Source organism: Channa argus, chromosome 3 (assembly GCF_033026475.1).
Source record: "Channa argus isolate prfri chromosome 3, Channa argus male v1.0, whole genome shotgun sequence".
Classification (NCBI taxonomy): Eukaryota; Metazoa; Chordata; class Actinopteri; order Anabantiformes; family Channidae; genus Channa; species Channa argus.
Genome location: NC_090199.1, coordinates 20,980,975 through 21,263,705, shown reverse-complemented (window position 1 = coordinate 21,263,705; position 282,731 = coordinate 20,980,975). Strand labels below are relative to the sequence as shown.

The 282,731-nt window shown below is 39.8% G+C and overlaps 17 protein-coding genes across 32 annotated transcripts; 8 read left to right on the top strand and 9 right to left on the bottom strand.

Moving 5' to 3' along the window:
* The first annotated feature begins 3,793 nt into the window (after positions 1-3,793).
* Positions 3,794-10,019, top strand: LOC137123685 (phospholipid phosphatase 3-like). 2 transcript variants are annotated; one of them, XM_067497790.1, is made up of 6 exons: positions 3,794-4,411; positions 6,182-6,339; positions 6,469-6,755; positions 6,846-6,903; positions 8,119-8,295; positions 8,397-10,019. In XM_067497790.1, exons 1-6 carry the CDS (start codon positions 4,201-4,203, stop codon positions 8,493-8,495), a joined length of 990 nt encoding a protein of 329 aa, XP_067353891.1. In that variant the 5' UTR covers positions 3,794-4,200; the 3' UTR covers positions 8,496-10,019. The 2 variants fall into 2 exon arrangements, with proteins under 2 accessions (XP_067353891.1, XP_067353892.1); XM_067497791.1 differs by having other exon boundaries at positions 3,799-4,411; positions 6,559-6,755.
* Positions 10,020-10,631: 612 nt separating this feature from the next.
* LOC137123683 (adhesion G protein-coupled receptor L1-like) lies at positions 10,632-38,370 on the bottom strand. Of its 5 annotated transcripts, none has more exons than XM_067497785.1 (26): positions 37,538-38,370; positions 26,617-26,773; positions 24,957-25,170; positions 24,350-24,459; positions 23,502-23,516; positions 22,000-22,207; positions 21,174-21,438; positions 20,747-21,086; positions 20,376-20,669; positions 19,458-19,561; positions 19,157-19,342; positions 19,007-19,045; positions 18,742-18,922; positions 18,532-18,654; positions 18,120-18,337; positions 17,858-18,031; positions 17,004-17,216; positions 16,663-16,883; positions 16,468-16,534; positions 16,282-16,370; positions 15,158-15,326; positions 14,922-15,071; positions 14,730-14,826; positions 14,528-14,638; positions 13,933-13,956; positions 10,632-13,578 (listed from the first exon to the last, which is right to left on the bottom strand). In XM_067497785.1, the coding sequence occupies exons 2-26, from the start codon at positions 26,720-26,722 to the stop codon at positions 11,600-11,602; spliced, it is 5,697 nt and encodes a 1,898-aa protein (XP_067353886.1). In that variant the 5' UTR covers positions 26,723-26,773; positions 37,538-38,370; the 3' UTR covers positions 10,632-11,599. The 5 variants fall into 5 exon arrangements, with proteins under 5 accessions (XP_067353886.1, XP_067353888.1, XP_067353889.1 ...); XM_067497787.1 differs by having other exon boundaries at positions 26,653-26,773; positions 37,538-38,369; XM_067497788.1 differs by having other exon boundaries at positions 13,933-13,953; positions 26,653-26,773; positions 37,538-38,369.
* Positions 38,371-39,337: 967 nt separating this feature from the next.
* On the bottom strand, positions 39,338-41,086 carry LOC137124203 (nucleoredoxin-like protein 1). Its single transcript, XM_067498954.1, has 3 exons — positions 40,818-41,086; positions 40,368-40,457; positions 39,338-40,252 (listed from the first exon to the last, which is right to left on the bottom strand). Exons 1-3 carry the CDS (start codon positions 41,051-41,053, stop codon positions 39,913-39,915), a joined length of 666 nt encoding a protein of 221 aa, XP_067355055.1. The 5' UTR covers positions 41,054-41,086; the 3' UTR covers positions 39,338-39,912.
* A 2,384-nt stretch (positions 41,087-43,470) lies between these two features.
* LOC137124280 (nucleoredoxin-like protein 1) lies at positions 43,471-44,545 on the bottom strand. The gene is made up of 3 exons (XM_067499111.1): positions 44,170-44,545; positions 43,985-44,074; positions 43,471-43,846 (listed from the first exon to the last, which is right to left on the bottom strand). The coding sequence occupies exons 1-3, from the start codon at positions 44,403-44,405 to the stop codon at positions 43,471-43,473; spliced, it is 702 nt and encodes a 233-aa protein (XP_067355212.1). The 5' UTR covers positions 44,406-44,545.
* Positions 44,546-47,368: 2,823 nt separating this feature from the next.
* colgalt1b (collagen beta(1-O)galactosyltransferase 1b) lies at positions 47,369-58,789 on the bottom strand. The gene is made up of 12 exons (XM_067499153.1): positions 58,428-58,789; positions 54,942-55,052; positions 54,737-54,854; positions 53,765-53,899; positions 51,905-52,109; positions 51,700-51,819; positions 51,346-51,422; positions 51,149-51,255; positions 50,641-50,773; positions 50,014-50,141; positions 48,846-49,052; positions 47,369-48,722 (listed from the first exon to the last, which is right to left on the bottom strand). The coding sequence occupies exons 1-12, from the start codon at positions 58,643-58,645 to the stop codon at positions 48,452-48,454; spliced, it is 1,830 nt and encodes a 609-aa protein (XP_067355254.1). The 5' UTR covers positions 58,646-58,789; the 3' UTR covers positions 47,369-48,451.
* Positions 58,790-64,740: 5,951 nt separating this feature from the next.
* Positions 64,741-69,624, bottom strand: LOC137123680 (long-chain fatty acid transport protein 1-like). The gene is made up of 14 exons (XM_067497782.1): positions 69,450-69,624; positions 69,183-69,360; positions 68,927-69,065; positions 68,574-68,829; positions 68,269-68,436; positions 67,734-67,803; positions 67,269-67,360; positions 66,855-66,964; positions 66,551-66,760; positions 66,331-66,454; positions 66,093-66,230; positions 65,350-65,514; positions 65,121-65,267; positions 64,741-65,037 (listed from the first exon to the last, which is right to left on the bottom strand). The coding sequence occupies exons 2-14, from the start codon at positions 69,350-69,352 to the stop codon at positions 64,880-64,882; spliced, it is 1,947 nt and encodes a 648-aa protein (XP_067353883.1). The 5' UTR covers positions 69,353-69,360; positions 69,450-69,624; the 3' UTR covers positions 64,741-64,879.
* A 537-nt stretch (positions 69,625-70,161) lies between these two features.
* On the bottom strand, positions 70,162-82,982 carry LOC137123222 (adhesion G protein-coupled receptor E5-like). Its single transcript, XM_067496609.1, has 17 exons — positions 82,695-82,982; positions 79,863-79,937; positions 79,424-79,573; positions 79,144-79,318; positions 78,751-78,839; positions 78,297-78,337; positions 77,921-78,031; positions 77,687-77,840; positions 77,397-77,516; positions 77,106-77,305; positions 76,851-77,015; positions 74,989-75,183; positions 74,284-74,501; positions 73,927-74,085; positions 72,933-73,101; positions 72,656-72,760; positions 70,162-72,328 (listed from the first exon to the last, which is right to left on the bottom strand). The coding sequence occupies exons 1-17, from the start codon at positions 82,723-82,725 to the stop codon at positions 72,287-72,289; spliced, it is 2,199 nt and encodes a 732-aa protein (XP_067352710.1). The 5' UTR covers positions 82,726-82,982; the 3' UTR covers positions 70,162-72,286.
* A 7,946-nt stretch (positions 82,983-90,928) lies between these two features.
* LOC137123681 (basement membrane-specific heparan sulfate proteoglycan core protein-like) lies at positions 90,929-95,073 on the bottom strand. The gene is made up of 8 exons (XM_067497783.1): positions 94,944-95,073; positions 94,193-94,339; positions 93,974-94,108; positions 92,846-93,018; positions 92,578-92,764; positions 92,306-92,485; positions 91,769-92,035; positions 90,929-91,689 (listed from the first exon to the last, which is right to left on the bottom strand). Exons 1-8 carry the CDS (start codon positions 94,990-94,992, stop codon positions 91,685-91,687), a joined length of 1,143 nt encoding a protein of 380 aa, XP_067353884.1. The 5' UTR covers positions 94,993-95,073; the 3' UTR covers positions 90,929-91,684.
* A 6,677-nt stretch (positions 95,074-101,750) lies between these two features.
* Positions 101,751-108,776, top strand: mvb12a (multivesicular body subunit 12A). 3 transcript variants are annotated; one of them, XM_067499073.1, is made up of 10 exons: positions 101,752-101,905; positions 104,198-104,287; positions 104,800-104,883; positions 105,171-105,270; positions 105,376-105,505; positions 106,197-106,337; positions 107,006-107,118; positions 107,195-107,253; positions 107,385-107,450; positions 107,574-108,776. In XM_067499073.1, exons 1-10 carry the CDS (start codon positions 101,768-101,770, stop codon positions 107,625-107,627), a joined length of 975 nt encoding a protein of 324 aa, XP_067355174.1. In that variant the 5' UTR covers positions 101,752-101,767; the 3' UTR covers positions 107,628-108,776. The 3 variants fall into 3 exon arrangements, with proteins under 3 accessions (XP_067355176.1, XP_067355174.1, XP_067355175.1); XM_067499074.1 differs by lacking the exon at positions 101,752-101,905 and adding an exon at positions 103,711-103,823; XM_067499075.1 differs by lacking the exon at positions 106,197-106,337 and having other exon boundaries at positions 101,751-101,905.
* A 952-nt stretch (positions 108,777-109,728) lies between these two features.
* On the top strand, positions 109,729-115,414 carry LOC137124206 (transcription factor AP-4-like). The gene is made up of 7 exons (XM_067498958.1): positions 109,729-110,094; positions 111,868-112,033; positions 112,196-112,294; positions 112,776-112,946; positions 114,036-114,182; positions 114,299-114,469; positions 114,606-115,414. The coding sequence occupies exons 1-7, from the start codon at positions 110,006-110,008 to the stop codon at positions 114,759-114,761; spliced, it is 999 nt and encodes a 332-aa protein (XP_067355059.1). The 5' UTR covers positions 109,729-110,005; the 3' UTR covers positions 114,762-115,414.
* A 3,024-nt stretch (positions 115,415-118,438) lies between these two features.
* On the top strand, positions 118,439-133,993 carry LOC137123679 (sarcalumenin-like). Of its 2 annotated transcripts, XM_067497779.1 has the most exons (8): positions 118,439-118,511; positions 126,043-127,185; positions 128,141-128,242; positions 129,018-129,113; positions 130,213-130,329; positions 131,140-131,373; positions 131,890-132,239; positions 132,585-133,993. In XM_067497779.1, the coding sequence occupies exons 1-8, from the start codon at positions 118,454-118,456 to the stop codon at positions 133,080-133,082; spliced, it is 2,598 nt and encodes an 865-aa protein (XP_067353880.1). In that variant the 5' UTR covers positions 118,439-118,453; the 3' UTR covers positions 133,083-133,993. The 2 variants fall into 2 exon arrangements, with proteins under 2 accessions (XP_067353880.1, XP_067353882.1); XM_067497781.1 differs by lacking the exon at positions 130,213-130,329.
* A 3,136-nt stretch (positions 133,994-137,129) lies between these two features.
* Positions 137,130-174,684, top strand: adcy9 (adenylate cyclase 9). 3 transcript variants are annotated; one of them, XM_067497776.1, is made up of 11 exons: positions 137,131-141,204; positions 158,714-158,925; positions 159,240-159,347; positions 159,554-159,828; positions 160,138-160,240; positions 161,305-161,522; positions 162,573-162,729; positions 164,984-165,126; positions 165,792-165,821; positions 169,374-169,650; positions 169,913-174,684. In XM_067497776.1, exons 1-11 carry the CDS (start codon positions 139,314-139,316, stop codon positions 170,957-170,959), a joined length of 4,461 nt encoding a protein of 1,486 aa, XP_067353877.1. In that variant the 5' UTR covers positions 137,131-139,313; the 3' UTR covers positions 170,960-174,684. The 3 variants fall into 3 exon arrangements, with proteins under 3 accessions (XP_067353879.1, XP_067353877.1, XP_067353878.1); XM_067497777.1 differs by having other exon boundaries at positions 137,132-141,204; positions 158,714-158,913; XM_067497778.1 differs by lacking the exon at positions 165,792-165,821 and having other exon boundaries at positions 137,130-141,204.
* Positions 174,685-175,554: 870 nt separating this feature from the next.
* crebbpa (CREB binding protein a) lies at positions 175,555-227,118 on the top strand. Of its 6 annotated transcripts, none has more exons than XM_067497767.1 (31): positions 175,555-176,479; positions 188,113-188,846; positions 196,589-196,768; positions 197,303-197,558; positions 199,299-199,412; positions 202,294-202,560; positions 204,493-204,592; positions 204,712-204,849; positions 205,011-205,128; positions 205,248-205,416; positions 206,451-206,513; positions 206,957-207,078; positions 212,364-212,576; positions 214,113-214,421; positions 214,775-214,948; positions 215,394-215,562; positions 216,468-216,586; positions 216,782-217,021; positions 217,200-217,288; positions 218,673-218,753; positions 219,148-219,204; positions 219,810-219,887; positions 219,986-220,053; positions 220,512-220,662; positions 221,446-221,592; positions 221,704-221,817; positions 221,926-222,091; positions 222,399-222,566; positions 222,857-223,018; positions 223,153-223,434; positions 223,598-227,118. In XM_067497767.1, the coding sequence occupies exons 1-31, from the start codon at positions 176,392-176,394 to the stop codon at positions 225,824-225,826; spliced, it is 7,365 nt and encodes a 2,454-aa protein (XP_067353868.1). In that variant the 5' UTR covers positions 175,555-176,391; the 3' UTR covers positions 225,827-227,118. The 6 variants fall into 6 exon arrangements, with proteins under 6 accessions (XP_067353868.1, XP_067353867.1, XP_067353866.1 ...); XM_067497766.1 differs by having other exon boundaries at positions 197,300-197,558; positions 214,116-214,421; XM_067497765.1 differs by having other exon boundaries at positions 197,300-197,558.
* Positions 227,119-228,160: 1,042 nt separating this feature from the next.
* On the top strand, positions 228,161-242,216 carry slx4 (SLX4 structure-specific endonuclease subunit homolog (S. cerevisiae)). Its single transcript, XM_067497772.1, has 14 exons — positions 228,161-228,372; positions 228,661-229,129; positions 230,399-230,606; positions 230,762-230,980; positions 231,505-231,722; positions 232,055-232,350; positions 234,788-235,040; positions 235,690-235,907; positions 236,030-236,176; positions 237,210-237,379; positions 237,557-239,862; positions 240,544-240,643; positions 240,869-241,195; positions 241,589-242,216. The coding sequence occupies exons 2-14, from the start codon at positions 228,724-228,726 to the stop codon at positions 241,962-241,964; spliced, it is 5,244 nt and encodes a 1,747-aa protein (XP_067353873.1). The 5' UTR covers positions 228,161-228,372; positions 228,661-228,723; the 3' UTR covers positions 241,965-242,216.
* A 164-nt stretch (positions 242,217-242,380) lies between these two features.
* On the bottom strand, positions 242,381-247,672 carry mcrip2 (MAPK regulated corepressor interacting protein 2). The gene is made up of 5 exons (XM_067497775.1): positions 247,055-247,672; positions 246,816-246,885; positions 245,829-245,962; positions 243,784-243,891; positions 242,381-242,877 (listed from the first exon to the last, which is right to left on the bottom strand). Exons 1-5 carry the CDS (start codon positions 247,107-247,109, stop codon positions 242,807-242,809), a joined length of 438 nt encoding a protein of 145 aa, XP_067353876.1. The 5' UTR covers positions 247,110-247,672; the 3' UTR covers positions 242,381-242,806.
* A 1,523-nt stretch (positions 247,673-249,195) lies between these two features.
* Positions 249,196-256,455, bottom strand: gde1 (glycerophosphodiester phosphodiesterase 1). The gene is made up of 6 exons (XM_067497773.1): positions 256,186-256,455; positions 255,447-255,622; positions 253,879-253,984; positions 252,833-252,925; positions 251,457-251,668; positions 249,196-251,138 (listed from the first exon to the last, which is right to left on the bottom strand). Exons 1-6 carry the CDS (start codon positions 256,453-256,455, stop codon positions 250,991-250,993), a joined length of 1,005 nt encoding a protein of 334 aa, XP_067353874.1. The 3' UTR covers positions 249,196-250,990.
* A 278-nt stretch (positions 256,456-256,733) lies between these two features.
* On the top strand, positions 256,734-258,670 carry tmem186 (transmembrane protein 186). Its single transcript, XM_067497774.1, has 2 exons — positions 256,734-256,875; positions 257,399-258,670. Exons 1-2 carry the CDS (start codon positions 256,873-256,875, stop codon positions 258,062-258,064), a joined length of 669 nt encoding a protein of 222 aa, XP_067353875.1. The 5' UTR covers positions 256,734-256,872; the 3' UTR covers positions 258,065-258,670.
* The last annotated feature ends 24,061 nt before the right edge of the window (positions 258,671-282,731 follow it).

Below are 282,731 nucleotides of genomic sequence, written 5' to 3'. Positions count from 1 at the left end.
GATGCAGCCCCTGTAGTTTTGGTGACAGATGACAGCATGTCGTGAATTGAGTACCAGTGTTAGTGCAACTGGTTTGAATAGCAACGACTTTCATTTGTGCATCAGTAGAATCCATAAAGTTTTGACCTCAAGGAGAGCTGGGATTAATGGTAATCACCCAAATGCCCCTTGCTGGTCAACAAAAAAATGGTTCAGCTGCACAGGCTGCTAAGAAGAAAATGTTAATGGAATGTTTGTGGTTGTTACTGAAAGGGAAGTAATGATTTATAAATACAGACATCAGGAAATGACGATCAATGACAAAGGTTCAAAGATATGTTTAGTCTTAACAGTGAAATGTGTGGCTGAAACAGATGAGCACACATAGCTGAAAATGACATTGTCAAAACACACTAAAGATTATTATCTTTCCTTTAAAAACCAATACATGCTGAATTTAAGTTTAAACGTAATGACACGTTTCTCAGCAGCTGTTGGACTCATCTTCATTCTGTGAACATTATATAACAAATATAATTTATTATATTTGTTACTATATATATATATATATATATATATAATTTAACATATGGACAAAAATTCAAAACCGCTGTCAAATATTAAATTGTAAAAAATAACAAATCTCATTAAGTGTTGTGTCATACACATACAGGTTGGATTTTCTCAAGTAGAAATGTAAAGTAATTGAGTATAGTTACCCCAGTACTTTTCATGGAGCTTCTTGTACTTATGTAGGATTAAATGGATGCTTTTATCTTTTTATTCCATTAGATTCCATTAGATTAATGGAAGGCAATGATGTATTTTATTTAATCTGAATACTTATTGTTTCAAATATTTGGACCAACCAGTCTCCAACCCATGTATTTTTCAGACCAGGCTGCAAGTTATTCGGATCCTGCTCCACCAGACCTCCTGACTTTCACTACACATCATCACTGCCAAAAATCCATTAATCATTTGTTAAAACATTTACTGTAGTTATTCTGGGATTAAATACAATTTCCTGCTATTGTTCTTTTGGGAGGTAAACATTTCCTTTTCCATGTTTTCTCCCTTGTGCATTTTTAGAAGAAGCTTGTTTCGTCTTCCTACAGACTCAGATTAGACAGGAACCTCTCCAGGCCTGACACATTGAGTAAACAGGTAAGTTTCACTTCTTCCACTGCATTTTATGTTCCCAGGTGATGCAATCCAATCGTATGCCATCCAAACTAAGAAAAGTGCTTGTGTAATAAAAATATCACAAGGAATGACAACTGAGAAGAGGCAGTGGGTTTGATGGGAAAAAAATGCAGGGACTGTTTCTGTGGGGGAGGTATATTGAAAGAGAAGTCAGCATGAAACAGAGAAAATGAGAAATTTCGCATTACAATCAGGACTATGACAAATAGTTTGCAGAAGGTCATATGCTCCTGCACAGCAAAAAACCCAAGTCTTTTGTTCCCTAATGAAACTGACCACATGTGTACAAACCACAAGCACTCAGGCAGACACACACAAAAACACACGAATAAATTCCTCAAAAGTTTCCATATTTATTTAATATCTCACCGAAAAAGATTAAAGTAAAACGTAAATAACACCACACACTTCTCGTCTGACTGTGAGGGCACGCTTTCACTTTGTACTGCTGAATCGTGTGTAATGGAAACTTATTGTGAGAGTATGTACATTTGTGTGTATGAATTTATTAATAATGTACTATAGTCTTTAGTCTTACAGTACAGAGCTAGTGATGAAATGTATCTTCTTGCTGGTAAAAGAAAAACTTTTCCCTGGGGGAGCAGGGGTGGCTGGGGGAGCAGGGGTGGCTGGGGGAGCAGGGGTGGCTGGGGGAGCAGGGGTGGCTGGGGGAGCAGGGGTGGCTGGGGGAGCAGGGGTGGCTGGGGGAGCAGGGGTTTTTAGAAAGGCTGTGGGAAAGGCAAGTGAAAAATCTGTCTATTTCAGCCAAAGCCCCATCATGACACAAGCTACACGATTAATGCATTGTCACAAGATCTGTGGTATAACCTTGCGTAATTGTTCAGCATTCGGGTGAATCACTGATGAAGCAATTGGTGGAGCAATCATCACTCACTTTGATTCTCAAAAACAAAAAATACGTTTTAAATGTTTCCATAAGCAGTATTAAAAATTATTAACATGTGCTGCACAAGTTGTATTAGCTAATGGCTAAAGTTAAAAGACTTTCAGTGTTTGCCCATACTGTATCCACTTTAAACATTAACATTCATCCATTCATAAGTTTAGTAAAGTATGGTTTCGCCAAATATCCCAATGGCTTGAGCGTGAAAGCTGTAGGGATAGAAACAAAAGAAGGAAGAAGGAAGGTAAAAAATGTCTTTCTGGATGAAAGTGTGCTGTAAAACATTTTAGTGAAAATCTTGTAGAAAGCAAATATTTTATATTAAGTCAAAAATATTTTTATTTCCACGTAGCTATTGGTGAGGCAATCAGCCTCACTGGTAGCATAGGTTGGCAAATGTATGTTCCTTTACATTATGTTTCCTGTTCCCCTCGCTTCGTTTTTCCCCTCCCTGCCTGCCCAGCTCACAAATGTGACTGATAAATAGCTGATAGGAAATAATAATGTGAGGAAGCATCAACTTCTTGTCACCCACAAGAGCAGTTTATTATAGTTCTACAACCAAAGACACGCACGCACTCACACACACACACACACACACAGTGACTTATGCACACATATGCAGTTTTCATTTTATATGTGGACTTTCTGTGGTGAGAAACATGTGCTGGCATTTCTCACTAAAAGAAAAAACAAAAAAACAAAACAAGACACAATCACGATGTGTTGGGCTTTCGCACAGGGAAATCACTGTCTCAGTTTTCACTTCGTATTTAGAAAAGTACATGCCAAAAACAGAAATCAGTGACCTTCAGCAAAGACAAATGAAAACCTCCCTTGTCAGTACTTCTGCTGCCCCCTGCAGCAGAGGAAGAATTTCTTCCACTACTACAACTGCAGTTTTACCGTCAAATCAAGTTTAAAGGCTGATCCACTCATATTACCGAAACCTTCCACACCCTCAGATTTTGCAACATTTCTCGGCTAAATATAGGAGCTTGGACTGATGACATGGACGTATGGTGATGAAACTAGTTTATTGTTAGTGCACACACCAATGTTATCAATAGGCCTTCCTCACATTCAGAAAAAAACATAAGAGGACTCAATACTCAAAACACAAAAACAAAAAGTACTTAACAAATATACAGAGCCAAATGTTATAAATATTTATAAATAGTTTGATTCTATTATTTGCTATTTGGATGTTTGTATGAAAACAAAAAAAAAACAAAAACAAACAAACACCACTATCAATTTCTCCTTAACCTCCAAACAGAGCCATGCTCTTTCCCTGTTTCCAGTCATGGATGGATTACTGAGCGGGCCTGCTTAGGGCTACTGGGTCTCAGGGCCAAAACCTTCATAGCTTATTAATTTCATAATAATGACCTTTTAAAGAAAGAGAAATGATTAACACTTCACAAACATTAGCCTATAATATATCTATAAATAAGTAGGAAACTATTTACTAAGACATCTCTATTTATTATACTCACATTAAAGGTGGTGTCTGGGTCAAAGAAGCTGCTTGTATTAGTGTCAACAGGTTTGAGGAAGCAATTATTGTAGGCTATCATGTAAATAAAGTATCTAGTAATAATGTTTCACAGTGTATGTTGCTGATGTCTGATCTTTAAGTTAGCCTGTTGTAATCGAGGTGAAAGGTGAATTGGGGTGATGAGAGAAAACGCCGTCACCATGACACATGTCTGATGATGCATTTGAGGTGCTTCATTCGTGGAAATTATTTAGGCTACGCTGAATAGATTTGCATCTAATAATATGATAAGCAGAGAGAGAGAGCAGGAGACGTTATTCCCAATGCCCCGTTTCGCAACAACTTTGGAAGTCTTAGCCTTTTCCCACTGTGACGCATTTCTTCGAGGTGACTGGTGCCCTTCTGCTAGTCAGGACGAGTCCTGCAGACTGTGTGATGAAAGTAAAAATGCGTAAAAAGCACGATTTACTTTGACAGCCGAGCAACACGTGCCCCGGGGAGCGCTTTAAATACTCTGGGGAAGTGAGGCTTTGCTCTCAGTCTCAGCGCAGCTCTGCGCAGGCCCCCAACTTTCTGATGCCAACAAGTTTTCGATCCCAAGCCAGTCGTCATGTTGGATAAATGTGGGGCTCAGGGCGTCGGCGTGCCCGTCTCCAGTGCGGACCTCAAGCTTAAACTGACGGATAACGAGAGCAGCCTGGCGGCAACAGCAGGGATGGGAATGGAGATCGGCACTGGGAAGAAACTCATAGAGATGACTGGACCAGCTCTATCCAAAAGAAAACTTCTGGTCGGCTTAGACCTCCTCTGCCTTTTCCTGGGTAAATATCAAAATACATACATTGATTTATTTATGAAATCCAATGCTGTAGTACTAAACTGATGCATAAAGCCTACAATATCAAGCACTGCAACGAAAGAGCAGGTTTGTCATTATTCAGAGACCCTATATTATTAGTGCTGAGGCCATATGGTGATTCTATCATTTTTCCATCTTTACTATCAATCAATTCTTCAACAACAGTAATTGATTCTTCGAAAAATAGATTCTTTTAAGCTAATAAATGCCATATATTCTGTAGGAACAGCTTGTGATCAGATGTGTGATTTTACTGTGTCTTTTCTATAGCAAGTATTGGTGTTTAGATAGTGTGATATACAGCATAATTTTCTATTAGTTGCTCTCATTTTGTGTTTCCCCCAAAAAGATAAAATAGAAAATTAATGGCATATGAAATCTTTTACATACTTGTTAGTCCTTCCTAGCAAGACCGACATGAATGAGGATTAACTTGTGTTCATGTTTGTTACCATCCTGTTTTATTTAGTCAATACAGGCTCAAGTTTGATGCTCAGACATCTAGATCAGAGCCACAAATGAACACTTGGTCTGTAAGGGGACCCAAAGAAAGAATGGAATGAAAAAAGTTTCATAAGTTCTCACTCTCTCCATTTACATCTTTTTCCACTCATGCGCGCTCTTGAGCTCTCTGTGCCAGCTGGTTGTGCATTGCCCAGGGAATTCTACAGTTTCCATGACAACCTCCAGTTCTCAGGGTAGAGTCTGGCCACAGGGAATTGTATTTGGTATAAATAAATAAATGGACTATCCACAAGCACCGCATGGGTGTCAGAGTGCTCGCCTATGACTGTAGTAATTGTAAACCCTCCCTCCTATGGTCCCTGTGTATGACTGGGGGGTGTTTATGTAATGTTGGGTAATTGGAAAAGCTGGATGGAGATGCAGTCTGAATTAGCAACAGATTGGACATGTGCAGGAGAGACGAAGCCTTGCAAGAAGTCCTTCTCTCTCTCTCCCTCAGTGCTCGCTACAGTATCTATCCCTCCAACCCTCTGGACTGTGTGTGTGCAATCATGCACGACAGAGAGAGAAAGAGAGAGAGAGACAGAGAGAGAGACAGAGAGAGAGAGAGAGAGAGAGAGAAAGACATCCAGAGACAAATAGAGACAGTGTAAGGCTGGTTCTGGCTCTGGACTGCTGCAGCATTTGCTCTTTTTTTTGAAAGATAGAGACTTGAACTGAAATCACAAACAACCCCCTTTTCTCTGTGCTTCAACAGAAATGTTCACACAATAAGCACACACACACACACACACATTCTGTTTAGCTGTGCCTGCTTTTCCAGTCTCACTGGATTGAGGGTGTATTCAATCAGGAAATAGGAGCTTTCTGCCGTTGCTTCCATACACTTCTTTGGTCCCATTGGAGCAGTGTTGTGACCCTAACATTCCTAATGGCCTTGCTAGTTAGGTTCTCCAGAGAAATCTCGAGTTCCCACACTTTCATTTTCCTGCAAACCAGTCCTTATTCATCTTTTACTGAATCCACAATGCCATCTTGAATGTCAGTTTTATTGTAGTATTGAATTTCTGGTTTTAGGTTGTAGATTCTATTCAAGATCTTCTTCATTGCCTCTTATTTGTTCCTCTTTTCTCCTCCCATATATCATCCCCAGTTTCTCATCTCAGAGAAGAATATGTATACTCCCTCTGGGGTTTGTTGCCATATCAGATCATATCTTTCTTGGTCATTTTTCCTTTCATCGTTCTCTTGTCCTCCACCCCTGCAGCTTCGATTCCGTTCTTTGCATGTGAGTTGAAGACAGTGCGTCCTTACAGAAGGGGCTTCATGTGCGGGGACCCCAGCATTACCTATCCCTATCTGCACAGAGAGGCCATACCAGACGAATTACTCATCACTGGAGGCATCATCATCACGGGGGTCACTGTGAGTACTCATCATCCTCATCATCAGTGACAAAGTAGTCATTCTGTTAGTCATTGTACACCATGTGCCAGCTCATAAGGTGGATGAGAAGAATGGAATATGGCAGCTACTGTGTGCTTTCACCTCCAGATCGCCCTTGGGGAGTGTTACAGGGTGCGTTTTAGAGGTGTGATCTCCAAGGCCTTTGTCAGGAACCTGTATGTGTCCTGTTTGTACAAGGAGCTCGGCTGCTTCCTGTTTGGCTGCTGCATTGGGCAGTCATTGACCAATATGGCCAAGCTGAGTGTGGGGCGGCTGCGACCACACTTCCTGTCTGTGTGCGGTGTCACCTATGCATCGCTCAACTGCACGCCAGGAACTTACATTGCAACAGTGAGCTGCCGCCAACCTGACCAACATTTAGAAGAGGAGGCCAGGTGTGTGTGTGTGTCTGTGTTCATGCAAATATTTTATAATGTTGTATGTTATATATTTGTTCTGTTATTCTAATTACTTTTTTTTTTTAGGAAGTCCTTCTTCTCTGGCCATGCTTCCTTTGCGATGTACACAATGCTCTATTTAGCAGTGAGTGTCTCTATCTATCTGTCTGCCTATTGCTCTCTCTTTCAAATGTTTTCTCTTTCACACATACACACACATTCAAAAGCACCAGCATACCCAATTTACTGTCTCCAAATTCCAATTACTGTGCCATCTCTCTATAAAATGCAAAGAGAGAATGAATGAATTGGGGATCCATCATCAGTCTAGTTAGCTGCAAAAAGGGCATGAAAGAGGAGAAAGAAAATGACTGAAAGAAGAAATGGGACGAACAGAGACAGCTTTGTTCTGCTGTGGGAGGAGTATGACCTTGCCTCACTGCTTCACCACTCTTCTCTATTGTGCGAGAGTGTGTGTGTCTGCATATGTGAATGTGTGCTTGGCTTGCTTGTTTGTGATTACTTTCCCTAATTGTTTATCCTCCTCGTGTTTCAGTTAGTGAGGGAGGAATAAGACTTATTGATTTACCAGTAAGCAACAGCAAGATAGTTTGCCTTCATCTGCACCTTCACCCGAGACATAAGAAGCTGCATCATTCCACTGACTGCTGTATATCAGACTTATCCGATCTAATGAACCTGAATGAAAATGGATACAGATACAGATGGATAATAAAAATCCCAGTTAAAACCAACATGAAGTAATTTAGTAAGGTACCCAACACAAGCCTCTAGAACAGCTTCAAGGCTATAAAGTCTACTGTGCTGTAAGAAAACCATTTTGGTAAAGGCCTTGTTGATTATGTTATAATCATCAAAATATTAAGCAACACTTCTAGTCCTGTATGGATACATCTGCATTTGCTACTGTATGTTTCTGCACTCATTTATTCAGATTCCTCTTTAATTTGTCACCCATCTGCTTCTATTCACATTTGAATACATTTAGCCAACCACCACTTTTGAAATAAAAGCCAGTATTTAAGTCCTTGATTGGAATTAATCACTGAGTCAGGACAGTGTTTGTGTCAAAATTCATTGTTCATAGTACCAGAGTACATGACATGACTCTACTGACGGCACTAGTGGAACTGTGATACATTTACTGCAAAATGCAAACCGAAATAAAACAGGAGGAGATCAGACGGGAAGGATAGAGTTGCTAATATAAAACAGATTGGCCATGTGCAGAAGGGTAAAGTACACTTATTACAGTATTACTGGGAATGTTTAGAGTAAAAGCTGTGAAGGTGACCATATTGCACTGTGCACTAAAGTACAACATGTTTGTTTTTCTCAGTTTTACCTTCAGGCGCGATTGACATGGCGTGGAGCCAGGCTGCTGAGGCCTACGCTTCAGTTCTTTCTGGTATTGCTGGCGTTCTACACAGGTCTGACCCGCATCTCAGACTACAGGCACCACCCGACGGATGTCCTAACGGGCTACATACAAGGAGCTCTCACTGCTTACTGGGTGGTAAGTGTGTCATTTGAGCTTGTTTTCATCATCAGTGAAATCATGTCATCATCTGCAAGTCATATGTGCTAAGGTGGGCATGTTTCTGTCTGCGTGTTAAGGCCTTCCATATCTCGGCAATGTTTAAAAGCTCCAGTTCAGATCTCTCTCCTACTGAGACCTTGGAAAGCCCCCTGTCACCCCATCATTCTGTCTGTTAAAACTCACTTCCACAAAATCGCCTGCTGCCAGGAGCCAGGTTTGGGTAGGCAAGAGATCTGAAGAATGTGAGGCCTTTTCCTGTGAAGTCAGACCACGTACCTCAGTATTCCCGACAGATGGTAAGGATTAGAGAAAGAGCGGAGATTGTGAGATCTTGTATTTGGCTTGAAGACAAAAACATGAGGAGGAAGAGTGAAGGTGCTATAACTATTTTGGCTGCTTGGCTCAAATGTTGTTCAAGCAGCTTTTGCACTGGAGCTTTGGTAACTGTCCTGAACTTCACGTGAGATACTTACCTGTGAAATGGAACGGAACACACATCTCACACTGTCAACATATATGTCACCTGTAAATAAATTCTTTTTTGTACAACTCAAATTATACTGTAAAAGCACTTTTTGATTTTCATGTTAGCATTATTAATGATCACTTTGAAACAATTTGGAACATAGTATGTGATATATTTTTGACAAATTTGTCATATACTGTATCTTGTAGCTGTTTTTTTTTTTACATAAAACCTGTGAATGTAATGATGTTGAAGGAAAGCACAAATGGATAGGAAGCATCATCAAATTTTATTTTATGTATTGTACCAGTAGCTGTAGTAGGATGTGCCTGTTTACTGATGAGAGAAGGAAAAGTCTATTCACACTGAATGGTATAAATTCTGAAAACTAGTCTAGCCTTTTTTATGATACTTTGTATGTCGCTAGACCACTTACCAGTTCATGTTCACACTGATGATTAAAGAAAAATGTCTTTTTTATTTAAAATACTAACACTGCGTACACGTTTTAGAACAAAAATTTAATGTTTTTGTGTCTTTCAAGGTCACTAGGGGGCAGCACCACAACACTAACATCCATCCATTATCTTAACCACCCACTCTATTTTAGTACCCTGGTCCAGGTGTCATTGGGCAAGAGGCAAGCTTTACCCCAGACAAGTCACCAGCCCATTAAAGAGCCACACAAAGAGACAGAAAACACACTTGAAAACACATATTTCTTTAGACTCAGTTATTATCTTATAAAGGAGATTTGGCAGACACATTGGTTACCAATTCCTTATTTACACATCCAGTAGACAGAGAGCAACAAATATATAAATATTATATTTGAAGTTGTTGCTGCCCCTCTGAGAGTACGTTGTCATTCTTCTTTCAGCTCTGTTTGGGTCCTGGCTCTTTTGCTGCTAAATGCCCAGCTATGTTCTCCAGCATGTTTACATGATCTGCTTGCCTTTTGGGGGTGGGTATGTTGTATACAGTGGATTTATAAGAGCTTTTTGCTAAAAATGGAAAAAAGGTTTATCAACGACCCCAAACATTAAAGCTGCAGGCAGTAAAATCAAAACTTAAGCTGAAAAACACAAATACATTGTTCTGAGGGGAACAACAGAGCCAAATAACAAATCTCTGTAGGCTTGTTACAAATGAAACCTTTGACATTACTTGTTTGACCTATTTTTAGTTTGTTTTTTCTTTTTGTATTTTGCTTTAGGAATATCTTACGAAGGCACACAGTCTAGTTATTTATTAAAATATATTTTTAAAAATTCAAAGTACAATTTTTGTGATGTACAAAAGTTCACACAACTACATTTCATCTCCAAACGATTTATTACATGTAACTTAAATAAATGTTTGGACTGAATTAGGATGCTTCTCCTATTCTCAGAAATTAATTTTGTTAATATCACCTCAGTTCGAAATCTTTATAGCCCCATTCCTCTAAAATGAATAATCCTTTCCTTCCACCTTTTCAATTCATCTATAACTTCTTTTTTAATAAACAAAAAATTGTTCTGCAGGTTATAATTTTTATCTCTACAGCAGATAGCTGTAACTAGCTGTCAGATACAGAAACATAGTGGTGTAACAACTATTATATTTGCCTCTGAAATGTTAGATTTGACGCATCACAAAAGTCAAAAAGTGTAGAAATGCTCAAATGAATTGACAGACATATGGAAGATAATAGTAATACCCCACCACTGTATTTTTGTCTTTCTGGCTGCAGTTAGATTATGTTTTTTTACACAGAATAATCTTCACTAGATTATCCATCCTTTTCTACTGTAGACATTTATAACTTTCTGACACTCCATCTCTTCATACAGTCATACAAACAGAAAGGCGGAAACATTTATTTCACATGTTTACTTGAAGTCAATAGCAATACAAGACAATCAGAACACTTGAGGTCTATATGTACAAGGGCTTCAGGGGGTCGCAGAAAAGTTCTGAGGTTTTAAATGATCTCTGGCTCTGGAGTCAAGAGTTCTGTTGCTATCACAAACTCCATGGCAACGAGTCCCATTACCAACTTTTAGTGACAGGTGGAGTGGAGTGGGGGTGGAGGTTTTGGTCTTCATGTGAAATGAGATTGGTCAAGAGTTCAAAATCAGTAGGAGGGTTTGTGTGTAAGAGTCCCCCCAGATGATATTGATAAAATGCTTCACTGTGATACATTAATTATACAGGATGATGTATATACACACGCACACTCTGTCTACCTCTCTCTCTCACGCGAGGCGCACACACATACACACCCTTACACGCATGCTCATCAAGCTACGCACGTATGCTCACGCACAATTCAGTACTTTCCTCCTACAGTATGTAGCCTTGTAAAGCCACTATAAAGTCATGCACATGTTCTTTGAAAGGATTTTTTGGCAACACACGAGTGCTTCTTTGACACACTTCGCTTGCTACAGGGAGGGGCAACACCCAGCCAATGAACCAATAGAAACTTAGACAATGGGCCAATAAGGATAAGCACCGATGAGACGGGAAGACACAGCAGGGCTTTAGGAAAGAGAGGAGAGGGAGTGGAAGAAGAGGAGGAAGAGTTATAAATGGATCACAGTCATAGAAAAGTAATAAAACATGGAGAGGGGGGAGTCTCGTGGTGATCGGGAGATAGAAGCAGGAGGAGCAATCACTGTCATCATCTTGACATTCCTTTTCCATCACCATCATCCTCTTCAGCTTCTCAAACATCATCATTTCCACAAGTGTGTTCTTGTTTATCTGTTGTTATCACCATCTTCCACCTCCTCCCTGGATTCTATGCCCCGATCACCACCGCCCTAGTCACAGGCTTGTCACACGCTGCATCTGTCCATCATCTCCTTCAGAGGTGGGCTCTGCTGTGTACACTGCCTCTCCATTGGATGCTAGCGGCGGCGGCTGGTAGAAGGTCTGCAGGTGGTTGGGCCGGGGGCCCAGTGGGGGTCGCCCAAGGCTGTAGGGCAGTTCCAGGCCGGGCCGCTGGGGCTGGCCAGTGGGGCTGACCTCTTCTGGTCCTTCAGGGCTGCTGTCCGGGTACGAGAGAGAAGGAGGGGAGGTGCGGGTGTAGAAGCGTGGAGGGGAGTTGCCCCTGCTGTACACCTGTGGGGAGTGGCGGGAGTAGAGATTGTTGGGAGGTGAGTTGGTGTCTCGTGGAGCAAAGATGTTTGTAGGGGGAGAGCTTCTGGGGAAGATGCTGAGTGGCGGGGAGCGCCTGTCTCCGGGGTAAAGTGGGGAGAGATTTGAATCTCGGGCGTAGATTGGTGAGGAGTCAGGGTCGAGATCAAGATCAGGAGTCAAAGGCAGCGCAAAGCTATCAGAATCCTCTTGTTCAGCATGATATCGAAGAGACCCTCTCTCTTTGACTCTTTTCCTCCCATCCATACCTCCATCTTTGCTCTCAAACAGGAAAGATTCCTCCCTGTCTATATCCATCCCTCCTCTCCACACATCCAGTGCTCTATCCTTCTGTTTCTCATTCTCTCGTTCAATTGCTCCCCTCCATCCTTCTCTATCTTTTAAAAACAAGGATTCTTCCTTCCCTCTCTCCATTCCACCTCTCCACCCCTCCATGCCGAAATCCTTCTTCTGAGTTATAAAAGTCTCCTCCTGCTCTGACTCTGTTCCTCCTCGCCACACCTCCATCCTTCCATCTCTCTTTTCCAGCAGATGAGGTTCCTCCCTCCCTCTTTCCACGCCGCCTCTCCATTTATCCATCTCTCCATCTCTGTTTTGGGAGGTAAAAGACTCATCCCTCCCTCTCTCAGCTCCTCCCCTCCAATCATCCATCATTCCATCCCTTTTTAGTAGAAATGTCTCATCCTTCTCTCTGTCCTGGCCACCTCTCCATGCCTCTACACCTGTCTCCCTCTGTTTCATCAGCAGTGGCTCCTCCAGAGCCTTGTACAGGGACTCAGACTCCTGTGGGGGAGGGGGAGGAGGAGGTGGTAGGGGCCTGTCCCGGTAACGATCCCGGTCTCTCTCCCTCTCTCTCTCTTTTTCTGTCCCCTGACTTGACTCCACTGTGCTGCGGTGACGGGACAGAGTACCAGGTGTGCGGCTGAGGGTGGAGTAGGGCCGAGCCTGAACGTCAGGAAGGCGTACTTGCTGCCTGTCCTGGAGCCCACGACGACCCAGAGTGCCTTGTAGCTGCGACCTGTCCCCATCTTTAGGCAGATCACGTGACTCTGGCTCTCCAGCAACACGTGGGTGTGACCAGCCATCTTGTAAGCGAGGTGTGGTGGCGTGATCTTGCACACATGTTTCATTGTCTTGTGTGTGGTGTCTTGTGTGTGCCCAGCCTTCTTGTGCATTGTGGCGTGCATTTGGCTGCACTGTGGCAGCCCAGCCCTCTTGGGGCGGCTGTGCATGTCGAGTTAAAGTTGCAGTGTGAGTGAGAGCTGCCCTGTCGAGGTGGTGTGGCCTCGCCAGACTTCCGTAACGCTCAGGAGGAACAGGCATGGGGACCGAGGGCCTCAGGTTGCTCTGCACCAGCTCTGAGATAATAATTTTTTCCAGCGCCGCTGCGTCCGACAGGTTACGACGCATTCCAGCACCGCTAGTCAGATCCGAGGTGCTATGTGGTGTCAGAAGGCCTGGGGAGATGTCGTCTCCTCCTATTCCAACTGCTCCCTCCCTTAGAAGGTCAGAACTGCCCACAACTCCAGCTCGGGACCCGGGCGTGGTCCCCAGACCATGCAGTGTGAAGGTGTTAGGGGTGTAGCCTCCGTTGAGACACACACTGTCCAACCCACAGGACTCTTGGCTCTGGGATACACCACCCTCTGTTTGGTGAAAATAGGAGGATGCCAGTTACAGAAAGACAGGAATACCATTAAAGATTTACATGAACAGATGGGTCAATATGAATGAATGAACTTATGAATGAATGACGAGAGTTTATTGTTCCAGTGCCTAGTGAAGGTGTGTGCTGTTCAAAGAGGATTTGGATATTTATGTTCTCTGACATAATGTTTGGTATATTGCCACATGGAGGAGATGTATATTATGTGTTCATGGTCTATGAGAATTTGCTGTGTGCAAATTTTGAACAAAGAAATCTATGAACTGAATCATAGTGTTTGAGGAGGAAGTGGCGCTCAATGATTCAAGTGAGCACAACAAGGAAGAGCTCATACTGTGCTTGTTTCTGAAGGTTCCTACTGGTCCACGGTAAGACAGAGAGACAGAGAAGCAAAGTGTCAAAAACATTTAAAAGGACAAAAAATTTAACTCAAAAACTAAAATCAGAACCACACACAAAACAAAAACATTTCAACTTTAAATTCCAACCAGTCATACTGTACAGAAAAATGACAAGCTGTACTCTGCAAACAACTTAGCCAGAGCCAGATCAGTAAATCAGCCATCTGACATTACTGGCTGATATGAGTTTATCACAGAAAAACAGCTACTGACATATATGTATCAGTAAGAGAGTGCTTATTCATTAAGAGTGTCACCATGAGTAGTCCCTAACTTAACAAAACATTTTTTAAATTTAAGTTGTTCAGCGCACATCATGTCACTAATACATGTCATTCCATATAAAATGATCATTATTGTACTGATACTTAACACAGATGGGGGGGCTTGAACATTTTTCACCAAGTTGTATGAGGTACTGAGGATACAGACAGACAGCCAGAGATTCCAGCTTACAGAAAGACGGTAACTGTACAGAAGAGACACATGTACAGAGGAAGAGACACAGCCTGCTGTAATGAGATGTACCTGTGGCTGTAAAGGGCTGATTGTATCCCTGGGCCAGGATCGTGTCATAAGGAGAGGCTCCAGCATGAGTCTGCAGCACTGGATTAGTCAGAAAATGGTTCCCCAAAGCAGCTGAGGATGGAGAGGCAGAGAAGGAGAAAATAAATGTCCTATTCTTCATTCATGGGCTAGGATTTAAAAGATAAATCAAAATGATCTTCACCTCGGTTGAGGGTGGGTGTGTTGTTAACATCTGCAGCGATGAAAGACGATTCAGTCTGCCTGCGAACAGTGTCGTTCCACATTCTCCTGATACGACTCTGGAAAAGAAATGTTCAACGCAAGGTCATAACTGATTCAGACAGAGACAAAGAACACACGGACTCAGAGAGAGGCTCAGTGTATTAAAGCGCACCTGTCTGTTAGCAGTCGCTCTCCGACTCTGACTGCTGGTATAGCGACTGTTCGACCGCAGTGCAGCTCCCTTCACCGAGTCTGGAGAGCTGGAGGAGGAAGTAGCACAGCACTGCGAGAAACGCAGGCATCGGCCATAGTCCTTCTGCCCCTGCACACGATATTCAAGCATGCAACATATCAGTTTAATGACAGACGTTGACAGACACTTGTAGCTAAATAATGACATAAACTTACCTTCCTGGCAAGGCTGCAGTGGAGTATGGTGATGAGGAGGCCCTGGGCGGTGTTGAGGGAGGAGAATAGGTAAGCCAGGAGGAGAGATGGAGCAGACAGAAACATCAGGCCTGATGACCAGGTGACGCTCTGCAGGAATAGCAGCGTCAGGGAGCCCACCGCCCATGCCCTGGAGACAACGAAGGATAAGAACACACGATATATTACATTTTCTTTCTCATTCTGAGGAGTTCAACAGAAGTTCACATAGCTAAGGGAGTTCTTTTAATTATATCTGTCTCTCCCCTGCGCTTAAAACATAGAGGATTCAACTGTGCTTTTAATTTAGAAGGCAGTTAAACCACAGATAAAGAGAGTGCTCGGTTGTGTGTGATGTGTGATCTTGCACACCCAGACCCATCCAAATCCCTCCAGACAGCAAACTCTCTTGTGTTTAAAAAATATAAAGTAAAATATGATTCTGACAGCTGTGGGTGTGCAAACAATTTTTTAAACTTGCTGAATATTAGTTATATACACCCTTGCTCTACCTTTGTCCTTTGCAGAAGCCGTGTTTTTCCCTCTCGATTTTTCATTTATATGGTATTGCTAAGGTCTGACCTTTTCTTACTCAAAATGATGCAGAGCCAATATAATTCATACTGCTGTAAACTCTCCGGTGTATTTTATTCTGGTGTTCAGAAAGTTGTAACTGCTCGAGCTGAAACATTTCAAGATGCTGTTCAATAAACTAAATGCTTTAGTGACACAGATGACAGACGGTATTTTTTACATTAGCTCCCTGTCTCAGCTAGGAAAAAGATTTAAGTATTTAATTAACTACTAATCTCTAAACAGAGTAGCTTCATGATGCATAATATACTTATGAGCATTTCATAGTTTTCTTTCATTTTGTCGGGTACACAAATGATAAAAGCTATAAAACTTTATTATACACAAACATTTTAATATATATTATATGTTATAGTAGATGTTAAAATGACAAACGGCATGAAACAGAATGTTTAAGAAAACCACGATCAGTTTGGTCTTATCAATCTGGCATGTGCAGATACAGGCAACGTTACAGAAACACAATGATCTCCAAATGTCATCACACAATGAGAATGATACACTATACTAACCTCAGGTTGTCGTGGCGACTGGAGTCTGGCTTCAGAGCAGCAGTGCTGTGCATCCTATGTAAGGTCATCACCAAGACAACTAGGTTCAACTGAGGCCAACAAGGAAAAATATTTCACAGTTTATTCATTAATAAGGACTCAACATGGTCGAAGGATGAATAACTCTGTATGCAGGCATGGACTCACCGTTATGATGACAGCAACAGGTCCAAGAAAACTCCAGATGAAGTAGTTGTCTGTGCGTAGCCAACATCTACACACAAATACAAACAGATCAGAAGAGAAAAATAAATAAAAATCTAAGTAACAAATTCCTTCACAACAGTGCACAGATGTTGTGAAAGTAACAGTCTGCAACCAAAAACACATTTGTCAACTTACGCTGTTTTTGAGCCATAGCCTCTGAAATCAATAGCGGCAGACACGGCTACCACCAGCCCGGGAACAGAGTAGCCGCACAGGTAGAAATACTTTCTCCTGGAATTACGTCCCTCAAATACCTCCCTTTGCAGCAGGTACAGTTCCACCCCTTCCAGGCACAACCAGCAAAACACTGAGAGCAGCGAGAAGTGCAGCAGGCCAGCGACAATGGAGCATACAACCTGCAAATGTGGAAGAAGCAAGAGTAAAATAAAGTGCAAACAGAATGATGGGAGGATTGTACCAAAGTTAAAAACACTTAGCTACTCTGTTTTACATTAGACTAGTATCTCTGCACTCACTGTGTACTGAGTCTTGTTGGCACCAACAAGGAAGAGCAGTTCAGTGAGGAGCAGGTTGGCCCACAGGTTGCAGTGGATGGTGCTGTGGTCTGTGTGCCAGGGCGCCCCCTGGCAGCACAGGGTGGTAAAGCAGGTGGCCAAACACACCAGCGCTACAGAGATGCCAACCCAGGAGACCACATAGACGAGCAGCTCTTCTACACCAACCCCAAACTGAGAAACAGATGATATAAAAGAGCAAAGAGATTAGGGAACATTTTAAGTAATCGTCTTACAGAAAGCAACATGTGTGACTGAAGAAAAATGGTGAAGCAAGTTTGTGAGCATAGGTTCAGAAGATTTATTTTGTAGAGAAAGTACCTGTGTCTTTGCCTCTGGTTGTTTGTCCATTCGAGTTACATAACTTCTTTTCAAATGAATAAAATCACACCTAACAAGCAGAACGTCTTACACAGAACTGCTTTCACACAATTCAATTTCATGGCAGGACAAAATATCCTGCAGCATTTATCACTCTCACTCTCCCTCACAGCTCCAACCCACAATTATCACCCCCTCTGCGCTTAATTTTTTAAACAGCATTTTGGAGCGCACGCTGGCCGTGAAGTCCAACTGTGTCACAGCAAATGAGCTTATAAGGGCGGAGTGAGGAAGGCTTTGTGAATTTAGAATAGAGCTTAATATATGAAATTAAAGTACGGCAACTGGTCAAGTGTAACACATTCCTGTCAAACTCTTGATCTTAAGACTGCCTATGTTAAAATGCAAAATGGAAAAAAAACAGTCAAACATAGATCAAGCAAAAAACACTCTAACCTTAAATCTGCTTTTTTGATTCTGTGGTTGCTACTTACAGCAGGTTGCTGGTACGTCATGAGGACAGCATAGCTGGACAGGTGGTTGCAGGCACAGGTCGTGTGTGTGTTGTTGGTGTGTAACAAGCGGCATCCCTGTGTAGACCACCTACCACTCCCAGAAACCCCTGATGCGTTCCAGAAAGAGCAGTTAGGGCCGAAGTGGTTCTCCAGCTGTGGACACCGAAACACATTTTAGTGCCATATTATGCACAATGTTAGGGATTCGCTTATTATTATACATTTTGAATTCCTTTCAGACCTGCAGGTGTCTGAGGGTAAAAACCACTGGCTCAGAGAGGTACACTCTGTTGGATCCTCGGTGCACAGAGGCAGATATCACATGAGAGTTGACTACCAGGCTCTTATGTCTGACCTCTGAGCCCTGGGCAAGCCCCAGTCCAAGCCTCAGAGTGGAGTTCTGGGTGGTCAAGAACGAGCCCAAGTTCTTATAGAGGGAAAGGACTAGCTTCACTTGGCCTGTGGAGAAAATCACACAGACACATAGTGTCGAGTGGAACACATTTAGCAGATTTTCAAAGAGCAATATGATATTGGGTTACGTTTGGACTATTGGTACACAAAGAAACCCCACTATTGATCATTCCCATAGTTTATGCTGTGTCGAACACTGAGATTTACATGTACAAAATGTTGATTGGTGTGTCACTCACCATTGTTGCTGTACTGCTGCAGAGCCACCGCTGATATCTGTAGGATGCTGTCACTGTCGTAGGAGTGAGGGAACGTCAGGTCCTGTATGTCCGCCTCTGTATTTAGTACATACACCTCCAGATCTAAGAACACATATGAAAAGCCTAGATGAGTTGGTCATTCCTGCACTATTTTGAGACAAACAGCTAAGAAACTGATTAACTACTGACCAACATTTGGTGCTCTGTCACTGAACCGGCCTTCGTAGAGGTTGTTAGCCAATAGAAACGCTCCTTTCTCTACTGCGTCTAACAGCAGTGACGCCGCACGTGACTGGTCAGTGCTGCTCATATCAGCCCAGGACACCAGAGCCTCGGGACCCAACAGGTTATCAACTGTCTGAACGACAGCCTGGAAAAGATACGGATAGTGTTTTATTCCATGTTATCTGTCTGTCTGTCCCATTGTCTGTCTGTCTGTCTGTCTGTCTCTTACCTGAACATAAGCTCTGCATGTGCGTTCCCTCTTTTGAAGCTGAAAAGAAGAAAAACATCAAACATCCACTGTTAAAATCATCATCACTGACAATTCTTTTTTTATTTTCAGGAAAGGTCAAGTACACATCTGACAAGAGCAACAGTTTACCTTGTTATAATTGCGTGCCGCAGACTCTTTATTGGCTGGTCTCAAGGCCTGAAGCTGGGAGTCCAGGATGTCCAATAGCTGTTCAATGAGCTTGACAGACATGCTGACATCACCGGCATAGATCCGGCCTCGGGTCAGGTTGACTAACTCCCCAGCAATGTTGGCAGCGTTCTCCCCGCTCTTAATCTAGAGTGAGGCGGGGGCGTTTGTAATGTCAAATATTTTGACATTTAAGAGAGAAGTGCTTGTCGACTAGCTTCGGGCCATTTGCACAGCGTGTGTGTGTGTTTGTGTGACTAACCTTCTGTGCAATTTGGCTGACCCAGGGTGAGGTGCAGTTGGAAAGGTCAGGCCCTCTGGAGCTCCATCCCACTGGAGACGACATGCACTGATAGGAAGCTATACCTGCAGAGATAGATTGGGAGGCACACTTACAGTCAGAAATCTAATGTACGACTCATGTTTACTTGGACCTTAGGTGGTGGGTAATTTCATTGCACATCATTTCACAGTAGAACTTTTTTTATGTGCAGCCTTGATTTAATATTGATTAACATTATAGATAGTTATCTCAGTAGCTTTACCTTATATAACTTTCTTATCAGGTAGTCGCCCACCTTTAAAACAGCTGCCTACTGATGCTGCAAATGAGGTTTATGTGAATGGTGAGATTTAACCATAGCAAATGTGCTATAAAAACAAAACTACGATTTAACAAAGACTAAAAAAGTCAGTGTGGAAGCAGTTGGGGCTAATTGTGTGTGTATTTACTTATTGTCTACATGGGAAAAACAAGGCTATTATGTGTTATGCAAATGCAATTTAGGTTTAAGAATAAGGTAGCACCTACACCAGTTTTCAGTTATAAGCATTGGTTTTAAATTTAGATAATTCTGCTGCTCTAAATCCATATCCTAAACATTCAACATGATTAGGATGAGGACAAATGCACCACAGGCTTATCTACATAATTTGCATAACAGCTTCTGCACAGAGGGAGCGCTGGACTGAGGAAGACAGCTGCATGGCGAGATGAAGAGCTGACAAACGCAGCTTTTGTAAACACTATAACCTCTTTCTTCTTCTCTCTCATCTGAAGTAAAGTTCAAATAGAGGACATCGGACTATATTTCAAAGTGAAACCTGAAACAGTCTCCCACATTCAAAAACTACACACACACGTGCAGTACAGTGAAATACACAGAGGCACCATACCTACCCAATGACCCTTTGGGGCAAGGCCTCTCTACTGTCTCTCCCTTTAAGGTGGGGGGCCATTGAACCCCTCGTGCCACCCGGCCCTCACATCCGCCCACCTGCCCAGGGCCCCCGGGAGCTAAGGGAACGCGCAGAGGAGGGCGTGGGGTCAGAGGCACCATGGCTGTGATTGGCCGCTGGTCAAAGGGTCCTCGATTGATGACGCCAATTGGGTGAGAGGCTGACGGCCGTACTGGGGTCAGCGCGACAGTAGCTGTGTAGGAGCGAACAGTCGTCATCAAAGAGGAGAGAGGACCTGGGGGGAGGAGACACTGTTGATTCACTGGATTCATCACATAGGTCCAAATACCAAGCTACACATGCCCAACAAACCTTTAGTGGGTGGTGGTGGTGTGAACTGTAGTGGGTATCTCAGCACATAGTAGTTGTTCCACACGTACAGCTGGTTGTCTCTGGGGTTGTAGTCTATGGAAGAGATGTACTGGTAAGGGTTGGGGAATGGTATCTGAACAGGCAGTTCTTGTCCACGGCTGGTGTCGTAAGCATAAACCACCATGTCGCTGCCAACACGGCCTTCAGCTTGTCCTTCATCGTCCTGGAAGACGGAGCGCACAGCATAGAGCACCCCACAGGCCATGAAGGCATTGCTTGCCCCACGTTTATCAAAGCCGGTGGCCCATGTTCCCTCAAAGCGCAGCGTGTAGGGATTCACCTGCAAAACAGGAGAGACAAATAAAGGTGAGGCATCCCTTCCTTCTTCCCTCTTTCCAAACATCGACCTGTTTTTCTGTCCTCCTACCTGGCTGACCACAATGCGTCCATTATTGGCTTCAGTGGAGTAGATCACCCAAAGGCCGTTCTCGTCCACTGCCAGATCTATGTCCGACTTCCCTCCCCAGCGGTAAGGCGAAGTGTCGTGATAATTGGCATTGACCACCACTGCCTCACCGCTCTTTATGCGTGTCCGCAGGTCATACTTGACCAGGTTGCGTGTCCGCTCCTTGTTGTAAAACACGGCACCATCATATACCACAAAGCCTGTACCGTCAACACGACTAGGCAACCTATGAGAGAACAGCAGACAACATGTAGTTTGTACTTTTGAGATATTGTTTTAGAATATATAATTTATTTTATGAATTAACAAAAGAAAATTAAAGGACCTGAAAACGTATTTTCTAATTTAAGCAATGGTGTCATTTAAAGTTGTTTTCTGCTAGTTTCAAAGTAAGATTTGAAACATTATCTGATGACTGTTTCTCTGTTCATGTTTTCAGGTCTATGTTTGTCAAATCACACCAAGCCCAAACAGCCATGATGATGCAAATTAGATGTTTTTTTTCCCCCAAAACATTAAACCTGTTAATCTGAAGCCCTTATACAATAGTGGCAACTGTAATCACTGGCTCTATGTTTTCCCTTTAAAATGACTTGTTTATTGTCCACTATTGTCTGGAAACACTTTTTGAGCAGCTACATCCACAGTTTCCTGTGAACTTGATTTGTTGCTAGATCAGTACATTTTTAAGTTATTTAATTTCTTTTTTAGTCTATAAGAATAAGGGTATTAGGTTATTTTATGCATTTTATAAACTGACTGAAAAAAGCTATTTTATACTACTTACTTGTAGGTGGTGGTGACTCTGTTCTGTCGGTAGTCATCCCAGGAGGCATACTCATACAGCACCTCTGTCCTATATGGTGTCCATGGCATTACATAGAGCCTGTCGCCAGCCTGCAGGGGGTCCTTACACCAGGCTCCAGACTGATGCTCCGCCTCCAGTAGTGAGGAGGCCGGCTGGATGCTGAGCAGTGAACCCGGGCATACGAAAACTGGAATGTGGAAGTTAGGAGGGGCAAACAGCAGGGTGTGAGAAAGAGGAGAAAGATGAAGGGAGCAGAAGAGCAGAGAAAGGTGAGAAAAGAGCAGAAAGATGGTGGAGGCAGGTGTGGGGGAGAAAATGGATTGATACATGAAAAATGGATTGAATTAGATGTAGTTGAGCCAAGAGATTAAGAAAAAAGAATGAAGAGAAACAGAGAGGGGGATTTAAAACACTTGATCTCGAGAGACAGAAGCAACAGAACAGACAGACAATATAAAAATCACACACTGTTAGTGTGTGTGTGGTGAGTTATACAACAGGGACACTGCAATGAAAGGTGTGTGAGTGTATTCATGTGCTTTCTGTGTGACTGCATGTGTGTGTGTGTGTGTGGGTTAGTGCAAAAAGAGTGAAAAAGAGTGTGAGGTAGAATCAGGGACGCAGAAGGCGGGGCTAAATTTTGCCTTGAAGTGAATGAGAGGGCAGGTTAGTTTAGGTCGAGCACAACAATTGGTCCACCCACATGTCAATAACTGTATGGACACATATGTATACTGAACAGTCTCACACTGGCATGCAAATAGGCATGCACACACACTCACACACACATAAGTAGTGCTTGGTAAGCACACATCCAGACGGATACACAGTCACACACATTTGGTCTTATTTTTCCTATGAAGATAAATAAGGGGCTCTTCCTATAAGGGAAGAAAAGGGAAAATAAGCATGAGGAGGATGACTGGACAGGAAAGAAAGAAAGAAAGAAAGAAAGAAAGAAAGAAAGAAAGAAAGAAAGAAAGAAAGAAAGAAAGACAGAAAGAAAGAAAGAAAGATGATGTTTGGGTGCTTGTGTGTGAAAAAGAAATAGATCAGAGAAAAGGATAAAAAGTAGATCATGGTTATGTCTGTGTGAGCAGTTTTGTTCATGTTTGTGTCCAAAGATAGAAGGAGGGAAAGAAGTAAGACAGACAGAAAGTTTGACCAGGGGCAAGAATGAAAGAACAGGGGAAGAATCTTGAGAGAGAAAGAAAGAGAGGAAAAAGACAAGAGAGACTAGGTGCAGAACCTGGATAAAACTGGATAAAAGGACGGCTTTCGATACAAGAGAAATGGATAAAATGAGGGGAAACAAAGAACTAAGTAGGAAATGAAACTAGGGGGCAACATCCAGCATGACTACGAAACAACGTCCTAGGGTAGGAGGAAGAGAGAAATGGCAGGAGAGAGATAGAGAAGGGGAGAAAAGAGGGGGGTTGGGGGTAAGGAGAGATCAAGATGCTACAATGTATTGTCTTTACCTTTTTGGTCCACTTCTACTCAAGCATAGGAAAAAAAAGAGGGAGAGAAAGAAATAGAAGTCAGAGAGTGAAAGAAGGGAAGTAAAGAGAAGAAAGAAAGAAAGAACGAAAGAAAGAATGAGCGAAAGAAAGAAAAAGAAAGAAAGAAAGAATTGCACAGATAAAGACTTTGGAACTCATTCTCGCCACAAACAATATAGTTCACAAAAAAGAAAGAAGAAGCACAAAAGAGACCCAGGATATTCCCCTCTCCTCCTCTACCGCCCCATCCTCCCCTTTTCCCTCCCCCCACCTCCCCCACCTCCCCCGGCCTCTCCTTCCCTCAATCAGGCTCCTGTGGAGAAAAGAGAGCAACTCCTGTGGCGTGAATCTGAAAAAGAAAACACACACGCATGCAAGCACTAGTACACACACACACACACACACACACACACACACACACACACACGCACATGCACACACAAACACACACACAAACACACACACACACACACACACACACTCACTCTCACACACAGAAGACATACAGTACGCAAATTACCTACAGTTTCTCTATCTGTACTTTCCCCATCCAACTTTCTTTTTGTGTTTCATACAAGTGTGCCAGCACACAAAGTCACACACACAGACACACACATGCACACGCTCCCTGAGAAAAAAAAAACCTTTTCTATCCATCAGTCTCTCAGGGGAAAAGTCGACATCAAAAGTTACAAAAACAACACATTCAACCTAAAATGTAGCTAGACGAAAAACAGGTTAAAGTTTTGTGTTTTGCACACACATGCTATAATTTTTGTATGTCTGTATGTGTGTGTTTATTTGTGTTAATACATAAGCATACTCACTGTAAGGGACACACTCATACTGGATCTCCAGATACTTGTATGTACCAGGACAGGGGTCTGGAAAGACATCGACCCCTGCAACCACCACACACTGAGTCCTGTTGTTACACCTGGACAACAGATGCATGGATGATGTATGGATGGATGGAAGGGTCAGTGAAAAGAATGTTGGAGTGATTAAAAACAGAAGGGAGGGAGAGTGATTAACAGACAGGAAAGGGGAAGCAAAGGACACTCCATTTGTCTACTCTTCCTCTATCTCTCTGTGAATATTGATCAGTTCTTCTAGGAAAACACTGCTGAGTACACAGCTAATGGTGCAGCCAGGCACTCAGACTCAGCTGGAGAGATGACTGCACTTGCACGTACACATGACTCACAATCCCTGACTTTGTCCAACCTTTCATCTGACATGAATGCACTTGTACGTTGTACAACAGAGCCCGCATTCTGAATGTATGAAACTGTAGATGCTCCATTGATTGGTTGAATTGTTTCCAAAACATTCAGCTGTAATCATATAACTCTAATGACAAACTAATCTGCATCTTTTAAGCTTTTACACAAACATTGTATTATCAAGATGTGTAACACTGCAGAAACACACCTCTGAGCCATAATCTTTAATGCGTCAGGGAGATAACACTGTGTGTTCTCCATTTGAAACGGGTCTGCGTCACAAATCTTGTCATCGGTGCGACCATAGTTGGCTGTCTCCACCATAACCACGTCACTTCCTGGACAGCGAAGCTCTATTGGGTAACCCTCACATGCCAGTTCCCGGCGTAGCAGCCCGAACGGCATGGCGGCCCGGGACATAGCTGCACATTAGGTGTAGAGGTGGGGAAGATGGGGGAGAAGAAAAAAAGAAAGGTTAAAACATTTTAAACAACAGCACTAAATTACTGAGAGTCCAGTTAACAGACTTAATTGTGATGTTCAGACGGTAAATTAAGACGATGTGTATAATGTGATTTAGAACAGTTTGTTTGCAGGGTGAAACAGCTAATCCAGCTATTTTATTCCTTCACCTCCATAGAGTTGGAACAAGAGACACATTTTAAAGAATTAAGATGGGCTGACATAAAATCTTCTGTTCAATATGGGTCCGGCTAAACACCGGATGCTACATTTCAAACAATGCAAGCAATAGCAAATCTTTATGTTAGACCTCTCACTTTGAAATGCCACACCCTTAGTAACATTGTAAAATCGATCTATTATGAATGTATTGTATGTATGAATGTATTTTTTTCTCATCCTCAAGAATGGTTCTTCAGAGCTACTGATGATAATACAAAACTCAGGTATGAGCACCATGCAACAGCACGGTAACCAACATTCTATATCATAACAAATCTAATGTATCACCTCCCTCTGGTAGCTTTATGCAAATCTTGCTCACACCTATATTTATTGTAAGCATCACACAGTTTGCACATACACACAAAAATGTATTTTGGCGTTGTGTGCTCCTCATGTGTTGTTTAATTTAATCACATACACATGCGGGAAAGCTTACACTGGAAGGATTCCCAGATGCAAACAGAATGTAATTGTTGACATAAATCACATGGCACCTCCTCTGTGACACCTAGGTTTGATATGATGAGTGGGTGTATTACAATGTCTTGTGTCTTAAGTGAGTCAGGAGGATGGGGCTTACACTATACGACTGTCAGGTACTCGGTAAACACAATATGACAGGTGTAAGATTTCATTTTCTACCTCTTGATGGCTGGATCTCGCAATAACAAGTCTCTGTGTGCACTCAACGGATTGCCATGTTATTAATCCATGTATAGGGTTATTGGAGAAAATCGCATTACCATTATCTTAATCCGGCTGTTCTCATCTGCTTGAGAATCATTTACACATAAAAAGGTGTTTGCTCTAATAGAATTAAACCCACGTTTGATCCCAACCCGTCAGTGTGATCAGTATGCTGCTGGTGTACCGTAACTGTCTGTGGTGCTGAATGACTGATGGTTAATTAACATGGAGCTGCAGGCGGCTTCTCAAACACACCTTTTGGCAGGCGGCACACCTCAGATTTTTCGCTAATCGTTTGTTTATCTAGGTCACAGAATTTCCTAAACTTTGCTTTCTTCAGAGGCAGTAGGCTGAGCTCCAACTCACATCACATCGTCGCTCACTTGTACATCAATGCCTTATGTTTGAGTCACGCAAATCTATGCATGCACTGGCTTTACCTATCGCTTTTGTGATTCATCCTGCTGATTGCTGTGTCAGGATCAACATCTCACCATGATATCTCAGTACGTCAGCACTGTGACTCTTACCTTGGCTGGAGGGGGCGACGTGAGCCAAAATGAACACACACCCCCCCAGGAACCACAGTGACACAGCCATGCTAGGCAGGAAGAGTTAGCACGTCACACCAACCAGCCAAGTTTGGAGAGCCTGCGGAGGAAGCAGAGGAAGTGTGAGATTGAGAATGAAGATCTGCACCCTCTCCTCTGTGTGTGTGTGTGTGTGTGTGTGTGTGTGTGTGTGTGTGTGTGTGTGTGTGTGTGTGTGTGTGCGTGCACGCGTGTGTGTGTTGGATGGACAACCACACACTGACAGTGAAATAGAGCATGCGGGAAACAACAGCAAGGTGGGAGGAGGATAGAATAATAGAGAGACAGACAGAGAGAGCAGAGAGGAAAATAAAGATAACAATTGAGCAAACGGTGCTTCGAAAAGTCCCTCAATCTGCTGTTACCATGGTGATAACACAGTGCAGTCTGAGCGAGAGACAGAATGTGAGGAGGTATGTGTGTGTGTGTCTGTGTGTGTGTGCGTGTGTGTGTCTGTGTGTGTGAGAGAGAGTACGTGTTTTAGCTTCGTAATTAGCCAAAAGCAACAGTGGCCACTGACCCATAAAAGAGTCTTAATCTTTCTAACCTTGCATACACACATACAGAAACAGAAAGACACACACATCCAGAGCTACTCAGATACTCAGACAGGCAGAGCACTGGTGTCTGCTTAGGCCACTTTTCAGTAATCTTAAATAAATGATATAGTGGAAACGATCTCTTCCCCAGCAGGGCTAACGAGGTAAACAGCTAACTGAAGGCATCAGTGATCAGAGGGCGATGCTCCGTTCTGGAGTTTTACAAGGGAACATATGGGATCCAGGCAGATGAGCTACAAGAGAGAACATTAATTTGACTCCTTAAGATAGACTGGACTCTTGGCCCCAAAAAGAAAGGAGAACAGAGGCTAAAAAGCAACATGCATAGCTTTACATTTTGTGTGTGTGCTTAATATTCTAATCTGATGCTGCACAGTACCTAGCATGATGGTCTCAAGAGTGTATGTGTACATGTACATACATATGTGAGCTAGCGTGTTTATTTGTGCCTTGCTTTCTCTCTCCATCTTCTTGTTAGGTAATGATGGCAGACAGATTTAGGTCACTTCTCAACAAATGTCCGACATGCATTCAAAGACTTGTGCTTGTTTGTGGCCCAACACACACTCACACACGTACAGAGAAGAAAGGGAAGCAAGACCTTATCCTTCTTTAGATCCACTGAACCATCTTGCTTGTAAAGGCCCCAGGTCCATTATGATACACACACATACACCAACATACACACAAAGAATAAAATAATCAACAGAGTAAGAACCTCTCTGTTTTTTTAATCGCAGACACACACAAACACGGTATGTCTCATCTCATCCAAAACCCTTATGGCAGCATGTTCGTTTGCTTGCAACCCCCACTGCTCTCTCTTTCTCTCTCTCACACACACAAACACACACAAACACATAAACCCCTAAGTGTTGATGCACAGTAACTAGAGCAAGGACATTGATGGGCCTTGACAAAGCCACACACCCAGTACCCCTGTTCACAGCACCATGCTCCCTGCCTGCAACCAAAATCCAGCCCCAGGCCACCGGCCGGCCTACTTGGAGGAGTAGCAGTCTCTAAGTGAGGGTAATAGGCCCAGAGTAAAATACATTACACACACACAGACATTAATGTATACGCATACACACCACCAAGCACACATACAGTGTGAAAAAGCAGATTTACAGTATGTTTATCATCATGAATTATGTGCTGTCTTGAAGGATCATTTCGGTGATTTTCTAAATGAATCGCATTGTTCATCTGTACTGTACAAACATGTCACCCTGTCGAGTGGTGTGTATGCCTGATGTGTTTATACTTGTTTGTTCAACAAACAAACTAATTAAGGCTGCAGACTGATAAACATGAGTAAAAGCATAAAAAATAATTTAGAAAATGATTAAAATTATCCTTTAATTGTGATCAACAACTGATTGATTTCTTCTTCAATAATAGCAAAAGTTATCAAATAGCATTAGTATTCGTAAATGTCTTGTACATCATGTTATGTGTTACAATATCAGGCCCAAAACATTCATATTTGGTGTCTTTGACTTCACAGAGATCTCTGCTAAAATCTAAAACACATTTACACAGTTGATTAAACAGTTACACAGTGATTAAACAGTTTAAAACACTGGACAACAAACTGAAAAGGTAAACTACAAAGGCAACTATCAAAGCTATATGGTGCACACATAAACCTTACACAATACACAATACATAAAACAAAAACCAAAAAACAGAGGAAACCCTGGTTGGCCCTTATGTGTTTTCCAATATAAACATTCACAAACTTAATTTTGGAAACAATTACTAAATTACTTTGCACAAAACACAAAACAAATCATTAAATAACCTACAAACATCATGACTATTCTTCTATGGTGTTCCCTTTTCCTTCTTCTGGTGCCAGAGGTTACCAGCAGTTAACACACCGTAGTCTTTACCACTGTCTCACTGTGATTCCTGGAGAAGAAAGACCTTAGTTATGGGTCTATCGAAGTTGTTGGTCCTCGTCTTGATACCAACCTGACGGACTAGACCTCTCTCATCCTTTATTGTGTGGATGACCCTGTCAACCACCCAAGAGCTCAGGTAGGTACTCTTTAGCCTAACGTTTCCAAAAGATATCATATAGCCATATACTTGACTTCTCCATCTACGGCAGGCTTAAAGATCATCTTTCTGGAAAACTCCTAGAGGTATCCAAGGCTGGGTTTTTAAGAGGAGAAGTTGATTTGTTGTCAAAGCATCCAAGTCATTTGGATCATCAGAAGGTGTAGTTATTGGCCGACTATTTATAATGGCTTTCACGTCAAAGAGTAATGTCTGCAGACCCTCTTCATCCAAACACTGATCTTTCAATGTAGCTCCAAGTACCTTTCTAACGGATGGAATGAAACGCTCCCATACCCCTCCATAATGAGAAGCAGATGGAGGATTAAACATCTACCTGATGCCATGCTAAGTCAGCGTACTTTCTATTTTGGATGTGTTCCATTCCACTAGAGACCTTTTGAGCTCTCGCTCAGCACCAACAAAGTTTGTTCCATTATCTGAGTGTATTTCTAAAACATGACCTCTTCTTGCAATAAAGCGTCAAACTGCATTAATGAATGAATCTGTGTCCAAGATGCTGCAACCTCTATATGGACAGCTCGAGCAGCCATACATGTAAATATGACACCAAACCTTTTTGCAGTTGTTCTTTCCAGTTTAATATTAAAGGGACCAAATCAATCCACAACTGTTTTAGTAAATGGTGCTTCATCAGGTAAGACTCTACTATGTGGGAGGTCTGCCATTTGTTGCCTTCGACAGGTTCCACACCTGGATAGAATCTTTCTGATTGCTGAGATTGCATTTGGTATCCAGTATCTTTGACGCAACATGGACAAAACATGTTTGTGACCACCATGGCCTTTCCTTTCATGTATGTCCTGCTAGTATAAGCTGAGATACTCAATACACCCAGAATAGCAGGGTGCTTGGATTCCTGAGAATTCCATCTTGAAGCTCCGGATTAAGTCTATATATGTGGCTACTCCGTTTCAGTGGTTCTTTCCTTAGCAGAGCTGGTATTTCATCTGGAAAACCTTTCAGCTGGCAGTTTCTACCTGTTCTTTCTGCAGCTTATCCACAGTTAAGTTCTTCTTTCTTGTTTTGTAGTTTTTCTTTGAAGCTGAATATCCTGGACGATATTTCCTAACAGCTCCCTTTTCCTTCTAGACAATGTTAGAAGCGTATCTTTCAACCTCAGAAGCCACGCTACAGCCCGCTTTAAGCGCGTTCACGATGAGTAGTACTCTATCAACCCTTGCATTATAACCTTTCTTTGACTGCGAGAACATTCACTGTGAGATTTCTTTTCACCTCAGGATCGGCTACATCAATCTCTTCCAAGTCTGGATTCCTTAACCAATTCTAGACTGCCTGGGTAAGGAAGTCAGGTCTAGATACCCTTAGCTTATTTTGCAGAAAGGCTTTCACGTTCTGTCCCCTTGATGCCGGATTAAATGGTAAATGGCCATTTATATAGCGCTTTTATCCAAAGCGCTTTACAATGTTGATTCTCATTCACACACACACTCACACACCAATGGTGGTGGCCGTAGTGCCACTGTGAGTATGTTGAGGTCTGCTGAATCGCTGACACCCTATAAGCTACAAACGTGTGAAACCATGATGTCAACAATGATGTATTTTAGCACCACTGTACTGTCAGTCCTCCAGTGGCAGTTCCAACTCCTTCCTTAGCATTTTGTCTATATGAACTGCTAAGGTTTCTGCAGTAAGCTCCAAATGAGCGATAGTCATGGGCTTTAGGGGGGCAACTCTTGCCTTTCCTGGTACAAAGGCACTGTGAGCTTAGTTACTTATGTTTCGCTGGACCAAGTATGTTACTGTCCCTTAGACATCATTGCTAACCTCTGCAAAATGATCCAGTCGAGCAGACATGGTCTGAGCAACGTCTTTTGGTTTGAAACATTTCGCAAGTTCAAAGTCATTTATCCGCTCTAGACTTTGTACCCAACGGTCAACCACCACACGAAGCTTAAGGTTTTTAGGATGGTACACCCCATGGTGAGGAATATACCAAACCTTTCCATCACTCTGGCCAAAGTCCTTATCTGGAACCTTCACTATGTATTTTCTGGTGATCGTATCATTCATGAAGGCAATATAATCCCCCTAAATGAGGGATTCCTGAGAAACTTCCTCTTCAGAGTTTTAGAACGTGTTCTGCTACGCCCCGATTGTTTGGCATTTTAATGTCCAACTGAAACTGTTGATTCCACAGGTCTTCCAGCTTGGCAACGGATATATGATTTGACGCAACTTGTGGTATTTCATCTCTGGTTCTGTTGCAACCACCTTCTTTCAGTGGCCCATTGACCGTCCAACCAAGCATAGTTCTGACTGCTTGGAATTTAAAAAGGTTTGGAATCAACATGCGGGCCTCGTTGTGTCATGTGGTCTGAATGTCAGCGATGACAACTTCAATCTTAGTCAGGCACAGACAATATATGCTGGGTAAGTACCTGTTGCCGTTGATGTGGCTGTACAGTTTGATGAAGCAAGAGATGAAGCTCTTATGGGGTTTTTGGGGGCTGGATACAGTGGGAGCACAAAAGCTAAGGTGGCCCGTGTGAGAAGGTTTCTTACTAATCTAAAGGCAATCTTACTCAATCTAACGATCCAGCAAATACTTCACTCCGGAGATCATTGTATGACGAACATTGAACATTGATTGTATTTGCTTCTCAACTTATCCGATGTACATACAAGTTTAAGTTCAATAATCTCACAAGAACGTTCACAAACTGTCATACATTAAAGTTTCACAGAGTATGGCTCTATTCGCACAACAGCTTTTTTCTGTTTCGCACCACTGTAAGTATTCAGGTAATAAAATAATTGTTGGATAACATTTTAATGACTTCATCTTGGAAGAATGTAAATTGCATTTTCACAATTTTCTGACATTTTATAGACAAAATCATTAAGCTGTTAATTGAAGATTATTTGACAGATCGACAGAAAACTATCACGGAAATAATCCCTGATAGGCAAAGACATCAAACATGAACTTTCAAAACAAATCCTGTGTGGATTGGCTCCTCAAAAATAAAGCAATAAACAAAAAAGAATATTGACAGACTCACTGCTGTGGGAAGCAAATGATAGCTGAAAGCCATTAAAGTCAGCCTGTAGGAAATCATTCAAGCTGATGTGAAATCACGCCAGGTACAAAGATTCACACTGTTCGAGGTGGAGGTCATAAAATCAAGAGAAAGAGAGGAAAAAGAGATACTAACCTCTCTTTCATTTGGTCATCAGAGAGTTATTGGTGACTGAGGGTGGATAGCTATGAAGCACAAAGTGACAAAACAGCCTTGTAGTGTTACACTCCTAATGGAAGAATAAATGTGTGAGGGTGTGTGTGATGGAAAGAGAGAGACTAATCAAGAGATGAGAAAACGGCAGAGAGATTAGACTTTTGACAGCACAGCGGAAGCAAACGCTTTATTAGCTGAAATATGTTTTTAATAACAACAGTTGCAAGAACTTTCCCATCATAATATTTAAAGATCCAAAGAATTCTAAACAAGACTACAGTGCCCTCCATGACAGTGAGCCCGCTTCACGCCATTGACCTCTATATTTCCCAGAGGGCCGAGGCCTACGTGGTGCAGTCAAAGCCACTTACGGGGTTTTAGAGCCTGTATGTTTGTCCGGTCAATGTGTGACTCTGGGGAATGGATGTGTAGGCCTCTGTCAATCATTTCCTTGTTGCAGACAGGAAACAGAAGCAACGCTCGGGGCCAGTTCAGAGCTGTAGGACCTGCAGGGCATCTCAGACACTGCTGAGAGCATTAGGGTTCATAGGCGTGTACTCATAATACACAAATGTTCACATGATGTATAAAAGAAACTTGTGAAAGTGGACACGGCTGTACAACCGAAGGATCTAAGTGAAACAATATCTATTATACTAACACACACTGGCAACAAATTGTTGAAATCTTTTGAAACGAGGAAGCCCATGTCTTTCCATTTTAATCTACGTGTTTTTATGAGCATTGCATTTGTCAGAAAAATGGTTTGAGAGAAGATGTAGCTTTAGAAGTCATTGGATTTTCTTTCACCTAAAGAAAGGAGTCTCTTCTAAAAACTGCAAGAGGGTTGATTAAACATTGATAAGTTCCCTCACATATTTATCAAGAGTGTAATCTTGCCCTCAGCACATGCTTTCTGAGTTAAAAGCATGCTGTTTCTTAGTGCCCTATAAGCACTTTCTCTGTGTTTGAGGATCTTCAGGATTTTCAGTGTGTGTTAGCTCATTTATCATTTTAGCTTTTACCTGATGGTGCACAGTATGAAGGAGAATATTTGATCACTACACATTCAGGGAGTATTAAGCACCAACGAAATGACAAAGTGATCCTAAAGGATCCAATCAGAGTGTAAAACAGCAGTCATGCACCAACACGTCAGCCTAGAGACTTAATTATCAACATAAATCTGACGCCTCTGCAGACTCTGAAGCGATCCCTTCTTTGTATGACTCCAGTGTATTTGATGTGCAACTGATAAGAGCATGTTTGATTTGTGGGACGTGTCAGGTGAATGATATTTACAGGTCAGAAACTCTTAATTATAATAACTCTGATAGGATGTGCACGTAGTACAAGCTCAGGTAATGCTCAGTCCTTTTTACATTTGTTTACTAGACTTTGCTTAAGATCTGTTATCAGTGTTTGACAAGGTTTCTGCAGGGCTCATCAAATTAAATGTAAGACTTATACAATAACAATAATTCTTAATGATAATTAAAATGTGAATGTTGAAATAATGATTAATTGCAATAACACAATCTGGACCCATGTGAACAGCAGAAAAAGCATTAAGTTAATTTAAGTTTTTGCTTCAGGTCCACTGAATTTGAAAATTCCTCAAGAAAGGTTTGAACAGCTCCCTGCTACACAATCCACTACTAGAGGTATCCCATTTTTAGTTTATAGGCATATGACTCCCAACAGCCTGCAATCAGATAGAAAACAACATGAGCACTGTATTGTTGTAATAGCGACTCATGTTTCTTGCTTTTAAAATAGCACACTGTGTTACTGTGATTAATCCTCAGAGCACACTGTTCTTAGTTTTCATAATAAAACAGCAGGGAAGTCGCTGCAATAAAGGTCAAAAAGATGTTTCCCGGAAAATGTAAATTTCAATACGTGGAGAGACCGGGAACAAAATGTCGTGGGTTAATTATTCATAAAGTGATTTCTATTGTTTAATACATGACACATCTACATTTTCAATGATGTGTGGACTGTATGATGCTGTGCTATGATGGAGAGGTTGAGAATTTTGCATAAAGCAGGTGTGAATGTGGGCCTTTATTAGTCTTACAGCGTTTAAACTAATTCTGTGCTCTCAAATACAACAGGAAAAAGATGAACATTTATACAGAAAAATGTCAATGGCCCTGTTAGTCATATCCTTGTGCATTACCTGGACTCTTGAGCTTTTACTTATCACCTTGTAACATGATTTTAGTTTTTACACATGAAGCTCACGATCAAGATGTGACCATTATGCAACACATTTTGAACAAACACTGAGAAGACGCTGCTGCCTGTTGTACTGCGTGTCCTGCTCCTTTGTACTTAATATGGATTGTGTGTCAGCGTAACCTGCTACTATGAAATGAGCTGGTTCAACGTGTCACCCAGACAAACAGCCTCACACAGAACAGGGATGTGAACCTGAAGTGTGACAAAATGTCATGACTACAAAAATCTGCTTCCACTAAAATCACGGACTTTGGTTTGACAGAGCGAAGGGAACAGCATCCAGATGCTTTTGCAAGCCTATTGCACAGGCATTATACAGACAGAAATTGGTTTTGCTGTATAAAAAGATGAAAGTTACATCTGGTAGTTCTACATCCTTACGGCTGCATTTTAAGGTTTCAGGCAGGTTAAATTAATTGGATTATGTGACATTTTTTAAAAATCCATATACAACTTCTTAAATGAGGTTTTATAAAATTAGCAGTATATTCATTTAGTTAGACATGACCGTGAGTGAAGCTGATTCATTTCTCTCCCACACCTTCAGTGTGAGCAATGTTACATAATCTGCAAATCTCCACATCTTGAAAACCAAAAAGTTCATTTTCAGTGTAATGTGGTGTAGATGATTTAAGATGCTAATGTACATTAGCCTTCAGATATATTTATTTGCAACAACAAAAATGGATTCAAACAAAGAAAACCTACACAATCATGTGGAACTAATAAGATACAGTTGGGTGCAAATGGTTGTATTCCCTTATTTTGAAATGGCATTGTTAGTAATCAACATAACATTTAACGCAGATTTAGCTCATACAAATGTTTCTTGTTAAGAAATTTTAAAAACTCAATTTGTAATTAATTTATCAAGAGGGATGCATTTAATTTTCATTATTTTACTCTAACTTACATTTTATACTCATTGACCATTTTTATTAATTCTCTGGATGAAAGAATAGTACTGCCCAATCTGCACAAGATACTCCGTTCTACTCTTTGTGTAATTTCGAAAAAAGGGGATGCAAACTTTTGCACCCAACTGCACACAGCAATGTTATGGAGGTGAAATCAACGGTCAGTTAGTTATCTTTGACAGTCACTTGAACACTTGATTATCTTTTTTTGTCATTTGACACCCAAATATGAAGATTTACTAATTCTATTATTTACTAATGATTATTTTCTATTTCTATTTCTTTTTTGTATACATGTTTAATTGTTGGTCAAACAAAGCAAGCAATGTTGCATCACCTTACGCTTTAGAAAATGGTCGGAAATGTTTTATAGTTTTTTCCTTTTCAATGAGAAAATTATAAAACGTGTAATCAGATTAATAATCAATAATGGAAGTAAAAATTAAACACCCCACAGTTTCAAATAAAATTCCATCTTATGTCATGATATTGATAATACACATCCGCTATTAGTTGTGCACAGGCCTGCATAAAAGCTCCCAGCACAAGCAGGCCGACTGACTCAGAGTGTTTGACTGATGCAAAGAGACACAATAGGAACCTGTGAGAGGTGGTCCAAACAGAAAAGAGACAAATATACTGAATTTTACAAGTCAAATGACACAAAATCCATCCAAATTGCACATGTGTGTGGGTGTATGTCTGCATGCATATGTGTGTGTCTGGCTGCTTTAAGCAAATCACTTTGCTTTTTTTTCTCCTCAGTGGCTGATGTAAATGATCCCTGCAAACCTCGTTACCTTTGTTTTCCCTTTTCCTTCTAACATGCACAGTGCGGTCACACACACACACACAGAACCAAGGTGACTCACTGTATTCACAGACGTTTCTATAGGAATCAGTTCAAATCAATCATCATTTTCATGTCTCACACACAAAGTCTTAGGTTATAATATGACACACACATTACATAATACTACACACGATGCCTTCATACACACACACACAAACACACACTTTCAAGGTTAGAAATATATCAGAAATTTAGCCTGACAAAAGAGCAGGCGTCCTGTCGGCCACTGAACTGTTGCTTTCTCCTCTCATCCCTCTTTCCTTCTTTTTCCTTCGTCTCCTTTCTCCTCTGCATCCCTCTGTCTCTCTTCCTTGCAGTCACTCCTGCCTGGCCTCCTCTACTGACCCAGTCGTCCCTTCCACTCACTGAAATATTGATAATGAACTCTCACTCGGTCTGCGGTATCTTCTTCTTTCTGTCTCTTTCTTCCTCATGTTCCCATCTGTGGTGAATCAGCAAACTAAAGCAGCAAACATTCAAAGCGAACCCACATTTAAAGCCCTTTGTGTGTGTGTGCATGTTTACACCACTTTTCACTGCAGCATGCCACAGACACTGCAATAAAGGCGTGTGATAATGAACATAATTCAGCCCAACAGACAGACCCCTCTGGTGGGCCAGCGTGGGACAACTTGATTATGCTACTTTCTCCCTGGCATGAATATTTCACAGCACTCATGCCTCGCACTCTACTGACCCAGCTTTAATGGCAGCCAGCAGCATGAGGCCCAGCGCAGCAGCACATCAGCTCCCTGTCCCTCAGTGATCAAATGGCACTTGACAACAGCAGCAGCAAAGGAGCAGGACACCTCTGCTGTCTTCTCGGGCGTTGATCATGTATGTGCGCGTCTGCGTGTGAAAGGAGTGACAGTGAGAGAGAGAGAGAGAGAGAGAAAGAGAGAGAGAGGGAGGGAGAGAGAGGGGCGGGGTGCATCCATATAGCCTATATCCATATCTTACCGTCAATCCCACGGTTTCCCTCCTCCTCCGCCTCCTCGCTCACTGCGTCTCCCGCATCCCGTCTCTCCGCGCCCTCACCCACTCTACTCTCCTCTCTTTCTCCCGCTCCGCTCTGTCCAATGCATGTACAAATAAATATTCAATGGGGAAATTGTGGTGGGCGATACCTGCTGGACTATATGGCAGACATTGGCCAACAACAACTGGGCGTCCTCTTGTGATCAGTGTACTGTGTAGGGCTCTACTGGACCTCACACCCTCCCTCCGTCCTGTCAAGGCTCGATGTCTTCCCCGCTGTGCTGTGTGACTGTGCGTCACGTTGGTATCATAATTCCCACGGGTTTCATGCCCAGAGATGTTGCGGGCTATAGGCCTTATAGCTCCGATGGATGAAGGGAGGAAATTTCACGATCACACACAAAAACAATAATTAGGCGCAAATTAAAGCACAAGCCCTGTCTGCTGTGTCTGCCCTTCGTCGATGTCTACAACTCATTAAGCACATTGATCATATGGCTCCGATAAGGTTCAATTACATCCTTGCATTTTCTGGAAAAGAACGTCGATTTGATAAGAGCATATCCTTGCAGAATCGTGATGAGGCGCAGCAGCACATCAGGACGGATATAGGAATAGGTGTCCGGATCCGTCCTTTAACGAAGGCAGGAAACGCGTTGCAAAATAACGCTGAGGTAAAAAATAAAAATACAACTACGAGAGTTGGACAACCAGGAGAGACTAGGTTTTCTGCTTCTGGCCTCGCCTTGCATCCGTCCGTCTCTCTTCTTCTTCTCGTCTCTCTCTCTCTCTCTCTCTCTCTCTCCATTCGCTGGTCCGCTTGTTGCGCGTTCTGCACCCGAGAGCGCGCAACTCGTGTGTACCTTTGCGTGCGCACTTATGTGTGTTTATGTGTGCGCGTGTGTACGTGTGCAGAAACGGGAGGGGGTAGAGGGGTGGGTGGGTGGGTGGGTGGAGGACTTCGACTATATTATCAAGGTTTGTCTGAGTGAGCAACAATAAGCTGCTGTGTAGGCAAAAGGGAAGAAATGTGGAATAAACAGCGGCTCACGTCTATTTAGGCCTCTGTGTTTTTACAGGTGTGACCCACTCGGATCCAGGTTTAACAGATACAGTTCTCCTATGACGGGGAGTATGAAGAGGGCTTCATACTCTGTTGTGTTTGCCACGTAGCCTGCTGCACAGTGCATTTAAAATATTTCCATTTTAAAGCAGCTTTCAATGCAATGGATGCTTTGACATAAACCATTATGCCACTGCTTTTCATCATCAAACCTACCAATCATCAGTGACACCTGATGACACTCTGATCATCATTCCCCTCTGCAGATGCATTTTGCCCCATTTGCTCCCATCATTACTTCTACAATGCAAAGAAGCACTTAGTTGCTTTGTGTGTTTGCATTTTAGGAGTAATGGGAGCATAGAGTAAACACGCAGGTCATTCAGAAGATAGAAGATGGAAGAAAACCTTCCATCTTCACTTAGTCAGGAACTGTTGCAAGTGAAGATCCTGACTGATCACAGAAAAGCATTTTTGATGCAGTTTACAAGTACAAGGACATGTGCAAAGGCTAAACATCATCCTCAGTGCAAAAGAAGATGAGTCACAGGCAAATGAAATCACTGATTATGTAGAAAAGCTAGTTTTTCCTTCATTTCACTTGACTCCTTTTGAATAGCTTTGATTGCTTCTTGTGTAGTCTATAAAGTTCTGCTAGACTTCATAAACACTCAAAGCACAACATTCACTAACATAACTATTTTTATGGTACTGAATAATTCATTGATTTCAGATTATGCATGGCGTATTTTGATTGGATAGTACAAATTGTCATTTAAAAAAGTGCCTAACAGAGCTCTGTCACTGAAAATGGAAAATTGGTTTGAATAATCTCCTGGGTGAAATAAAAATAAAACAAGCCATAATGGTAAGACTTGGCTCAGACCTAATCTTGGCTTGACTGGAAGCTTGGCATCATTCAAAGACTCTAAAGACAGCCAGTTACAAGCGGAGGTCAGAGCTGATTAAAAGCTTTTAGTATTTCTTTAGATCATATTTTACGTTCCATTTTGAGGAGGGGGTTGTTGGCATGTCCACATGTACACTGGAGAAATGTTTGCCTTAAGACCAAATCTTTTCCTTAATGCTGACACAGTAAAGACAAACCAGAAATAATAACAGATTGACATTTCTACTCCACAAACAGAATGAGAAATATCTGTCATATCTCACAGTCAGCTGTGTAAACAAAAGTGTGTTTGATTGGCTGCATCAGTGGCAATGTTGTAACAAAGCTTTAATTACTAATCATAGCAACATTCTGGGTAACCCACAGGCTTGTCCTCTGGTTCTATCACCATGGTGACCCTCCTCCCTCCTCTTTTCCATCAGCTCCTTCATTCACCTCTGCATCTTTTCTGCACTTTTTCTTCTTCTTTTTCTCCTTCCCATCCTCCACCTTGTACTTGAGTCTCCTCACAGGGTCGCTGAAGCTACGCATGGACTTCTCCTGAAAGTCCTCACTGATCATAAAGTTCCTGTCGATGACGTCTGCCGCCTCCTGCCAGTTGCGGTAGCAGTCCGGGCCAAGGTGGCGTATCTCCTCCACGGCATTAGGGATGAGGATGGAGCAGTCAGGACGCAGCACCACCACTGTGGGCAGCTGCTCCACATTAAACATGGCCTCCAGCTCTCTGTGAACACACATACATTGGCATAGCGCAACTGGATTTATACAGCTGGGCATATTTACATTACAATCATCCACCAGCAGGTTGTGCACACAGTTAACAGGTCAGTCTCACACACCTCCTATAGGGGTCCTCAAAGGCCAGGAACAGGCATTTCTTAGGCAGCTCTTTAAGAAAGCTTTCTTGCTGCTCCTCTGACAGATCCAAACTGATGGATGAAGGAAAAGAAAAATCACTTTGCTAGGAGATGGACAGTTAATATATCTAAAAGTCATTTTGTCTGTGTACCACTGTATTCATTTAGGGTATTTGGTTCTCACAAAAATAAAAACACTTGGTTTGCAAGACTTAGACAGAGAAGGATTTCATCTGGGGACATTTAAAATACAAGGTTACACACAATATGCAGATGCATACTCCAGTCAGCTTTTCCACTGGGGTATCAAGTGTGGTTAAATGTCTCACTGATTGGTTCAGGTTTTAGGGTGAGGAAATAACCACTGCATTTGCTAACATGTATGATGCTGTATTTGTGTTTATATTGTTGTGGTATTGTGTTGTACTTCACCTAATGTATAGGAGAGCGATCTGAGCAGAGCGATCCACATAGAATTCATCTGTTAGCCGCTTAAAGAAGTCCTTGAGAGTGGGAGCAAACTGCTGGCAGCTCTCACATGCAGCGGACGCAAAGAAGAGCATCAGGATGCGGTTCTGCAGGCGCATAACAATCTCCCGTTCCGTGTCCAGCTCGTCTTGCTCCTTGTTGTTCTTCACGAGGACCCGATCAATGAACAGGTCCACCATAATAAAGGATCACTGAAATGGCAGCAGAGACTTGGGAAGCTACAGGGAGAGAGAAAAAAAGTATTTACATTTGTTTAACAGGCAAATTGCAAACATGTATTACACAGAATTCAGCAAAGGGAGCAGACGGTTGTGAGGGTTTTCACTTCCAAACACGAGGATCTGCAGACTAACAATATGACACGCTGTTTATGAAGCTATTTCAAAAAAGTCTTGACTTTTGCAACAGGTTTATCTGTATTCCGTAGGATTAGATGTCTTACAAAATACTGTTTCCACACAGTCATGCTTACACACATATCTATTAATCATATATAATCTTGCTTGCTGTTAAATCGGATAATCCTCACAGTTGCTTACCTCTAACAAATATTATATCCCCTTGAGGCAGCAAATCCAAAATGAAATCAATGAAATATATATATATATAATTTTCTTCCCTTTCACCTCTTCCTAGGTTGTACTGGAATCAGTTGCCAGCCTGTCAGGTTGTGTCGCGTTCACTCATTAACTGTTTCGTTCACCTTGATACCAGTAGCTGCTTCCTCCCTCTCCCTTTGTGTGTCTGCACTCCCCCTCCCCTCATACATCTGCTGTGGGGGGGTTGAAAGACAAGGTGATAGAGGGACAAGAGACAATCACTGTGTGTATGATAGTAGTGACTGAGTGAATGTACCTGAAAAAATAGAAACTACAGAAATTACTAAATAAGAAGCTTAATGAAGTGAGCCACGCTCACCTTAAGTTACATAGGTGCTGAGTCACGGGGAATATCTGTTTAGTGATTGGTTAATTCATTTTACAGGCAGCAGCAAAATTTGACCATGAATCACAGCAGTGACAAGCAGACACGGTTAATCTTAGGAATAAAGTGCTTTATTTCAAGAGATTAATTCAGCTTTTAATAAAATAAAAATCATTGAAGACATTCTGTAATACAGAATGGCAATAAAATATTAATGTAATATAATTATTATATTTTATTGTCATAGTATTAAAAACTAAACAGCACATCGTTTGGTAAATTATCAAGTTCAGTTTTGAAACATCGGCAGGCACTAGTGACTACATTTAGCTTAAAGCTGTAATAATTACATTTATCGGCCATTTGGTTCAGTGGCTCTTAAAAGAACACTGCACTGCAAAGTAAGAAAAGACTTGTACAAATATACAAAACAACAAAGCCGCAACAGTCATAGGAGCTAAATATAGACATATTGCAGTTATCTGATATTGGTATGACAGATGTTTTCAGGGGGCCATGTCAAATTGGTGGACATGGGTGTGACAAACTTCTCATTGTTTGATGTACCTTTCTAGTGCATATGTAGCTGTGTTTTCTGTTTGTATCCCTCATTCTCCCAATTCCATTGTTGCTTTGTTATTTGCAGTGGGTTTCTGTGTAATTGCAGCATTTATGTCCATTTGCACAACTTTGCATCAATTGCAGTGCATTGAGATGTCAATGCTGGGTGAAACAAATACACAAACACAGAAAAACTAACAGCCATAACAACTTCTGACCAAGTGTTAGGAGACAGCTGCCTGTTTACAGACCTATACGGCTGAGACAACATGTAGCTTTAAGACATTGAACTTTCTTCAGCTGCTGGAAATGTAGCAAACCAGAACAATGAGCTAAAAGAGCTGCATGGTGGTGGAGTGGTAGCGCTGCCACCTCATAGCTAGAAGGTCCCCAGTTCAAATCTACCTGCCGGCTGTGGGCTTTCTGCGTGTTCTCCCTGTACCTCCGGGTACTCCGGTTTTGTCCCACTGTCCAAAGACACGCACGTTATATTAATTGGTACACGGCAGTGTAAATGGTTGTCTCTCTGTGTTGGCCCTGAGACAGACGGAGACCTGCTCATGGTGTAGCCCACCTCTCGCCCTATGACAGATAGGATAGGCTCCATCCCCCCTTGACCCTGAACAAGATAAGTGGTTAAGATAATGGATGGATGGATGGAGTTGTGCTTGTCCACCTGTGTGACTGCTTTCTCACTACAAGCAGCCCAGTCATTTGATCCACTATTAAATATTGATTTGTGGACCTTTTAAATTAGGATCCTGGGGCTCAGTGCCAATAGAGGAAGAAATGGACAGAAGCATCTACTGTTCATGTGTCTGTTTGAATTGTCTTGCTTAATTAACGTCCTACATGTGTTGGCAAAGTGAAGACAAAACCAGAAAGGTTATGTTAAAATAGGTGAACTCAATTTTAGCTAAATTCTCTGTAAAGTTTTGTTTGAACTGTGCAGAGGTGCTACCGTATGCTGGTCTCAACACAACACAGCATTTTTTTCCTAGTGCACGTGCCATTGCAGACAGTTTAAATAGGAACGGGCTCCCTTATCAACAACCAAGAATTAAATACAAAACACAGGAGGATTAGCCACATTTGTTTTGTATATTTTTATTCATCTTGTCCTCCATGTTCCTTTATCTCCCTGCTTTTTATTCTTATCCCATGCTCCGCTGTTCTCTTTCTCTTCTTCATTTTCAGTTTTGTCTTTCCCCCATAACTTCCACCATCTATTTTTCCTCTTGTCATCCTCTGTCTTGTACTTGAGTCTTCTTACAGGATCAGTGACACTACGTAGATTTAGGTTTTCAATCTCCTCATTAAGCATGAAGCTCCTCTCAATGAGCTCTGATGATTCCTGCCAGTTACAGAAACAGTCAGAGCCGAAACGACAGATGTCCTGCACAGCGTTTGGAGAGAGGATAGAACTATCAGGACGTAGGACCACAACTGTTGGAACGTCCTTTACTTTAAACATGGTCTGAAGTTCCCTGAAAAAAGGGAAAACACACAGGAATGAAAATGCACTCAAAGAAATTTTCAAATGATCTAAACTTGACTTGAGAAGAAAGCCTGATTTGTTCTATTGCTCTCAGTGTGCTTTGAAGTCTAATGTTTCATCTACTCACTTCCTGTAAAGGTCTTCAAAGGCCAAAAACAGAACCTTTTTGTGCAGCTGTTTGAGGAATCTTCCCTGCTGCTCCTCAGATTGGTCCAAGCTGCAGAAAGCAGATGGAAATAGAAATCTCGTGAATGATAAAACAGTCACATCCATTTCTGCATCAAAGAGATAAAGAGATGGAAATATAGAGACCTAATGTGGATGAGAGCAAGCAGTTTGGGGTATTCGATGTATGCCGGGTCTTTCAGTCTCTTGAAAAAGTCATTCAGAACAGGCACAAAGTCCTGGCACTTTTCACACTCAGCAGACGCAAAGAAGAGCATCAGGATGCGGTTTTCCAGAATCCCTGTGATTTCACGCTCTGTGTTGAGTTCGTCCTGGTCCCAGTTATTCTCTACCAGAACTCGGTTTAGGAATAGGTCCACCATGATGAGAGGCCGGAATGGGAAAGTGTGAAGGCCTTATGTGGAGGAAGGAAATTCTAAATCAGATTTGTTCACGTATGTGTTCAACAGTACACGTGTCATTGTTACCATGACTACTGTAGTTAATTGTCTGGATCTTTACCCTCTGCTCACAGAAACTCTCAAACTCCCAAGAGCTAAACTTTCCAGCAAGAAATGACTTCCTATATTAACTCAAGTTACTTTAATAACACAGAGATAATGAATGTAAAATTGTTGCACACATTTACAGTGTAACAAAATAAATTAGCAATAGCCATAACACTGCATCAGCAAGAGAACAGTTTTTTTTCCTCCAAATTGTGAGAAGACATATTTTAACCTTCCCCCATTATGTATTAATCTTAGCCCCTAAAGACTTCTCAGATGTATCTCTGTATGATTTTCTCTTTGTCAATTGGACATTAATGGCTAAATAGAAAAAATAAAAGAATATAAATAAGAAAATGTGTTTTGCTAACATTTACAGCTTAAATAATAAGAAACGTGATTTGAATGCCACGTGATGGACAGGCACTGCTAAATTTGCTGCTATATTTTCACTCAAGGTATTCAGAACATCAATGTATCTATACTTATCTATAAGTATCTATAATTTATTGTTTGATTACCCCACATTGGTGCAAAATATGTTATAATTATTTTTTAAGTCAGAGATAAAAGTTTAGTTCAACTGCATATGCTCGATCCAAAATGGCAGGTGAACAAATCTACAGGTGTTTTCACTAAAAATTTAGACAGTGTGGGGCTTTTCAACAACATCCTGCTGAGTGCAGAGTGAATGCAGTGTTACTGTGTGTTTTATTGGTACAGATTAGTCAAGTCTTATGGTTTGTTTTTAATATGTGTACTCATGGTGTAATACAGCACTTTGGTAAAGTTATTGTGTTGTGCTTAACAAAAAGAAAAATATTCACATTAAAATTGCACAAATGTAACCATCTTTAAATGTAACTGATGCTGCTCAGACTTCAGTCCATTTCTTTGTATTTGTCTACTTAAGGCCTGCAACTATTGTATTAATAGTCTATAAAAACTTTTGTGGACAAAAGCCATTATAATCTAAATACAACACTGCAGCCCAGCCAGGAGCAGCTGGCTGGTATGAATCAGCCATTTATGAGATGGTGTTTTTCAAGAGTAGACTTATAGCTCAGAACAAAAAACACATAAGAAATAAATTTTAGATGTAGAAATAAAGTTCGGGCCTAACAGCTCAGAAATGTGTTTTATCTGTCTCGCCCAGCCTGTATTTCACTGTCGCAGCAGTCACCACAGGCTAAAAATTGACAGCGATAACCTCACAAATTAGATTTGGCTCTCTTGCTCTGAGCTGTCCCAGATCTATTTGAGACTACAACCCTGGACTGAAGCTTCCAAGGCTGATGTAAGAGAAATATGTTTGAAATTGAGCCGCATTGGACATTACCTGAAAAAAGAGGATTTACTATGAGTCTCAGAAAGGTCAGAGATTAAATCTTACATTTGGGAAAGTTATTCCACAATCATCCTGTTCACTTTTTGAAGCTGATCGATCGCAGCTAATATATACCAGCAACACTTTGTTGTTAGTTGCTAATTTAATAGACCATCAATTCTTGTACGTGCTGTGGCAGCTGGATATACCACAAGTAATTTACCTCACCTTGAAACTGCTCGACTCCCACAAGAAAAGAAATATATCCAGCTTCTCCTCCTTTTCAAGCCATTGTATTCTTCCTTTGATCCTTTAAATCCTGTAAAGTTTGTTATTTTAGTGGCACCTTTCACTGTCTCTTTAGCTTTCTCTCTGTAATTCCTTCACCCTGCACTCTGTGGTATACAGAGGGAGATTACAGATAGCTGGAGGTGTGGCAGTGCTGTAATTCAGGAGTAGACATTGTGCGTGCGTGTATACACAAGGACCTAAAACTGCAGATCAACATTAGCAATCTTATTACCTAAAGAGAAGGAGGACGGGAGAAAAGGACGGATGAAGAAAGAGGACAAATTGGATTCCAAAGTAAGGACAGACTTGTAGGTTAAGTCATGGCAGAAGGAGAGAGAGAAATGGAGGCATCAAGTGAGGCCTCCTAATATGTTTCGACTTTCCCTTTACCAAATAGTGCTAGTTGGAGTTTTACTTATTACTAATCTTTTACCCCCAGAGCAAATTCATGAGTCTTTGTGCATCCTGTTATCAAGGTGATTTGATGGCCAGGATGGGGAACGTCAAGGAAATGAACTGAGAAGTCAATAGTTTGATTTGAGCCAGGTTCTAGTAAACTCCAGCAGGTCCGTCTGTAGGAAAGTGGCCATTGATCTGCAGAGGCACTTACTGAAAGTACCTGGTTAATCTCAGAGAAGGGTTAGGTAAATATAGAGGTGGGGAGAAAGTGAGAGTTAATAGGATTAGTCTGAGTCACAGACATCTGCCACTGCACGTGGATGCACACGAAACACAAATGGCCTCCTGTAACATTATAACCATAAAACTACAGTGGACATACAAGCCAACATACAGTTTAACAGGCTGATATTAGCACTGACCTGAAAGCACAACTGTGTCCAAATGAATGCAACAAAAGCATCGTTTAATTTTTCCCCCCGATTTAGTGCCAAAATGTGTTTTATGCAAATATAAAACTGTAAAACAGTCAGTACGGCAGGGTTATTCTTCACAGGTCAACAGTGAATAAAGGAGCATAGGCGTAAACACTGAAGGAGGAGAAGTAATGGGGCAACACCTGCAGGCGCCAATTAAAGTAAACATCTCAACGTGACTGAAATAAAATTGCTGAGTGCCAAACAAAACACAATGCTGAGTGTATCTTGATGCTTTTGCCACTGTAGTTCGTGTCAGTGCTAGCATGTACTTTTGACTGAGCTTTGAAAGACTTTGTATTGCCTGAGCAAGGTTTAGTAAAAATGCACAAACCAGACAAGCCTTTCACTTTAACTGTTTTTATTTGTTCTTTGGTGGAAAAGACACACTTTGTACACACAGAAGAGATAAAATATTTTAAAAATGACAAAAAATATAATGTCTAGAAATTTGGTTTTCTGATCTTCAACAACAAAAAAATTGCAATGTGCAGTGACGGGAAGACTACTGAAACACTGAAACCAACCAAGTCATGAATTAAAAAAATAAAGTCAACTAATAGCCTCAAAAATGTATAATAAATAACACTCTGGTTACTTTTAAAGTCAAGACAAAGAAGAAGATGCTGACGAAGAAGAAAAATTACCAAGATGTAGAAGAAGGGTTTTTTACTTTCACAAGGTGTTGTAAGATAAATGTTAGGAGTTACGAGAAAATCAAGGGGAAGCTGAACAACTATCTTTCTTCTGCATAAAGTTATACTTATTTGTAATTTGTTTTTGTTTTTTTACTTACTGGATATTTGTACTTCTTAAATGACTATTATGAGATCACTGGTCAGCAAAAGCAACATCTTAGTGATTTTCTTTTCTTCCTTGAGAGCGTTTTAGTTAGTACAAAACATGATAATATAAACTTGTAATGTAATTTTTAACACAAAACATTCTGTAACATAAGTTTTGATGAATACATCTCTCTAAATTTTCAAATTTAGAGAGATGTTTAAAGGCACATATTTTGGTCAGTAGAGGCAGTCAGAGAATTTATGCATTGTATGTGATTAGTCTGGGGGCAAATTATTATAAAAATAACTAATAATGGAACTATTCGTGCACGAGGATGTGGCCTACAGATGCAATAAATAAAACAAAAGCTGCATGCTGACTCTTCAAGAGTTAGCTCTACATCTAACCTCCTCTCTCAAGAGAAACATCACACAGTGGAGAGAAAAATGTACAAGGACAAGCATTTATACCCTGATCTGCTCTGAGTCCATCTCCATCTCCTTTCCTCCCTCCTCTTGTTTGTATTATATTACCTCCTGCTAATCCATTTGCCCTACTATAACAGGTTTGTTCTATGTCCCTTTTCTTATCTCTGTATAGCAGAGTTCTGTCTTATGCCTCCTTGTGCCCTCTCTTCTTCATCATAGCTCGTCCCGTGCGCTCCAATTCTCCAGTTCAGACTGCAGTACGTCAGAGTTCTGGGCCTCAAAGCTCAGCTCCTCCTGCTCCTGAGTTTTCCTCGACTTGGCTCGGTCCCAGTCGGTTTTGACGGTCTCGTTGTCCCAGACCACAGAAGTTTCTGTGTCACTGATGTAGCCGGCGTCTCCCGTGTAGTGTGTTGGATACACAAGAAGAGGCTCAGCAGAAAATGCACGCAGATCCCGACGCTCAAAATGGTCCATATATTCGGAGCTGATGAGTGAGGAGCAGGAGTGTGATCAGATTAACAAGGTGTAACAGAACAAAATCAAAAAGAAGAGAAAGATGAAGAAAGAGGAACAAAACGAAGATGAAGGGAGCAGAGGCCATACTCACAATGGATGTTTGTTGTACATTACAGGGAGGAACTCATCAACAGGGAGCATCCTTTTCAGAGGATCGGCCCTGAGGAGCTTCTGAGCACCTTGTAATGACAACATGTATCCTAGCGTCCAGTAGGAGTAGTCAGCCTCCACCAGATTGTGTATGTTTGGTAAAGACTTCTCTGGATGGTCCACTTGCATGCGCTTCCGTCCAATATAACTATACGTGAACATTTGGGAGAAGATAAATATCAGAAGCACAAAGCACAAGACCAGTTATAACAGCATTTATAACACTGACATTTAGGAGCCAAATCACAGCAACAATATCAGTGCAAACCACATTACGGAATTGTATACAGCCTTGCTTTACCAGTATATAAACCTTCCTTTAGAAAGGATGCAGAAAGAGTTTCCTTCAGTCAATCAGAACAAAATAATAGGTACCACATTTTTGTTTGTAGTGTTTTTTTTTTTCTCTCCCTTTTACTGTAGATGACTATAATACAATATCCATGAACCTCACCGTTGCTATGGAGAGGGGGTCAAGAAGAAAATCAGAGTTGTACCAAATTAGAAACACTCCAACACTAGTTTCCTGATTAATTAAAATTTGATTTAATATCCACAAGTTGCTTATAGTTTGTGGCCCATGTTAATAAATTTAAAACCCAGTAAGTGAAAACCCTCCTTGGGATTTGCAATTCACTTCTCTATTGACATGTCAATGCATTCAGGGTTGTACCTTACAGTTTTTATTAAATCCCTTTTTAATGCTGATGATTCTCAGGCACTTAACGTAGTCTTCACATAAAATCAAAATTACTTTTACTTATTGAAATATTTATATTTACATTTAGTCATTTAGCAGACGCTTTTATTCAAAGCGACTTATAAGTGAGGTACAAGGCAGCAAAAATCTAAGTGAAGGAAAAAACAGCAAAGCAAAGTCCTACATATGTCCTCCCACCTTGTGGCCCTTTGGGTGACTTACTGTGAATGTGAAAATGCTTAGTGCTTGGTGGAGGCATGATAAGATGCAATATTTCCACTTTGTTTTCAGCATGTCAACAGTCTGAGGTATCATGTGTGACAGATGGATAGATCTCAGTGTAGGGGGACAATAAACCTCTCTATTTACTACATTATGTTTTCCTTCTGTTCACTGAAGCATCACTCACATGAGATCCCAGTCCAGCTTGTGTGTAGTCACCTCCTGCAGCAGTGCCTGGAGACGACGTTTAAAGAACACTTCGAAGCGGAGATCATCTTCAATGACCAGGGAGGTCTGAAGACCACGGTCTACTATCTACACACATGCAGAGATGGATTTAGAGCATTACAGTGCTGCAGAGATGCGGCTTTATAACTCTTCTGCTGGTTATTAAATCCTTTATTGGTGTCAATACCATTTCCATTCTTCAAAATTATTACAACACAGAAGTTATGGCAACATTTTTTTTTTTCCTGGGGTGCCTTTTAAGTGTTAAGAAATCAATGCAGAAAAATGTTGTTATCACAAACCTGCAGGAAGTTAATTTTGTTTTCTTCTAGACACTGAATGAAACTGACACATTAGGACTTATAGCTACCTATAATTATTTATGAACTTACAGCAGGTTACTAAAAACAATGTCTTTTATAAACGACTAACAAGTTTATTGTAACATAAATAAAATTAAAAAATACAACTGCTTCCACGAAGGCACCTTTCTTCTCAGAGACTGTGTTACCGCGTTTGGAGTAGTAAACGTTATCTACAATGTACAGGTAGACCCAGAGGCCTGTAGCCTGTCAGAACATCTCACCTCCTTCCAGATGTTGTAATGAGAGAGGAAACATCCCAGTTCACCCTTAGTGAGAGGTCGACCGTGATAAGGGTCTTTGTAGCCTGGCAGCATCGTAATCCCCATAGACTCTATATCAGATTTGTTTAGAGCTCTAACAAAGAAAGGATTACAGATTATTTGAAATGGAAACAATAAAGTATATTGATGGTGTGTTTGTTTGTTTGTATGAGCATGTGTATGAGAAATACAAATAATAATAAAAAAAAAACAGTACTGTAAAAAAGAAAAGATGTAGGTCTTGAGAATTAAAATTTTTTTTGACATGAATCCATCTAATAACAGAGTGGTCAACAGAACAACTATTCTCATCAAAAGAGAAAACTATGCGTATCAGGGAATCATTCTCCATTTTCACCTGGTTGTTTGTCTCAGCCCTGTCTCTCTACATCAATATACACCACATGGTGCAGAGGCACAAATCAGAAAGACACAGGCAGTGGGGGGAGGAAGAAGATGAGAAACGTACTTGCCATCCACAGCAGCAACAACCTTACAGCTGATCTCCTGCTCATACAGAGTTCTCAGCATTCGCTCACGACGGTCAGATCTCCGCACGAGATTTATCATAAACACCTGGTTGCACACAAAGGCAAAACCTCACATACTTGCTCAGGTTGTTGCTTATTCAAGTGTGTGTGTGTGTGTATGTATATATGTGTGTACCTCATCAAAGCCCATCTTGTTAGGCTTCTTTGGAGGAAGAGACAGGAAAAAAGATGGCTCTAATGGAGGATTTTTTACTTTGAGAAAAAAACAAAAAAAAACAAACAACAATGTTACAAAGTGAGTGAATATTTAATATGTTGGAACAAACTGTGGTTTAGTGAACTGCAGAAATCAACAAGAATCCAAAACACTTAACTATATTTTAAGTTGTTTTATTTTAACACACTAGAATGTAGAAGGATTACTGTATCTACATTATAAAATGTTTTACAGCACATTTTGTTGTCCCCCCCCCCCCCCCCAAAAGTTCTCACTCACACACCAATATTCTGGTTTTCCACACACACTCACCCATGATCTCAAGCTTAGTATGCAGGAAGCTGTCGGCCTCATCCTGCAAGGTAGCATGGGAGCGCATTGGCACTGGGAAATAACCGTACGTTTCTTTGTTGCACACATACATCTGCACATCTGAGAAATGGCAAAGAGGGGCAATACATGCTTAAGAATTCATATGGATCATGAATCATAAAACAAGCCCTTGAGATTGTCTCACCTGCCATGCGAGCTGAGTAGGCAAAGACTATGACATCATCTATGGCCCAGCTGTATTCTGGGTGTGGTGGATAAAAAGCCAGCTGACGGGAAGCCTCTTTCCGTAGGTCCACCAGGTAGGTAGAGTGAACCATGGGTACAGCAAAACAGCCACGGCGCTCCTGCTTACGGATGGGCATGTAGGCCGGTGTGCGCTTGTAGTAACCCTGCACAAAGTGCCCAGTAACACTGTATAGTCCATACATTTTCAAATTGTTTTCAAGTGACATAAAATGCTGTCAGAGAGAATTCAGTTTGGAAAGAACTTCACTTGTGAGAGCTGTCTTCTCAAGGTCTGAGTGTACTACAAGTCTGTGCCAGTTTAACAAAACTTTACGAGAACAAATATGTGAACATTCATGAAAATGTGTTTTGATTCTTAAAATTTAAAACCTGTAACAGAGTGAGACAGTGTCTGCAAGTTTTACTGTTCAAACTAAACCATGTTAATGTACAGTAACTGTAATGAGAGCAGAATGTTTGCATATTCAAAAAAAATATTTCACTTTTAAATTCTATAGGTTCTTCGACTAAAGACAGCGGTAAATGTGTGGATTGTCTACGTACTAGCAATTTAATCTGCTTATAAGCCTTTACTGAAGCTAAATATTAAGTTAGATCAGTAAAATTTTAGTTCACCTATCAGAGGAAACAAATCAGTTACTTTAATTACAACACACAATAATCAGAGACCAAATGCTACACGAATAACAATATAAAAAAAAAAAATCTTGTTTTCATTCAAATTACCTATATTTCAGTGGCTCTAAAGGGACCTATTTAAATGAGGAAATAATTAGACAATATAAACCTCCAATAATGTTGTCGAAAAGACCAGAGAACGGGCGTAAAGGGTAACTTCAGAGACAGAAAATGGAATGATGAATTCAGAAGTTCATTCTTACAGACGTCCAAAAGAATAGCAACATTTGAGATTAACTTCCACTACAAGAGCTGCTATTCTTCAAAATCTGAAATGATACCAACAAAGGAGGAGGAAAGGATACAGAATAGGGTACAGAGGAGCTTAAGTATTAAAGCAGCACGTGATTAAGTAAGGTTAATATTTAAAATATAAAGAAAGAAAATGTCTTAATGCTGATTATGTAAATGAATAAAATCATGTGAAGCTAGATACTATGTTTTAAACTTAAGAGGAGGTTTAGTTATAGTCTGATTTTAATGTAATCAAAGTGTAATTGTGTAAAAGGTGATGGCCTGAGGTCACGCATTCAGTGATAATCATCTGGTAGTTGAGTGATTAAAAAAATTTAGCTACATAGAAAGTAATGTGATTAACTAGAGTGGGCTCATTAGCATTATTCATAACAGCGATAACTGACAAGAACAGTCAGTCCTGGATGAATTCCTCTGCCCAGCCTATTCACCCCTTTAATCTGAAGGATGTGTAACAATGTTTACATTCTGGTGGCTCTATTTACATGTTAAAGTACAGTGAAATACCAGTAGAAACTTTATGTTGTGAAATGCAACAATGTACAGTGCTTACAAGCAGTTCAAAATAGTTTATGACCATGCAGAATTTTTCTGTCATGTCTTGTGGGAACTGGTTGATTGGTCACTTTCTACAGTATTTATTAAATGTCTTATTGTAGGTATGGCATATTTATACTCTAGCTATACATTATATTAGTCAAATATATAAACTGCTGGCAGTTTATAACTATCCCCGTGTTGTATCAGCTTCACCACACCCAACATTTAAATCTTTTGCAAAAGATGGCAAGATTCTGTGAAGTGTACCTACAACTGATACACAGGTGTAAGTGGTAAAAAGTTTAAAAGAAATTATCCGCAGTACCTGTGAAGTCATGCCACACCAGAAGTTGGAGTATGCTGCTCTCGACTCCAGCATTGGGGCTACAATGGTCTTATTCTCCTTCATCAGTTTCCACAGCACATCCTGATTGGTGAGCAGGTTGTCACAGTCAGCCACCTGTAGACAGAGAAGGGCACAATATTGACAACAATCACATACAAGCACACACAAAATGTCACCTGCTGCCACCAAATGACTGATTCAGCCACAGCAACATGGTGTGATCACAGAGCACTGCAAGCATACGCGGCTCCTTTCCACCCCTTCAACAACGACAGACTGCACTTGTATTTGCAGAAGGCTGTACCTAATTCTAATAAATAAATACCTCTTCATATTCCGATATGCCAAATCTAAACATTTAATCCTTGTGGATGTTTATCTCAGTCTGTCTCACCAACAGTAACAGCTGCAGTCTAATAAATGGGGACCGCTTCCAGAAAACATGCATTTTCTTCAGCCTTAATATTTGGTCCCATTCTCAGACATGATCCACAGCTAATTTAAACTTAAGGTGATCCTTGCATTGGCCCCGCTCTCTTCATATTACCACACCAGTCCCAACGTCTTCAGCGTGACTGAGCTGATGTTCTGTGCTAAAGCCTAACTAATTACCAGCCATGCAAACCATAATCTAACTATGGGTTAAAGAAGGTAAAACGCAAAGATACAGTTAACAATATCAGCACTCTCCTGTACCAAATTGCCTAAATAATGAGGAATTGCTTACTTGTAGCATTTCTTGGGAAAGTACCATAGCTGTAATTTCTTACAAATACAAAACACCTATATATAAAGAGAAAATTGGAACAGGCAGAAGCAGAGATTTCTGACAGATAGATATTTACAGAGTAAGTGCTATGAATCTGCTTACTACAGTTAGCACAACACTGATCTGACCCTGAAAGTACATAAGAAGAGGTTTATGGAGCTCTTGAGTGGATGATAACACACCAGGAGGTAGTCAGCCCAGATCTCTTGTGCGGTGTCCAGCGCTGCCTGACGGAGCTTCATTACATGTTCATATCGGAGATTATTCCAGTGCTTAGGTCCCACCTCGTCTTCAAAGACACTGAGACAGGCACAGACAGTCCCATTAAATAACACTGTGATCTCACTGACACTCATTCTCACTCTCTCACATTCACACATGCAGTACCTGGGTTCATCTTGAGGTCTCCACTCCACATAGTGATAGTAGCTCTGCACTTTGATAAGCCAGTCTCTCAGGATGGCTGTGGTGTTGTCAGTGTTGTGATCTGTCGCCACCCTGTGGGAGAATAAAAGTGAACCGTGATTACCGAGATTCCATCTCGATATGTAACACCACCAACAAAGATCCAGTGATACTTTGTCTTAGGAGCGGACATATGGATAAAAATCTTTTATCACTGTATGAGGGATTTTACAGTGATAATACATATATTAAAGACACAGTGATCTGATACAATTAAAATGGTCTGGTACTGATTTTAATCTTAAAATGTGACTTGTCCTCATAAAAACCCCCAACTTGGTCACTGTTGATATAAAATTCAGCAATCCCTGTGGACGATATTGCTGTATTTATTAATAAAGCTATCATTCTGCCACTCAAACAACTTTCTCACACCAGGAGCCAAAAGAATTCTTTTGTTATCTTAAACATAAAAGAATTATCCCAGCTTTAGTGCATGTCAGAGCTGGTTTAGTACAGTGAGGTAGTCACTGTACTCCTAAACAGTACTTTATAATACACATAGATTCCATACTAAAGTTTGTATCCTTTTTACTTATTTTACTACATTATATACATTGAATAATACATGGCTATCATTCACCCATATTGTTGAATAAGTAATTGCGGTCAACTATAAAAATAAAAGCCAAATACATGTTGGTTCCAGGTTTTAAAATCCACTGGTATGCTGCTTTTTTCTATAGAAGGAAGGAAGTTCGGATATTTTATATGCTAAATAATAAGAAAAACTTTAATCAAATGTGTCATTAACAAAAAAATAATAAATGTTTGTTGCAGCTCAATCTAAACATGTATATAAATATCAATATACAAAAGTATAGTAAGGATCAATATATTATCAGACAATTCATTTTTAATACTTGTGATTGTACCACACCATTGTTGGAAATAAGACATGTCCACATATTAACTGGAACACAGCCGGTAAGCTGTAGATAATTTATTTCTTCGGGCACTTGGAGGAACATTGATCTATCCTTCCATCCATTAACTATACAGCTTATCCTGTTAAGGGTCGCAGGGTTGGAATTGTTGGCTAAAACATTCCTACTTACACATCCAACCCTCCAGTCCTGCCTGCATTTACTCTCCTGTTAACTCTATTTATGTATCCACAGCCCCTGAAACAATATCATTCTCTTTGGCAGGTGCAGAGCAGCAGCTACTATGTTGTGGATGTATCAGTTAAACATTTGATAAAAAAAATAAGAGTTTTGAAAGTGGACTTTGTAGCAAGAAATAAAAACAATGAGTTAGAAATCAATATTGGGCAACTCTTTGGAGGTGCATTACGGTGAGCTCTTTTACTGAAACACCCATTGTTAACACGTAGATCATACTGACTAGTGCAGCTTTATAGTAATCAACAAGACACGATATCAGTGTTATAATAATTTACTACCCAGATGTACTTTTGCTTTTCATTCCATGAGGGTGTTCTCATCAATAGAACGAAGCTGCACATAACCATCAACAGGCGTGGACAGAGGAGAACAACGATACACAATAGAGGCTGAAACAAAGAGGCTTGGCATTTGTCTGCTGTCTGCATTGTCATAACAAATCTCAGTGTGTGTCAGGAAGGAGAGGGAGACAGAGAGGGTGAAACAGGGAAAGAATGTGTAAATATCAGAGACGCTGATTTACTCCCAACTCTGTCATGTAGGGACTGACAGTCTGCGTGCTGCAGGTGTTAGCTTCTCATCTGTCAGCGATGTTTTAACACAGCCGTGCCGCCCCAGCACCTACATGTGACCAACGCACCGGTCCATCATCTTCTTTCCTTCTCCCCTTTCCTCTCCGTTTTACAGAAATATCTGGCTTCTGCCAAGTTTTGAATGAGTTTCAATAGAGTACAGTGAATAAGAGAGTATATATTTGGGATTACTTGCATTCCTGTAGCAGAGCCAGCTAAACAGCATCCCTGCAGTGTTTTAATGTGGCCTCGTGTTAGAACCTGCACAGGGGGCTGCATTTTTAACACACATAATCTGATCCACGGATATGGGATATTCAATGAGACACAGAGGGATCAAAGCACATTTATGGATTCATAATATCCATCCTGTATATCCCTGCAGAGCACGCACACATGACCGGGCAGTCTGCATGCATGTCTGTGTTTCTGCTTGCCAAGAACTTCCTCTTAACCTGTCACACTGATACCTCCAGGTATCCACAGGTGGCCAGCTACAGTAACAGCACATTTTATGTATAGTTCACACTGCATTTCCAACATTTTTTGTATCAGTTCATGTTCTGAGGGGAAGAAATATGCTGTAGATACACTCAACCACACAGAAAACCCAACTCAAACAACTTGGGCATATTTGGACTCATATGCAGAGGCTGAAATTCAGGCTCAGATCAAAAAAAGCAAGGCTGGTTTGTTTGAAGACACACACAGTGGGAGCTTAAGAAAAAGTTGAATTCAACATTTGAACGAGGCCCAGCACCTTCTTTGATTAAACAATGAATTCAAAGGAGTGATCAGCATTTAATTAAGCTAAATCCAAGTGTATACAGCCACCATAAATGCAACTCTGCCTTAGGCTAAGGCCCATTCCACCTTTATTTTGTCATTGGGTTGCCAAGAATTATAACTGAACCTGTCAGGCCTAAATGCTGATGAAAAGAGTAGCTTAATCTGCAAATACAGATACTGGCAAGTAATCAAAATAAAAAGAGGAAGTAAGCAGTGCTTGAGCAGAATGATCTGGAAAGTTGGAGCTTGGGAGGAAAGCAACTAAGGGGAAAGGAGTGTAAGCCAAGCAGAGGGGTTTAGAAGAAACAAATACAATTAGATGGACTGGTTTTGTACCAAAGTTTGGTAACTCCAGGGCCAAGTTTTAAGAGTCTTTTCAGCTGGTTTACAGTATAATAGTGGTTTGTTTCCTGTAGAATCTGTAATGCAAGACGAAGATGTGAAAGGGGAAGGAGGAGGGGATGGAAATGCAGAAGGAGGGTACAGTGGGGGGGGAAATACAAGATCTGTGACTGAATGGAACTTTTCATGGGCATCACTCTGCTGGCAAAACCGTCCTTCGAGCTCCTCTGTCGGCGACCACAAAACGCCACGGCGTGTGTCGAGCCACGCTGCTTTGACTTCCACTCGTGATCAGTGGAGATAACGCGCTCGTGCTTTTTCCGAACTTAAAGTTGCATCTCAATCACAACACCATGGCCCCATCTAGCCGCGTGCAACTCACTAGCGCACGCGCACAGTTTTCCTCTAGTTCTACCAGAGCCTGACGTGTCTCCGTTGCTCCATTAACGAGCGCAAACTGACCCTAAATCACACAGAGTACCAACAAATACTCTATCAGTATATACTGATATTTTCTTTTTTTCTGTGATAGCAGAGTATTTCTGCTTGTTTTAAAAGTTTTCAGCAATGACACTCACCAGAGCGCGATGCGGTCCTTTGGGTACTTTAAACGCTCGATGGTCCCGAGGAATAGCGGCAGAGAGTGCGCCGAGTTGCGGCAAACCAGCGCAATGACGACCCGGGGAGCGAGGAGCGAAGACTCGGGGCTCCAACGCTCCTCCGGGAAATATCCCCAGCTAGGCCCCGGCAGGAGAACGCACAGCAGGGCAGGCAGCAACGAGGTGACTCGGGGCATGGCAGGGGGCAGAGAAACTGTGGTGACGCGGCGGACAGGGAAGGGCGGAAAGGATGTAACTGAGGGTCCCGCTGTTGTGCTATGCCGACAGTGATTACATGGCGGAGGGACTGGCTGGATTAAAGGGCGGGTTTAAGGGGAATTTGGTATTCTTAAACGGCTATGCCAAATCAGGTTTTCTGTGCCTTACACGGGGAATATTAGCCAGACTGGAGAGTTCTTGTCAGGTTTGGATCAGGAATAGTAGTAATAGTTTAGTCAATTTAAATAGCATTTTAATCCCATAAAGCCTATTGATACAGGCCTTCTGTAAAATGTTCCCCTCCCCTTTAAGAATAGCTCCAGCTGTAGTAGACAAATGGGCGTGTCCATGTGTTTCAATGTGCTGCAGGCTATAGATGATTCTGTAGAGAGATGGGATCAAGCTAGCTAGGCAAATTCTCTTTTATGAAAATAAAAATATATCTGTCCCACTGGTGACTGCAAAGGTGCAGTACAGACCAACAACGCTGTTTTAACATCCCCAACATGACAGTTTATACCCTGATCAACTTATAGCATGTATCCTCTTAAAGCACAGGCATCCACACATACTGTATTTAAGTGTGTTTTCAAGAAATCTTCCTACCAGATAGACGTTATAGTCTGATAGCATACCTGTGATATGCTGGCACATGTTATTCAGTATGCCCCTGCATGGAGGTGCAGATCTGACAACCAGAAACCATCAGCTCTGTCTTACACCCCCAACCATCTTCAAATACCTAAAGTATAACTCACCCCATCACACAGGCACAGAAAACATGCTTGATCAGCCTAGAGTAGAATAAGCTCCAAGATTTTTTTTTACACCGTTCTTCTGGCATCAATCCTCTCATTTGTAAAACTATTAGTGGCCTAGAGGTGGCCATGTGTCCAGATCCTAGTTAGAAACTTAGGTAAATTCCCCTCCACCACAATAAATAGACTTTATGTGTTTGTTCCTGATGTGGATCCGTACGGTTTTAACTCCAAAGATAGAGCTTCTATAATGTCAGCAATGTGAGCCGTTCATTCGCATAGAAGTCAGTAACAGTGGATAATAGATTTCAGCAATATAACATCAGTTCTAACGACATGTGACAAAGAACAAATCTGAGTAACTGAGCAGAGAAACTAAATTAATAATTGATATATGATAAGGTGTATAATGATGTGAATCATATGCTACAAAGTAAACTACTGTTGGAAATCTTGCAGCAATGTCTTATGAATATGCTGCTGTTTCCTTTAATGTGTGACCTGTCATCTCACTAATTTACATACAAAGTTAAAATGAACCAACAACATGTTAATTTGGAGATTTGATCTGGATGCATGTCTGCATGTTTGTCTGTATTAGTACCTTATTCTCTCCAAGCCAAAGCCTCTTTGCTGCCACTTACTTTATTCAAGCACTCAATGCAAACAGATGATAGGCTAATAGCTGCATTAGACTCTTGGATTGCTGGAGTTTGTCATGCTTTGCATCCCCTTAGGTCAGAGGTCACATTTATTATTTACACATCCTCAGCTGACAGGCCACATGGGTTGTGTGAATTGTCCGTGGCCTAACAGAGAAGCAGGGATGGTAAACAAGGACACACAGACAAATTACTGTGCTTTACACACTCTCTAATAGATCATCCTCTCCTCAACTAGAAGTCGAGCCAAAAACCCATCTTCTGAGCCTGATGGCACCAGTGTTAAGTGGCTAATTGAGAGATTAGATTACAGAGCTGTAAAGCTGAGAGAATAAAGCAAGCTGTGCTACAGCAAACAACCACTCCTAGGAACAGTAGAGTAAAGCCTTTAACTTTGTCAAGAATCTGATTAGGTCTGGAGAAAAAGAGGTTAACGCTTGGCAGCCAGGACTTTTGGATCTGACAAGGAGAAGAGCTGAAAAGGCGATGAACATTGAACAAAGAGCATTACAAAAACATTAGAGAAAAAATGTATGAACACTCAAACTATAAAGAGTTTGTGTTTTGTCTTGTCTCAACCAGTGTGTGAGAGGCTGTTTGGCAGATCTTCAGATATGTATTTTTCAATACATGTGGAGACAGAGATAAGAGTAGGACAATAATTTTTAAAGTCATCTTAAAGCAATCCTCACATGCCAATATGAACATTATACCTGTTTTGCCCCCCTATTCCACTCTTGTCCATACTGGCTCTAAAAAAATCTCTTTCTGGATGCTAAAGCCTGCAAGTGATGGGAGACAAAATCCATAGTCGTCCTTATTTGAAAAAGCCAGCCAACCCTTTGAACTGTGGCAATGCAACATTGCTTTGCTTTGAGAATAAAGACTGCATGTGACCGCACCAATCATCTGTTTCCCTTTAGAAAATAAAGATCAATGAGATGCGACTCATCTGTCAAAGCTCCAATCTTTTCAGCATGTTCTCAGCATCTGAGCAGCTCAATTTGTTAAAGGAAAAACTGGATCCATTGAATGTAACTCAGGCTTGGTGTACAGTACTGTACATGAAGTACTACTGTGTATTTCCGAACTGATCAACTTGCAGACATTCTCACTCTTGCTACTTTATTAAACCAGAATCAAAGCTTCCTGAAATTAGTATTAGTTTGGAACAAGCATATATCGTCCTGCATGTGTTGATTTGACATAATCAGAAACTAATCATAACTCCACACAGGTAAATCACAAAATATTTCATCAGAACCCACTTTAAACGTTCGTTGACATGGAAAATATGCCATTAGGTGTAATAACTGCCCCAACTTTGCTGGGAGAAAGGGGGGATGTTTTGAAAATTACAAGCAAAGGCTCAGGAATGAATTGGCCATGGGATATAAAAATACATCGATGTGAATTTAGTGAATACAAAACAAACTACGGAGTCAAACTGACACAGCAGAGTGATGTATGGCTACAGTACATCCAATATAGGCATGTTCACTAAACCTAAAGTTTGAGATAGAGTTAGGAGACCTACTGTTTATAATCTAAGTGTAATAATTTTTAGATCCCTTATACAACCAAAACCCATGAACTCTCTGGTCCTGTCCTTTGGTGCCCTTCCATGTTCCCACTTTTCATCGATTTCACTGCTGCACTGTGACATAAAATCAAATAAATCATGTAGTGGCTCCAACCACTAGCACAACCACCAATGTGAGGAACATGAAGAGACCCCACATACACTAAATGTTCTGTTTGGAATACCTTAAGTCTTTGAGTAAACAAGTTGCAGCTGTGAGCTACGCAATTGGTTTAAGCTACAAAGCTTAAACCAATTGCAAGCTTGGTATCACTAAATCCAAGATTGCAAAACATTTTTATTGCTTCAAGAACATGAATGATTGTGTTAAGAATGCAGTTATACAAGCACAAGAGAAAGGAGTCGTTATAAAGTCAAAGCTAAAACAAAATGTATCTTGTTTTAAGAAAACAAATAAGTAAAAGGAGATATGCTTTTTACTAACCGTAGTTATATTGGACTTAGAGGTAAAATGATATAAAGTTTAGATCATACTGAAAGGGAAAATAATAACTATTTGTCATAAGTAGAAATCTAATAATATATACAGTAGTATGTGGCTATGGCAGTTCTAGACCCTGAGCAGGCCTCAGGCAAAGAAGTCCTTCGAAACCGCCCAGTAGCTAGAAGGGGCCCCATTTAGGGGTTAGAAGCAGTGGCGGTGCACTGTATAATGCCTTTATGGAAGTTTTAAAGGGGGGTTAAAAGGGGTTTATAGTTTTCATTGCAAAATGTGTTAAAATGAGTGGCCATTGGCGCCTCCTTTGTTAATTTTTTGTCTCAGACAATTTCCTATTTTGTCTCTCCTGATACACCTCCTATGTGACACCCGGTCATAGGTTTATTACATACAGGAAATCAGCAGTTCAACCAAAGGGATTCTCATTTCACAAACTGTTTCATTTGACTATTTCTGAGGCTCAGAGGACTAACACCTTATTTCAGATTGATCCTGTGTTGGATTTGAGGGAAAGACTGAAATCTAAATTATGAAAAGCAATAAAGCATCTAAAGGATCAGATACAGAGAAGCTGGTGGGATATCAGTCTTTTCCTCACAGGACACTTCAGCAGGGCAGGTGGCTGCCAACAAGAGAGGTTGAATACTATAGGTAGAGTTGCCTTGCTGCCACAAAATCAAACCAACAATATTGCAAAGCTCTCTCCAGAGATTTAAACCCTATTTTTTAGTAAGATTACCCTCTCATAACTGATTCATACAGTTTCATTTACATGCTTCTCACAACCACAGCGAGATGATATTTAAACAAGGAGGCAGTCAGGCATTTTTTTAGTCTCCTGTAAATATTCATTTTCCTACCCTAACAGGTGCTGCCTTGTGTTAATCCAAGATTAGTTTATTCAAGCAGAATTTAGAGTGAGTTTTAAAGAAGCTTAGACTCGAAAACCAAGCTGGTAATTATTGTTTCTATCATCGTGTCAAACATGCCTGCTCAAATGTCACAAGACATAAAATTTGACCCACACATTAACAAATGCCAGGAACAATTTGAAGAGTTTGTGGTATGTGTTTCTCTTGATATTGTCTGTATGCAGAATTACTCACGAATGTGCTGCAAAGAAACATGTCAGTAAACTGCATAAGTGTCACGCTGATCTAGTGAGAGATGAAAGAAGTAGTTTAATAACTTGCCTAAGTAAAAGTGCCTTAGTGTAAAAATAGGCCTAACCTTATTTTACCTTATTTTTTAAAATTCTACAAAGAAAGTAAAAATCCTCAGTGTTCATATTATGTACTGATTTTTGATGTATTAACATTGAAGCAGCATTTTACTAACTTATAAAGACTGAGGTAATTTAAACTGCTATAAACAGTCTGCTAATTAAATCTGTATTAATGTTTCTTCTTTTACAGGTCTCGCTGTGGCTGTCATATAAGTGTTCTACAATCAGGAAAACTACTAAGTCCTTAAATGTATGTCTAAATGTACCTACTCTCCACTGCTGATTTGTGTTACATATTATGAAAGCACAAGGCACTGGATAAAGATATTGCATAAACTGTCGACCCTCATGGAGCTGCGTTTAAAAATAATTCTACTTTTGACCACTAGGTGAAGCTCAGAACCCTTTAAATGAGGAGAAGGGCAAATGATTTTACCAGTGTACAACCACACAAACACAACTAGGTAGAACTGTAGCTGCATAAGGCTAAAAATAAGATTGATTGCTCAGTGCATGTTGATGTAGGTCTTGTTTCTTTTGTTTTCCATTCATCCGCACATTAGTCATAGTAGCAGAAGAGTTGGTTTGGAGAAAGAACAACGGGAGAAAAAGAGGGGAGCAGAAGTGGGGACACACTCATGGAATCAGGTTTTAAAGTATTTGAAAGAAAAGCAAAGGTAACATGTAGGTTTAAAGGTAATATGTGACAAAACATAATTAGTCACTGTAAGAGTGAATGATGAAGTAAGTGCTCGTATGTAAAACAAATCTGCTGTACGGCTTGAAGAAGACATGATAAACAGGCCTGGGGCTTTATGATGAATCTGTGAGTTATTTTACTTACAAGAACATATGCAAGCAAGTCCCGTTCACAAGTTTTAGCTTCATGTGTTGCATTTGTTCAAATTTTGTCTTAAACTTTTTTTCAAAGGGTGTCCATATGAATGCAGGTCTTACTTGCATTAATTTTTAAAAGATCAAACAGGTTTACCTACTTTAACTGTTCTTCCTGTTAATACTGACCATAAGGAAATCCTTTCCTAAAGCCCTGACAATGGTAGCGTGGTGCCAAAATCCACAGTCCTTGACCTGTGTAGACATGTGTCTCTAATGCTAGTATGAGGTTAAGCAGGAAAGTGGACACCTTTTATTGTCTTCAAAAAACGTTACAGAATTACGCAACATTTCTGCACAGACTGTGGATTCTGGCCCCCATCACAAATCATCTATATTAATAAGAGTAATGATTATAATAAGTAAAACCGGTTTCAGTGCCCAGATGATTTGTTGTCTTAATATCAAACTACTAACACAACATTTTTTGTGTAACAGACTGTCAGTACAAGCAAAACGTCTAAAAAAGTTTGTAAAAATAGAATTTATTAAAAAAAACAGCAACACAGTCATATTTCAACATGCAATTCACAGGAATGTTTATTTATTTGGATGTGGTCTTAACAGTCTTTCTCTCTCTCTCTGATTTCAAATATGCATATTATTCTCTTTAGCAGTCGACCTCCCCCTCTCATAAACGCACTTTCCCTTGTATGATGGCATGATAGAGTTCATCAGTAACAGCTTCATAACATCTGGCACGACTGTTCAAAAAATAAATCTTTTCACTTGGGTCTTGTGGCTTGTATGCTTCTCTCTGCAGCCGCATCTTCTGAATTTTAAAGGTACCTGAGGACAGAAGTTTAAGAAGTAGGTCACACTTCATTTTTTAAATGTGTGTGTTTGCATGCACTTGAGCATTGCTGTCTCACCTGTAGTGTCAACAGTTGGCATTAGGCGAAGGAAGACAGGGTGTGCGTAGGAGGGCAGGGCTTTTTGTACAGCGGTCAGGAATGCATCAAGGTCAAACTGGCCTCCTTCATGAACTATTGCTGCCATACCAGCCTTTCCCTCCACACCTGCACACAAACAGACAGAAAGGTTGGACATTAAATCTAAAACAAATCTAATGTTACCTCCAAATCAAACTTGTTCTTTTACCTGCTACAGAAACTCCATAGACAGCTACATCAGTGTGTCCCAGCAGACCACTGAGAACTCCTTCCACCTCTGTGGTGGAAACATTCTCTCCTCGCCAACGAAATGTGTCGCCGCTGCGGTCCCTGAAATAGATGTAGCCATATTCGTCCATCACCATTACATCACCTGAGAGACAGACACAGAAAGACAGACAGAAATAATAACAATCTTCACCATCATCATCATCATCATCATCATCATCATCCCTGAATGGGATTATAAAGCTGAAAAGAAGAAGGTAAAGTCTGTTGTGAAAATGACTCACCATTAAGTTTTGACTTTGTTATGAAAGAATAGTGACTCACCATGCTGTCAGTTTTAAACAGCATAAGCATTCTTGTGCAAATATGTCAATTATTATAATAAGCATTTCTCCAGATGACTTTACTGAACTCAAATGTCTCCTGTACTTGACCTAAGGGCAGCTGTGGCTATTAATATCTACTGCTATTAAACAGTGTCATCACCTTAATCATCATTAACAGTTTTGTCTACAATTGGTGTTTCCCATTAAAACTGAACAGAAGCCAGGAAACACAGTGAATCACTCTCATTCACCTATGCTTGACATAAAGTCTCTCGTCCTGTGATCATACGATGTGTGTCTGGACAGTGGGAGTGAACGTGTATGAGCACATTTTAGTTGGAAAGCAAACCCACACAGTCAATCATCATTATTCTGGCTATAAGTTAAAGAGACATGCCTGAGAGATAAGCAGAGTCCCCAGTCCTGAAGACATTGTGAGCTATTTTCTGTTCGGTGGAGTCCAGATCGGCATAACCGTCAAATCTCCTGAGCGGGTCACTGTGGTTGATGTGTCCCACAATCATACCCGGTTCACCTTCACAGAGATGGAGAGGAGAGGAGACAAAAGAGAACATTTCTGATACACTTCTAACATATGTTTGTCTAGTTGTTGACTGGTGTGTGCGTAAGCTCACCAGGTAGGCAGGGTATACAGAGTCCCTGTGAATCCCTGAGCAGCTCTCCATTCTCCTGTACCCTGATCAGTGTGATGGGGTAAAAGCTGGACAGGATGCGGCTGCTGAAGCCACACGCCCCCACCTAAATATATAAGTACACCACACATACATGAGACAGGGTACAGCTGGGAAAAGCATTTTAAAAAGGAATTTAAGATAAATAAAAATAAAAACACACCTTTCCATCTATGTTGATCAGGCTGCAGTTGCACTCTGTGGCACCATAAAATTCACCAATTTGTCTGATTCTGAATCTCCGGACAAACTCGTCCCAAAGAGAGGAACGGAGGCCGTTACCCAAGGCAACACGCACCCGGTGTTGTGCCTCAGCTTGGCGGACCGGCTGTGCCAACAGATAACGACAGATCTCACCTATGTACTGGATTACCTGGATGTACATACACAAAGTCACACAATCAGACGACAGACAGAATTAATATAGTTCTCCGATGGGCGCACTTATTAGGAGAGCAAATACTCACAGTGCAGTTGTGTTTGACACAGTCATCCCAGAAACGACTGGCTGAGAACTTCTTCTTGATAACAACAGTCAAACCAAAGAGCAAACACTGGCCTACACCCATGATGGTACCTGTATCCACATTTTCCAAGAAATAAAAACTTTCCCTGAAGCCTAACAATGCTGATACATCTGCTGCAGTCTTTACCAATTCTCTAAGCTGAGAGGAACAAACAACATCACAATAATTTATGTTTTTAAAATCTAAATTATATTAAAAAGTACTGGCACAAAGAGAAAAAATTATTAATAAGTAGTTATAAATTAATGGAGAATCCAAGCACACATATGATAGTGATGTGTGCAGTAATGTTAGAATAAAGACCGTGATATAAGATCTTAATATTTAAACTGGGATGAATGCAATAATATGTACCTGCAGAGTGATAAAGAGGAAGGCAGTTATAAATGATGTCATCAGGACACAAGCCAAAGGAATGGAAAGTGCAGGCAACGATGCGATAATACCTGACAACACAGGTTAGAATAAATAAATCTTCATATAATCACATGGTGACATAAATCACCAACACACTGCTCAGCAGTCATAATGATCATGAACGAGTTAGAGCAATTTCACAGTTCTGATTCTTAATATCATAACAAAATTGTTCTGGACTCAGTTGTTGTTTGTGCTGCTAACCAGACACATTTTGGTGCAGTCAAACATTTGACAGTGACAAATGAGACAAGGAAAAAAAGTCCAGACATGTCTGGACAAATCAGCTTTGCTCACTCAGCTTTCAAAAAAGTTACTACTACTATGTCATTAACAGTTTTGCTTTTCCTCCGCAAACAGAATCTGCAGAATCTGTTCAGATGAGACCACAGACAAACTCACCTACTGTGCACCACTACAGCTGCCTTTGGCATCCCTGTTGTACCAGATGTGTAGATGTAGAACAGTCTGTCTGCATGAGGACAGTATAAAACAGATTTTTTTTTATACTGGCTTCATAGGAGCATTTTTACAGTGAGTTTTTTTTGGGGCGTGGTGTGCACCCAGATTCCCCCCATCATTCCTTAGCATGTTTCTGTCTCTCCTTCACCCTGTCTGTATGTCTGACAGGCTGAGCAAGCAAAGACTCGAATAGTATTAACTTAGGAATGTTATGTGATAACAGAAGGTAGAAACAATACAAACAAGCAGGAAAAAAAGTTAAAACACTAATACATAATAACTCAAACCTCAAGTGTGTGGTAAAATTTTAATGGAATATATGAAATTAAAAGAAACTATACACATCAGATTTCTTTGCCGTGAGTTGATTTATTTGACATTTGGTGTGTATGTGCTATTCAGTGGATTAAATCTTAGAAGAAAACCAGCGAACACAGTCAAACCCCCTGTGCACTAACACTCCACCACACCTTACCGTTGAATCCTTTTCTGAGGGTGTAGTTCGGCGGGTGTTTGAGCGAGGGGTCTAGCAGGGCCTCCAGGCTCTGGGCATGGAAGTTGCAGACCTTCACTTCATCCTCCTTTTCACCACAGCTAAACAAAACCATGTTGTGTTGCAGGGAGCTGCTCACCTCGGATACGGCTGGAAGATGAAATGTAGTAATGTAGTGTTAGCCTTGTTTAAGAATGCTGTTAAACTGCACTATGTTTCTGCCTGTATTATATTGGCCAGCGTGTCCTTCTACATAAATGATAATATGTCTTAAATTATGCTCCTACCTTCTCTCATCTCTGTTCCAAACACCATCGCCCGAGCACCAGACACTCTGACGCAGTGCAGTAGCGAGTGATGTCGAAGGTTGTGGTTGATGAAAGCTGCCTCTACACCGACCATAGCCAGACCCAACCACAGCGCCACCACCAATGGATGGCTTTCCATATACAAGGCCACAACATCTCCCTCAGCCCAGCCTTGAGCCAGCGCCCAGTGCGCCACAGCATTGCATTGTTCCTGCAGCTCCTTGAAACTCCAAACCTGGAATTCAATGGATGTGGAGTATGACTGATTATCTCAGTGGAGGCACTGATGCTTTTGAACCTGCATTGTTTTGTAATCCATGATGAGTCCTCACCTCTCCTGTGGCCTCATAGATTAAAGCAGGTTTATGAGGGTGCAACGTCACCATCCGGGCAAATAGGGCAGGGATTGTTCTTCTATGTCGCAAGTTTTGGTACATGGAACACCTTACTCGCAGAATAACAACCAAGCACCTTTTAATTTGAAGGGTGTAGCAGGAATAACAGCAAATGAAAACATGCAGGAGAAAAATTAAATTAAATTTGACAATGGGAGAAATACACACAAACACAACCACACAAACTACTTACGTTAGGTCTCTTTTGATGGTGCATAGAACTATGTGAAGGAACTTCCAAGAGCCACACCAGGCCAAGCAGAGCCCCAGCAACACTGACAAGCTACACAGCCACGGGAGAGAAAGCAACTGTACAGCCCCCAAAACACTGAGACACACGATGACACCACTCGTCCGATGCATAATGTAATCTGTGATGACACAAACAGTAACTTCATGCACACAAATAAATAAATACATGGTTAAAAATAGTAGTATGATAAGGTAAGAGGAGACTTACCTGTCCAAGACTTTTAGTCCTTACCAATAATGAGGAATTAACAGAATTAATGAGATCCAAATGCTCCTAGACAGGTCCAAAGAAAAGTCAGCTTATTTTTGTCAGTACTGCCACAGTGTGAGCTTTCAGATGTTTACAGAGCAGTAGTCAGAGGTAAAATGCCAGATGAGCAGAAGCACGTCCAGAGCAGGTTACAACTCATAAACTCCCATGCGTCACTGTGGCTCTTCTCCTGCTCCAAGCCAGAGTATGATTCACACAAGGAAAAATATCATGTATCAATAAAGATGAGGAAAATCAATGAAGCAACATTTAAAATTATTGTATATGTCTGTGATGAAACACATTTGTAATAATACACACCCCCACACACACATACACATACACACCCCCACACACACACATGAGAAAAAGTAGTACTGGGCACATCTTTATTACAGAAAAAAGAGCTTCATTAATTATACAACCGTATGATCTAGTGCCAATTCAAACAAACTTTATCATCTACAGGTGTTACATATACAGTACTATACAGTAGTCTAATGGTTTTGGTATGGTTTGGAGTTACATAACTGACTTATAGTATATACTTAAGTATATTACATGGATTAAATACTTTGATAGTAGTTAAAGAGACATTGAAGGGATTGTAGTTGTTGACTTAAAGGCTTAAACACAAATTCCTTGTGTGTTAATAGTGATAAACCACACATTTGAGTGAATAAGTAGAAGCTTTAATACAGTTTGTGGTGCAAAGTTTATGAAAATACAAAAAAGTAGAAAAATATGTTCAAATACTGTAAAACTATAGCTAAAGTACATACATATCTAACAATAGTGATTCACATTTACATTACATTCACAAAATGCTAATTGCATGGAGCTCTTTCACATAAAAATAGACTTTGCAATGTATAAATAAAAGGTTGAAATGGTCACAAAAATGTGCAGCCACACTTCACATAAAAACGTTTCAACAATAGTTCTTGAGAACCAGGAGAAAGGAAAAAACAATTTAAATATAAACACTGGAAAACAGCATTTACATAAGAAGGAAACTTTAAAATAAAATTCTCTCTAATTTATTTTTTCTTAAGATCACTGTGTGATTTAGAAAATCAATGAATTGATATAACATAGCAAATAGAAAAATAAAAATTTGCAGCAACTGTTCTGGTTCTTTAAGCAAGTGTTCAAGATGTGCTGGATTATCTTTTTTTTTTAAAGGAAAAGTGCAATAACATAAACAAACAGGTCTATAAAATTCCCATCAGACCTCATCCCAGTTGAAGCTCTTGTCCCTGGGTTGTGAAAACTAACAATGCTTTGAGGCACTAGCTAATAAAATAATTAGCACGCTTTGATTATAGGAAGCTGCAGGCTTATCAGAAGAGTGGGTCTGTGCTGTAAATTGTCCAGGCAAATGTTTGGACCAGATATGTTTTCTGGGTTAACATTTTCAAGAAAAAAAAAATCACAAAAACCCATGAAAGAAAACACGGCTCAAGAGTAAACCAAGAAGTTTTCTTTAGAAACAGCAACAAGTGATTTGAAAAATATCGCTGGTTTTGTTCAAATCAAGAAGCAATGCACATCAACTACATGCAGGAACCCACATGGAACACAAGGTGTCCCCCGAGGCACTTCATGGGTAATGTGTATCATCAGTTGTTTCTTTTCCATTGCGACATACTGTTAAACACATGTTCTGTGAAGGTTCAATGGAAACAAAGCATCACTCACCTATAGGACTCAGTACAAGCTGTTTGCTCCTGTGTTTATCATCAAGAGTGTCACAATTTTATTGTAGCCTACATTATGTAGATTTATATTAATTTGCACATGAAAATAAATAGTCTATACAAGTATCATTTTTAAGGGAATTCAGCTTATATCATGATAGTGATATGCTCTGGATGAACCAGTAAGGTAAAATATTTTCACTTTCACTTACAGAGGTCCTGAAGGCACACTTTTAGCAGTCGGCTACTTGTGTGGTGAAACAATGAGAATACATTTATTACTTGCCACTAAAATAAAAATTCAGTCATTGATTTTAAACCATTATATTGCAGCACAATATTATCAGTGGCTGGAATGAGAAAAACACTGAGGTAAATGCCAGAATTTGACATTGCCATGAAATTGTGCTGCTATTTGCTGCTTGTACAGTTTGGTGGAATTAGATTTATGGGTTTTGAGTAATAAAAAAATCGGTCCCCTTAATTTCAGGGTGTGAAAGGCCTGAGATTTAACTACTGATGCTAATAAAATGTCTGTTTTTTTAACTTTTTTTAGCTAAGCTATTACACAACCCCTTGGTGCAGTTCACACATAGACATAGGTTTCCTTTTCAGAAGTTTCATTTTCATTATTTTTCACAGGCCTGAAAAGGTAACACTTCCCTTTAAAAAAATGTAAAAAAAAAAATAAAAAATAAATGTTTTTTTATATATGTAATATGTAACAAATATGTAAAAAATTATATATATATATATATATATAAAATTATATATAAAATTATATATATATATATATATATATATATATATATATATATATATATATATATATATATATATATATATATATATATATATATATATATTACATTTTTTCATAAACATGTCTTGTTCCTTTTTTTAAATACGATATTAATTACTGTATCTTAAATCCCCTCTGTTTGAAAAACCCACCAGTTTAATTGTGCAACATAACTTAAAATTAGAAATTGACATCAAGGTGACTAAGTAATGAAGCAAACCCAATTTTTCAAATCAAGCTAAATTATGAGGCTAAAGATGTGATAGCTGGGGTTGAAGAAAAGACAGAGCTCTTCATATTTGGGATTCTCCTGTTTGCTGCCCACTGTGAGAACCCTGAATGAATGGAAATACAAAGTTAGGAAGAGGTACTGGGACTATAAAATTAATAACACAACTATTTAAAAGTATCTAAGTACAGAAGTATTACTTTACAAATATATAAAATAATATAAGTACTATTAGTATTATTACTATACTAGATATTTCTAAGCTAATGATTATAATATTATTATGCAGCTGTATTACATATTTTGTAGTTTAGTGAAGTAAAGTTTTAAATCTCTCCTGTTGAACTCATTCAAATCAAAACACAAGCATTGTGTAGCATAAAATGTCTGTAATTATATACAGTGATTGAACAATTGTGTTGTGAGTGCTTACTTGTGACTGACTATTGCTGGAGGGATTGGTACTTGTGAGGTCTGAGTAGGTCTTCTTCTGAGGTCTGCAGATGCAGGAGAGGAATTTGGCGTACTCGTCTCTCACCTGCAGAGGGCAGCAGAACATAGGGGGGAAAATCAGCTGCTGAAAACTTTCATTGCAGTCTCACGTCATCGGCTCATTTTACTTATTTTGCTTATCTTGCTTTCAGTAACCCCTCTCTTTCACACACACACACACACACACACACACACACACGCTTGCTTTTATGTCCTACCTGTTTAGACAGCAGACAGTGCATGACAAAGAGAAGGGCTCCCTGTAAGCTGTTGAGGATAGTGAAGATATATGCCACCACTGTGCTGCTTTCTTCAAACAGGAATGCCCCAAACACCCACATCAGACCCAGTATACACATCTGGGCTACAGCTGTCACTGTGAAAGCTCTGCAGAGTAGAAAGAAAGTATAGGGGGTCGGGGATCGAAAGAAGGGCAAGAAATAGAGAATGAATGAGAACATGACCTCAGGCACATCGATGACTCATTTACCAGTGTAGTGTCTGGAAAAACCCCTGACGATAAGAGAGGAGTCAAAATGGGTCATGGGTTCTAAGCAAAGCAGCCACAGGACTGACATTTTCTCATTAGTCTACAGCGTATTAAACACTTGTAGAAAGCAACTGTTAAATACAAAAGATTCAAAATGTTTCTGAATGTTCTTTTTTTTTTTTTTTTTTTAAAAAAAATCCTTTTGACTTAACAACTTTACAAACAACTTGTCAATAAGATAAAAAAGAAATCTACAAAATATATGTATGGGCTACAAGGTTCACCGTCACAGAAATCTTTTGATTGTGATGAAACAATTTCACATCCCCACTTGCCTTGAATCCATGGAATATCACTGATTGATGAAACAGGGTATCCAACCCAATTGTTTTTGCAATTGTGTTGTCTAGCTTCACACATTTATGCAGTGTTTTCCATGACTGGAGTAAAAAGTAATACGCATGCTGTGCAGAGTTGGGCTTGTAGGGAACAGCCTTTCAGTAGCACCCCATTAGACATTCCCCCCAATAGACATTCCCCACATTCTTTCCATCCATAAATTTCTCTGTTCCTAGATCTGTGCTGTTGAACTTTTTAACTCTGTGTTTAATTGCACACTGGGAAAATTTGGTTGATATTACTCGACATATTACAAAAGCAAGAGGGGATGCAAACAAAAGCTACACTGTAACACACAAAGACAAACACACATGCAGACTGACTTTATTTTGTGTAGTTTGGTGAGATCGGGGTTGAGGCTGGTGAACTTCTGGGCAAGCTTCCAAACGGTAATGATGAAGAAGAAGACATTGATAAAGATGATGATGCACACAGGGCCGAAGAAGCTCCAGATGAGGCCGTCTTTCAGCGACAACCAGCAGCTAAGTGGGTGGAAGGAAACACATGTTCGTGACAAGGTTTACTTGATGTCACTGAGATATAAACAGCAGAAGGTCTGTGCAATCTGTACAGATACACATCACGCGAGGCAGTATAAAGACACAACATGCACATGGATACATAAACACTGACTTTCCTTTTCAGTTTCAATAACCATCATCTTTTCATTATACACGTACTACTTATCAGTGCCGTATCCATCTGGTCTAATGATGGCAGATATAATGACAACAACAAGTGGTGTCCCGTAACCAGTGAGCAATAGGTAGAGGGGCCGAATAGTGGCATTGAACACCAGGACCACCATGCGGTACAGCTGCACGCCTTCCAAAAGCATCCAGGTGAACACTCCCAAGAAGAAGCAATGGAGCATTGCTGCAACAAACCTGCAGCCGCCCTGTAATGTGAGAAAGACTCAGATGAGAAAGGACCATTATATGGTTCAATTTAGTATAAACAGAAATAAAACATTGTAAGTCACAAGCATCAAAGTGAAGTAAAGACCATGCGTTTAAAATGTTTTGAACACAAATGGGCCCAGAAAAAAAACGACTTCAATCATTACAATTGAGGTGATATAATACTGTAGGTAAATACAAATTGTTCTCTACTACTAGTAAGTGTACCACAAAGTTCTTGCTTTCTTTTTTCCCTCAAGATAACCAAATATGTATTTCTCTCTAACATGTCAGAAAATGGGTTTAAAGTTTGATATCGCAGCAAAACTCTGAGTTTCACTTGGAGAGTTTTTTTTCCATTATTAACTGGGCTCTGCTTTGTAGCAGGCAAACTGGAAGATGGGTGGGACAGGCCAACCCACTGTATATATTTTAATCCAACTACATTCTTGTTAATGTGCTCCATGTTTGCTTTCACAAACATACCACAGGTTCAGTTTTTGAGATGCCGGCGAGGAAGATGAGATCAGCCATGAAGAGGCAGATGCAAAGGTGCAGGTGGATGGTGGTGCGGGTCCCTTGTATGGAACGACAGAACTTAAATGTCAGGATGCACGGTATGAGACACAGCAGGGAGATGATCAGTCCTATCTTGGTCACTATCTGGAGTCCATACGTGTGCTAGAAGAAGACACAACAGATCCTGGGATGAGCAACTGGGCCTCTGTAAGTTAATACACTGTTGCCTATAAAGTTGGAATAATTTTGTTTTCAGACACATTCCTCTGTTTTTGAAGGTTATTTGTGGTTGAATGTTCACTGTCATATGTTTGGAAGGGATTGATCAATTAATCGAGAATCAAGAATAAATCATATTGTCACAATAATTTAATAATTTAATAAGAAGAGGTAAAAAAAACATTTCATTCCAACTTTATGAGCAGCAGTGTTTTATTGGATCACACTTCAAGTATGAGACCAAAATGATGATATGTACATCTAGAATTAAGATTCTGCACAATTTGCAGGTCAGTAAAACTTGTAGCATTGATTTATTGAACTTTTTTATACGTAAAGTCAATTCTCTTTGAGTTTTCTCACTTCAAGCTCAACTTGCAGCCGCTGCTCGCTTGTCCTTTGAGCAGTCAGTTTGCTTTAACAGATCTATCAGCCTCCAAGTAGGACATAGTTCATTAAGCAGCACTGGTATTGTGGGAAACACGACCACAAAACTAAGTGAACATGTCAGAAGTCAAATTGTTCTTCTCAGCAAAGCATCAAATAATGACGAGATTGAAGGGGTCAGAGTTCAGCATTCTGAAAACTGGAGCAGCTTTATCTAAAGGACACTCACGCATACAATACGTGACCAGACTATCAAAAAGTCAATATATGGGATCTGAATTTGTTAAATAAAGAAATGACTGCGATGAGAAAAAGTGCTGTCAGAAGTGACATATTCTGCTCTGGTCTTTAAAACAAGACAAGTAGCTATGTCTATGTACAGTAATTCTCAGGAAGCCAAACACTTAAGGTGGGCTATTAGAGAGAGCTACACATTCCCTGAGACCACACATGATAAGGCTTCTTAGAAAGCCCCTGAGAATAGCAATTTGACTAATGACACGTTCCCTCAGTTATTGTGTCATGTTTCCCATTGCCACAATACCTAACAAGCAATGTTATGTTGCATACTCAAGGCAGAGCCATAACAGGTCAGCCTCATGCTGATTTACTGGACATGTTTCTGATGAGTGGAAATGTCCATCTGAGGGTAAAATCAGTGGAGATTTCAGTTTCAGTGCTTCAGTTTCAGTGCTTCAGTTTCAGTGCTTCAGTTTTATTTCTGAGCTAGAAGTGGTACAGAATCTGAAAGCTACACAATAAACTTTTACACTTTGCTTCAATGTCTTCACCCTGACATAGAATGTTTTTTTTTTTCAGCTGGATTGTACCTCACTTGTAAGTCACTTTATGATAAAAGCATCTGCTAAATGACAAAATGTAATTGTAATATCTTCTATCAATATCAATATCAATATTTTTAGTAGAAATATGGTCCAAAACATATTGTAATGTGGAGAGAATCTAGGAAAGGATCCTGGGACCCAGACTTGTTTAACTATCACATGTAAAATCCTGGTGTTTATCATTATTTTAAAAATACTGGTTTGTGCAACTTTAAAATAAAGTGAGTTCTTTAAAATAGATTTTATTCTAATTATTTATTTAGCTGTCCTGACTAGAAATGTATTACCTTTGTGAAGAATGACGAGTGTGTGTGTGTGTGTGTGTGTGTGTGTGTGTGTGTGTGTGTGTGTGTGTGTGTGTGTGTGTGTGTGTGTTACCTCAATGGGATACAGGGCCATGAGCACAGCAAAGCTGCTCAGATGTTTACATGTACACACAGTGTGTGTGTTGTTAGAGTGCCGCTGATAACAACCCTCTGTGGACCAGGCTCCTCTCTCATTCCAGTACACACACACGTAGTTTAGCTCAGGGGACTCTTCCCTCTTTCAATAAACAAAACAAATTTTAAAAAGAAGGAATGCAGTAACAGAAGTAGGACTACAATGAAAAGACTGGGAGACATGTGGGACTACCTGTAGATGTTTGAGTGTGATATTGACAGCGCGGCTCAGGTTTTGTGTGGAGGGGTTTGAGACTACAACTGACACGACTTTAGAATAGATCTGGAAAGAGGGATCCACACCATTTTTTTTATGTCCTTTGAGCTCCTCAAAAGATTTATTAACTGACACCTCAAGTTTCTTGTAGCTCAACAACGCAGCCAGAGCAAAGCCTGTAAAAGACAATAAGATACGTGATCGTGTTTGTTATACATTAAATGAAGGAAAAGTAAGAATAAGAGGTCAAACAGAAGCAGAGTTTACCAGAGTATATTCCAGTCCCACTAGCTGTTGTCCAGTCAGTGTCCACAATTGCATTCTCATCGGCTAAATGGATCGGCCCAATGGGTCGGGTCTTTCCCCTCTGAACAGCAATTTGTGCTTCTATTCAAGCAGATAACTCATTTAAAGTCCCAACATTGTACAGTTTAAGTTAACTTGCGAAGGGTTTTAACTTGCACTCATTAATAATCGGCATCATCCAGGGAAAAGACCAGTGAGCTATTGCTATCCAATGATATGCAGATTAATGCTGAGCAAACAGACACCATTACCTGTCTCCTTAGTCTCGATCTTGGTGTAGTTGTCTTTGAGCTGAGGACCAATGTGCATAATGGAGCTCTCCACTATACTGAGCAATGCACTGACATCCTCACTGTTTTTAAGGGGCTCAGATGAGAGGATAGTCTCAGTCGTTGTCAAAAAGTTCTGTCCGGAAAAAAGAAGAGGTAATAAGAATAGTGCAATTATTTGTATGGGTAAGACTGTTTTGGTTTTGGTTTTCTGACCTTCAGTAGTGAATCTCCATTAGTCTCTCCTTCACCAGTGGCACTTGAGTTGGACAGAGCCAAACAGCTGTTTTTCATCATGGACAAAATGTTTTCCAGGCTTTTGAACCTCTGACAGACAGAGATCAATAATAATGAGAGTATTACATTATTCCCAGACTAAAGTTCATATATAGTAAATTATGCTGGGCCACAGGTTAGCCTAGCATATTAAATGAGTTGAAGGGTTGTTTAGCTGTACATCGGGTCGACGGACTGAGCTGCATGAACAGGGAGAAGTACAAAACATATATCCTGTACTGTATGAAGACATAATGTAGTTATTTACTTCCCACTGTTACAGTATGTCCACTGTAATAATGATGCTGTATCTCACCTTTGCAGCTTCATTATCATTATAGATGTTACAGTCCAGCCCTAAATGGAACAGAGGGAATTACGACAGAATTTGATCATTTGGTACAGTATACGCACTGAAAATGAAAGGTGTTTAAAAAAGGCGTTAATAAAATCTACTTTGCAAATCAGCAGCAATGAAGAGAACTCCCCTTAATCTCGTGAGACATACAACACAGCTTATCTTGATTTAAGTGAGTCATCAGAGAAAGTAAAGTGAAAGCTGAGAAAACAGGAAACTGGAGCACACTCAGGTGTGAATGTGTCAGCAAAGATGAGGCTGCCATTGACATCTACATTTCGAAGCTTATGGAAGGGGCAGTGTGAACAAGCATAGGGAAAATAGGAGGAATAGGAGGAAATAAGACCCAGGAAGTACTTATGCAGTGTGAAATATATATAGCAATAGTGAGAAACTAATTGCTTCTACTTACTTGAACATGGTGTTTTTTTAATGCCATAATTGGTGTACCCTTCTGGGCACCTACACCAGTAACTCCCGTTAACATTAACACAAGTACAAGGACAAAGTCACACAAGTGAGTATCGACTGACATTATTCAAGGGCAATTAAAGAAGCGGCAGAAGGTTCTAGTTAAAATTTCTGCAATTCCATGTGAGTTTTGGAAATACTGTTGGAAATACTGTTTCTCTTTCAAATAATACATTGATAACATGTAACATGCATCAGTATTTCCTGGAGCCTGGGGCCAAGACAGCGTAGGGTTTTTTTCATGGTTTCTGTTATTTGCAATTCCGTTCATATCTGCAGCATTTTGTGAAATAGTCCTTCAGTACAAATTATTGACTCCATTCACTCAATCGACTAAGTCGTGATTCTGTTGTGTGTGTTGGCTTGTGATCTCAGACGCTGCTCACCTATGCAGTTTCCGTAAGCATAGATGAATCCCGAATCACAGGTGCAGGTGTAGCTCCCAATAAGGTTGATGCATTTTGGTGTGTCACCACAGATCTTGTATTTCCTTTGACACTCGTTTTCATCTTAAGGAAGAATAAGTAAAGATGATGATAAGAGTGACAGAGAAAATGAGAGAGAAATGTCACTGATAAATACACACACACTAGCACTTGTACACATGTGCTCACCAATGCACTGTCCATTTAGCCCTGTGAAGTTACGAGCGCCACCGCTGTGAATAAATCCATCCTGGCACACACAGTAGAAGCTTCCATTTGTGTTGAAGCAAAGGGAGTTTTTGCCACAATTACTTTCATGTTCTTCACACTCATTTATATCTACGGATTTCAATAGAAAACAGAGATCAGTTCAAAATAAAACCTTGTATGTAGAAAACTTGTCATTTTGATTTTGGGGAATGTGTCTTATTAGATATGTTTCCTCCAGCTCTTATGCCTGAGATAATGGCCTTGCTGTCACTTGTATTGCTCTTTGCTAATTGCTTAAAAATGTGTTGATGTCGTTTTAAATTGGAATATAAACGATCAAAAAATGTATTTTTTTCTGGTAAAAAAAGCGGAGGAAAGAGAGGTATAAATAAAATCAGAGGTCATGGTAATTTATTACCAACACAGGCTTTCCGTTTGTTTTGAAATCCATTGTTACAACCAGAGCAACACTTCCACAGCATACACATTAAGCCTGTAAGAAAATGAAAGAGGCAAGTTAGCCTTATGTCACAATTTGAAAAAAAATTAATAAGTACAAAAGAAGTGTGTGTGTGTGTGTGTGTGTGTGTGTGTGTGTGTGTGTGTGTGTGTGTGTGTGTGTGTGTGTGCGTGTGTGTGTGTGTGTGTGTGTGTGTGTGTGTGGATCACACTGTAGGACAGTAGGGAGGCTCTGAAAAGTTGATAATTGTCTTCTTCACCAAGAAGATTAGCTGTGATCTACTTACTTATCAGCCTCTACATAAAAATCTCATATGGCACATTTCAACAACATACTTAAGTATTGGCACTTCTTAAATTACAGATAGTTGGGATGTGTAGATAAATTTTTTGATACATTTTAACTGTCAACTTTATAATCTACTTTGATGTCAAACTGAGTTTGTATGCCAGTCTTCCATGGAATATTTTAATTTCCTTGTTGGGCTCCACATCCTTGGAAAAGTATGTCCGTGTGTTTGTGCTGTGCTCAGTGGGAAAATGTGTACACTCTGGTCACACAGGTGTATGTCAAACTCTAAACTAAATTGATTGAGGGTGAATGTTATATATAATTCAAAAAAATTGTTAAATAATAAATATTATTTAAATTATACATAAGCATGCTTCTCCATACCTAATTATCTATAACCCCCACACTGTCCCTCACCATCAGCAAACAGTACCTCACCTCAAACCAGTGTGACCAAGGGTATATGTGAACGGAAACAAGGCCTGAAAATATACAAAGAGCGACTTCATGCTTAGCTCGCAGCTGACTTTCATTTAATAGTAACCACAGTGGTGAATTACATTAACTGTGCTCTTTGTATGTCCCCTCAGTCACACATTTCATTCTAACTATCTTGCTTTTTTTCTGACTGTCCTCCTGCTGCATTACACTTGGGTCTGATCAAAAGTGGAGGTTACAGTATAAATGCTGCAAAAGCTTCATCGTCAAGCATTTAATACCTTTTCTCTGGCTGAGCCTTGTCTCATTGTTTCTTCTGTGTTGCATGATATAAAGTAGTGTATATGCATCAAAAGTGTGCATGGGTGTAAAATCAACTGTGGTTTTCTGTGTCACAGAGGTATTAATTATTTCGAAATCTTAAGCTGACCGATACACATCTTTCAAAAATGAGGAAACTATAGTTGTTGACCTTTAAAAACTCTACTGAATATAAGAGAGTTGCTCTTTTATTCATTATCAACACAGCAAACCAGCTACAATTTATTTTGTGCTATAATTGAGACTTGGTTTTAATTATCAACGTAGTAGTTTGTCCTTCATTCACAGAATGTGTTTCCTAGAGGCCATAGCTAATTTAAAGTTGTTAAAATACAAAATAAATCCAGTAAAACTACTAACCTGGATTAATTAGAAAACTACAAACTCCAAACACAAATCACTGACATATTATAACCCTGTAAAGTGGTTGTTGAAGTTTTACTTCAACAGCACTTCCAGTTTTACTCACACATCCTTATGGAGCCACATTATTGGGATTCAATCCCAATAATGGTCACCAGCAACTGCTAAGAGAAATATTTTTCCGTTTTGCCTACTACACATCTACACATCTACTACTACCGATCTGGTGTGGTATGCTCTCAGCCTGCCAATCCGTAAGGGTGTGACATCAACGTCACATTCTCTATATTCCCAAGCTAGTTGCTAACTTTATCTTGTTGCACACAGTGGATTTATCATAGATTTGTTGCTGAAAACAGCGGTTTGGAACAAGGCCGATGACCTAATGAGAACTAAAACCATTAGGGAGTGGAAAACAAAAACAATGATCTCAAAGAAGATGTAAAAGTTCTGTAGAAACAGGAAAATCTGCAGTGTCACATGATACGTCTTGATGGGCTTCCCACTATTATTCATAGTCATGCTTAGATCAGCTTTAACAGGAGGTGTTAGTAGCTGAATAGTTCTGCTTTTACATTTTGGGCATGTTTAGAAAGCCAATTAGCTATTTGATCATTAAATAAAATATATTAATGAGTAAACAGAATATTACTTTTACTAGATTTTACCTTTAATATAATTTTTTAAAAAGTGTACATAAAGAGATAGCAAAATCTATAGTTAACTGCACACAAAAACGTGTGCAGCATCATAGACACAGTAAACCACTATAGTACTTCTATGGCAGTAGGTTTCTGAATTCTGCCAGATGTGTATGTATGCACTACAAATAGCACCACCATACCTAGGTCTGTGGTTAACAAAAAAAGGTTAAGATTCTTCCTGTGGTGACACACTGGAGCCAGTTTGCACACTGCACACGGGCTCCAGGTTTGTTTTGCTTTGCCTGAGTTGGCACTCTGACTGATCTGGTGAGCGTAGCATCACTCTGGTGACATCTGCCCACATTTCAGGAATCACATCTGAGTAAGTGCTCAGTCACTGACATTTCTAATGTTGTGAGCTGGAATTAAAGATTCAATCACTCTACTATCAAATTCTCAAATTGTGATTGGTATAGAGCTTATCTAGAAGTGAAATGTTCAAAAGTTGATACTAAAGTGAAATATAAAGGGAGTAAACATACTTACATTCTTTCTAGTTGCTACATGCTCTAACAAGAAAAAGCTGAAACACAACTAGAAGTTTACCAACCCAATATTAAAACATTTAAAAATGTCCCTGCACTTTTTGTTTCTTTTTTCTCTGCCTTTACACACCCAGTCCAGTCACACACAAACACAAAAACACACAATGTGACCTCATTGATAGACTTACCAAGAAGAAATAGCTCCCTCCAAAATCCCATGTCAAAGGCAAACACTGTTTCCAGGCAGACAGTGATTTTATCAGAACTTTGTAAAGCTGCAAATCTGTTTGATGTTAATATTTCACAAAGATTTGTTTTAGAGAGTTTCTGTAATCCCAGGTCTACAGATTCCACAAAGTATGAAAATTACAATGAAAAATATAAATCCTTTTAGTCGAGGATATTGATATGTTTGCCAGGAAACACTGAAAAGTGAACCTTCACCAGCTTTTCTTCCTCTGATTCAGATTCAGATTCAGAGCAGCCTTACTCTCCCTTGAATCCCCACCCCTTTTGCTCTCTCTCTCTCTCTCTCTCTCTCTCTCTCTCTCTCTCGCTAGGCCTCTGTCTCCCTCTCTGTCTCCAACCCCCCACCTCTGCTTTTCTCTCTCTTTCTTTTCCTCCAATCCACTTATCTATGTGGCCTTTTCTGCCTTCAGTCACTCTTTCTTGCTCTTCTTTCACCCCATATCTTTCCAAGTGAACACATTTCTCACACTAGCTCTGTATCACATTGCTTGTACAACACCCCACTTCTCTCTGTGTCGCCTTTCACATTCACTTCTATGCTCCACTGAGCTCTATTCAAGATCTATTCACAACATTCTCAGGAGAGACAGAAGGGAGAGAGGAGGGGGGAGCAGAGAGAGAAGAGAGGACAATGACTAACACTCAGTATAAACAGCTGCTGCTGTACTTGAGTTATCCCTGTAAGTAATCCTATATCCGTTCCCCTTCTCCCCAATACTCCCATTTTATCTCCTCCTCCTTTTGCCTCTTTCCTCCCTAAATGTTTATCCCTTCACCCAATTCCATTGACAAACCTTCTGCAATTTCTCAACCCCCTAGACAGCTACGAAAATCGCAATGCGGTTCAGAAAAAACATGGTGGTAACATTTTTTTATTAAATGGACTCTATCGTGTCCTTATCTACCTGACATAAGACATAAAACTATATCTTATCACTGCATAAAGATTACATTTCAACACGACTCAACATGCACAAGCCATAACAGTAGTGAATGTGGCAAACTTGTCATTACTAAACCAAACTAACTGGTTAAAGTGGTTACTTTAGTGTGGTTCAAGCTCAATGAATCTTCACCACATAGAAAAAATAAACAACAAACAAATGAAAATAAGAATTAAGGGGAATTAACTTCTCCTGAACTGAAAATTACACAGATTTGTTAATCAGTTGTTATTTATTCAAACTGATGATTAGACCAGAAGTTTCATGTTGATCCGATCTAAAGAAATTAAGTTAGTGATGAGGGAAACTGTAAGATCTCATATTAAGCTTTAACATAACTCTGTTGATACTATTGTATATGAAGAGCAGTACAGAGCTGGTAATGTTAGCCTATTTTTTTAACATCCAGGACTATTTGAATCAGAATCTGTTTTGTAAGCTAGTATACGCTAAGTACGCCAGCATTAAAAAAATGTGTCTCCATATTAGGTCCTCAAATACAGCAAATAAGATAAAAATAGGCATTAGAATAATACAAAGAGTAAGCAAATAATGTGATTAACACATGTAAAGGTCAACATGGTTATTATTACAGAATTTGCATATCAAATCAGCAGATATGTAAAAGTTTGTAACAGGTAAGTAGATGATGTTGAATGGAGTGAACAGCGCGGGGGTCTGGTTAAGATCACATGTTGCGTTCAGCTGTGAAGCTGAAACATGCAACCCTGTGGTGCTGCTAGGCTGATGTTAGGCTGCCTTCTGTTTGTCAGGAAGCTGATGAACTACAGACAGTGAGGCTCAGGCTCATTTAGCTAAAGTCAACAAACAGGATCCTATTGGTCCTCATGTTGTCCAGATGTTGGAAGATGCACAGTCTATGTTTTACTGCATCATCCACAGAGAAGTTTGCGCTGTACGTGAACTGCATGGGCTGTAACGGGATAGACTCTGCAAAATAAAAAAACATTTTTTTTCAATTAGTGGTTGTCAGAATTCCTTTCCTGTAATGGGTTTGCCTGAAGAGTTCTTTATTGCCTACTTGATGAGCCTCCCCCTTGGGTCAGTGGAGACATCTGAATTAAAACCAGGCCTCAGTAAAGAAAGGCTGGTTTATATGTATTGTTGCATCTGATCTGAATCTTGGTGGGGATGGAGGTGTCCTCGCAGAAAGTGATGAAGGGTGACACAGTGTTCAGTGCCCTCTCTCATCAAACTCTTTTTACCCTCTGCCATCACTGTGAAGAATTTAGAGCATACTCCATGTTGCATGCCTGCAACAACTAGGCTGATGGATACTCACAGATGTCCTCTTGGCTGACCGTCAGCTTGGTGTATCACAGCACAAACAGTAGCCTAAAGTTATTCTTGGGGCTTTCACTGTTTGACACATTTAGGTTTCTGCCTGTAGGTTAGATGAATTACGGGGTGGTTTGAGAGACCAAGAACTGCACAGGGAGTGAATCTGTAATAGTTGTGTACCAGTCATCCACTATACCCTAACACAATAACCACAAAGTTTGGATAAAAATGTATTCCAGCTTCTTCCATGGAGAAAACGTGGATGTGCTAGTTGGGTAAAGGGCATTATGTAAGACACTTAACCTCACAAATTAATCCAGTTTGCTATATGCTCCTTGGCTTTTTTATGTTGGTTTTGGAACGTTATGGAGATCACTGTAAATTTAAATTACAAAAGCAGATCAGATTAACACCATGTGTCCGGACTGAATTCAGGTCCCTCATGTATTCAGAGGTCAAGGTAAATATTTAACATTTGCTAAGTTAAAACACATACTAGGAAAATAGCTCTATTTGTTATAATTGTAAGATCAGTCAGTTTTCCATGATGCATATGTCATGTCTATCCTAAGTACTGGTCTACAGGGTTTGTGTAACAGGCTACTGAGCAGAAGCCAGTGTCTGAAATGAAAGTGTGGGTTTGTGTGGTCGGGTCCAGCAGAAGAGTTTGTTAGATACTCTTCACTACACAAACAATGGTGGTTTTCCTTTATGAGCCAAATCATGGAAATTAAACTTTGCTGACACGCAGACAACCAAAGACTGTTCTGCAGATTAAATCAGATAGCCCTGACCAAACGTAACACCATCATTTAATTTATAAATTGCTGTTTTAGTTCATTGTAGAAGCCGGTTTTTCCTAAGTAAACAATATATATTGTTTACTAAAATATGTTTTGAATCATATTCACCCATGAATCAAGTTATAATTAGCCGTTGTCTCGTTACAGTGAAAAAAATATTTCTTGTGATCCGACCACATGTTCAGTGTGTCTTAAATTGGAATTTGAGCAATAAAGAATGTTCCAATCTTCGATAAACTCAGTGTCATGGCATGGTTTCACTGTTGGGTCAAATTGCTGCAAAGTTTCTGTACTTGAGTACAGAATGTTGGGGACAGAGATTTATGATAGAGAGGGGTAAGAGAGCTGCTGGTGTTGTACACAAAGGATTTTTCCATATGGAAAAATGGATAATACAGGGATCATAATCGCAGAGTCACACTTGTCGGTTACATCCTGAGACACAGTGGGGTGCAGAAAAAGAACAACACTGTAATACGTTTACGTAATAGGACCCAGAAGCACAGACACAAGGGGAAGGTTTAAGATAATTTATTGATAATAGTGGAAATAGATGATTGGTGAGCAGAAGGCTGGGAAGTCTGATTTCAGGATGCAGTTTACATAGGGATAGAGCAGGGGAAACGGAGCACTCTGGACAAGAGATACAGGTGATCATAATATAGAGGGGCAAAATGCAGATAATCAAAAAGGGGCTTACTTGTAGCCGGAGACAGCAGGGGATTTAACATACGGCGCACTTAGCGGAACAGGTGAGTAAATGGGGAGAGCAGAAACAAGCAGAGCAGGGCAGGGCAAATTCCAGATCAGAGTTCCTCAGAAGCAGTCTAGACAGGGAGTTTGAGGTCCACAGAGCAGACTGGGTCAGGTCCGAAGGAGTACGGCAGGAAACGGGAACTGGACAGAAAACACTGGGGAGACAGGAAACAGGCTGGGCCAGAGCACAACAGGGTCAGAGCACTGTCCAATTCCATAGAATCCAGTATCCAGATGACAGAGCACAGGGTCAGCTTTAGAAAACTCAGGTTCAGATCCAGCAAGCCGACAGAGCAGTTAAACAAGGCAAAGTCCACAATCCAAGAAACAGGATCAACAAGGAAATCAGAGTTCTGAACCAGGCTAGAGAGAAACACAATCCAGAACCCAGGTCAGTCAAGTAGAGTTCAGATTATCAGAAAGACTTATGAAGCCAGGGGGTCAGACAGGTAATCAGGTTCAGGGACAGATCCAAGTAGTACCTGGTAGGCAGGTGAGCTGGAGAGTTGCTTCACAGAGGACTTCGGCAGGCAAACTGATCAGACAGGCAGCAGGCTGGTTAGCAACCTGGCAGGTAGGGAACAGGCAGACAGGTTAATGGGCTGGCAGGTTAAGATACAATTCAAACAACCTATTGGAAACAGCTGGCAGGCTGACTGAAGTTATGCAGAGACAGCCTGGCAGGGAACCAAGGCAAGAGCCCGGTTTAAATATCCAGGGGAACAGGTGAAAACAATTAGGCGTGGTGATTAATGTCAAGTAGCAGAACAGACAAGGTAGGATGTGGAAACTGGGAATACAAAATAAAAGTCAGGCAGGCAGAAAATGGAACAGAACACTGTGACAAACACAAGTTTTGCAAAAGAGCTTTTCATCAGTTCTCCAGGGAGATGGTCGACTGTATTGTTGAGCTTGGTTAGCAAAGAAACTTTCCTACTGTCACCATCTACGCATCTACCACATCCTCTTTGCCACAACAGCCTTTTGTTTCAGATCAGTAACCAATGTAGAAGTTTACACACACCTGTACGTGTGTAATCTTTGCCGGTTTTAATATTTATTAAAGATAAGGAGAAAAATGAATTTATTGTACATGTTGTCAGTCACTGTGGTTGCCAACATATGTGAAAGTTTCAGGTCTTGTTTTGCTTTTATATCGTCTATTTTTACCCAGAAGCACTCAGAAGCCCGCCCCTGACACCACAGTCAATAATGGAAAGTACAGACAAGCGCAAACACATAAATGTGGTCACACACACACACACACACACACACACACACACACACACACACACACACACACACACACACACACACACACACACACACACACACAGAGTTTCTAAAAGGTTATGTGCCTTCAATCTGCCCTGATTGCAAAATGCACATGTGGGAAGAACAAATGCAATGCACAGGTGGGCACATTCCCCGATTTGAAAAAAGAAAAAAGAGTAAAACATTTAATTATCTTAAACAAATATTTAAGATAATATATGTAAATTTAGGCAGTACAAAAGTGCTTTGATAATCAGAAATTATTAATTAATTTATCAAAGGGAATCCAAATTTTTGCACACATTTTTTCAGTATTTTATAAGTTTTTGTATACACTGCTTGACCATTTTTGTTACTTCTGATGACAAGAGAACATTTGTACTGGCTGAAAGTGTATTATTGTCATGTCGGGTTTAGGATACGTTTGCATCCTCCTATATGCCTTTTAAACGTATTAACTTTAATGTATTATGTTGATGTAAATATAGGTTTTGTGTGTTAATTTTTACAGTTTCTCCATTTGAAAATAAGATGATGCAAACTTTTGCAACCAAGTGACAAGTGTGTGTGCAAGAGGTGTGATAAAAAAAAGCTATTTTGTGGTTTGTGTTTCAAATGATCACAGCAATAAGTCCGAATGTTTTTTGTAGAGAAGGTGACAAGCAACAAGTGTCTTTACATTTGGTTGGAGCTAGCTATGTTTTAAAACCAACCACTGTTTGCTACGGACAACAAGACAATGCAACTATAAGTGCCCTTATATTTAATCTGCTAAAAAAAAAAAGAGATTTTAATTTAATGAACTGGTTTAGTTAGAACAGTGTGATTGAATTTTGGAATTAGCCTCAAACCACATTCCACAAGCCACTGGTAAACCATGATGCACGTATATATTATTTGGTTCATTAATTAAACAATTAAAACATGTGACACAACAGTACATTTTTCGAGCGCGGTGGTGTCAAGAGGCACTTTCATATGTTATTTTCTTTGACTAAACACATGAAGGTTTGAAAACAAGTGTGTTCAGCCAAGGACAAAAAAAGAAAATGCACTTGCAGTGCACATGCAGGGAAGTTCAGTTGCAGAACCAAGACTTGCTCACTGTTTTGTGGTCATTGTGTAAGTTTCTTGTCATTCTTGTTCCAGCAATGCTTACAAGACTACTAAATATGCAATGTAAAAACCTACATTTCTTAATTAAAAGAAAAATTCTGGTTTAAAAACTCTGGCTTTTAACTCAAGATCTACTGCTCAGACACTGACGGGGTGCAGGAGGGTTGACCACCTGGTGCACAAAAGCATAAACAGATACTGCAAAAGTGCCCTGCAAGTTGCTTCCACCGTAATCAAGCATGAGCGGAATTAGTGCTTAGGTGGAGCATGTGGAGCATACTGAACCTGCTCAGGCTGTGTGAGACTGAGAGGCTGCTCTTTATGCTGGACACTAAAACAGAAGACACTACATACATTCCTATCTCTTTATGGCTTATTTTAGGGTGAATCAGGACAGTTTGGTAATGTGCTATCAATAAGGGCGTCTCTCAATTCATCCATCCCTAAAAAAAAACATCTGCCATTAGATTTAATGCAGCAATTCATCATCTTTCATGTTCAGCTCTGGACCAACACAATACAGAACCTCAGCTCTTAATCACCGGAACAGCCTAGCTTCCTTTGTCTTAGAGATACTGTTCTTTCTACAAACCGCTGCCCTGCTGCTGCTTATCCAACTTAATCATGGTAACCATAACAACAGACTTTACAGGCACCCCCTTCCACCTATCACTTCCTGAGGAAGCTCTCATCGCATTGGTTCCTTCCTAAATTACCCAGGCTCCCCATATTATTATTACAGAGACCTCATTCTGCTTCACAGTTTTTAAGCATTTTACTCTCCATGTGTGCTAACTGATTGTCAGACTTTGTCAGACTGACTGGCTTTTTTCTTTTCTTCCTCACCTTCCAAGCATAAGACAAGCAATGTGTGGTCCAGAGCAGATATATCACTGCTGTGTACTCCTACTATAACATAAACTAAAGTAATACTTCTGAAACTGTGTGTTACTTTGTGGATACATTCATTTTCTGAGATGTCATCTGTGAACCTCTCTGTTTATACCAGACTCCATTAGTGATAAAATGTACATGTTAATATGTACACAAAGAAAGAGGGATATCACAATAAATAAATTGATAATTAAACTGATACATTGTGGCCTTCAATTTTCATCTCAGTTGCTCTTTCTCATTTAAAATTCAACATGTATGTAGATTACCTTCCTCTAACATGCTCTGTAATCCATATATTTAGTCTTTTCTCATCTTCTCCCCCCTCATCTGTCTGGGAAATGAGGGGGTGGAGAGAGGTGACAGAGGGCAGATGGTTTCTCTCCAGCTTTAAAGATGCTTGCAAGATGGGAGAAATAGTGGAAAGAGTAAAGCCTGTTACAAGGGAGGCCACACTCACATACACAACATATGGGCTCTGTTCTAACAGTGGTTTTGAAAATGGTAGCTATGTTTCAGACCTTCTGCAGCAGCCACAAACCATAAAAAAGTTCTAACAGCTCATTAAGGCAGAGCTGCTCCAAATGTTGTGTAACCAAATCCACCATGACGCTCAGTGTGTCATGGTGGATTTGTCTGATCAAGCGGAACTTTGCCTGTTCAGGAGAGTTTACAGTCTATATTTACCCAGAAAGCTGTAATGATCAGCTATAAGTTAATCATTTAACTCAGAGATAAAATGATGTCACTTAGAAAACAAATGCTTTTATGTGCACTGCATCTGTCCCTCTAACTGTTAAGGGTGTGATGGCTCAGATTCCTCTTGTTTGGCATGAAGACTTCAAGAGTGCCTTAAAGCTACATATTGCCACCATGTGGTTGAAGACAGAAACTTTAGAATGAATTGACATGAACTTAATGTGCAAGGCTCTACCTAGTATTATGTGTCTATTAGAAGTAAAATCAGAAACTTTAAAAATGACAGTTCTATCCCAATAACACATACGTCCAAATGTTTGCTGTGTTTTAAATTTCGCATGGGGTAACCTTAAGGGTTAACCATATAGTTAAGGAAAACACCAATTTTACATTTACAGTTTCTTTTTATTTTTAAGGCTTTAGAGGTTTTTAGGAGTAGCTACTATTGCACATTTGGAAAGAGTTGTATAACACCTTTTGGACTCCAGAAGAAGCTGCATGAAGTCTCATATATTGCCCCAATGATGTCTATATGAAGCATGACACAAACAAAATCTATATTTTTGCTACAATGATTATTGATTAAACTGTTTATTTAACTATGAACTACAAAAGCTGAAATAAAAAGTAAAAGCAAAGGGGACTGAAGTAAAGTACCCTCCCTACAAAATAAAGTGCAATATAAAACACAGTCTCCAATTTGAAAACACTGTACATTGCAACATTGTAAAATATTTCCACATTTTAATTTTTATTGATTTTGAAATCTACATTTGATCAGGTTTTGTGTGTTTTGCTCTCTTTTTTCACTTTGGGAAGTGTAGCAGATGAGATAAAGGGAGGAGGACAACATGCAGAGACTTTCCAGGAGAAGAACCGACTGCGATTCAGAGAAAATCTTTCCAAAGGCAGATATGAGACTTGACCAACAATAGTAACACTATCAATTTTCAATACAAAATAAAAAATTTCACCAAGCCTTTAAGCAGTACTCATCATTTTCACCTTCATATGTCAAAAGATATTATTTTTATATCTATTAAATATTATTTTCATTTGCTTGATCCATTTGAGCATCCTCATTGGGAAGAAGAACACAGCATATGGTTGGTCAATGATACACGGTGTGAACATGTTGGCTTAAGCTGTAAAAACAGAAGAAAAAAAAGTCAGATCATTTTTCTTGATGGACTTTCACTTTACCAAATGTAAAGACCTGCTCACCTTTCACGATGACTTTGGCCAGTGCCTCACTAGAGCCAATTTGGTTGGTGGCCACACATTTGTATGTTCCAGTGTGACTCACTTTAACACTGGATATCAGCAGCTTTCCGTCCCTTGTGGTTGCTGCTCCAGTAGGCAGGTTCGCCCTGCCCACCCGACTCCACGTGAACTGGATGGGGGGAGAGCCGTGGGCCAGACATTGCAGTTGTAGGGAGTTCCCTGGCTGGAGTCTCACCTGGTCAGGTAGGCAGGTTGCATACGGAGGAGCTGCATGAAAGAGAAGACAGCTACTCACTCTGAAGAATCCCACCATCTCCACCACTAACTACAAATTTATAAACTGCAAATCAATAAGTCAAGCCTTTTATGAAAATCACACCTTCCCAAACCTTATGGTCAGATTGTCCATCGTTTTATTTTCCCTTATTGTCATGTAACTGTCATATTAATTATTGATTTCCTAGTCCTGTCTTGATTTCCTATTCTTAATGTCCTGTCTTTCATAAGTCTGGATGTACAGTATCTGTGTCCACTTACTCTCCACCTCCATCTGTGTGTACGCCTCACTGTAGCCGTGTATGTTGGTTGCATTACAGATGTATTGTCCAGAGTCTTGGCGCCCCACATCGCTCACTGTCAAAAAACCCCCAGCCACCGTGTGTTTCCAAGGCAATGGTGCTCGAAGCTTGGACCAGGTGATGACAGGAGTGGGGGAACCTGGAAGGAGGAAGATAAAGAAAAGACAAGTGAAATATGAAAACTTAGGCAAGTGACAGTTTTTCTAACATACATTCATACAAACACCTTACCTGTGGCCTGACACTCCATTGTGACTGTCTGACCCTCAATCACTGTCATTTCTGTAGGGTTAACAGAAGCCACGGGTGCTCCTGGTTCTCCCCCGACATTAATGTCAATTGAAACCTGAGTCACTCCCTCACTGTTCTCAGCCAGGCACAAATAGAGTCCTGCATCTTCTGGATGCACTTCAGCCCACTGAGGAAAGAGAGAGTTTGTTCTACTTAGTATGTTATATACTGGAAATAAATAAAAGGGTAACTTGACTTCACAAATCACCTGTAGGGTATTGACATTGTTCATGTTTGTGAGAACCAGCTGCTGGTTGGCGACTACCCGTTTCCATGTGAGCGTCGGCCGAGGCCTGCCAGTGGCGCGACACTCCACTGACACAGAATCGCCTATCCTGGCCTGCAGGGGCCCCTCTGGTATCATCTGTACTTTAGGTGGATCTGAGGAGGAGAATACACAAACATGTGAATGAAACAAGTCGTGAACACAATGCACAATTTCCTTTCCATTTAAACCGTCTTCCTACAGTCACCCCTCACCAGACTGTTGCCCATCCTCCAGGCTCATAACCGTCCCTGTTTTGTTCGTCCTGCTGTTTGCTGTTCAGCATAGACCCCTTGTTTGGTGACAGTTAACTATGCTTTTGCCTTTTGACTTCAGGATTGCCTACTCTGCTAGGAATTTGCTAACTGAAGAATGTTATTTTGTGCAACTTTGACCTCTGGACGAATCTCTTAGGCTTTGTTTGTTCTTTAATCAAGAATCTTTGAGACCAAGTACTTACCTTGTGGATTACTGAGAGGATTTTCTTTACCGTTAATGCAATGAAGAATTTACCTTGTTACCTACATGAAGAACTTTATCAAGCCAGTTTTTTTAACAGTGAGTCACAATCTCACCTAATCACACACCTGCTGAGTGGAGCTTTCTTTTTGGTCTCTGTGAAGGAAATATCTGGCTCTTTAGCTCAAAAATGCTCCACTGTGTTTATAACCTGCAGTTGCTACATGCCTGTCTGCTTTCTGTGTTTAATAGCTAGTGTACAGTGGGTTTTTAATGATATTTACATCCTTCAGCTGAAATGCAACTGTGAAAGCTGGTTTGTGTAATTGGTTTATAATACCTATGTATGTAATATATGTAGAGTAGGTAAAGAGAACCCTCAACACAAACAAATCTGCACTAAAATAATACCTCACATGTAAATACACACACAAATGCACACACACACACCAACACACACACATTGTGAGTCGGTCCAAAGTGTTAATGACTTCAGAGGCACTAATAGAGGTGTAGATTAATAGGGGCCAACATAAAATTATCTGGTACACTAATTTTATATTTAATAAAAGAGATTGCAAATGAAATTATTTTAAACTAAAATAAGCTCACGTTTGACATTCAGCACAGCTGTGGCAGCACTGTGGCCGGCAGAGTTGGTTGCCACACAGCGATACTGGCCCTGGTGTCTAGGTCGGGCGTCAGCCAAAGTCAGTACAGAGCCATCAGGACCAATCTTAGCATTTTCTAAAGGAAACAAAAATGTATTACATTTCGCAGATGATGCTATGGAATGAACAGTGCTTATAGTTGTATGGTATTACTCCTGACCTGGTACGGCTTGGTTATTTGCTCTTATCCATTCCAGCTTGATTGGCCGTGCACCACTCTGCACTTGACATCTAAAGCTGACAGTTTCCCCTTGTCTCACTGTTGCAGCCTGAGGCTTCACAGAGATGACAGGAGCCTGAGCAGCCACTGCATAGAAGGATGAGAAGTGGTAAAATCCCCCCCCCATCCAGCACACAAGAACACACACGTGTGTACTGCAACTCAGTGAACCCTCAGTCTGCTCTCAGTAAAACACAGTGTAGACAAACCACCACAAAGCAAACAACTTGAGCAAATATACAGACAAAAAAAGTTCTATTTTATGGCAAAGGAAAAACGCACTTAAAAACTTGCAAAATTTAGATTTGAAATTAAAATATTACTTACAATGTTCATAAAATATTTTCAGTCCCAAGGGTTTTGGTTTAATTTCCCCACATTGTTTTTGGTGTTTGATTCAATGAATGATCGCTTCTGTGAAAAAACAATGTCTTTCCAAAAATGAAAAAAATCACCCCTTTTTCCTAAATAACTGACCAAACATGTTGTGAAACTCTATTCTTTTTCTCAGTAGAAAACCTACTGAAAAACTAGAAAAACTGTTTTTAAACCTAACTTGTGTAACCCCCTAAAGCACACAATGAAATTACATCTCTGAAGAACAGAAAGGCTGTCAAGATGAGAGACACACCTGTAAAACTGATATATTAAACATGTTTCTCTGCTCTTCAAATCAAATCAGATTCATTACCTGAAATTAATAAAGAACACAGGATCACAGCCACTTGTGATAAGTCCATGATTCCTTTCTCCCCAGGGTACAGTCTGTCTCTGTCTCTGTCTCTGTCTTTCTTGGTTTCCTGCTCATAGATCAATTTGGACCTTTAATCCCTCACTTATCATTTAGCCCTTCCCCTATTCAAACACTGTACAGGTTTCAGTCACATAAACTGCTTCACTGTAATATTGAGTTTCTGCTGGTTTTTTATGAAGAATAATTGCTGTTCCAAACCCAATTGGCATGCCTGATTACCAACTAATTTTACATATACTATATGCAGAGAGGCTGTAGAGCATATTGTATATTAAATTTAATTCTCCTTTTTTATATAGTGCTTATTCATAAGAAGACAATTAAGAAAACAATTATCTCGAGGCACTCTACATAATAAAGTATGGACTATACAAACTTACAAAGCCGACAAAATCCCCTTGGACTGCCTGAAGTGAGTGGAGAGTGGAAAGAAGAAGAAAAGAAGAGAAATGTATGAGTTATCAGTTTTACCATTTTAATAGGTCTTGCATTAAAGCATCAAAACAATTATTCAATAAATTTATAAGTATTCATCTTCATTATAAGGCCCTCGATCAGTTATATAAGCCCAATTGCTCTGTTACAAACTTACACTTACACTTACACTTACACTTACAAATCAACAGTGGGGAATTATCCAGATGATTAACTGCTGTCTATCACCAAAGAACAAACCCCTCATCACTGAACATGCAGTGCATTCAGAAAGTTTTTAGAATCCCATCACTTCTTTCAATTTTTCACAATGACAAAGTGAAAACTGAATTTTAGAAATGCAGTTCAAAGAATTATAGTTTTGGATGTATAATCCATCAATCCATTATCTGTACCTGCTCACACTGTTTAGGTTTGCTGTTGGGTGAGAGGTGGGGTAGACCTTGGACAGTTCTCCAGTCTATCTCAGGGCAAACACAGAGAGACATACACAGACAGACAAACACTGACACTTACAATCACAACAATGGGCAATTTAGTGTCAGAGACAACAATTTACACTAACATTCACAACTACTGGCAATTTACACCAATTTATCTAAGTGCATGTCTGTGGACTGCACACAATCCAAAATGTAGCAAATCAAAAGGTAGCATGCTAAGAAAACTTACAAAAAAAAAAAAAAATTACAAAGTTAAAAAATGAAAATAGATACAAATGCAACAAGTTGAGTTGGGGTCCAGCCCTGAACAGAATGTTCAGATGAATTTCCTATTACTTTAAAGTGTGATTCAGAGTGATTAAAGGTACGAAGAAATATATATAATATATATATATATATTTATATATAGTTTAAACTTTAGTTTAAACGATATACATATAGTTTAAACTATATACATAAACTATATACATATAAATCAAAATATGGATATAAACATTGTGTATTTAATTATTCTGCAGAGTAAGTGATAATATTAAGTTTAATTTTGAAAAACTAGGTAGTCAGTCATGTGTAAGAGATTACCATTCAGATATTATAAAGTAAACAAACTGGCATATAAGTAAACAAATTAGAATATGTCAAATGAATATAATGAGCATCATCACCAATTGGTGACATTGTGGTTCAATCATCATTGGCATGCGCTTCCTTGGTGTCATCACTGGGGTTGGGTTTGCCAGGTGGGAGTAAAAATATTAATTCAAAAGACATCTACTTTAGATGCAAACATCAACTTTATTATTTAATCATCTTCACAATTATGAAGAGAGGAATGTGACAGGAGTTCAGCACGGACACCTGCAGGAAACACAGATCAGAACAGAATACTCATGTTGGAGGAAATCTGCTCCAGTAACAGGAACAGGCAGGAAAAGGCAGCTTTGTACCACATGTTTTTTAGAGAAGGCTGAAGGAAACATCCAATTCCTCTTCATATAAATCTTTGATAAACTATTCTGATACCGCCCAGTTTATTTATGTAAGTCACAAGACATTACAGCTACATTACATTACATTACAGGACACAAGTGCCTAATGTTAATCACCCATATAAGCAGATTCTGTTGCTCCCATGAATTTCTCAGTCAAAAGCGCCTGCTGTTTTAACACTCCCCCTGCAGTCGTGCTTCTAGTCTTTTCATCATCTGAGCACATGCCAACTGAAGTTGTGGGGAGCTAAAATATCTGCACTATAATGGTATGGACATAGTGTGTCTACAGAAAGTAATAGACACACACACTCACACACACAAAAACAGTGTGTATAGTATAGAGTGTAAAGTATAGAGTGATTTAGTGCATTTTGTTTTTTCGAATTGTATCTCAATAAAGTATATCCAAACCCAAGCTATATAAACATGTAAGTTGAGGATTATCTGCTTGGTACAATGGGCAAGTTTTGGTTTTTAATTTCAAACTTGATTTGGCTGAATTTCTTCCAACAGCATACGCATCAAAATTACCTATTAAGGACTCAAGTAAGACACACATAAGCATCCAAGTATCCCTGTTCACTCATACAGCTGGTTAATTAGCGCCAGCTCTTGGGATGAATGTCATGAAAAACGAAAGATTGTTAATTTGCACAGTTATGCAAATTAGGTGCCAAACACTTCGAAGAATTGTCTCACATTCATTATCTTATTACGAGGGCATAGACAGCCTCCACATCTGGCTAACCTCTGCAGTAAACACTCCACACGATCACTTTTAAATTTATCCACCCTGCTGCTAGAGTCTGAGCCAGACTCACAAACTGCCCACTAACTGACACCGTAAAAACATTCACACTCACAAGAGATAAGCTGTGGCAGAGTAAACCCAGCTTTGCGAGACCTGCTGAGGCCATGAGTAAACTTTTAGCACCATCTTGTTGTAAAGACTGTGAAGGTCTGAAGGTTATCAGCGGTCTGTCGAGCTATGGAACACAAACATCAGTGGCATTCCCCCCACCTCATCTATCAATCTTCCTCACAGTCTCTTTTTTGTTTGATTTTTTTTCACATCTTCATTTCCCATGTGTGCAGAGGTCTTTCTCTTGTCCTTGTTCTACTTTGTGTAATTTCTACAATACTCCCCTCCAAAATACAGGAATTGTAAAAATAGTGTTTTGTGGGAACCAGCACAACAAAAGGGTCAGGAAGTAGGGGGGGAAAGAGGGCACAGGCTGAGAGGACAGTAGACAAATATCTCCAGAGGAGACTGCAGGTTGTACATATCCCCTGAAAACAGCAGTGTTTTTCAATGTTGTTGTCACATCAGAAGCTATTTTTAATGTTTCTTACTTGGGACACAGATGAAGAGAATGGCACTAGAGAGGGGGGGGATTTGCAGAGTCAGATGGGGAAAGGAGGATTTTGAGGCAGTGGAAATTTGAGGAGGGCAACACAACATCATCCTTTCACATGTTGTGACACAGGATGCTAAAGACATACATTCAATCAGCAAGGAAGCTTACTGTAGACACACTAAAGTTGATTTTGAGTCAATCACACATACTTTGTCCTACTACACGAAAAATACTACCTAAAAATATGCAATTAACTTCAGGTTCAGTAAGATAAGGCTAAAAATACAGCATCCAGCTGTTTTAGAAAATCAATTTTTTTTAATAACTATACATTTATATGTGAGTTTTTCTTAACATCTTCAATAAGAAAAAATGGCCTTGGGTCACAGACACGGCAGGGAAGTCTCAAATGCGGACAGCTTTTGGTTTTGAGCTTTTCAAATTATATTAAAAATATAACATCGACTTTATTCTTTAATCATCTTCACAATGACGAAGAGAGGAATGTGAAAGGAGTTCATGTTTACACAAAGCTCAGCACGGACACCTGCAGGAAACACAATAGTGCTTCTAGCCTTTTCTGAGCATTTGGAGGAGAGCATCACAAACATGTGTTGTATGTCACAGCTTCCTCCTTCTCTCCTTTTATTCGTGACCCCCCCCCCCCCTTTAATTGCTGCTCCGTCCTTCAGGTGCCGACACAGTGGCCTACAAGACGGATTAGGAAAAATATAACTTTGAATTTTATTTGTCTTGGTTCGGTCCAGTTCAGTTCACACACTATCAGGTTCATGCCTTTAGTTGTTATTTGGTCCTGTTTTCTTTCTCTCTGCTCCTGCCACCCCCCTCCTAAAGAAACACCACGCAGGAGCTGATGACATCAAGGCTCACAGCAGGAATAAAGGTGTTTGCTTTAAGGTTTCAAACAAAAACACACATGAAATTTATCCAAACATTGAAAGACCATTTGCTTTGTCACACAGAAGACAAATAGCTGCGAGTCAGATCGCAGGTTTAGTTTGCTTTTCCATAGGACACATTGTCCTTGTCAAGATGTGACCATTTCTACATCTGGATTAATGGCCCAAATTCCAGCCAATTCGATCATGTTCTGTGCTCTTCCAAAGCTCAGTTTGTCTTTCTGAAGATGTGACCATTTTTTCAATTCCATTATGTGAGAAATCTTCATAAGGATTTCTGGCCTTCTATTCTACCAACACGATTAGGAAAATATTATGCACTGATCCGAATGAAATACTAACCCTGAGCTAGGTCATGTCGCAAAGTACACTCTGGACTGGAGAAGTCACCTATTAGCTCTACATAATACACATCAACGTAGGTAAAGTTTTTGCTCAAATATTTGCTCTACCTCCACTGTGAGCATAGCTAGTAGCTTGTATTATCAAAACAATGTTGTGTTATTTGTATCATAAGATGGTAGACACACTGACTTGCCACTTGGGTGAATGTTAGTAACAATAGTCAGAACACACAATGGGTCACTTTCCATGAGTGAATATTACAGCTGAATGGATAATAATTATGTGTTTGTGATTTGGATGCTGCACGGAGTAACATGAGTTTAATTTCACAATCATATACTCTGTTTTGATGTTTACATGGTTTGAGGGTAATATTTAAAATGTCTTTACATATTTGCTGCTCTTGTAAATTTCACACTACAGAGTCTTATTGGTAGTACAATACAAGTACAGTATTGTAAAATTATAATATGTGCCTCTGAAATGTAGCAAAGTCATAGTAGGAAGAAGCCAAAAAAAAATAAAGTAGAAAAAACTCCCAACCATGGTATTAAGTCCACATTAGACTAGATAACTTGGTTCCTTTCCACCAGTGCAATAATACCTTAGACGTTTGGTATGTTTATTTTGGAAGCAGCACAGACCATAGTCCATTTCTGTTGTGGTTGTTCTGTCTGTCTTGCTGCACTGCTCCATCAGTATGTCTGCAGGCTCTGGGTAATGCCACAGCTTGATTAGAAACCGCGAGGAAATCGTCATTTTACCATGGCAACTATGTTGTTGTTGCCTAATGAAATTGTATTACTACAAAGCCTTCTTCAGCATCACCCAGGAGCTCAAAGCTTTTTGTTAACAGAAGCCTAGTAATGACATATCAGCTTTTGTTTTAAAATGGGAGGCAATTTACACAATAATATACAATTAGTTCCCAATTGGTGACCATAGACCTCAGTCACATAACTTTATTGCTATAATTCGTTTGTGGTTTGAGGGTTGTGGCCAATGTTGGCTACAAGTGGGCCTATACACTACCTCATTTTTTATTTTTTTTTTTGTCCTTTCGGCTTATCCCGTGAGTTCAGGGTGGCCACAGCGGATCATTGACACCGGATGCCCTTCCTGACGCAACCCTCCCCAACTTCTACCGGGCCTGGACCAGCACTGCACAGCTGGGGAGGGGAATGGGCTGTTAGGGGTTCAGTATCTTGCCCAGGGACACTTTGACATATAGCCGGGGCCGGGGATCAAACCACTCACCTCGCCTTTACCAACTGAGCTACAGCCGCCCACACTACACTACCTCATATCTGCAAATTATGGCAAAGCCCTGCTTGTGTTTGTTGTTTTGTGTGTTTTACTTAATTCATTGTTCTGAAGGGGTTGTGTTTTTGAGAACATGAGCACGAACATGAACATGTGAGCTTGTGTGCAGCTTTTCCCAGGAGATAAAGTTCAACCTGTGTCATGGAAAAGATGAATGAAGTTCACAGTCCAGTAAGGTGTAGCAAACTGCACTTACTGTATTACCGCTCACACACAGGCAGCTTGTACTGTACAGTCCAAACAAGCAGAAACACAGAAGTGCGGGCAATGAGACACACACACAAAGATGCGTTCAATAGCAATTTGCTAAATGTAGTCTCACCACATTACAGCCGGCTAATTTTCATTAACTAAGCTAAATGTGTTGAACAAACACCACTTTCCTTTTTTTAGTGAGTTGGAACAGACCACCTCCTGTACCCAAGCAACTACCTCCCGTGGTTTGCTCTGCATGTTGCCATGCCAAAAGGGACCAGAACACTTCTGGATGCATAATGTCTATCTTTTGCTCAGTTTCACACAGGCACACAACTATCCAAGTTCATTCTTGACAGTTTCCCTGTCTATTATGAGTGGGTATATCTTGCACCAAAATATTATAACGCAGATAAAGGATGAGGTTGTTTCACATTATTCATGTTGATACATGATAATAAAAGCTATAATTTACCCTTGAGAAGAGTAAGAAGACCATGAATTCAGAAAACAGTGTCTTCAGTTCCCAGTCTGGATTTTTATGTCCTACTCAACGCACTACTCAGTAGCGTATAATTGAGGCTTGTGAACGAGCTAAAAACAAACAAAATGTTTGGTTATTCTTTTATTTTTGTAATACATCAGCATTTCCAAAGGCTGCTGTTAAAATGAATACTGCTGCTGCCATCTTGCGTTCAGACTTGAGCTGATATCTGACGCGTCATTCTAACGTCTCGCCTCAGTGGTTTCATGGGAGTTGTAGTCATAATGGCTTCAGGACTTCCTGCCTTGACGAGGAAGAGCAAGAAATTCTGGGTAATAACTAAAAAGTGGTTCTCTTGCCAAATCACAACGCCTCGAAGACACAGAAGTGAATACAGACACAACGTAAGTTCCCGTTTTTATGATTTAACTCGGTGACCCGTGAAATATTAAAAGAGGTTTAGCTCATTTTGATCGGGAAATCGCGAAGTTTTGTCAATGGGATAGTCGCTGCCGTTGTAACGTAAGCGCCGCTTGTCATGTAGGAAATAATGTCACATCTAAATGTTACGTTCTTAATTATTTCACTCAGATTTGTATTATGAAAACCTCCATTACTGTCCACATACATTTGTTAGGCAAGATTGATGTGCGGTGATGTTGGTGTCAAGCTTTCTAATGAGGCAGTAAAACTGTCGAAACTTAGCAAGGACTGATTTACCCGGTTGTTCCCAACCTGATACCAAAACACAGTTCACACACTATGGAGCCTGTTAGTTAGTTAGTCGGCCTACAGGGTTCAACTAAAAAAAATCCCTCAAACATCTAAACTCTAAATTTATCAGTTCTGTAAGTGGAAGGGTTTATTCATATAAAATCCATCAACCAAACTTCATTCATTCACACTTTGGTATGTCAGATATGCAATTTTATCAATTGTTAAAGGTTTGCTTTGTTAAATTCATGTTAATTTTACAGTTTTTTTTGTAATATAAGATTACATCCCTTTTATCCCAACTTGTATCTATATTAACCACAACAAGCTTCAAAAGGATTTGAAGCTTAGTAAATAACTTTTAAATATTAAAAATCTTCTTTAAAGTGAAATCCTTTACTACTGCTATACTCACGGATGCATTCTTGCACTGAATAGTGTTTTTCTGTGCTTCAATTTGAGTGATAACTTGACTGTTTACACTGAGTAGGATTTTTTCCTGTCCTTGAAAATGAAGCATTAAGATGTCATGAATTCTTTGACTGAATCGTAGCCTGTTTACCCATGTGAGTCACCACTTTTAACTATGTGGTCACAACATGTCTTCATGTTGTCACTGAGATAATGAAACCCTCTGTTACCTCAGTACTGTTGTTTCTACAAACTGTAATGGTTTTGAGTAAGACCTGTCCTTTACAAAGTTATCAGAATCCAAATCTGAATTATTGGTCAAGTATGCTAACACATACAAGGAATTTGCTTCGATCATTGGTTGCTTTCAAGGACATGTTAAAGGAGTAGCAATACAGATAATATGAAAATGGTAAATAAAATACAACTCAAAAAATACTACGGACAAAGTAAGCATGGCCTAAAGTTGGCAGGCCCAGGTGCAGTGTGTGTGTGTGGCAGTTCCAGCACATCTACTTGTTTATTTAAAGTACAGTGTATGTGTTTTTGTGTGGGGATGTAGTGGTTAAGTGTTAGTGTGTCCAGTGTATACAATAGCAGGGATAGCAACAATATACCAGTTAGTATGAGGTCAGCTGTTAATTAGTGTGACGACCTGAGGAGACAAACCGTTTTGGTGTCTGGATGTTTTGACAGACAGAGCTCTGTAGCACCTGCCAGAGGGGAGAAGCTGGAAGAGGTTGTGTCCAATGTGAGATGGGTCAGTGGTGATTTTCTTTGCCTCCTTCCTGGCTCTGGATGTGTGCATGTCCTCAAGAGTGGGCAGGGGAGCAACAATGATTCTTTCTGCAGTTCTTACGGTTCGCTGCAGTTTGTTCTTGTTCTTTTTTGGTGGCTGCTCCAACCAGGACTGTGATGGAAGAGCACAGGACAGACGCATTGCCGGCAGTGAAGAACTGGATCAGCAGCTCCTGTGGCAGCTCGAACTTCCTCAGCTGTCGTAGGAAATACATCCAATCCTGAAATCCACTGGCATCTCTACAGTCTTGAGCACGTTCAGTTCCAGGTTGTTTTGACTGCACCACAGCACCAGCCGATCAACCACGTCGATATGCAGTCTCATCATCATCTCGGATGAGGCTGATAACAGTTGTGTCGCCTCCAAACTTTAGGAGCTTGACATTCAAGTCGCTTAAGGTGCAGTTTGTGTAGAGAGAGTAGAGTAGAGGGGAGATGAATACAGTCTGGGTCTGGAAGGGGAGGTGGGGGAGAGAGTGCACATTGTGTGTCTTGAGGTGGAAGTACGGGGGTGGATACAGGTGAGGTGGTAGTGATCTCTGAGCTAATGCAGGTGGGGGATGTTGGGCTGTGTCTTTCAAACCTGCATTAAAATGTTTTCAGACTGTTTGCCAGTTTTTTGTTCTCCTCAGCAGATGGGGAAGGCTTCCTGTAATTAATGCCATTGGAAACTCCTTGGTCAACAAGAACATTTGATTTATTTATACACAACACTTACACTTGAATATTTCTTCTCCTTCTAATTTCTTCTTTTTGTTTATTTTCTTCCTTAGATGTCCCTGATGGAGCATGGGGGTGTCCGGCCAATCACAGCAGTAGCATGGACTTCCAATAGCAGCACCTGTCCAAAAGACTTCACCATGGTAGGAACACACATGTAGATTAACTAGTCATACAATAGAACATTAGTGCCAATGGTTGAATGACATAAAATTAAACCAAATAAATGGGAACAGGGCATTTCCATGATTTACTCGACAATGGCCACAGACAATTTGTGTGATTCACTTAATTTATTCTTTAATAAGTGACAAACTATAAGGACAAATCCCTGCTCTCCACTGTGGTATACTCTGGAGCCAAAAGAGTAAAGTCCTCAAAGTTACTTTGAGGGCAATATGATGTCTGTCTTTGGCCTCAGCAGGTATGAGATCAATTTCTAGTTACAGACTGTGGTCAGTACTAACTGCTTTTCAGAAGCATTCACATAATCAGGAACTACACAGAGCAATGACGGTCTTGTTCTAATGATACTGACAATACATGGGAGTGGTGCCTGAAGGCGAATAGTTGTATCAAGTATCATTTGTTTAGACCTATTTTTAGTTTATTTTTATCAGACGTGTGTGAGGTCAGATGTTGTGTATCTCTGCAGATCAGCATCACAGAAGATGGAGCAGCAGCAAATTTTACTCGCAGCTTTGGGATGAAGTCTGGATATTACCTCTGTTACAGCAAGGTAATTGAGATCCAAGTAAAATGTGGTGTTCATTTAATAAATTAGTATTATTAGTGTTTAACACTCAAAACAATAATAAATATTATATAATCCTATTTCATAAAGTTATGTAAATTATTTAAATCAACCCATCATTATGGAAAAACATTGCATCAAACGTGGCCCCTTACTTTGAATTTATTTTATTACCAAAGAAGACCATGTATATTTAGATAGAGTATTATATATATAGAGTCCTATATTTCTGCAGTCTTATGTCCGCCCTGACTGTATCTTTCTCTCTTTAGGATTTGACAGGTGGAATGGTAGTGTCAGACATTCAGCTTATTTCAGACAAGGACTCCATTCCTCATGGTTACTCCTATATGGCAGAGCACCTTGAACAGAGTGAGCACATACACACACAAAAATGCATGAATATGTGCCTTATTTTCGCAGTGCTGATTTACTTTCCATTGTGACGCACAATTTCCACTGTGTATGTCTGTCCAGAGGCCTCTGTTTCGAAGAAGAAACGTGTGTGTATACGTGTTGTCCCTGTGGGCAGTGTGGACACAGCTGTGTTGGACATTAAGCTGACAGCCAAGAGCAAAATGATGCTGCAACACTACACATATGTAGGGTTGGTACCAATCACATATAGTAGGACGAATCAGAGGTTGTAAAAATGCAAATGTTTTCTACTTTACATTTAAATTCTTTGCAGAAGTTAATAGTACATAGTACCAGTTATACAATTTAAAGTACAAATGCACAAGTACTGGACTAAGAAACTGAACTGAATAACAAAAGTATGTATTATAACTGTTTTTTAAAGTTTCTGGAAAAATCAAAAATGTTCAGCACTTGTTAAATTTTATTCATGCAGATTCAAGTAGAGAATTACTTCAAAACCTTAGTTTTGAGAATAGGATTAAAAAAAACATAATTATTTTTAATTGCTATTCAGCAACTTATTTTTTGTTAGTAACATTAAAAAACAACAATTATGGGCTACAGGCCAGTGAAAGTAAATGTTTTAAAATTGAGTAATAAAAAGTAAGATAAAATGGGAAGTTTTAAGTACTTTAAAAGCACTAACATGCAGTATTTGACTAAATGTACGTAGTTCTTTGCTATCATTGCAGAAATTTGACTTGCACTTGTATTATTTAGGGATTACTTAGAGCCCATAGCTGACAGTAAGTGGACAGTCGCCTTTATTTAGAGATGAGGTATTCAAAGACCACTTGCTTTCAACTGTGCAGTCAGTTTTTCATTGTAAAAAACATAAATTATTAATACAGTTAATAACTTAATGTATTTTTCCACAGAGACATTCACGGTTATGTGTTGTGGTGCAAAAAGGGACATTTTTCTAGCCCCACGCCTCAAGCCAAACCTCGCAGCATCAGCCTGGATGTCCGGAGCATCTCACTAGATCAGGCACCTGCTGGTCTGCCTCTCAGACCCAGGTACTGGGTTTATTCATTGTCCTATGTAAAGGTGTCACACTGTCCATTATAATGATCCACAAAATTACTACTTTATTACTTTTTTTCTTTTTTTAAATGACCCATGACTGAGTTTGGGTACCAAACTTTAATACTGCTATGGCACCGACCAAGACAGTTGAGTATTGAAAAATGCCTTATTTAATACTAAATTTCTATACCTAATGAACAAATCTCATCAGCATCAATGAGCCAATAAGCATCCAGCATCCAACATATTTATATTGTTTATATTATGTTACTTTTTACAATAATATTCTTGTTAGAGTGGATGTAGTTCAGGTGTTATTTAGGTGTTACAACTTAAATAGGTTTATTTTCTATGGTGTAAAAACTTTTGAGTGTAAAAATTATCAGGTAATTATCTTTTTATTAACTGGATTTTAAAAAATTGGTATTGATAAAAGTAACCGGAACCGTTATTAAATTCAAAGTATCTGAACCATTTAAAAAAAAAAAAAAACCTGCCATTACGCCATTATCCCGCCCTACCCATGAAAGATTGTAAACTTTTATCTTACATAATTAACCGATAAGTTAGACAAAAACCTGATGTATATCTCCAAGTTCAATTTTTATATTAAGATTTTTTTATTCTATCATTAAGAATTTTCTGTTTGTTTCCAAAGCAACCCTCCTCCTCCTCCAGCGCCACAAGGTAAACTGAGTCAGAGACGCCACAGCCTTCATTCTAAGGACAACTCAGACAAACTCGCTGACAGCAGTATACATGGAATTACAGGTGCTCCCATTCTCTTCTCGTACACAACACTGTCATTGATGTGTCACAAGTTCTCACCTTCCCTTACTCTCTGCAGCTCTAGATGGAGTTCCCTTCGGTCTGCACCCAAAGTTTGATATGGAGAAAAACAACACAGTACGTTTGACATTTTCAATGCTAAAGCTAATGACGATTTCCTAAGTGTATTGCTCGTTCTGTTACACCTCAGGTATTAGAACGTAATCATGCATTCACATTTGATTCTACATGTCAAATCTCTCTCATAGACTCATCAGCTGAGCTCACAGTTAAATAAAATCTGTATAAAATCCCTCCAAGACATTGAAAATGAGGTTAGTACCAATCTGACTCTTAACGTCTCCCATGTCACTGTCACTTAAGACTTTTATGCATATTTTTGTTATTTTCTATTGAAGCATATACTTACTGTTTGTTTTTGTTGTTGTTTTTCCCAGTATAACTACACTTTTACTGTGGAGGAATCTGCAGCCAAGAGAAACCAGCCTTGACTGTCAGCTGGAGGCCTGTCACAAGCTCTGTGATCTTGACACATTTTGACAAAGCAGATTATCAGATTTCCAATCTCTCTCATTTGGGTGTCTTCTTAAGTCATGGTACACATGAAGGATGATCATATCTACATTTAAGTGTATAATATGATGCTATAAAGAGCATCACATGTAACAGGGTTAGTTAAAATCCATCTTGTTATATCTACAGGCAATACAGGAGACTGATGATCGTAATGTACTTCAAAGCAGTCTAGGGGCTCTATTTGGACATCATGTTACTCTTTCCCCTTGAATTACTTTGAATATGTCAATTGTGTTAAGTCTGTTTTCTGAAGCTTTAGTTATTACAAAGTTTCAGTTGTTTTAAGGAAAGGTCTGTATATGTGAACTCATACCTGTAATTAGATTATACTAACAGGTCCTTTACGGTTCACTGTTTGTAGGAATGAAGGCTTTAAAGATGTTAGAAGTTTAAAGAGGTCATAAATCTGAAGTGGCTGCTGTTTGGGGATACTAGTCTGCAACATTAGACTTATTGTCTTGGCTTTTATATGCTACATTTTATTTCTCATGCATGTTATCGTCTATACTGAATTGTTGTACTTCTTTAATTGTCTTAGCCACACAGCATTTCATAAGTGGAACTGTAATATTTAATCGGTGATTTCTTTCTGGATAAATGTTGCTGCAATCAATAGTACACTATCAGGGGTCAGCGTGGGCACTGGCAGGTCCTGAGGATTTTGATACTTGGCGACTCACAGCCAGCGTTTAATTTTTCCCATGCTGACCCCTGTACACACCACAACATTAAAACTGCTGGGCCTTTTTAATGTTGTTGCTAACTAGTGCCTTGGTATAATCCATTACTTGTGTGATGAGGAGCCTGGTGTCAGGTTTGTTTTGTTCCAAAAGATAAAAATGTCCTATTGAATCCTATTGGTGAATGGAGAAAGGCTGTATATTTTGCATTAGTTAAACAAAATTGGTGAGGAAAATGAGTCTTTTTATTTTAATTTGTATGTTTCATTTTATGTTTTGTTTTTGGTGTAAGGGCCAAATGTGTATCTGTCTCTGTACAATATGTATTCGTTTTTACTTGTTACTGCATGAAAAAAATTAAAATCTTTGAAACACTAATAAAAACTATCAAAGTTTCTTGGTTTACAATAAAAAGTAGAGTGACACACCAAACTTTAAAGTGTACATTATAACATGAGGAAGGCAATAAATTGTTTCTTTCGGGGGAAAATATATTTCTCATGTTGATGGCCAAATGCAGATTCACAATTTTTCCAGGTAAAAGAAAAGTTTTCCCATTCTTGTGTGATACAGGGTTTCAACTGTTCAATGATACAGGGCGACCTTTATAATATTTTTGGCTCACAATGCTCCAAAAGACCAGAAGGTAACATAGCAGATGTTAAGGACTGCTACCATGAAGAGACCACATGGAAAGTAGCGACTGCCAAGTACCTTCAAAGAGAAAGGCAAGTCTTGAGAAGGAAGCTGAATGGGAAGTCCGGGCTAATTACACCTGCACCTCCCAGTCATCAGCTAGCCCGCTGGCATACCAACCTGGCTAAAAGAGGAGCTAGAGGCCAGTGACATCAAGATAACGAAGCTCCTTCAAGGAAGGAAAAAGAATGCACACGTTTCCGTGATTTTCAAAAGGAGTTTTGACTCGCCATTTAGCAGGATGTTTCTGTCAGCTTTTTCTCAGATGTGTTTTGAGGTTTTGGATATCAAACTACTGGGAGAAAATTTAAGACAATCTAAGTGAAATGGACGTCTATAATTCCTATAATAAATAAATTATCCAGCAAGCCCAGTGTAATTTTATCTGTTCGTGCTTGATAGTTCTGATTTGTGCCTTGCGATTTCTTTTTCTTACTGATATGACAGACATACTGTAGGTTTTTGGTGTTTTCGTTCACTGCCTGCTCACATTTTCTCTGTGAAGATTGCAACTGCTCCACTGGAGTGACTCCGGCTGGTCTGTTTGTTCTGCTTTCCGGTAAACGGGTCTGATTCCAACCAGCTGTTTCCCGCCTCACACAGATCAGCTGCACACACACACACGTAGTAGGCGGAGGTAGCAGATACACACACAGACCCGTAGTAGGCGGAGGCAAGAAACACACACATTGGAGGGAACCCCATCAGCTGTGGAAGGCAACACAGCTTTAACTTTTAGTTTTCTAACTCGGCTCGTCGGATAAACTGATTTTGAAGCCGTATTTTAGAAATGCGCCAGTGAAGAGTGGGCGAGAGCTCTGCGGTAGAAACCAATCTAACCGTGTTAAGGTTAAACAACAGGAGCAAGGGAAGGAGAAAAACAGAAAACAAGAAGTACGGGGGCTGGTCGTAAAAGCATGGAATATTTCATGATGCCGACAGAGAAGATACCGTCCTTACAGCAATTTAAGAAGACGGAGAAGGATGTTATAGGAGGTCTCTGCAGGTGTGTAGCCAGTTATTTGTGCTGATGCCACGCAGCTCGTGCGACTACTCTTCCATGTGTCTGTACTGTGTATGTGCTGCAGTCTGTCTTCACTTAGCATGCTAGCGGTTAGCTTCGCTGCAGTACAGCGGAGCGTGGTTGTATAACCTGAAAATTAGCTGTTTGTTGTACCAGCTGGTGTTGGTAATGAGAAGAAACAAGATGATTTCATACACATGTTTATTGGCCAACTTGCTTGGAATAACATACCTAAGAAATATGTTTGCAGTCGTTAAGCACAGAAATGTTTATCAACGATTGGTAATCGATATATTTACGTCCAGTAGAGCACCAACCACGTGGTAGTTAATGTGTTCTCCGCAGCTTCGCCGCTCTGCACCACATTTCTTGTTTATAATCACCTACTTCTGTTGTATTGTGTCCGCAGTTTTGCTTATATATACATTTTAATCGCGTATGTATTAAACAGTTATATAGGAAATGGTTCAGCTGTAGTGTGTGGTTGAACAATCCTCCGAGCAGTAGCCATGGCTGTCATGTGCTAATTTTAGCTTAGCTTGGCTAACCAGGTTTGGCTAGCTGTTAGCCATCTGCGCACTACTTTCCTTACACGATTGCGTATGTGTTGAATTATTTTACCCTTGCTACCCAAGTTGTTACTCAAACACGTAGTAATAGAGGACGCAAATGTGTATATGTTAAAAGTCCAGGATTGAGCGCAAGCTTGATGCTGACGGTCGAGAGCATTGTTCCCCTGGTGTTTGTGGCCCTGCTGCTGGAGCGGAGTCACATTTCACTGCTGCGGACGTGCACTCCGGCGGCCATATTGGAGGTCCGCAGCTCCTGGCAACGACCGCTGACAACAGCTGATCTCATCTCTAAACTTTAAAGCGCGTTTTAGCTGTTTGGGATTGATGTGGTGTATCTGGTGGAATATATTGCATGATTTGTGCCAGTATAGTAATTGTATAATGGCATTTTGTAATAGGCATAAAGGTGTAAATAAAGCAAAATATGAAAAAGATTATAGACTATTTAAAGCTTCAATACGTTTTCTACAAATGGCATTATTTGAGACGAGACAGTAGGTGCCAGCTTCTCTTTCTTTGGTTGTCGCCTTCACTCTGCAGAACAGGACAGGATTGAGAACACCTGTCCTAAACTGTCACAGTTGGGTTTGGGTCAGTTGTAAACAGCCCGTTTCTACCAAGCTCTCCCTGCCGATTCTGTATAATTTTTACGGAATCAGCTGTTTGTACACAACCTTCATAACCTTACTTCTTCATGTGTCCTACCCTGAGTAAATATGACTGAAGGTTTTGCCACCATAAAATGCAAATTCATGATGAAGGTGTGTGTGGAGGCAGTGAGTTCAGCCAAACTCTGACCACCGGCTATGGACTGTAGATGGATCATGACTAATGCCTCATAAAGTTTGAAGTGTCAGAGATTGCAGTTTTTTTTTTTTTTTTGATGATGGGTAACGAAATAACCAACAGTCTCCGCAATAATTTTAGTTAGCTGGGAATTTTTGCATTTTATTCCTCTTCTTTATTTTATTTTTTTTTGTTTGGGTCACCTTTTCTTGCCGCTGCTTTGCCTGTGAAGCCAGTTGTTTGTTATAATGCATTATAAGTAGTGCATCTTCACCTGTGTTATGTGCAAACAGAAAAAAAACAAGGATAAAATGTGTCAGTGATAAGCTTACTCATCAGACACTGACTTTATAGACAGAATGGTGGTGGTCTCACTGCTTTGACCTTCCTCCCTCAGCCTGGCCAACATCCCCCTCAGTCCAGAGACAGCCCAGGACCAAGAGAGACGAATCCGCCGTGAGATTGCCAACAGCAATGAACGGCGTCGTATGCAGAGCATTAATGCAGGCTTCCAGTCCCTCAAAACACTCCTGCCCCACACAGACGGAGAGAAACTCAGCAAGGTGAAGCAAACATGTAAACATTAAAAAAGATCTTGTGTGATGTTGTAGATCATGACAATGGTAAAACTTTATATGATCAGGCACAAATTAACTGCAAACTATCTGATTCGTTCGTTTTCTGTTACGGTAACTAAAATTTACTTTTGGTTTCATCCCTGCTAGGCGGCCATCTTGCAGCAAACAGCAGACTACATCTTCACCTTGGAGCAGGAAAAAACACAGCTTCTTGCACAGAACAACCAGCTCAAACGCTTCATCCAGGTAATGGCATGTATCATTGTTGTTCACCTCAATTATGTGTAACTCTTGTGGATAAAAGCAGGTTTCCTAAATGACAAGATGGCCACTTTTTGTCTGTTTTATACAGATTTCCTTTAAATTATATTATAGACATTAGTTTACATCTAATTTCAAAACATGGTTTCCTAGCTTTCAGGTTACCATAGAGTAGGGTGAGTAATATGTGACCACCATGCTGACCAGTGTTCTCTGCAGGGATTTCATTGATACATTGATGTGTACTGCAATCTCTGCAAGTATCTGTACAGCAAACTTGAATTTCATATTTAGACCACTTGAAAGTGTTTGCACAGATATTATAGTAATCTGTCTTCTGTAATCAGTCATGTCAAGAAAGTCTGTTGGTTGACCTGGTGTTTCATTCTCTTTTGTAACAAAGCTACTGTTTTTGTAGAAAGCCGGCTTTTATATTTAACCTTTTGTTGACTTAATGTTATTTTAGGAGTTCAGTGGCTCCTCACCGAAGAGGAGGCGAGCAGAGGAGAAGGATGAGGGGATCGGGTCTCCAGACACACTGGAGGAGGAGAAGGTGGAGGAGCTGAGGAGGGAGATGTTAGAGCTGCGACAGCAGCTGGACAAGGAGCGCTCAGCTCGTATGCAGCTGGAGGACCAGGTGAGACAAAAGCAGGAGCTGGGGTTGTAGGTTCTTCTCTGTATGTACTTTGTACTTGGTTATTATGTTTATTGCTGTAGTGATTTGAAGAGGTTTTTTCAGTCTAATTTTTGCTAATAGGGTTTCAGCACTAGTTTGATTTGTGACACTGTCATTGCATCTGTGCCAACTATAACTGAATACCACACAGATAAACATAATGAACTTTTCCTTATACTGTACCTATAATTTCTTAATATTGATTTAGTTTTAGAAGGATAATAGAAGCAGATTACAGGTCAAAGTTCAGTTCAGATTCAATGATGACTTGACATTCACAAAGAGTGTATAAGAGAACGTGCCTGGCGATGTTGTGTTGAAGTTACAGTAGATCTTTGATATCAGTTGTGAAATTGCAGGTAAAATTTAAACATCTCCACATAATATCAGCTACTTTTAGCAAGGTGGGAGCTGGTGATGTGACAGTCGGTGCACCAGCCAGTTTCTGATAATCTTACATCCTGAACATACCTGAACTGCAGGTTAAGACAAAGGAGGCAGAGCAGTTGGTGAAAACAAACAAACATAAACGGGTAGTTCAAAGGGAAAGTAAACATTGGGGAAGAGGCTGGGAAGAGGGACAGAGATATACCGTCTAAAGCTTCTGGTAATTCATGCAGTATTTTCTAAATAAAACTGCATGGTAGGCAATTATTTTTCTCATAATAAAAAAGGTAAACAAAGACTGTTTGGTCTGAAAATCAATTCTTTGATACCACTGTTGACACCATCTTTCGAATGTGAGCTCAATACTGAGCCACAGAAATTCTACAAATGTTTTTTTCAGACTGGATTGTAATGACGAGTAAACTTATCTACATGTGTTAAATTATTGATCCTATTCACGGTTCATGTTATTCAACAGCTTCTCACCCATATTCAGTTTACTTTCTAGAATGTCTATTGCGCACGAACATTGATTCACTTCTCTATTAACCAGTTCGTGTAATTATATTGATATTAGTTTTAGCACTTTGATAAGTGTGAGTTGCAACTAAATTGGTTCTTAAGAGGTGCTTTATGTAACAACCACACATCTCTTATGTGCAGGTGCGCTCTCTGGACACCCAGCTGCACCCAGAGCGTCTGAAAGTGATCACCCAGCAAGTGGACGAGGAGCAGGCACTGATTCAGAGTCAGACGCTGTTAATGCTGCAGCAGATCCATGCTGCAGACAGACAAACACGAAGTCCACAGGTTAGACCCCCACACACAGATGGTGTCCATCAGTGCTGCAAAGTGTATACACAGTCATCTTGAATATCGTCTTGCTAACACATTTTTATTTTATTCACATCTTGTCTGCCCACCAGGTGCTGACTCCCCCAACTCCCCCTGTCCCAACCCACCACCCTACCGTCATCGTCCCAGCTCCAACACTAACCCAGCACCCCCACCATCACGTCACAGTGGTGACCATGAGCCCGTCAGTCCACACCAGCACTGTGTCGACATCCAGACAGAACCTGGACACCATTGTACAGGTATGTGTTAGTTGTGTTAGTCTGTTTTACAAGACCCCATAATCTTAAGTAATCACTTACTGAAATGATTCGTTTTTCAATAAGAATTCTCTCTGAGTCATTGCTGCAGTGTTCACTTTCCACCCTCGCCCCTCAGGCCATCCAACACATCGAGCGCACTCAGGAGAGGAGAGCCAGCGCTGAGGAGGAGCAGAGACGAGCTGTCATTGTTAGCCTCTCCCACGCCGCCATGGACACCGCCTGCTCAGACACAGACACCGACACAGAAGGAGAGGACTGCTCAATGAACTGATTTACCCCATGAGCTTGCATACAAACAAACACTTACAAAACCTACTCACTGTAAGAGTCCCTCCAGGAGCTTGACTACTTCTAAAATACATCTTTCTTTGGCATTATCCAAACTCCTAAATCCAGTGGTTAAGCTCGGTGTCAGTCGTGTACTGTAAAATTCAGAAGATTGAAATCCTAGGATGGTCAGCGTGCGGGGGAGGCCGTGTCAAAGTCTCCTTGTGTAAAAAGCTATCTGCATCAGTCCGTCCTTTGTGTGTTCATGTGTGCTACATACAGTCGCAGTATCACAATTATTCATCATTGGCACGCTGACAGTATTATTTGTGCTACAAATTTTTGGATTCAGTGTGATGGAAAGTTGAATGTAACAACACATTACGCAAGCAGCTGTTGATTCTGGAAAGAGCTTCAGTAATTTCTTCCCCAGTCTTAATCATGTTGTTTTTCTCTATTTCTAATGTCAGTGGCCGTGAAACCCAAACTAAACTACAACTGAAGGCATTTCAGCATTTACAAGTTTGGGGAAAAAATCAAACTTAATTGGAACATTAATTTGAGGATACAAGTGAAATGGAATTCAGTCTGATTTACTTGAAGAAATATTGTTTTTTTTTTGTTTAGTTTTTATATATATATATATATATATATATATATATATATATATATATATATATATATATATATATATATATATATATATATATATATATATATATCTGAATAAGCCCTTAAAAATAAGCTGTTGAACAATTTATACTGATCGTCTTTTGTTTTAAATGTTTTTTTATTCTTTTTTTTTTTTTTTTTTTTTACTTTGTGTTAGGGTTACTGAATGTTGAAGGCGAACATTTTATTATATTGAGATTAACAATTTAAAATTGGAAGTTTGTCAGATTTTCACAGAAAACCGGAGGCCTTGAGATAAATTTTGTAACAATCTGATATCAGTTTTGAGGCGACCGAAACTGTATCTTTCATTCATCCACTGTTAGTTGTTGCATCCCCAGAGGTCATGACACACCACACAGACATAAAGAACTAGTGCACACAAAGACCAGTTCCTGTATCTGTTGACTTCCTTCGCCTTTGTCTTGGCAGACGAGTTGCATCTTAACACATCAAACTTGATGCAACATTTCTCATAGATGAAGAGCAAGCAGAAGACTTGGGACCGCTTATGTACAAACCGTAAACATTGCAGGACGAAGCTCTCACTCACCACAAATGGCTAACAGGTTACAGTGAAAGTCAATTGTACTGGCGTGAATATCATGGTCTCTTCTTCTGCACTAATTCGGGTGACTCGGCACAGAACCGGCACAATCAAGCTGAGTCATGGCACATAAAAATATAGCAGATTTAAAAATCACATGCCAAAATTGGCATAAAGGCTTCCGGTTTTCCTCCAAAGACTTCAGTCTCTCTTCTGGTCTTGTTTTGTTTATTTCAAAATCTATGCACTAGAATTTTTGGTATTTATGCAATTAAATTTTCAGCATTTGTTGGTGTCGTTTATACGTGATGTGAAGTTATCTATGCACCATTGATAGGTGTGTGTACATTACACCTACAGTGTATGTATGAAACTTGACATGCTGGTATCAAAGAATGTAGTCTTTATTTGCAAGGTGCTCTTTGTCAACCTGGTGCTCTGCTGATGAGCAGTGAGCTGAGGCCAAAACCCTTCATGTAACTTCACACTTGATTACATTGATATTTGTCATTGCAGAATTGTTCAGAGGGTGGGGGCAGACTAACTCTTTGTTTTGTCTTATGATTTTGCTCACGTGAAAACAGTACACAGTAGGGAGGCAAACTTCAACCCCAAAAGCATCATCTTGAAAACGAACATGATTTAAGAGAGTTAGCAGCTTTAGTTTGAAAGCTAGGCATGTAGCAATTTGTGTTTTCAGTGCAAAATCTGCGTGAGAGTGAGAGTTGGTCACTTCTGTTTGTCAATTCAAATAGAAAGCGCTAATCTGAACATACTGCCTCCCAAAATTCCCATCTTTAAAAAAAAAAAAAAAACGCACCGAATCTGTCCACCTCATGTTATGTTGCTTATATTTCTCTGGAATTTGACTGGAAATCACTGCTTCAAGCCCCCCTCTCTTGTCATATTCTATTTGATATGCTGACTTGACGCTGTAAACATTCCTTTCTATTTGGATTGTATGTCTTTTGATCTCTTACATGTTCTGTTGCCAATTTCATATGTTACTAATTTCTTGTGCAAAGTGGGTTTTTGTTTTGACTTTTTTAATTTTTTTTAATCTTAGAGGGTTTAATTTTTTTCATGAACACATGACTGATGAGTTTGGTGTTAAACTGTCTTTGTAAGATGTGTGGACACTTCTCTCACAGTCAGTTTTATATCTGATTAGTATTTTCAAGCCAAATGTGTATTCTTTTTTTAATTTTTAATTTTCTTTTGTAATGGGTTTGCTGATCTGCTGACAAATGTTAAGCTCCAGCCTGATTTTAGGTTGAGGTTTGTTATTGGTCAGGGAAACACTTTGTCCCCGAATGTTTCTGTACATTGTGTTGCAGCACTGCTGTCTTTTGGTGGAATCGGAGATATTTTATATAAAGCACTTGGTGAGGAACTTTTTTTTTGCCATTTATCTTTTTGTAAGCTCTTTGCTGTGACACAATTTGACATCTCTTTATTGTGTTCTGCCTTTGTGTTTCATTGGTCTTGTCCTGCTTTCCATTTTTCAGTGACAGGAATTTATTTTATACTTTGCTTTGTTTTTTTTTCATCAGTCCAGGTCCATGAGAAGCTGTTATATTTTGTTTATTAAAAAGCTTGGGTGAACAGGCCTTTGTAAAGATGAAAAAATAAAATAAAATTTGTACTTTTTTATTACAGTCCTTGTTTGTTGGTTTTCATTAATTACATGTATGACACTGTATGTCCAGCAGGTGATGACAGTGTTCGACTTCTCACTTTAGTGGCTGCAGATTGTGTTTCTGAAACGGAGGTGGCACACAGGCCTTGTTTGGGACCATGAATTTGGTTACTACACATCTGAAGCTGTGAAAAATGTGTAGACTTTACAGATATATTTATATTTAGTGTCAAGGTTGGTGAGAATTGTGATTAATGGTACTGGTAACTTGGTACTATCTACAACCCCAATTCCCAAAAAGTTGGGCCAAAGTCTAAAACGTAAATTAAAAAAATACAATGATTTACAAATTTCATCAACCCATATTTTATTCACATACAACACAGTTTCCACATCCAATATGTTGTTTGAGACATTTTACCATTTCATGGAAAATATTAGCTCATTTTATTTTCTATTGTGAATAAAATATGGGTTAATGGGATTTGTATATTAAAAAATTTGTCTTTTTTTTGGAATTGGGGTTGTATCTACCTATATAGCTGGTCTTGTATATGTTGTGTGTTTGTATATAAAATATGCATGTAATTTTTTTATTTTTTTATTTATTATTTTTTTTGTCCACTTTTGCACCCATTGGTATACAAATTTGTAATATATATGGCTTACAGTATGTCAATTAGTCTGTCTCTGCTCCACCGGGCAGCTGTTCAAACACACAATGGCAAAAATGGTTGCAGCTGCTGCCCCCCCCACCTACTCTGACATGCCCTTTGACCTTCAGCCACAGCAGTATATATAACCAGGGGAGATGAGGGGAAGGCCCCCGGCAGCCAAAATGAAGTCTCTGGTTCCTGTGTGCTGTTTGCTGTCCCTGCTGCTCCTGTCTGCTGCAGGTATGGTGAAGCGAGCTAGATGGAAATCTTCTGGTTTGTTGAGTTTTTGTGTGTTATTTGTGTGTATTTCAAAAGCTGGTATTTGTAAAATAGAAGTGCTGATCCATTGGATTTGGATAGAAAGTATGTTTAACTAAAACTTGATGTGGAGTGTTTACTTGTGAACAATAATTACTTAATTATATAACTTATAGACTCATAGGACACAATTACTTAGGGCTATTTTAAGGTATATCTTGTCTTACGTTTTTATTTCCACAATGTAAAGGTTTAACTTGCTTAGAGAACAGTCCTCTTTTCTGCTTTCAATAATACAGCCAGAGTTGTTTTAAAATATGTTAACTATGTTAACATTTTCACAGACTTCAGTAGACACCACAGTATGTGTACACTTGGCTGACTGGGCAGGAAAAGTGAACTACCATGGTGCAGTGCAGAGCTTTGTGGTTGTACGAGTAGAAATGTCAGGGCTGAGGTGTGACACCAGCTGATGGAAACCGTCCTGTCTGCTTCTTATTCTCTCTGCCTTGGAGAGTCAGACTGTGACAGCATTGACAGAGTGACTTGGACTCGCTACAAAGAAACTCACTAAAGCCAAAGCACAAGTCAGCTTACCACTGGATTCTTTTTGGATTCACCATCTTTTCACAGTAGCTGCATGCATGCAACTCTACCAGTCTGTCCTCAAGTAAGAGTCTGGCATTTTACAGTCACCTGATGTTTTACAGGCTAAATTTCTTTTTGTGTCAAATAGTGAATTCATTTTTAAATGATCAATTAAACTATGAGAATAATGATGCAAAGTGGATGCAACATGTAGATATATACATCACAACTGTTGGTCAGCTTGTTTTAGGAAGCAGGTGACATGGCCAATAACTTCTCATGTTTTGTTAAAGTTGAGGCAGAGAACATCCCTGAAATTATTCATTTTGGTCCCACAAGTTGCTGTGGTCAGGTGTCAGACATCAGAAAGGTGTTACCAGATACCGGGGTCACTAATGTCATGCAGTGATACACAACTCTTTAAGATTCTCACAAATGCACGTGCATCCACATCTTCTATGTGTAGTATACACAAATACAAAGCCTCCATTACTACAGTTAAGGTCAGCACTCCATTTTAATGTCTTAATACAGCTCTTGCAGAGCTGCTAATCTGTCGTTCCAGTCAGCAGGGTCCATGTTGAGGGGACATCCCAGCTAAAACAGGCGTGAGAGCTCACAGGGGGCAGTACAGTAGCCCATCAGTTGGGCTGTGTAAAGTAACATTACTTGATAATAAAGCAATATTGGGGCTATTAAAGGTTGAGGTAAATGGTGATGAGTTGAAATACAGAGATCAAGTGGCAACATCATTCCAAATGCATTTTAATGTTCTGGCATTTATCACAAAGTGTGGCATTTGAAAATCATTGGCAGGTGCCAGGTCTACAGCTCAGCATTACATGTTTAGATTATGAAGGTTTAGATTTGTGCTGATTAGAAAGCACACAGTGAATTTAAAAGGTGTGCTGAGATCGATGCAGAATGGAGAACAACTGTTGGCAGCATTTTAGTTTGGCAGCTTTTGTGAGTTCTACAAATAAGAACTTTGCATGTATTAAAGTATTTTAACTCGTTCATCTAGTCCATTATTCTCATGTTACACAGTGAGCAGTTTGTGTGTTCCCTCCTGCTTTAGATAGATTTATTGTTCTCAGTCTTTAACTAGATTCTAAATCATGCGCAGTCACAAACACTGTTGCGGGGAATGTGAGCAACAGTGCAGCAGTTGCAGAGCAGTGAGGAGAAGAGCGTCACATTCCCTGAAAATAGGAGCAGACTTATCCTTCTTTCTTTTCACCCTCTGACTCATTGTGGGTCTATTTCGGTCTCAAAGATGTACTATCAAGCACCCAGGCACCTGTCCCACTCGATCCCCCTGATACTGTGCTGTGCCCAGGCTTCAATGCAGCAACAGCAGGGTCCCAGAGAGAGGAGAGGGGAGCCACCAGAGGGGAACATTTCACAAGATGTATTTTTACTGTTAACACTCACATTGTGTATGTTGTCTGCACATGGCTTAGGATCAAGTTAGTAGCACATAAATGTTCAAACACTGTATTTGTCTGTGTATTTGTTGTGTTTTGTACTTTTTCTATAAGGTAGATATAGGAAAGTATTTAATGAACATTGTTTTGTTGATAATGGATTCATTAGATTTGAGTAATGTAAAAGGTCTCAAGTGACGAACTCAAAGTCCAGGAATTAAACCTACTTTTTAGATCAGTGTCATTAACCTCCTCAATTCTAATCACAATAACCAGGCCAACACCAAACAACGGACAGACACGGTTGGTGGCAAACTGGTTAATTTAGTGGAACATTTAGTAGCTTAACAAAATCCTAACTGCTTACATTCAGCAGATAGAAACCCAGCTCCTGATGAATGAAAACGTTGCTCAGTATCTGCTGGACTCGTGTGCTGGCCCCAAATATTATGTTTAGCTGTTGTCTTATGGCTAAGATACACGTCAGCCCATGGGAGTAGCCAGTTTCTCTAAACGTAGTAAGTGTAGTGGAATCATTGCTAAAACAAATAGTGGGTGAAAGGTATTTTAAAGATCTCAATTAATTAGACCACTTGTAGCCTGAAATACTACATAAAATAGATGCCTCACTTCTCCATGACAGTATGTAGGTACAACAAAATTGAGTATAAAAAAAGCAATATTCTATCCAACGCAGCATGGAATTTCATGATAAACCTTCTTTTAATAAAAAAACATTTTGTGTTTTAAAATAAAATCAAATTTTTTGTGTCTGATAAAATGTTCGATTTTCACAAAAATTTAATCAAAACATTTCTCAGTAATTGTTTTTGGTCTCTGGAAATGTTCCTCCCAATGCAGTATCACATTTTAATCATATTCAATTTACTTTGGTCACTATTTACTAACACAGCAGAAAACTATTTCTCTGTTTATCTTTTTTAACTATATCAAATCATGCAGTGTGCATACAAAAGCCAGCAGACTTAGTTCATCTTGTATGATTGCAGACACATTTGTTTTAAAACGCTAAATGTCTATGCTCTTTTCAGCAGAGATGCAAACATTTTGGAGAAAAACTTTTAAAATGAAAGAACAAAATCATAGCTATGAAACTAGTAAATTCTCTTAAGGATTGATCTTTTTATGTCACCTAACTTTAGAAAACCATTTCACAAACTCAGCTTAGGATTTTTGCTGCAGCTCCTGTTCGTGTAACAATGCAGACAATGCTGTCTTTAGGACGTCATCTAAACCTTCCTCATGGTTCAGTCAGAACGTCATCAGACCACCCTCCTCAGGTTACTCATCACTAATCTTCCTCTTTTTTTGTTTCTGATGCCTGTGGTACACTTAAGTCTTGTCGAAGACACCTTTTACAAGGCGTGGGTCACGCTGAATACCACAGCCTTAGACAGGCAGGGAGCTTGCATTGACCTCTGCCAGGAACAGTGAGGGAGTACACGATGAGTACTTCATGTGACTGTAACTTAATCATCTGAAGTTGTGCCCTTATAACAACTCACTTCCATTTGAAAGGGATCAAATGACATTCAAAAGGTCAAATTACACAGTGTGGATTCTCAGTGTGGAAGCTCAGCTTGATGTCCTGGAACCAAACACTAGGATGTGTAATTCAGCATCTTTAAAGAGGGCCCTAAAACAGTCATGCAGCATTGGCAAAGAACACAAAGTCCTCTTAGCATCCTTTAAAACAGTAAGATGAAATGTGCCTCCAAATCCAAAAGTAGAAATATTTCAAGCCTCAGAAAGGTTTTTTGCATCATCACATAAAGCAGACAGACACTTGTTTTTTTAGACTTAACTTTAGAGACAAAAAAATGAAATTGAGGTTGAAACGTTAATCACAACTTTGTCTCCAATGCGTAGAAGAGCAAGCTTTGAGCAGTAAAATCTTCCCATTAAATTCATTTTACTTGTGCAACGAGTTACAAAATGAAAACAAGTGCTTGTGTTTATAGGCAGCTGCAACAATGACACTCATCTCTGGCCTCTGGAATAGAGCTGGACAAGCTCAAATATACACAGTAGCAGTTTAGATGATACTTATGTTTTCTCCTGTGCTCACCACTGATTTATGCATCCTGAGTTTGTCCTATGACTGTGAACTAACTAGTCTTTAACATGAAACATACTAGATTCACATGTGGGCTGTTTTTGTTGCCTATTCTTTTGTATCAGCCTGCACCCACATCTCTGATCGAGTGACTCTAAATTATTGAGGGTACAACAAAAACACACACATGACGGAAAATGATGTAAAATACATTATTTGAATATGCTTTTAGCATTAAAGTGTGTGCTAACATTTCCAGCACTTGCACTTTATTTTTCCAGATCAGATAAAAAATTGCAAAAGTCACTTTATATGAGTCAGGTGACATCAACTTACAAACTATAGGCCAGTGTCATTGGTTCCCCAGTTTTCCAAATTATTAGAAAGTGTTTCTTTCCAGGTATTAAAAAAATACTGAATGACAATAAATATGGTTTTAAGCTAATTGTTCCACTGCATTCACACTTTGTATGTAGGGGATAAAATAGTTCAGTGGCAAGATGTTTTCTTGTTTTTTGTTTGTTGGATTATTAGTTATATTATTGTCTGGATGTTATGAATGATAATGCCAAAAATGTATGTGATTACAGAGGGTTATAAATTAGATTTGGCTTCGGCCTACTTCAATTGTCTCATTTAAGAGGACATTAAGCATCATCTAGCAGAACACTTACTGTCGATTGTGGAAATATCCAATGATTCATTTAATTGTCAAGACTCAAAATAAATCTTTATGAAATGAAATTATTAATATTAAAAACATTGCACGAGTGCAATTCTCTGCCGTCTTAGACAGCTGTGTGTGGTGACACCACTTGAAGAAACCACATTACAGTTGACATGGGGCTTTTCCCACATTAAGACACTATAACTTGAATTTTACACATTTTGAGGACTAGATAAAAAGACATTTTGAATGCATGTTTAGTATTACGTAAGATGAAAGACATTTTTATATGTTTTAAAGCTAATGTGAATGTAAAAGATATTTTCTTTGTATGGTTAATTATATTTTTAGGAATAATTCCACAGTCACAAGAAAACTTTTAAACAAGAAATGCATTAGGCAGCATCACCTGATGATTTCTCCTTTCATTCATTCTTTGATGCAGCTGGTTACTTTAGTCCATTCCAACGCATTCAATGCCATTCTACTGGCCCTTCACACCTCCCTTAACGCCATGGAGATGACTGATGACTGCGAATACTTGTGGCAATATAGTGTGCAACTGCTGTGCGCTGTTGACTGTAGCTCTGCACTATTGTGCCATCTTACCTCGTGATCAAGCTCAGGGATGTCTGACTGATCAGTGCCTTGTACCAGCATCATCGGCCTGATAACTGGGAATGAACAGGTGGCCTACAGGGAGGAGGTAAAAGCCCTGATATCTAGGTGTCAGGATTTGCCACATGAGCTGCACACAATCCCACAGCAGTGCAGGTGGTGCAAGGTAAAGGTTCAGAGGCCCTCATCCTTCACACCAGCTAGGTGGAGTATTTGCCACACCCTTAGGAGCCCCCCACTACAGAAGGTGGTTACAGAATTTGGTTTTAGCCCTACCTTTTCCAAGGTCCAAAAATCCAGTGCAGGCACAGGTTTTGGCAGACAAGGACTTGTACCTCTTACAGAAGGAGGCAATTATGAAAGAACACTTCAAGGAACAGTTTGCAGGGTTTTGCTCCAAATACTTTCCTGTCCCAAAAAAAAAAAACATGGCTGCCTGTGCCCCTTCTTAGACTTAAGACAAATGAACATTTTCAAAAGCACGTAGCCTTCAAAAATGCTGACAGCACTAGACAGATTTTGCAGTGCTGGGGTGTTTTTCACAAACAGTGCCTTCCCTAAAAAACAGGGAAAACACAAAGTGACTTATGGACATCAGCTCGTGGCTGGAAACATAGCTTTAAATGAGTGATATTGTTGCTCCATTGCTGCTGCATATGTGTATAATCGACTATTTGCCATGACAATGTTAAATGTCGATCATATATTAGTGCTGCATTCGTGTGTTAAAATCAGTCATTGTATGAAAAGCAGTTGAAGTAATAAGTATTCTAAAGTTATCATCACACATTTCAACCTTTTCGTTAGCACTGGAGTGTTTAGTCATCATGGGTGCTGCTCCCGAAGCCTTCTGAACATGTTCAGTTTTTGACAGCTGCCTGCACATGTGTTGACATACACTGAGCTGCCTCATTTCACACGGTGTACTACTACAGCATGTGCTCCTCAGTCTGAAGACCTTGCTGAGTGTTATAATTAAACAGAGGTCATGGCCATGTGCTCAGTGTACCCAGTGGTTGTGAAATGTATCTAATATACATGGTGTAATGTGTAATTAAATATGATTTGTTTGGAAGCCATGGTAACACACAATAATACACTGCATGCCTGTTTATCTGCAGGTGATCTGGATTGTGTGCACTGTGTTTTATGGACCTGAAGGATTTAACCACTTTTGTCAAGGAAAATAAGTGTAAATCAAAATAACAGTAACTGCAGTACTAAACTAGTATAGTTTGCTAGTATAATATACTAGAAAAACATGATGCTAAATCTATGTCAACGGCTTTTCACATAAAAAATTTAGAAAAAAAAACATTTAACAAAAATATGTTTTACATTTATAAACATATTGTTAGTAAAAAAGTAGTTTAGATATTTGAATGGTTTAAATATGTGGTGTTACTGCAAGTATTTCACATGGTGACATACAGCTTCCAGTGACTTTTCCAGTGACAGGATACATTCAGTTTGGGTTGGTGGGTTGGTTGGCAAATGTAAATTGAAACAACAGTAATAATCTATAACATCACAACATTTATGTCATTATATTTCAAGCCATTTTGTCCACTCAGCAGTCCTCTTTTGGATCCTAGACAGTTGTCCATTATACTTCTGCCTCAAATAGTCCATGCCTTAGTGTCACTATTCAAGGAGCTGAAATCTGAGTCTTAATTCTGGGAGGTGCTGAACATTTGACCTGCACTTTTCTCACCCGGTGACTGGTCAAAAGTAAAAAAACTGGTCAAGCACTTATGACATAAAGAACAAAGGTAACTGATCTGTACATGTCCATTAGCTTACACTGTGCAATCTAATTGGTCAGAAATACATTCCAGGGTGATGGCTTTGTTTGATTTCATCAGCCTTGGGGGTTAGGGGTATAATTAGCTTCCTCAGCTCAGACATTGTTGGTTAGTAATAATAATATAAAATAACAATAATAATAATAATAATAATAATAATAATAATAATAATACAGTACCACATGCCTCTGTGATTGTCCATACTTTTCTGTTAAAAGGTGAATTCTATGTATTCCATATCTTTTTTGTCTTGGTGCAAAACATTGCCAATTTATGTTTTCAAAAGACACAGGGGTAAGTCTGACTAATTAAAAATCCTTCCCCGTTTTAGATCTCTTGGCAGGGTCCTCCATCAATGATGAGGAGCCTCTTGTACGTCTGCAGCTCCAGCAGCAAGAGGGAGACCTCTTCTCCTGTGGCTGTGACTCAACAGAGGAGCACACCAGCCAGAGCTCCTCCAATGATACTCCAGCCCCGGAGAGGACAATGTGTCAGCCATGCAAACCCCCATCAGCTGTAGGTGAAGAAAAAGAGCCACATTCCTCATCAGATCACGAAGAGGAGGAGAATACATTTCCTGCTGAGGAGGTTTTTTTATCTAAAGAGGTAGAAAATGATGGAGAAGAAGAGCAGAAGGCGGCAGTAGAGGAGGAGGAGGAAGAAGAACAGGTGACGTCTGAGGAGGAGGCCAAGTCAGTAGATCATACTGTGGGGGAGGAAGAGCAAGCATTAGCTGAGGAGGTTGCATTTACTGAAGAGGTGATAGGTCAAGTCAAGGAAGTGGAAAGTGAAACTCAGGATGATCTGGAAGAAGGAGATGTACAATTATCTCACACTGAAGAGGAAGTGACTGAACCTCCGGTGGAAGTTTCAGGAAGGCAGGAAACTGCTGCTGAAGAAGTTAAAGAAACACAGGAGGATTCAAAGCAAATTGCTGAGAAGGAGTTGAGCAGGGAAACTGTCCTGGACAAGGCCATAGAGGAGGAAGATGCTGCTGCTAAGGCTGTTGCTGAAGATTGGGTTAAATCTGAACCTGAAGCAGAACCAGTGGGAATTCCTGAACCAGAACCAGAGGTGACTGCAGAACCTAACATCGACGTACATTCAGAGCCAGGACTCATTTCAGAGCCAGAAGTAAATCCTGTACCTGAAGCAGAACCAAAAGTAACTACAGAGCCAGAACTAAAGCCAAAGGTGAACGCAGAGCTTAAAATTAAAGTGGTTTCAGAACCACAGGTTATTTTGAAGCCAGAACCAAAGCCAGCGTTCATTCCTGTATCAGAGCCTGTGCCAGAACCTTTTGTGGAAAAAATCACATCAGAACTTGTCCAGGAAGCATCTGTGAAGGACGCACCAGTGGAAACCACAGTGGAGGAGGTTCCTGAGGGTCAAAAAGAGCCTGTAGATGCTTTTAAGGAAGAGGCCACAGTGGTGGAGGTGACTGCAGAGGAGCCTGTACAGTCTCAAACCAAAGGTACAAAAGGACAACAACCCTTAATTATTGTGTTTGTCTTTTATGAAAACAAATATATGGTTATTTCCTTTCATGTCTCAAACATCACACTACAACAGAGAGTCATCTATTTTTTTGTGAGAAGGATCCTATTCCAGTAAATCTGTCTCCATCCAGTCAGCGCTGCTGTAATTAAGAAAGCATGTTGTTATCTGCTGTCTGGGTGTTGACACCTGCTATAAAAGATGATGGCTGAATTTTAAAAGGAATTCCCATCTGCTCCCACTTCATTACAGTCGGATGAGTGTCATTGGAAGTGATTTGTGTAAGCTGCACTGTCCTCTCTAACTTATTTGCACATCTATAATTTGGACATCCACTTATGAATATTTACAAAAACAAGTCAAACTTTAGGTACATATATATATCAAATATAGCAAAAGTTTACAAGTAGCAAATTATTTATTAATAATGCCCTTATGCATATCTATAAAACCTTAACTTACAACTTTGGAATCAAATCTAATTTATTCCTTTTGACAAACTGGTACCAGAAATTCAGTTTGTATATGTGAAGCTGAGATGGGGCATGAAATCTTTTGTGCTCTCTTTGTCTCTTGGGCATCCCAGATTCCCAGAATATGACACTGTATGTAACTGAAGAGTAATTAGCAACAACCACTGGTACAGGAATAAACAGACAGAAATAGCAGAGCAAAGGAACAGACAGAAAGATGGACAACAGCAAGATATAACAGATCACAGTTATTTTCTAAACATGTCAGTGGACTTTTGAATCTCTAGTGATTGAGACCGTGGCTCATTCTGCAGACGATATGTTTTGCAGGCGTCTGCAGAATTTTGGCAAACCTTTGTCAGATTTAGCGTTAATTCATTCCTCATTCATGCAGTCAATGACTGTATGTCAGAACTACTGACCTTCGCATTTGAGTGACAGCATGTTCCTCCTATCCAGGAAATGAGGAGGATAAGTCAACAGGCCCAACACAGAGGGACCGCTCCCACATAGAGGACACACTGCAACTGGCTGCTGCTGAACTCTCTGCAGAGTTCTCAGGTAATGAACAAAGGCATCTCAAAATAACAGACTGAACACAAAATGCATTAAGGACTGTCTCACTTTGAAGACACGTGAAAACTAGTCTCACTCTCACTAGGACATAATGTATATATACACCCAAACACTCATTCATACTGTGGGGGGTTTATGCCAGACACACACATACACACAGTGAAATCCACATTAAATTTCTATCAAATTGAATCTTCCGTTTTCGTGTTTATGTGCTGCCCACTGTTTCAAATATCTTTCAGACTTTTGCTGTGGAAATGCAAATGCAGCAGAATGTTTACAGCTACTTTGTCAAAGGAAAAGAAAACCAGATGTGTTTGCATGTGAATGAAAGGATGTTTGAGACAAATTTGGGGCCTTTTCTGCTGAAAGTATTCTGTAAATTGTTTCCTGATGTCTAGGTCCTGGCACTGTGTGTGTCTGTGTGTACTGTATGTGTGGACATGTCTGGAGGCAGGTGATTAATCAGTAGAAATGTGTAACTCTGTCCTCACCATGAAAGCCTCTCTGTTCAGTTAAACTAAATTCATTCCATTGAGGCCAAAGTGCTGCAGCAAAGCCAATTGCTTAATCACCTCAGCTCGATTCAATAAACTGTAGGAGGGCAATTAATCATGTACTGCCAAAGCAATTGCTGTAATCAGTAATGGTAGCATGAACATTAATAATAACCTTGTCCAAAATGTCTTCTCACCATCACATCCCAGTTCCTTCATCTCTTTCTTACTCGCTCGCCATCTCTCTCTCTCTCTCTCTCTAGCTGCCATGAAGAAGCTCCTGAACATCTACCACACAGCCATAAAGCCAATGGAGCAAGCCTACAAGTACAAAGAGCTCAGGCAGTATGAAGTCACAGGTAAATCCATTTCCAGCTGGAGATTAAACAGTATTTACAGATGTGTTAGCAGCTACTTGTTTGTGTAGGTTTACAGGTCCACATAAGCAAAAGTGGGCAAAATCTCTTGTTAATGATGTATATGCCTGTTTGTGCTAGTTTGTAACTTTACCTCAGTTCACTTCATATACTGTAAAGTTAAGAATACAGAACAGTGGATACTACTGCTTTGCAATGAATCAACTGATAGTAAACTATTTTCCAATTCTTAACTATTACATAAACCTATAACTGTGCTTCTAGCCAACCAGGTACCCGCTCACCTACGGGCCTTAATCAGTTCATCCCGTTGTCACACACAGTACACACAGCACATGTTAATAAACTAGACAGAAAGAGTACATTGTAAATAAAGTCATAATTAATTAGTAATAAGCCTGACAATATTCAAACCAGACACCCAGAGGAGCACAATAAGGTCTCTGTCTGCCATAAATGAAAGAAAATGTTGTGTGGGCCAGACGTCTTACAACTTTGTTCCATAGCACTTTAGGGCAGAGAGTATGATTTCTGCAAAAAAATCAGGAAGAAGACTCTGGGACCCCTTGTGGTGCAGAATGGAAGGACTCAATAATATTTTGCATATTTGAGGGTTTGTTACAAAGTGCATGATTAAAACAAAAGGGTTTTGTTACTTGACCATGAGTTTGTTTGTTTTTTTAGGGTTTTTTTTCCAGTTTCATGGCGGCTGCCTGTTAAGGTTTGAGGCATCACATAAGTTGACATTTTGTCCTGAGGGTGGCACTAGAGGAGAGTTCATAAAGAGCAGAGCATGGAAGTACTGATTTCAATTTGCCAATTTGACTCGGCCTTTGGAAGCTTAGCCTAAAGCTAAAAAAGAAAATAGGTTAAGTAGGGAAACCAAATTGTAGTAATCATACTCTGAAGACTATGAATATGCAATGAGCAACATGCAAAATTAATTATTTTTGAAACTTCAACTGTAATGAGTTAAGAGCACTGTATTTAACAATATGGTACGAGATCCTCGATATAGCTTTTAAAAATGTAAGTCATTTTTCTTACAATCCTTTGGTGTCTCTCTTGCACAAACATTCAGATGGTGAGATCACTTCAAAGCCAATGGTTTTGTTTTTGGGGCCCTGGAGTGTCGGCAAGTCCTCTATGATCAACTACCTGCTGGGTCTTCATCGAACCCCCCAGGAACTCTACACAGGTTCACACTGATAACACCAGATTGTTTGTGACACAGTTTGTTAGTGGCTGTCTGAACACATGCACAGTTTATATCCAGTGATAACAAGAGTAAATCACCATGGTAAAAAGGACTGAAACCAAGGGGTTCATTCTTATTCATCAAGACCCACCAGATACTGACATTTCACTGAATGTCCATAAGTAACAACTGCAAAAATAATGGCACATGGAATCTGCCACTGTAAAGGCACTGAAAATGAGTAGAAAGGGTGGGGAGCATGTATATTGGTGTACACTTAAATATTGATCGGTCACATACTAACATTCAGAGCTGCACAAACACAAAAAGAGAAAAGTCTTCACTTTAGAGAAATGATCCAGTCACATGGCAATTTGTAGCCCTAGGTAACATATGTCACACATTGAGTCCTATGTGATTAGAAAAGCAGCAGACACTCGTGTTTGGTCTGACGGAGCTAACAGCTGATGAGTTTCCATTAGCGATGGTAATACATGTGATATTTAATCTACAATTAATGCAAATAGTAACATAAATAATTTATAAATGTATTGAATTTAATTAACAAACATCCAATATGCAAACATGTGAGTTTCTACGAAAATATAAAAGTGTTATGGTTGCAATCTATGCTCTTATCAACTAATCTGACATTAATTACACAATAGAAAAACATGCTTAGTTAGAGTACAATTGCCACTAATTATACCAATTAAAATTTTTATTTTTTTTTTTTTTTTTTTGGCTTAATGTTCTACCTTATGCTACCATAACAAGTAACCCATTCCCCTTTCCCCCCCCCTCCACCAGGTGCCGAGCCCACGACCTCTGAGTATACGGTCATAATGCACGGAGAGAAGTCTCGGACCATAGAGGGCATTGTTATGGCAGCAGACAGCTCACGGTCCTTTTCCCCCTTGGAGAAGTTTGGCCAAGGTTTTCTAGAGCGGCTGGTGGGCATTGAAATGCCCCACAAGCTGCTGGAGAGGGTCACTTTTGTCGATACACCTGGCATTATAGAAAACCGCAAGCAGCAAGAGAGAGGTGCCTACACAAAATACTGACAATTATCTTTGGTTCATAATCTTTACAAAGCACATTTTATACCTGGATGAAAAGAAGCTTCTGAGACGCTGGTGGACGTTCAATGGTTCCATCAGTGACGGCTTTTAACAGTCTATTTTTTACAACATTACACACACATCACTATCATTTAACAATGATTATCACAGTACACAGTATCAATACAAGGAACACGCACAGACAGAGGCAGACTGCCAGGTAGTCATCAAAACAAAAATAAGTATTAACATTTTACATTAGTATTTTATTAGCTTTATTTCTAATGCGATTTGACAGGTTCACCACTTGTACACAAAACAAAGTATGCAAACATAAACGTCACACTATGAATAGTTATTCAAATTGAAACGTTCCTGAAATAGAAATTCCAACACATATTTAACTAAAAACCTGTCCAGACATTTAGTGAAATGCTCAGATACCATTGTGTCCGCTGTGCTGTTTCCCTCATGTGTCTCCTCCCTCCTCCACCCCCAGGTTACCCCTACAGTGAGGTGTGCCAGTGGTTCATTGATCGAGCTGATCTCATCTTCCTGGTGTTCGACCCCACTAAGCTAGACGTGGGTGGGGAGCTGGAGATGCTCTTCAGGCAGATGAAGGGCCGCGAGTCCCAGATTCGCCTCATCCTTAACAAGGCCGACAGTCTCTCCACCCAGGACCTGATGAGGGTCTATGGGGCCCTGTTCTGGAGTATGGCACCTCTGATCAATGTCACAGAGCCCCCTCGGGTTTACATTAGCTCCTTCTGGCCTCAGGACTATGCTGCAGAGACCAGCCGAGAACTCTTCATGAAGGAGGAGATTTCTCTGCTAGAGGACCTCAACCAGGTCTGACCCTCTGACTTGTTTGGAGTCTAGACGCTCATAAAGTGATGTGGCAAATACTTCCTTGAATAGCAAGGCACTGTTCTTAACAACCTTTTTTAAAAGTTTAGTGCACTGTCTCTGACAATTGGATTTTTTTAATACAGAAAGTTTGACTAGTGTAACTGTGGATAAAAGTCATTAAAAAAATTACAGTGCACATGTACTCTGACGTAGCTCTGGTCTTTTACAATTGTGTCATTCTCAGCAGCTTCTCCTCCCTATGTATCCATAATTCAAACCGTCTTTGGGGTTCTCTTTGTTTTAATTATTCTCACTCCTTCTGTCGGTGCTTGTTCTCCCCTTCAGGTGATCGAGAACCAGATGGAGAACAAGATTGCTTTTATTCGTCAGCATGGCATTCGTGTACGCATCCACGCCCTGCTAGTGGACCGCTACCTCCAGACGTACTACGACAAGCTGGGCTGGTTCAGTGACCCCTCTGAGGTTTTCCAAGATATTGTCAATGAACCAGACAAATATTACATCTTCAAGTCTATTCTGGCCAAGACCAACGTCAGCAAGTTTGACCTGCCCGACAAGTTTGCCTACCAGGACTTCTTTGGTGTGAATCCTCCTTCTAGCTTCAAGCAGCTCTCCTACCAGTGCAGCTGGACTGGAGGCTGTTTGCTAGAGAAGTTAGAGAAGGCCATCTCACAAGAGCTCCCTGCTCTGCTCAGCAGTGTCAGCAAGGCCGCATACACGCCTGACCCAGCAAAGGCTGCAGTGGCACCCCCACCCCCTCTCCCTGGCACCTGCGAGGGTCCCAGTTGTGAGAAACCCAAGAATCGCTGGAGGGGGCAGTGAGATAGAAGAGAAAGATGCAAAAGGAGGAGCAGAGGAGGCAGATGGCAGCAGGAGCCAGAGGGGTTCCTGAAACAATACCCACTGCTGTGATGTTCACAACTTGAAGTGGGGAGACTGAGCAGAGACAAAACCAGAGAGAAAGAGAACAGAAAAATGTGCAACACTCTATAATAATAATACTATTTAACTAAAACTAATTTGTACTTGTTTTTATTTTAACAGTGGTCAACTTTCTGTCTGAAGCTACTGGTGTCTGCAAAAAATGTGAAGCAGCAGAAAAACAAACCAGGTTATGACATGTCAATCAAATCTGAGAATGTTTTTTGTTTTATTGTTTTCAAGTTTATGCATTTGTCATTCTAAAGAATGTGGTGGGCATTAACTATTCTCCTCCAGAGATAAGTGCTGTCTCTCTGTTGCCTTCCGTTTTGTTTGCAAAGATTCTATCAAATCCCGTGTGTTATCATAGTTTTTACAGTGAAAATACTGTATGATGTTATCATGTGAGGGAAAAAATATTTTCTTGGTGTTCTCTAAATTCTTAGGTAATAGCGATTCAACCATGCTTAGTCATAGTATTGTACTGCCCTGCTGTATACTGCCTTTTTTCTTTGTACTGTACGATACTCAAACAAATTTCGTTTCTCTGTAATCACTGACAGTGAATTGTACAATTAGTATTTTCTCAAATATTATTTAGGCTAAAACCTTTCTGTTCATATAGGTTTGTACTTGTGTATTTTTTTTTTTCAGCCCTCTGAACTGTTACTAGTATTACCTCAACGCTGCTGCATACCACACCACGTGGGCATTTTCTCAACAATGTAACATTTACTCATTCTTTTGGGTTTGTTTATAACTGTCATTCTTTTGCGTTAATTATTATAAATAAATAGCATCAAAATCTGCAAGACTGTTTTCCTTGTGAGGCTGCAAAGACATTACACATAAACATGCTTTTAGTGAACCAATATATAATTGATCCCATTTGGTGGTTAAGCAGCAGCAAAATGCACTGATAAGGGGTTTGGAAAATGTGGAACATTGCTAATCTAAAGCCATCAGCTGTCATCCTCACAACAACAACTTCAGACTGAAGATATTGTAGTTTCAAACTAAAGTATTTCAGGTTTCATTCATATATAAATACCATCGTATTATATTAGAACCGAGGTTTTTATGTGACACAGCAGGCTGAGCATTGCATATTCCTTAGGCCTTTGAACAGTAAAACATTATTTATTCGCTGCTGCAGTGACCATAACTAACCACCAGGCGGCGGCTTAGTTCAATGTTAATCAGGCTGACAATACAGCAGCGCCTATAGGAATGAGACAGAAGTTATCTTCCTTGTAAAATGTATTGGTATTTCTGATCCATGACACTTTGAACTGATCCCTCAGTAATCAGATACCCAACAATGTGACATTCACTCACTGGGGTCTACTTTAAACAGCTAGAAAGTACGTGTGGCCGACAGGATTTTGTCTTGGCTACTTCATTACATATCATACATACAAGTTTAAAACAAAAGTAGTAAAGTTTTAAAATCCAGGAAATCCTTTAGATAACAGACACAAGTCACAAAATAAACTGTGTTGTGTAAAATTAAAGCTGCATACATCAGTTTTCTATAAAGGTTATAACTCAGTTCAACTTTACAGCAACACAACAACAATTTGGCCCAGCATGAGATGGTTGTCATTGTCTGCCAGTGGTGACTAGTAGCTAACTGTTCGACTGAGTGGCCACAGGGGCACACAGGATGGTTCAAAATTTTCTGATTTTTCCAGTGATCTAGAATGAAGGTAAACAACTCGACCGACAGCCTGGTATACAGTGGGTAGAGGGAAAGAAAGTTTAATAAAAAATTAATAAAACTTCAATTGCTTTTTACTTGGACCAATGGCCATACTGAAGCTATGATGCTGGCACGGAAACTTAGCTTTTAAAAATGGAACATATTTTAGGAAATTTCTTCCCCACTTACAGTGAGAGAAATAAAGCCTTTTGCTGTCATAGTTTGGTGTCATAGTTTTTGCAGCTTGGCTACTGCTGAACTTAATAAGGTCTTCGAAATGGTACTTCTCTTACATACCCGCAGGACAGTCTGCAGATGTTCTGCAGCTGACTCTCAGCTCAAGCAAGAAGGTAATTTTCCTGCAGGGATCAATAAGGTATCACACAATGACACAAACACATGCGACATTGACACATTTGTCAATAGCTAAGTGAGGAAAGACAATCATGTGAACACGGTTTAGCTCATATTCTGCAAATAACATATGCTTGCTGACAAGCGGTGCTCCCTGGTTTTGGTAACACAGTCTTAACACAGACTTATCAGTGTAACCTTATCAACCTAACAAGCAGGCTTTTCTGGTAAGCACTCAGTGTTAAGCACCAACACGTGCACACACCAGCAGCACACATGAGAAGTGATGGCAAGACCAAAGAACCAAAGTTTAAAGTTGATAATTGCGTCTTCAAAAGAGCAAACACACACACAGAGTAGGTACTTAAGTATGTAAGCATGTACTATGATCCTGGGCTGCCTTATTTAACAACTTTCTATTCGTAGAAATACAAACTACATTTTCCATTTTTGATATCCTTGCTTTATATAGTTTATAAGTAGGTTACTATTTACATCAGCCATGCTTAATATGGCGCTGATATTTCAACAGCAGAAAGATTCAGCCAGGAGTAGAAAGGCAAACTCTGCTGCTGCAATTGACAGTTTTGAGAGGTATAATCATAGAGAAAGGTAGAGTAATTGATTACTATGAGCTTTTTAATTAACCTGAGGGAAATGTTAATTTATATGTGAACCAAAAGGCTGTTCTACAATATGGTAGATTTCAAATGCCCTTTTTCAGTGCTTTAGGCCAATATATTTATCAGTGGCACATTTAATATCAAATTACCAGATCTTGTAACTTGATACTATAAAGCTTAGGTTCCAGACAATAGGCTGTGCTTTTTACTGGAAAATGTCCACTTTAGAGTGTAGATTTAAGTATAGGGAAGGATTTTTTTTACAGCAGTCAGGAGAAAAACATCACTAATACAAATTTCCATAACCATCACGGCAGGGCACGTGTGTAGCAGGTTGGGGGCAATTGAATGAATCTATTAAAAAACACACTTGGTTTACTCTGTAGTTCTTGATGAGTGCGGTCGTCATTTACAGCCAGTGGAAAAGCAGAACCACACAGGTTCAAACATGAAGACACTGTGGGAATCATTCAAGACGTGAGACTTTAACTTGTGGCGCTCCACCACGGTGGACATCCACCCAGCAGCCACTATCAAGTTACCCAGAGACCACCAGGGAGCGAGACTGATCTGTCGGTATCCCTTCAAATTAAAGGCGCTGGTGTGTTTGTGTTTCACTGTGGTAGTTGGTGAAATACGCAGTTTAGCAGTGCGCTCCATGTGTAGCGTTGTCCGCTTTAGCTAAATATCTTTCCACACGTGGACACCCGGTCTTCGGCGATAAAACCAATGTAGCTAGTTTCGGCATAATTCGGAAAAAAGTCATGTCAGGCTAGCTAACAAGGTTTACTCTCTTTTTATGTAAATGTATATTTGTGTTACCTACAAAAGCAACTTAACGAAGAATCGCTAGCACTTGAACAGCAAATGTGATTATAGATAGCTGACTAGTGTATGCTAATATTATCAAGGTGTGATATTTAAAACACAGGGGCATAGTGTTTTTTTAAACAAATAAAAAGAAAAACAGGTGGAAACGAGCTTTTATGCTAAATTTGATGAATGAATGATACTACCCCTTTATTTGATAAATTAATATACGTGAACATTTTGTAAAAAAATGTGAATAAAACTAGGACCAGTGTGTTATAAAAGCAACATTAGCAAGTAGCTAACTTCACTATCTTTATGTTAATATTGTCCATGGGCGAAAAACGCCCCTCTCACCCACAGACACATATGAGTATCTTCACACGTACATGTCAGTACAAGTTGATTAATGATGTGTGAAGATACCAAGTATCTTGTTAGTCCTGAAAGGCAAGACCGGAAGCCGTGTTCTTTTCAACCCTGGTGTGCTTGACAGGCTGGCCCTACCAGCCCGCACCTCCACAACAGCTGGGGGAGGATTTCCGACCCAGTCTCAGCGAAGATGGTAGCAGCTAGAGGAGAGGATATATTACGTTCGCCTGGATAAGACGCGAACCCAGCCGCAAACGTCCCGCGGTGTCTGTTTGCATTGGTCCCACTGCTCCAACAGAGAGCTATATCGGGGGAAAAGGGTGGCAACCAGCGGCGGACGGAAGAGGACACACCACAGCCAGAGCGCACAGTGTTGTGTTTGTTGGACACATGCATGCCAGAGAAAACTAGTGCTATCCAGACCTAAGGCATTGACTGAGACAAGGAGGCTCTCCTGTTGGGTGGGTGGGTGTGTGGTGTTTGATAATCCCAACGAGGAGCTATCAAACGGTGTTCCTTTAGTGCTCTGGGGATTTCTACTTCTTTGCTCTGGAGGAGAACGCGAGGAGAGGAAATCCACCTTCGGCTCCCAGCAGCCAGAGACTCCTAACTCGGTCTCCTCTCCAAACGCAGGAAATACGGCCTGGGAAAAAAAGTTTGGGAGCTATTGGAAACGGGAGGGGGCCTATCGCTGACGTTTCGCGACTTAATTATTAAGTAGCGTGTTACTTGTACCAAGCGTACCTGTTATTCCAAACAATAAGTTGAAGAAAAGCATTCAAATGTTACACGCTGGTGGTGTTGTTATTGCAAGAGCTTTGATCATCACTATTTATAGACCAGCCCGTTCCGACCGAGGCTGTTCCTCATAGCTGTATGTTTTGCCAACTGCGCGCAACAAGTTGCAGACACTCCCAGCAGAGGCAAACCTAGACTAATTTGGGCCAGCGGATGGTATGTTTTATGCAGCTCTTTCAGGATTACGCGTCTGTGAATAACGCATAACTCTGCCGGACCACCTCTTTTGAGGGCAGAGGGGGGATTAAATGGTGGAGATCCGGAGAGGGAGTTCAGGAAAGGACGGGGCTGGATCCGTGGGAATAGGCCTGCCTGTCAGGCCTCTTATGATCTAAATCTTGGACTGGACAGGGCTCCAAAATAACTCTGGAACATTTGCGAGGGCCCGCTGGAATAAAGACCGAAGGAAACTGCATGGGAACAAAAAAAAAAAAAAAAAAAAATGCAAAGCCTTGGAACACCGAGCCATACAAGTGAAGGGATGCACTGCAAGATTAAGAGAGTTCAGCCACTTTTTTAGTTGACGCATTTGATTGTTTACACAAATTTGAGGTTTGTAAAATTGCATGTAGAAAATTACAGAAAATGTAAAGTTGACTACGATATGTAAAACGACTTTTTAAAGGGTGTACTGATAAATTATTACTTTGGCATCACTTTTTATACTTCCTATGCTTTGTGATGACAAAATTCACAATGACCACGGGTAGATTTATGTTATTTTAACAGTATATAATGACGATCTTTGAGTGTTAAGAAGGGAAAAGAAAAGTAACATTTTGTCGGGCAAGTTATGGAGATAAGGGGGCATTCTAACTTCTGTAGACACTTGTGCACAGCTTTCACATGGAATGAAGAAAAAACTGGGTATTTTTGTCTGACTCTGTAATGCTATCAAAATATTGCGCACAACCAGAGGAGGTAATTTCCAGTCTTGGACTGACTTGATGAAGGTATAAAAAACAAAACAAACAAACAAACAAACAAAAAAAACGTTTGCATCACCAAGCAGTCCTTTCCGAGAAGGATGTTCAATTCAGGAGGCAGAAAGAGTGATGACTGTGTTTTTACCGCAGCTGGAGAGAAAGCCGGGCTCAAACCCAGAGCCTCTTTGGATAAGGATCCATGTAATGTGAGTACTGACGCAAACCCCTGGTCGGATAATGAACTGCCTAAGAAACTGGAACGGCGCGTCTAGTGTGAGTGAGTGTGCAGACTCCCGTGTGCGTAGCAAAGACGTCTGTGCCGTGCTCACCCTTCATGCTGTGTGATTATTACAACGAACACCTTTGCTCTCTCCCCGCTCCCTCTCCGTCTTATCAGTCACTGTATGACCACCACCTCCTCCCTCCTTGCTGTCCCACATGTGCGCACACGGCGCCCACGTACCGTGTCTGATATCCTGAGAGCCATCAGAAGATCTTAATATTCAACACGTCTCGCAACCCTCATCTCCGCATCACACCAGTCACTATGGCCACTCTGCAACATCATCGGCAGCTTCTCATGCGTGGAACGGAAGTGAGCTGCGACTCTAGCCGGGATGGCGCCGTGACTGTGCGGATTACCAACAACACGCCACACGCACATCAACGTGAGTCAGTGAGCGCTTCCAACAGTGGAGCCGAGGGAGGAGGAGCTGGAGCCTATGGCGCTGCAAGTAAAGTGAACCCTAACATTCACAAATATAGTATCTCCTCCAGCTGCAGCTCAGCAGACTCCAGACCAGCTGTGACCTCCTCTTCGAGGTTGCATAGGAAGGCACCACCGTTGTTTGAACGCTCTGCTGCCCAGTGCTGGGACCCCAAGTTTGACTCCCCCATTCTGGAAGAGGCATGCCAAGAGAGATGCTTTCCTCAGACACAGCGACGCTTCCGTTTTGTCCTCTTCTACCTTGCAGTGGCAGCTGCACTCTGGGGGGTGTACTTTGGGGTCAATAGTGGCCGCTGCAACCTAATGAGCTTCCTTGTTCCCACGGCTTCCTTTTTGGTCCTTTTAGTGCTGCTCTTTTTGTTCACCTTCACCCAGCCTTACACACGGCTATATAACCAAACCTCCTTGCTTCTGATAGCCGTCACCTTTGGCATTACCTTAGCTCCACAGGTTCAGACTGCTGGTTACACTGTGCTGGAGTCTGCAAATGATGGTAATGCTTCATATATCTTACCAGACAATGTAGCACCACCTTGCATCTCCCCTGTAGGCACATTTACCTTGTGCATGGAGGTTCTTTTGTTATTATACAGTGTTCTCCATGTCCGTCTGTATGCTTCAGTGTTGCTGGGACTTCTGTATTCTATATTATTTGAGACATTAGGGTGGCTACCATTGCTTCAAAGAAGTTATGACACTACCAGATGGGGGACAGGCTTTGTGGGTTCAGGTTCTGATTGGGAAGGAGACACCCTCAGCTGGATGGTTCCAGCCAAAGCTCTGCTACACTTGTGTGCGCATGTCATTGGCATCCACCTGTTCATCATGTCAGAGGTGCGTTCTCGCAGCACCTTCCTCAAAGTGGGCCAAGCTATTATGCATGGCAAAGACTTACAGGTGGAGAAGGCCTTGAAGGAACGTATGATCCACTCAGTCATGCCACGGCGGGTTGCAGATGAATTGATGAAGCAAGGTGATGATGAGGGCAGTGGTGAGAACTCTGGCAAGCGCTATTCCTCTGGTGCTTGCTCTGCCTCAGCTGTCTCAGTAGGTGGCGGAGGAAGCAGTGGAGGGCCACAAGCCCAAAGTGCCGCAAGCCCCAAGAATCACCCTCACAGCAATCACAAACGCAAGAAGACCTCCATCCCACGTGCACAAATAATTTTTAGACCATTCAACATGAAACGCATGGAGCCTGTCAGCATCCTCTTTGCAGACATTGTAGGTTTCACTAAAATGTCTGCAAATAAATCAGCACCAGCCTTGGTGGGCCTTCTCAATGACCTGTTTGGACGTTTTGACAGACTCTGTGAACTAACCTGTTGTGAGAAGATCAGCACTTTGGGAGATTGCTATTATTGTGTAGCAGGCTGCCCTGAGCCCAGACGGGACCATGCTTACTGTTGTGTAGAGATGGGCCTGGGCATGATCCAAGCTATCGAGCAGTTCTGCCAGGAGACGTGTGAGACCGTTAGTATGCGTGTTGGTGTCCATACAGGCACAGTTCTGTGTGGGATCCTGGGAATTAAGCGCTTCAAGTTTGATGTATGGTCAAATGACGTCAATCTGGCTAATTTGATGGAGCAGCTGGGTGTGGCGGGCAAGGTCCATCTATCAGAAGCCACTGCCCAATTCCTCGATGACCGTTACCAAAGAGAGGATGGACGGGTGGCAGAGAGAGCAGGGCAGAGCGTGGTGGAGAAACTAAAGGGTAAGTAACCTTTACCTTACTGTAAAAGTCACCATGCAGCTGTTATATCACTGAAGTCCAAGTCAGTTGTGAACCTCTGATCCTTGCTGATAACTTATTTTAGGAGATGTTATTTCCAAGTCCTTAAAGCTTACTGAGCTTATGATAACATGTTAAGCACATAAGCAGTGATAAAAAGTGTAATGGTGCAGCAAAGGCTTAAAATGCAAAATAAAAGGAGGATTTTGCATGTTTTCGTTAAGTCTTGTATGTACAGGATAACGGTTGAATGCCTACACTGTCTGAACATGGTCACTGAGGATGAGTGAGGTCACTGCATGCCTAGACAGAGCTAAAGTATGTTATCTGACCAGTTAGTCCTGTTCAAACGGCCTACCCACAGAGGCAGGAGATCATGCTACAAGATGTAGAGATTAGAGCACCAAAATGAAAGAAATGCTTGTATTATTAGATAGAATCCAGCATTTACTGTCATTACCTGTATTATATTTTTCTTTAAAAAAAAATAAATGTGGATCATTCCAAATAGTACATTTAGGGCAGTGTTATTGCTCAAGGCCATATGTATTACCCTTTATGTAATATTCCCAATTGCCTTGGAAATATTAGTGGTTTTCTAAAGTTCATTTCCTAAATTTTATAAATATTTAATAGCAGAAGACTACAGATCTATTTTGGCGCTCCATTTTCGAAGGACAGATGCTTGTGTCATTAAGAATAGAATTTGTGTGTCAATACAAATGTATTACAAACTTGCATAGTCATACAATGCATTTTATAGTTGCATGACAAGGGCAACAGAATGAGTATACAGTTTGCATTTACAGTATAGATGGTGAAGAAATGTGCGACTGTGACTCACATTTCTTTCTCACATCTTACTGATTACATTTTAACATTTGTGGTTTGGATGGCTGAGATAAAGTTTAAACAGGTCAGTTTGGCAGTACACGCTAGGCCTTTTCTTAGCTTGGATTTAACACAGGGTTGGATCATAGACAAATAACTTATTTGCCGTTCCAACTAGAAGTGTCCTTGGAAACTAAACTCTAAGTTACCCCTGTTATTCCATACCTCTTGCTTGGATAAAATCATCTAAAAGCATAATTGTAATATTTTCGCTTAGTCATAATGTTTGAACTATAGGTTGCAGTTGATAATAGTAGTGCTGATTGTGATGACATGATGAACTCATCTTTTATTATGCTATGTTGTTTTTATAAATAATTACTAATAATAATGAAAAAAAAACATTTGATTAATTTTGATTGTAAATTTGGATCTATACACATTCAGTCTGCCTCAGTATTTTTTTGGAAAGCAGCCCCAATGAAACTAATCTCTCAAACAGGGAATCTCTTGTGAGCTTTCTAATCTTATGTCTTTTGCAAATAGAGCCCGTGTGTTCTATTGTCAGGCCTTAGTCAGTGTGTATTCACATTTGGCTCTAAATGGTGCCATCACTCTCTATTTCCAGACTGGCAAGCAATGATAGAATGAGATATTGGCATACAGGCAGAAAAAGGGGAGAATGGCATCTAGTTTCCCATGAAAGACATCTCTAGTTTCCTGCTCAGAGAAAGAGATGACCTAAACAGAACAGTTTGCTTTTGTAGAGGAGAGAGAATGCATGAGAATTTTTTTTTTCAGAAATGGAAATTCCCTCATATTCAGAAAAAAATCAACATACTACTTCTTGCTGAGAGTAATAAACATACAGAATAACATGCTGAGTGATGTAACCCCTACTTTTGTCTAGGAGACAGAGTGACTGGAGAATGAGACTGTGCACGAGTGGTCAAAATCAGTGACCAAATGAGTTTTTTGTGGGCTTTCTGATGGTTAGCTTGTCTTAAAATTATACATTTGTGAACAATCGGTCATAGCATCCGAATATCTTGTGTTTTTCCATTTAGACGCGTCCTTTTCAGTAAAACCTTTGATCTGCTTTACTTTAAATTTGTTGCCAGTTGGACATTTCTATTGCATATTGTAGTTCCAGCATTTCTGAGGACACAAGTGCCATTTATTTAGAAAGACAGTTGTGAATTGACATCATTAAATCATGATTCCCTTGCCTGACACTTTAAGTATGAGTGATAAGTGTGTGTGTTGTTTTTTTTTTTCATAGTCTATTCACAATAGACCATAAACAACATATCAGATGTTGAAACTTAGACATCTTACCATTTAAATGAACAAACTAGCTCATTTTGAATTTAATAGCAACAACACATCTCAAAAAAGTTGTAACAGGGTGATGTGTACCATTGTCTTCTTTTACCAACGGTCTGTAAACGTCTGGGAATTGAGGAGACCAATTGCAAGAGTTTTAGGGGAGGAATTATATCCAGTTCTTGTCTGATGCAGGACTCTAGCTGCTCAACAGTTCTGGGACTTTGTTTTCGTTTTTATGACGTGCCAAATGTTTTCTATCAGTGTAAGGTCTGGACTGCAGGCAGGCTAGTTCAGCACCTGGACTCTTCTCCTGTGAAGCCATGCTGTTGTGATAGATGCAGTATGTGGTTTAGTATTGTCTTCTTTAAATATGCAAGTCCTTCCGGAAAGAGACGTTGTCTCGGAATCTACTATTTAACATTGATGGTGTCTTTCCAGATGTGTAAGCTGCTCACACCATAGGCACTAATGCAGCCCAGTATCATCAGAGATGCAGGCTTTTGAACTGTCTGCTGATAACAAGCTGGATGCTCCCTCTCCTCTTTAGTCCACAAGACACAGTATTCATGGTTTCCAAAAAGAGTTTCAAATTTGGAATAATCTGACCACAGAACAGTTTTCCATTTTGCCTCAGAACATTTTAAACAAGTTTTGGCTCAGAGAAGACGGAGGCATTTCTGGATGCATATATGGCCTCTTCTTTGCTTTAACTTACATTTGTGGATTGTAAGTTAAAGCAATCACTGACAGTGATTTCTGGAAGTGTTCCTGAGCACATGCAGTGATGTCCAGTAGAGAATTATGTCTGTTTTTTATGCAGTGCCAACCTGAGGGCCGGTTTTGACCTTCAAGCTTGTCCCTTGTGCACAGAGATTCCTCCTGAATCTTTTGATGATATTAAATACTGTAGATGGTGGGATATTTAAGGTCTGCACAATGTTACATGGAAGAACATTTTTCTAAAATTGTTCCACAATTTGTAGATGTAAACCTCTGCCCATTTTTACATTTCAGAGGTTCTGCCTCTCTGAAATGCTCTATAGTGGTAAAATATCTCAGTTTCATCATCTGATATGTTATTTATGTACTATTGTGAATAAAATATGGATTTATGAGATTTACAAATCCTTGCATTGTTTTTATTTACATTTAACACATTGTCCCAACTTCTTTTGAAATGGGGTTGTATTTGTCTTAAACAAGAACTGAGCGAAACAAGCTTTGTATGACCATGAATACAGTCAGTTGGTAAGATACTATGGGACTTGACAATTTCGTTTAACCATACAGATATATATTGAACAATTTAAATAGCAGAAGGTAAAATAAAATAAAAAAAATCAGTGCAACATTTGGAAAAAAACTAAACTAATTTGGTTATACTTATGCTCTTATAGTATTGTTATCATACGTATTGTGACTGTTACATTCTTCTGTTGGTTCTTCTTTATTTACATACAGTCTGTGTAAGGGAAAGATTGGGACAACTATCTGTTGCTAGCCTGATTTTTAAAAGTTACCAAATGGAATCCAGCCTAGTTTTGACAACATAGCAAATGTGTCATTTGGTAAATTGTTTCTGTATAGCCTTATTCGGAGACTAGAAAGGTCACGCACATTTATAACTTTACTAGATTTGAACAATGTTGTTGTGCATTGAGTACAAGATTGCCATAAATATTTATGGTCACAGATTCAGTTTCTTGCTGAATTGTGTGTGATGAGAATGTACTGTATTCACAATGGCTCGTTGACAGCCTCTAAAGTTTATAGCTGGGTCAACCTTGACCCCAAAGTCAATATGGTACATTTATGTCATATAATGACAAGGTGCATATAAGCAACGTGAACTGGTCTTAAATGGGCAATGTGGGAAGGGTTGAAGTTTGCATTAGACTGTCTAGATTTTTAGTTTTCGGTGCTGCATAGTACAGTGTTTTAAATCTGCAGACTCATCAACTGATATTCTGAAATCATATAGTCACACACACAAGTGTGTCCCTATATAAGTGTGTGGCAGTGTCTATTTCCTCAGGTTGGTTAGTCTCTACTAAGTGAAATCTATCACCACACTTAGGCCAGCCTTAGTGGGTCCTGGACTAACTAGTCTGCTGTATATTTGGCTTAATTCAGTGTTTTTCTTTGTAAGGTTACCTGATGGCTCAGGGGTAGAGCATTGGGTTGGGATTCAGAACGCCACGGGTTTTAATCCTACCCCACCAGTTGTGGCCCCACCCAGCCACCAAGGGCGACCTTGGTACCGGTCCTGAGCCCGGATAAAATAGGAGGGTCGTGGCAGGAAGGGCATAATCAATGTGCAGAAAAATTTCTGCTGTGTGAACCCCTGAAGGGAAGAGCTGTACGAGGTTGATCTTTTTGATCAGTGATTTGTTGTAATTGTAAGATTTAGCTCACTTTTCAAACACCTGCACTTATATTGTTGTAGAATCTCAACACTAACAGTTTGTTGTGAAGATGTGTTTATTTTCATTATAAAACCCCATGCAGTTTGTCAGAGACTTGCCCAAAGTATTGTTTGTCAGTTACCTCTCTGCAAGTTGACAGTAAAAATACCTGTTTTCCTTTAGCTTTTTCATGTGGAGTCATGGACTCTTCACACATAGAGCATCACCATACAGTATGAGTTGCTCATTTAAAAGCCAAGAGCATTAATTTGTGTGACACTTTTAAACTGATGGGTCAAGAAATACAGTAAGTTCTCTGATTTTTTTTTCAACTTTGTTGATGTCATATAAGTTTAATAATTTTTATTCAGGCTGGCTACACAAGGTTTCCTGTCTAATTTAAAAAAAAAAAGATTAGTGCTTTATTTTGCTCATAGCAGGCCCTTTTTCCAGAGTGTGTTTTGAGATGTCACAGTTGTAAAAGTTGATAATACTTGTATTAGTGGTTGACTGAGTGGTGTGCTGGATGGGGTTTTTACTGGACATTATAAACATTCTCAACATATTTTCGGGGCATGAAGATGATCTCCTGCATACACATGCACTATTTGCATATGTGCGCATTCAACTCTGTCACAACGAAAATATCAGTTACACCTTGTTGTCCTCAATCAGTCTGCGCTGTGTGCTTTGCTACATTTGTCTCTATCTTGCCATTGCCAGTCTGTCCTCATGCACCTTCATGTATGGCTTTACTATTTATCATGCCAGAGTGTGATAATGCACTCACTGCTGACTTCATTAGCAACACCTTTAAAATCTGATCTACTCCAATACAACAGCTCTGCCATAAATCTTTACTTCTACAAGGTTATAATTCCTAAGTTTTTAAGTTCAAGGTGAAGTTAGCTGTGTAAGTTATTATTGAGGTCATAATGGTTGGGGGAGTCGCACTGGAGTGCATTATATTAAAGGTGGTTCTAATGTCCTGGCCACCCTTTTTAAAATTAATGAGGGAGATGGAAAAATCCCATTTAAGTTTGTTTATGTGCACTGTCCCTGTCAAGCAAACTTATTAACCAAATTCAATCAAACTTTTAGTTTAAACAATTTTAGAGCAAAAAAAGTGTCATACTTTCATTCCATTACTTGAGTAGAGAGTTAAAAAATTGAGCCTGAACATCTTTAGCCTCTTCAAATTCACACTATCATTAGGCAATTTGTTTGCCAGACCTGTCAGTTAGGTAAGTTAGCTTGCCCACAGCTTTTTGATGTCCACCAAACAGCAGATTAACACATGCCCAGCAGGTCTTGAACCCCAGTAGAAGGGGTCTGGCAATGGCCCTAGGTTCCAGGTTCTTTTTTTCTTTATCCTGTTTTACTGTCACAATCACAGATATAGTCGGTTAGAATAGTGACAGTAATGTTTTGATGAGTCAAACTGTCTCCTGCTAAAAGGGAGATTCTGCACCATCAAGAGCTCTGAGATTATTATATACTGATTACCTACAGAAAGTTCTTTATTTACATCTTATTTAGCAATACCCATTTAACTAACCATTTGCTACATTTTTAGAGGAAATAATACATCAAGTGATTAAACAAACCAATGGATTAATAGGTAAGGAAAATCAATAAAATAAAATAAATTTTTGTCACCTCTTAAAAGCTCCACTGACTCCTTGAGCACCTTGACAACAGTAAAGGAGAAACATAAGACTATTTCTTGTTTACTTTCTACACCCAGTGTCTCAGTTTTCAGTAGATTTAAATTTTATTAGAGAACATGGGAGGGTGAAAGAGTTACAGCAGGGACAGACAGCTGTAAGCTTGTTCTCTCTACTGCATTATAATTGCCTCTCCTCCTCACATCTTCTCATTTCCATGAGAGCAGCAGTGCTACATGGGCAGTCAAACAAAGAGTGTGTGTGTGTGTGTGTGTGTGTGTGTGTGTTTTATAATAAAGATAAGACACCCAGGATATAAAACAAAATGACTCCTCAAAGTCGTGGCGTCTTAGACACACGGGTGAACATGTTTACACACGGAGATTTATCACTTAGAGACGAACACAAAGGGTAGTAGAAACTAATTTAGGACTTAAAGCTACCTTTGTATTGTAAAATCTGGACAAACCTGTACCAAACTTTGTCCTCTGTATCTATTCTGCCTTTGTACTTTCTGTTCTACTTTTGGAATGACCTCCTTTTACCTTGTTAACACTCCATCTTAAACATACTGTCTTTCTTTGAATGTATACATGTCATCTCTCTTCCCCCCATTTGTCGGTGTTGAGTTTATATTTTTGTGAGAGCAATGCTACGCATCAAGTTAAATGGATGCAGTTGCCTGTAGCTCTGAGACCAGCATAGTGTCTCTTTCACTACAAGATTCAAACTCTAGCAAGAGTGACACTTGAAGAGCTTGACTAGTGTTGTTCTGCTTGATACATAAGAAAAATTACACAGTTCTCATTTTCCACAACTAATCTACAAAGTCTGTCTCATAGAACATAATTTACTTCAATTTAAGGATTTTTGGTTACACACAGATTTGTGCAGGTGTCCATGCACAGTGAAACAGTCATTCACCAGTTTGTTCTACGTCATTTGTATGTGATTGTTTCAGGTACAGAAAGTATAAAACTTGCCATCACGCACTTTGTCAAAAGTTCCTTCATGGTGAGTCAACAAGTATATTAAATTATCTCAGAAGAGTACTCACAGTACTCATCTGCCTCTTTGTTTGATGTGTTGAAGCCAGTAGCCAGTGTTGTGCATACATGTACTAAAAGGGCACTGTTAATTGAATGTGCTCATTTTTCTGGTGAAGGGTGAATTGAATGTATTTGTTTGAAACTAAAGATTGTGACTTCATCTGGAAAATGACCAATAATAAAATGTATACTCCAACAGTCAGAAGACCTTTGCAGAGATGTGAGAACTTGGCAGTAGGGTTAGGGTTATCTTAGCAGCACTCCCATCAATGAGGCCTTTATGGTATAGTGGCTAAATAGAACTTTTTGTCAAATGCAAATCATAGACTGCTTGGAGTTTGTGAACATTTAAATTACGTTGAGAGCACAAGGAAAAGATTGTCTTGTCTGAGATAGAATTTGATTCTTTTGGCAATACACTATACACCAAACACTGTTTGGCAAGAACATAATCATTATGCCTGGAAGCCTGGAGTTGGCAGCATCTTTCTATCAAGGTGACTCTCAGCTGCAGGGACTAGGAGGCTGCTCATAGATGACTCAAGGATGGTGTAGTTGTTTCAGTATAATATTTAACTTATTTAACGTTCATTTTCTAAGCGCTGTCAAACTGGATATTTTGGAAGGCCACTAAATACCATAGCAGGGACTTTGTGCAGATAGTTTTCTTTCTTCTCATTCACCTAATAGAAATCCACTTGCTCTCTAAACAGCAGTTTTTATTCATCTACCCTGCATATTTAAGCAGACGTTTGACATTCCTATTGCTTAAGAATGTGTTGAGTCAAGTGTGTATGTGTGTGTGTGTGTGTGTGTGTGTGTGTGTGTGTGTGTGTGTGTGTGTGTGTGTGTGTTCAATGTTGATAAGCATGCCCAGCCCTGTCCTAGCCTGATTGCATATGTGTAGTCCAAACATACACACACATACAAATCATCTTTAACTAGTCTTTTCAGGCACTTTTCAGTTCATGTAATCCACTGTGCTATTTTTGGTAGAAGTCTTAATTGGTAGAAGTTAATTTCTGTAATTAACTAAATCCCAAACACATGAGTCAGCTGCCTGTATTGTATTTAGGCCTTTTTCACAGGTCTTTCCAGTCTTTTGTGTGTGTGTGTCTGTGTGTGTGTGTGTGTGTGTGTGTGTGTTTGTTTGCGCGTGTGTGAGCGCGTTTGTGAAGATAGAACATGCTCCTGTTTGTATATGAGTTGTCAGTCATTCAGTGAAGCATTACATAACAATGTCAGGGGACATTACTTAGAGTCTTTACACATGTGCATGTAGTGCCTGTATTTAGCAGACACTAAAGTATTATCTCATAGACTTTATTGTGGCCACATGATGCCATGTAATGATTTACTGGAATGTGACCTGTTATAGTTGGGTTTAGTAACTACTTGGTGTCATTTTCGGTTTTATTACTCACTAGATGACTTGCATTTTCTTCCAAGTGCCACCTTAAAACAGGTTTGGTTTTGGCTGTGGCGGGGTGCTAGCAAAATGTTTAAAATGTGAAAAATACAAGAAAATTCTGTGCTGTATCAGTGTGGGGTTTTTGTAGCAATATAAATTTTGAATTCATAGTGTACGGAGGCAGGCGATAGATGGTAGGATCACATTGATTAGGGTCTGTGGCTGGGTTCGAACCAAGTCTATTGTAGTTATATGGAAAGGAAGAGCGTAGGCCCTTAGCCCACCATCAGTAGGTTTAACTGTTGTGAAGCTGTTATTTTAGTAAAATGTCAGAATTGCCATACATTTTTATAGTCATTAAATGATGTGTAGTGTTTATTATTCTCTTCCTGGGGACAAAGGCCTGCCTGACCCACCTCTGATACAGTTACTAATTGACAAGCTCATAAAGAATTTGTAACTGCAAGAACAGTAAAGGTCAAAAATTGTGTGTGTGGGTGTTTTTGTCTGTGTGTGTTGTAGTGGGCAGGTGGTGGTGAGTAGAGGGTATCATGGTTGGGTTATGGATTTCTGTGAACTTTCATTTTGGGTTTGCACGGACAGGCCCCAAATATTTCTACAGCACATTTAGTGTTCCATTTAATTTGATAGTTATTCTGTTTTGTGTGTATGTGGGTAATATGACAGCTGCTTAAGATTCCACTTAAAAAGAAATTAAATTAAATGTATGTGTGGAAATACCTAAAAATCAAAACTGAAATACTGAAAACTGAAATGAATTTTACATTTAGTCCGTTCCCTCACTTACATTCAGTCCATTAACTGCCAAAGAGGCCCCAGCTTTCCCATCAAGATCTGACCAAATATTTTTCCTTGTCTATGATTCGGGGCTTGCAAATAGCAGCACTTTGTATTGGACTGCATCAAATTGCATAGGTGTACTGAATGTTGTGCCTGATCAGTCTTCTTTAGGGATCTGTAATTTTGGTTGTAACTTCTGGCATCTGGGAACATCTTTTCCTTTTTTTGATTCAGTTCAGCACCCATTCTGTACATTTAAATATCAAAATTGTAAAGACTTGACATAGAACGTTCACATTCGGCTTTGCCTGAGTTATTCTCCTACTGAAGCTTTCTGCATGCCACTGTAGAGCTGTCCACAGCATCCTCTACATTGTCAGTAATGCTTGTGAGCTTGCACGAGTATAAACACATTAGTTTTTCTCATTTGCTTAGACACTTGTGTTCCCTCTGAAGTAACATTTCAAAACAGTTAACACACAAGTCAAAACAGAAGTTCACTGCCCAAAAGAACACATTTTGTTTGCAAACTGCTCTTACAGGACCTGTCCAGGGTATATCTCTCATCCTGCCCAATGACAGTTGGTATAGGCTTCACTTTTTTAATCAGTCACTACACAGTAGGAAACAAAATTCTAAATAAATCTTTTAATATCCCAATATCCCATTAGTCTTTTTTATTTATTTATTTTTTTTCTAGAGATTTAGAGACCAAGATCTAGAGAACTACATTAAATTTAGAAACACAGAGGTGGCATATTTATTTATTTATATATATTGGCATACAGCTTACTGACTCAAAGAATTCTTCATAGTGGGTTGCACACGTATAATAGGGATTCACAATTTTGCAAGTAATTTTTATCTTCTGGGAACATCTATTTTCTTTTAGTTTGTCAGAGTTAATTCAACAAAGTTTTGGGTCACTGAATGACGTGTTTTAACTGTTTTGGTGTGAAACAGAAAAATGTTAACGCATTTGCAAGTGAAGACTGCTGCTGTGCTAAGAATGGGATGATGAAGATCAGGTGGATTCCAGTTTCATTAAACACATCTTAGCAGTTGAGAAAACTGTAATTACTGCAAACGGAGTACAGTGATTCACAGAGGCACTCGCATGCTGTCCCACTCAAGACGCATGTTCCCATATTTTGTTTGACAAAAGGACTTACTTGCATGGTAAGTACCTACTTTCCCTTAACCTGTAAAGTAAATCTTTTTCCCCCAGCAGTCTCTTAGGTCTACAAGAAGCAGTATGAAGTTATTTTACAGATTGCAGTTCGATCCCCGGTCCTGGCTATACGTCAAGGTGTCTCTGGGCAAGACACTGAACCCCTAACAGCCCGTTCCCCTCCCCAGCTGTGCAGTGCCGGTCCAAGCCCGGTAGAAAGTGGGGAGGCTTGCGTCAGGAAGGGCATCCGGCGTAAAAAGTGTGCCAAATCAACATGCAGACAATGATCCGCTGTGAATCCGCTGACAGCCGAAAGGACAAAAAAAATAAAATCAATAAAAATAAAAAAGTGTGGAGTGACTGCAGGAGCAAAGTCAGAGGAAGCAAGTGCCCAATTAAAGAGACAGCTACACAACCTACAACAACATTATAGCTTACTTGAGATATTAAAAGCTGATTTTAAAATATTGCTATTGACTATAACAAATCAAAATCTAAAGTGATAACTCTCAAATAAATGGTGTCAGAGTTAATAGAACACCAAAGTTATTTCAGTGTGTCATATAGCTACACTGGGTGGGACACAATCTTGGTAAATTATTAAAAGGACTTAGTTCAGGATCAGGCCTAATAAAGTGTTTAACATAAGCATGGTTTTCTATTATCAGATATTTAGCTCAAAATGACTGGGGTTTTTAAATACATGTATTTACCTCCAAGAAACCATATCAGTCAATTCCTACCATAAACAGCATACAAGGCACTGTTCCCTGGTGGTCTGTGAAAAGAGTGAGTTCTGTGACATTAGAGCGAAGAAAGTAGTGGGAGGGACAGAAAGAGGAAAAGAGAAGAAGGAGCATATTTTCTGGTCATGACCCTTTCCCAAGGATTTCCCACAGTCTAGTTCAGGGCAGCGGGGGAGGTGTGCGTGTATGTTTGTGTTCATGTGTGCGTGGTTGATGAGGGGCATTGTGAATCCATGGCATACACCATAATGAATCACCCTATTCATTAACTTTGTAAATTATATGAGACTATCCAAATTAAGTTTTGTAGTCATTTAAAAGTTAGTTATATAAAGATATATCCTTATTTGGGGAATAAACATAATATTTTCTTTTATACACACTTAATCTGCCAGTGTGTGGACATGATCGTTAAACAACATACTGTTTTTTAGTTGTCATCAATGTCTCCTTTGCAGCACAACCAAGGTTGGTCATTTGTTTTAGCTCAAGGACTGCCCTCTACCACTGGGCGACAGTCTCCCTGAGAGAAACTCGGAGCCTCTGTGAAGTCGGTCACTAAAAGGCCTTTAAACAGCTGTGTGTGTTTATCATGGTGACGCAGTGACACTCGGAGTGCGTCACTGTCCATGTCAGCCCACTGCACTACATCACACGCATAGACATTTAGACCTACAATGAGTGCAGAGCCATTGATAAACAGATGAATGATGAAAAACAGTTGTATGTATCCTTTAATTATTTTGCCTTAACTAAACAGATGTAATGCCAGTGGAAAACCACTAGAAAAGAGGGGTTGGGGGCTTAGGTTTGTGGTTTCATTTTATTAATTCTAATTACAATCCTGCTTATCAATCTATTATTATTGAATCCTGCTCCCATTTCATGTTATGTTATTTAGGCATTAAAGGAACATAGAAACCAAAATATGTATAACACAAAATGAGATTAAAGCCATGAATCAGTAATTGCATTGTTTGTATTTGTGTCCCAGACACTTAGTCTTTGGGAATAGGTTCAGGATCGAAACAGTTTGTGATACCCTGACGTTGGAGTGAAGTGACAAAAACTATTGTATTTGAGCCAAGTCTGAACCATGTGGCCAAGTCTTGGCCACATGGTTCATGTCCAGTGATCCCCCCAGCTGCCCATAGATGCTTAATTAAAGCCCTGGATTGTTATTAATAAAAAAGACAGAGGAAATAGAAAGGAGAGAAGGAGGAGAGAGTGAGGAATTCCCTGGACCAAAATGATGGCACAAAAGAAAGAAGGGAGGAGGGATGGATGGTTAGATGGGAGGGAGGACTGGGAGGGTATTCGAAACTGGACTGTGTGAGAGCCGCATCCCTCGGTTCCATCAGCGTGTCCAAATATGGAGGCATCTGCTATTGCATGAGGCCAGTTCTCAAGACCCGCCACCAACCATGGAGAAAACCGTAGGGTAGGAAAGGGAGGGGGGATGGAGAAAAAACAGAGAGCGTGTGAAAGGAAGATGGCTGAAAAATGAGAAGATGAGACAGGAGAGCGACAGATAGATGTTAAAATGGGTAGCGAGAGGTGGTGAAGAGATGAAAGGTTTGGCAGAACAAAAGAGAAAAAAGATTAAATGGGATAGTTGATTAAGTTGGACAGTAGAAAGGCCAGGTCTGTGAAAAGGGAAAACAAGTCTATTTTTAGTGCTGGAGTTGTTTATTTTCTGACTGTTCCAAGCAATAATATAAAAAGTGAAGTTAGATAATGCATGAAGATAGAAAAATAAAGTTGAGCCCCTGTCTATCCTTGTTTTTTTCTGCTTCGGTTTTGAGGTAGACCTAAGCTTCTTTTCATGCTTAGTTAATTTGAGTGAACGTTGACATGTCATCTTGTCTCAGTGTCCACCTCTGTCTTTCATATTCGCACACGTGTTCACTTTTCTGTGCGTGGAACTAGAGGGGAGTTTGTAACATATGGATCCCTGGGAATCGTTTTGATCATGTGGTTTGAAGCTGCCAGCTGAAGGTCAAAGGGCATTTGTCAGGAAGTGCTAGACTCTGGATTGGAATTGCCGCATGGGGATTGTCTAGTATGCCGGCTTCAGTACAAAATGTTTGTCCAGACACTCTTCCGTGTGTGGGTGGGCTTTTACACATACCTGAGTGGGTATGTGTTAATCGGTGTTTGTGCACAAGAATTTTCAAGGATCTCGTTTCCAGGAGTGTGTGTGTGTGTGTGTGTTAGCATACACAGTGGTTAAAGAGGACAATATTGTCATGTGTATTGTCAGGTATGCAAAGGTGTGCAGTTCATCTGAATTTATGTGCCACTGAGCAGCTTTTTTTTCCAGCTTATTCATTTATCCATTTTTCAATATGATTTCGGTTAAAGGGGAAAATATTTATGACAAGTTTACAGAGCCTAAAAGGACATCTTCAGACATGACAATGTACAGACAAGCTGGAAAATCCTCTCATCTGAGAACCTGGAGGCAACATTTTTTACATTTTGCCAAAATAATTATTTAAATGTTTATGGTAATTATTTTACTAAATATTTCAATACTACTGCAATGTGTTAGTATTTGTGTCAGTGTTGCAGTTTGTTGGTAAGAGAGTCATTTTCTGATGTGTTCCTGGTGCATATGGTCTTCTGGAGTACCTGTGGAATGTGACGGCTCAGCTACGCTTCCTCCCCATTCATCACCCAGTTCAATCATTCATTCATGTGTATACACACTTCACACTTGGTCCTTACAAAGTTTCAGCAAATGTGGTTTGTATTTTTTCATGCGTTTGTGTGTGTGTATGCATGTTGTGAACTTGAATTGAAGTCGTGTTGGGTTATGCAGTGCAAAATGCTGCAAGACTTAAAAAAACATTATTTACATATACTATAGATTAATGTAGTTTCTGCTTCCTGCATTTATCAGTAGAATAAATAAATAAAACTAAGCAAGTGTCAGAATATATTAATGTAACAAGTGCAGGTGTGTTCACACAAGACACACAGGTTCACTGAATTGTTTTGGTATAATAATGTGAGTCATTTGCTATGTCTCTTAGACACTATGAACCTGGGCTGTACTGTGTGCATAAAATGTGGACTGACTTCACAGGCAGAGCTCACTGCACTAGTTGGCCATCATTTCAGTAAAGGGCTGGTTTGAAAGAGAAACTCGACAGCATTATAAGATATAGGAAGAGGTGATTGTGTTTCGGCCACCTTATTAATGAGGTGGGTGGGAAAAAGAAGGCCCCGGTTTTGTGCCGGAGTTGAAAAGCAATCAAGAAACTGAAAGACAATAATGGATCTAACTACGGAAAACATGACTAACACTCACCTTATTGCTTTAATGTTATTTCATCCCAAGAGTGGGAATTTGTTGCCTTATCCAGTTCTGAGCCAGCTCAAAATAACCTGGCTTTCAACTCATACATACTTTCATACATACATTTAAATCTTATTATCCTGTGCTTGTTCATGTCAGCTTTAAAGGAAGTTTAACAATTTGGGGCATTTTAAAATGCCATTAATGGGGCAGCAATGCATGTAAAGAGTTAAAAAACCTTGCATGAAAAACAGTGTAGATGGTAAATCTTCAGCATGTGTAACGTGCATAATTGTTAAGATGATGAAAATTAACGTCTTTTTAACGTCATGTTATTACAGATAGTCAGCTAGTGTGTATTTGAATACATATGTTATAGTCATTTCTGTGTCTGTGTGTATTGTAGTAGTTGAAGTTGTAGTAGTAGCTGTCCTCAGTTGAACTATCTCTGTTCTAGCCAGCTGGTCTGAATAAATCAATAAAAACCACTGCGCTGCATTCAGACTTTAAAGTGCTGGTGTCAGTTTTTTCCCCAGAGTGCTGTCTTCACAGAGCCTGGAGAAGATCAATAAACACACACACACACACACACACACTGAAATGAAAGAAAGCTCTGCAATGTGTTACAATGACTTCAGCTGCAAAAGCTTATTAAGCTTATTATGCCTTATTGCATAAACACAAAATATACAAATGGTACTTTACTGTATCTAGAAGGTGTTTAACTCTCATACCTTTCAACTCAAGCACATACCCATTAACCCACTTTGCACTTCATTGTAGGAAAAGAATCATTTTTAATTGTCTAATATGTCAAGTCCACAAAATTGATAGACTGCATTAGACATTAGAGCAGGTTGTTGATATAGTTAGGAAGCTAAAATGGAAGTAGACAAGGAATGTGGGTTATGCAAGTCATGCTAAACTCACTGACCTTCAAATGGTCTCGAGCTCTTCCTCCCCTTTGCCATCGCTACGTCGTTTTGCCACTCTGCTTTTGCTGAGTTTCTACGTTATCAGCATTTTTCCTCTCAGGCAGTACCTGTACTCGTCATCAACCTCTACATCCCAAGCCAGAATATAGTTAAACCTTTACTAACATGAATGTATTAAATATATTTTATTAATAATACTTACATTGAATAATATATGCTGTATATACTATATATTTGTAAGACATAAAGTCCCATATCTTCAACAGCTGGTCTCAGTCAGCTGCAATCTGACTACATATATGTATATATTATAATTTACTGTCACTGGAATGTGATCAAAACACTTAGTGATTCTGTGATTTTTCTTTACTTTATCCCTTGCCTGTATTTATTCCATATAGTGTATATCTAAAGCAGAGATTGCTCATGAAAGCAATTATTAACAAGATGCTGAGAATAGTGGTTTCCAGTTTAAGATATGATATTTAGTAATTTTACAGCAGCATAGCTAAAGATCTGGCCTTTGTCACCTGGTTGGGAAAGGAGTCAAACCTTAGGTTAGAACTGTTGTTGGCCTAAAGGCTGAAGATGTCTAAAAAGACTGTGTTTTAGCCCCAGAAAGATGCCCAGTGCTTCAAGACAGAAGAGATTCATTGTTAGTTACACATTCATAACTAAACTCCTGCATACAAGAAAGCAGGACAAAAACCTGTGGTGAAACTTAGTCATGGCCCTTAGTTCCACAGAGGCCACCTTAAGAACTGGCATGTTTTATTTATGTAACCGATTAACTGTGGCTTACTGAAACAAGACGCAGAACTTTAGTTCTGCCAATAATGCGAACTTTTAGTTTTCTGGGGCAAGCTCTTATTCCACAAATCCTGAATCCTGAATCCTAGATCCTGAACAAATCACAGTTTGGTGGCTTCCTTACACTGTCAAACAGCAGGCTGAAAAAGCTGTACAGCAGTTCACTCTACCCAAGGGTGGTAGTATGTGTAATAGTACAAAGTACTATAGTCTCTAGTACTCTATTGTCACATTAGGTTTATAATACACACTCTCACTAAAAAGCAAGTGGCAAGAGTAGAGAAAAGGAGCAGGCAACAGAGAGAGCCAGGGCTGAATGAGGTTTAAAGATGATTAAACGTATTATGCATCCAGTGACAGGGGATTCATACAGACATGAGGGGGCGTGAATTGGCTCAGAGTGTGTGATTCACAAAAAATCTTGCAGATATGCTGTAGTACACAAACCAACTTACAAACACTCCTACTCAGCATGAGACTGATGTAAATACTTTCACAACATTCCCACGTGCACAGGGTGATAGATCATCACATATTATTCCTTCTTTTCTGAGTAATATTTAAACCTATTAGTTTAGCTGACAGAATGCTGACAGAACGCTCCTCAGTCATCAGCATGCTAACAAGGTTAATATCTTGTAGCTGTTTGAACAAAGAGGCCAGCTAGCCACGTTAATGTGTGTTTGGACAGGCTGATAGCAGCTGGCTATGAGCCACCACTCTAATCCACTGTTTGTGTATTTCCTTGTTGGCCCAACACCAGGATGAACATGGCCAGAGATCTGGGCTGATGTGCAAATATAGTTGGTTTAACACCCATCATTGCATTACCACATGCTTGTTAGCATGTGCATATTCAGAGATTGTCTAGTAATTAGTTAATAACTGGGTACTATTACCCCAAGTGAATTTTGGGGTGACTGAACATTTATCCTGTCACTCTTAAGGCAAAGCAAAAGGGTATGGATTATGGAAATCCATGGATAATTTTGAAATTGTGAAAAGGATTTTGTGTTTTTGTTTTTCCTTTAGGGTTGAAGACCTACCTGATCTCAGGGAGGAAATGGGAGCTTGAAGAGCAGTATGGCTGTTCTCAGATGCGACTACCAGGTGAGGATTTTGTAGGGGTCAGCATGTCCTCCTGCCCTCAGCCCTGCACACCAGACCTCATCTCTGGAGGAGCGCAGACTGCTGAACCCTTGTTGCCCCATCACCCACTAGACAGAACTGGGGTAAGAGTAAAGGTAAAATAAGATTGCTGTTCACTTTGTAAAGTTGTAGATAATGTTCAGCATGTTCAGCTTTGAAATCATATATTTTTTTCAAATATCAGACATTTTTTATGACCCCATAAAATGGCTCAAGCACGCAGTTATTTGGCTCCATATCTGCTCGGGTTCATTTCTGGGTGAATTAATTAAGCGGAAGGTGGCTACAGCGTTTGACAGTGACTGACTAAACTGTCAATCAGTCATATAAAAGATAATGATGTTATTGTTTAAACTGCTCCGTATGATGTGTTTTTTGTAATCCCCCTGCTCTCCTTTACCTTCTCTAGCCTCGCTGTGTAGCTCACAGTGTGCTCCTGTCTTCGGGGGCAGAACAGGGTGATGACGTGGCTGTGCTGAATGGCTGTCAGGAAGAGCACAAGACCAGCAGCGCCAAGGTACAACACGAACACAACGTGGGCAGTGACGGCACCAGTGCACTTGTCAAGTACCTCTTTAAGCATTTGTCACTTAAGCTACTCAACAATCTTGCCCCCTCTTCTCCCTTTTGGTGCACTTTCTCTATGCTTTTCTGCTTCTTCTCTTTTTTACTCTGAATACCTGCGCCTCTCTTTTTCTTCTTCCTCACTTTTTGCTTCTCCAGGTCATCCCAAGTCACACCCTCAGGGCGGCCAATGGTCTCCTGAGTCCACCACTTGATGAACCAGTGCATGCCAGCCAAAGCTCCTTGTGTGACATGCTCCAGGAGAAAGAGAAGAAAACTAGCACTAGCACAGGAACAGGCACTAGTCTAGGCATGGCGTGTGGCTCAGGGGCAGCGGGAAAAGGAATGGACCACTCTGCCCTGATCCAGCTGCGTGCCAAGAACTTCAGACAAAAGAGTGATGCCCACTTTGTGGATGTTATCAGAGAGGACAGGTGAGCAGTTAGGTTACAGCTAAAACTGATAATGGCACTCAAGAGTCACTGAGCATTTATCATAACAGTAATTAGTTTTTTATTATAATAAAACGTTCCTCTGTGGGTGTGTATCTAACCACACCACTTGACAGTCCATTGTTCAAATAACAAATTTGTGAAATGTGCATATAGACTGTTGTATCCTACATGTCTCTCTCTCTCTCTCTCTCACTCTCTCTCTCTCTCTCTCTCTCTCTCTCTCTCTAAATGTTTGATTTCCAAAGGTAACCTGTATATTACCTTACACTTTTTTACTCTGGTTCACAGTCTGATGAAGGACTATTTTTTTAAGCCACCTATCAACAAGATAAGCCTCAATTTTCTAGAAAGACCTCTGGAAAAGGCCTATCGTAGCAGCTACAAGGAGGAGGTACACACACACACACACACTCCTGTACTGTACTTTGCAATGTAATTAAAACCCTCATCTCTGACAAAAGGTAGGGCTGATGAACTGTTCGAACAGTATATCTGTCTTTGTCTCTTAGCGTTTGTTAATAAAGGGAGGAGGAGTTTTTAAATTTGTTCCTTGAACCCACCCACCTTTCATTTTTTACCAGAGTGCCAAGTACTTTCACACACCCAGGACCAGTTCCAGTTGGCCTGCATTGACCTTACAGCCCTGCAGCCCCCTGCTGTTACAGTGCTGTTATTACAGAGCTTAAACCCTCTGGTGCGGTCAGCTTCTTAGTTAACCTCATGTAGAATCTAGTGATTGTAGTTTAAAAGATACAAACCGACAAAGTGAATAATAGTCTCTTGTCAAGGCGTGTATTTGTATAACATCTTTCGACAACAAGTTAACCTAAAGTGTATCACACAAGACACAGGTAGACATTAGGCAAGATATAAAAGACAGAACTTGTTTAAAATCAATTATTAAAAAATAAAACATATAAAATAAGCTGACCATGCACAAAGAAGAATACAGCTATAACTATGGTTAGGTTATGATTGAACAAAAAAGTCCCATTCCTTACCTTTTATGGGATAGATTTATAGATATATAGATATACTTTTACACCTTTAATTGTATCTGTCAGTCAAATAGTTTGGCTGGCAAAACTTGGAATTTGACTAGTTTCACAAGCTGCTTTATGCTTTTCAAAAACTGTACATTAACACATTAACTGTACGTGCGTACAAATATGTGTTATGCACTTATAAACCCAGTCTGTGCACATATTCAGTACACACTCTTTGTACACAAACTAGTTGACTTTTTGTGTTCCTACTGGACAAGAATAGTTGTTCAGTTTGACATGGAAAATGTTTTTTTGCTTGAATTGTTTTTTTTTTCTGTTTAACAATGCAATTATCTGTAAGTATACATGTTAATATTGTGTATATGTATGCAGTGTATGGAGCAAGCATGATTTCTGGAATAACTAAATCACTGCTTAATCTCAGTTTCTCATTGCTTTTCCTCTTAAGATAAAAAACCCAGTCCAAGTTCAGACATTTGCAAGCTCCACCTTCAGCTCCTTCTTGGATGTTGTCCTCAGCTGTTTTGTCTTCCTGGCATTGACTCTGGCTTGCTTCCTTCCACCTCTGGTGAGCCGGGCAACTATAGGCCTTCCAGCTGCAGCAGCCCTGGTCCTGGCCCCCCTGGCTGGTCTTTTGGAGTTGGCCTCTCTGGTGCTGTCCATACGGTGAGACTGAGACATGGAAAGTCACATGTTTTGTATCAACATGACTTCGACAACTCTGGGTTTTAAAGCCAATACAGGGTCAGTGCTTCGATCCCCGGTCCCGGCCATATGTTGAAGTGTCTCTGGGCAAGACACTGAACCCCTAACAGCCCATGCCCATCCCCAACGTGCAGTGGTAAAAATAGGGGAGCGTTGCGTCAGGACGGGGCTTTGGCGTAAAAACTGTGCCAAATCAACATGCGGACTATGATCCGCTATGGCGACTCTGAACTCACGGGACAATGACGAAAAAAAAAAGCCAATGAAATATTTATATAACATAAGATATTTATTTTTTTAAACTTTGTCTATAGACTATAGTATTCTCAGCTGTTTGTTTTTCCTTGATGAAAAAACTCGCTGTAATTTATGTTGTTGTTGCTGTCAGTGCTATGCCATCAGGGCCCTAAGAATATGCAAGTGTTTGTTTCTAAGTCAGCCGCTGTAGTGTTTGGTTGCAATAAAAGCCTGTATTTCTTGGGTCTCAGTGGCACAGGCTTAAAACCACTGATAGAATACTGCATAGCAAAATTCTCCACTTAAACCAAAACAAATCATTTTATATGTTGGTTGGCTCCCACACCACATTGGATTAACTTGCCTGCTCAAATTCAGCTGGCTCCTGTCCAGTTTTTTGTGAAATTGGCACAAACTAGAAATCTGCTTGGAGTTTCCAGCACGTCAGTGCTAACGAAGCCTTTTATTTATTTTTGGTGTGTTTTTATAAGAGTGCATGCATCTCAGTGGAGAGTATTTAAAAATGGATTAATTTTCACTTATTGAAATGTGTAAATGGGCAATAAATCTTCATCTTCTAGTTGGGAATTGGATAGCACAGTTGTGTTTTAATAATGTGTCTTAATTAAGGACTGATGGGAGCCTGTTGCAGTTTTTCCCTGACAGAGTGGGAAAAGCAAGAGAAGATATGCTTCTCCTAACAAGGTTTTCTGTATAATTTTGCTGTTGTGTTGCTAGAAACGTACTCTCTGTTCTGCTTCTTCTCTCCTGCAGTATGGCCTTCTATCTGGAGAGGGTGAGCTGTACTCGCTCCTTGCTCAGTGTGTTCTCTGGCTGGGTCCCCCGTCACGTGATTGGAGCCGTATTAGTTTCTCTCCCTGCCATCTCTGTCCTGTCCCACCTTACTTGCAGTGTTCACTTGCCCCTTCAGGTAAACATATGCATTGAGTAATCACAATAAAATTGTAAAGAAATGTGTGGGTCAATGATTAAAAGGCTGATGCTGAACCAGCTGTGGGGATACTTGAGATTCTGAGATAGTAATGCAAACACCACTGTCAGCTTTAGGGTTAGTACTGAAACTCATTTAACTACTCTCTCTTAGAGAGGCTGCTAACTGTGGTATAATAGTTTGTGTCACAGATGCCTGTAAGCCAAAGTAAGCTGAGAGAGGTCTGCCTGCAGTCTATAGCCAGAGCTTCTCAGAGACCAGCAGAGCCTTTAGCTGGCATTAGCACTGATAGGAACTGTAGAAGGAAAACAGTTCGGAGGCTTCAGGAGGTTTTGCCTGTAGACCTTGGCACCAGTAATATTAACATTTTTTCGTGCATGTGAGAAGATTGATAGCAGCCACACTTTGCAGTGTTTTTGTGCTGTTTTGAGTCAAGGCCATATTTGACTCCTTCCTTCCATCTCTTAGCCCATGGCTGGTTGCAAGTTGTGCTGTGTTTTGATATCTTGTTATTCAATGATTTTTAACACACCATTTATCTCCCACCCTACTCTCTATTTTGCAATCTCTCAATCTCTTTGGGGATTGCTGATCAAAGCAGTAGTCTCATGGAGAGTTCTTAATTAGACATGCAGTTTCTTGACTTTATTTCCTTTGAGGGATTTAAGACCCAATAACAACGCTTAATAACAGTCATCCAACGGTGCACGTTGGATGACTGTAGGGATGAGAGGGAAAAAGATGTTATCCTGTCAATGTAGTCATTGCCAACCTGTGAGTCTCCATGTGTGTGTTTGCATAGATATATCCAAGCACACAGTAAGTAAAGTAAGGAAAACAACATCAACTTCTTTTCTGACCTTCAAATATCTTTTCTTGTATTTGAGTTATGACAGTTAGGTTTTGCATTACAAAATGCTTTGGGCTTCACAGTTAGTTTGCATTGCATTATACATTTAGATTTGATACCAGTTGAATGGCATGCAGTGAAATGGCCGTCAAGAGATATATTCCAATCAACAACTGTCACACTTGCAGTGATGATTATTATCTGTAATGAAGTTGGTAAAATAAAAGACAAAATGAACAACTTACAAGTTGTTAATAACTAATTACGTATGTCCAAGGTTAAAAACATTCAGGTTGAGATCTGGTACCATGACTATGGAGGCCCCCAACAACAACACAAAAGTTAAGCAAAGCATTGTACAGTGTAGTTTTGTAGTTTGTAGACTGTCAACTTTTATTTTGAAATACTGTTCTCAGTGGATTAGTTCGGTTTGTTTGGTTAAATATATCTTTTTAGTTATCAGTACCTTGATAACTAAATATGTACTAAATATTAAAATGTGAAAACATATCTGTCTTTATAGAAATTGTCATTGCATGCATCATTTTATATGCAAAAACAGTAGCATTTTTGTTCTTTATAGTCACAATAGACACTATTAACAAGACCGTCCTTAATTTTAAATACTAACTTTAAAAAAGGCCTGACAGCACAAAAACACAAAACTGAAACCAAAAAATTAATCTACAACTACTACTTAAAACTTTAAACAAACTGACTGCTAAACAAACTGAAACTTAAGGTCCAAGACTCAACCTTCAAATTATACACACTCTTGTAACCTACCCATTTACCAGCAATCTAGTTATGATGTTGTAACTTCAAGAAGTTAGTGAAATATAGATGGAAAAGCAAAGAGAGATGGCTCATAGTTCATAGCTTTCTTTGCATAGCGTAGACAGTGAAATTCACACCCATTTGCTTGTAAGCTTGTATTTTCTTTTACATTTAGCAACAAAAGGTATTGTGCAAAAAGCTAAACATAATGTGGGGAATCAGCCTAGAGATTGCCTCTGGGCTGACAATAGCTGCCAATAGTTAGGAGCGGAGAAGAATGCAGGGCAGAGTTTTGGTTTGCGTTGGCATGGACGAAGTCATTTGATATATAAAATTTGTATTAATAGCACATGCCAACATAACTAATAATTGCTGCGGCCACAACATGCTGATTTACAGCTGACAGTGTTTCAAAACTACTTCAGACAGATAACATACTCATAAAAACTGCTTTTTAGGTCCTCTGTTCAACAGATAGGACAGTTAAAAATATGAATGAAAATGTGATATATTTAATGTAAAACCCTAGTAAATTTTTAGTACACATCTGGGATCCCTGTTTAATGTGCCCTTTGTTTCCTTTAATGACTAGCTTGTTTCCTCCAGGTGACTATGTTCCTGTGCTGCGCCACCACCCTGGCCATCATCCAGTATTGTAACTTCTGTCAGCTGAGTTTTTGGATGCGCTCCGTCCTTGCCACTGCTACAGGAATTGCACTGCTGCTGTTGCTGTACAGCCCCTTACACAGGTACAGGAGAGTAGTTGTTATCTGCTTGTGAACACAAATCCCAACTGCAAATATACTGTACACACATGTAATACAAGCTACTCGAGGTGTGAATGTAAATAACTGTGTGAAAGTGATCAGAGTGTTCCTGCAAAAGAGAGGTAGCCATTAAAACTATCCAAAATAAATAAAGGTTTAAAAAGTAATGAAAACAAATGTGTGGGTCTTTATATGCACAGCCACACATTTACTTTATTCACAGTTTTAACTTAGTGGACCGTCTCACATTTCATTCATTTAAAAGACAGTTAAAGTTCACACGTGAAAATATGATTACACAAGTAAAATCTAATTTTTATTAGTTTGGGCCTAAATAGTAATTTAGAAACAACATTTAAGCAAACGATTTGCAACTGAGTTTTTTGCATGTAGATTCTAAACATATGTTTTTAATACATATGATCCTCAGCCACCAATTTCTCCATGAATTCATTGTTTTTTAACTTTCAAAATTTGCCGAAGGGTTAGCAACAACTGTACGTACAGTTTACCTCTCTCTAGCTCTCAGCCATTAAAGAGCATTGATCGGATTTGTTTTATATATGTATGCCCTTGTGTATATATTTCCGTGTGCGTGCATGTGAGCAGTTTTCTCTACCTACTGACACCACTTTCGTCTCTTTCAGCTCTGGTAATAGCAGCTTTACAGTCCATGGGTGAGTGTCTCCCTGGAAACAGAGAGATTTGATGGATGAATGGCATTTGAAGGGTCAACAGGAGCATTGTCTCTCTTGAATAATTTTCACATCTTCAGCTCTCTCTGGCTTTTCCTCATTCTCATTTTTTCTTGCCCTTTATTCCCCTTTTCTCCTCTCTCCCTTCCTCTGCCGTTCCCTCTGTGCACCAGTAGTACTGGCTGCTAAATGTCACTAGTGGTGAAAATGAGTAACTCTGCTGAGTTGAATTTTGTATGAGAGCCACAAGTTAACTAACTACACTGAGCTTCTCTTCTGCTGAGCAGAATAGAGGTTCTGTAATAGATAAGATAAGACTTTATTGGTCCCACGATGTGGAAACACCAGCAGCCAAAAGACAAACACCAAATATTGCACCACACATTCAATCTACATATTTCCCATCACCACTCATCTAAACGAATATTGCACAAGAGCACAAAACAGTTACATAATAACACAAAAGTTTCTTCCATAATAACCATACACATAACAAATACACAAAATCTCTAATTTGTGTCTCACAGTTTTAATATGTTGTACAGTCTGATAGCTGTGAGGAGGAACGACCTGTCTTTGTACACTGGGGTTGTAACAGTCCTGTGCTGAAAGAGCTGCTCAGAGCCTCCACAGTGTGGTGCAGGGGGTGGAAGGTGTTCTCAATGATGGATGTCAGTTTGGCCTACGTCCTTCTGTCCACCATCGGCTCTCTTAACCAGGTTATTGAGTATGTTCCTGTCTCTGTCCGTGCTGCCACCTGCCCAGCACACAACACCGTAGGAAAATGCAGAGACCATCACAATGTCATAGAAAGTTTGGAGAAGAGCCCTGCTCAGACCAAAGGACCAAAAGGACGAAAAGTCTCCTCAGCAGGTGGAGACAATTCTGGCCTTTCCTGTACAGGGCATCAGTGTTGTTAGACCAGTTCAGTGTATTTAGCTGCATACCCAGGTATTTAAAAGTGTCCAAACACTCTATGTCTGAGCCAGGTCTGTCAGTGAGGTAGTTAAGGGTCCATGCAGCCAGATGTTGGTCTACGCCTGCCACCTTCAGCTTCGCCTGCAGCAGTGATTGCTGGATGGTGTTAAAAGCACTGAAAAGGTCAAAGAACATGACCCTCCAGCTGGGATAAGGCCCAATGCAGCATGTAGATGACAGCATCAGGGTCCAGCGTTGAGCTTAGCTGGGAGTGGAGGTGGCCGAGGACAATGGTCTTCATAAGGTGGGAAGACAGGTCTGTAGTGATTCATCTCTCTAGGGTTTACTATTTTAGAAACTGGAACCAGACAGGAGGTCTTCCACAGAACTGGGACCCTCTTCAGGGTGAGGCTCGGGTTAAATATGTACCGGACCACCTCACTGAGCTGATCTGCACACTCCCTGAGGAGCCTAGGGCTAATATGGTCTGGGCCTGTGGCGTTCCTAGCCTGGTGTTCCTTAACTCTCTTCTCACCTTTTCCACAGTGAGCCAGAGGGGGGTGGGGGGTGATCTGTTGTGGTTTCTGGAGCTGTGGGCTGTTGGGAGCCCTCTGTGACAATAGGAGGAAGGGCAGAGTGGTCCACATTGAGTTGAGGTGTGAGAGGCTCCAGCTGGGAGGAGATGACTGGCTTGGAGAAGTGTAAAGAGGATGGGCTGGGGACTGTGCAGAATCAAATCTTTTAAAGATCTGAAGAGAGCATCTTATTTTTATTACATCTTGATCCTTCTCAAGACGCACCAAATTCACAGAATGTGTATGAACATGATTATATGTACACTTGTGCTATTTACAAATTCTAAAGTAAGTATTTAAAGCAATATGTAGATTAACACAAACACACCATTTGAAGATCATCTAAAGTTAAAAAAACAAACTAACATACTTTTCTCAAGGCTTGCTTTGTGTCAATCATACATATACTTTATTGTACAGATTTTTTGTAAATAAAGATAAGAAAGCTTTTGCTTGAAATGGAGTCAGAATTAATTATTAATAGTTTGCATTTCTGGATGGAATATTGTTTTTTACTGAGCTCAGAATGGCTATGGACGCTATTATCTTTTTTTGTCCTGTTATCTTGTGATAATGGAATAATTATCTTGTGATACGTGATAATTATCTCTTTATCTTGGGATACTGAGTTAATTTCTGAGGAAAACAAAATTTGTATTCTTGTGATAACAAGAATAATTTTGCTCGATAATTCAGCAAAATCCAAATGACAGTCAACTTCCGAAGAGCACAACTGGTGTAACAAAGTTACAGTCACCTTCCTTGGGAAAGCTGATTTCTAAAGTGTCATGTAAACAGGAAAGCGGGTTTCCAAAATTGGGCTAGAGGATTAAGGAAACCTGGTTTCCCGAGGTAGAATGCAGATTTCTTTGCCAAGTATAACCATAACCTAATGGTTTCTACAGTAATTGGCTTTTTCCAACAGTGCATGTGCATAACAAAAGGCTGCAGATAGATACACACAGCTGAGTAAAAGAATGATTGAAAAATAGAGACCAATAATGGGGCGATGCCGCGTAATTTAAAAAAAAGAAGTCTGTCTAAAGTCCAACAGAAAATTTAACTAACATAAATTGCCTTGTAGACATCTAAATAAGTCGCTTTCCCAGTGCATTTTCAAAATTCATTCTGTCGTGAATCAGCTGCATGCATCTTTCCTTTCTCTCCCCCTGCGCTTTCACTCTGCTGTGACAAGAACACCCACACAAAAGTCAGAAAGCAGCATTTTATATCACTATACATTTAAAATCTGTGAGCCAGGTTACTCTGCTGCTGCATGTATACATGGATTTCCCGTTACCAGGTTTCTTAAGTGTATATAAATACCGTTCCCCAATTACCTGAACAAGCTGATTTCTCTGAGTACCCTGGTTACTTAAGTGGATGTAAACACAGTCAGTGTCTTGTTATCACGAGCAAACAAACTTTGCTTTCCAGAGAAATTATTTCATCATCACGAGAAAATGAAGTTGTTATCTTGAGATAACAAGATATTTATCCCTTTAACACAAGATAACGGCACAAAAAAAGCTAATATCTATGGCCATTCTTGGCTACCATAGTTTTTTTACCCATTAGATTTTCATCTAGTACTTTTATTTAACTGTTATTTCCCAGCATATTTTTTGACAAGATGTACATTGGGTTAGAAATGTTTTTAAATTCAGACAGAGGCATCTAAATGTTCTCTTGTAGTCAACTGGTTGTAAGCATTGGGTGTGATTTATTGAGGCGATTGATGAAACTGGTATCACTGCCTATTCCTTGATTAATCTGAATGTTGGTGTAAATGGTAAAGTATAGAATTGGGTTTATGCTCCCTTGCTTGACAAAAAAGGTAATATTGGTGTGTCAACTAGATTTAACATAAACTATTAGACAGCATTTTTTAATAATATCGAAGAAGCTTTATTGTTTTGATCAGGTCAAGGAAATGTCTACATCTTTTAACTTTTTTTGCCTTTCCCCTCTATTTATATTCATCACTCTCTTGTGTATTGCATTATTTTCCATCTTATTCTCCCCTCATTTTCTCCCTCAGATCAAACATCTCCACACTGGGTCATGGTGGTTCAGAATCAGGCCCAAACCCCCCCTTACAACTTCTTGACTTTTTGGTCCAGGAGGCTGTTCTGGCCTTCTTCTTGCTTCTTCTCCTGGTCTGGTTTCTTAATCGTGAGTTTGAAGTCAGCTACCGTCTTCATTACCATGGCAATGTGGAAGCTGACAAACATCGCTCCAATATCCAGATGATGCGAGATCAGGCTGAGTGGTTACTGGGCAACATCATCCCAATACATGTTGCTGACCAGCTCAAGGTTTTTTTGTTTTTAAAAAAATCACACTTTCCACAATTTATAAGAAGTTTATAAGGAATGTTTTTCTTCCTTTTTTGAATAAAGAAGACTAAAGATGGCAGTCTTAATTGTGGTATTGTTATTTTGTGCAGCCATCTACTTAGGATAAGAAAACAGAAAAATGCTAATGGTTAAATTTATACTGTACATGATCAAGAGTTCAAAATATTTGATCACCATTCATTCTTAATCTTTGCTCACCTTTGTCTTATTGTTTCCTTAGGTGACCCAGAGCTACTCAAAGAACCATGACAGTGTGGGTGTCATCTTTGCCAGTATTGTAAACTTCAGTGAATTCTATGAAGAAAGCTACGAGGGTGGAAAAGAGTGCTACCGTGTCCTTAATGAGCTAATTGGAGACTTTGATGAGCTCCTTCGCAAAACTGAATTCAAAAGTGTGGAAAAAATCAAGACAATTGGTGCTACCTACATGGCAGCATCAGGACTGAATGTCCAGCAGTTGGCTGAGAATGATGATGACTCTCCACATGCTCACCTGCGGGCACTTTTCAACTTTGCTTTGGAGATGATGGGGGTCCTGGATGACTTCAACAAGAACATGCTAGGTTTTGGTTTCAAGCTTCGTATTGGATTTAACCATGGGCCACTTACTGCAGGTGTAATTGGCACCACTAAGCTGCTCTATGACATCTGGGGAGATACGGTTAACATTGCTAGTCGTATGGACTCCACTGGTGTGGAGTGTCGGGTGCAGGTGAGCGAGGAAAGCCACGCTGTGCTCAGCGCCATGGGTTTAGAGTTTGACTATAGAGGTACAGTGAATGTAAAGGGCAAAGGTCAAATGAGGACCTTTCTGTACCCTAAAAGTGGGGAAAATATATGTCAAGATCACACTGAGCAGTTTGTTGGAATTGGACCCTCGTTTGTGGAATCAACAAACAATAAAACATCACAATCTATTGCACAGGCAGCAGTTCCGCCCCCCTCCTTTTCCTCCCCTCCTCCTTTCTCCTTTCTTTCCACAAACCCTTCTCAACTCCAAAGTGGTCTACGGCCTCAAGGTGTAGTGCCTGAGCCCCTCCCAAAAGCAAGGGAGGAAGGATATAGGGACGCTCCACACCTCCAAGAGCAGTCCCCTGCCTCACACATTCACACCCCTCCATGCTCTGAACTAGGCCAAGAACCTAGTCCTGCACAAGTCCTCTCCCAAGTGCAGCCTGTTTTACTCGCACTTGAAGAAGAGGAGGATGAAGAAGAAGAGCCCAATGAGATAACAAAACTCAATGAGGAGTTTTATTCTCGTCTCTGATCCCTCCTCTCCTCTTCCTTTATCTTCTGTCCCCTGCTGTCTCCAGCTGTCGCCTTTTCAGGAGTGACCACAAGTGTGGGCAAGTGATGTCCATCTTTTAAGCATGGATGGAAAAGAGTTTCACTCTAATACAACAATGACTACAATAGCTAATACAGGTGTCTTTCCCAGAAATGATGCCTAAGTCATGCGGTGGGTCAGACCTGTGTTGAGCACAGCATCTTATATAAAAGAAAAGGCTGAAAGGGGATAAGAGGGAATGGAAGATTTGTTGGGGTTGTTGATGTTTTTTCTTATTCACTTTTGTTATTAAGTGCCTTCAGGACTAGAATAGTGAACAAAGAAATATGAATACTGAACAAAATTTTAACAATCTTAGACTACGGAACATGCTGTGGTTTCTTACTTCATGCCTTTTTTTTCAATGCAAGTATTTCTTAAAGAATCATTAATATTGTGCCATATCATTTGTTTTAACTTGATCAAAGTTTTCACCTTTTGTGAGGGAAAATAGTTTCAGATTATATATAAGTGCCAGTGTAGTATGATGGCCTGAGCAGGGAACTATTGGAAGAATGAGGGAATCAGATGAAGCAGTGTTAATTTATGTATTCTGCTTTGATATGAGGGCTTAATACAGTATTCATTTTGTGCTAGAGTCTCAGTAAAAGAGGACATGCTACAAAGCAGGCTGCATATATTTAAATTCATGTAGCAGCTCAATGCCTACTAAAGCACAGGTCTTGCACAGTGTTTTCTCGACCACTTTTATTTGGTAATTTTTACCATGAGAAAGCTTTTAAGAGTTCTTGTCTTTCACAGTATGCACAAGCACAAGCACAAAATCAGGTAAGATAAAGGGAATATAGGTTTGGAACAAAGGATGGTTTTAAAATATTACATCATCAGAGATGTGGGAAGGCACTTTAAATATACCAATACTCTACACAATATTTGTCTTTTGAGTATGAAACATCCTTGAGTCATAGACCTAAAAGCTAGCTGTAAAATTGTAGATAAAATGTTATCAATTTGAATTGATGCTGGTTAAATTGGTGTCCACGGAAACTTCTCCAACCAATCCTCCACCACAGTCTATTGTTCTGTAGCCATATTTCTACCAAAGTTTGAGTAAACACTTCTAGTATGACCAAGCCTGCTTTTTTCATTGGGTTACACCTACTCCATTGGAGCTCTTTTGTAGTAATACTAAAAAAATCGACCACGCTACATAAAAAAAGCTTAGTAAAACGTATTTATTGCAACAACGTTTCCCTATCATGAATAAACCAAGGATGTTTCGGTTCATGGGATTGAGTCCAATACAGTGAGAACGTTTATTGCAATGAAGAATCATGACAGCCAGTGCAGTAGTCTAGTTTGTGTGATTTTATTTGGTTTTGAACAACAATGCACCAGAATAAAAATTATATATTGGCCTATTGGACACCTGGAATAATTTCATTGTTGATTTTTTGGTGAGGTTTCCTACTCAAAAGATTTTGGGTAGAGTATCCCTGTGAGGGACAATCACTGTGTAGTTCTTAGATAGAAGATAGGTCCACATTGGTGTTGTATCAAAGCACAGATCAATAACAGTTTCTGTAGTACTATCTGCAAAACCTCAAATTCTCAAATTCAGTGATGTTTGTTGCCTTCATTGTCAGAATAAAAAAAACAAGCAATTGTGAGTCCATACCTATAGCTTTATTCATTAGTTAAGTATTGTCTGCCTTTAGCTGTGTGATTTGCTCTTAAAGGGTTGACAGTTTTAACGTTGATCATGTCATGGCCTCTTCACTGAGGGAAGCCTCTACTGTATCAAAATTGTGCCACTTTAATTGAGTGATCTGTAGGTGCAGTGCAACCTAAACTAGCTGATTGTGGTGCGTGAAAGTATGACTGTATTTTGGTTTTCAGAAAGTTTTTTCTTGGTGTTGTCATAATGAGGATAAGTAATGTGTGTATGTTTGAGGAAATCATGCTTGTGCAGGTTTTGCTGCAGTTGCTTATATCAATTCCATTTATATTTTTTGCTTTTCCAGTTCTTTAATTCTTTTGTTAATTGGCCACTTAGAATAGCGTGGGAGTGTTCCACTCCTTTTTTTGACACCTCTTTAATTCGCATCATGCTTGTCTTGTCTCATTTCAACTTTGTGTGTGTATGTGTGTGTGTGTGTGTGATGGGGGTGGGGTGGGGGTATTTAAAATGAACTTGAAATTAATAAAACTGAAAAGATCACTGTAGCGTGATGTAAAAAGAAATCAACCTACTATATGGCCACTGTTTACCCGTTGTATTGCTACCTCACCTGTAGACGGTCACATGTACAAAGCTGTAAAAGGAAACAAACAGCCGGAAAATCACCACATCTTTTATAGACATATTTACAAAGATAGGTGAAGGAGAAACAATCTCTATGTAGCTGTACGTTATTGACATCTGCAATGGTGCACTCCGAACATATAGAAGCAGTGCCTTTTGAATAAGACGTATGTTTAATTATTATGTGTGAGCTGAGATTATTTGTTTCAGATAATTGTGATGACACTAGTAGCATAAATACATCGTGAAAAAATAAAAATAGAGAGAAACTTACTCTACAGTGATACATAAAAAAGCCAAACCTAATAAACCATAGCACACAAAATTGTGGAAACATGAGAGTATCAAGTGTCAGTTGTGAAGTGAAGTCCCCCACCCCCCCATTTTCCAGATTACACTTGCAGTATGCCATTAGATATTCCTCTGTGATCTTCAGGCCATGTTGCCAGAGCAATAGTAATCAAATATAGTAGTATTCATAGTAAATTCGAGGCTCGGGACTCCACCGCTTGATGGGCACGCCACCTCTCTAATAGTGCACATCTGTTGACACTTATTAATAAAATATTTAAGTGGCTCTGCTGGCTATGTGATCTGTGATATAGCTAGGTAAAAAATGTGTGTAATCTTGTTTGCATGGGAATGAACGAGCATTTTTTCTTCTTTACTAGACACTACATTTTTTGTTTGATTCTTTGAAACAGTCCTTTTATTTCATTTTAAGTATCATTGTCTCTACATTTATATTGGTCATCAAGCATATAATGCCAAAATGTAAGATTCCTCAATTCACTAAGAATTGCTAATTTAAGGTTATAATTCTGTCCCTTGATTATATTGTATTGATAGATGTTGTGTGTATGAATACATTTAACTTTAGCAGAGGGAAATATGCATCTGTAGAAATGCAGCAGTCCAGGTAAAAAAAAACACTCAACAAAAAAGCTGAGTGCATTGAGCAGTTTGATTCTGTTCTGTGACAGAAAAATAATGGACAAGCATAAAGGAACATTGTTTTATAAGCACTTAGAATCATCACAGCAAAAGCATTGTCAAATCACTCATTGAAATAGTGACTGCTCTACTTATTTTTATTAGAAATTTTCTAGTAAATTCAACCCATATGTGTTTTGATTACACTGGGACAGAAATTAGTCAGTTGTTTGATTTTAAAAATCTTTGTGCATGTTTTATGTTTATGAATGAGATGTACTATGTATGTTTTGTGCACATTACCGATGTATCATTTATTAACGCATGATCATAATCTGTACACATTTGCACAAAGCACAGTGTTTGTACATATGCATTTATTTTATGTCACACATGATTTTTTTATACATGTGCATGTGTCAGATTTTGCCAGAAAACAATGAAAAGAGACACATTATGAAATTTCTTTAATGTGTGTCTTTTTGAGTGAGTGTGAGTGTTATGATGTTATTACTCTTTTTTTTCAGTATGAGATAAATAAATCTCAAAGCAAGAAATAGTTCACTTTGAAATGTAAAGTGAAGACAGGTTTGTGTCGTCCCACAAAAAAATTGGAGGCTTGAGCTTCGGAAGTCTGGAAGCAGACTATATGCGCATTTCAAGTTGGCCACGTTTTAGGAAGCCTTATCAATATTAAACATGATCCCGGAGGGTGACTTTCTGGTTAGCCAACTAAAACCACTACAGTTGTTCAGTTCTAGTTTGAGAGTAACAGAAAGATTATTACAGTATTCATTTAAAAATAACAGACCACTAAGATGTGCAATAGCATGTTTGTGCATTTTAGTTTTAGCCATATTCACTTGCAGGGTGGAATGACATGCACCAAACTATAACAAATTAAATTATTATAATTATTAGATAATATATGATTATTAATATTGTGATTACTTTTACCTCAAACTCGCAGATACACCAATGTAAGCCTAAGTTTCAAATTGAAAACTTATAAGCCTACTGTAATTGTGAAATTCAGTTCTAAAGTGTGCAAAAGCTATGTAATTAAACAATTGTACTTTTTGAACCTTTATAAGCTACATGCAGATTTGTTCCATATATAATATTACATTTTAGTTTAAACTCTTAGTACTATTTTATTTCATGTATATACAATTTATATGCACATTGAATAATTAATTAGTAAAAAATAAATAAATGTATGAACTCTGTGGCGGTGCTGTAGCGCCCCCAGTGGCTAACAGCACCAGTGTTTTCACGTAGGGCGTGATTGCGCGGCCCCTCCCCCTCCACAGCCGATCTGGAAAAGAAAAAAAAAACTTTTTTGTATCGAAGGAATCAACAGCCGCCATCTTGTCGTGGCTCGGAATTAGGATTTCGGTTCAACACTGGTTTTTACATAGAAATCGAACACCCTTACCGCGCTATGACACCAGCCTTCCACCGAAAACGAAGTCTTAACATCGCCTACGAGACATTTTGTGCGAAAAAACAGGAATTGGATCGGTGGTCGTCGGGCAGAAAAGCTCCGTATATCTGATTTCCCCTTCAGAGTGCGGCGATTCAGCCCCTGTCGCCGTTTGGGAGCAGTATTGTTTACCGTGGGCAAGCGGAGACCAGACGGTGACTTTCGAAGTGATTTGCAAAAATATCAAATTTTTATGCAGTTGAGCGTTTTTGTGGAGCTTCGCACGATTTTTGCATGAAGAAATTTAACGTCACGCAAAATGGGTACTTTGAACATCTAGAAATTACGACTACCCTCCCGGAATGCAGCAATCCACCTGATTTTATTGAATTGTCATTTTGAAGTTTGATTTTTACATGGGGAATATTTTATTTTGGGTTAATTAACGATAATAATGTGGGTGTTGGGTGTTGGATTATCATGGGGTGAATGGCGGTGGCGAAGCGGGGCGCTATTGCATCTCTTTTAGAAAGACTGACTCTCACGGCAAGGAGTAGCTAACGCTAACTGTTAACTTAGCTGGTAGCAAGCAATTAGCTAGCTATTAGCCAGTTAGCTAACGTTAGCAGGCTACCTGCTTGCTAATGTGCTAACTGGGCAGGTTCGGCTGGATTGAACAGCTTCCCTATAACAAGGCAACTAGACTTACCAACTAACTTGAGCAACCAGCCGGACAAGATCACAACTATGGCTGAAAACCTCCTGGAAGTCGGACCTCCCACCTCTAAGCGGCCGAAGCTTAATTCACCTGCCCTGTCAGCGACTGATGGACAAGGTAAAGGCCTCCAATTTGCACACGTAAACACCTATCATTTAGATTAGTTGTTTGCAGTACCCTGCAGTGACGGACCATAAATTCACAGACCACCCTTGCATCCAAGTTTAAAGTTATCCGTTCATCTAGGTATTCTCAGCCATTTTTTGTGACTGTTACTGTGGCTCGTGGTATTTACCGCAGTATTGTGGTCTGTTTAGTATGTAAATGCAGGGGTCTTCCATGCACACACAAATAACAGTTTATTAGCTGCTCTTGCTTTGTGATAATGCCGTTAAAGGTTTAATAGCAGTCCTGCATCTAAACCAGCGTTACCACAATGGAGCATTTTAGTTTAGCAGCACTACAAATGACCACATAGTTAAAACAATGCCTCTGTAAACATTTAAACATGATTGCCGTAATGAAATATGAATGCTGCTGCATCAGACATGTGAAAGTGTTCCTCTCTGGCACCTGAGCACATATGTATGTTTGCTAACAGTATTTATGACATGCTTTGGCTGTAGGAAGCTTACATTAACTGGAAACTAAAGTTTAAACATAATTCTAGCATTGCATGTCTTAGGTCCTTAATGATAGCCTGGTGAATGCGTAACAACAGATAATGGTGACATGATGAAGACACAGTGATTCAAAATCATATTTTGAATCAAATCCCATCTCAATTCATAGTGTACTGTACATCGGACTCCCATATCAATATAGCTAATAATAATTTCAGGCTGATGCTGCTACAGCTTTACCATCTTTTCCATTTCTTTGAAGAGATTATACCATATTAAATGTTTTCTGTTTATTGTGTTAAGCAGACCTTAGTTGCAGATGAGACAAAGGCTTAATCACAAACTGCTATTGGTACAGGTACTTCATGCACATACTGTCTCAAGGATACAAGATAAATTAGCAGACATGGAAAATCCATTATTCTGTCATCTCCTGATCTAAATGAGCTACTGGCCAGCCAAACTGGCTTGCATGGAACGCTCTTTGAGTGTACATTAAACATTTGATTTGCTAAAGTTTTTGTTAAATTTAACACTGTGTGCAACATTCCAAAGGAATGTTTCTTTCTGTAGATGCTAAAAACTGTATTGCAAAAATGCATTTTAAAGATAAGGTATGTTGTTATGCTTATAGATGGCCTTTTGTATAAATAGTTCCATTAAATTATCTCCTTATTTAATTAAGATACTTCAGTGAGGTTATAACTATTACATTACAAATGACAGACATACTTTCACACTCTCCTGTCTTACTCTTAAAAGCCTTTGGTTTGGGAAAGGAAATAAAAAGGGATTTTCTGTTTGTTTTTTAACACTCCTTAAGCTGGTCATTTTCTGTGATAGGCTATGTGATACTCTGTTACCCTGTATTTTTTGGCTGCTCGACAGATGACTCTGATCCATTTCTGAGTTAAAGAGGTTGTTAGGAATTTATTTCCTCTGCGGCAGCAAAACATGCAACATTAGCCAGTAGACAACTCCCGTAGGCTAAACTGAGATAACTAAACACTTTTGGAACCAATTTGCAACAGTAGGCATGCTTTAGCTTTGCTAAGTTAAAGCATTTACAACTCATAAATCTGTGTCAAATTACATTAGTCAGTGTTTGATTATTAAAATTGATATCAAAATCACAAGAGATTTAATCCTTGACCTTCTCTGTCTCATTGTTTTGGTTTTGCTTACATTTGCTGTATGGTGGAGTTTGAGCTAGTAACTTCTAACGCTGCAGGCAAATGCACAGACAAAGACTCAAGAAAAAACCCAAAGAGCACAGTATGAATATAAATACACAATATTCATATTTATTAAAGGCGGAACCTTTAAGCCAGTAATATGTAAAAGTGGTTTACTAGACAACTTTGAAAATGTTCTTCCCTTTATTAGTCAAAATCTGATTTAGTTTTAATGTAACACATGTTCCAGATGTGTTGGCACTTAATTAATCTTTTATAGTCAAGAAAAGTCTGAAAATATAACACCCTCACTTCTTGAACTTGTTTTTTCTTGCTAAAGTTGTAGGCCTATGTCAAAGTATATTTTGCAATTAGATAAGTAAAGCTGTATCACTGTGGAACCTCAGTTGCATATTGTGCAAAATTTACAGGGCAGACCATGTTATTATTTGTAGCTCTGCAGGTTATTTTCTTAATAGTATCAGATCTATCAAATTGCATGTGTTTTTCATTGAATTTAAGTTTGTCTAGTCTGCAAAATAATAATTTGGACAGCCTTGAAAAACAGTGAATTATGGCCATACACACACATGGCAGAGGCACCACATGTCTGCAGCAATCAATCATTTAACATGCTCCCCCTTCTCTTTATAGTTTTTGCCAGCTACAATTGGGACTTAACGGACCTTGTGGGACAGGACTAGGCAACAGTATCCTCAACCATAAATTACTGCAGATAAAGACTTGGCTTTCACTCTTTGAAGGCTGACATGCCGTGCGCTTTGTGAGCTGCACCCCTCAGCCCTGACATTTGGCCTTTGCCTTTTGGAATGAAGTCTGCTTTAAGTGCAGTTTCCATTTTGGGGTGTGATGTTGCACATTTGTAGCGACTATTGATTTTGCATACTTAAGTGAGTACTGTAAAATACTTGCATTTTCAGTGATGTTTTTATGTACTCAATTGTTGTGTGTGTTCTGAGATTTTCATTATCATCGGTGGGATAAAAAGCAAATAGTTGTCCGTCTGTCTGCTCAGTCCATCTGTCACCTTGCAGGGTGCTCCCCTTGCTGCTTTGTCCCCAAAAATTCCGTTGGTAGCGCAAATAGGTTTTCTTCAGATGCTGAGACAGTTTAGTGACTTATTTCAAGTTGGGTTAGCGGCTGTTGTTTTTAGTATCTCTTTTCTCTCTGACAAAATTATGGTATGTCAGCCTAAGGTGAATCTAAAGTAGATATGCACTGCAAACCTGTACTTATCTCGACATTATCTGGAGGACATATATTTTAAAATACAAATGTCTGAATCAATTTGCTGGGACAATTTTTTAGTTTACCTTCTGAGCTGATCATCAGCTCTCCAAAGAATTTACTGTATGTGAGTGGGCATGTTGTCTATTTGATTAGCGCTGCTTTGGTGTGCTGTGTTTTAAAAAAAAAACAACAAAAAAATGCTACCGCTCAATTCTGCAGCATACTTCTCTGTCAAGTCGTACCTCTTGTATACTTTACCCAGACACCATCCCTTGTCTAAACTATACCATTAGGAGAGAATGCATGAGGTGCGGGGCAAGACAGTTCAAATGTGAATGGAGCGTACACTTAGCGTTAGGTTTTAGCTTGTGTAGATTAAATCAAGCTGGTGAACATTTAATTTATGCATTGCTTAAAACTTAGGTTAATGTTCTGTGTCCAGTATAGCCATGTCAGTGACCCCAACAAAAAACACACAAATGGCAATTACTTCACAAATAAAAATTTTATTGTTTAGCTGGAGATTTGTCTTTACCTGACAGTAAGCTTATATAACACAGATGCTAATGGAGGATAAAGGGAAGGGCGTGTGTCATCCCTGACCTACAGTGCATCAAGTTTTCAGACTTTCCACTTTTTGTTAATGTGACAGCCATATTCCAAAATTTCTAAAAACAATACTCTGTAATGACAACTTGAAATTTGTCTGAAATCTTTGAAAATGTGTTTTTAAGTAAAAGAAAAAAATCTCAATCCAATCTGATGGAGCTTGAGAGGTACTGCAAAGAATGGGAGAAACTGGCCTAAAATAGGTGTGCTAAGCTTGAAGCAGCATACTCAAAAAGACGTGAGGCTGTAAGTAGTATTACAGGTGCTTCAACAAAGTAATAAGCAAAGGCTGTGAATACTTATGTACATGTGATAGTTATTTATTTTTGTATTTATTAAGAAATCTTAGACAATTGAAAATAAACTTATTTCACGTTGTCATTATGGGGTGTTGTTTGTACAATTTATGCGAAAAATAATGCATTTAATCCACTTTGAAATAAGGCTGTAACCTAACAAAATGTGATAAAAGTATTAAATACTAATAAATACTTTCTGGATGCACGCTATTTCTCTAAAATGACAATGCTGTTACCTTTGCGTTTGCAGCATGGGCTGATCTGTAATTTTGTCGATGCTACTCATGACTCGTTTTCTGCCTGTATTTAGAAAATGTTTCTCTTTGTGACTATTGCTATGTTTGTTGATTCACTTATATCTGTATGTAAAATAGAAAAAAGTAAGAATGAAGCAGAATTTTTTTTTTTTGTCTTGTTGAAAAAAACTGCTTCTTTGTTTAAATATGTGTAAAGGGAATAAAGCTGTTTAATTGTTTTAAGCAGACTGGAAATGCGATTTTATATAATCTTTAACTCAGCATGTTTGTGAGAGAGATTTAATATATTAAGTTAGGTTTTAATTCAGGATCAGGAATCAGGAAATCTCATTTTGATCAAGATCTGTTTTATAAAAGAACCAAAAACAAAATACAAAAATATTGTCAAGGAAAATAACAATACTCTTTATTCCCCCAAACAATTAATAGGTCCAGTCAGTTATCAGTTGCGTCAGTGAACAACTTCAGCCACCACAACACTCCCCTTTGTCTTTGGACCCCAAAACTCCCCAAAAGACCTACAACAGAGAAAGATGCACAAACAGAAAATAGCTGTTTTTGTTGGTAGAATGTAGTAGATTTACATTTTTAACCGTCAGATTGACAACAATTTAAAATAAACACACTTATGAAGACCATAAAGCTTCTCAACCTCACACATACACACACCACTGTTTCCTACACATAGATCATACATGGGCAGGCCACCCAAGTAAAGCATATTAACGACTGGGTGACTATATCTGCAGTGTTTTCCAAGCCTCCATGAGAATAATAGATGTTCTGCACGCATGTGCAAAAATATTAATTTTTAAAAATTTCTCAAGCAAATGTTTTGGTCGGTGACTTCCATGTAAAAGTTAAGTAAAATTAATTACTTTACAATTTAAACATTTGGAACAAACAATCTTAAGAAAATGCATCAAATGCATAAAATCCACATCTTCTTTTCCTTTCGGCTGTTCTCTTCTGGGGGTCGAATCATGTGCCTCCATCTAACCCTGTCCCCTGCATCCTCGTCTATCACACCACCTAACTTCATCCTTGATGCAGACCCACCTCCACCTTGAACTCCTCCATCACACCTACAGCACACCTTACCACGGTCTTTCAGCTATCATACTTGTCCACTCGGACATACCTCTCTCTGCACCCTGTCATACGCTTTTCTAAATCTACGAAGACACAATGCAACTCCCTATGACCCTCTCTGTACTTCTCCATCAGAACCCTCAAAGCAAATACTGCATCTGTTGTACCCCTTAGCCTAACTTCTACTCTTTCCCACAGCTTCATTTTGTGGCTCATCAGTAGTTGCCACAGCCCTGCACATCACCCTTGTTCTTAAAAATCGGCACCAGTACACTTCTTCATTCCATGGGCATCTTGTCACTCTCCAAGATCTTGTTAAACAAACAAGTCAGATACTACTGCCATCTTTCCTAGAGACTTCTATTACTCCACAGGACTACCTTTCCACTCTTCATTTTCATGCCCTCCTCACTTCACGCTTACTAATCTTTGCTACTTCCTGCTCCACACCAGTCACCTCTTCTTCTACTCTTCGTTCCCTTTCATTTTCCCCATTCATCAACTCTTCAAAGTCTCCTTCCATTTTCCTGTCACACCCTTGGCACCTGTCTAATACTTTTCCATCCTTATGTTTCATCACCCTAACCTGCTGCCCATCCTTCTCCATCTCTATTTCTCTGTCTTGCCAACCTGTACTATTCCATCTCTTTCTTACTGTCCTACCCACCATACAAGTCATCACATGTTCTTTCTTTTGAGATTGCCACCTCTACCTTCACCTTACACTGCATCAACCTGTACTCCTGTCTACTCTCTTCACTTTCCACTTTTCTCTTTCCCAATGACACACCCAGTACCCCCCCTACCAGTGTCAACTATAACATAAACTGTAGTGGTCCAGTCATCTGGAAGCCCTCAAAAGACACAGTTTTCCTTTTCCAACTTCTGCCAGTTTGTCCTCTGCTCTGCCTTAGTCCTCTTAATCTTCCTCACCACCAGAGTCATTTTACACACCACCATCCTGTGTTGTCTGGCTACACTCTCCTCTACTTTGCAGTCATTGATCTCTTTCAGATTACGTTGACACAAGATGTAGTTCACCTGAGTGCTTCTATCTCCGCTCTTATGTTACCCTATGTTCCTGCCTCTTCTGTAAGAAAATGTTCACTATAACCATTCCATCCTCTTTGCAAAGTCTACCACCTACTGTCCTTCTGCGTTCCTGTCCTAAAGACCAAATCTGCCCATCACATTCTCATCACCTCTGTTCCCTTCACCTAAATGTCCATTAAAATCTGTAGCAATCACCACTCTGTCACCTCTGGGGATGCTCTGCATCACTTCTTCTAACTCACTCCAGAATTTCTCCTTCTCTTCCAACTTACATCCCACCTGTGTTGGGTATAACCACTAACATTGAACACCTCACCTTCAATTTCTAGCCTCAGACTGATCACTCTATCTGATATTCTTTTCACCCTCAGAACATTTCCTACAAACCTCTATTAGTATAATTCCTCCTCTATTTCTCATCCCATCCACACCATATCCCCATAGATCCATCTTCCTTCTCTGCATTATGTCAACCAACTCGCTAGTCTTCCTTGTCATAGTCCCAACATTCAAACTCCCTCGTGTCAGTCCTGCACTCTTGGCTTTCCTTTTGTCTCTCTGCCTACATACACACCTTCCTCCTCTCATTCTTCGACCAACAGAAGCTCAATTTCCCCCAGCACCCTGTACGTCAACAGCGCCAGTGGCAGTCATTGTTAACCCGGACCATGACTGATTAGGTATGAACGTCAGATTCAGCATGTAGATCAGGATTCACACATTTGATTTGGCATATGATTTGCTTCGGATGCCCTTTCTGACACAACCCTCTGTATTCATCCAGACTAGGAGCTGGCACAAGAAGACACTTTTTTGCATTAAATACATAAACTCTTCTCTTTTTTTTCCTTTTTTTTTGTCGGCTTTTCCTGTGAATTCAGGGTCGCCACAGTGGATCATTGTCAGGACATTGATTTGGCACAATTTTTACGTCGGATGCCCTTCCTGACACAACCCTCCCCAATTTCTACCGGGCTTGGACCGGCACCGCACATCTGGGGATGGGAATAGGCTGTTAGGGGTTTGGTTGTCCTGCCCAGGGACACTTCGACACATAGCCAGGACCAGGGATTGAACTAATGACCCTGTGGTCCATGGACTGAGCTACAGCCACCCCTAAATACATAAACTCCTTATAAATGTATGAAATAAAACTATATGAAACTCTTCAGTTGGCGCAAACTGATATCAGTGCAGCTGATCCACAACAGTCTAAATTTCAAACATTCTCGTGGGAAGTTATTTAGACATCTTCAAGGCACTTTGTGTTAGTTTGTTGTAGCTCAGGCAAACTTTATTTTTAAAATGAGGAGGCATCGCCCTGTTAACGTTCTCTAATTTCATTCATTCACATTGCTGCATGTTTCTGTCTGCAGCCTCACAGTTAGAGAAAGCTGATTATAAACCTGGTCACGCGCATACATGGCAGTGAAATATGTGTTCTCTCACAGAACTCTACCTGGGGAAAGCAGGTTTACCTAATCCCATACCCTGATTTTGGAAAACAGCTTTTCTATTTACATGACGCTTAAAAAAAATCTGATTTCCAAAATACCAACTGTAACCTGGTTACTTAAGCCAATGTAAATGCACTCATTGGGTTCATCAGTGTGTATAGTTTTTTGCTGTACTGCTGCCACCATTGTAATTCTCCCACATGAGGCCCATTGATTGACATTCTCACACACATATATGCTAGCTCTCATTTCTAAATTATTTGTCACATATTGAAAGTGTAGTATAATTTTGTAAATTAGTAAAAAAAAATTAAACTTTTGGATTTATTGATGTCAACTTAAGCTACCATGGGTAGTCTGCTACAACTATAGGCTATAGTTGTATTGAGGTTTGCTTCTGTTCCCTGGTTCACCTGCATCTTGCGTTTAACCAATAGCAATTTGTATATCAGATGCTAACAACCAGGACCCCATTATGCATTAGAAGAAATCTAACATTAGCTCAATCTTTACAACATAGATTGGCTTTGTGATTATTGCTTAGTTATGATATGTCATAACGATAGTGATTACTGACACATCATAACATGCTGAAAGTAAGACAGAGACCAATAAAGTCTGGGTGAAAAGTAGATCCTTGCTTACAAAAACCTCAGTGTACATATGAAAGCCCTAAAATTGTTTTTTTTTTTGCATTCTCTGGTCACTCTCATTCATGTTTGTGTGTTTGTTTTTCTTACTACAGCTAAAGCGAATAACATTAACACAGGTAACCAAAAACTTGACTTGTACTGTTGTACATCTCCCCCTTTCTGTGTGTACTATGTGTACATAGTTTAACATTTGCTGGCCCTCAGGAGCCCCTTACTGGCTTAGGGCAACAAGCAGTTGCCTGCCCTGCTTGCCGGCATGGAGAGCCTCTGAGCAGGGCAGCATCAAATGAAAAATAAAATGACCTGGTCTCTCGTTCAGCCGAAATGAAATTGTGGACACAATTGACAATGTGGACAGCTCTACAGACAAATATGATTTTAACCAATTTGTAGTTGGGCAACACATAAATCTATGTTTGGGAAACATTGCAGATCTTAATTTATTTTTCAATTGCCCTATTTAGTAACTGCAGAATGCGTTCCACTTGCCTGAACATGAAATTTACTTGCCCTGGGCAAGTGTTAATGTCGATCCCTTGGTTGGGGTTGAATGACATTTTGTCCAGGTTGGTTTCAGTATCAGATTATGTATGGACTTAAAGCTGCAATGTACAGTTTAAGGCAGCACTGGCATCAGTCTTATCTTCTCTTCTCCCACCTCCCTCCGCTGTGCTCTGCTACCATCTTCTATGCTCCTCCACACTCTGCACATCTCTTCAGTCATTCATTGTTATAAAAATACAATAAATCAGAATACTGCAAATAAAGCAGAAATAGTAAATTGCCTGACTGGATAGACGGACCAGCCTTGTCTAAAAATTCAGATGGAAATAACTGTACTGCTGCCAGTGTTTTTCAGTTGGTCTGACTTGATGGCAAACATTAAACAGCAACGTTACGGATTTTCAACTTGCTTTCTGTAGCTTTAGTTTAGGTTGTGAATGCACATCAATGCTTTTAAACATCCCTCTGATTTCCCTTTTTAAAGATATTTCTGTCAAAAAAGATTTTTGCCTTCGGCTTGCACGTTGTTTTTTTTTTTTTCCTTTTTTTTTTTCTTTCCTTTTTTGTCCAGGCCACACCTGGTGTGTTGGGACCCGCTTGCCTTCTGTCTCCCAACTCAATGCTCTACCACTAAGCCAACCTAGGAGTTCAGATTATAACATCGGGGAGCTCTGGAATAACAGGTTGACCAACTCCATAGTGAGGCCTACAAGATGTCACAATCTTAAGGTTCCTTCAAGTGATGTTGTCTGGAGGTGTTTTTATGCTAGAAGTAGAGATATATTTTAATGTAATGGTTAATTTAGAGGGAACTTTAACGACATTCATTTACATGTACTACTCAAACTAGAACCAAAAAAAGCAAGTTCAATATCAGTGAAGGCTTTAATTCTGGTTCCCATCCCCTAGCAGTTGCTCTCCTGACTGCATGTGGCATCACTAAACATTGCTTTGCTTTTTTGGGCCCTGGGCTGAGAAGCCTGGGGGCAAGGTTGTTAAGAGTGTATATGTGTATCCCCATTGATAAATAAATGCAGGGCCTGGGCCTTAGAACACTTTCTTTGAGTGAATGCTTCTGCTCTGAGTCCATACATGCAGCTGGTTTTTAGAGAGTATCAGTGGGTGAGAAAAAGACTGATGGTACCTTCAGTGTCAAACTTCCTCCACATGGAGAACCTGCATGCCAGGAACAGACAGCGGAGTAGTATAGTAGATTTGGAAGGCTGTGTTTACTTAGGGGACTGCAATGGCCAAGTGCCCCTCATTAAAGGCAAGATCCTGACTGAATCCCAATGAAGTTATTTAGCAGCAGCAGATGGAAGGGCAACTGCCTCACTCTCTCCACTGTTCTTTCCTTATATTCTGTAGCACCAAGAGCAAGAATGTGTTTATCGTGCAAAGATCAGTGATAAACTTGCCCTAATTAATATATAGATCCAATAAGATTATATTTTTCAGCTCTCACTACCTATACCTGCTAAAATGCTATGTTAAGACATGTTGCTACTGGCACCTAGAATGCATGTTAAAATAGGGATGTGGCAATAATTTGACTTATTTAGGTGTATTGACATATTTTCAGGGGACATAGGATGAGTTGGTACGTTTATCAATATACAGTGTTGGCATTTGATATCATTATACATGTTAGATGACTTGCCTCACTGGCAAACATGGATGCCAAAAAACAGAAAATGTATGCTTATTAAAAAGTAAAATAAATGAGGATTTGCATATGTATTTTATTAACACCCAAAATAAAGTAATAATATATAATCTCTACTTTTTAGAATTATTTCAAAATGTTAAATTTGCGGCAACTGTGGTTAAGCTGGTAAAAAGGGTCATCCACTAATTTCAGGGTCATAAAAAAGTATCAGGCATTACTCCTGTGACTAAGGAATTTTAGGTTCAAATCAATTAATAAATTTGTCTTCAGATGTGAGCTCTCGAAGTAGTTAGGCACCAAAACATTTATGGAAGACAGAAGTAATAATAATAATAATAAATAATATTAAATAAGATTAGAATATCATCAGTAGATCAACGTGCTCAGGTGTGGCTTACAAGTAAACATTTAGTACACTTTGTAGTAAATGTAGACATTTTTGCGTATGGACATTCAGCTTGAGAATATTGATAGTTTTGTCTATATCACCTGACAGATACTTGTATTGCTTTTATTTCAATATTAGAATATATTGGGCTACATAGGAACTGCATTGAAGACTAGAAAAAGCATTTTCAAAGAGAGAATGCACTGTGAATGCTTCAGTGCTGAAAGGATTTTTCCAAGTTGGAAAAAACTGAACTTGAAAAAAGTATCAGTGTGTACTGTCTATGTTGTTGTGTGTGTCTGTCCACTGTTCATCACAAACTCATTTTACCATTTAAATGTAACTAATTTGAAAAAGTTACAAAAAGGCTTTTATTTTGAAAGTTTGATTCTCCACTTTGTATCATTTGGGAGAAAATCTGTCAGGTTAAGTGTTTGGACACAGGGCTGAGGCGGATCACATGACCTGATTCGCTTGTCTGTTACTGTGGCAACAACAGCTTTAAATCTGCTGAGTCACTCACATTTGCTGAAGACAGGTTAGAAACTCCTCAGACTTTGCTTCGTGAGGGCCTTGATTCCAGGGACAGGAGAGAGTGAAAGAGAGAGTCATCATGGCCACCAATGCATTTATGTAACTTTTTAGGCTAATCCAATGTTGGACTTCTCTATAATCTAACTTAATTAATCTTATTTTACTCTTTTCTTGCTTCTCTTGTAGATCTGGGGTCACTGTCATGGGATGATTTGGAAAATGACCTTCCAGATGAATTGATCCCTAACGGAGGGGATTTGAGCATGATGGGTGGGATGCCTTCAAACGGTGGGACAGCACCTGGAGCTGGTGGGCCAGTTGGCACCCCAACTGGCCTTGGAAGTGGTGGTGCTCCTGTTGTCCCAGATGCAGCTGCCAAGCACAAGCAACTCTCAGAGCTCCTTCGAGCTAATAACACCACCAGTATCACAGGCACAGGGCTGAACTCAGCAAGCCCTCAACCAGGTGGTATGGGGCCTCAGCTCGGCACACAACTGGGGAAGAGCCCACTTGGCCAGGGGTCTCCGAACAACCACCTATCCCCCCAGGTACAAAAAGCAGGAACACCAACAGCAGTAGCAGCGCAGAATAACAACAATAATACTGCAACAATGGGGTTGAACATAACAGGCTTCAGCCAAGCCATGATTAATAATAGTCAAGGTCATGCTGGACTCCAGGCCCTGGGTGGGCAACCCCAGCCTGGGCAAGTGATGAATGGTGGTCTTGGACCTGGAACTGGGAGAGGGCGGGGAGCAGGAGCATCAGGCATGCCATATCAGGGATCTGCAATGCAGGGAGCCACATCAGGATCAGGAGGCGCAGGGAGTGCATTGGCAGAGACACTCACCCAGGGTGGGCAGCAGATGGGAGCTCATGCTTCCCTCAGTGCTGCCCAGCAAGCAGGCAACATGAACAAGGTTGGTCACAATGCAATTACATCAAGTGCAAATTATTCGGAAAGCTCTTATGATTACGAAGAATAACTTACTTAAGTTATGCTGATATACCTGTAATCCACCAGGAATGTGCCCTTGCATCTTCGTGATTGTTGGATTCAGTGCCTTATTCGATGTTGCCACATTGCATTACAGAAAATGTTTAATTACATCAAGTGTCTGAACATGCTGGTAGGAGATTTATGGATTTGGCGAGAGAAAACGTGAAGATAGTTGGCATGACAAGAGGATGCAGAGGATAGGGTTAGATTGAGGCAGATGATTTGCTGTATTGACCCATGAAAAGGAACAGCCGAAAGGAGGGGAAGAAGTCGGAACATGCTGGTCCTACTACATAGGGCTGAGCGATATGACCAAAAATTCATATTCCAATATAGTTGGTTTTTATATCCTGATAATGAAATACACTATTCACAAAAACTTAGGGATGTTGGAACTTAATTTGACCTTCTCTAAACTTTTGAATGCACATACCCAATTGTTGTCAATCAATGTCTTTGTTCTGGTATACCCACAACTGTTAGCTGTTTTGTTTCAATAAATTGTTTGAGATGAAGAAATTATTATTGCAGGCTTCTACTTAAATGCCCCACCTTTAATATCACTAGCAAGAACATTTCATAAATTTCACCCGAAAGTCACATATTCTTAAAACTTGAATAGTGTATATCACAGTAATGCTTTTTTCCTTATATTCAGAAAATGTTTAGCCATGTATTGCCAAAAAGAATATGAACCAACTAAATAAACAAGAGCATCACATGAAATGATAGATGGTTTTGCTCTCATTACACAATATATGTCAGCTTAAAAACATCTGCTACACACTCTTCTTCCCTTTAAAAAAAAAAGTGAGAGGTGTAGTTTTTTCATTCAACTTAACAATTATGGGGATTTATTCTGCATTTTAAAATGCATGAGCATGATAGTTTTTAGAACCCTATTATATTTATTTTAAAAATTGCTGATTTGATTAAGTGTCATGGGGGTTCGGCATTATATTCCTGATCTCGGGATCTATTTCAGAGCTGACTTTTATATAAACACACTAATAACAGTGATGGAACCATACACTTTTCTCTCAATAGGATTGGATATAAAACAGTATATGACAGTTTAATGACTGACAAAATGTTTACCTTTTTTGGGGACTAGTTTAAACAACAACTGGAGCATAAGTGAAACATAAAAGCTTAAAATAGGTTAAAGGAATGTAGTCTATATTAGAAATAGAAAACAAAATTTTGACTGTGACAGTTAGTACTTGTACAGTAACTTAGCTTTTCATCTGCCGGTCCCATTATTATCACAATGGGGTCAGCACCAACAGGGTGGCCTTGTGTCCTTTAAAATGTTTTAAATTCACGTTAATTAAAGGCCGAGAAAATATTTGATTGTCTTAAGTTCTCATTAGATTAGTCTTAACATGATTTTGGTCTTGTGACCACAGATATTTCAGCTCGTACATGTAGAGCAGAAAGCACGAAATGAGACCACCAGCAAATTGTAAAACTTTGTAACATTTTTATCAAGATAGTGAACATAAGTCAGTGTTTTCCCTAAAATAGTACAGGCATAGCGTGCCGTCATTCCAACGAGACCACCATGCCATCCCTACATGACAGGCAAACTTTTTTTTAATCTATTCACGCCCGATCTGTGTCTCTTAAGCTTTCATGGGTAGGTATTAAGGCATCATATTTCACTGCCTTACCTACATCCACCCCATTCCCTTTTTTACATGAAGAATGAGAACCAGCTGCTGCAAAGAAATAGATGCTTCTGTCTTATTTGTCCGTTTCTAGCCTTAAAGGAATTATAATTGCCTCTCCTTCCAAGCTCGGTGGGAGCGAGAGCAGCAGTAGACTGACGTACTGAATGAAAGAAGAGAGCGAGTGGCATTAGTGAACACAACACCGTAAATCAGAACTCAAGCGTTTTCTGATTTTTACTCAGCAGTTACACATCCACACAACCCTGCAGGAAGGAATTGGTATAAATACAACCTAAGTGCACATTTCTCTTGTCTGCTTCTTCATGGCATCTTCTCTCTGCCGGTGTGTGTGTGTGTGTGTGTGTGTGTGTGTATGTGTATGGGGCCCATGGTCAGACATGCACAGACTTAAGCTGTGTGCATGTAATGTTTACAATGCCAAGCAGAGACATTCGGTCTAGCAAAAGGAGTTTGTCCTGTTAAACCACACATAGCCAAAAGTAAATTACATTGATCGGGTGTTTGAGTTTAAATCTGATGTTTCAGATTAAATTGTAAGTTTGATTGCCTCGTAAATTTAAAACAAATTAAAAGTTTTATAATTTTTTTTCTAATTCAGTTTTTTACAAAGCAGTATATTTAATAGCACCGTTAAACAACAGCTTTAATAATTGATATATTCTTGATTGGTAGGACTATTTCGTCCTCATAAGATGCCAGGAACAGCTTTGCCTTGATCCAATTTAATGGTCAGATGGTTGCAGGTTCAGAAAATTAAACAAAACCTCCCTTTTCCTATCTTCTACAAGTATATATTCAAATGCGGCATCTCTTTGTCTTTGTTCTGAGACAGTCTGGTGCCAAGTAGCAGTTTGACCATTACTGTCACTGGTGATTGCAGTGCCCCTTTACAATGAGAAGTGCAATTGAAATGTGGGGAACTAGTGACATAAGGAGACTACATACATTAAAAAATAACCAAACAATACATTTTTTACCTTTTTTGTATGTCAATACATCAGATAGTTTCCTATCTTAAAATACGGACAACATTTAACTACCAAAATTACAAATACAGCCAGGTTAGAGTCACTAATTAACCTAACTGCTTTGGATTCTAACCAGTTTCATTTTCAGTTTGTTTTGTTGGCTCTGTCATAAAGCTAGCCAACGTAGCCTGTAAGTTTCACATACTTCTACACAAGCTGTTGCTCACAACAGAAATTCTGTTTACATGTGTAAGGTACCACGTAACATAATGGTAAACATCTTTGTCTGAGATGCAATGTGTGTACAGGAGAAATATAAGCGATAAAATTGGTGATAGTCTTTACAGTGAGTCAATAAATTGGGCATTCATAGTAATGATATTCAAAACTTTATTCTACTGTGAATGCATTCACAGTAATAATATCCTAATCATTATTGTTATTATTATTATTATTATTATTATTATTATTATTACTTCCATCTTCCGTACGTTTTTGGTGCCTAACTACTTCAGCATAGTTTCAGCTTAAGAAACTGCTCAGAATGTTCAGCTTGTAAAGGACATTTATGTGTTTATACAGCTTTTAAAATATCTTTTACACTTAAGATTTTTATACTTTTACACATTTAAAAATTATTTCCTAGATGGACATTATCGCTAATGTCTCATAATTGAGTTTTTTTATGGCTAAGTGGTTTTGAATTTGCCTAGCCAGTGTATGAGGAAGCAAAGTTTCTTTTCAGTTATTTCAGCAAAAGCAAAACTTTCTACTGTTTTCAGCTTATATTGGATACTACGACCTACTAAGATATCAACTTTAACATTTTTTAAAATGGTCAGTTTAGCAATTCTACTTTTCTTCTTGTGCTTTGCACCCAGCTATTACATTTCTACAGTTTCAATTCTGCTTATTCTGCTTTTCTTTTCACGTTTTTACATTTTTATAGCAAATGTTTAAGCTATTTTGGCAAAAGCAAAACGTTCAGCTATTTTTAAATACTTAAGCTTGAGTTCCGCTTTCACCAAAAGCAAACATTTTAGCTTTCACCAAATACAATTCGGCGTTATTCAGCTTTGCTTGGAAATTTTTTTTTTGCGCTGAAACATTCACAGTGCATTTTCTTTTTGGAAATGCTCTTTATAGTTATTATTCTGACTAGGGGTGGAGTGGGGTGTTTGGCGTAATCAACATGATCGATTACATAAATACAGCTACTAACGTAACGTGCGTTGATGCTTGTGCTCAGTGAGTTTGCTGCACCATATACGCAGTGAAATGCAAGTCCTATTTACAGAGTCCCTGCAAACTGTACATCTCTGAAACCGTTACTTCATTGTCAACGTTGTTACGTCCCCACAGGGAATGCACACAATTAGTTGGCTGTAACAGCCACAAATTTTTCAACCAAGTTGGTTTAGATTTGTTTACAGGCTCACTGAGTGTCCAATCCCTGTTGTAGATGTTTAGATGTGTGCTTGTTTGGTCCAGAATGCTGTCCGGTTTCATGGTCATCGCAGTGTTTACTTTTCATATGCAGCCAAAACAACTAGGGAAACAAAGAACAGTATGCATTTTTAACAATGACTGAACAGTAAAGAGTGATGGTTTTAAGGCTTTTTCTCTCTGATAACATGGGTTTTTAGACTTGACGCTTGGTACTATTTTATTTTTTGGATTGGTATGGAGAGAATAGTGTAAAGCACTTAATGCTTCAATAACTGTGCCCCTGTAAGCATCATAAAAGGTAAGCTTTACCGTCTCGCTGAGCATGAACTCTTGAACATTTTGAGAAACTGATGTTGCTGTGGTCCTTAAATCTTACATTTACATCAATGGAATCATGACGTTTTATGCTTTCTAACAAGGTGTCATTTGTTGAGTTTTATTTAAGATAGACTGGTGCAGTTGTGAAAAACTTTGTCTTTGTCCCACAGGCGACCCAGTGCAAAATAATGGGGGGAAAATAATCTAAAGATTAATCAAAAAATAATCAATAGATTAATTAACAATAAATAAAGGTTAGGTGCAGCCCTAATTCTGACTTCTTCTGTGTGTTTTTGGCACCTGCTTGGCATACTTTTAGCTAAAAACGTTTTTCGAACTTCAAAAGGTTCAGCTTATTATATTAATGCTCGTCTATGGTCTTTTATACTGTAAGATTTACGATTACATCATCAGTGGCATCAAATAATTGCCTTTGAAGTGCAATGTTATTGAAGACATCGTTAACGTCACATTTAACAAACATCACATTTTGTGATTATTGCCTTTTGAAGTTCGATTTGTGGAGTGTGTCAGTGAGCTGGGGGACTGAACGGGAAGGGGGAAGCAAATTGGTTGCGCACTGGTGTATGTGCGCAGCTGTGTGCTCTGCCTGCTCAACTTTATTGAAAAGATGCCAGTGTCTGGTCTCTCAACAGCGTTTTTTTTTTTTTTCTTGGGGGCTGTTGGAGAAGTGTCAACAGCCTGAGGGGATACAGTCTTGAACTGGCATGGCAGAGTCTGGTCTGGTCTCTGCAGTTTCATGTATGAGAAAGAAACCTCAAGCTCATCAGTGTGTAGCATGTAGCAAGCATGGCAAAACAGGGGTTTGGGTTTTGTTTATACATCGCTTCTTAACTTACAGAGTCATGGTTCTTGATGTTGTGCAGCGTAGAAAATCTTACTACTGAAAATATATGCTGTGTTACAGATATACATGCAGATGGCAGTTGATTAGGTACATTTAAATAAACAGATCAATAAACAAATCCATATAATGAATATTAAAAAAGGTTTAGAAACTACTATTGTTATCATAAGTTACAGATTCAGAACTCTCAGAAAGTTTAAGAAACTGAACATCAGAAAAGTCTAGAGCATTTGTTGCAGGGCTGAAAAGCCAGGCGAGACTAGGTATTATTTTTAGCAAGGTATACCTAATGAACTCCCTAGTGGGCCGATAGCAAAAATACATGAATTTATGAAACATGCCGTTGACACATCGCAAGTTGGGCTAGAAAGTAGCGGTACACAAAGAGTGACACTGTTCAGTAGTTGGAACAATTTTGGGACAGTAAAGCAATTACCTTACAGTGCACAGATTTAGTTGTTAAAGGTTAACTTGAGCATGAAAATATAAATAATTGTGTTCTGAAATTACCAGATATGAATTCTTCAAGACACCACTGAGATTAGTGAGTAAGAAAATTAACTTGTGGAGCGACTTCTTCTCTCTGACTCTGAGTGAGGGCGGAGCTAAGCAAAATGTCCGTCTGCAGCAGAGAGGGAGCAGACAGCTCAGGTAAAGTCAAAGTTACTTCTTAACTCAACTAGACAACATGTGCTTGATCGGCTACCGGCGTAAAACACTGCAAGTTAACAAGCTATAAAAGGAAATCATGTAAACACTCGTTTAATTATCATAAACATGCAGAAAAGTGATAATTTCAGCTGTGCCCACAGTTTCCCATCCACCGTCATTTGTTCACAACAAGCTTGTTGGTTAATTGCTGACTGCTACGAACAAGTTAGCTTGCGTACACCTAAAGCTGGAAGTTATAAAAAGCTGAATGTGCTGCACTTAATGTAATAACTGTTCAGCCTAGTGAGCTGCATGCTCTGGTGGACACTGAGACAGTCACAGTCCCAAACCAGGCTGTAGCTGTCAGCAGACAGGAGGACAGGGATCAATATCTTTTATATTTTATAAACATGTTTATACAGTACAGTATTTAAACTAAGGTAGACTGAACTTTTTACTGAGGAAATGTAGATTTCACCATAATCCTTTAAGTTGAAAAGAACAAGCTCTTGCTTTAAATATAATGTGGAGAGACTTCATATTAGTCTTTAAAGCACAAATTACAGTTAAGATTGGCCTTTTGTGGGGAGGAATAAGGTGCAGCCCTAGAACTACCCACTTAAGCCTGTTTCATATATGAACTATGGACAGTGTTAGGAGAATTTAGCCTCAGGCACTGAGTGTATTTAGATGGACTTAAGAAACCAGGTTACAGTCTGCTTTCTTGGGAAAACTAATTTCTTAATGTCATGTAAATGGGAAAGCGGGTTTCTGAAATCGGGTAGGGGATTAAGGAAACCTGCACATTCACTTGACCAATCAGAAAAAAGCTTAATTTCACTTTGAATGAACTAAAACAGCATTATCCTATTTTTTTTTCCTGGCAAACTCCTTTTTTGTATGTGTGTGTACATGCAGTAAATATACCATGATATCATAGATATGCAAATTTAGTGACTTATAGCAGGTTGGCATGACAGTTGGATTGCCAAGTTGTTTTTATTTAACTATTAAAGTGGACAACTGAAAAAAGAGCCAAAATAGGACAGCAATTATTTGGTGGCCCAACCCTTCTTGCTGCCATGTTGGTTATGATTTAACTGTGCTGCCTCTGGTGCATCCACTGATTACAAACTCCACTAAAAACTAGCTGTAGAGAGACAAAAGGTTGGAAAAGTTTCTTTATATAAGAGCTAGAAATCCTTCCCATCAATAGCCGATTTCACACTGAGCTGTGTGGTTGCCATAGTCTTAAGTGTGAGTTTTTGGAGCGATCCAGGTGTTTTAGCACAGCAATAATTGTGCGTTCATTGGCAGAGGAGCCTTGTATTGACAAATTGGAAATTTAGGTGGCACCTTTGTTTGTCTGGTGTTTTTTTTTTTATTTTTATTTTTTTTTTAAATATTGTTACATTAGTGGTGTTTTTGACCAGAAATTGTATATTAATGCACTGTAACATCTGGATGTTAAAGTAATTAAACTCTGCATTTGCTCTGTTGTAAGAGCTTGTTTTATGGAAAGGGTTTGGCTAATAGCACTAGACTAAGTAGTAGTACATTGTGAAAAGACTGGGGAGAGTGAGTTTCAATCCTTTTAGGTAAAACTTTAAGCAAATCAAATCACTCGTTTAAAGTTGAGTCTTCTCTCAAGCTTAAGAATTCAGAACTCCAGGGTGAGGCATTATATTAACTTTTGTGTTATCTGTCTTTCCAGATGGGCCTGGGTAGCAATGGGGGACCATTTGGGGCTCAGCCCTATGGTCAGACTGCCGCAGGGCCAGGGCAGCAGCTAAACCCTCAGCAGCAGCTACAGAACAAGGCTACCCTCAGCAACAGCCTGTCACCCTTTGCCAGCGAGCTCAAAGGGGCAGCTGTCACTAGTGTGCCAAACATGGTTAGTTGTTACAGGCATATGCTTTGTGGTTATCTTTATGTTTTGGCCAAATGCTTTTCGCTGAAACTAATAACTTCAAATGATAATGGCAAATGCTGAACAAAACCTTTTCAGTAACTCTCATGTCCCATCTGAGATAAAATTATTTAAAAATGTCTAAAACATCGTGGAAATGGTGAGCTGGAGATTGGGGTATTGGTTTAATTGTACACTGTCCTACTTACGACTTATTTTATCTAGCATTTAAAAAGACTTATGAATATGAAAGTATTCTTTTCTATACTCACATTGTATGTTTTCTGCATTAGTCAAATTAAGCAGTGTATAAAAGAGAGTCCAAATTCTTACAAGGTAAAATAAATTGTAAAATATTACAGATATAATACATTAAATCATATTATAATCGTAATTGTTTGGAAACTACATATGGAGACTGATCTTAATGGTCTCATGTATTTGTATTTTGACAGTATTATTTTAACCTATTGCAACTTTGACACATTTTTCTTTATCACCATCTTACAACTTCAGCAGCAGCCCCAACAACAGGCAGCGATGATCCCCCTGGCTGGTGGCGGAGGTGTGGCAGTGCCTTCTGCAGGCCCCACAGCTGACCCAGAGAAGCGCAAGCTGATCCAGCAGCAGCTGGTTCTGCTGCTTCATGCTCATAAGTGCCAGCGACGGGAGCAGGCCAATGGGGAGGTGAGGCCCTGTGCCTTGCCTCATTGCCGCACCATGAAGAACGTCCTCAACCACATGACCCACTGCCAGGCCGGAAAGTCCTGTCAGGGTAAGTTGGAGCATTTGAAACCATTTTTTTCCAGAAAAACTGTCACGAAACTAGGAAATCACAAAAACATCAGTAAAATCCTGCAGGGACTGAAATATCAAATACAAGTATAGACTACTTGCCTTTCTCTCCTGAGTCATACCAGGTATATCTGCCTAATCCAGAGTAAGCACTGGGGGATTTCCCTCCATTCATGACATACACCTCCTCCCGGTTTGCTGGCTTGCCTAATGGCTTGGCCTGCTGCTGACACTAAGATCGTCCTCTTAAATTCCCATGTCATCTCTTCCTGTCTTCTCTGGATCCTTCTTCCCCTCTTCTGCCCGTTTAGCCCCAACTTTGATGTGATGTAAAATTCCCTTCAAGCTGCCCTCATTTAAATTCGGATCCTTGATGATGCTATTTTTGTGGACCTGAATACTTGAGTTAAATGTAATGCCATACATACTCAGAAGCTGAGGTGTGTTACACCTGAAGGAGTCTGTCTCTGCCCCCTGCATGCCAATTCATTTCCTTTTTTTTGTGGAGCTATGCTTCTAGCCGAAACTAAAATAACCATGGAGAGAGATTTTATCCATTTACTCTTTTTTATTTTAAAGATTTTAGTTAAATGAGGTGTTTGTTGCTAAGCTCATTTTTTGAGTGACTGCTTTAGACCTAAATTTGAGGCCTTTGCTTTATTGCTGCATACAGATCACTAAAAGCTACCAACATGATTGGGACAGCTTTATCTGAGTCTCTGGTAATAGTGCTGCCATTCTTAAAATGATGATAAAATGTAATCGTGTTTATTTACGCATAGCCTTTGAAAGTTGATGCCATAGACATAGTAAATGTATGTGGACCTACCAGGCACTTGGCAAGGTTAATTTATCAGGTTTGTGGATTTATTTATTAGTTTTTTCAGTCATATTAACTGCAAGCACATTAGCCTCGTCACAGATAAAATTAAATGCCTCAGTCTTACCAGTTAACAGAAAATATGATTTAAGTTCTCCTTTCCACTGGACCAAACTAGCACCTTTCAATGTAGAAGTGTTTTAAAGACCTGACCATCTTTGAAAATGAGGCAGATTTCTTTCTAACAATAGGGGTCATGCACATCTCATTTGCTTTCTGTCCGTCAGTCTTTATTTAAGCATTTTGCAAATATTCTTTAACTTCTTTTACTAATAAGGGCTGCTGGACCTAATATTTAATCACAATAATCTTTATTGGCCAAGTATGCTACCACATACAAGGAAATTGTTTCTTTTATGGTATTTATTAAACCTAGTTTTTGGGAAGGTCAAAAAATAAATCGGAGTGCTAGGTTGGGCTGGCCAATTAACCAAAATGTTTTAAATCTAGTAAAAGAAATGAACTGTGTACAAATCAAATGTTAACTGCCTGCCTGCCATTGAGTGCATATACCTTTGTCTGGGATAAAAGTAAAGTCTAAATTCTTGAGCCTGAACTTCAAACTGAAAATGTAATTTATATTTAAGTGCACAAGGAAGACAAAGTAAATGTTGTGAATACAAAGATGTTGAATTGGTGATATGGTTACATTTTTGCTTTGGTAAACACAAAACAAAACAAATCTATATGCAAAAATTGCAGGAAAATTGCCATTTTTTTTATCTGCCATTGGTGTTATAAAAGCTATGATGATACTGATTTGCCCATACATTGTGCTGACTGTTTGGTGGTGAAGAAGATTTTTAACCCTGTTGCTCATCCCCCCCCCCCCCCCCGCAGTGCCTCATTGTGCATCGTCCAGACAGATCATCTCCCACTGGAAAAATTGCACACGGCACGACTGTCCCGTTTGCCTTCCTCTGAAAAACGCCAGCGACAAGCGCACCCAGCAGCGTAAGTATGAATAGCAGGCACCGACCCAGTCGCTTAATGTAACTACATATAATAAACAAAAAGCTAAAATGCCTCCACTGATGGTATAAAAATAGCCACCTTAACCTCTGGATTTGTTTTATGAATGTCTGTCATTCGAGGATGTTATGTTTGTGTACCAGGCTCTCATAATCCACATTGACCGTTTTAGTAAGAATTTAAATTTCCTATTTCTTAAATCTAACCATCCAGTGTTTGTATGTTATTTAGACTGGTTTGTGCTTTTCCATGAGGACTAAAAGATGAATAAGAGTGTGGACCTGCTGGGCTTGTAATCTAAAACACAGGGGGGTAGGAGTGTGATGGAGGGAGACAGTGAGGAAACAGAGAATGTCTGCTAGCTGAGTCCCACTGAGCCATTGGATGTTTACCTCTTACTCCTCAGTTTGAAACTCTGCTTCATACTAAAACTGCTTTCGTTTCTGTTGTTTGTCACGCTCTCCTAATGTCATGGCTTCACAGCCTGTTTTTATATGTTCTGTTTTTTTTATACTACTCTCAGGGCTTAAATTTCTCCAGCATGAGGCCTGGGCTGTGTGCGCACACACTAAACCTAACTTAAGCTGTTGTGCAGCAAGAATATGTATATACTATGTGTATACTATATACACTATCGAAAAGCCCTATTTTTTCTATTAATGAATTACATCTACTTTATATTTCCAGTGATTACAGGCCAACGACATTTTTATCCTCTTAACAAAATAGATTATTTGAATTTGTTAAGGCTATATTGTCTGATTCTTGTTCACTTGTATTTCTACTTATGTTGTAACCTCACATCGCAAAAGTAATAACCAACAACAGTATTTACACTGTAAGACATTTCACAGTGAAAAACTTTAAGAGGACCGTAAATAAGATCAGGTTGATAGGATTGTGATCTCGCTTATAATGGGAGAATACCAATTTCTAACATCTTTACAAATCTGTGTAAAGGTGTTCGTGTTTATGTTAGCATTCTTTTTTGTTCTCACGTTATTTAATGAACTTTAAAAACAGTGGATGGTTACATGTAATTCTGCTAATAGGAGGAGAAACCTGTCATACATCTTTTCTTTCAGCTCTTGGTATTTCTCGTGTTCCTTTTTCCTGATGTTGCTATCGATTGCGATTGCTACATCTACCACTACAGCCTTGTTCTTTTGTTTGTCTACAATTACTATGTCGGGTTGGTTGCCCATTACCAGTTTGTCAGTCTGATTCTTAGCTCTGTCATTCTCAACCACCTTTGAAAGTGTGTCCCATTTTGACTTTGGTACTTCCATATTGTACTGGGCACAGATATTTCGGTACACTATGCCAGCCACTTGGTTATGGCGTTCCATGTATGCCCTGCCTGCTAGCATCTTGCACTTAGCTACACTATATTGCCAAAAATATTTGCTCATCTGCCTTTAGACCCATATGAACTTTAGTGACATCCCATTCTTAATCCATAGGGTTTAATATGGGGTCGGCCCACCCTTTGCAGCTATAACAGCTTCAACTCTTCTATGAAGGCTTTCCACGAGGTTTAGGAGTGTGTTTATGAAATACATAAGCGAAGACGCAGTCTGATTGTCTCTGGGTTCTGCTCCTGTGCTGCTAGGGTTAGTGTCTCTATGCTGTCTTTTAGTCCAGCTTTGTCCAGCCATTGGTAGGATTTTTAAACATCAGCTATTTCTTCTATCTGATGGTGGTACATACCATGCAGGGGTTTGTCCTTCCATGAGGATTCCTGCTCTTCTTTCCCTTGCTCCTCTGGTTTCTGTCGCCAGAGGTATTCACTAAGCACGTCATCACATGGGGCATCTTCCTGATGTATTCATGGGTCTTGGGTGTTTATTTCTGATTGGTGGCTCTGATGCTCACCAATCCTTGGCTGTCTTCTTTCTGCTTAATGTACACTCCCAAGATGCTGGATTTAGGGTGAAACCCTCCATGCATTGTAAAGAGCTTCCTTGTCTGGATGTGAGTGGCCCCCATGTCCTCTTTTGGCCAGTTTATTATACCAACGGGGTACCAGATGACCGAGAGGTTATTGTTCTTTCCATTTAGCTGACTTGAAAGCTTCAAATTTATTTTAGTCATTTAATGTATTGTAATCAATGTAACGTAACTACTCGAAACAGTGGATGTGGCTCAGTGGATGTGGCTCAGTGGGAAAAAAAATTTGTACCAAAGCACAGTTGTGTGAAACCTGTACTTTACTTTTTTAATTTCTAGTTACTTTAACTTCCTCAGAACTAAAAAAGGTAGTAATTACATTTATTACAATTTCAATAATTACAACACAGCGTTAGTTACTTTACTGAATTTTAATACTAAAACATTTTCTAAATCTACTAATAAACCAATAAAAATCTAGTACAAAATAATATACTAGATTGTAGTTAGCTCCACCTTTACCTGCTGCAACATTAATTATATTTACATTAAAATACATCAATATTTAAGATTTTGTATATCATTTTGCTTAATGATTTACTTTACTTTTGGTAGAATAACGAGAGGAAAATAAAAATTCAGGGACAGACATTTTTCCTTTCTTAAAGCCCTGAACTCTGTATTAATTAGGGTGTATATTATTCATCACCTAGAGTAGTTCAGTGTTGGTCTATCCCTATTTGGTCTCTATGTTCAAGAATGTGACATCAGAGCTTGTGTCTATCCTGCCTCCTCCTATTTTATTTGCACAAACTAAGGGCCTAACCTAGACCTTATCCTAGGAAAGAATTCTAATGCTCTGTCCCCTGAAGGGATTTATGCATTTATCCAGTTCACATCTTTAGAAAGCTTTTAGCTGTACATCAATGTTCTCAGTGTGTTATTCTCCTATGTATTCTCTATCTTTCCCCAGCTATGCTGAGCTCTCCCAATGCAGGCCTCCAAAATCCTATGTCCTCAGTTGGTGTAGGACAACCCAGTGCTCCCACCATCAATACCTCAGCCCCAATAGACCCCAGCTCCATGCAGAGAGCCTATGCAGCACTTGGACTGCCTTACAGCAGCCAGGCCGCTGGGCAGACCCAAACCCAACAGGCCCCAGGACAGACATCAGGGGCACAGAACACACAGGCCCAGCAACAACAGCTTTCGCAGCAGATGCGACCCATCAATGCACTTGGTAAAGCCAAATAGGCTCATTTGATTTCTGTAATTTTTATAAGCACGGTTACCAACTTTTGTATGCTTGAAATTTTGTTCTTTATGAATGAAACATGGGACTTTTAATACTCAGCATAACAAACTACAAGGATCCTAAATTGGTCAAAAAAATAAATAAAAATCCAGACTACAAAACTTAAACGGTTGCAAATAAGCTGACAATTTTTACTGTATAGGCTTTATGTACAGTACATCCAGAAGGTATTACTAGCTCTTAACTTCTTGCACATTTTGTTATGTTACTGCCTTATTCCCAAATGGATCAATTCATTATTTTCCTCAAAATTCTACAAACGATACCCCATAAGCACAATGTGAAAAACTTTGCAAATTAATTAAGAATAACAAACAAATCACATGTACATAAGTATTCATGGGCTTTTCCATGACACTCAAAATTGAGCTCTGGTGCATTCTGTTTGCACTGATCATCTTTAAAATGTTTCTACAACATGATTGGAGTCCACCTGTGGGAAATTCAATTGATTGGACATGATTTGGAAAAGCATACACTTGTCTATATAAGGTCCCCCAGTTAACAATGCGCGTGAGAGCACAAACCAAGCCATGAAGATCAAGGAATGGTCTGTAAACCTCTGAGACAGGATTCTATCAAGGCAAAGATCTGGGGATGGATACAGAAAAAATTATGCAACATTGAAGGTTCTAATAAACACAGTGGCCTCCATCATCCGTAAATGGAAGAAGTTTGGAAACACCAGGACTTTTTTCTAGAGCAGGCAGGCTGGCCAAACTGAAATCTAAGTCAGGGAAGTGATCACCCGATGGTCACTCTGAAAGAACTTCAGCCTTACTCTAATTAGAGGAGAACTTTCCAGAAGAACAACCATCTCTGCAGCACTACATCAATCAGGCCTGTATGGTAGAGTAGCCAGATGGAACCACTACTCGGTAAAAGGCACATGAACGCCCACCTGGCGTTTGCAAAAAGGCACCTGAAGGACTCTCCGACTATGAGAAACAAAACTCTCTGGTCTGATGTAACAAAGATTGAACTCTTTGGCCTGAATGGCAATTGTCATGTCTGGAGGAAACTAGGCCAATACCATCCCTGCAGTAAAGCACAGTGGTGGCAGCATCATGGTGTGGGTACGTTTTCTAGCGGCAGGAACTGGAAGGCTAGTCAGGATTGAGAGAAAGCTGAATGTAGCAATGTACAGAGACATCCTTGATGAAAACCTGTTTCAGAGCGCTCTGGACCTCAGACTGGGGCGACTGTTCATATTTCTACAGGATGACGTCCCTAAGCACACAGCTAACTACAGGACAGCTTTGTGAATGTTGAGTGGCCCAGTCAGAGTCCAGACTTGAATCCGATTGAACATCTCTGGAGAGATCTGAAAATGGCTGTGCACAGATGCTCCAAATCCAACCTGATGGAGCTTGAGAGGTACTGCAAAGAAGAATGGTAGAAACTGCCAAAATAGTGTGTGTTAACTTGTAGCATCATACTTAAAAAGACTCGAAGCTGTAATTGGCGCTAAAGGTGGTTCAACAAAGTATTAAGCATAGGCTGTGAATACTTATGTACATGTGATTTTTTTTTCTTTCTTTTATACATTTTTTCTTGTATAAAAAAGATTTTAAACAAACTTTCACGTTGGCATTATGGGGTATTATTTGTAGAAGTTTGTGGAAAATAATGAATTTGATCCATTTTGATATAAGGCATAAGACATAATAAAAAATATGGAAAAAGTTAACTGCTGGGAATACTTTCTGGATGCACTGTAGGTAATGTATAAATATTCACATACACACATTTAATAAAAATACGTGTGTTTTTTTAAATACATTTATGTGGAGAGATGTACTAAGCTTCATTTGGAATAAAGGCAGTGCTGTTTGCTCACAGCATTCACTGTTGCAGGTAACCAAATGGCTCTTGGAAGTGCAACGATGGGCGTGACCTCCTCAGAACAGACAAACCTGCACACAGACTCCCTCCCCAACACACTCAACACTAACAAGTCAGTCACTGCCGAAAAGCACTGCTTTGCCTTCATCGATTTAAAGATAAATTTAAAAGGACATAACTAAGTAAAATCTTCAACATTTACCTTTTTTGTACCTGCTGTTCCATCTCTAGCCAGCTGCTTTCAGATGGGTCAGCTGTGGGATCAATGGGAAACCTACCCACAGCAGCACCTGTCTCTGCTACAGGCACCAGAAAAGCTTGGCATGAGCATGTCACTCAGGACCTGCGCAATCACCTCGTACACAAACTGTAAGTCGTACCCCTGTTGTTCTCTTGTAACAGCTTGATATTAAAAAAGTCTATGCCTTAGTTGTTGGTAACCCACTTTTGATTTTTTTTCAAAGCTGAAAGTGCACAAGTAAAAAATGTTGTAGATATTTACCAATGTAAATTCTGTTCTTCTGTGGCAGAGTACAAGCCATATTCCCTACCCCTGACCCAGCAGCTTTGAAGGACAGACGTATGGAGAATCTGGTGGCCTATGCACGAAAGGTGGAGGGGGACATGTACGAATCTGCTAACAGTCGGGTAGGTTTTCATAAAGGGGCTTGAACCCGGGCACAAAATGAGTCACCTTACCTTATCAAAGACACATACAAAGACTTGTAGTGGAGTTGCAAAATGACTTGTTACCTACCTGCCTGTAGGATGAGTACTATCACTTCCTGGCTGAAAAAATCTACAAAATCCAGAAGGAACTAGAGGAGAAGAGACGTTCAAGACTACAAAAACAGATAAACCAGGCACCCATGGCCGCCCAGGGGACGCAGCAGACTGGTCTTAGCCAGCCTAACGCTTTGGGCCCACGGCCACAGAGTGAGTAAAAAATTTTAGAAGAACAACAGAATATCTAGGTAACATCTGTTTTCTCAGCTAAGGTAGAATAAAAAATAGCTCTCCAGTAAATGTTATCTTTGTTATCTACTAATTAACTTGGATATAAATAAAATGTATCTAGCCTAATCTTCACAATTAAGTTAGATATAAATAAAATAGATAAATAAAATGTAACTGACAAAATCTTTTTAATTATGACATACTTTAAATGACAATTTTATAAATGTAGTTCTTTGATTTGCATTTTAAAAAGGTGAAAGAATGATAATAGATGATTGATCGATTGAAAAGTGAGGGGCAAGGTGTTCCACAGTGTTAGTAGTAATGGAAGAAAACTTGGACGCCATTTGAGGTTGACTGGGAACAAGGGAGAGTGAAAACTAGGGGTATCTGGAAGCCAGTCCATGTCGAGCTTTAACAACAAATATAAAACTATTAAAATGATTTATGGGTTTGGCTGGGAATCAGTTGAGGAAAGCTATTGCAGGACAGATGTGGCCTTGCTTCTTATTAGAACTGTGTGTTGTAGCTGCATTTTGAAGACACTGCAGGTTAAACAGGGAAGCAGAACTGACTACAGCATTAATGACAAGATTAGTTTGATTCTTACATTTACAACACCTTATATAATTTGATAGATTTTCAGACGACACCGTCAGACTTTCAGTAAACTCAAATTGATAAATAATGTTTTATTAAATAAAACTTTGTCCATTTTTCCACTGCGTATCTGGTTCCAGGTCCTGTTTATTACTTTCTTACTGTGATATAATTGTGAAACCATATTGAACTGTCTGACATGTGGTGTTTAAATACATTTTATTACCAAAACCTGATGAAAACCCTCATTATGTTTTGAGAATATTTATTCAAATATTCTTATTACATTTTCTAATTTAAAAAATAAATATCCTACCTATAGCTTAAAAATATCAAACCATGCAGCAGCAGTAATTTCTCTATTGTATATATTTTCTAGCTACCGTTTTAATTATTATTTTTTTCTTTCATAGATGGGCCTGTTCCTTTGCCCAATATGCCAAATCAGATCATGAATCGCATGCAAGTTTCACAAGGTATGTTTGGATGTTGCATGCTGCATGTGGCATTTTCTTTTTAAGATTCCATGGGAGTGCCTTCTATGACAGTTGTCAAAGATTAATGCATGTCATAAAAATGCTTGTTATAATACAGAAAACTTAATTGGTAAGAAGAACATAAGCCAAAAAACAAGGAACTTTTAGAAAACGAAGATGTGGATCATGACTCAGTGAAGAGGAAAAGAGATGTGTGTACGTGAAGCAGACCCATAGGCTTGTTCATACTCAAATTAAAATAAAATACAATTTGGCGCAGGGAATAGATGTGAATGTTGACTAACATAACTATAAACTTATGGAAACTAAAGAACCAAAAAATTAAAGGAAATAAAATACAGATTTTCACCAGTGTCCTAATTTTATGTCTTTCCTTCTTTGCGCATCCATTGCTGAACACTGTGGTCCACTGTGCTGTCCAGGAATCAACCAGTTCAACCACATGGCTCTTCCCAACACCCAGATATCCCAGGCACCTATGGGAGCCCGAGCTGCCTCACCAATGAACCATCCACAGCAAATGAATATGAGCTCTGTGCCTGCGGTGAGGACAGTATGCATACAAGCACATGCATTCACACTGTGGCTGTCTGCACAAGATGCCTCTGGCTTATTAGAAATTCAGTTATTTGTTTAGGCCATTAATTATTTTTAGATGCATGATTACTATACCACATTGACAAATTAAAATGCAAAAGACCTGCATTAGCAGAAGCAGCTGTTAAAGCTTGGTTTAAAGTTGAGGTACTGACTTTTCTTTACAAAATAATGTTCCGTTGTGGCCACTCAATGTTTATGCTGGACCATTCACAGTAATGATATTCTAATCTTTATTATTGTTAATATTATTATGACTTCCGTCTTCCTTACATTTTTGGCGCCTAGCTACTCAGCCACTTAGCCTAGCAAGCTTTCAGCTAGAAACACAAACATTCAGTTCAGCTCAAACATTGAGCTTATAAAGAACATTATTGCCTCTATACGGCTTTTTGAACATCTGTTATACTTTTTAAAAATGTTGGCTTTTTTCATTTTGAACTGAAAGAAAAAACTCTTTAGCTACTCTTCAAATTTCAGCTTTAACAACTTGGGCATAATTCAGCCTAGAGAAACTATTTAAACTTTGAGCGAAACTGAAGACAGGTATCATCCTTTTGTTGTGCTTTTTTAAAATCTTTTACAGTTTTTGAATAAGCAGAGTTTTAGTTTTGCAGTTCTAGGAAATTTCTGCTCTTCTCCATTAGTGTGTATTGCAGAATGTTTTCCAAATAGAGTGGATGACATCACACGGTCTCTAACTTTTCAGCTTCAACTTTTTATCTTCTATTGCTCCTTTCCTCAGTCAACTTTCATCTTTCCTCAACAAATTATACTTTAAAACTTGGACTTCTTTCAGGAAATGTAACTCTCAGAGAGAGTGCAGCATATGGAGCCCATTATATCGGAAGTCCAGAAATTCTCAAATCACAAATGGGGCCTGTTTTAAAATTGCTGCCCTACCTTCTCTTCATTGAGTATCTACAAATAAGGTCATGTGATCAGCCTCAGAGCTGTGTCACTTAAATGGTAAAATCAGCTTTCTTTCATAGCATCTTTTTCATCACACATTGGGAATGACTTCAGCGTGACGTCATCAGAAGCTCCTATTGGACTCTGCTGGCCAGGATTGGCTGGAACATGCCATGTCAATGTTAAAGTGGGACTGTGTAGTGTCACCTCCTTATAAAAGGAAGTCATTCAAACACCTCTTTTGCTTTTCAACAGAAGTTCCAACATACTTATCTCTCAAGCCAACTGTCTTTCTGGGACCTAGCTTAACTGTCCCAAAGACACAAGTGCAATCTTGGTCACTGGGTGCTCTCAGCTCACAGTATCTTGAGATATCTACTCATACTAGTCTGTCACCAAACAGTAGTTCGAGCCTCGGACTGTGGAACAATACTTTACAATACTTTTGCAATAACAATAACAATACTTTTCACAGTTGCTTTAACCAAGTGGTAACACTTTTTAGTAGCAGTACTCCCCAAGCATATCGATGTAGCAATACTGACTTCTTGTGTTCTAGAAGTTGCAACACTCCCAGTTGACCCACTATTTTCTAGCCACACCAGGTTAGCTTTAGCTGTACACCACATCATATCCTCACAGCTTTTATCGCCTGCTAGTGGCCATGGCTACCGCAAATGTTCCTGCTAAGACTGATGAGAAAACACGGGCCCGAGCCTGTTCATGTGGCAGTGCAATTTCTATTGTGCGTATTCTGCCTCAGTCATCGGAGGAGTGCTTACACTGTTGCCGGTTTCCTTTCAAGGTGCTCTGTTGCTTACTGGCTCATCAGATGAATTTTTCTTGGGGCAACCCAGTCATGGCCCTTTTATGCAGGCAGCCTTGGAGCCGCTGGACCATGTCGAGGTGACGGTCCCGGGTACCTGGTCTAAGTTGGGGGGGAGACCAACTAAATGTCTCAAACCCCATCCCCAGGAACCCCTAAGTATTTGTTTAAAGAGGTGGTTGAAGAGTCACATGGTGGGTTGGAGCTTCTCACGTCTCATGATGAGGATAATGACGACTCCTCACAGGCACTTTAGGGCCGGGTTGCTAAATTGCACCCAGAGGGCTGCCCAGGCAGAGGACAGAGATGCATCCTCCCCCATACTGGATTTGGAATTGCAGGAGGTGTACAAACACGCAGCTGCCAAGCTCAATATCTAGTGTCCTGAGGTTCAAGCTGAGGTGACTGGGTCATGCTTTGACAGGAAAAAGCTGCTGAAAGTTAAAAAAAGATAGGGAAACAACTGCTGCCAATCTTCTTGGAGCTGTTGGAAGAGATTGAAGTCTCCTGGCATAATACACCATACATAGACAAGCATCCCATAGCAGGCAGCTGCATGCTTGATTGTGAGAATGCGTCTGTTTTTCTCCCTTTCCGTCCAGGACGCCCCCCTGGTAGCTCGCCAGTGGCCTCATGTTCTTCTGTATGCATCGGTTGCTCTGATTTCTCCGACCCTGGCCAGGGTACGGGAGGAGGGCCTATATGTGATTCTCATAGCTCCCTAATGGCCATCAAAACACAGGGTGGCTAAGGTAACTTGGCTCCTCTACCATGGACCTTGGCCCCTACAGAGACCTGCTGCTGCATTAAGGTGTGCTTGGTAGCAATTACTGCCTGCCTTGTTGGTCTGGAGGGGAAGGCTGTGGGACAGTATCCCTTGGTGTGCCGTTTTATGTAAAGCGTAAGCTCCCTGTTTCCAGACAGCTGACCCCCTAATGGGACCTTCCTATTGTATTGGAGGCCCTGTCAGTTCCACCTTTTAAACGTAAGAACAAGGTGTATTTGAAAATGGTGTCTCTAAAGACAGTTTTGCTGCTGGCTCTCACTTCAGCGAAATTGTTGGGTGAGATTCATGCTCTTTCAGTGTATCCAGCACGCACAAAGTTCTCTTCTGGGAATGTGTGAGGGAACTTACAACCTAATCTGGCCTTAATGCCTCAGGTTGTGTGCTAATGTTCTCTATTTGATCTTGATCTTGATCTTTTATTCTCCGCCATTTTCCACAGAGGAGCATTAGCAGTTACATATGCTTTGTCGGGTCTGCCCCTTGCACGTTTACATAGATAGAACTAAAGGCTCTTGGAGGAGAGGCCAACTATTTTTATCATGGGCAAAGAACCACTTGGGGAAGCCAGTTTTAAAAACGGGCTATTGCCTTGGCATGTAGCTATAGGGATCTACTGCCAGTAGCAGAACTGCGGATACACTTCCAGGGGCCTCACCATTTCATGGCCTCTTCAGAGGGATCTCCATTGAGGACATTTGTGCTGTAGCATATTGGGTTACTGATTCCTCACTAGCTCATTCAGTGTTTAGTGTGGGTACATCTTTGTAATGACCTTTAAAGGACTATAGTTCTCGGGTATCGTCTGCCAAAGATCCAGGTGTCAGTATTTCCCAATGTGAGACCCAAAACGAATGCTATGAAAGATAACTTTCAGAAAACTCTCTAAGTGTCTCACCAGACTACTCTCCTTGCTCATACTAAAGAGAGGAAGAGGTGGCATTTTGAATGGGAATCTGCAGTGTCCCCTCCTTTTATAAGGGGCAGGCTCCTCCCTCTTTGACACTGACATGCTTAGTTCCAGCCAATCCTGGCTGGGAGACTTCTGATGAGGTCACTGGTTCCCAATGTGAGTGAGTGAGAGTGAGCGTACTCATGCTACTCAGAGAACAGTGATTATGTAAATAATCCAATTTCTGTTGAAGTCCACCTACAGTGGAGACATACACACGCACACACACACACGAACCACGCTTTCAAAACAAAAGACTTTTGAATGATGTTTCATATTTTTTGCATTTAAATGGAAAAATTAGTTTGGGCTGAAGTTTAACTACAGTGGACACATAGATACGAAAGAGGTACTTTCAAAATAAAAGCCTTTTTTACACTTTCTCAAGTTCAGCATTTTTTTTTTTTTGCTTTTTCCTTTGAATGTTTCACTGCTGAAAGGATTTTTTGAGGCCACCTTGGTTCCAGTCCCGAACCCAGATAAAATGGGAGGGTTGCAGCAGGAAGGGCATCCGGCATAAAAACTCATGCCAAATCTACATGCGGCACACATTCTGCTGTGGCGACCCCTGAAGGGACGAGCCAAAAGCTGTTGATCTATTATTATTCTGACTTCCAACTTCTGTACCCTATTTGGAGGGTACTATTTCGGCATACTTTCAGCTAGAAACACGTTCAAACTACAGTATGCTTTTTAAGGACATTATTTCTTGTATGTGCCTTTTTATATTAATATTTTTGGTACCTTTTTAAGATTTTTTTAAATTTATTTTTTTAATACAAATATTATTCCTTTTAGTGATGTGCGATGACATCACATAATTCCCTTTGAGGTGTTTAGGGCTTACTGGCTTTGAAGTTTGCCTAACCAGTATATAATGAAGCCACATTTTGTTGTTTCAGCAAAAGCTAAATCTTCAGCTCTTTTTCAGGTTTGCTTGGAAAATGCTTTCAGCTCCAAAGCATTCACAGTGCAATTTCCTTCTGGAAATGCTTTTTCTAGTTAAAAAACTTTCACTAATGTCACTGTGCAATTCTCTAATAAGTCTGGCTTGTTACATAATAATTACATGAAAAAATTAATTAGGTTTTTTATCGTAAACATCTTAAACATTTTATCTAGATCCTTTTAGTTTAGTTTTTGAGGAGTTTTGAGCCAAATACTAGGATATTTTATAGATGAAGTGTTCTCTGATGGACAGTGTGGAATGACACCTCAGACCTATTTGGGATTTGTGGGCTGCAGTCACTTACCTGCCATAATGAATTTATGTTGTATATTTTTAAGCACAGACCATGACCAACATATAAATATATATTTTTTTATAACTTTAAGTACACTCCCTGGTTGTTTTTGGTACTTATGATGTTAAAAAAACATTTGTACTAAAAGGAAGATAAAGTAATGCAAAACTTTGCATTCCCTCTAAATTAATCTTAAATTAACTTTAATTTCTAATGAACAAGCCTTTTTACTTCCTTAATGGACATAAATGTAATGTTGATGGGGGGAAAAAAATATTTTTTTTTACACTTAATGCCATTCCAAAATAATGAGACGCTTTTACTTTATACTGTTTTTACAGTCGGCAAAGCTTGCCTCATTGTAACTAGAAAAACTTCATAATGCATTACAACTGCATTATTATGTAGCTGCATTGTAAGTAGTGTGATTGATCTTTGCCACGCTGTTTGGTCAGTGGAAAGATTTTCCCTCATTCTGCTCAGGGTCACAGTTTTTTTATTTCCTGGTTTGTAGATGGGCATGTCTCCCTCCAGGATGCCCCAGGCCCAAGGCATGATTGCTGGACATGGCGGTGGCAACGTGGTGGGCCAGACAGCCAACCAGGGACAGTTTCTGGCTCAGAATCAGTTCCCTCCAGGATCCGCTGCAGTCACTGCAACAGGTGCCATGAATGTCACTGTGGGGCCTGGCATGGGTCAGCCACAGGCACAGGCTGCTGTCACTCAGGTGAGACATGAAGAGAGGTGAAGGATATACGGGTGTAATAAACACATTTGTATAATTGTTTTGTATTTGGTAATACTGTTCTTTTTTTAAGGATGAATTTGGTCATTTTCTAAAAGAATGGTATTGATTAAAAAAAAATCACCATACAAACCAACATTAAATATTTTCTACTTGTGTTTGCTTAGTTTTCACCCAGCAGTCTGAATTAGCTTGTTCTTCTGTGCCATGGACCTCCATAGTTTTCAAAATCTATTAAAAACTCGTCAGCCAAACACACCGCTTTACTTGCATTAATCAGCCAAAAACATTCCATGGACTTATGGGAATTCACATCAATTTAAGATGAATGATTAAGTCTCTGGGTAATGTCTCTCAGAGTTTATTTTTTTTTTTGGACAACAATGGAGATCTGTGGCACAGACAAACAAGCTAATCTGGATTGCAGGCTGAAGTAACCAAAATAAGTAAAGAACATTTATTGTTGGTTTTTAGTGTCTGAATGGTGACTGTGGAGAAATAGTGTTGGTCTGTAATGCATTACTGTCATAGTGTCACTTTTCCCAGAAATGAGTAGTGTAGAAAGTTAAAAAAAAAAAAAAAACAAGCTTTCAGTAATATTACAATTACTCTCTTCAAAAACCAACTCCTTGTTACTTTTGTTGCCTCCTCATCAAAGTTTGATTAGAAATTCAACTATTAATTTTCACAGTTGTTGCATTTGCACATGTTAATATTAGCACCACCATAAGCAATACACTACAGTGGAAGATGGAATTGCCTAAGGTTAGCAGCTGGAAATATTCCTATTACTCTGATTTTTAGTGGGACAAAAAAAATTATAAGAACATTGTTGTAAAATGCATAGGTGCCAATTTCGAGCAGGGGTGAGAACCCATGGGGGTAATTGCATGGTGAAGATAAAAATTAGACTGCAGTCTACATTTTCTTCTTTGTTAAAATTACTTGTTTAGATGAAAACATGTTTCATCCTCATGTGAAGATGTGCCTGTATGCACTTTTATAACAACCAGCACTGTCATAATTTTCTAACCTTATGATTTATGTAGGTTTATTTAGATAAAGAAAAGTAAAGTGAGCTTCAGACCCTAACACTTCAAATAATTTAACAAGTAATGTAAAGAGTAATTTTGGACAGTGAGCAATAAGTAAAGTCATAATTTTAATGTTGAACAGAGTAATGGATGATATGTTAAATTTTTTTGTGTAACGTGCCAAACAGTGGTTGACCATGAAATAAAACCAAAATTATCCTTTTAAGAAGGGCTACAAAGTCGTGTTAATTCCGACTAGTTGTTGGGAAACTAAACGCAACCACATTAACCAATGATACTATGCACTAATTGCTTTTAAAATTGTCTTGTTAGTCACAAGGTGCTCACTAAACCCAAGTTATATGTGATGTGGTGTTTGTCTGTTTGACTTTATTACTCTGTCTGCTTCTCCTGTGTGTACGTCCACCTGCCCTGTGTGTGCGTGTGTGTGTGTGCGCGTGCATGTGTGTGTCTTTCTCTCCAGCAGCAGCAGCAGCAGCAGAACGCTAATCTCCCCATGAATGCACTTGGCCCCTCAATGGGCCCACAGCTAGCCTCCTCCCAAACCCCTTTGCACTCCACGCCTCCGCCTGCTGCCTCCTCTGGCTCCACGGCTGGGGTGGCCACTAACCTGCCGCACCCCCAGCCCTCCAGCCGCAGCTCCACCCCCACCCTCCCTGGCCCTGCCCCAGCCCAGGGCACCTCCCTTCCCTGCCCTTCCCAGCCCCAACCCCAGGTGGAACTCCCTGCAGCAGCACAGACGCAGCCCCTGCCACAGCCCCCTACCACACCGGTGAGCCTGAGACCCTCCGCATGCCCTCCACTCTGAATGCCCAAATTTCACCCCATTCCTATCCCCCTGACTGCCATGTACCAACCCACCCCATCCACATCCACCTTTCTGTGTTATAACTGCATCTTTATCACTGTTTGTAGCACCCATCACAGTGCAAATGTTACACATTTCTAATTAAGGGAGCAGTGGCATTTATTTGGGAGGTGTTCATCTGTGTCATAGCTTTAGCTCTGCATGCAAAACTGCAATAAAGCTGTTGCCAAAACCTTATTTGTCTCTTTTTTTCCATTCCTCTTTTTTCTTTTTCTCTCCACCTGTCCCCCCCCCCCACCCCTTCCTCTGTGTTTCAGCTGTCTCAACCAGGAGCCAGTCTGGATAATCGGGTGCCCACACCGGCCTCAGCTGCAAGTGCTGACCTGCACTCGCAGCATTTTGGAGCAGATCTACCCGCTCAGGAGGTCCAAGCAGACATGCACCATGACCAACAGGAGTTCAAAGCCGCTGGCGGCAAAACTGAGCCTAAGGTGGGGGTTGGTTGGAGCTCCATCTTCAGACTAAACTTACAATAAATGCATCATTATGCTGCAAAACAAAGTTTTTATCAAATATCAAAGTATATGATAAGTCCATGTACTTCATGCAGCAGCTACACAACTTGTTATTCAATAATAAAGGAAAGAATTTGCTATCAAGACAGTTCAGTTAATCAGGAGACCTGTTGATCGAGGACTAAACCATAGTTTCATATGTGGACATTGCAGAGAAAAGATAAGCATAATTTTGTATGGAGTTTAAGCAGCTGGCTTGTGGATGGACTCATAAGCATAAATTTAGCCTAGATGTAGGAAAAGCCATTTTATTTAATTCATGTAACATAATTCATGTTGGTATTACAAATGCCATCAGTTGAACCCTTTTTAGGATTATATTATGTGATATTGGTAAAATCATTCAATTTCTTGTCTATAGACTGAAGATGACTCTGCGTCCACGTTGGTGAAGAAGGAAGAGCTACAAGAAAAGCCAGAGCCAATGGAGGTAGAGGAGAAAAAGCCAGAAATAAAGACAGAACCCCCAGAAGAGGAAGAGGGTGGAACAAACACAACATCCTCATCCCCATCTCAGTCAAGGAGGAAAAGTGAGTGAGAAGCAAAGAGATAAATAAAATGAGCATGAAGCATCTAAACACAAACATAGATGTTTTATTTAATGCCAGTACTGATTCTACACGCACACTGTGCCAAATGCGAGACAGTTATCACTTTAAGTTTCAGTTAATGGAATTATTACAATATTATAAGTCTGACGCTGAGTGTTAACTGAAGGTTAAATGAACGTCCAGGTTTCCTTTACTGTTGTGTAAACAGGAAAGCTGGTATCCAAAATTTAGGTGGGGAATTATGGAAGCCTAAATTCCCCCAGTAGACTTTTGTTGGAGAATGGGCATTACTTTTGCAATGTATATGTCTAAACAGGTTTCTAATGGACGTTCACCCCTTTTTTGCTCCCTCCTCTCAGTTCCCCTGTTTGGTTACTCTGCTGCAATATGATCACAGACAAATAAGAAAAGTCAGAAAAGCAGTTTTTTCTGTCACTATACCATTACAATTTGTGCACCAGGCTTCCAAAATAAGTCCGAGGTGGAGATTAAATCAGATTACTCTTTTGATGCATGTATATCTGTATTTCCAGTAAACCGATTTCTTAAATGCATGTAAATGCTGTTCCCAGATTATCTGCGAAAGCTGATTTCTCCGAGTGCCCTGGTTACTTAAGTTCAGTCACCATTGCTGTTAGTCACACAAAGTATTCTGACATTTCAGAAAATGTTATCCCAAAAAACAAGACAAATGTGAATTGTTAAAACTAAAAAAGGCACAGAGAAGGGGATGTAAGTTTATGGCAGTATATCTTACAGTTGCTTTTTCACTAATGTTTTTTTTCTTGCTTCCTTTCATTTTTAGGTTATATTTTCTCTCTTGTCTTTATTTATTTGTGCATAACAAACATTACCTTTTACTTATTTATTTTTATTTTTTTCAGTCTTTAAGCCTGAGGAGTTGCGCCAGGCTCTGATGCCAACTTTGGAGTCTCTCTACAGACAGGATCCTGAGTCACTGCCCTTCAGACAGCCAGTAGACCCAATGCTTCTGGGTATCCCTGTATGTAGCACACATGCCCTTGCCAACCTAACGTTTTTACTTCATAACCATATCTTTCAAATTATATGTTAAGTATTTGTCATAGGATGTTTATTAAATGTTGTTTAACAACGTGGGTAGAAGCATAATTCTCAGTTGTACTGTACTGGCCTTTTGCACTCATACTTTTCCCATATCTGTCATTTCTCTGTCTAGGACTATTTTGACATAGTTAAGAACCCAATAGATCTGTCCACAATAAAGCGTAAGCTCGACACAGGTCAATACCAAGAGCCCTGGCAATACGTCGATGATGTCTGGCTGATGTTCAACAATGCATGGCTCTACAACCGCAAAACTTCTCGTGTCTACAAGTACTGCTCCAAGCTGGCTGAGGTGTTCGAGTCAGAGATTGACCCTGTCATGCAAGGCCTAGGCTACTGCTGCGGCAGGAAGGTGAGGTGGACGGGGTGAAGTACAAGATAGTTAAATGTACAAGAAATGAGAAAGGCTGCAATGATGAAGAAATCATCTTTAAACGAGCATCTGATTAATTAATTTTCCTACTTCTGATAGCATTTATAGATTAATTTGAAAAATTTTGATAACTTTTTATTGTGTCTTCTTTTTCCAGTATGAGTTTTCCCCTCAAACGCTCTGTTGTTATGGCAAGCAGCTCTGCACAATACCCACTGGAGGAACATATTACAGTTACCAGAACAGGTAGGGGTGGGTGTGCGTGAGTGACTGAATTCCTTTGGTAGTGTGCATCTTTGCAATTGTGACTAGCTGCAAACTATTTCTGGGTATATACTATTAGTGTCCTGCCTGTAACTTGACTATATAATTTAATACATGTCTGGCATTTGCATGCACAGTGGCTTATTAAGTGTTTTAATGGGCAATAAATGCAGGGACTTGACCCTGATTAGCCATGCCCTGCAGCCCTGGGATCTGTCCCTCTGTAACTCTAGAGGGACCACTGTGATTCAGGCAGTGCTGTCATCTTGACAGCTAAAGCTTTATTAGATCTGCCTCTTGGTCTCAGCAAGAGAACAAAATGTTTTTGCTCCCAGCAACACTTAACAGCCAGATTCCAGCATTGTACTAAAGACGCAAAACCCAAAAGTGTTTCACACACAGAAGGGAGCCGGGCAGTGTGTTTGGGGTTCTGTCGAGAGACTGAGTTCAGTTTTGCTGCCCCCTCTCTCGTGCGACACATGAAAATGTAAAGCTTTGCTGAAAGCCACAAACAAAATTATTTTATAAACAAAATTGGGTCTTCCAAATGGACAGTGACCGGAAGCATACTGCGAAGTTAGTTACATAGTGTCGTAAGGACAACAAAGTCAATGCTTTGGAGTGGCTATCACAAAGCACTGATCTTAATCCTATAGAAAATTTGTGGGCAGCGCTGAAAAGGCATAGTGAGCAAGACGGCCTACTAACCAGACTCTGTTGCACCAGTTCTGTCAAGAGGAATGGGCAAACATTTCAGCAAACTATTGTGAGAAGCATATGGTAAGATATCCAAAACGTTTGACCCAAGTCATACAGTTCAAAGGTAATGCTAATCAAATACTAAGGAAGTGTATTTAAACTTCTGACTTACAAGAAAGTAATAAAAACAAATTCTAAAAAAAATTCTCTCTCTCATTACTCTGTCATTTAGCAAATAGTAATAATTTTGGAAATCCTAACTGAGCTAAAACAGGAAAAGTTTAGTCTGATTTACTGTCAGAGTGAGAGAGGAGAAACTTTTTTTGTCTTTTTAAACTTCAGGTTTCAACTGTATATGACAAAATTTTTGTTTAACTGGCAGCACAGTGGCAGATACAATACAGCACAAGCCCGACAGACAGCCTGCACCTCCTGCATTGCAGTCTATTTACACTCAGTGGGAGCTCAGGGATGTCCCGCTGTTATAAAACATAACAGCACAACAGTAGAAAAGCAAAACACAACAAAACAAGTCTTTTGTTTGTTTTTTTGCGCACACTTGTATGAGACACACAAACAAGTAATCAAATGCTAAACCTTACAGTGTGACACATTTTCGCTGCATTTGTTCAGCTACATCTCTAATGTTTAATGTGTATCTTTGCAGGTATCACTTCTGTGAGAAGTGCTTCAATGAGATCCAGGGGGAAAGTGTGACGCTAGGAGATGATCCTGCCCAGCCTCAAACGTAAGAAAAATGTGTATTGATAGTTCAAATTAAAACTCAACTGCACTTAGAAGCAGATTGTATAGAGACCTCTGTTCTTTTTAATATCTTTGCAACGTTTCTACCTGCCTTATGTAAAACTTGTTAAACTTTAACTTGCTTTTATTTTCAAATCAGTTGTAACTATGTATTATTGGGTTTAAGATGCTTATATATGCATTATCTAATAAATACTAGACAACAGTCCACATGCCATCGTGTTCACTTTTAGGGCCATTTATTGTAGTATTTTTAGTTATTTTTACTTGCCCACCAATAACACTCACAGAGCTGAGCACTGAAAAAATGTCGGTGTGAGTTCTTCTCACTAATGCTCAACTTTTATTATTTTTGGTTCTTATCCTTAACGCTTTAGGATGATATCAAAGGACCAGTTTGAACGGAAAAAAAATGATGTGCTCGACCCTGAGCCGTAAGTAGACACTTACTTACAGTGAGACAAACTGACGGAAAGAATTTTCTCTGTTGTTGTTTTCCAGAAGTTACTTTAATAAGATTGAAAAGTTATTTTACTCAGTTTCTGCCCCCCACATCTGGCTTGATTTTCATGTGTTTTGTGCATGGTTTGCATATTTTTCCTTTAGAGCTCTCTGATCAATCACTTTTGTTTTGGTGAAGTCTCAAGGCAGCTCAGCAGCGCCACCAGCTGAGTGGCACTCAATACTCTTGTGTGACCAATACGTTTTTACAAGAGAACATGTTCCCTAACTTGAATATGCATCGATTGTCAATGTGTTGAACCAAATACACAAAACTAAACCTTCCACTGAGGCGCACTTGCATTGACTTTGCAAGTGCCTAACGACTGAAGGAACATTAACTTGAATGGTGATGTTTGTGTTGCTTGCTGCCTGAATAAAAAAAAAAAGGTCCAAGGACCATTTTCAGACCTGAATTGATATTTTTTCATTGGTGCTGATCTTGGCAGTTAAGTTGACATTAATGCAGTACTGCTAGATTTTGCAGTTTAAATGTTTGGCTTACAAAATGCTGTATTGCGTGCTTGCTTTTCTTTAGATTTGTTGAATGTAAAGATTGTGGACGGAAAATGCACCAGATTTGCGTCTTACACTACGAGGTCATTTGGCCATCTGGGTAAGATGTCTCACTCAACTACTTCTACACAGATTCAATGCAATTTTGGTATGATTTTTTGGGTTTTCATTGATTTTGAACTTCCTTTATCCCTCCAGATTCATCTGTGACAACTGTTTGAAGAAAAGTGGTAAAACGAGGAAGGAGAACAAGTTCACTGCCAAACGTTTGTGCTCTTTTCTGTATTCTTTAAGTGAAAAACATTGAATTGGTTTACCCTGTGGTGTTTTATGTAGTGTTCAAAATGTCATTATTGTGGTTTTGTCTCAAAAACCCTGAATACACAAGTTAATATAAACCACTTCCACATCCACATGGCCTACATCTGTTTCTTAGCGGCTTTCTTGCTGTGATGGCCTTGATCTTTTGTGGTTTTGCTGGCATTTTCTCTGGTGTTTGTAGCCCTGGAGAGCATATCTGACATTTACGGCATATGGCGCTAACAGATTCCTGCTCTCATGGTTTCCCATAAACCATCGCAAGGTCTATAACTAATAATTTCTAGAGCATTTGTTTGTTTAACTTGAATGCCACTCCAGGTTGCTTTAGACCTAATTTAACCTTTTGTCTTTTCTCAGAATTGACCATTTTAAATCCTTCCTTCCATGTGTTTATGAACTGTAGGGCTTCAGTCAACACGACTGGGAATGTACATAGAGGACCGTGTTAACAAATACTTGAAGAGACAGAACCACCCAGAGGCTGGAGAGGTGTTTGTGCGAGTGGTGGCAAGCTCTGACAAAACGGTGGAAGTTAAACCAGGCATGAAAGCCAGGTGAGGGCATCATTGTCAACAAAAAGTTAGAAAAATTGGGAGGAAGTATTTAAAGAGGTTTTGATCCAGAGTTGGACATTTTACAACACTGTCTCCAAAATATACTTGGTGTAATGTATGCTTGTATATTAAAACATTTTTTTAACTAATAAGTGTCAGGCAACAAGACAACCAGGTGAAGACCTTAATGTTGTTGATGACCAAAACCCTGTCTCCCCTTCTATAAATGAATGTACCGACATAGCTTGTATTTGTTCTGAGCTTGTATTTATTGCCTCTGCTATACAAAGATGAATGGTCTCTATAAAGTTTATACCCACTTGAATTGTGCATTGTGGAATCGTCATGGACTGCACACAACATCTGAGAACCTGTTGTTTGTTTCCTCACACAAGAGCATGGTCTGCCATGCTCTTCCTACGCCTGAAGGGATCAGGCCCTCAACCAAGAGCCTGTTGTCTTCAGTTCAACAGATTTTAGGATATTGACTGAAGACCACTTGACTTGAATTGTCGCTATAAAAAATTGATTGTTTGCTTAAAAAACACTTCTTAAAATTAAAATGTTAAAAATTAAAAACCTACTATTAATACTTCATGTTCTATATAATATAGGGACAGAATTGTGAATTTCATTGAATTGATGATTGGTATGTTTTTTTTAAATTTTATGCTGTGACAAGATACCATCGTATAAAATCAGCACTGAGCAGTCAACATCTGTATCAAAGATGCTGTTCACACTTATTATTGTTTGTTATTTATTTATTTTTCCTTGCTACAGGTTTGTAGACACGGGTGAAATGCCCGAGACCTTTCCCTACAGAACCAAAGCACTTTTTGCATTTGAGGAGATTGACGGTGTGGACGTTTGCTTCTTTGGCATGCACGTGCAGGAGTATGGATCAGAGTGCCCATTCCCCAACACTAGGTTGGTACATGTAGTTATTAGATGTAGAAAATCATAAAAAAACTAGTCTTTTTGCCTCTTTTCTGTTTTAATATATGAAATTGAAAGTGCTCCCTCTCTTTTTCTCTGCAGACGGGTCTACATATCATACCTTGACAGTATTCACTTCTTCAGACCTCGGATTCTACGAACAGCAGTGTACCATGAGATCCTCATTGGCTATTTAGAATATGTCAAGAAACTCGGGTAAGTCATCATCTCATGACCCAACCAGGGGAGAAAAGCCTTGAAATTTGTTTTGGGATCCAGTTCTGGGCCAACAAATGTCATAAACTTTACACCGTCTCTCTGCAGGTATGCCCAGGGCCACATCTGGGCTTGTCCCCCTAGTGAAGGTGATGACTACATTTTTCACTGCCATCCCCCTGATCAGAAGATCCCCAAGCCTAAGAGGCTGCAGGAGTGGTACAGGAAAATGCTGGACAAGGCCTTTGCAGAGAGGATCCTGCATGATTACAAAGTAAGAGATTTTCTTTTAATTAGGACAAAAGGAAAGTAGGCCTACCTATAAGTATGTGATTAGCAATATTTAGACCAAAGGAAGAATTTGCACATGAAAATTATATTGATTAAGTTGCGCGCACACATTTTTTTCATTGTGTTTTTGGTCCCATTAGGTTTTTAAACAAGCATTATTCAAAAATAATTGTTGTGTTTAATAACTTAATATGTAAAGGTTGTACAGCTGAAAATATTGGACTACTGATAATATGTAAAATGTGTCTAAATGGCTTATTATGCATATTTTTGTTTTTGCCTGTTTGAAGGACATCTTCAAACAGGCAACAGAAGACCGACTGACCAGTGCAAATGAGCTTCCCTACTTCGAAGGTGACTTCTGGCCCAACGTGCTAGAGGAGAGCATCAAGGAACTGGAGCAGGAAGAGGAGGAGAGGAAAAAGGAGGAAAACACTGCTGCCTCTGAACCTCCTGAGGTTAGGGCATTGTATTGTGTATTATCACACACAACAGCCCTTTATCAAACCTACTATAGAGTCAATAGTTTTTAATTTGCTTTTCCTTTTGGACTATCTTCATCAAGACATTTTGAATAGAATATGTCGAACTTCAATGATTACTTGCTGTGTTGGTTCAAATTGTTAAAGTAATACAAAGATGCTCCTACAGACTCCTCATCTAGTAATTACTAATAATTACTTGGTGACAATATGTGATTATCTAATAAGCGGATTTGTTAATAGCTGTCATTGTGTATCTTCCTCAGGGGACACCAGGTGACAGCAAAAATGCCAAGAAGAAGAACAACAAAAAAACAAATAAAAACAAGAGCAGTGTAAGCCGAGCCAATAAGAAAAAGCCTGGGATGCCTAATGTAGCCAGTGATCTGTCCCAAAAGTTGTATGCCACCATGGAGAAGCACAAAGAGGTCAGACTTGATTGGGTGATTTACACAGTGATACTGAGAAAGCTGTCTTTGTATGTATCTTTTTAAATGGATCTTCCAGTTTCATTTTTCTGACTTTAGGTTCTGTCTCTTTCTCTGTTTCTTGTCTACTGAAGGTGTTCTTTGTGATCCACCTTCACTCTGGACCCATGGTCAATACCTTGCCACCCATCATTGACCCTGATCCCTTGCTTTCTTGTGACCTCATGGATGGCCGTGACGCCTTCCTAACTCTGGCTAGGGATAAGCACTGGGAGTTCAGCTCCCTCAGAAGGTGCAAGTGGAGCACCATGTGCATGCTGGTTGAGTTGCACAACCAAGGACAGGATCGTTTCGTCTACACTTGCAATGAGTGCAAGCATCATGTGGAGACACGCTGGCACTGCACTGTGTGCGAGGTGAGAAGTTTTGCACTCAAATGTCTTGTATGTCTAAAGCCGAATTATACATGGAAATCTGTCCATCTATCAATTAGGACAGACACAACTCGTGTCTAAATCTTATTTTTAGACTTTGTCAGACTATTTTTAATTACTGTGACTTCTCTTTCCCTTCTCTTAGGACTTTGATCTTTGCATCAGTTGCTATAACACCAAGGGCCACGAGCACCAAATGGTGAAGTGGGGTCTCGGTCTGGATGACGACAACAACAGCCAGAGTGGAGAGGCCTCCAAGAGCCCACAGGAGAGCCGGCGCCTAAGTATCCAGCGGTGCATCCAGTCCCTTGTTCACGCTTGTCAGTGTCGCAATGCTAACTGTTCTTTGCCGTCCTGCCAGAAGATGAAGCGAGTGGTTCAGCACACCAAGGGCTGCAAGCGCAAAACCAATGGTGGCTGCCCTGTATGCAAGCAGCTTATTGCTTTATGCTGTTACCATGCGAAACACTGTCAGGAGAACAAGTGTCCTGTCCCATTCTGCTTAAACATCAAGCACAAGCTTCGCCAGCAGCAGCTGCAACACAGGCTTCAACAGGCCCAGCTCATGCGGAGAAGAATGGCCTCCATGCAAGGCAGAGCCATGCCACTACCATCCCCACCAGCCTCGGCTGCCCCCAGCACTCCCACTTCCCATACCCAGCCCAATACTCCCCAGACACCCCAGCAGCCACTCTCCAACCAACCGCCAACCCCCAACTCAGCAGGTGTTCTGTCCCCCTCCTTCCCCAACACGCCTCGCAATGGCCAACCTCAAACACAGGTGTCCCAGGGCAAGCCTGGGCCCCAGGCCTCCCCTCTACACCAGCAGCAGTCCCCTCTCCCGCAGCCTCCACAGCAACCTCAGCAGTTACAACAGCAGCCTCCACTTGCTGCAGTCAAGATGGCACGGCATATCGAGATGATGGCACAGGCCCAGCAGAACTACCGGGGTAACATCAACGGCATGAACCCCCAGCAGCCACAACAGCGCATGACTGGACCAATGCAGCAATCCATGCAGATGGTGACGGGGCCTCGGGGACCACAGGTCATCCCACCTGGTATGGCCCCCGGACAGTGGCCTGGAGCTGCAGGGACCATGCAGGCAACCCAGACTCAACAGCCAGGCCTTGTCCCAGGCCAGACCCCACAACAGACCATGACCATGCAGCGAGCCATGATGCCTTCAGGGCAGCAATCTCAACAAGGCCAAAGGATGCTGATACCTCAGCAACCTGGTGCCCGGCCACAAACACCCCAGAGACCTGGTGCTATACCTCCTAATGCCCTACAGGACCTTCTCCGCACTCTTAAGTCTCCTAGCTCGCCCCAGCAGCAGCAGCAAGTTCTCAACATCCTCAAGTCAAACCCTCAACTAATGGCTGCTTTTATCAAACAGCGAACAGCCAAGTACCATGCCAACCAGCCGCAGCTACAGCAGCAAGCAGGTCAGCAGCAGCAACCCGGTATGCCAACAATGCCTGCCATGACAATACCAGGTGGAGCAGTGCAGAGGCCAGGGATGCCCCCTCAGCAGCCGCAGCAGCCTCCTGCTCAGGGCATGGCAGCTTTAAATCCTCAAGGGCAGTTGATGAATGCAGCACACAACAACAATCCCCAGCTCCAGGAGATTTACCGTCGGCAGCTCTTAAGGCAGCAACAGCCGGGAGTTATGGCTCAGGGCCACCCTGCCCAGTTCCCTGCTCAGGCGCAGGGTACGGCACCTACGTACTCTCAGCTCCGCATTCAGCAGCAGCAGTTAGCCATGCAGGCAGGCACAGGGGCAGCTGGGGGGCCCATTGGCCAGCTCCCACCCATGGCTCAGATGGCCCAGCCCGGTATGGGGATGGATTCCACCCAAAACCTACTGCATCAGCGAATCCTTCAGCAGCAACAGCAGCAACTTCCCCAGCAGCAGCAGGTCGTCCTCAAGCAGCAGATTGGTTCCCCTGTCCAGGCTAGCCCTATGAGCCCCCAGACCCATTTGCTTGCCAGCCAGGCCCAAGGTGGAGCCCACCTCCCTGGGCAGCCTGCACTAGCCAACGCCCTCAGCAACCAGGTCCGTTCCCCTGCGCCAGTTCAGTCACCCTGCCCACCTCCACAACAGCAACCCCAGCAGCCACAGCCACCACATTCCAGTCCGTCACCACAAGTCCAGAACCAGCCCCAGCCCTCACCCCAGCACCCCCCACCACAACATTCTGGTTCCCCCCACCCAGGACTTGGAGGTCCACTACAATCCTTGGAGCAGGGACACTTGGGGACACCAGAACAGAGCGCCATGCTATCACAGCATAGCACACCCAATAGAGGAGGTGGGAACAGTGATTTGGTAGATGCTACAGGGGACTCTCTGGAGAAGTATGTGCGATGATTGTAGCATTTCTGTTGGCACCTAAAGAACACAATGTTGCTCCCAGGGCCCCATTCTCCAACTTTTTCTTCTAGTTTCCCCTCAGACTATTTATCCCGTTAGAGGGCTGTTCTTTCTAAGGTTGAGAACATTTTTTTGTACTGACTTGTAAAAAGTTTCAAATGTTGTAAAAAGATAAAAGAAAATTGGTCAAGGAAAATAAAACAACGAAAAAGTTAACACTTCTAGGGAATGTAATTGTTTCCTAAACCCAAGTAATGGGTATTTCTTCCTTAAGATATTGAGGGATTTGCAAGTTGCTTCTTACATAAAATTAAAATCACAAAGAATATATTTTTTGGTTGAGACCAAATGTGTTCAATACTCAAATTTATTTTTTTTTTTTGTTTTTGGTATGATTTCATGCCTTTCTGTTTTTTTTTTTTTTTTTTTTTTTTTTTTTTTTTAAGAAAATGTACAATTGCATTATATTATTCATATCTTTTTATTTTGTACCTTTGGAAAGATTATCTTAAAGCATTTTCGTGTTGAAAATTGTAAAATAATTTGTCTGGAATTTGGGCCAGGTTTTTGTTCTCTTCTCAAACTGTTCATTCCTGGCTGTTGTAATCTAGTGTTGTACCAGTACTCCAAGATGATGTGTTCAGGGACAGACACCGCTCCCTTCCTCTTTGTGTGTATGAAGAGCACTCAGTTGTATTAAAATAGGAAATGGACTGCGGCAGGTTGTGTATACACAGGCATGTATGCAGGTGCACATGAAGACACTGACATGAACCCTCACAGTCACTAAGAAACACAACACAACACATACAAGACTGCAACCTATATCTCACTGACCTGGAATTTGGAGTCTCTGTCTTGCAAATGTAGAAAATTGTTGCTTTGACATTAAGAATTGTCATATGTTTTGTCATACATATGTTGTAAAGTGTAAAGAGAGCTTGAGAAAGAGACCAGCCCCCTAAGCTGAGGTGAAATGATCACCGGTTGGTTGTAGGCCACATATTGGATGACACCCCATCCTCTAAATTTTACACTAAGCTGTGTGCTTTCTAGGGATGAGGGGCACATTTGAGGTTCACCCTGAGGAAAACTAAATGTTATATCAACCCTCATTCCTCTCTCAAAAACTTGAATTAGGGGGATTTACTTTTTCTCCTATTGTAAATCAAGTTAAGCAAAATACTATAAATATAAGGAAGAGAGAATGAAATCACTGTATAAACTGGTAAAAGACTCATTTCTTACTTATATACCATATTGTTAAATAAACTGTTGTGCAACAGAAAAATTCAAGTACTCTCTGTTGACTAATAAGGTGTGTCCTTTTTACTTTTTTTTTTTTTGCAGCAGTGGGTGGAAGTGTTAGTGAAAGGCTGTTTCAAAAAGTTAATTCTCTTTCATTTTAACATTTATTTCTAAAGACACCTGTAGATTATGAGAGTAATGCAGTATGAAACCATGTTCTCTGAAGCTGTTAACAATGGGAAAACTTGAAAAAGGTCACAACTAGAATGGTTTATATTATGATACATCACTACTCTGCTTAAAAAAGGTATTTGGTTAGGTTTGGTTTCAGTCACTGGCCTCTTATTTGCACCAATAGAAATGATAATTTCAAAATATCTTGGGTATTTCAAAGGAATTTGATATGTATTGATAAGAAATTGTTTACTAAATTTAAAAATAGTACAATATTACAATGCAATTCCAAAGTAAGTTCAAGTGACATGATTGAGCCCCTGCTTCTCATACTCAGTTTCATTTAGATGTACTCTGAGATAGTTGGGCACCAGCTCATAAATGCATTTAGACCCACTAAAGTAAATGTATCAATGGAATGAGGATGTAGGTTTGGGGTTTATGTTTGACACTGGTCAGTTAAAGACTTTATTAGTGTCATAAAATAAGAACATTAAAAAAACTTTGTATTTTCGGCAATTTAAACACAATAGCAAGTAACATTATTCACTTTATACAGAGACCAGCCCAAAGTCCTAAGGTCATATGGTCAGGGGCCCATTCGTGCCTCAGAGTAATAGCATCTTACGAACATATTATTTCTTCAGAGGACCATAATGCATATTAATTTACTCTGCGAAAGCATGACTGCTGGGCATAAGGAACATTTGGGATAAATTTACAATATGTTGATTAAAAATATGTCTCTCAAACTATTCTCAGTTTACTTTTAAGGTTTTTTTCTTTAATTTCAGAATGTATAAATATTCGTGTTTTCTTTAGCCATCGTATAAGCTCAATTCTAAAATCTGCAGGGTCGCGTACCCTTGCAGCAGTCACATGACCTTCAGGGCACCCAATCCTTGGTTGGTCGGTGTCATGTGACCGGAAGCTCAAAATGAAGCGGTTGTGTGCAAGCAATTTCGAAATGAAAACAAATCTCCCTATGTTGTTTGTTATTTTGTTAGCCATATCATAAACACACGACGCTACATACCGTTTAAAATATATGAGATGCAACAAAGTGACGTGTGGCAATGAGGCGGAGAGGTCAAGGTGAAGTGCTACTTCATCAAGCCAGGGTAAGTATAGTTTTAGCTTCACCAGCTAGCTGTTTAACTGCTTTCTGATCATTTCATTGCAAATAAACCCTGTAACAATTATCAAGCAGTTCTCCCAGACATTATGTTTTCTATATGCGAGTTTGCATTAAACAATATCCAAGCTGTTTATTTTAAATGTTCAATCCTTCTAGCATGTAACGTTAACGCGAGTTTTTAAGTAGCGTTAAAATGAAGCCTCCGTCTTCCAATAAGACCCAAGTTTGGACAACACTATGCCAAACTGAATTAACGTTAGCATGTTTGCAGGATGATGGTAGCCGCTGGGGACATGCCGACACGGTCTTTTAATGTGAGGAAAAATACACCATCATGGATGACTCAGACCAAGATTTTGTGGCTCTCTGCTCAAAGCTGCTAAAACGCGTCCGCAAGAAACCAGGTGAACCCCGGCAGCCAAGCAATCCAGAGAATCACCCCTCCAGTCAGCCATGTGAAGGAGACAGGAGAAGGAGAAAACATAGTGAGTCCGTATCAAAGGTCATTGGGACTCATCCCACGGATGCTCGAGTAGAAAAACGTTTGGTCACCAGGGGGACGGTACATGATTCAGGGGATGCTGGGTCTTCAGCAGCAGCAGGATCAGGGGCTGAAAGAGGTTTGACAGCAAAAGACAGAGTACTAGAAAAAATGCAACAGTTCAAGAGAGCCAGTCCACAGAGGATGGTGCATACAGAGGAGAGCCAACCAACAAACGACTGTCAGCCCCAAATACAAGGTAATGCATTTGCACTGTTTAATGTAACCTTGTTGATCTAGTAAGCAGCTGGGACGACTGTTTGCTGTCTGTCCCTGTTCGTTCACTGCTAATAACATATCTCTGTGGATACATTTTCCTCCACATCTTTCCTTAAATTTGTTTTGGGGTTTTGTTTATGTTGAGTTCTAGTCTTAACCTTAATGCTTCATTCAAGACATGTAACCAATGGGGAGTGTTAGTATATGTCAATTGTAATGTTAAGACATAGGGAGGGGGATTTGGACATGTTTGGACGTGTTGATAATGGGAATATTATATCTCTCAATGTTTTTTTTCCAAATATATTTGCTAACATTGCCACAGTGTTGATATTTTAGTGATTTTAGATGGGTAGCTAAAGATCTGAAGATCCTGAGCAAGTGTATCAATTAATTTATTGATGAGTTTGTTAGAGTAGATTCCTATAATGATTTCACAAATGTATTCATTTGATTTTACTTACTGAATTGTGAGTTTAAAGCTACTCTTGCCAATACAGTTGGACACAAAAGTTTGCATCCCTATAATTGTAAGAGTAAATGGAAGAAATTTTCTTCGTGTGTCATCATAATATTTAATGCCCATTAAGCCAGATACAAATGTTCCTTCTTTAGAAATCAGTTCATGCTAATTTTTAATACATTTATCAAAGCGCATCTTCCTTGATAAATTTTTACTTTTCTTTACATTCTTTACATTTACATTTTAATTTCTAAAGAAGGAACATTTGTACTAGCTCATTTGGCATTAAATATTATGTAGATGGAAAATAATTAGGTTTTAGTCTTTTTGCCAGACCAAAATAAGGGGATGCAAAATGCTGTACCTATAGTGTACATTAACATTGTATTTAATAAAGATGTATGTGAAAGGGGATACATGAGAAAACCACAGAGAATTGTCACTCTGCAGTCAGCTTTATTTTCTGACTAGCATTCATCAGATATCTGAAAGTGCAGCTTAAAATGAATGATAGTTGCTCCATGTCTGCTGGATGTATATGTAAGCAACTGTTATGATACAGTTATGATAACATATATTATCAATGTTCCATTGTTGCCCTCAAAAAAACAAAACATCAGGAAACCCATGTTTAATAATTAATCGAAGCAACATCATTATATTATAATGCCTCACAATATTATATCAATATATTGTTTCACTACATAACCCACTTCAAATATTTAACAAAATATTTCACCACCACACCCTTGTATCTTTATGTTCTCCACCCATTGCTGAGTGTAGAGAATCCCAAGTGTTTTAGCTCAGGTCTGCATCCTGAGCCTCAGGACAGCGACGAGGCTCTAGCCCTGAAGCTGCAGCAGGACCTTGACCGAGAAGCAGCAGAGGCTCAGGTGGTGGATCTGGAGGATGGAGGCCTTTTCTTTTGTCAGATCTGCCACAAAGATCTGTCACACATGACCCCTGAGGGACGCACTCAGCATCTCAACAGGTCTGGACATGTCATGTATTTACATTATAATTAGGTGCTTGCATAATTCTCTCACCTAAAGGAGTTGGCGTTAGATAATTACAGCGCATTTTTTATTTGACTGCAAGCTCTTGATTTGTGGAAGGGTTGATAGTGAGAATGATCTTTCTTTGTAGGTGTTTAGATGAAAGTGAAGAGAATGCTCTTGGCCCTCCTCTTCATCCCATTGGTGTCCCTAATTGTCCCATCTGTGGCAAGAATTTGAAGTCCCAGAAGAGTCGCTTATCCCACCTTAAGCGCTGCTCCTCAGACATGGGTATCTCTCCATCTGTGCTGCTGCAGACTCTGCAGAGACAGGCTGAAGAGATGCAGAATGTCCCCACTGCTAACGCAATGTGAGCTCACCTCAGACTTTCATGCAATCAAGCAATAAGTAATAAACTTTTGAGCAAACATTTCTGATACTGAAATTTTCGCTGTCGCCATCCACATTCAGCTCTGAAGGTTGTATCATCTCAGTCTGAGTGAGTAAGAAGAAAGAATTTTGATAGCCAGTTTATTATCACCAGTTGTGATCATGACACTCAATATTTTGTATCAGTTATTAAAACCATAATTCTGGTTTGCTAGATCACCTACTACCTACCACTATAGTTATTATGAACAAGCTGTGTGTGAAATGGATGGCATCTAGTGGCTGTATATATAGCAGGACACTGATCTACTGATCCTGTGAGCATGTGGAACAAATAACCATTGGCCCACATCGTAGGTAGTCATAACAACATATAATAGCCATTAAATGGCATGTTACTTTTTCCCACAATAGGAATAGTTGGCTGTTACCTAATGTCAGTATATGAAAACTTACAAAGCTTTATCAAATCTCATTCTAGCCTTGTTTTTGTTTCTTCTTCAGCGCACAGACAGGAGGCACCAAAAGGAAAGGCCTGTCAAAGCCGGGTCTCCAAGCAAAGAAAAAATCCAGGAAGAAGATGGATCCCCTAGACGAAGACACTATGGTTGCTCTTGCTTTGTCCTCCTCCCTGCTGGAACGAGAGAGAGAGCAGCAGAAAGAGAGGGACTCAGAGAGACAGTTACAAGTGATTCCAGTGCTTGAGTGGAGGCCAGACATAGGTAGAGTAACACTGGGAAGCTGACAGTTTTTGATAACTTTGAATGATCACACAGTGGATTTGAAATAAAACAATACATGCAGTGTAGACTGTCAGCTTTAATCGAACAGTCAAAAAAAAATGTATGAATTATGTACATAAACCATGTATGCAATGCCCCGCCACGCACACTTTTAAAGCCTCAAAGTTATTTGGAAAGACATTATATAAATATACATTAAATTGTTAATTAGTGTAATAATTAATTAGTATTGTACCTAAATATGCGTGGAGATTTATGGCCATTTAGATGCAACAGGACCTGACCCCTCTCCTCTCCATCTCATGGTGTAGCTAAAGGATGGGGTAAGAGGAAAAGGGGCGCCATGCCTCGTCCTCCAGCGCTCCTCCTCGTTCAGGATGCTCAGGAGGCCCTGACAAGGCTGCAGGAACGTGTTTCTGCTCTCCTCCTACGCAGCTGGCCCCCCTTCCCTCCCACCCCAACCCGCTGCCCAAGTACTCTGCCTGACTGGACTGGTGCTGCCCCCCTCTGGCAAAAAAGCAAGCTGCTGAATAGAGGCTCCAATAATCAGTCTGATTTCTACAGTCCAGAGCTCAGGCAGTTCATCACACCTTGGGAATCAGCAAAGGTGAGACAAAGGGAATATTAGCATAACTTTATTTAATTTCTGTCATGTTTGAACTGAATGAGCCAAACTGTAAGTTGTTCTTTACTGCACAAATTGTGCTACCTCACAGTTTAATGCCTTAGTATTATTTTTCCTAAATGCTTCTAAACTAATTGTACAATTATTCGCCATGCAAAGACTTGTAGCATGTGTTTGCATGTATAGAAAACAATCTTTTCACCTTTACTTTTTACAGCATTAAATCATGGTCATTCATATGCAATCCAATACAGTGGCTCTGCCATCAATTCTACTTTTACAATGTAAAAATTTTTCACTTTTTAAGTTGAAACCATCAGAAAGGTGATAATTCTACACTTTATTATTGAGGTTGAAGTTGTTAGTGGAGTCGTTCTGAAGTGCATTATGAGAATAGGTAGTTCTAATGTTTTGGCCACCTCATTCATTTTAAATAGGGTGGCAAAATAATGGAACAAACTAACATAATTACCAACATAATTATGGATCCTTTCTTGTTAATGACTGGCCAAAGTCTGGAACCCTTGGACATGACCAAATGCTCTGTTTCTCCTGTCAAGATGCTCCTGCGGCCTTTGGTATTGTCTTCAGTAAGTGAAAAGCTTCTCGGTTTGGTTGAGTGTAGGTGACTCACTGGTCCAGTAAAGGATTTTATATTTCTTTGACTTGGGTTTTGGGTAGCTTTCGCTGTATGTTTGGGGCATTATACACCTGCATTATGAAGTGTCATAATGCAGGTGTCATCAGTTTTGCAACATTTGGCTGAATCAGAGCAGAGGGTATAGACCTATTAACTTCAGAATTCACTTGCTTGTTTGACAGATGATGGGTATGCCCCCAACCATACTTTTCTCTTCTTGTCGTTCTGCTACAAGTTCATCTTGGTTTCATCAGTCCAAACACTGCTATTCCCTATTCAGGCTTTTTTGGTGTTTGACAGGCAATGTCTAATCTAGCCTTTCTGTTCTTGAGTTTTACCAGTGGTTTGCACTAGTGACACTCATAAATCATTCATAAAGACGTCTCTTGGCTGTAGACTTTAAAAATGACATGCCTTCCCCCTTAAGAGTCTTCTTAACTTGGCTAGATGTGAAAGATTCTTCTTCGAAATGGACAGAATTCTGCATACATTTTAGCTGTCTTTCGTGGTTCTCCAGTCCTTTTGCTGCCGCTGAGCTGCCAGTTAATTCCTTCTCTTTGAGAATGTTCCAAACCACTCTCAACAACTATCTCTCTTGTGGGTGGATCTTGTTTTTTTTAGTGTGCATGATGGTCTCCGTCACATGTGCTCCAAAGAGAAAACTCCAAAGAGAAGTCTATTCTCTTTGGAGTTTCAGTCAATACCAAATGCAAATGTGACACTCCTAACCACCTCCAGGCCTTTTATCTGCTTGATTAGTTATGAAGTAACAAGGAAAAAGGCCACATCTGGCCATGCAACTGCTTAGTACCCATTTGTTCTATAATTTATGACCCACCAAAAAATGGGTCCTTGTATATTGAAATGGCCGTAATTTCTGAATGGTTAATGGCTCCCTTTTGTCCAACCCCTTTAGTTAAAGCTTAAAGTTCTTCTCTCTTCTCTCACACATTGGATGTTTCAAATTCACTGTGGTGGTATACAGAGGGCAAATACTTGTTATTGTTCTGATATTTATGAACCTAATTGTATACCTTGACTTCTTCTTCTTCTGATCTTTATTTAACTAATCTATTGACTTTGGAAACCAGTTGGCTGCACCAGTGAGGGTATTTTTTGTTTTATATTTTTGGTTATTTAGGTTACTCTTTAGGGATATGTTTCTGCTTTGACAATGAAATGAAATTGTCTTTAATAGTACATTTTTGACAAAGGAAAGCTAAAATAAAGTAAGCAATATTTAATTTTTTGGGGGAAATTCTTTTCTATATTCTTACTGTATGTAGTTCATGCAAAAAAGCTCACATGTGGTTTAGAGTTGAATAGGATTTAGATACAGGTTGTGAATAAGTGACCATGCATATGAAGAATATAATAATAATAATAATAAAGCTAAAAACAAACAATCTATCAAAGAGATTACGTTTTGTTTTTTTAAAACCAAAACCAACAGTTGAGTACTACAAATTCAAGGACCTAATTTATCAAAGCATGAATAGTACCAAATTATAATGTGTGTGTATAGATACAGTTTTAAGTGAGAAAATGCACAAACCCTGTTCTTACTGAAGGGATTGTATCAAAGCAGTGAAAATAATGACTTCTGTGTGCTGCTGCTGATGTGGTGACGGTGGAAAAAAATCTACTCAAAATTGGAAAATGTATAAAAGAGGAAATAATAACCTGTGAGATTTTGTGATTCATTGAATATTTTGACCAAAAAAATCTCAAATCAAATTACAGCTGAGTTAAACTTGGACTTGTCTGCATCACATCTAGACACATGCAGCCTTCACCAAGGAGACCGAGTTATCTCTCCAACCTCTGAGTGAAGGAACTCCTGTGACAGAAACTATGGCCTCCATCCTGCCTTCCTCCTCCCAAAGGTCTGTCCCCTGTTCCTCAGATTCCTGCACTTCAGGGACAAGGCAGCTCCCAGTGGGCAGCCAGGCCCTGCAAGATCTGATGGAGCTGGCTGAAGATGGCATGACCCTTACACAGTGTGGCTACACTGCTTCTGACCCTGACAAGGGTAACACACACACAACTCACTAGGATTGGGAATTGCAGGTTTCGTCACAATATGATCCTGTATTGATTAGCATCTCATTGCATTTTCAATTCAGTGACCTGAAATTGATATGGAACACTGTTGTTTTTTGTGTATTTCACACAATTAGTTAAATTTTTATTACCTAAAATATGATCAGAGTTTGTTACTGTGCTGTTCTTTAAGTATTAAGGGTAATTTAAGTAGAAATAAGAAAGTTTTTGAGAAGAAGCATTGACACTGCCACACTTACAGAAAAGCTGAAAAAACACATTTTTCCAACATCACAGCAGGACTTTTTTTTTTTTAAACTTTGTGCATCATTAATGATTACATTTTGAACACTTGTACAGTATGTACATTTTGCTGTGTAATCAGGCACACATCAGGAATATTTCACTCTTAAAATGTTTCTGTCAAAACTGTCTAATTAGTTACCTCAGTATGTGCACCACTCATATACATAACACTTTATGTTTGAGTTCGTGCCGAAAATCCTGTTGTATTGTTTCAAGATTTGAGTTTTTTGCAGTGCTGCACAAGTTTAACACTTAGGAAAAAAATATTAGGCTCCCAAAGCTTAGTAATAAGGTAAAAACTCAGCTAGTCCTTGTATTCTTTATTTTCATAGACCAGCAGAACAGTGGCAAGCTGTCTACAAACCTCCATCTGAGCGGCTTCGTCCTGGAGGAGCCAGAGGAGCCGGCTGACCTCTGTGTCAGCGGTTTCCTACCAGAAACGGCGCACACTGACTCAGAGGACCCTCACAGCCAAGGGAGGATGAAAACTGATCAGCCAGGAACAGATAAAAAGCAAGGCAGCCACCAATTAGTAAGATCTGCTGAATTTGTAAGTATATTTAGTCTTCTCTACCAGAGACTTCTGTTAATCGCTTAAGATTTTACATATAGACACAAAGCCACGATGATAAGAAACATTAAAGTGATTATGGTCCTTTGTATCCTTTATAGGTGGCTCTGTCCAAACTGGCATCAGACCTGAGCAGCATGGTGAACAACCCTCAGCTTAGTGACCTACAGCTCCAGGTCGACAGTGGAGACGTGTACTTTGCTCACTCTTTCATGGTGTACACTCGCTGTCCCCTGCTGGCAGAAATGGTAAAAATTATGCTCCTGTTTTGCAAAGTCCTGTTGAAAAATCATAACTGCATAGGTATGATGGAATTTTATGTTCTTTCTTTTTGCTTCAGTATCAACTGGTGAGATCCTTGGAATTGTCATAGTTTAATTGTAATTGTGAAAAGACTAATTACGTTAAGTTTAGTTGAAGGACATTTGCCTGATTGGAAGGATTTTTGGAAGAGATGTTTTTTTTTTCTTTCCAAAAACAGAATTCATTATTTTCTATTCCATATGCTATGGAAAAGATGATTCATTTGACTTTCATCATAATTTTATTTTAATTACTACATCAAATGGTATTTAGAAAATGTGGAGTATTCTATTTGGACAGTCTCTGCAATTAATTAAATTTTTGTAGTTATTGAGATTTTTACAATTTTCAGCTTTTGGTTTGACCTACTTTTCTTGAACAAATTTCACCAATTCTGTAATATTTCTGCGGTTCAATGGGTTCTTTCTCCCAACTGTGACTTGTATGTTCCTTCGGATGAGTAGGACTCTAAGCAGTCCCTTCTTTTATTCATTCTTTGTGTGTTTAGGTGTATTGTTTGGTTCTTTAACCTCCATTTCTAATTTAGCATAAGATTAAGGACACTGGTGAAACTAAGTAAAGACCATTGTGTATTTAAAATATTGCTAAAACCTTCTTATCACCACTTATGAGAGATACTAATAAATTTGTTCCGGAATTTTGAAGATCTTTTTTGAATAAACCACAAGTCATCTCCTAATAGTTCCTTTCTTTCATACAGTTGCAAAGTTGTTATAATGTCGTGTACGGATACCAACAATTTAAGCCTCATCCGTATTTCCATTACCATGAGATATTAACATTTGTACTGAATCGTGATTCTAACTATATCAATAGTTAAACTCTGTTTTCAGGCTTTATGTTAAACATCTTCAATCATAAATGACCTGATAAGTAAATGGGGGGCTGGTATCTCCAAATTTACTTTCTTTTTTTTCCAGCCTTTAATTTCATTCGTCCACCCCTTTTCTCTCACAGGTACATGAAAGTGGTTTTGGGGTACAGGAAGAAGGCATGCCTGCAGCTCAGAGGGTGTTAATGAGTGACATCCCAGGACAGGCTGTGTTTGCTCTCCTGCAGTACCTCTACACAGCCAACTGCTCCTTCACAGCCTCACTGCAACCTCATGTGCTAGAGCTTGCATCCAGGTTAGTTTAAAGACCAGTCATGTACACTTATTTTTTTTTAAAGGATTTTAAAATAAACCACACACTTTACCTTGTGGTGGCTTGTTCCACTTTTGGTTTAACTCATTTGATTTTTAGTAAAATATTGCTGCCTATTTTGCTTTTACATTCTTCTTACTTCATTTTGTGCTTGTTAAGGTTTGACTTGCATGAGCTACAGCAGCTTTGTGAGCAGCACCAAGAAGGGACAGACTACGCTAGCAAGGAGGAAAATGTTACCAACCAAACAGATCAGGCATTTATGGAGCTTCTCCGCTCCATGTGGAATGAGGAGGATGAAGGTGATGCAGAGACAGACACTGATGGAGGAAGGGATAAGAAGAGAGTGTTGGAAAAAGATCGACTGGTCAACGAAGAATTCACATCAAGTGACCGAGAGATACATGAGGAGAAAGTGAATGAGGAAGAGCTAGAGGAGATCTATGAATTTGCTGCCACACAGAAAAAGAGGGAAGAGGATGATTATAGCAATGAGGAGAAGGTAGATGAATCTAAAGAAAGCTCCAGTGAAAAAAGCCTGAAGCTCAAGTCTCAGCTTGAGCCAGACCTCAGCCTAGACCGCAGCTACAGCCGCCTCTTCTCAGAGTCATGGGGGGTTCACGAGGAGGAAGACCCCTCCTCCTTACCGTCAACCTCTGACCTATTGAAGACGTGCCCTACTCAATCCCAGCAACACCAGTCCTCTCATAAACCTCCTGCCAAACTGTCCAGCAGAACTTTGCTTCAATCCTCAGCAAGTGTATTGGATGACTTTTCCCTCAGCCCTCTGTCCAATACACCCAAACTGCCTATTCCAGGTCTGTCCCCTGGTCAAGTGGGTAGAGATGTGGGAACAAACACTGTTAAAGTGGATGAATGTCTACCTTTAAAGCGAGAAAGCCAAGGACCTCATAGTATATGTGTCCCTTTTTCTCCTGATTTGCCTCAGAACAAGAAAAACAAGACAGAAACTGAGCTCATAGTTTTGTCTGACTCAAGTGAGGAGATGGAGGTAGTGCTTAGTTCCCGCAGTCCTTCACCACCCTCCCCTTACGCTGTACAGAACCCACAGAACTACACTGAGGTCAAGTCCCAGCAGATGCAAAAGCTTAATGAAACTACTTTTGAGAATAAAGAGTCTAGTCGTTTGGAATGTAATTCTGGTGATCCAGTCCACTGTTCTCCAGAAGTTTCATGGCTAATCCCATCCACACCAGTCCAGCCTGAAAGAAGCACCAGGACCAGCTCCACCCAGACTAAAAGCAGGATGTGCAGGACACAGCTGTTCCCTAAAGATGATACTTTGTCACCCCTTTCGGTTTTATTTCCCTCTGGATCATCAGGCAGCAGACTTAAGACCTCCAACAGTCCAACCAGAGATACTGCTCATGTTGGCACAACAGAGGGCAGTGTCTCCAGGGTGAAGGTGGACAGGATAATCCACACCAGCTCTGGCTTGGATCTCAATTTATATGACATGAGTAAAGATAGAGAACCTAAGGTCTCACAGCTCTCATGCTCAACTGACTCCCATCCCATGCAAAGCAGTTTAAAGCAGGAAACACCCCTCCACCTCCAGCACCAGCCCTATTGCAGTACTCCACTGCAAACAGAGTTCCAGCAGCCCCTTGGACACATTGCTGCCACCCTGCCCCACACTGACCCCAATAAAAACACAGGTCAAGGAAGGGAGAGGGTGACATCAGAAAGCCCAGTGAAGTTAGGAAGCTTTAAATTGTCCCCCTTGTCTGACCCATCGGATTTACCGTCTTCATCCTCTCATAGAGGTTGTCAAAGTTCACAGACACTCAGTAGGTTCTCTAATGAAAGTCGACGTTCTGTTGAGTCCAGTGGATACGACGATGCAGGGAATGAGTTAAAGAGGAGAATCGGAGGTGATGCAGTGGAAGTTAGAAATGAGTCTGTACAAGACCTGGACAGCGAAAAAGAGCAGGATGAAGTAAAGGAACAAAGTGGGGAGGCGGAGGTGGCAGAACACAGTTTTCAGCAAAGCTTCATGGACGAGCCTCCTATAGCTTTCAACGACTCATGGGGACTTGACCCCTGCATAGAAGAAAATCCTGGCTGTTTTAGTCTGAGGCTGCAGGACAGTGGGGGATCCAGCCAGCAGGAGCGAAGCCTGGGAGAAGGAGAAACACTTAGATCATCACTTACTATTAATGGTCAACCTCCACCACCTAGTCACTGTATCCAGTCATTAAAGAGTCACGTTAGTATGATTAACACCTCACCATCTAAAGCCCACAGTACACAACCACTCAGTGGCATACAGGTTCATACAAGCCCTTCCTCCACCCTGCCACCACCTGACACCACCAACAAAACCACACCAGACAAAGACCTCCTGGACTCAAAAATATGGGACAGTTGGGAGGATGAAGGAGCAGAGCAGGCTCTTCCTCTCTCTCAGAGGGTGAACCCATCTGCCCAGCTCAAAACGCCAAGTGAGTAGAGTGAATTTTAACTGTAGTATTTATGATTATGCACTGTTCTGTTTCTGTAACCTACTAGTAACTAATGTTTTGTAAAACTTGATTAAGTCCGGTCATTGTCATCTTCTTGGTTTATCAAGGGAAATTAATAATGTTTACATAAGAATATTTGTCAGCATATAAAAAAAAGTTTATGTTGACATGATTTCCCTTTTTAAACCTAGAGAAGTACACAGAAGCTACAATACTGCAATAAATGTGTATACTGAATAGCTTAGCACAGACGTAGAAACAAAGTGTGCTTCGAACAATGCACCAATATGTCCAGACAGAAGAATACAAAAAAATGTCAAACACTTAACAGCTGATTATCTGATTAGTTGGTTAAGTTGAAGCAAGAATAACATGAAAACCAACCAAAATCAATTTAAACATCCAATGTCTTTAGATACATTTAAAAATAAAAACATTGTTATACGCCTTCAAGTACATTATGCATTGAACATCATGCCATCATCATTGATATTTTAATGTATAAGAGAGGGCTGATAAAGTTTTTAATGTTTCTTGACAAATGTTGGGTTAAAATTAAAAGAGGGTATCTAAACTTACATTTAGGTAAAATGATTAAGTTCTGGTGCAGACTTTTACCTGTAGGCGTTAAAATTGTTGCTTTTCCTTATGTTTTATCAGCCTCATCGCACAATAAGAAACGTAAGTCTTTGGTGCCTATCACTCCAATGCCCCACTACTCTGACATGGACACACCAGAGCTCAAGAACAAACTCAACAGGTCAGTTGGTTCACAGTCATCCCTGCCCCCCGGTAAAGACAGAATAAAGTTTTTATTTAATTTATTTTGTAATCAAGGCTACTAACTGATGAGTCTATCCAGTTACCTCCTTTAGTATCACCGTCATCTAAGTTTGTATGGCTCCTCTCTAAATCGCTGGTGATTTTACTCTAGCCCATCTGTGTTGGTCCAACACGAATGTCCCTCTCTTTCTTCTCTGTGCAGGTTTGGTGTTCGGCCTTTACCAAAGCGCCAGATGATCCTCAAGCTGAAGGAGATCCACCATTATACCCACCAGCTGGTGAGCTCAGACTCTGAGGATGAGGCGCTCCCTGCAGGCCGCACTGCTCAAACAAAGACCCATGTCACTAGTACAGCAGCTGCCAGCAGCAAACCGGTCTCCTGCACTCAACATGTGAGGTTTAAAGAGCCCAGGGTGCCTGCTGCCATCTCCCCTGTGAAACACAACAGAGAGGAGGAAGAGGGAGAGCCACTCTCTGCTTCACAGGGCTCCAACACCTCTTCAACTGCTGCCAGTGAAGAATCTGAAAGGTATTTAGTGTGTATGTGCTGATTGTCTCTGGTGATACATAACTGCACTTGTTTTGCTGCTACTCATCTTGACAGGACTCAATATTCTCTACAGCTTTAATGCTTGTGGCCCAAAACGATGCCATAACGCAGTTTCTTTTAAATCAATCTTCACTGCTCATTGTGAGCAGTTCATCTTTAATATTTTTTTTTGTGTCAACTTTTAACTGTTATCAGTATCAAGTATTAGTAATTGACACAGTAATTTGTTTGAGAGCAAATTTACAGGAATTTTTTTTCTCTGGTTGTAACTTTCTATTTAGAAGAATCTCTAAAGAATGGTGCATTGTCAGACACACATTTCTCTGTGTAGCTTTTATATAGTGTGTTCCTAACCATTGCTCTCTTTATCAGGTCCAATCCAGAGCTATGCCTCTCCTCTACTAGTGACTCTGACAGCGATGGTGGAATCTCTGCCTCTCAGGTGGCAAATCGCCTTCAGGATCGCCTCCGGGCAGTGCGCTCCTTTATCCTATCAGACCCCACCTTGTATAGTCAGATTCTCCATTATCAACCCCTGGTCCTATCCCACCTCCAGGAGCGACTCAGGGCAGCAGGGATCCGCCTGGGTGCCGCCAAGCTGGTGGATTACCTGGACTCTCAGTGTGTCACCTTCACTACAGCCAAGCCAGGGCAGTCCGCACCCAGTCGCAGGCACGGCAAGAGGACAAGCAAGGCAGTGGGCGAAGGAGGAGTAAGGAGGAAAAAAGGTGTTACAGCTAAGATTTAAAAATGAGAAGTGACGGGCTTTAGAATATCTGAAAATAACCTTCAGAGAAGACTGGATATTGAAAAAAAAACCAAGAACAAAGCCTTTTTAAAAACTTCCTGCACAGCCAGCATTGGACTAGAAAGTAGGTTTTACCACTTCATTACCGGTAATCATAACTACGTTAACTTTTTCAAAGCAGGCTTTCTATTCAGTTTTTTCAGTATTATGTAGTCCTGCTGTAGTAATAAAAGAAATGGTGTTTCCACATGACCATAGTCCCAAGTTCTTTTCATCCAAAAATGAAAGATTTTATATAACCTGCCAACTACATTATCTGTATATGATGTTACAGAAATCAATTTCTAAGTCAAGAATTTGTTCAAATCAGCACAGAAGAAATGAAAACTGATTTCCACACGATTTTTTTGAAAAACATTTTACTTTTGTTTTTGTCCCGTTGTTCGTTTTATATCCAAAGATCAGCCAAAATGTACATACAGCTGAGCACATTTGAGAAAGGAGGCAGGTTCTTTAACAAGAAAAATCTCAAACTTCTATCCAACATGTCATTCGAATGAGAGAGAGAGAGACAGAGAGATAGTCCTTTGTAGCAATTCTACATCAGCAAGTCCACCCTGTCCGATTTCACAGTCAGCTCACTGTTGCGTCGAGGGTGTAGTTTTATGGTTGGTACCCAGTTTACCCTACACCAGCATGAAGCTGGGGGCTTCAATTCAGATTTTCAATAACCCACATCCCCGTCGCATCGCAGCCTCAGCTCCTCTCCATCACCCTTGTGATGTCTTGACTACAGAAGCAACAACAAGTTGCTTCTTGTCCTGGCTCAAAGGCTCAACCAGTCACGACAGGTTGGCAATGTTGGCAAGGAAGCGCTGAGCCCACCACTCCTCCAGATCTATGGGCACAAAGTCTGCACAGGCAAAAGAATTAAAGCATAATCCATCTTCTATGATTCATTCATTCTTTTAATGATTGATTTTATGTAGCTAAACACAAAACCCAATTGGGTAACAAAATATCAGCAGCATACTCTGTAAAACCTGGTATCATTTTTGTTGATGATCGGTGTACTTGAATAAAACTAAGTTATTTGTATACAGTTGTGCAAGTATTTCCATGAGCCTGTGTTAGATTTGCATGTTAGCATGATATTTGTTACTTAGCAGTATAAATAAAGTAAAGCTGAGGCTTAGTAATGAATCAAAGTCACATTTCACTGCAAACCAATCAATGATATTTTAATCTGGTTAAATAACTGACCTCGCTATGCATAGAATCACCTCTAGTAGCTACATGCTATTTACTAAAAATTCTTTATTTCAGATCGAGGTCAATAGATTAAAGCTGTTCCATTAGTGATATTTTAACTGGCAGCACAGAGCCACAGCAGGAACCAGATAACACAGGTGTGTGACAGTACAGATGTTACAATCAACAGCCATGGCTGGTTTATCTGGAACAGCCAGGTTCTCAGACCAAAGAAGGGTTAAAAATTAAAGGCCCCTATTACAACAGTTGCCCTCTGGCTACAGATAAAGCTGAGCCAAAAACAATTTAATTCATGTGATTCTTATGGAAAGATGAGAGCAGCCAGTTAGCTTTCCAGTTGCGAAAACAATCATGAATGATTAAAACATGGTGAGAGAGCAGGTTCGAAGTTCAGAAGAGGGTTATCTGTCAGGATACTATAAAGCTGTGTCATTACAGAGGCTGGATTGACTTTGTTGTATTCTCTGAGGTCAATTAGTTGTGTGTGTATGTATGTATTATTTATATATTTAAAAAATAATTAATTTCTTGAAAAGCAGGTACATACTCTTCATCGCAGCACTAGGGGTCTTCTCCGTGTATTGAACTGGCCCCTGGCTGTTGGTCGATTCTGCACCATCACTGTCCCCCAGCTTCTGCTCCACCTCCTGCCACGCTACACAAAGTACAAAACAAGTAAATAATTAAATGTACATGTGATCAACAAAATATAATTCTAACAAAATAATTTTAGATTAACATTTCTGAAGTCATGACAAGCAAACATTTAAGCTTCAGAACTTCAGAACATGTGCAACATTTTCACGCACTAATGCAGTATGGCTCCCTCATGAGAGGGTTGAACCAGTCTGTGGTGTGTGTTTATCAGCTGTGGGTGAAGGTTTTCCAGTTTCACCCCCAGATAAACTCAAGGCTTTGGCTGTAGGGCCAGCAGCTTGCCTTGAATACAAATGTTCAGCCACACTATTTGGGCTTTGAGCAGCCTATACTAATATAATACAAAAAGTAGTTGTTTGTGTGCAGGGGGATGGGTAAATGCAAACCAAACACAATGGTGAAAAAAGTAGCACTTGAATGTTTTTGTCAGAACAGGTTAAACTTGAATGGCATCCATGAGGCTTTTTGTGTTAATGACACTAAACACCCCCTCCCCAAGGTAAACTTCACTGGCAGCAGTCCAAGAGTAGCACGAATAGCTGATTCATGCTGATTCAGCTAAACAAGTCATTCATTTCCACCTGGCATGAAGCAGCCTATAGGCATGATGGGCAATCTTCAAGATAGGGCGAATGCTGCACAATCATGGTTTTAAATCATTGTTAGTTTTTAGTGGAGTAAGCAACACTCTTCTGTAGCACTTTCTGGATAGTTTTGAGCTGTTCCAGAAAATTAAATCCTACTTGTGAGGCCATAATTGAACATTTGTCTGTAAAATTAGTCCCATCTGAATTTTGAATGTGTGGGGCTGTAACAACATCAACCAGCTGCAGCTCTGAAGCCTGTAACAAAACATGCCCACATGGAATTAAATTGTAACATTTCATAGACCTAAGTAACCACCAAGGAATTAGTATGAAACAAATTAACACATGATTAATGACTTATTAACAAGCAGTTTTGGCAAGAGCACACACCGCTGACCAATATTCTGGATTTATGTACCTTATTGTAAAGTGCTGCCACACATCACATTTGTTTCATTAGGCTGTTTTGCAAAGTATATCGTTTTACATGTTATACAAGTATGGATTTGTTAGCAATTTAAATAATGGAGTCAAAATAATGAAATGGTTTGCAATTTTTTTTCTAATTTTCCTGAATTAATTTGCATTTTCCAGGTGTTTAGGCTATATAATGTCAGAATACAGCTCGAAGTGACTTTTTTTTGTCTAACTTAGTGTCAAAACGCCCTACAAAATCCATCTATCCCTCAATCATCTTAACCGTTTATCCAAACAGGATAAACGGCTGCAGGATGCTGCAGCCTATGCCATCTGTCATGTGAGTGAGAGGCAGGATATAGCCTAGACAAGTTACCAATCTGTCACACACAGACAACTATCACACCTACAGGTAATTAAGAGTCACCAGTTGTCCAACGACATGCAGTCAGGTTTCCATGTGGCAGTAAACCAGAACAGCCAGAGGGAACAAACACATTAACTATCGTATATGACAAGGAACAATGACAATCCTTACATTTCAGAAGCTAGAATCAAATATTTGACATTTTTTCCTTGCAAATTACTGAAAATATTAATCTGTTGCAGAAAAATAATAGTTTCCAAATATTTTTCTGTTGCTAATGTATTGAACATTCTCTGGTAACCCTCTGGTTTGGAAACTGTAAGTGAAACCACAGCATAAATTGGAATAAAAATGTGAATTTAATCTTTACATCAGTAGCTATAATGCAGCTGCTCAGCCAGTAAGAAATGTGTTGTAAAGAAAAGACAAAGACAGAAAGCAGGAGATTATCTGCCCAGTATCAGTTTCAATACTCCAGCTCTTGTACCCTTGGGAGAAAGGATCTCCAACACATGCAGAGTCAGAGTTGCTCCTGGAGGTCTGACCTTGCACTAAGACCCTCACCTTCATATACAAATCTGACGTTTTCCTCATGTGCAGGAGTGAATCCCTCTGCTGGGCTGTCAGATTTCGGCGTGGCTGCATTGTGGTAGCATTTCCCGTTGGGACGGTTGAAGACGATCTTTGGAGGTGGAGAGCTGCAGAGAGCAGACGGGGTTAATTACCTATAATTACAAAAGTCAGCTCAAGGATTGTAAGGAATTAAATCTCTCAATGCCACTTGCCCGGTGAACTTCAGCTTAACTTCACATAGCTGCGACTGGCAAGTAAGGAAGTCCACCCTCTGGATTAACTATGGCCCTTTCTTGTGACCTCAGGTGTTGTCTTTAGTTTTTAGCATTTTGACACAAACATTAACAAAATGTCCACTTCCTAGCACTGTTTTCAGAGCTCTTCCTTAGGTCAGATGATTTAAAAAGTGTCTTTTGGTTTCAACCCCGCACCATTTGCCTTTCTTTAATATGTGCTTAAATAACCCAGTGTTGCAAACAGCAAATGTCTTCCAGTCTTTTAGACAGCATCTACCCTTTGTCTTTGCTTTTTAAAACCGATGTTGACTGTAAATGAATTAACTGAGTTAAAAGAATACTAATGGAGATGTTTATTTTACTACAGGGTCATTTTGGAGCTTGTAATCTGTGTACTACTCTCAGTGAGTCATTGTGGTCATCGGAGTTGAATTTCAGAGTTTCTTTAGTAATGGACTTTCCGAGCTGCACCTGAAGGAAGCACAAGGGCTCCTGCTGCTTTGACAGATCAGGGTCACTGGAGCGGGTTTCACGGACCGGTAGGACCACCGGTACCGCTGCCGGGCTGACAAACAACCAGAATGCTTCCGGGAAAGTTTCGTCCGATAATGGACCCTAGCTCTAGTCTCCCCGATGTTACACAACCACACTCACGACGCACGTGCCAAGTATTTGGGGCCCACACGGTTCATGTAAATAGTCTCGCGGGAGGAGGAAGATCAAGACATGAGCAGATACATACTTTGATGTGAGCCAAGACGTCGGCTTGAGCTTCAAGTCGGTGAATTTACTCTCGAGCTGTTGTGTGGGACCTGAGACAAAGAATTCAGAGTTAAATTGTTTTCATGCTCAGTAAAGTTCTTCCACGAAGAAGCTGTGTAATTGTAAGGACTCTGATATCCCGCAAACTTTCTCTTTCGTGACCTTATAGTAGTCTGACGTGACATTGCGTCATGCGTGAGATAACAGACGTTCACTCACCTGTCCTCCGTTGTGTAACAAGTTTGCTGGGACCTCGAGTGATTGTGTACATCATGTGAACGCCGCTAAGCTCAAAAATAACCTGTAGCAGTGTTTTAATACCCCTGTCGTTTTAATCATTTGCTGCAAACATTGGCCGGCAACTCTGCAACGTCAAGTCTTTCCCAAGCTGTAGCAGCCACGACTCGAGAAAAAACTAAAGTCGTGACGTGTTTTATTTTGTTCCCCGGCTCAGCTGCGCCAGAGTCGGCCTGAAATCTGCAGGAGCCCCGGTTTAACTCGTTGCCCTCCTACTCCTCCTAACCAGCAGGTGTTCAGCTGGAATGAACCGACGTCCGCTGCTGCTGCTGGGAGGTGGCGTGTAGGTCAATCAAGGAGAAAGCGGCTCCACATGCCGGGCAGCAGTCATTTACAGTGGGGGGGGCTGTGGTTTCTAAAGTCCGATGACAGGGACACTCGGGGCCAGTCACTCTGTCCTCGGTGCTCCACTGATGCTCCAAGACTGACTGCGACACCTCCGCTTTCCGACAGAACACAAGGACACTGCACACTTTGATATTTTGATAAGGACGGAAACACACCATGCTTGGCAGGGTGTCGAGCCAGCCACAGTGAGGAGAACCACTTCCGGTCCGAATTTTCAAAATTTATCATTTGACAAAATTGCTATTCTGGTTTCCAAAGACAGACAAATGGCGCAGCTTCCGTGTTACTACGTTAATTTGGTGTTTACATATTTAAATAAATTGGTTTGCTTGGCTTTTATTTTTTCAGCAGAAATGAGTTCCAATAAAAGTAAGAGATTATCTGCATAAAACGGGGGTAATTGTATTTTAAATATAGCTACCAAAATTCATACACATCCTTAAAACATACTTTAGAACTGCTAATAAAATTTATATGTATTATATTATTTTTCATTTCTAAGCGATGTAGCAGCAATCTTGCAAATTACATGGGCAAAGTAAATCGATGCTCTCTGCATGTTTAGACCACAGCATACAACTGAGTGAAACATAATACTCGTGTGCCAACTGTCTAGCTCTAGTATGTACTTCTTCATTAGATACATTCATTAAAGTTATAGCAATTATAAAGCATCACTAATGTCTACTTATCAATAGTTTTACTACTTTTATATCGTTAAGAAATTCTTAGTAAAAGTTCTCTGCAATCACTTATATTTTGTGTCCTTTATTTTGAAGTTTTATCGTCCTCATTTCCGCTCTCGGTGTTTGTATTTACCTGTGATCGGAAAACGTCGTGCAGTGACGTCACATCACGCCCCTCACACAGGGTTTTGTGGGAGGAGCAGCAGTGATCACCTTTCCCCTATTAAACAAATCGCGCTGGCAGTGATGGGTGGTTATTTATTTCTAATTTAATCAAAAACTAATGATAATACAAATAAAATTTAATTTTTTTTATGTTTAATCATAGAACTTTTTTCCCCTTATGCTATATGACTTATAAAACTGTAAAATACTTTTGTAGCTTTCCTATAAAACATTGAAAATGTGACAGTGTCACTACAGGTAATCTGTGTTATTAAGTTGAAAATCAGCTGAATGTGAGCTGAAAGTCAATGTTCAGTAACTCAAGATCAGCTGAGACAAGGAACAGCTCAGACAGTCTTATCCAGGATGATATCCAATACTACACCTCCCACTCAACCCCCAGTTCATCTCTACTATCTGGGTCAATCACCTGAGTCTCCAGGCCAAGAGGCTAATAATCAACAGTCCACACAACACCGACTTGACGTTAACAGCCGAGGGACCAAACTATGGTCATAAGGTCAATTTTTAGTGAAGATACATCAGATTTCATATGTCCCTCGGCAGAAGGTTTTAGAACACACTGTTCTCTTAGGAACAGTGTGTACAGGTGTTTAGACTAGTTAAGGGTTTCCCATGAGGTGACAGCTTGACCCGTCAAACTACACTGTAGTCAGGATTCTAGAGAAAGGCAATGCAATATATAATTTTTACATATTCTTTGCCTGGTTGTGTCTTATGACTGCTCCTAAATACTCATTTAGTTTTGTAGTGTTTTGCAGAGTATGCATGCAAAATGTCTGCTGTCCACAACTGATTCAGCTGACCCGAGGTGCAAGAAAGCATTTAATGACCACTTTAAAATGTGATATCCAGCATTTATTCAACTCAGTTATTCAATACAATGTGTAATCATATGAAATCAAATTTTGATGACTTTCTCTTAACTGTTTCACCATTATTTTTGTTAGATGTATCTTAAATCATTTAAAGGCCTGTTCCCCTAGTTAATTCAGAACAGGTCAAACGTAAATGGAGGCAGATATTTAAATCAAGTAATCGAATTACACGTAGTCAAGTTTGACACACCCTCCTCATTATGATACAGTATACAGCTGTACACAGGTGTATGGACCTCAGATTGCAGATGCTGGGTCCTTGGAACAGCTTACTTGCACAAGATGGCAAAGGTATCATGAGTTTTACCTGTGCGTTTCCTGCTATGAAACATGTCTGTCACAAAAAACTGATATTTTCTTTTATGTATTTCCTGTCTGTCGTGTGCCATGTGCTATAACACTGCATTCATGTATTGAGGCGCTTCCTTATATTTTACATTTCAGTCTATTGTATTTACTGCCAGCAGCCAGAGCTAAAGACTCGAAAATGCCTATTCAATGCATCCTTAATTCCTTTTTTACCTATTTTACTCCTGTTCATTTACTGTTCTTCTGCACAGACTGATTTTCTAGATATTGTACAATGTTACTTAAACTGAATCTTACTTATTCCTCATAATGTAGTGCATGTTCAAAAGCATATGAAAATAAAAGTAAGAAGGCAGCACAGTGGTGGTAAGCCCTGCTGGCTCACAGCTGGAAGGTCCAGAGTTTGAATCCACCAGCTGGCTGTGACCTTTCTGTGTGGAATGTGCATATTCCCCCTGTACTTGTGTGGTTTTCCTCTGGGTACTCCAGTTTCCTCCCACAGTCCAAAGACATGCATGTTACGTAGCTGACTTTAAATTGCCTGTAGGTGTGAATGTGAGTGTGAATGGTTGTCCGTGTTCTCCACCTCTTGATTTCCCTAATGTGAGATGAATAAAGGTTTATCTTATCTTACCTTTGATATCTTATCTTGTTTAACAAAACCTGCGATAGGATCCAGCCTCCTGCACCCCTAGCTCCTATTGTATGTTATTGTAAGAGATGCACCGACAGAGAAAAGGCTAAAATGGTACTTGAGTCCCTGTTATCTGCTCTACAGATACAGAGGATTCTGCTAACAAGAAGCTAATGATGTTCTTAAATAACTTCACATAAATATTGTAAATACTTAGCTGTAACTGTATTGTCTATGTGTGCACCATTGTGCCACACACTGCACTTTGGAATCATAAATAAACTAGAAGCTGCTTTTCCAATGACATAAAACATATGTACCTTATACTATTCTATATTTCAATGTCAAATTATTCATTTTTTTTTAAGTGATAAAATGATTTCTTGGTCATTTACTGAATAAAAAGCACCAACAATGCATGCCATTATAGACAGTAAGATAAAAACAAAATAACTTTTGCAATCCTGAGTTGGAGAATACAGTACATTTAGTAAGAGTCTATTATGAACAAGTATTACAGAAATGTATGAATAGGTCTATAAACGCATGTCAGGTGTGAGAGAATTCATCATCAGACTGATTGAGTGAGAAAAGAATCTGTTACAATGCCTCCTATTAGTAAGTATGGCACCCACTCGTTTGTTTTATCGCTGGAATTACACATAAACACAATGGTGAAAGTGTGCATGAGAAGGGCATGGAAAGAGTAGCTTACCTGAATATACATGGATGATGAGTAGTGAAATTTTTGTTTCATGTGCATTTATCTGTACAATAAGTGTGTTTGAGCTCATTTTAGGCTGGGCTCATGTGTTTCTCAGTAATGAGGTTCACAGTCCTCCACCAGGCTGTCTGTGATGTAGTTGACTTGTAGTACCTCATGGAAATACGCTTTCTCCACTTTTGTGTTGACCGTCCAGGCCACAACCTCCACCCCTCTCTGGGCCCAGTACTGCACATAGTCCCTACAAACAGAAACATGGTTATTCTTTGGTCCGAACATGATGAAGACATTTCAAACTGACTAGGCAGCGCTGTTACACAGGATGTCGGTCTAGAGTCTGATGCACAGTAAGATGTTAAATAAACCTCAGATCACTTGAGGTTCATCAAACATTAGGATCATTTGAACGTGTTCTCTAACATTAAATAGACAGTCAGTCGGGCAAAGACATTGGGAACTAAATTAATACAGTCTCATGAGTTCAAAAGTGAAGCCCATTCTGAATTAATATTTTAGTTAGATGAGGCCGTGCGATGGCATAGTCTAAGAAAAAACTCACTGTGAAACAAAGTTCTTTTGGATCAGGAAGGCTGAGATGCCACAGAGCTTCCATAGCACATGATGGTGTGCCAAGTCCAAGGTGAAGTCCATCAGTGTCATCCATTGGTGTTTCCATAGTGATGAGAAACGCGGTGAGCCATCTCCAAACCGACTCAAGCTCCACGGCCTGTGACTTAATGCTGTAACCACTTCTGGATCAATCTGTCTCATCTGGGCCAGAATGGAACAAACAGATTAAATTTAGATGGCATGCCAGGTGAAACAGCATGATAGGAAAGCAAGTGAATATTGCTGTTTGTTTTAATCATCACCACTATGTTTACTATCCAACAGCGGGGATTGTGGTGGGGGTGAAAGAGGGGGAATTTTTTTTCAGTGTTTTTTTCCCCAGCTCAAAATCGCATGGGAACAGCATAACAGTAATTTACAGTTGGTGCAAAAGTTTGCATCCCCCCTTTTTTAAATTGTCAAGAGTAAAACAAAGATTTTTTTTCCCCCTAAGCATGTTGTTAACCTCGCATGTCAGCCATCGGTGTGTGTGGGAATGGGTGAAGGATAAGCTAAATTGTAAAGTGCTTAGGGTAAAAACGCTATATAAGCAGCCATTTACCAATTTACCAATTAAATGCACATTGAGCTAGTCCACGTGTTTCTGCATCGGAAAGTAAATATTTAATTACTTTATTAAGGGAATGCAAATTTTGCACCAATATAATTCTCATTATTTAACTATAACTAACAAGAACTATTGACCGTTTTTGAAATTCCTGATGAATCAAGAACATATTTTTTTCAACGTTTTTTTTGTTTTGTTTTTTTGCTTATGCATAAATATAAATTCTGAAGTGTAACTTGCATTCAAAAAAGTTTGTCACTTGTTGTATATTTTGTAATCCATACTTGTGAGGTTATCCCAGCTTGTATACTACATAGCACAACTGATGTGATGGTGATCTGAAAATCAATCACTGAGAACTGAATGTTGTGGTTTTCCACAGATGAATGTGATCACTTACGTAGTCCAATCAGAGTTAGGTAAATTTCTCTGGAAATATGGCTAACATTCAAATTGGTTTCTTACAGTATCACTCAAGTTAACTTTACCACAGTGGTCAGGCTTTAAAGAAATTACAGACTAAAGGGAAATTTGGCTTAGGGTGAAAATGTTTAAGTTTTGCTATTGTAGAGTGTTTATGAAGGCAATAATGGACAGATATGACCACAACAATTTGGTGTTTGATGCAATCTGTGTTGGCTGGTTAAGATAAGTTTCACATTTTTCACAGGCTCTCCCTTACTAACTGAACTAACTATCCACAAGCGTTTAACAGTCAAACACAGGAAATCTGCACACAGTCACTTCCAAAAACTTACCCTGTAGATGACTTTGGGCTCAAAGGAGCAGACGATGCTGCTGTTGTAGAGAACTGGATGTTTCCTAAACAGTTCTTTAAGTGCTGCAGCTGCCTGGCAGGAAACCCATGGTTATTATAGGTCAATCAACTGTTACCAGTTCATCTGTGGCTTTATGTTTTTGTGTTTGTGTCTAACCACTTGGTGGTAACTAGCAGCTGTGTATGTCTGGACACACTGCTGTGGGTCCTGAACTCAAGAATGTAACTGGCTGAAACAAAAACTTCAACTCTGCATTCCTTACTCCTCTAAAAATCTGCTGACTTAGTAGCCACGTGTCAACTGGCTGAAAGTATACTGATGCAAGCTTTCATGTTTTTTAATAAACACAAGAGCACAAACACTGCAGCAGCTTTCAGATCGAAGCTACAATGATGACTGCTGCCTCTGGCTCAGTTTGTTTGAACTGAAACAAAGTTGATTTTCCACATCAGACAGAGTCAATTTTGTTTGAGCATATATCTACAAGACACATCTTGTACTGATGCAGTATGTTACCATGCAAACAAAATATGCCACAATGTCACATGGCTGTGGCAATGTCCTGAATTTTTGAAAAGCTGTACATGTGTGTGTTTTGGGTGTTTGTTTCACACTTCATTGCAAACTTGAACAAAAGTTCATGACACAGTACAGTACATGTCAACATTTCATCATCAGTAATTCCCAAAGTATTGCCAGGTCCAGGTGTGGTGTGTAACTGTTTGATTATGGTCTAAAAGTTCAGGAAAAACAGAGCTGACATCTCTGTGATTTTTACCTCAATAAATAAAGGTTAAAAAACTTAATTAATGAATTCACTGACTTGTTTTTCCACCTTACTAAATTTAAACAATATATTATGTTACATTTTTAAAAACGTAAAAGGTTTTGACTACTATAATCACAACACCATGTTCTCACTATTATGCAACATTGACTGGGCACAGATCAATCAGATCAACAAAGCATAGCAGAAAAATTGCACATAATCAAGTTGTTATGTTTGTTAGTTTTGTCGACTGCACCTCATCTGGATGACCTTTGACATCAAAGTAAATGGTGAGCTGTAGTTTGATGCACTCCTCTACTGCTTCCTGCAGAGTTGGGATCTTCTCCCCAGTAAACTTCTCCCTGGTAACAGAAGACACATTTTGGATTAGTAAGAATGGATATAATCAACACTACTGTATCAGGACCACTATGCGAAATGAGAACATGGAAAACATTTGTACAGACTTGTACATGATCTTGTGGTCTTAAAACTTTTCTAGTGGTCTTATTTCAGAAACCTCACATGAGAATTTTGTGCAAAATGATATGATTGTATATTACCAAGTTTTTCATATATGTGAAGCTAAGTAAGAGCTTTTACAACAAATTATGCCAAGTCTTGTCATAGTAAGGACAAAGGAATCAAGTCATTTATGTAACTTAGACACATTAAATAAGTGGTTTAGTCTGCAGATAGATATTGCCTTCATTCAAAAAGACAAAGTGTAACTCATCAAATTGTCGTAGTTATTATATTATTATTTTACTGTATGTCTGAAGACCAATTTTTAATTGAGCAGTTATTGTCATGTCATTTTAGGAACAAAAGGATTTCTTATTGCATATAATTTGTTTGTGAATGCTGCACATGTGATAACTATAATATTACACTGACCTTAAAATGTACACTTGGGTGCAAAAGTTTTGAAATGGCAAATGTTTTTAGTAATTAAGAAATAAGAATTAAGAAAAGAAATGTGAATCTTCAATGTACATTGAGCAACTACAAATGCTCCTTTATCAGAAATTAAAGTTTATTTTTTATTAATTTATTAAAGGGGACGGAAACTTTGCACCAATATATCTGCCTCTGTATTAATAGCAAATGTGTTTTAAAAAATTTCATACAGAGGTTTTCTGTCCCAGTACATTCTACTTGAGAGAATCTTCTTGAAACAGAAAAGCAGCCTTGCACTGAAAAGCTCCAACTTCATCAGCCAGAATAGAACCAGAAATCACACACAAGGCACTAAAATATAATGTAGCCAACAGTATTCGACACTTCATACCTATGGCCTTCCCAATAAACGTGCAAAGCTTAAAGATTTTGAAATGTTTGCTACTTTAGAGGCATTAAGTAAAAAAAAAAGTATTCCCAATCATTTATTTGTTTTTATCTTTTTCCACCAATCACCTTGCATTTCACTCACCACCACTGCTTCTATAAACAAGGGTTGACAATAATGTATACATTAGCCTTCATAAGTACATCACTCAATAGAATTAATTATTAGTTTGAGCTTTAATGGAAAGTTTCAGTGCACTGTGATGACAACTGCTTCAGCTTGTTTTCATGCTGACAATTACTGTACGGTGTCATAAGATTGTAATTTTTTGCCACAAAATACAGGATTTCCTAGTTGTAATGTAACCTGATATAGTATATACTGTTGTGTGTGTGTGTGTTTAGTATAAACCTAAAAAATCTGTATCATCCCAAATCTACAGAATCCACTGCACCTAATGCCTAAATAAAGAACACCTCTTGCATGTCTACATGCTTGCATATGGATTATAGCTATTGTAAATCCCTCTTTTTCACCTGAGTCGATGTTTATAAGCTGCGTCCAGTTTACGCAAGTCAGAAAGTCTCATCTGAGTGAGGGGTCCCGAGCCATTGGTGGTCCGGTCTACAGTCTCATCATGCATCAGTATTGGTACGCCATCTGATGAGAACTCCAGATCCAACTCGACACCAGTCGCCCCATTCTTACTGGCCTAGAGTAGAGGAGAGGGGTGAAAGTGCTAGAAGCCAAGTATTGTAGGAGGGCTGGTCTCTGGTCATGGCCAAAAATTGTGTCCAACCTCACACCTATAAGTCTGAGCTTGTTTACTGTAGGGTTTGACTTACTAGGGAAACTGACTTAACATAAAAATAAGTTGTACTTTTTAGCTGGACCCATACTGATTTTCTGTAGCTGTAAGTGTATCTGTAGCTCATGTTGGACCTTTATCAAAAATATTTGGTTCTGATGCCTATTACTTGAATGCTAAACAATAAGTACTGCTGTCAGTCTTACAGTACTGGATGTGCCATATTACAGGACAATGAATGCAGTGTGCAGCTGTAGTGCACAGGTAGCATTGCATATAAACAATGTTGGCTACCAGTGGTTTAAAAGGGGCAAGATGCACTGGTTTGATCTGGGTTTGAATGAAGACAGTGTAATTTCCCAATCCAGTTCTGTTGCAGTTATGTCAGGCTGTAACCATCGATCCCAAAGCTTTGTGAGGCAAAAGGACTTCCCCGAACCCACAACCTTTCTACTCCCTACTCTCACCTCACGAATGGCTGCTATCGTGTTCTCCGGTGCGTCCTGCCCACCGCCCCGATGAGCCACCACCGACACTTTACCGGAGCCCACCGCGCCCTTGGCTGGGTGCAGCACCTGCTGGACGCGACTGGCCGGTAACTGGGGGAACCTGAACATAGCCAGAAAGAGGTAGAGGGAGGCGGTAAGAACCGTTGTCCACACCGGGTTCCTGGTGCCAAGCAGGAAAACCACGAAGACAACGGAGTACAGAGTGACTTCCTCCCCCAGCTGCAGCATTGTTGTCCTCTGGTGTGTTTTCGAGCACCGAATGAAGTAGCTGGACCCAAACTCACCACCGCCTGTCAAGTATGTTAGCGCTAGCGCTAGCTAATGTTAACTAACCGTCCACAGTTCCCGAGCTAACGATCCCGCTCTTCGAACTCTTCTGCTGTCACAATTGTAGGTCCAAGCTAGATTGATCCAAAAGCTCGAATAAATGTAGCTAAATTGATCATGTAAAGTGTTACCGTGATGGGGTAAACAAGCAAAGAAAAACATACATAAACAAATAGTAACACTTGATCACATCCGGGTCAAAGTAACGGCAATTCCGCCGTGCTCGTGTTAGCTAGCAAGCGTTGTCTTTGGCCTGTCTCTTGAAGAAAGACAAATCGTTTGTATGTCTTTCCTCTTCGGTTCAGCTTGCCCCTAGTCATGGTGAGACTCTCTTTTTCTCTTATCTTTGTTTGTATTGTTTTTGCATGTAATATGTGAAATATGACATTGTACTTGTCCGAATGAGCTAGCTGCTGCTTATCCCGCACTGAACAGCTCAGTTCCGGCTTGTGTAGCTAAAAGAAGATGGTTATCGTTAACGTTATATATTTAACTTACCCATTAACAAACATGTGCATATGCTGTATTGCTCATATACTTATTGTTTCATTAAGTTGGCTATAAAGAGGATTTTTAAGGAACGTTATCATAAAGCAAATCACATCAAATCTTGTGCAACTGCAGCCATGATGATGCTTGAAATAGGCCAAAATATTAGGGACACCTAACTACACAATGTTTTTCTAGTCTCTTATGGTTGTTTACTCATTGTCTTTAATAACTTTCAAACTAATCCATGATTATATTTTACTGTCACTGCGGCATCAGCTTGGCTAGATATTATTTTGTCTCCTCTGCATGTTTGTGTAGGTCAATGTCAAATTTATCTTTTGGATGTTTACAGATCAGGTCAGTGCTGCCACGCAGGTCAACCTCCCACATCCTCTTCTGTACCAGAGGATCTTGTCTACTCACAGGTTTGATATCTTGTGGTGTACAGCCTCATTCATCAGGTCAGACAGTCAACCAGCAGAGCTTCCATGGACGCCTTATACCTAAAGTCACAGGCTTGGCCAAGTACTCAGACTTGGCTAAACAGAACTACACTATGATTTACACCCTCCCGCACATTAAGCTCCTTCGAGCTGTTTCCAGGCTCAAACTACTCCAAACTGCGATCACTGTGGTCATTTTGCCCCCAGTATATGTCCTCTACCTCCAGGGAGATGCTTCCCTTTTTCTTGTCAGCTACACAACAGGTTTAGCTCTGTTTGCTGGTGTTATGCTGTACACCGCTAGTCACTTCTTTAGGAGAGTTGTGGGGATGATGTACCTGGACCCAACGCAGACTACACTCAAAGTTTCCCACCTCACCTTCTGGGGCAAGCGACATGATATCTACCTGCCTGTGTCAGATGTTATGACCATCGGGGATACAGGGGACTCTGTAAATGAAACCATATTGAAGTTAAAAAGATACAGCAGTCCACAGACATTATATTTCTCTCTTAACTTTGGACATGTAGTGGACAGGCAGGGTTTTGAGAAGGTGTTTGGAAATTTGAAGTGATAAAATATAAAAGATTTTGCCCGATAAAAACATACTGCTCTAAATGCAACCAATTTATGAGTCTTCTATTTTCTGTGATTATTGTACAATGATACTGTGTAGCTACTTTTATTCTGGGTATGTCACTGTTATCTGTCTGATATGTTCACCTAATTTTCAGTTTGTGACTGAAATGTAGGATGCATGGTTGCAGGACAAGTGGTTTTAAGTTTGAACACAATGAGTAAAATGAGTCTGCAAAACAGATGAAATTTCTGGACTTAAATCAATTTCTTTAGAAGTACAAAACCTTTCACTACATTGTGATTCCATCAACTGTGTGACTGATTATACAGAATGTTGCATTTATAATTAAATACTTAATGTACTGTGTTAATACAAGGGGGCCTGTTGGCTCAGTGGTAGAGCATAGGGTTGGGGGACAGAAGGGTTCATATCTCACCTCACCAGGTGTGGTCCCACCCAGCCACCAAGCGCGACCCTGGTGCTGCTCCCGAGCCCGGATAAAATGTCAGGGTTGTGGCAGAAAGGGCATCCGACGTGAAAACACACGCCAAGGGTCTGTGGTGACCCCTGAAGGGAGAAGCCAAAAGCTGTAAATTTGACTGTGTTAACACACAACTAAAAAAATATAAATAAATGTATTATGCTCTTGCAAGAAATCTTCGTCAGGTTTCTTGTCCGACCTCTGCAACACATCAAATATCGCACATTACTGTATGCACACATTTTATTTAGTTTTCTTTGGTTCTAGAAACCTACAGTTCTGATGGCCCAAATGTGATGTGATTGAGGTGGAACATGTTCAAACTTGCTTTTTAACAATAGTGGAAGAACTACACTTAGAAATAGCAGTGCACCAATACACACAGGAGTATTTCAGTAAAGCATACTTAAGTTAGAAAAGTATTAGCACTCATTATGTACAAAATGGTCCTTTTTATTAAGTGTTTATGCATTGCTGTGTTAGTAGTGTTTTACTGTTCTAGTCTACTGTTCTTTATGTCTAAAGTTTCCACGCAGAAGAATATGACTTGTTTATTATGAAAGGGGTTATTCTACAAACTATGTTTGCCAAACAAATATGGTTAAGTAAAAAGTGCTCTTCTTATTAAAGGATAGTGGATAAATTATTAAAAAAGCAAGTGGAAATATTTGAGTTTTTACTTAAAAAGTACCTTTAAATGGCATTGAGTTTGTGTAATTGATTAAATGTACCCATTGCAGCACTGCTTTTGCTTGCAGTGTATGCATCCTAAGCACTAATCCATATATCATACCTTTCTGATTGATCCAAAAATGTTGGAGATGCTAAAACATATTCACAACAATCACATCAAAACAATAGAAAAAATTAAATACTGTAGGTGAATAAAATTCTGTATTGTTTTTGTGGAAATCTGCAGAAAGTTCGTTTTTTTGAGACCATCAAGGTCTCAAAATAGGTGACTTGTCTAGTTGTTGCCTAAGCAAGCTATCTCCAGGCTGAAGGGGAGTCAGGGCCTTACTAAAACATTGTCCCTCAGTCCAGATCTAGATTGAGCCCCTGGAAAATTCCCCCCACATATAATTTGCACTAGACTTTATTTTAGCTCAAGCAGCAGAGCTATCTGCACTCTCAGCTATCTGCACTCTGGCTTCAGATCGTCTTTTACGCTATAAAAGATTTGACCAGCAGATGTCACCGTCATTCCACTATTTCTGCTTTACTGCTGCAAACCACTGCCTTGCTGAGCTGTTTTTGGCAGAGCAACAACTGAAGTGCAAGAGACGCTTGAATAATTAAGTTTTTAATTATGTCTTACTCTGCTGACAGCCGTTTTCTATTACATCATTAGATGTCAGACTTGTAAAACAACAATGGAAGAGGCTTTGGCATCCAACTTTGAACAGCTTTCTTTTGATTTATCCTTTGAGGAAGTCTTTAAAAATCTGGCAGCAACTCTCACCATCTACAGTATCATTCCATCACCCCAACATTGCCTCTTCAGTGTGATGCCATGCTTGCAAAGAGATTAACATATCTTGCTTTAGTTAGTCGGTATACTGGTTTATTCTCACGGCCGTGTTATGAACGGTCACCCTATGGCATACTGTTTACATTGCTCCATTCTGTTTATTCATGCATACAGTATGCTCAGCCTGAAACATCCAATAGATAGGGACTTTTATTATATGTATGCAGTCACGCCCTAAAAAACACCCTCTGTTCACATATGCACTCTCAAAAGAACACATGAGAACATGAACAAAGGAACAAAGGTACTGAATTGGAGTTGTTGTTTTTTTCTCAGCAAAAGCTCTGTTCATTGAAAGGAATTCTGGCAGCTCGGAGGGCTTCTTTAATGTCTTGAAGGGCCCTGGAGAGCCCTGACCCACTGTAGGAAAACCCCACTTCTGCTTGTTGCTCTCCTGCTCCTAAACGTCTTACCACAGACCCACCTCTGTTTGTTTCTGTCATTGTTAATAACTGAGGTGAGCTTCCTATGAGCAACAATATTGCATTGACCTCAGCTTCGTGGCTGCCTCACTTATTTTGCCCTCATATTCAATACAATTTCCTGTGTTTATGAATTATTTGTCTGCTTTTCTCTGACTCGTTAGTCATTAACAATATATAGGAAGGCACATGCGACATTTTAAACCTGGTGTGTTGTACTCTTAAGTATGCCTGACTGCTTGTGTATTCCCAAAGAGGCTTGTCACAATGCAACCTGGCTACCATCGTGTTTATATCACTCCCTATAACTGCTAAACTGAGGCCATTGCTCCCTGGGGTTTACATGACACTGCTATGATCAAGGGTCTAGTAATGCCAGATCCTGGTAACAACACACCTATGATGTGGGCAGTTTGTTCCCTTACATTGTTTACCACATTCCAGATTGTTTTTTTGGCACATTATTTCAGATCTTTATTACACAAAAGGGAAACTTTCCTGTGTCAAAAGGATTTCCTCTTGTTTTCAGTAATCAAAGGGCTCAGGCAAAAATAATCCAGAACTTGATTCAATTGGGCACGGTTCAGATTTTAGACGCGGCATGTTTCCTTTTTAATACTGTTTGTATATAGTAGCACCAGTGTGGGCCTTTTATATGTTGTGGTTTTATTTCATTAAGTGACATCATCTAATCCAAAAAAAAAATGAATGTATTAACAAAATCCAAATATACACACAGTCTATATTATCTATTATTATCATTATTATTATTAATAAAGTATTTGCTTTAATATTAATGTCTATCTTTACAGTCCTGTTTGAGTTAAAAGAACATTTATTTAGCATTTCAACAGAACAGTGTTGGCAATATATGTCATGGTTGTCATTGGTTTCCTTGCAGAGAGATGAAAAGATTGGTACCACTCTAATTATACATAACATTATAACCATTTACCTAATATTGAGTAATTCCCCCTTTTTTCCGCCAAAACAGCCCTGGCCCTTTGAGGTATGGGCTCCACCAGACCTTTGAAAATATGCTGTGGTATCTGGCAACAAGCCATCATCCTTAAGTCCTGTATGTTGTGAGGTGGAGCCTCAGTGGATCAGACTCATTTTCCTGCACACCCCAAAGATGCTGAATTGTACTGAGATCTGGAGAATTTGGAGGCCTTAAAGCTTATTCACTTTCCGTAAAACCAAAACATGCCACCTTTTGCATATCTGTTTGTGTAGACAATACACTGAAAAAACCTAATTTGAAGTCAAATTGTGTTGCCAGAATCTTTCTTTGTATGGAAATAGCCAGAGTAAGTCCTTCATATTGCATCTAGCCTGATCTGTGCTAAGCTATGTTATCCTTGCCTGATTCTAGTTACCAACATTTACATACTTTGATGTATGTTTCCCCATATTTGCATTTCTTTAATGAACCAAATTAGAACGAGGGGTGTGCTTAAAGCGATACGTGATACAGATTTTTCTGTGACAAATATAAAATACTTTGGAAAATGTATATTTGCACACTAATTTGGCCCAAGTGGAACTGATCAAATATATCAATGAATTATCCACCACCAATGTTTTAGTGCCCTCCCTTATAGCCATGGCCATAGGCATTGTATTTTTGCATTGTCCAATCCTCTGACTGTCCCAGTCTCATGAATTTGACATCACTGGAACAACTTGAGGGAATGCATTTGGATTTGGCACAAAAGGTCACTGGGACTTTAGGATGAACAAATGTATTCTAGTTATTAATGTATTAATGTTTACCCCTGACGACCTAATAGCATATCTAAAAGATAATCAGCATGGATCCCACATATTAAGAAGCTAGTGAAGAACATTTCTGGACTCCCTGAAACAGCTATTTGAGATTCTTTTTCAGACCATTTCACTCTCACACACCATAATGGATTTTGTATGTCATTATGTTATAAAAGGATTAAAGTGACACATGTAAAGAGCAGACTTGTTCTTGCTCCTCCTGCAGGATACAACACCATTGGTGTGATGCACGCGGCCGCTACTAGCTATATGTTTCTTATTTCTAACTACAGAAAAAAAACCATCTCTGGTGGGTTTTCACAGTAGGGACCCTGGCCCCTAGTGCCATAAATCCTGATGGCTGCAGTGGCCTGCACAGAGTGTGCTTAACCCTGTGTCAGATTTATAATTAAAAACATACATCGACGCATTTGCCTGCAGGAAACGGCTCAGGCCTCTATGTGTGCGCAAGGCTGTGGACTAACAAAGAGAGGAAAGTGCACACATGAGGCCGGCATGCGATGTGATCACAGTCTGGTATTTAAATGCTGTGATCACCTCATTAGAATGTGCAGGTGTATGGGAGGGCAGGAGGGAGAGAACCTAGCAGACAAGGTAATGAGACATAGGAAACAAATAGTCATATGTTTACTGTATGTTACTATTAAACGTCACACAGACAAATGCCTGCAGGTTGACTCACAGTCATGTAGCAGTGGGGTTTGAATGTTAAATGCATTTGCAATTATTATTTTAAAAGGCTGTATTGAACAAATGTGTAAGCCTACATTTTTATCAAAGCCAAACAGATTTTTCAGTATGGAACCTTCTAAACATAAATTGGTAATCATGTTGAAACGTGCAACTATCAACAATTTTGTTTCTCCTCATGAGGAAAAATTTGCTCTCCTGAGTTTGGCAATGTAGGAAATTTGCTCTTTCCATCCCCCAAGATTTACTGATCCCCGCTATATCAGTGATCCACTATGTCTCCTAAGAAATCTGAAACATATGGCGGGACAAACCTTAAGTCTGATTAGAAACCATATATATTAGTGATGGGAAATATATTTCTTAAGTGAAAACTGTTGAAGTTGAAAGCCACAGAAGTCAGGAAACCCTAACATACCCCTGACACAAGGTACACTGTTTCTATATCCAGCTTGATTTATTTTTATTTATTAAAAAAATACTGTGTTGGAACCATTAAAATCAGCAGAGCTAATAAAAAAAAAAGGAAGAAATACATTTTTTATTTTAAAGAAATGGAAGGAGCGAGACTGCTTTTTATACAGCACCATTAGTTTGAGAAGCCTTGTGATTGGACATGTTTTACGCCATCTTCATTCTTATCCATTATTTTTACGAAGCGTTGACTCCCACAACTCTGGCAGTGCCGGCCAAGGCCAGACAAAGTGGGCTGTGTTTAAAAAAACAAAAAGGCTTATTGATTTACTAGTTCATTTTATATTTTTTCCAGTAATAGTAGAGGGGATGTATTGTAGGGTAACATAGGGTGAGCCTGGGGGAATCTGACAATAGACAATGGATAATCTGCATCACAACATCCATTGTCTTCTGGGGTGAAAAGTCTCCTAGTTGGATTCACGGGGCCCAAATATGCACTTCTTTGAATAGGAGCCAAAGTTTCCCTTTTTCTCTGTTATAACAGCAAAGCATTCTTTCACCAGGGAATCAGAAACAAAAATGTTCTATTTTTGTTTCTGGCATTTAAGAAGCACATATGGGATATTGAAAGGTTGATTTATTATAAGGAAAATGTGTACACCAAGGGCCAGTTCCCATTTGGATCTAGTATTCCCAGATGACATTAGATTGGACATATGCCCCATTTATCCTTGAAAGGTTAATTTAGCATTTAAAACAATGTAAAGACTTCTATGAAACACAAAGTTCATGGGTCAATATATATAAAAACACTTGCACCCATTTGACATGTTGGGCTTTTTTTTTTTTTGTCCTTTCGGCTTATCATGTTGGGCATACTTTGTCCAAAAATACTAAATCTTTATCATACAATGTCCCACCTTAAAAACCACACTGAAGCCAAACATACTATACAGTATATGTTCATTTCAATTCTTTATAAGAAATGCCTCACCCAGCGGGAGGTTCCTGCTGAAAAAAGAAGAACAGCTCAGCCTTGGCCTCAGTACAGGATGGAGGGAGGAAGACTGCTCCACTCCCAACATTATATCACCAATGTTTTCAGCGATTTGCTCAATGCAGTTTTACATTTCTGAATGCTGTTCGATGGGAACCGCCTAGTCTCTCATTAGACAGGTGTCAGATGGGCATGATTGGCTGATTAATATTGTTTACCTTGGCTACACTTTGAAACTGTGGGGAATTTCCTCAAGGTCAATCTAATCAATACTAAACAATGCCACATTACTCAATGAGGGAGGTAGTAGAAGAGTGTGAGGGTGGGGTGGGGTGGGGTGGTAGGTGGTCTTCGGATGCTGAGCGATGCAATCTAGTTCTTAATTGTAACGCTGCCCCTTGAGGTTTCAAGTGCCTACCATGAATGCAGCACAATGAGCACAAGAGGAAGTCAGTGTTGGCATATATCAACAGTTGGCAGGTTTATAGCTTAATCATACTATTATCATCAGCTCCATTGTATGAGCTACAATTTATGAGACGCTATATACAGTATGTACACATTTAGCAAGTATCCAGTGTGAGCTCTTATCATGTAGTATAGGAAATAAGGTACAGTGAAATTACAAATAATGGGAGGAAGATTATGCGTTTTTTTGCCCAGTAGAAACAAACCTGTAAAGTATGTTCAACTCTGTCCATGCTGCATTCAGGCTAGTCATCAAAAAACACTGCTTTCTGTTGCTGTAGAATTTGCAAGAAAGCCTGTGTCAGATTTCTTACTTTACACATCAAGGTACTTCCAATGTAAATGGCATTTAAGGATGAACTTAATGATAAAAAATAACACTCAAGACGATTTAATGCTAGAAGGAGCCTTTCCGTCCCTTGTGGTAGTTTTATACCTTTGAGTTTCTATTCTTTCAGTCCCACCTGTGCTGTTTACAGGTAAAGAAAGCAGCTATTTTCATCAAATAATGTGCTGTATGTTATCCGACCAGCACTAGAGACCACCACCCGAAAGCAGAGGAGAAATTTAGGACATACAGTACATGTCACATTACACTTTGGCCAAAATTACCATTTATGACAACTTGTTACGTTTTCTGAGAACTGGTTTCATTATATGGAGTATGGACACAACCTTTAGACAAATTTGTGTGGACAAAAGTCTGCTGCTTATTGCTTGGCAGAATTATCTACCACTTTTCTTCAGCAAGGTAATTCACGTCAATATATATGAAAATCTCAATTGATTTTGCTGACTTCTATTTGAACTCAAGCGCAGGTCTTATTTTACCCTCTGCTCACTGTTAGTCATCTGACATCCTCAGAGAAAAGCATATCTTAGGAAATATTTCCTCAGCAGCATGCCAACTTTTCCAGAACCCACTGTTAATGAGACAGTGGAGCTGATTGCTGAAAGGACCAAATGGAAAACTCAAGTGCTTCATGTGTAAATTAATGCTTCAATATTTCTTAAAGACAGCAGCTAAACCACAGACTCTTTACATTATTACTGTTCCCATTATTTTGAGAACAGCTAAAGCTGGTGACGAATGAGCTCTGTGCATATTCATATTTCAACATCATCTCCATCAAATAACTGTGGCCTTAGGGGAGTCTCAGTCAAGGTACCACAGAGACTACACCACAATGATTAATGTACATCTTTAATACCTCTTCATAAAGCTGTGTATGAGATGAATTAAGCTAAGACTGGTTATAGCTCATTGAAAGGTGTGTTTTCATTAAGCAAACACATGCCATCCATCATCTTCAGATCAGTAGCTGCGGTGCTGAAGTTTTTGGTCTAAAATAAAATCTCTCTTAGTAAATACAACGCTGTACTTTTTCTGTGTGGTCCATTTATTCACTTATTAGGGAAGAAACGTTTCCCTGATCCAAGGACTTGTTTTTTTACAATCTGATATATTGTGAAGTAACCAGATACAATCTTTGTATTTCAATCCAAGCTCAAGGCCAATCTGTTTTGCACAGACTGCACACTGCTTTAACTATCAACCGAAACCTGCCATTCATTAGTTTGGCTTTTACCTGACACGCTATTGCATGGCATTTCCATCTAGATCCACATACGTTTGAGTGCAAAAGTTTACTTAGTTTACTTTTAAAAGGCAAAAGTGAAACAAAGATTTTTTTTCATCAACATAATATTTAACGCACATTCAGCTAGTACAAATGTTTCTGTATCATCATAATAAACAAAAATGGTCAAGGGCTGAATGGCCTTATAGTAAAATAATGAAAACTACATCATTACCAAAGCTTCCACCCCCCTGTATGAAATGTTCTCTAATACTTTGCATGTCCTGTCTTTGCCTTTACAACCTCCTCCAACCTCTTTGAGTACATCCTGAGCAACATTTGTATCATTACAGGTAAAATTTCAAGCCATTCTTCATAGCATGATTGTTCCAAGTTTAACAGATCTCTTGGTTGTCTGCCATATACAGCATTCTTCAAAACTATCCTCAGGTTTTCAATGACTTTTAAGTCTGGAGACTAGGATATCCATGGTGAAACATTCACTTTATTTTTTTGTGCCAGAATCAGAGTGTGGAGTCTGGAGTTCACAGAGTTACAAATACTCAGTTAAAAATACTCAGACAATTTGTAAATTTTTAGTCACACTAGCAGTTTGGCTCTGGACATAATATCTGACCTTCCACTGATTTGCAAAGACCCTGAATGACTCCTTTGACTGTAAATTTTTGTCTAGTAGATCAAAATTACATGTATGCCCAAATCCCTGACAAACTAAGGACATTCCTTTCCATCAAGTTCTCCAACCAAAACAGGCATATAGGTTATTTGTATATTTGACCCAGAGGAGCTTTTCCTAAAATAGCACTGTTAAAATGCCACTGTTAAGAATGTATGGTCTCCTATTCCTGTGGTAGGGACTGGTATAGGTTATGGGAAAGATGATGATTGATTGAAACAAGAACCTATGAGGACATTGTTCTCTCATCTGTTGCAGTTGTCTTGCTAACATGCTAAAAAACTAAGAAGATGAGTAGACATGTAAGCATTGTATTTATGAGGATGTTAGCATGCTGATGTTACCATTTAGCTCTTCTGCCTGTATCCTATGGAGACAGTCGCCTGGCTTTTCTGCTGAATGGTGTTTATTATAATGTGGAGTGAAGCTTCTGAATTCTTGTGCAAGGTACATCAGCTACAAGTCATTGTTTTCTAAAATATCCTTGTCTCATTCCCTACGACTCTGTGGCGCTCAGAGTCTCTCCCTTTGGGACCAGTGGCTAATAACAGCATACAATCAGTGAGTCTATAACCCACAGACATATTAGGGCATATTGGAAAAGGGCGAGAGAGACAGTTCCTCCTCCAGATTCTCAGGCCTCTGCAGGTCTGTCTCAGTGGCAGAATGGACGGTTCCTGTGTTTGTGCCTGTTCCTGTCTCCTGCTGTCACCAAGAGGCGCGTCGCCATTGTTTCCGCATCCAACACCGGAGGTCAGGGCTGCTCCCTCATTCGCTCGTGCTCGCCTTCGACCTCTGTCTGTTGCCCAGGCAAGGGAGGAGAGTTGCGAGAAAGCAGGAGGAGAGGCTCCAAACAGAGCTGGTCACACCTAAATAAGTTAGAGATACAGAGCACAGCGCCATTTGTTCTGAGAGTGCATGCACTCTATAAGCACAAAGACACAAACATGGCTCACTTGCACATGCACACGTCCACCTTTTGTTGTGCAGCATGGGGGATTCCAGGTTTTCTTGTAAACACTGTACAGGTAAACAGACTCCCTGTCTGGCACACTGAGATTAGAAGCAGCTGATGTTGCTTCATTGCTGAACACACATTTACTTGATTTGCTTACAGTTATTTAGTCTTAGTCTTTTGTCACAGCTTTGCACATGACCTTTGTGCTTTTTTCAGTGCGACCCAGTGTAAGCTTTTCTTCTCTTTCACTCTACTGTACAGTTATATTACTAATACCTTTTGGAATATCTCGCTATTAAGTGGGGTTTCTGCTAATTGTGAAATATCTTGTCATCTTGCATCACTTAATTTTTATATATGTTGGATGAACTGTATGTGGTTAAAATCCAGCACTGGTGTATTGGCAGCTCTGTCAGATCCAAAATGTTTATACAGTCACCTCACAGAGGACGTAAATTGGGGTAATTTAAATGTCATATTTTGATTATATTTGTTCTGGCATATGCATCTGATGCTTTCTTCATCCTCCCAAAATTAATTCAGCGTGGTAGCATGATGGCTCATGAGGTACTGTTGTTGTATAAATGGTTGCGGTAACTGTGTTAACTGAGTGTTAAGGGCCTGTCTTCTCTACTTAATTCATGTCTGTGCTCTATCAACTTGACAGCAGCAACACTGAAGTGTTCGTACAGTACTGTATGTGTTTAAGTTATGATGTACACATTTGTTTATCTAAGTAAAGTACACCGAAAACATTTATCTTTTTCACATCACCCTGTTTCATGTTCACACTTACATCTGGGGGTTCCCTGATGGAGTTTTTGGGTGGCCCTAAAGCAGGAGGTGTCACTGGAGCAGCTGAGTCTGGTGTTTTGATCAAGTAGTTTATGGGAAAGTCTCAAGCATTGCAGCAATCCTGTGCATTGCTGAACAAGGCAATATCTAATTTACTATAATACTGATATTGTGATCTCTTGCTTTTCAGATGATGCTGTATGTTGCAGAGATATAAAAACAGTGTCAGACAGTGCATAAAGAGCAGGGCTGTCAGAATTGCACTTCAGAATCCTGTGAGTGGTTAGGTTTAAGCCAAAAAAGCACTTGGGTTAAAGGTAGTCAAGGATTGTGGTTAAGTTTAAAAGCAAGTAAGCATGCTGTGTGTGAAGTTGTGTGAAGCCAGACCACAACCTTACTCCAACACTAACTGGGAGCTGTAAGTGCTTAAACACAACCATAAAAGAGTTTAATAACACTGTAGTCAGACAAACAGGATGTTACACCTCAAGACATTTTGCCAGACACAAATATATTGTCTGGGAACATTTTATTGATATGTTCTTTACCAGCTCATTTGAAACTTGCCATTTATAATAAATTTCATCACTTTTGGCCATGTAATGTATATGATCCTTACACTGCAGGAATTACCCACCCAGTTTTCCATCCATCCATCTTTATCTATCTATGCAAACACTGAATATAAATGCCCTTTATCTGCCTCCACATCTTCCACTTTCTGTCCTGTGGCCCTCTGTTTTCCTCCTGTGGTGTTATTTGCTCAGCTGGCAGCAGATGCCTTGACACTGAGCTACATAGAACTTCACAAGTCCCTGCTGGCTTCATATATTATACTGATCGAGATTCTAAGCTCTCTTTTTTGCCCTCTACCTGCAACACAATTTAGGCTCATTTCACCTAATGGCACATTTTTTCACGTGTATATTTAGCTTGTTTAAATAAACGGTTCAGGCTTGGAAGACAGGTAGCTTTTGGAAACGTATCCTTAACATGATTAATAACACTACAATAAACACTGTAGGCCATACGTATATTGTCTATTTTTAATAAATGTGTATTAGACATGGGTTTAAAAAGCATCTGCGTTGCATTGTCATCAACTGCAGGTAGCTGAGTCACATCAAGCTTGGCCTTCAACAGTGAAATCAACATTTTCCGGCCGAGATCAAGTTCTTTACTAATGACTAATGTCATCTGGTCTTGATGAGGAAAGGAAACACTCTGTTATAAGCCAGTTATTTCAACATTCATGGGGTGCAAGTTTGTCCAATCAGAGGTAAAGTGTTAGTGATAGATTCCAGTTGTGATAGGGTAGTTTGTTTTCACTATGACATCTCCTATCGATCTTAAAGCAGACATAAGCACCAATTATAACATTTTTGTGAAGAGGGGTTCTTTTCATGATTCCTCATCAGACGTCTGATAAACCTCACCAGAAAATCCTCAACCAGCGGTATGCTCTATATTATCAGTCCATGGTGAAAGAGTGCTGAATTCAATGTGCCAGTAAAAATGATGGAAATATGAATTACAGAACTATTACATGTTATAATAATAATAAATTCCACTACAATCGAGTTATCAAAGCAATGCACAGTGATTAAATTTTGCTGCACTAGAAACAGATGGCAAATTGGTAGGGAAATATTCTCGCTTGTGATTTACTTTTTATTTTATTTTATTTTTTTTTATTGTGTAAGCAATTGTGTTTAAGGGGGTGAGATGCAGATCAATGTGCAGAACACTTTCCGCTATGCCAACCCCTGAAGGGACAAGCTGAAAGCTGTCAGTCTTTTCTTTTGAAGTAATTGTGTTTGTTCATTAGCCTCGGTCAGAATCGAAAACAAACAAACTTTACTGTGAGGTTAAGATACAGCGCATAAAACTAAGATGGAAAATAGTGACAGCTATGACAGTCCACAGTAACACCAACTTTAAATACAGTAACAGTGCTTTCAGTTAATATCTCCACTAGTAAAATATCTATTTAGCTTGTCTAATGTTTGCTCTTCATAAAAGCTTTAGTTTGTTAGTGTGAATTAAGACAATTATTACTCAATTACACAAAGTACAGCTGTATCTTGTTGTGCTACTGATTGTACAATCATGACCTGTTTCAAACTGTCAGTCAATGTGTGTATTACTGTAACCATTATAATTTTCTTGTTTGGCTGGTTTAAATCATTCAACTTTGATGGAACAGGGGGGAAATGAACTTTTAACTGTTTCACTTTAAAAGAGATGTGCTGCCAATAGCTGCAAACAATCTCAGCTTTTCCAGTTCTAGTAATCTTAATCTTAATGTTTAAATTCAGAGAAAAACTTTAGGGTTGTAGGGTTGTAAATAAAATGCCTGTCACTTGGTTATGGTTGCCTGTCTGCTAGTTAAGCTGCAATGCTAACCACACATTTCCCGTTTAGGTTGCAATTGCCTGTTTTGCCTAATGGAAAATTCGCCCTTAGGCACTGACCTCCTGTGGCAACGCTTTCTAGAATCATGGCAGAAAGTCAAAACACAGCCTCCAAGTCACCGACACAGAGGTGAAGAATCATCACAACAAGACATATGAGAACTCAAATGTAATAATTTTCACATCCTTCATACCTAACTAAAAGTGTACTGTAGCATTTCCACAAAAAGGTTCGTTTTTTTTTCAGCTGTGATGTGTGGAGCATGTGCTCCTGTTATTTTCAGGAAACGCTCCTAGGAAACACGTCACAGGAGAGAAAGTAAACAAAACATTGTAGTTTAGATTTGAGGAATGGCTGTTTGGCACTGCCACAGGCCCTTTTCTTGGCCATGCCAGCCTCTTGTTGTATCTTTTGATGTTGACAATGAACAGAAGGTTCTCTTAAGGCCCTACACTCGCTAGTATTGAGCCTCAGTTGACCCTACATAAGCAGTTCAACTAGGAAAAATCCCAAATCCAAATGACAGAAAGGTACGATGATGAATCACTTACATGGTCACTCACTATACTTGAAGACAAATATACTTTTCTGTGGTGCATATGTTACACACTGTCAGCAGAATGCCCCCCACCTCCCATTTAAAATCCCACAAAATATCGCTCTAACTTAATTTGTAACAGTTGACCTGTTTAAGCCCTGTATTCTCTTCTGCACTGTCAAGAACAGGCTGACAGGGACCTGAATGTGATGTATCTGCTGTCAGTGGATTTGAGCCTTTGTTTGAATAAAGTGGTTTTGCATTGCCAACAAGGTGCAGCACCCTGGGGGATGTGGGGAAACAAAGACTGCTGTGTTAGCAGCTGTTTTTGTGACTTTTTTCAGATCAGGGAGTGAAAAGTTATTGTGTTGCTCATGATGTTTTAGACTGACATTGAGGGAATATTTTACAGTAACTGGGCCATGATTTCACAATTAAGATCACTATCTTCAACATAGTTGTACCTTTGGGATCACTTAATCATCAGTTACCATAACTAAATGTGATGCTGATTGTCACAGTATTGAATACTCTACTGGAATAATAAAACACAGGTATTTGTGATCTGTGAAGAGTGAGTTCTCTCATGTTCATAGCCATTTTTATGCTTTACATTCTGCCATTGTTTTGCTGATTAAATGACAACTTTTATTTGGACTCCCCTTCACAAAGTCCACTGTCATGTCACTCTTGCCATTGTTTTGGGGCAATTTATGCACTCAGCTCAGGTCATTATTGACTGGAGCTGGATAGTATTATCTCTGTTGATAGTATAATATGATGGTGTTTTATCACCAGATGCATTACATCTGTGAAATCTTGGGGAATTCAGTGGACCATCTTCTGCAGGCTAGCTCAAAACATAGCAAAACCATAAATAGATGTTTAGTTTTTTTTTCATCCTGAACATTCTTATGTCTTGGATTATAGTGGACAATTTAAAGTCAGAGTCATGTTTCATTTCTTTTAGTCACTAAGCTAGAATTGGGGAAACTGGGATTTATTAGCAACAGGAAGTATGTGTCATTGTCTTTGACTGTTCCTAAAGAGGTGGCTGGTTTAAGAGGTTGTTGCTGCCTTGATTTAGATGGTTCTGTTTTTATTTACTAAAAGAATGGTTTGACTGTTGTTGCATTTACGTACTGTCTTTAATAACTAATGTCATGCCAGGATGACATGATGACAGTGTCTTTAACTATTAAAAACTTTTTCCTGCTGCTGTTTCCGGTAGGTATCTGCGTGACATGGTCAACACAGATGCTGCTGTATCAAATTCAGGCTGTCTTAGAGACACAAGTGGACAAGAAACTAAGGGAGGTTATTTAAAGCGTAAAGTTGTCAACCACTGCTGGTTTACAAAAAGCAAAAACAAACAAAAACAAATATGGGCCAAAGTGCCATATGACCAATTTGAAGTCAACAATATTTTTACCTGTTGTGAATGGTTACAAAAATCCTGATGTATGGCCTGGCGTCTTTGCAAGAACATTGTATCGTCCGTTTATCTTTTTAGTTTTACACACATTTAACCTCAGAAATTATGTCAACAGTGCACACTTTCATGTATAACTTCACTGAAGAAATTCAGGATGCTGCACTTGATTTTACATATGAAAGAATTTAGAAGTAGGATGGAAGTTTAAACTTTTTGTATTAAACAATAGAACAAGCACTTTAATGCCCTAAAGTAAGACAATGTGATGCTTTTAATGGTGACTGTGGCTGTGTGGATGTTGTCTATAGGTACAACAAGCCTCCACTGATTAATAGATGCATCTAAAGAATCGGGAAAAGGCCTGAGAAGGCCAGAGGACAACCAACAGTTATACTAATAGAAAAATATATATCTTTCAGGGAGCTAGCAAATGTCTGGCTCAAGGCACCAAAATGCCCAGAAGTAGTCCTGAACTCACTTCGAGGGGTCTTTCTTAGAAATCCCATCACGTTATTTCATAGCCATGCCATGTTTTCCCAACTATTATCCCATAACTCCTAGTTGATTTAATACTCCATAAACATGTAATAACAACAAGAAACCAAAGGAATATATTTTAGTGTTTATTTTGTTAAATCGAGTGATGATGAAATAAATTATCTTTCTTACTATCTGTATAATATTTTCTCTTATTAACAGGTTAATAGCTTTGAATTGGCTTTCTAACCTATTTGAATGGCCCATGTCAGGAGATCATACTTACTTTGGCACAGCAATATGGCACAAATCATGTGGGCAAATGTTGAGCAATGAGTACCAGTTTGTTTTATTTAATCTGTGTACTTGTCCGTGCTTTTATGCTAAATTTCTATTTTATTCTCTGCTTACTTTGTCAGGGGCTTTATTCTTCATTTAAACTTTGTCTAAAGTGCTTCATGAATTTGTTGGCAAGATGAGTAGCACACATGGAAACATTAATGTGTTGAGAAAAGATTACAGTTATTACCTTTTATCAACTTTTGTGTTTGCATAAAGGCATCAGTGGTGAAATCAAACCACTCAGCTGTTTTTTAATTATGTTCATTATGGTCATAACCAACAACCTCTGTTTCTCCTCTTTCTCCATGCATATTTTCATTCCTCACATCTCAGTCTTTAAAACAGCTTTACAATTAGCTATGATTTGTCTAGCTGTCATTGAAAATTCTACACAGTTTCCTCTTTTGTATGTCTAAACTGCAGTGCAGCTACCCAGCCATTGCTTCTTGTGCCTGGGTCATTTTGTCCCATAGCATATGGAATATTGAAAGCCTGTGTGTAGTTTTCTCTGCTTTTCAGACTTTGTTAACCTGTCAGCGGTTGACGGACCAAATGGCAGCATTTGGTTCTGCTCATTTTAAAATGAATAATTACAAATATAGTTAATCAAGACTAATGGCTTTTTAACACAGAGTTTTCTCCTCGGAGGCGATCACTCCCTCTTTAGTCAACAGATAAAATGTGGCATGAATGGTCACGCTTTGTTGACAGTGCTGTCAGTGCGGAAACCCCTGGCCTGAGCATGCACCCAACATATGGTCAAATGCCCTGTCATGCTGACAGTGATATGCTCAATACACACGATCTATGCATGTATACACATATCCGCCCCCTGCAGCTCTGCCTCCTCAGTCCAGGAAAACTCTTTATTTTGACTTAGGGCACCAGAAGACATGAATCACTGCGTAATTGGCCTGGGAAGGTGCCACATCCCAGGTTTGGGTAGCGACGAGACAAAAAAAATTATTTCTAATGACAATGGACATTTTTTATGCATGTTTTGACTTTAGAGAGACATGGAAGTGTCTCATGAAATGTATTGTTTACCTTCAGTGTGAGACTAGCCAATTGTATGTGAAGAGAGTTTTCAATATATAATGCAGCAGCTGTAGATTTACCATGTGTAATAACCTATGTGCATTTGATTAACGGTTATGCCAAAAAGAACCTCACAGTATAATCCAAGTATTGCACAAGTTCACTTTGTGGGAATCTTGTCTCCCTGTGCACCAGCTTTGGCCAAGATAAACGACATCTGGATTTGGAACTGATGCTTCCCAGGTCTCATAGTCAGACGATGATAACCTGATGATTGACGTGTGTGACAGGTCTGGCAAGCGGACTGTGAAAGTGAAAGATTTATTTTATTCTAATGAGCTGAGGACAACACTTCACTCCGAGCCTCATTTTAGAAAGATGACAGATTGCTTATCAATTAGCCTCACACATCAAGATGCTTGTCTCCCCTCTCTACACAGACATGCCACTGATACAGCATCTCAGCCATATTTAGGCAACAAAAATTCATAATTTTGCTATTACTTTGAATTCTCATTTGTCATTCAGATTTACATCTCCAGTCGCTGTTCCCAACCTAATCCGATCCTGCCTCAAATTTATCAAAGTGCTCTATGTGTGGTGGTGGCGGCAGGCTATATATATAATGTTGCCTCTGTCTAGCCCCAGTGACAGCCTGGGCTCAGAGTTATGGATCTACCAGCTGTTTACAAGTGGCTATCAGACCATCTAGTATGGACTGGGGATGAAGAGTGAGGGGCTAGGGGAAGCACCACGACTCTCTATTTTGGTTTAGTGGCCTCCTGTGGCCTCCTGAAATCCCCTTTAGACCAACGTTACTCCGCCTGCAGAATGTGTATTCAGTATCTGAGAGATCGTCTGATAGTTGTTCTGTTTATGTCCTGTGTTCTCTAAAAAGTACTTTGTTGTTGTAAACCTGTATTGTTGAAAGTACTTTATAAATACATTTGACATGAACCGGTTTGTGTCAAACAAGTACACACACACACTGTGTGTGTTTGTGTGTGTCAGTAACTGTAGGTCAGTCACTTTTTGTTTGTTCACTACATTAAAACTGTAGACAGTACTGACTATTATTTCACATTCTGTGCAACACAGATGGGTTGTAGACACATCTCATTAATAATCTTGTGTTGTTGTACTGTACTTCCGCGAATACGTCAAATATTCACATACTACAAACAAATATTCACTGGTCTACAAACAGAAAGGTAATAATGTGAAATAAGTAAATATAAATAGACAGGCCCTACATGGCATTAAGAGATAAGCAAAATGTTTTCAAATTAACACTTGGATCCTCTGTTTTAATGTCAACTGTTATTAGTCTGTCCAGGACCGTCCCTGTGTTTATAGTTTAATTAACCTCCTCAGGAAATTAGTGTTTTTAGAGAAAATGTTTTAGTGTTTACCTTTGCCTCAAATGGCATTTTCAGTGCAGCTGTCAAGAAACTAGTCTCCTATTTGGCTCAGCTAGCTAGTAACATAAGCATGTTGAAAACCCACTGCTGAGTAGCAGTTGGTGTCAGTCGAAAAGAAGCTGGAAGACACAATCTTAGATGAAGGACAGTTAGCACACAGGCAGGGCAGTGTCCCTGAGACAAAGCCTTTTAATGGCTATAGGGTTTATTTTTCTCCATCTCACATACATAAAGGAAGTTGAGTAAACGTATTTTATAGCCATAAAGCCTACAGAAATTGGAGTGAACGAATGGATCAGCAAAGCAGAACACTACATTTCCCGTTACCTTTTACCACAATTGTTTCTAAACCACAACAAAATGTTTATTATACTAACCATATCAAAAAAAAAAAAAAACCCTCTAGTGATTATAAGGTTGTGGTTTTGAGCAAAATCAAGATGTTTTACTTAACCAAACTGAGTTGGTCTTGGGCCTAAACCTGGTGTAATATCAAATTAAATTATGTGGTCAAACAAAAAATGTCACAGGATTTCTTCCTCAGTTATTACCTTTCAGCAAACTATACCACTCAGTGAGCTGACACATTTTCTTAAAACTCAAGATTCTGTTAGAGCGTGACAATTAGAGCCTTTGATGATGATTGTCTGGAAACAGAAACACAATGCTATGTCACAAATTGGCTAAACTGAAACTCAAAGTAAACAAGGAAGACTCGGCCAGCTGGCATATTTTTACCAGAGCCAATGTACAATCAGCTACAAATTAATCAAAAGAGGAGAAGTATTTAGAGTTAGGGAATTTTGAAACTTCATTCGCATTAGTATGGGCTTGCCCTGTCTCCCATGACTAAATCTATCATCAGATTCCCTGGTGGGCTTTTCCACTAATCTCACAGTGGGACTGTGAGGGACCAGAATATGCTTTACTGTGTTCACATTGGGAGCGGAGGTTTTGGCAACTGAACTATGCCACCCAAGGTAGCTCTACGCCCTCTGACCTATGTCGCATCGGCCTCTGGCTGTAAAATCATGTGACCTGCCTCTCCACTGGAAGGAGTCACGGCTCAGTAGATTTTCACTGCAGCATTTTATTGTACTTTCCCACCCATAGTGACCACTTTGTGCTGTTTGCCTTTCTGACTGCCAATTGATAAAGTCTAAAATTACACTGCAGCATGAGGCCTCTGTAGATTTGTGTGTGCGTTTGCATGAACACATGCATATGATGTATGTATATGTTTGTGCATTTTTGAAAAGTTTCTATGTGGTCAAACAGGGTTTCTCGTGAGAAAAGCGATTTTAATGTTGTGAATCAAATTTTTGGAACAGCAGTTGATGTATTTCACTTGTTGCCCATTTAACGTCTATAACTTAAAGCTATTAAGCCTGCATGTCATGAGAAAACTTACCATGACTGATGGGTGGGCAAGAGCTCTCCTATTATTTATAGTGACCATTTTGTGATTGCCATGTAAGGAGGTGTCAGCATTCTGGCCATAATATCAAGAGACAACACTGTTGCCTGCACATATTTAGCTAGAATTCTAACTCTCTATAACGGCAACTCAAGAACCTTTAATCCAACCGTTTATTAATGTCATCTTTTGCATAGAGTGAGATTAAGCTCAAAACACATAAAGCTGGAATAGTAGCGCTGCTTGACTTCGAATTGTGTAGCTGGGCTGTTGTGTTAGTGCTGGCTCCAGCTATTTTTGAATGCAACAATAAACTTGAAGAAAATCTATAAAATTAACATATAACGCCATATGAATGGTCTGTATGGTGTTCCTCGTCTTTTTTGTATTGTAACCTGCAATTATTTGTCGCAGCTCGCCAAAACCCACAAGGCCTGTTTATACTCATGTAGGAAAAGTTTCTTGTCAGCCCCTCACATCATCCATTTCAGCCTCTGCACACCTGGAAGCTGCGCAGTGCAGCACACGGACTGGCTACTGACCAGCTGTGTTGTAATAGATGGAGGTTAAGAGTGGTCTTGATGAGGCAATGGGGAAGTGTCAGTGTGTTTCCTGTCCACATTTCTCAGTCAGCCTGGGGATTTGAACTGGTAACCTTACACTAACAAGCCTGCATCTCTAGATGTGATGCTGCTGTTAAGATCCACCCAAAAGTTGAGCATAAACATTTGCATAATTATGGTTCAGGTTCACATAAGCAGTGATGATATGTCAGATTTCTTGGCAAACATGCTTGAGTGACCCTGCCTCCTGTTTCTGTACAGTGTCCACAACTTCCAGAATGAGAAAGTTTTGACGAAAAACAAAGCTTATAACACTGTGAACAGTGTTTAACTGTGTATGTGTTAAACTTTAATTTGACATGATTTCAGTTGTCTGCAATGTACATATATCCATGGGGACTTTAGGTATACAGTACATGTTTTCCCTTGGACAGTTCCTTTGGTGTTTCTGTCTCACCCATGGGTCCATGCACTGTATTTAAAATCACACCTACAAAATGAGGCCACATGAGACAGACACTTATGAAACACATATGAGGATTTTTACTTTGCCCTTTTCCCAAGTAAAGCAAGTTCACGACCTGGGCTCCATACTGGGTATGAGAAAAACTTAACCTCTTGAGGGTCAGCAAGGAAAGTCCAGTCCAATATAATCTGATGTCCTACTCCAATAACCACAATGGAAAGAAAATGTTGGGACCAAACTTATCCTTTACTTTGGGCAAAAGCCTTGAAAACTGCAGGAAGGGCCAAGATTGCTGCTCCCTTGCTCGAATTTCTGGTTTTACTGACACTGACCCATTTGTAACATTATCATTCTTTTACCTTGGCTTTAAACCAGACGTTGAAACCAAGCCATTAAAAGCTTTAGCTTTTTTTATTTTTAATTTTTTTGTTCAAAATAAGTTGCCTAAGCATTGTTTGGTGGTAATTTGTATTTTTATTTTTATTATTCAGGCTCATACAATATGAATTCAATGCAACAATTAAAATGACTCATTTGCAAAATAAAAACATATTTTTTTATTATGAGCTTTTTGTAAAATATAAAATCTATAACTATATTTTTAAAAACACTACTGAAAGAAAATTGCACAAACACATGTGTTCTCTTATCTTGCTTCTGTAGGATGAACACAGTGTTTGTTCCCAAGCAGGAGAATCTCTGTGATGATATTTCCACCATTTCCTGTCATCAGACAGTGTCCAAAAATGTCACATATGACACTGCAGAGGGTGAATGCAATAATACACTGAGAATGATGGTAAACAGTGACCAAAAGAAAACAAGCAGTGCTTGGATCTGTGTTTTTTCAGACCCAAGAAGCAAATTATGATGTGCTTTAGAGAAATGTTGGCGGATTTGCCTGAACTGTGCTCACTGTGGTTCATCAAAATGTGCCTGGGCTCTAATGCCTCTAACTGCGTGGAATTACGCTGTACAAAATATCTGTTTAAACATCATCAAGGCTAAATATCATTTTCAGTCTTCAGTTATAGAGGCAGGCTTTAATGCTAACAATAGCTTTTGTGTAAAAACATGTTTCCATGCAAACAACATGGTGATTCCGTGTATGCTTTCTGTTAAATTATTCCTTCCATGCTGCCATGATGCTGAGAAATTGCCCATCCGAGCGTTTGTTGGACAGTTATGCCTTATTATTAATGGGTGAACTTTTTAGTAGTTGGTGAAGGTAAAGTTAATTTGATATATAAGTTAAATATCACATTTTATAAGCTCAACTAAAAATTTTATTTGTCAAGTAACAAATAATTCAAGCTGTCAAATAAATGTCCTGCGATAAAAAGTAAGAGATTTCCCCCTGAACTGTTGCACAGTATATGAATGACAGAGCATAAAATAGAAATGCTTAGGTAAAGTATTAGTACCCACAGTTCTGGAGTGGTTATACTACACTACAGGTTCTGCAAATTAGTACTCGTATTTTATTTGAGAAATAATAACCAACATGTGCTTCTTTCTTGGAAATGTGAATGTGTTCATTCATTTGGCGCAGTAGTTGAGGAAGCAGTGGTGATTTCTGCAACAAAATGGACAAGACAGAGACTTTCAAATTTTTTCTTTTGTATTCATTAGCAAACCCATAAAACCTCAGCAGACTATTAATGTTTACTTATGTAGAGCTGCAAAATCCTCCTGGTTGCATTTTAATTAGCCGATAAATTGTCAATGAGTTTTCCACCTTTTGCAGTGGAATCAGGGAAAATCCCTACAGGGCATCGCTGCCGTACCATAGGAAATAGCTGGGAAGTCAACTTTTCACTAAGTTAATGATGCTTGTCTGTTGAATGCCAGCAGACGAGTCTGATAACCAGGCAACAAAGACCTAGTCCTGCATCACAGTGGAATGGCTCATTAAATGGGAATCATTGCAAGTCTTTTGTATGTGACATTCTCCTAAATGAGCAGTGAACGATGATCTCTTTTTTTTCTCTTTCAGGCCTTTTTGTAAAAGAAATGCTAATAAACAAAGATGGATTATATCCTTTTCTCTGATATGGAACAATTGGGATTCATGGCTGATAAATGATGATATTCATGTCTTCTTCGTTTTTTCTGTTTTGCCTTGTCTGTTGTTCAGACACAAGGGACAATGTTCAAATGGAAGGAGCCACCAACCTGTTTCCAATAATAATACCCATGACCCTTTTCTCTGCTGAAAAGTTAGAGAAACGCCAAGCGGATCGGCTCTGATGGATGTGGGCACATTCCAACCCCCCTGGAGCTGTTTACACTAATGCCTGTTGACTTTATAGAGAAGAGTTGTCTTATGGGATACGTATGTGGTTTCTGTGATGGCTAGAACTGTGAACTCATTCATTTGCACACCCCCAGTCTCCAATGGCACTGCCTATTTCATATGAAAAGAGTGATCACCTAGGCAGCTCAAACCCCGCCTGTCTTCTCAGCTTGTGTTTGTTGATGATGTTTGCGTGTTTAGGCCTGGAGTTAGTCATTTCTACATGGGGTTACTGAGACTTGGTGACAGGGTCATCACACAGTCAGAGTGTTGAGGGACTGAAGCACATGTTAATGAAGGGATCACAGAATGGTCAACCAAGGCTGTGGCAGCTGTGGCTCTGAAGGTGGACCCCTTGATTTGCAGGGTAGCAAATTGCCATTGCATTCCAATAGAATGAATGAGGCTGTAGCACACAGTTTTGCTGTGTGCTACAGCCTCATATGTTTCATAATATTTTCACAGAAACAAAAATCCCCCTGTACTAACAAATTTGATGTCTAGCTGTGCACTGCAGTAACATTTTTCATGTGTTTCCTAATCAGTTGAAAGTTGTTTATATTCTAATAAAAAAGAATTGCTATTAATAATATTTCCACAGTTTCCACAGGACATTTGATACAAAAAATACTACCCAAAGTTGACTGAGGTCGCTGAACAGGTATTTACTACAGTATTGTATGAGCAAATTTGTGTTTGTGTGTGTGTGTGCGTGTGTGTGTTGGTGAGTGTCCTCTTGATTGTTCAGCATCAGCAGGTTTATGTTTTTAGATCTTGAGTGGTAAACATCTCTGACTTTCTGTTAATAAAGCATCTTTCTTCAGGAAATAACCTTACAGTAGATTGTGAGTCTTACATGCACACGCATGCACACATACACACACAGACACCCAACATGTTTCCTATTAGCCTCCATTCAGCTGGCTGGGTATTAAGTTGTTCAAAGACGTACAGTCAAAAGCCTCAAATCACAGCGGATTACCTCCAACCCCCAAGACCAAATCAAGCAGGCAATTTGTTGCCTGACTTGGTTATGTTCATTGTCTCAGGTGATTTAAGTTGAAGGCTGCTGTGTGCTGAGTGACACTGTCTAGTTATCATGTGCTTACTGTTATATTCACAATGAGAGGAGATTCAGAGAAGATGTCTCCACATGCTTTGTGTCGAACACAATATTAAATAAAAAGGCAACAACAGGGTACGTCTTTACCTCATCAGCAATTTTGGAAACATACATCATATAAATGTACTGTAATCAAAAATGTATTAGAAGCAATTGGATTTTCTGTACTGTGGAACAGCATCCATTCAATGGCCTGACACAAACCACAGGGTTTTAAAGTAGCTGCCATCAGAACCTATTTTTCAGAGGAATATAAAGTTATATTTATGCACAATTTGATTTTACAATTAGATTCTACTAAAT

What these genes read in the sequence shown, in the direction of transcription:
- LOC137123685 (XM_067497790.1), top strand. Translation starts at nt 4,201, where the DNA reads ATGTTGGATAAATGTGGGGCTCAGGGCGTCGGCGTGCCCGTCTCCAGT. An exon ending in ACACAATGCTCTATTTAGCA is followed by an intron (nt 6,904 to 8,118) that starts GTGAGTGTCTCT and finishes TGTTTTTCTCAG; the next exon opens with TTTTACCTTCAGGCGCGATT. An exon ending in CTCTCACTGCTTACTGGGTG is followed by an intron (nt 8,296 to 8,396) that starts GTAAGTGTGTCA and finishes CTGCGTGTTAAG; the next exon opens with GCCTTCCATATCTCGGCAAT.
- LOC137123683 (XM_067497785.1), bottom strand. Translation starts at nt 26,722, where the DNA reads ATGGCTGTGTCACTGTGGTTCCTGGGGGGGTGTGTGTTCATTTTGGCT. An exon ending in GACGCATTGTGGTCAGCCAG is followed by an intron (nt 21,087 to 21,173) that starts GTAGGAGGACAG and finishes CCTGTTTTGCAG; the next exon opens with GTGAATCCCTACACGCTGCG. An exon ending in TTGCCCCAAAGGGTCATTGG is followed by an intron (nt 19,562 to 20,375) that starts GTAGGTATGGTG and finishes CTATCTCTGCAG; the next exon opens with GTATAGCTTCCTATCAGTGC.
- LOC137124203 (XM_067498954.1), bottom strand. Translation starts at nt 41,053, where the DNA reads ATGGTGGACCTGTTCATTGATCGGGTCCTCGTGAAGAACAACAAGGAG. An exon ending in ATCGCTCTCCTATACATTAG is followed by an intron (nt 40,458 to 40,817) that starts GTGAAGTACAAC and finishes TTCATCCATCAG; the next exon opens with TTTGGATCTGTCAGAGGAGC. An exon ending in TTTGAGGACCCCTATAGGAG is followed by an intron (nt 40,253 to 40,367) that starts GTGTGTGAGACT and finishes GTGTGTTCACAG; the next exon opens with AGAGCTGGAGGCCATGTTTA.
- LOC137124280 (XM_067499111.1), bottom strand. Translation starts at nt 44,405, where the DNA reads ATGGTGGACCTATTCCTAAACCGAGTTCTGGTAGAGAATAACTGGGAC. An exon ending in CTTGCTCTCATCCACATTAG is followed by an intron (nt 44,075 to 44,169) that starts GTCTCTATATTT and finishes TGCTTTCTGCAG; the next exon opens with CTTGGACCAATCTGAGGAGC. An exon ending in TTTGAAGACCTTTACAGGAA is followed by an intron (nt 43,847 to 43,984) that starts GTGAGTAGATGA and finishes CCCTTTTTTCAG; the next exon opens with GGAACTTCAGACCATGTTTA.
- colgalt1b (XM_067499153.1), bottom strand. Translation starts at nt 58,645, where the DNA reads ATGCCCCGAGTCACCTCGTTGCTGCCTGCCCTGCTGTGCGTTCTCCTG. An exon ending in AAGCTGGACTGGGATCTCAT is followed by an intron (nt 49,053 to 50,013) that starts GTGAGTGATGCT and finishes GTTCACGTATAG; the next exon opens with TTATATTGGACGGAAGCGCA. An exon ending in ATGTACAACAAACATCCATT is followed by an intron (nt 48,723 to 48,845) that starts GTGAGTATGGCC and finishes CTCACTCATCAG; the next exon opens with CTCCGAATATATGGACCATT.
- LOC137123680 (XM_067497782.1), bottom strand. Translation starts at nt 69,352, where the DNA reads ATGCATCGGACGAGTGGTGTCATCGTGTGTCTCAGTGTTTTGGGGGCT. An exon ending in TGATCAACATAGATGGAAAG is followed by an intron (nt 66,455 to 66,550) that starts GTGTGTTTTTAT and finishes TTATATATTTAG; the next exon opens with GTGGGGGCGTGTGGCTTCAG. An exon ending in GGACTCTGCTTATCTCTCAG is followed by an intron (nt 65,515 to 66,092) that starts GCATGTCTCTTT and finishes TCTGTCTCTCAG; the next exon opens with GTGATGTAATGGTGATGGAC.
- LOC137123222 (XM_067496609.1), bottom strand. Translation starts at nt 82,725, where the DNA reads ATGGGATTTTGGAGGGAGCTATTTCTTCTTG. An exon ending in CACAACAGAATCACGACTTA is followed by an intron (nt 78,840 to 79,143) that starts GTCGATTGAGTG and finishes GTGACTTTGTCC; the next exon opens with TTGTACTTGTGTTAATGTTA. An exon ending in CCAGCAATAGTCAGTCACAA is followed by an intron (nt 72,329 to 72,655) that starts GTAAGCACTCAC and finishes CCATTCATTCAG; the next exon opens with GGTTCTCACAGTGGGCAGCA.
- LOC137123681 (XM_067497783.1), bottom strand. Translation starts at nt 94,992, where the DNA reads ATGGACTTATCACAAGTGGCTGTGATCCTGTGTTCTTTATTAATTTCA. An exon ending in AAATAACCAAGCCGTACCAG is followed by an intron (nt 94,109 to 94,192) that starts GTCAGGAGTAAT and finishes TGTTTCCTTTAG; the next exon opens with AAAATGCTAAGATTGGTCCT. An exon ending in AATGGAGTGTCAGGCCACAG is followed by an intron (nt 92,486 to 92,577) that starts GTAAGGTGTTTG and finishes TCCTCCTTCCAG; the next exon opens with GTTCCCCCACTCCTGTCATC.
- mvb12a (XM_067499073.1), top strand. Translation starts at nt 101,768, where the DNA reads ATGGGAGTTGTAGTCATAATGGCTTCAGGACTTCCTGCCTTGACGAGG. An exon ending in GGCAGAGCACCTTGAACAGA is followed by an intron (nt 105,271 to 105,375) that starts GTGAGCACATAC and finishes ATGTCTGTCCAG; the next exon opens with AGGCCTCTGTTTCGAAGAAG. An exon ending in CAACACTACACATATGTAGG is followed by an intron (nt 105,506 to 106,196) that starts GTTGGTACCAAT and finishes ATTTTTCCACAG; the next exon opens with AGACATTCACGGTTATGTGT.
- LOC137124206 (XM_067498958.1), top strand. Translation starts at nt 110,006, where the DNA reads ATGGAATATTTCATGATGCCGACAGAGAAGATACCGTCCTTACAGCAA. An exon ending in GTTATAGGAGGTCTCTGCAG is followed by an intron (nt 110,095 to 111,867) that starts GTGTGTAGCCAG and finishes TTCCTCCCTCAG; the next exon opens with CCTGGCCAACATCCCCCTCA. An exon ending in GACAAACACGAAGTCCACAG is followed by an intron (nt 114,183 to 114,298) that starts GTTAGACCCCCA and finishes TCTGCCCACCAG; the next exon opens with GTGCTGACTCCCCCAACTCC.
- LOC137123679 (XM_067497779.1), top strand. Translation starts at nt 118,454, where the DNA reads ATGAAGTCTCTGGTTCCTGTGTGCTGTTTGCTGTCCCTGCTGCTCCTG. An exon ending in ACTCTCTGCAGAGTTCTCAG is followed by an intron (nt 128,243 to 129,017) that starts GTAATGAACAAA and finishes CTCTCTCTCTAG; the next exon opens with CTGCCATGAAGAAGCTCCTG. An exon ending in CCGCAAGCAGCAAGAGAGAG is followed by an intron (nt 131,374 to 131,889) that starts GTGCCTACACAA and finishes CTCCACCCCCAG; the next exon opens with GTTACCCCTACAGTGAGGTG.
- adcy9 (XM_067497776.1), top strand. Translation starts at nt 139,314, where the DNA reads ATGGCCACTCTGCAACATCATCGGCAGCTTCTCATGCGTGGAACGGAA. An exon ending in GAACTGGGGTAAGAGTAAAG is followed by an intron (nt 158,926 to 159,239) that starts GTAAAATAAGAT and finishes TACCTTCTCTAG; the next exon opens with CCTCGCTGTGTAGCTCACAG. An exon ending in CTGTACAGCCCCTTACACAG is followed by an intron (nt 165,127 to 165,791) that starts GTACAGGAGAGT and finishes CGTCTCTTTCAG; the next exon opens with CTCTGGTAATAGCAGCTTTA.
- crebbpa (XM_067497765.1), top strand. Translation starts at nt 176,392, where the DNA reads ATGGCTGAAAACCTCCTGGAAGTCGGACCTCCCACCTCTAAGCGGCCG. An exon ending in GGCCGGAAAGTCCTGTCAGG is followed by an intron (nt 197,559 to 199,298) that starts GTAAGTTGGAGC and finishes CCCCCCCCGCAG; the next exon opens with TGCCTCATTGTGCATCGTCC. An exon ending in ATCTCAGTCAAGGAGGAAAA is followed by an intron (nt 215,563 to 216,467) that starts GTGAGTGAGAAG and finishes TATTTTTTTCAG; the next exon opens with TCTTTAAGCCTGAGGAGTTG.
- slx4 (XM_067497772.1), top strand. Translation starts at nt 228,724, where the DNA reads ATGGATGACTCAGACCAAGATTTTGTGGCTCTCTGCTCAAAGCTGCTA. An exon ending in GTCCCCACTGCTAACGCAAT is followed by an intron (nt 230,981 to 231,504) that starts GTGAGCTCACCT and finishes TTTCTTCTTCAG; the next exon opens with CGCACAGACAGGAGGCACCA. An exon ending in GCCAGTGAAGAATCTGAAAG is followed by an intron (nt 241,196 to 241,588) that starts GTATTTAGTGTG and finishes TCTCTTTATCAG; the next exon opens with GTCCAATCCAGAGCTATGCC.
- mcrip2 (XM_067497775.1), bottom strand. Translation starts at nt 247,109, where the DNA reads ATGATGTACACAATCACTCGAGGTCCCAGCAAACTTGTTACACAACGG. An exon ending in CGTCAGATTTGTATATGAAG is followed by an intron (nt 243,892 to 245,828) that starts GTGAGGGTCTTA and finishes TACTTTGTGTAG; the next exon opens with CGTGGCAGGAGGTGGAGCAG. An exon ending in CCCTAGTGCTGCGATGAAGA is followed by an intron (nt 242,878 to 243,783) that starts GTATGTACCTGC and finishes TTGCCTGTGCAG; the next exon opens with ACTTTGTGCCCATAGATCTG.
- gde1 (XM_067497773.1), bottom strand. Translation starts at nt 256,455, where the DNA reads ATGCTGCAGCTGGGGGAGGAAGTCACTCTGTACTCCGTTGTCTTCGTG. An exon ending in GCTTATAAACATCGACTCAG is followed by an intron (nt 253,985 to 255,446) that starts GTGAAAAAGAGG and finishes TTCTGTTACCAG; the next exon opens with GGAGAAGTTTACTGGGGAGA. An exon ending in CAAAAGAACTTTGTTTCACA is followed by an intron (nt 251,139 to 251,456) that starts GTGAGTTTTTTC and finishes TTCTGTTTGTAG; the next exon opens with GGACTATGTGCAGTACTGGG.